Genomic DNA, 273,665 nt, shown 5'->3' with positions numbered 1-273,665 from the left:
CATGGCTGTCAAACAACACGGAATGCAACTCCTTCTCCTATGGAATCAAATGTGAAAAGTATTTTTGAAAAAGATCACTTTCCAAAAGTTACAACTAATAGCATAGCTGTTGCTTCCGTACTTTGGATCGTTAACCATGTGGGTATGCCAAATAATAGACATAGATGCATCATAAGGTTACTGTGACAAACATTGAAGCAAATTTAATGAGTGGACCAACTATAGCTAATTACTATACATATGGTTATGGATTGAGATCTTTTCCCTTCATTTTCATCCATTACTACGTCCTTCCAATCGGTTCAAGACTTAATTCCTAAACTCAAGTTAACCTTTATCATATTACTTTGAGTTTGAGTGGTTGTTAATGTAATTATAACAATTGTAAAAATTATAAACTAAATCAGTGAAATTAAAAGTACATAAGATTACGATATTGTTAGATTATTATTATTAATTTAATTTTTTTATCTAAATGATTGAATATCTCTTTTATATATGTATCTTATTGTCTTTTTATAAATTGATCATGTAAAATATAAGATTTTTTTTGTCATAACAAAAATCATGTTCAAGCTCGAACACCTCTACGAAATCTGAATGATTTCGTAAATTTTAAACAGTTCTGGATGAGTTATGTAGATAAAAAATCGGCAACCTGTCCAAAACGTTGGGTTGCAATTATCCGATTCAAGTCAAACTAAAGCATTGACCACTATCTTAATCACTTTCTCATTACTCCATTAAATTAAAGTAATTTTATGAAACCAAAGGTATTAAAGAAGTCACTTTTAAAATATAATATATAAATATATTTAAGTGACAACTAAGCATATGTTAGGAGTTAGGACAGGTTGGTAGTTATGAATAGATCAAATTTAGATTATGAACATATTTTAATTAACTATGACTTTATATATATATATATATAATCAAATAAGATTTTAGATCCATCAAATCAAGTATAATAGATCAAGATCGTTCATTGAGTAAATTAGGAATTCATAAAGTTAGAATTTGAGTTTTCTAATTACATAAATGATAATAAAATTAATTAAGAGATCTTTGAGATAACGGAGTACTATTAAAAATAGATTTGTTAATTAGGCACATCAAATAGGATTTTGAATTGATTCATTTTGGATCATTTCATTTTGAATAAAAAATTATTTAAATCACTTTTAGATTCAAATTATTTTAAATTTTGATCATTTTAAATTTAAATTATTTTGATTCAGAATATTTCGAGTTTAAATCATTTAGATTGGGATCATGTTTTGAGTTTAATTCATTGATTTTCAAAATAAAATCAATTTAAGCTCAAGTCATTTTGAGTTAATCGTTCAAGTTTGAATCATGATTCAATTCAAACATGTACTAAGTATTTACTTTCTTAATCAATCAGTCTTATGGATTATAGTTATAAGTAAGTGTTATCTGTTGCGTGTGTATGTATACTGTGTTTCTTTTTAGCCATTGTGCAGCTTCTTATGAAGGTCAAGATTGATCTCCTCTATTCCCTTCTTTAGTATTATCATTATTAGGATTTAGGATTTTAGGTTAGTAAAAGATTATTGATTAATTGTGATTAAGTTTTCATGAATTAAATTTAAATAAAAATACATTTATTATTTAATAAAATAATTGTATCATCCAGTAACCAAATATTTGACCAATGCAAATTTGATGAGTAATTTAAACAAAGTATGCGATTTAGGGTGAGGAATTTTTTTTCACCATTGAAGGGCCGAAAGTAAATGGTATAGGCCCGAAATATTTGACTAATAGATATTGGGGCCTCGCCACTAGTCCAGCTTAAGCATGCAATTGGGCTGGCTCCCCATTGAACCTTCTTTGTTTTTATCAATTTACAAACCCAAACCCAAAATACCAAAATCAGTTCAATTTTTCTTCCACCGTCCAACAATAATAAATTGCCACATGTCTACACCAAACTCCATTGCTCCTTACTTTGATCCAATCAATCCATTTGATTTAAAAGTCAACAATATAACTTCTACAAAATAAAGAGTCAACAATACAATATAATATAAACTAGATTTGGCACAAATTAATGGTTCAAACTTGATGGTCTTATGCTATCAAAACTAATTCAAATCCCAAAAGCTCTTACTTCATTGGGATTTAATCAAAACCCAAATTCTTGAGTTGAAAAATCAATGCCTTAAGTTGTATCAATTTAAAACATCAGAAAGTAAGAGGATCGATGCATCCCACCCTGTATCTATGGAACCGCCATCTTTTAGTCAACAGATAACTTTGTTTCCTAACAAACTTTCCATATGCTAATTAAAATTGTTCAAGTCCATTAGGTTATTCCATTGTCTTTGTGTCCTATATATTCGTTTACTACTCTCTCGATCGCTCAAGATCCATCCCTATGCATGATGCTTCCTCAATTATTCTAGCCGTATATATTGTCAACATTTCACTCATCGGGATTAAATTCAGCCTTCATCTTAAGTTATAATCTATAGTATACAACTTGTAACTAGTTCCACGATTAATCCTAGCAAGTCCTGGAGCAGCTTCCTAGCCAGATCGCCGTTACTACTAGAGGGCTTGAAATTTAACTTTTAATGCAAAGTCAACACTAAAGTTTACTGGTCTGATCTCTCTCGATCTATCTAGATTTGACCCTGAAAGCTAGTAGTCAGAGTTTTCATTAGTCAATGATGAAATTCTTAATCCCAAGAACCACTAGAAACTAATAAGAGAGGCTAGCTGTTCATGTTTTCAACCTGTAAGGCAGCTAACAATCAATAAAAACCAAAGGAAAAGCTGCCCATATGTGTAGGCGTAATTCGACATTTTATTGTCAAGAGTTCACTGAATTTTAATAAAATTGATGGACGTCTGCTGACATAATTGCCTATAAAATGTTATACCATTGTTATATCCATAGTTTTTATTAATTATGAACTGTGAAAACTTGTCTGAAAGAAAGTGAGAAACCTACAGATATATAATCCCCGATGAGAAGAAGTATGTTATGGGAAACAAAAGGGTGGGGTGGCCCCCACATCCTCGTGAAGCAACAAAATTATATGTAAGGACAAGTAATTTAGATGACAATGTAAACGAACATTAATTATAGGTGTGAATCAAAATTTGAAAGAAAAGCAGTATTAGAAAAGCTTGGTGAAGAAAGTTGTAAGAATTAGACTTGGTTTAAAACCTTCTACCAGGGCAAACCAGAATCGTTCAGCCAACCCAAGTCTGTGGAGATGGTTAGATTTGTTCATATCATCTAACACGGTCCAACGTTTCAGTTGGCCCTGGGAATATATATATGAAGCGCCGTCAACTCTTACATAGTCATAAGTAATACGATAATAAATTCTGGAAACTGCTGGATTTAATGACAATCCCTATTCCCTAATATAGCTTTTAATTTCTTTTGATTTCTTAAACTCTACCGGGTCAAATAGGGAAGAAATCATCATCTTTTCTTGTCATAATACAGTAATGAGTGCTATATATATCTCGTCGGAGCTACATGATTGACCTGTTTGCATCAATTTGGTTTTTTCTACCATCGACGGAGACATTAATTTGTGTTGCAATATGGACACCGAACCACCACCTTTCCCTCCTTTTCTGTTCTTTCTCGGTTTTCAACTCTTTTACGAAGTTGACATAAACCAATTTGACCTTCAAATGTGCCCTTATGGAAGCTGTAAACATTGTGATAAATGGTCCCTTGACGCAGAATGAAAGCTTTTAACAACATTTAAAGGTTGAATACGAATGGAACTCTTGGTAATAAATATGATATAAAACACTTACACCTTTCTTCTCAAGTTAATTTACTAACGAAATGGGCCACAAATCTATATATTAGTGTGACATATTCCAAGTTCGAAATAAAGAAAAAAGCTTCATTTTATTGTATAATCAAAATTTATTGAATTTTATTAAAAATAGGCATAATTTGAATACATATATAATCTTGCAGTTAAAATCACGTATTACTCATTTGTAATCGATTGTAAAATTTTAGATTGCGCATAGGTCATGTCTTCATAGAACCTATAATAGGATCAATTCTTCCAATAAAATTGTATGATCAAAAATGTTGTCAGATTGTTAGATGAGTTTATCTTTGCAAAGGATATTCTGGTGTATGTTAGGTGGTGATACAGCTGTTTGACTTTGTTGAATGTTGATGTAACCATCTCATACAAACCAGATGTGTAAGCTGTTTTCAAGCTTAATCTAACGAAGAAAAGAAAAAAATGAAAGTACTCGTAGAATCTTTACATTAAACAAAATTTCTAGACTCCAAATATGGGATGGACTTGAATCCAATCCAAATGTTCATGATTTACCTGTAAAATCCCATAAGCTAGCGTTTGTTTTGCCTACAACTATATTTTCTACCATAAGTGGCTGGAAAAAGTGACAGAAACAAGAATGGTATCGATTTAAGAAACTAATTAAAATTCATATTTATAAGACGAAAGTGCATAATTAACAAATAATCTTAAGGCATTAGAACAAGATCATGTAAACTATATACGTTTTGACTCCGATTTCTATGTTTAAGGTTTATAGACTTTATTTTAATAATTAAATGTTTTGTAAGTTGTGAATAATTAAATGGTTTATAATCTCAAGTCTCAAGCAATTCCCAAATACATTAGCACGATATATATTTCTCTTACAATTTTTCCTTCCAAAAAGAACTAACACATGTCGACAATGATAAGGCATTCAATACAAAGTAAAATACAGAACCTTAATTCCCAAAAGAATAATTAACTAAATCTCATCGAAAGTGTCTCTTTGTTGACAATATTTCATGCCTATATATATATATATATTAAATTTGTATAATTCAAACTTAGTTGCATGGAGATCCGCTTTCCCCCATGTCTGTTTCAATCCTATCTACACAAAAAGTTAATAAATGAAAAAAAAAAAGAGCACCAATCTCAAGAAGATGGATAGGAAGAAAACAAATGAGAAGGAATACAAGAAGGGTTCCTCCAAACCCTAGAGTGCAGTTTGAGGATCTCCCTTGCTCTCTCCTTGGTCTTGTAACTACTATCAAGTTGAAGCACCAAACATAACTTGGATACCACACCAACTTGCAACATTTCCTGAAGAACCCAAGAAGTTGCTGAACACCTGCAAATTGAGGATAGAATCCTCACTGCCCTGTCACTTGCCACATGCGAAACCCTGAATATTTTCTTTGAGACAATCGCTAGCCCTGCTCCGTGCTTCAACAACTCTGCTCTCCCTTCAGCACAAGCACAAAGCTGATCCAACAAAATCAAGGCAAGTTCACAAGCTCTCTTCTCGGATGTTTTGAGAAGAAACTCGATCAAGACAAACACTGCACCACCTTCAACGGCTTTGATCCTGTTTCTTCCCCAAGGACAAAGCTCCACAAGGAGTTTCAATGATGCCTTGGAGGCCTGCTGCGAGATCTGATCGCGCAAAGTACGTACCATTTCAGCGAAGAATTCAGGTGTGGCACTCATCAATTGGATTGGATCTGCCACTTTAAAGACATCCTTCAATAGCATCGTGGCATATGCTCGAGATTGGTAGTTACCATTTTTCATGACTTGCACTAAAGACTCTACAAATTCCTGATCATTGCTGATAATACTCTTTAGACAGCTTTGAGAAACCTTGATATGATAAAAAATACTTAATGCCTCATCGCTGGCTTTTAAAAGTTCTGACCCTTCGTTGCTTTCGACTTCAAGTAACGCAGAATCATAACTCTTGATCATTGACACCAGGAATTGAACTGCACCAGCGGCTTCCAGGTAGCTTCTGTTTCTTTCACCTTCGAGCGTGATTGATCTGAGCCTTTTAAGGCATTTGAGTTGCATCTCAGGGAACTTTTTCGCATCTTTAAGGAGCTTGGAGATCTGGGTTTTGTCGACCAAAGGCTTGGGCGTTGGGATCCTTTCAATTCCATGGGAAGCATTGAGAATGCACCATGCTTGGATCAAGCGACGAAGAGTGTGATTTGGGGTTAGATCTGAATTGTGCAAGGCCTGTTTCGAAACCGGGCACGTGTTGTTCTTGCATGAAAATAACCATTTCTCGATACTATCTCGATCGTATGTTATTCCAGTTGAGATGGTAACAGGATCTCTCATGAGTTGAAGGGAAATTGGACAAAGAAAATGAGGAGGAATCTCAATTTCATCCATCAATTTTTTTTGGAGCTACTAAATCTAACAAAACTAAACCAGGCAAACAAAACCTGGATTCTCAAATAAACAAGAAAACGAAAAAGATATGATGCCAAATAAAGGGGAAACAACAAGAAAGAGAACTTAAAAATTGGAATAGGATTGAATGTAAGTGTTACCTCAAAGCAGTCTCAATTCTATACACTTGCCAAATTGGGGCTGGTGGGAGAAAGGGTGGAGACGCTTTTATATGTGGAGAGGACAAAACGGCGACATCGCAAGCTGTTCAAAATCAATAAATTAAAAGTCAACACACGCAAAATTAGAGGAAGAGAGAGAAAGGAAAGGAAAAAAAAAGAAAAGTGGGAATTGATTAGGACCATTTCCAAGGTTTCGGAAGAAGAAAAGCTTAAAACAAATACTTTAATAACAGCCTCTGCCATTGGCATCCAACACAAAACTGAAAGACTTTTGGTTTGAGGCATTAAATGAATCGAATGGGGCTGGCCTTGGGCCAGGCGTCGGTGTTGCAAAGGGGCGCTCCCCTAAACCAAACCCTAATTGAGACTTTGACTTTCTCTCTCTCTCTCTCTCTCTTTTTTAATATTAAACCCTACTCTTCTTTCTTTGTGTGTGTGTGTGTGTTTTTTTTTTTTTTTGCCCTTTTCTCTGTGTAGATCGTGAACGTTGCATGGCTGATGCCGACAGCTCCTCATGGGTTTCCCCTCGCATTTGCTTGGCTGCTCCTTTAAGAATTCCATTTTTCAGTTTTTTGGTTAAAGAAATTAAAAAGAAAAGGATTAATTTTTTGTTCTTAAAACTAGGGCGATCAGTCGTTATTGTCTTTTGACTAAGCTTAAATGCCGTTACCACTTTCCAATTTTCAACCTTTACATCTGTGCCAACTGCACAAATCCACGTAAACGAAATGAATTAAAAAGAAAAGAAATCTTGTTCTCTTATTTGTGGTATATTAAAAAAATGTCGTTTCTTGATTCTAAATTTTCAATTAATCACGAATCTTCTAATTAAGAAAACGATATATATATATATATAAATCTTGAAGTTGGTGGATTAACAATCATCAAAATAATCTTTGAAATTAATATAGTGATCAACTTATCCCTTTTTTTTTCCTCAATCTAAAACAAAATTTGTAAAGATTATGTGATGATTACATTTTTTTAAATTGGAAGTATTAATTAATCATGAATGCAATATTGAAGGTACAACCAAAGGCAATTAAAAGAAGCACGTGCAATGGCAAGATCCAGATCTAGATTAGCATCAAAAGAACCAACACACAAAGAATATATAATAATGATCAAAAGTCTTATTTCTTTTTAAGAAAAAAGTCTATGATTGATATGAAAGGCATAAATTAACTATATACATGGCTTGTATGTTAGCCAGCTCCCTCTAGTAAATTAATTAAAACGTTGTGCCATGTCCATCAGAGACACGATTGTATATGTACAATATTCAACTCTCAAAATTATTTGGAAAATCTTATACATGTATATATATATATATATCCTTTTATTTCACTAAAATTTAGATCTCAATAGAAGCAAAAGCTCCATTAATTTCAATGTAATGGGGAATTGGACTTGAGCCAGGCTATGAATGCATGAAGACCCAAAGCAAAATTGCCCAAGTTCAAAGCAAAAGGCAGATGGTGACTAGATTAAATGTTGGGAGAAGACTTATAATTGGATGAGTGTCAGATCCAAAAGGCAACACAAGTTGCGCGTATTGACTGCAGGCGCGTTGGGGTTTGTGAAGACGGGCAAATTAAGAAACCTCATCCGTCAGCGTGATAACCTAGCAGTAGCAGGGATGAAGGCAGGATTAAAACTCAAAGGGAGTGGCGGTCCAATCCAACAAACATTAGCTTGTAATTCATTTGCATATATTTCTCATATTGTATCCACAATAAAAAATAATTGTATAATTTATGAATGGGATGTTCGATTTAACACTTAATACGTGTTTTTTTTTCTTGATACAAATAAATTTATTTAGATTTATCCATTTTCTCGTTTTCAAAATTGCAATTGATAAAACTATTATTTATGTTGAAAAAAAAATCAGAGAAGTCAACTAAGGATTAATTTTCAAAAAATAGGGAAAAATTTTATAGGTTAAATGATAATTTTAAAATTGGTAGGGGGCGGGGGGCGGCGGGCGGCGCGCAAGTAAAAGGTTCTAAAGAAATGAAAGAAAATGTAGTGGATAACAAAGGAATTTTGCCAAGTTTATGAGGCTGGCTTCGTCCCCTGGTTTATCGGGATGGAGAGTCAGACAAGTTTTATGAGGCTGTGCCAGCGCCAGACAAGGTCCATCAATATATGCATTTATATATATATAAAGGGATTAATCGATCCTTAATCATGCAAGATTTTCAAAGCTAAAGTAAACAAAACTAGGTGGACCATTTTACGTTTACATTAAGTATGTAAATGTACTTTCAACTGTTCAAACTAGAGACTGTTTTTTTGGTAGGTTTGAAGCTTAATTTCATCAGCTTGTTAAGTTTTTTTCCAGCATAAACAGCTCATCTTAATTCCAAGAAAATACAAGCCAGTTTTTATACGTAGGAGTTATGGGAACCGGTTTGGCTCTCTCTTAGTGCTAAGGAGAAAAACAAAATGACAAAAATCGAAATGGAAAAACGTATACGTTTTCTTGAATCTTATTTTGTCAAAAATTGAAAGGTTGGGAATTAATTTCACTACTCAAGAGCAAGACTTTTTTGATAGAATATTTTGTATAAAAAATTTATAATTCTGTCAAAAATGATATTTTTCGATAAAATATTTCGACGAAAACTTGGTTGCGGAAAACCAATGCCTCAAATCTGACTCAAACCTAAGAGTAGTCTTATATTTATCCAGTACCCAACCACTCTCTTGAATTGGAAATAAATAGAACATGTACTAAAAATAAAGTATATATGGCGTTCTGAATGCTCCAAACCATTAGCAAAATCCTAATATTTATTTATGAAACTGGACCATTTTACAGGTAAGTAGCTATCACCAACTATTTTCTTGTTATTCATACTCAACCACCCCAGCATATGGCACGGGTTGCAGTAATTGCATTCTTCAATGAAATTACTATTTTCTCAAACAACCAGTCATGTCCTCTTCACCCACGGACTTTAAAGTTATTGCATGTATATATATTACTGCTACCCAATTAATTTGGAAGATGATATTGTTCGTGCCTTCATGCATGGGCCATGATTTAGAGTTAAAACACTGACTCTTTCTTTATTAATCCGCAAGAGGACCAATGCACTACAAGTATGAAAAAGTTTTATAATGGGCTCCAGATTGGCTTTGCCCAGTGTGTAACCCATGCCTCTACTACATAAGACTTCTTTTGTTCATAGATCAGGCTGAACCCAATGGGCTTCTTCATGGCCTAGTTCGAAATTCAGTTTCATGGCTTTCAGATTAGACTGTTAGATGATAAGGTTCAGTGGCTTCAATCGAGGTCAGCCTACCCTATCTTTTATGGTAATCAAAAAATAAGTTGTTAAAAGTTTTTTTTTTAAATATTTTTATTAAAAATTTTAAATTTTTTATTTAGATAAATTATTGAAAATAATTTTTTTTATTTAGATTATTCTGTATAAAATATTTTCTATGATGATCCTATTTCAAAAAAATTTTCATCTTCAATAATTTTCTATCATGACATCATGAAAATATCATAATTTATCAATTATGCAAGACATTCAAAATATAATTTTTTCAATATTATTAATGGGTAAAAAAAGGAAATAGAAGAATGAAAGAAAAAGGGAAAAAATAATTAAGAGAAGAATAAACAAATATGAAATTAAGGATTATTAATTAAAGTCAAAATAGTAAAAAAAATTAAAGTCAAAATAGAATAACACACAATTAATTAACAGAATTCTTTAACGGGTGTTGCAAAAGTGTTAATATTTTCACTGTGCATACTAATACTCTTAAACTATGCTAAATCTATGTCATAAACTAACATCTATTATCTTTAATGAATTAAAATAAAATTTAAAATTTGATTAAAAATAACAGATTCGATTAAATAACCAATTATATCTAAATAAAAACAACGACGAGAACCTCATTTTCTGTCAGAGTATTAAGTTTCTGATACAATTTAAATAAAATATTAAATGTACAATTTAACAATTGACCTCCTAATTAAACCATTGATCTGTGCATATCTTCTTCAATTCGGATTGCTTTTCAGACTGATTCTGATAATTATGTTTGCAAGTAAACAAGCATAAAGGAGAACTAACAACTATTCAGCACGTGGAGCCAATCCCAATAATATATATTAAAATTTATACCAAAAGTTAATCAAATTACTAAATCATACATCAATTGGACATAAAATGCATTGCATCAAAGTTTTAAAAACACAATAATATCTATCATTTTGCCATGTCCTTTTAAAAAGAAAAACGAAATAAAGGAACCTCAGAAGGGGAACATGAGGGCATAAATTCTACTCATAATGCAAGCCATAACCCCAACAAAATAAAAGCCTAGTGGCGTCTTGCAACGCATCCTGAAGTGTACGAAAGAGCGGTCGGCGGGTGGACAAGATCCAACCACATCGCCTCCATGCTCGACTGCTTGCCCCTACCTCCTACCTCCTTCCACTATCCCGCCAAAACTCTTGCCATGTCTTGAGATTCCTGTCCCTTAACAATGCTTCTTCAATGTTACAAGCGTGGGATTCCATGACAAATACCAGCTACATTTATGGCAATTAAAGGAAAAAAGGAAAAGAAAGAAGAAAAATAATTAATCTCCTACATATAGATAATCACACATGCCCCTTTCTTATTGGATAACGTTCGCATTTGCAGGCCATGCCTCAAGGATCATTGGAAAGATTTCTCAAGATTTGACAAAGACATGTTGTCCTGGAAAGCCTAGCTATATGAAATTATTAGTTTTCTTTCATTCTGTAAGCTTTGTAACAACTAATGTCCTATTCCAAATTAAACATGAGAAGCTTTTAACAAGCAATAACATCTCATACATATGCTGTCAGATTTGTGGATATGAGTACCATCACTTGAACAAAAACTGGATTAGATCAGTTTTTGTGTACATGTAGAGACTTTTGATCTACACACATACATATAAATATATATATATATATATTTTCTCTCTCATTTTTATTAAAATTTGATATTTTCAAATTGAAATATAAAATTCAGAATCTCTTTAAAAATGACGTAATTTTACTTTCATAATTATTTGGTGACTACATTAAATAATTATATGATACATGCATTAATCTTTAAAATGCTGAAATCTATGTATGTATATATCTCAATAGATCAAATTAATGTTGCTATTAAGTTAAAAATGTGGGCCATGAGAATCCCTTTAAAGACTATGTCGTCATTTCAAACATAAATTAACATAAAACAAATGGATAGAAATGCATTAATTGGTTAACATTTGGATTAGTATTATTTGTCCCTGAAAAAGCTAGTACTATTCAACAACTTTTGGCGACAGGACATAAACAAATAGCTTGTCTCCAAAGAAAGTAATGATTTAATTTGCTCTCTTGTTAAATCAGGACAGCATAAGTAATATATATGCACACAATGAACTTTCTAATCAAGGATGCTGGACAAAAGGCATTTGCTATATATAATATTCGGGTGAGTTTCTATTCGGTCGGTTAATTTAACTACCGCTTAAAATGATTTCAATTAGGAAATTAATTTGATTATTATGATACTAATTTTAATGGTTCACAATTGAAAAAAAGACAGTTCACCGGCCCATATATCAAAGAAAAATTAAAAAAATTAAAAAAAAAAAACTTTTCGGGGACTAGTGAAAATGTTGGATGGAATGTGAATGAGATGTGATTAAAGGCTAAGGACAAAAAGATTCTTGTCAAATGTTAAGGCTTATCTCGTGCATATTACGACTTCAAATTGCTATACAAATTCATGAAAGCAACAGCTTTTGGTACAAAGTTGGTCCTTGAGTGGTCTTGAAACTATTGGTTTTTATTGTTGGTTTGGATTCTTTTTCCCTTTTTTTTATCTTTTGACTTTTGGATTTGTTTTCTTCCAAGGTATGAGAAAGACATGGCTGCAAAAATAGGGGAAAAACTGTCCATCACTCCTCAATAAAAATTGACACTTGGCCTCGAAAGTGAATTACACTCTTCATTTAGTTCCTTTTTTTTTTTTTTCGGTACGAGTGATTCAAATTAGGGAGAAGGGTATTGAAAGATATACTCTCGAACAACTAGAATATTATAAGATTTAATTTAAAGGTCTATAATTAATTTAAATCGTTAAAAAGGTGAGATGCACTTCTTAAAATGGAAGAGAATCATTCTTAACACTTGCTTTGTGTCGCTTTAATTAAATTTTCTATTTAGTAAACAAAAGAATGAGATGTTAATCAATTAAGTTTCCAATTTGAGAGATAATTTGTTTAAATTTTATATACAATAATCTATCTATAAGATGAAAGACTGTTATACATTTTTCAATAATGAACATTAGATGGGTTTTTTTAAGAAGATATTGGTAATTTGTTGTGGAATTAGTAGATTTTTCCATGAAAAATAGTAATTAAATGCCTTTTAATAAAACATATAAATGTAAAGTGAAGATATATCTAATTATAGGCAATTAGGATAAGGGTATCTTACTATAGGAAACCGACTGGCGGATAAACCTCTAAAAATCTTTTATCATAATACCGACCTACATGTTTAGCATATATATATAATATACTGCTAATCAGAGAGAAATTCTCCGACAAGCAAGATTCCATTGATTAAGCTCATGACGAAAATGAAAAGATTGAAAGAAGGAGGTTGAAAGAAGGGAAAAGAGAACCTAAAATTGACACGTGTAACCAAAACACACGTTAACACAAAAAAAGAGAAGGAAAACTTAGACTAGGAATATACCAAGATTCTGCTAGGCTGGCCACCAATTACCCTAGTGGTGAGTGGTGGTTCATTCCCATGATTAAAAAAGGCAAACCCATAGCCACCGCTGGTCTCACCATCAAAGAGGAGGGGGGGGTGGGATGGGTGGGTGGCCTAAAGACGAAAAGAACGAAGATGGCTGAGTAGCAAAAAACGAAAAGAGGGCTAAAAGGGCTTGGACCACGACAATAACCGAAAACCCCTGGCTCAAGACAACCAAAACCCATTTACGTGTCCCCGTAAAAGTTGAGAAACGTGGCAGTTTCTCATTCGCAGAATCGGCTCCCCAGTATAATCGCAAGAAGTGGAAAGCCATGCATGCAAAGGCTGAAAGGGCAGGAAAAGAAAAAGGAACAGTTGTAAACATATTCCGGCATATTTTGCTTCCTTTTGCTTTGCTTTCTTTGTTTCTGTGCCACCAGATTGGATCATCCAATCAATGTAATAATGGGAAGAAGATCTTGTCTTTCTGATGAGAATAATAATTAGAATGGAGGTCCCTTCCCTTATGCATTTTACGTTTACAAAAAGGTCTTCGTTTTATTTATAAAGGCAATAACATCATTCGTTGGAGAAGAATATCTCCCTTTACCATTTTTGTTACACCCTCGTCTTGTCCCTCACATCTTGATTTTTTTCATCATAAAATTATTTTTCCCGTCAAGTTTTATCGGAAACGTGAGGAGCTGCTTTTGCTGATATCATTCCAATATATTCTGCTAATTTGGGATAAACATGAAGCCTTTCTACAATTTAGGGGATCTTTCTCCCTGCTTGTTTGATTAGACTAGACGAGAAACTATAAAGCTCTTTGCCATGCAATTTCTTTTGTAATTTTTTAACATAATTATATGCTATATATTACCAATAAATCACAATTATATGTCATCTTATATATTAAAAATAACTTTTATTAATAAAGATTATAAAAAAATTATGAGCTAATTAAACAAGTTATGTATACATTAATATATTAATGTCAATGAATCACAATTTGTCATCTCATTCAAATTAATTAAATTTTATGACTGAATTTATCCAAAATTCTTATTTTATGCCAGTATGCACTATTACTACTACAAAAAATTTATACCCATGCTTGACCAATTAGAGAAAATTAAATACACTAAGCTACTAAGCTAGTTCTTCCTTAAGGTGTTAGAGAGGTTGCCATATGGATCACATGTTCAAGCTACATAATTAGTTGGTTCAAACCATTTACAGTATATCAAAATGATTTATCACAATTTTTGTGGGTACAAATATGTCAAAAATTAAGTCAATAAGGAAAGAATATTGTAAGCTGTAACCTTATGTTTATTTAAGACGAAATTTTACTATATATATATATTCTATAGTGATCACCCATTTTAACATCCTTTTCAATTGTGATTCTCCGAGATGATTTTGGCTCAACAACAGAGGCAAATTTCAAGCCGAAAACGTTGAACTGATACAAAAACTATCTAGTACGTACTATATATCACCACTTGAGCTTAACCCAAGTGGTAAAAGTAGGGTTAGAACTTTATAGTGCTCTTTCTTGTATCAAACGAGACAATCGTTGAAACAAAAATAAAAATCAAAAAGGAAAAGGAAAAAGAACTGACTATTCATGTCCAAACCTATGTTTAATTATAAGTTATGTTTTCAAGGTGAATTTTCCCATTTTAACATCATTGGGAAGTGCTCATTGATCCTTTGCTTTATAGAGCAAAGATGCACTTTGCAGAATTTGTTTGGACCTCCAGATTAAAGTGAAATCCTACCTCCTTTAACCAACACTTTTAGTTCGGGACACTAATTAAGTTTGATCTATTATTTCTAGACTTTGCATTAAGGGTTTTCTTTTTCTTTCTTTTCTTCTTTTTTTGTCACGGCTTTACCACCAAATCTATGTAGCCTTTCCTCTAGTAGGATACGAAGATTTTTTATTTTTGCATCCATGGCCCATTTGTTTGGTGCTTTGGTCAAGAAACCGCCTTGCAAACACATAATCCTAATGACTAGGAATAATGATTGATTGATAGATGGATCCAGGAGATGGAATTCATATTTTGGAGGTCCATCTATAAAAGGAAAACTTAACCATTAAGCACGAGTTAGGAACATAAAAAATAAAATCAAATCAAATCATTTGGCTAGATTCATTTCATTGTATCTATTGGTTTACTCATTTTCCACCTACCTCCGAATTTCCTTTGAAATAAATTAAACGCATAGATGCATTAATCTTTAATTGGGGATGAAATGAAGTTGCATGCATGCATATACTTGTGGGGTTTTTACTATTAATGTAAGTGTCAGCAACAGATAAAAATCTTGGTAAGATATTTTAAAAACGAATGAGCTCAGTTAAGCTAGCTTCGATTGAACATGGACACTAGGAAATAATATCATATTGATGCATGAGATCATGCCTTAACAAATGGCAAGAAATCTTCGTTTTTTTTATGTAAAATATGTATCGCCTAGTCAATTTAGGGTATAAAGCTGAAAAGAAGAAGAAGGGGGAAAAACATGCATTATGCCACTTGACCCTCCCCTTTTTCTTTATGTGCGCAACACATTTGGAAAGAAGCCGCATTGATTGATTCAACTTTCCAAAAGAGTGAACGAGCAAATGACAAGAGTTGTTGGTCTTCTCTAATATATTTTCTCCATGATATCCAACTTCCACGCCATTGTGCAACGTGCTTTCAACACATCGCCAAAAGGAAATGATATTTTAGATCAAATATATCTTCACCATTTTTCTAGTCTTTCACTCAAAAACTTGAATGCTATAATATATGTTTATATTGATATCAAATTCTCAAGCCAGTACCTTTAGCTTTATGGATTTTGCATCAATAGAGGATAATTTACATAATTGGGTTGCAGAAAGACAAGGTTTTTCTTTGAAGACACTGGAAAGAGACTAAAAAAAAAAAGGCATTTTAAATTCATATCTCAATTCTTTAACTACAAATAATATAAATATTTCATATATATATTTATATAACTAATGGTACTTTCAAAAAAATATATAACGAATGGTCTTTTTTTCAAATATACTAAACTATGGCCTATGTGTTGTACGCGGGCCTCTTTCTATCTGTTTTTTTATTTTTCTTTCTATCTTTCTTTTTTTTTTCTTTTTTCTCTTTTTTTCTATGCCCTACACATGGCTAAATGAGGAAGACCCAAAATATGTTGTAGATTTAACTACTACTAATAGAAATATTTAACTAGGTCTCGTAAAACAATAGCTGCTAGCTAGTTAGGAATTAATGTTTTGGAACATGTTCACTCGACAATGACATGACTTTGAAGAATATTTCAATTAAAAGGAAAAGCATGTGGAATAATAGGCAAATTCATTCTAATTTTGATTTTCTTTTTGAAAAATAATCTAAATTTAATAAAACGAATAAGAATGTTAAACTTTAGCCCTTTGTTAGAAGTTGAATTGGAAAACACAAAAATAAAATAAAAAAGTCCCTTTACATTTTTATATATAAGCCTATTCAATTAGGTTATCACTTAAGAGAAAGACATGTCTTTGACCCTTGCTTTATGCGAGCAAAAGGGACATAAATATCCATATCCGTACGGCTAGAAAACCGTAAAATACAGCCTTTTTTTTATATATATATATATATAGCTTCTCTTTTTTCCTTTCATAGCAAAATACTCTGTTTTGAAGAAGAAGAAAAAAGGAGCAAAATAATACTATAAGTGGAATGATTTAATTATTTTTTTGCTTATTAAAAAAAAATACCCATTTGCACATATTCTCAAAATAACTAAGGTGCATGAAATGCAGCAACTACTGCAAAGATTCCAACCCGAAGAAGTCACACTCTCAAGCTCCGAAAATAGATACAAAAAGGAAAATTACAAACACCAAGTTGATGAGCTTTTAAATGAATTTATCCACATTGCTTTTATACTCAAAATTTACATAAAAAGAAAAGAAAAATGAATTAATAAGAGGCTATTTTTCCTAGTAGATAATCCATTGTCCATTGTATTTATTTATTTATTTTTTTTTTTTGATGTGGTCTCTTAGTGCAAGTGGGAATCAGGAAGAAAATAAAAATAAAAATGATTAAAGCTGGTGGACAGAACCTTATGCCCTTCTTTCCATAACGCCTGGTCTCCCTTTTTATGACATTTGTTTATTTGGGAAAAGCATGGCAGCGGACTCATTGGAAAGAAGTTTCCCACTCCTCTTCATTACGTGGCTAGCTGTCTTCCCTTTGATAATTTTGTTAGGACTTTGCCTCCCATTTATGTTTTTCTTTTTCTTTTTGTGTATGTGTGTGTGTTTGTAAAAAGCTTTGTTCTCCTTTAAGAAAAAGCCAAATGATGATCTAATGCTAGTGTTTCTATAGGCATTTTAGCTCTGCTGCCGAGCCTGCTGCGTAGAGAAGGAAAGTAGATTTATGGAATTTTGTTAAGGTGGTCTTCTTTTTATTTTTTTCACATCATTGCTCCTTGGGGAATAAAACTCACCACCGAAAGGTGTTTGATATCATCATAAAATTGCTTCTAATTAATTAATTAATTACTTCTTGCTCCACTAAGATCCTTGCTGATAGGAACTAGTTACTTAGCTATTTATTAATTTAGAAATAATACTAAAAACTTTTTAAATTATTGAAAAATATTTAAATAAATTTTTATTCTTGTATTACATTTAATTAAATTGATATACTTTTGTTTTAGTTCAAATAGATCCTTTCGATTAATGGTTGACTAATTATTATTAGTCTAAATGACACTTATCATTTTATATTTTGACTAACAACAGTTAATCAATTATTAATTATAAAAGCTTATTTAATTCAAAATAAAAATATAAAAATTTAATTGAATGTAATAAAAAATAAAAACTTATTTAAATTTTTTTAAATAATTTATGGGTTTTTAAATATTATTCCTTTAATTTAATATCATTGAATTTAACATTTAGTGAGTTGTGATTAAATTGTAACTTTAATCTTATAGATAAGTGAGTGCATGAAAGCTTTTTGGAAAGGGGTTACTTAATCTACATATCCAAGTTTACGAAATATGGCTAAATTTGAACGGAAAAGAATTTTTTTTTACTTCAAAAATGAATGATTCGAATTCAACTTTTTAAATAACGAAATATTTGTATTTATCTTTAAATTATATACTAAAATACAAGTTAAAAAAAGAAAATTAAAAGAACTAAATACATGTATTAATTTGATAAACACAAAAGGATTATATACAAGACTACCAAAGTAAAAACACTGAAGAACAATAAAGTAAAGCAAAACTCCAAAACATAAAAAAAGTTGCTGTTAGTGTCATGGTCAAAATCATCTCCTATGAGGTGTTGTTTGCTTTTGCTCATTAATCTCACAAGTTAAAAGTAGTGCGAATCCTTATATACCCAATATCACTCTAGTACATAGTTAATGTGGGATTCATAATTCTCTTTTTTAGGACCATAACATTCTCTCTTACTCTCGCTAGGAGTTTTTTTTCGATGTAAAATTTTGTGACTCTATCCGTTGGAAGCATTATCTCAATAATATAGAATTTGCATCCACGCAAGAACTGTGACAACTAGCATAGTCTCTTTTAATTACTTTGGAATATTGAATTGCTATTTGCTAGTAGTGATGGTGATGCATGAACAAGTCACATATCTAATGATCATGGTGACAAGGAAAACAATGATGGTGAATATATACATATTTTTCTTCTATTTTTTTTCCACTTTTTCTCCCCTTAAAAGCTCTATGTTAAAATTAATTAGTAGATCTTATTCCTTATCTGACGTAGTTTCAACTCTTGTCAAAAAAGTTTGCACCGCATGCAAGGAATTAACAAACAAATGTAATGAAGGGTACCATTTGCCAAATCCAATTCCTAACCCACAATTCTCCAATCCAATTGCATCTTACTTATATATGTTTGCTTCGAATGTCCCTTTAGTTTGATGTTGAGACGTTACCAAAAGTTGACACCCAAAAATAATTAACAGCCACCAAGATGCACTGTTAAAGCAATTGTAAGTGATAAGATCAGTGATTAGAAAAAATAAATTTAAGATTAATTAAATTCAAAGAAAGCATGCAATACCAAAGGTATGTGACCCATCTAGGGCAATGCCTAAAATACTCAATTCTAAACCTAGGTCAAACACTATCAAACAATACTTTTAAAAGGGTATAAGGAAAAAAAATGAGAAAAAGTATTTTACATGGTCAATATTGTTTTATTAGCTTTTGATTGTCCAACTTAGGTTCATTGATTAATGCGTCCTAATCCACTGCCTTTTTCTTTTTTACACCTACACAAAGGTTAATTTAATAGTGCATATAGAAATATGGTGGAATCATAAGTCATAACCATAATTAAAGAATAATTATATATCATTGATTAAGGGACAATATGCAGATCCCTTTATAGCTTTTACAAGGTTTTTCAAGCTTATTGGCTATTTCATAAGACAGTGGAGAGGAATGTATATTTTGCCTTTTTAAGTAAACAAAGACATGAAATATGGTAGAATAATCTTAATTAATCAGCATTTCGCAAGAAGAATAATTAACAATTTAATAAATAATAGGAATAGTAATGATAGTACGTACTAATAACATTCTTTTCCAAAGTAGAATTCGGATTCCTCGCGTCATCATTTTTATATTTTGTTGAGTCAACTCCGAATTTATTCATCCAGTTGGCACTACTTATTGGCGTCTGGAAATTATATTCATGTATATACGTATGCAAGCTTTTAATTAAGTTTCTTACGTTTCTAAGTACATCTGTATGTAAAATATTTTCTCTCTACACCCAATGAGTCAGTGGTTTGACTTTTCAGTGTGTGTTTCCTTCTCTTTAATTTGGTAAGCAAGGCATTCTATAAGAGGCTAGCCTTGAGTTTTTGTTTCTGTCTATATTTGAATCCCTTTGTAGACTTGGGGATCGAATTATGGGAATCCTGTACATTGCCTTAATTTCTTACAACTTAATCGGTTAATTTAACAAATGATATTGACAATATATAAGGATTCTTTGACAGGAGTCACTAAGTTAGGAAACCATATATATCTTTTGCTTGAGCATCAATGTAGGGAAAAAAAAAAAGAAAAGAAGCCTAGGGAAAATCTAGAAAGCATGCAATGGCAATACATAAATGTAAGTTTGCTGTACCTTTTAAACATCCACACGATCATTCATAAAAATGCTTGGAATGTTTTCTTTTTCTTTTTATGGTATATATGAGGAACAAAGGAGTTTCAAAGAGAAAAAATTTTACATTTTGAATCGTAATTACCCTACTAAAGAGCAATTAATAACATCCCTTAATTAACTTAAATGTGGCTTGTACTTGTTATTTATTAGTTAATTTGAAATGAATAGTCAAGCACCATTAAGCACACTGGTAATCTGCTTGTAATGAGTACTATTTGTTCATTATATAACCTAACTTTCCAATTAAACATGGTTTGTTATGTTAAGTTAATATCATCAACTAGACTATAGGAGTGATGAGTCAAACACCAACTTAATTTGAATATCAATAGTATTTTTTTTCCCTCTTGAGCTGATCAATGGGGCAGAAAAAGGAGTGTGGTGAAGCAGCTTAAAAACGCAAAGTCCAAAAATTTGTGCAACCCAATTACTATATAGATAAAAGTAATTTGATTTGTATAGGTTTTAGTGGGTATATTTATTGCTTTATATGCAGACAAGGGGCATCAAGGGGGTGGCTCCTTTGCCCTTCCTCAGCTGGTGGCAAAGCTTTGAACTTGGTTTTTATATATAATATGGCTATCTTTAAAAGTTGTTTCTTTTTTGGCAAAATTATATGACAATGTGACTGTACCATTGTTCACAAATAACTGTTAATAAATAAATTATATAATTGTTACCTATATATCATTTTGGTAACAGAATTTATATATATGAGCTGGAATCGATATTGATCATCAACATCACCACCTTTTGGTATATATATATGGATAATGCTACGTATTGGCCTCTTCTTTCCTATACGTATAAACCCCGGAGTCAGAGAGAAGACAAGTTAAGCAAAGAAAAAAACAAAGGTGGGGGCGCAGGGGCCCAAAATTTAGACGTGACGCCTTAAGTTGTTTCCACATACATTATTCTTCATTATTTGTTTATTTGGCTTAGGGTTTTTTGTTTTGGAATAAGCTTAAAAATATTCTTTTCAAAACATTGATAAGTAATAATAATAATAAGGATGGATGGAATCTCTCTCTGCCTCGCTCAGGGTTTGTGTGATGGATGGGTTATTGGCCGCCCAATCATGTTTGGCTATGAAAGCGATTCCTTTGCTTCTTCCTCAAGCCATTTTCACTCCCAATCACTATCCCTTAATTATTTCTGCCTTACCAAATTGGTAATACGTACTAATTTATTTCTTAATTTTTGGCAGCCAAGCATTCTCTCCCATTTCAGCTTCTCTTCACTTGTCTTGCTATGGATTCTATTTATTTTTCAATTGGTAATTTTATAGTTACTCCTTAACTATTGTTTTATAAAACTGAAGATATCTAGCAAACTAGTTGTTAGTATTATGCAGCACTTGAAAGCAAGAAATAGCTTGGAATTAAGCTGGTAAATTTCAGGAAGTTGCCCCAACCAAAGATGAATGGTGTCCAGCTCTTGTTGGATTGTATTCTTCTCCATTTGTCACTATTTGGCTTCCATGATCTGCCACGTTGAGAACAAGGCATCGATACCAATACACGATTTGCGTTTTTTTACTCGAATATCGTGTACCATGCCAGGATGGAGGTACCGTTCAAAATGAACGAGGTTAACCGTTTCATTTCAGAGAATAAAATTACAGACTCATTTGCTTTAATTTGGAAACATGTTCATCGCTATTCCAAATAAAAACTTAATTAATCATGATTAATGAATTGGAGTCATAATATTAGATATTTCGGGTTGAATATCATAAGCCTTAATTTGCCATGACTTGAAATAGATTCACGGGGGGGGGGGGGGGGGGGGGGAGGGCATGTGAAGCAAAATGAGGCCTCCCTCTCTATAGTCCAACTCTTTTTTTTTTCTGGGTTTTCTTTAATCACCAACTTTTTCTGATAAGAGAAAAACTGGAAACCAATGGAGGAGTCTTTTCATGGTGGCGTAGGCGGGTCCCATTGGACACGGTTCCAAAAGCCTTTATGGCCTCCTACAACTACAAATACCCCCACATTCCCTTCCTCCCATTGCCATCAAGCCACACCCAGTTCCCCCTCTCTCAAACCATCATCCTCGCTCATCTAATTTCCTCTGTTATTTCCCTCACAGCAAAGCAAAGCAAAGCACTCCCCAGCGGTCTCTTTGCAGACCCCTGTTGGATGCTGTTGCTTTTCTCTTGAGGTAATCATTCTATTTCAACTTCAATTTTAATTTCATGCCTTATCTATTTCATGCATGTCTCTTAGTAACTTGTTATTTGTTGTATAGCCATCTTTTAATCCCTTTTTGTTCGTTTGTGTTTCAGGACTTTTCTCATTGTTTGGTTTTTCCACTCTATGCAGATAAACACATATTTAGTACAATCTGCCCAGTACTTGGACATGTCTGCTCCACTTAGCAAGAGCCTCCGCTTATCTTCAGCTTTGAACATCACTGAGGAGGCCATGGTCACCAAGAAGCAAGGTATAGTATCCATTCTGGGATCCGATACCGACAGACCATCCAGAGCTGCCTCACTTAGAAGAACTCTGTCAGCTGATATGTCCTCCAAGAAATGGCTTACTGAATATGGACTCTCTCCCCTGAAAAAGATTGCATCCTCCGAGGAATTCCCTTTTTCCATCATAGACTCGTCCTCTGAAGGAGGGGAAGAGGATTATGAAGAAAGGAAGGACACTGAAGCACGAGGTCAATTCGACATCTGGACTTCGATTCAACAAGAGAAGAACAAGAAGGAGCTTGAAAAGCCTGGACAGTTCGATATGTGGACCTCAATCATATCAGAGAAGGCTCAGGAAGACTCTTCAAAGCCACTTACCCCTCCTTATATTCACCCTCTTGTGAAAAGATCAGCTAGTTCTTTAAGCGAGAAAAGCCTCGAAATTTGCACTGAGAGCCTTGGTTCCGAGACTGGTTCAGATGGGTTCTCTTCATACCCTCCATCCGAAACTGGTGACATGGAGGAAGATAAAGAGGAAGATCAAGAACTCCAACAGCAAAAGCAGGAGAGAGTGGCACAGCTGAATTCTTTTGATGGTGAAGAACCAAGAATTGTGAAATATAACTACGATGTTGGCAAGAAATCGCCACACCGATCATTTCCTCCACCAATTCCTTCTCTTTCTCGCATAGATGGAGCATCTGTCCGCATGAAGACTCATCGTGATAATGGCAGATTGGTTCTTGAAGCTGTTTCTATGCCTTCACTGAACAACTTTCTTGCTCAACGCCAGGACGGTCGCCTCGTTCTTACTTTTGCGAATACCACTCCTAGTGAAGCAGAGTCCATGGTTAATGAAGTAATGAATGTTGAAGAAGAAGAAGAAAAGGAAGTGGAAGATCTAGAAGAAGAGTTTGAAAGCTTTGGAGAAGAAGAGCAAGAGAGTGAAATAGATGAAGAAGAAGAAGAGGAAATTAGTGAGAATGAAATTGAGGGAGTAGAAGATAGGTGTTATGTGATAGAGCAGCCTCCTAAACTTTCGAGTGGAGCAATGAATGTGCATAGGTTAGCTGTAATGATGAACAAGCCCATATGGTTAGCAAATAGGAACCCAACATGGCCTAAAAATTTCGATGAAATAGTTAAATTTGGAGAGGAAAGGGAGGAGAAGGTCGTCGAGCCAACCGCCCCACCACTAGCACAGTCACTGCCGCCGCGACCGCGGGTGGGTAGGCTGATACCATCACCACCGTCAACGGCAGCAGCTGCATCATTCAATGCTTATGAGTACTACTGGAGGCCCAATCAGCCCATGTCAAAGGCAGCGGTTCTTAACCCACTTGGTCAACAGTCAACATTTGCACTCGATGACAACAGTAACAAGGAGCTTATTCTGTCCAAGAATCTAATGGCTAATGAACAACAACAATTGCTAGTGTTGAGAGGGAACAAAGGTGATTACTTTGTTCCTTTGTTAAAGGGTTGCAAGGAACCTAGGAGGTCTCTTCTCTTCTGGGAGCCTTACTGCATTGCCACTTCCTGATGATCAATACCCAACCCAACTCAACGCCCCCCACACATCAAAATTCCATGTCTTAATCCAAAATTGTGCCTATCATTATTGTTGTTACTTACTACTATCCTATCTTCTTTCCTCTCCTTGTGTTTTTTTCTCTCTCTCCTAGCTAGTTTTTCCACCTCCACTCCTTGAGGGTGATTGTGTAGTCAAATTTTAATAAAAAGATGAAGAAAAGGGAGAGAATACTTTTGGGATAATGAAAGACAGAAGACTTCAACAGTGTTTTTGTATGTGAAATGGTAGCAGTAAATTGCTATGATACTGTGCCTATTTGAAACAAAATCTTTAATTTAAGCACATCATCTTTTGACTTGGTGGACTGTCTCGTCTGTCTTTGCTTTCTTGCTTTTGGCAAAATTCTTGACCCCAATGGGGTTTCAGCATGGGTCATGTCTGGCCTAACATGCTTTTCATTTTGGGAACATAATCATCCACAAATTGATACGGCCTGTTCCTTTTCGGTTCAGGTTAAGGTTATGACTGTGATGGATATTTCTAACATTTCATTAAATTAAATAATTTTATATTTCAAACAAGGATGTTTGGAATATTACTATTTATTTATTTTGTACAAAACTTTCTTTGAGTGGGGTATCAGAATTTGGAAAGATCAACCCTCATTCTGCTTTGTTTGGTTTTCCCATTTTTCACATGTTTTCTGCCCTTTTGCCCATTGCCCATGGGCCTCATTGATGTTGCCAATATTTCAGCCCAACTATTAATGCTTCATTGCTTCATTTCTCAATATCCAAATTCAGCTAAGACATTTTATTGTTTTTATCATCAATTTTCTTATCTATCTATGATCAAATTATTAATTTGTTTAACCCAAATTTCCCTATAAACTGGTTTGTAATTTATTATGTATGGAATTTGTTCTTATTAAGAATAACCGCCATCTAATAAAATAGTTAAAACTGTTTCATAGAATAAAAAAAAAAGAATTACTAATAGTAAAAACATGGTTATATTGTCACCATAAGTTTGGGGTTAAAATCGAACTGAATAAAAATATATTATATTATGAGTTTATATAAGAAAACTCCCATGATTGTTACAACTGGATTACTCTTCAATTCATAATGGAGGTTAAAAACTTCTTGGTACAAAAAAAATTTATTTTTTAAAAAAATTCGCTTTCTTCAAAAATATTTAACTACATAAATAAATTTCTTTTTAAAAAAATACGCCTATAAAATAAAAGTGTTCTGAGCATGAAAACGTGGACTAGTATTTACACTGTTCTGAGCCTTTTGGTTGAACCAACTTGGACCCATGGCCCGAGTCGATAGTCTAAACCAGCCGGCCCGATTTCTATTGCTTCTTCCCGGCTCTCGCAAGAGCCAAAGCAAAGGCAGGCCTGCGAAATAGCCATCAAAAGGAGAATCAGTGAGTGGTAATTAAGCAAAAAAATCCAGCGATGGGAGAGAGCAACGCAAGCGTCGATGAGGATTTGCTTCTCAAAGCGTTCTTCGCCGAAGTCAGCGAAGTTGAACGAGACAATGAAGTCATCAGGTTTCTCTCTTTTTCTTTTTGGAATTATTATTTATTATTTTTTCTGTTAATTTGTGCTCATGCACAGATTTATGGGGTTTCTAGGTGATTTTGGTTTGACGGGTCTCAGCTATTAAGGTTTATTCTTCGATAATTTTATTAAATATGAATTGGGAAAAGTTTGGATTTTTCATATATTTGTTTTATTTGTACAGTTACTTTCTTTTGGTAAAATTTGAGCTCAAATGGCATGTTCTATCAATTGGCTTAATTGGGTAACTTTTAAATTTGGTATTTATAGATATAACAATATGCTTAGTAAAGAAATGTTTGTATAAATTTCGTAGGGCAATTTTTTTCCATATAATTTTGATGGGTAATCTTTGTATTTGGTGCTGTTTGGGAATTCTAAATTACACTTTTATACATTAGAACTTGATATAGATGAACTTCTCAAGATTATAGTTAAGTATTGCTATTAAAGTTGGTAAAAGCCCTAAATGCAGTATTTTTCTAAGATAGTGGCATTAACACCTTCAATATAGGTATAACCAGTACCCTATTAGTCGAATCAGCGTGAGAAGTTTAAGGGCTTTTGGGTACTTTTGACTCTTACTTACCCTGTTAGATAGGAATAGACTTAAAATGAGAAAGCTGCTCATTTGTAGTCCTTTCCTTGTTGCTTAGATATAGGTATGCATGTTGGATATGTGCCCACAAATACTTTCAGTTTTGCCAAAGTCGTTTGTTCTGTGTGGGGGTTCATGCCTCATACTCTGACTCAGATTTTGCATAATTTCATGACCTGTATTTTATGGCATTCCCTAAGGGCCCAATTAATTTGAAACAATTATCTTAATGGATGAGAGACCTTTACTCTTTCAGATCCTTGGTTCAATACCAAAGTGATGTGGGCCTAAGGAAGCTACTTCACCATCATTTATAGATGATCTTTGATCTTACCATTCATGCTGCATTGCCTTTTGTTGTATGTTTTCTTCTGATTGTTATGCTTTTTTTCTATCAAGCAGTTAAGTACTTTGGTTTATCATTCTTTTTTTTCTGAAAGGCAACTTTGGTTTATCATTGATGAGTTCCTTTCTTCTGTTCTCTCTTAATAACTTTTGGCACATTTAAACTGTTTTCTGAAAATTGTAGGATTCTTTCATGCTTCAAGTTAAATCCATTTGAGTTTCTGAACCTAGCATTTGATTCATCTCCAGAAGATGTCAAAAAGCAGTATCGTAAGGTATTCTATTTTTTCCTTGACTGTTTCCCCAGCCATTGATAATTTTTTTCTTGGTTATTTATTGATTTATTCCCTGCTAAACATTTGTAGTTATCATTAATGGTCCACCCTGACAAATGCAAGCATCCACAAGCAAAAGAGGCTTTTGGAGGTAAGTAGGTTATAATATTTGTCTTATCTGGTGCTCTTTCTCGTATCTGGAAAGCCCTAACAGATAAATTTTTAAATAGAACATTAGCATTTATAAACTATTCAACTTTTATTTACTTTGATTCTTTTCTGTTCCCATATTTGTGGTGCTTGCTGACAAATATTTTTGCAAAAATGAATTACAGACATGCTTCCCTCCCTCCCTCCACCCGTCCCCCATAAACAGACACATACACACACACCAGGCCCCTGCAACCCCATTCTGACCAAAAAAGCATAGACAGACCACATTTCAATTTTGTTAATGGAAGCACATTGAAGCTTTATTGATTTTCAGAAAGGAGCCAAGGTTGCGTAGGAAATAAAATTCAACTTCTTTACATTCCGAATTGCAGATTCTTGAGGGAGATATTTTGTTCCAACATCTAGGGCTTGTGCTGATTATAAAGCTATGGTTTTCTGACTGCATTTACTCTTTTGAATGTTTGCTCCCTCCTTGACGACCTTACTATTTGGATTTTCTGAAGCAACTTCAAGCATGCAAGTCAATCTTGACAAATTCTGAATTCATTTGAGTTGTTTTCTAGGATCATGGAGTTGAGCTACGCATTGGGTAGCTTGTTCAAAACACTATGAAACTGGAGATGAAAGTTAAAAGCATTGGAAGATGATTATGATTCAGGCCAAAAATAGAAGATTATATTATGTGCTGATACTGAATACAAAAATTAACAAGATAAAACAAGTTAATGACTTTAGAATTGTGCTCTCTATTTGGCTCTAATAGCCCTAGTAAATCGAAAGATGCAGCAAGATTAATTTTGGCTTTGTGCCGCTACTTTCACATAAGATGTTAGGATGCCGCATCTTGCATCTACATCCTGTCATCATGTTATGTACACCTCTATGTTCTGTTTATCCAGGGTATGAATGAAGAAATATTAGTGATAATTTGTATTGGTCATTTCATGTGGTGCACATATTTTTTTAGAAATATTATAAACGTTATATTAGATTGAATTACCTACACTGGGTTTTTTATTGTGAGCAGCATTAGCAAAAGCCCAACAACATTTGCTTGATCAACAAGAAAGGGATTATATCCTAAGCCAAGTTACTGCTGCAAAAGGTAGTGCTTAAATTGTTTTTGAGGAGGCCTTACCTGTTCCATATCACAGCTACTTGTCACTCAAAACTTTCTTGAAAATCAGAAAAACTTGTTTGGTATCTTATTGCTGGTGCCATGTAATTGAAGCAGAGTCTTAATGATAGATTTAGTTTTCACATTTCTTTTGTTAACTTTTTCTTTTATGTTTCATGCAGTTAGTATGATAAATAACTAGTGAACATGTCAATTTTGTAAAATCAGAATGATTATTGCTTGGTATTCGCTATCATAGCATATATCTGTTCCATTTGGTCTTTTGAATTGAGCTTCTTTTTTTTTTCTTTGTTACTTGAAAAATCAAAACAAAATAAAATCGAAACTGCTGGTAACAAAAAAAAAAAAATAGTTGTCACATTTCATCTGATGCAATGTGCAGAAGAACTGAGAGCAAAGAGGAAGAAGCAGTTAAAGAAAGACACAGCTTCCAAGTTAAAGTTATTAGTTGATGAGGTATGTCCTTAATTTATTTTCTTGCATGCATTTCATATTGATTGATTGGTCTGCAATGTGCAGTCTTTATTGACCATAATCTTTATTTGTGAAGAAATAATAGCTGTGAGCCCGTGATGGAATTTCTTGTTGGCTTTTCTGTCTGATGTTGCTTTTTTATGGAATTGAGTTTTTGTTGCTGACCTTTTCCTTGCAATGCGTCTAGATTTTAATGCCAAGAGACTAAGCTTGTCTGTTTATTTCCAGGGGAAATCTGAGCAACAATACGAACAATCAGAGGAGTTCCAGCTGGAGTTGAAGTTGAAGGTTCGAGAATTATTAACAGAGCAGGAATGGCGGCGGAGAAAAATGGCAATGAGGGTATGCTGGATTCTGTCAATATCCTTGCCTTCTTAGCTGTTCTTGTTTAAAGCTTCCTACCATCAGAGCTAATCACCACGTTTATGTCATTTAGATATCTGAAGAGGAAGGGCGTCTAAAGAAGGATGAAGAAGAGCAAAAGGAGATGTGGAAAAGGAAGCGTGAACATGAGGAGCAGTGGGAAGGAACAAGGGAGCAGCGAGTATGTTTTCTTATTTTTTCATTGACATTCTTAGCTGACACTTTAGACAGTTCATCCTGAAATAAAGCAGGAGGGGGAAGAAAAGTCGAGTTGTGATGTAGAATTACACTATGGTTCTTGGATGGTTAAACAGTTAATTTATCATTCCGTTCTAGGTTTAATGGAATCCTTACTAGTTGTGATGTATGTTTATGAACTTACCATCTTACCATGTTGATTATTCCTGAAAATAATTCCATTGCACAGATTTTTGTCTTTTTGTACAATAACTAGACTTTGTTTTTGATTTCCCTTTCTCTTTGCTCACCAGGTTTCAAGTTGGAGGGATTTCATGAAGTCAGGGAAAAAGGTGAGTTATATTGAAGTTGTGCTTTGATTTTGGATGAGCAACAATGGAGTCATAAAGGTAATGAAAGCAAAGGAGACTTGGCATATTAGTCTGATGACTGTTCTATAATTTTGCATAATTGCAGTCTAAGAAAGGAGAACTTCGTCCCCCCAAACTCAAAACAGAGGATCCCAACAAATCGTATGTTCAAAGGCCTGTAAAGCGGGGTTAACTGCTGTGGTAGCCAGCACTACTGTTCCTGCGGTGACGGACTTCAGAATGTAGGTTGAACTGAAGCTTGTATGAACCCATGTCTCTGAAGAGGCTTATTATTATTATTATTGTAAAAGAAAAGCACATGCAGGAAAACTTTTCTCTTTTGTTATTTTCTTATAAAAGCTTACCATTTTGTTGTTTTTCATCCCCTTTTCCTTCACCAATTATCAGTCCCCTTATTATCCTTTGCGCTTATTGTTATTATTTTCCATGCAGGGCAAAATATACTACCGTTTATATAATGATTTTTCATTTTTTTTATTTAATAATAGAAAAGTAAATGGTCCTGGCGAGGCTCGAACTCGCGACCTTCGGCTCATAAGACCAACGCTCTAACCAACTGAGCTACGGGACCTTCGGCGCACAATGGAAAATAGCAATTACTTTTGTTTTCAACATTGGCTTGGCATTCATTGTCAGAGCATATATTTGTCTTGTATTTTAGAAATAAAAACAAAATGTTAGAAAGTAACAGGGATGAAGATAAAAAAAAAAAAAAAAATTCAAACATTTAACTCACTCATGCATAAATCTCTTGTTTAAAAAATAAAATTAGAATCCCTCCTCCGTCAATTATATAAAAAAAAAAAAAGTCAAAAAAGAAAACCACAATAAGCAGATTTATATATGGAGTAATTTTGGTGGTACCGTGCTATTATCTTTCGCTTTATTTTATAACAAGGAAATGAAAGGGAAGGGAAGGGAAGGGAAGGAAAGGAAAGGTTCCACTTGCATAAATTATTATCCATGGATGGAAGGATTAACACCAAAACTTGTCCTTTGTCTGTTTCTTGATAGTGAAAGCAGAAATATCTAAATTTTATGACCAAAAATTCTAAGAAATTGATGTTGGACAACAGTTTTTCTTATCTTCACACAAACGTTACATTGTACAGCGCAGAATTGAGAATTACACCAATCAACACCTCTATGATACAAGATTTTTAATGTTATATCTCTCATCATCATCACATATAAAGGAAGCACGGACCTCAAAAGGTGGGAAAAATATTAGAAGACCTACAACGAGGAATAAAAAATATATAAAAATTAAAATAAAAATAAAAATAAAAATAAATAAAAACAAAAGACTAAAATGTGAAAATTACTCCCAACACTACCAACCCCTTTCTTAATAAAACCACCCCATCTGCACTTCTACCTGCCCCTGCCTGTGGCTCCATTTACAGGGGGTCAACCCCAGATTGCGACTTTCACCATATTATCAATGTCAACCTAATCCCGCCTGCAATCTGCTTTCCTGCTTTCCGAAAACTTGCATCTTTCATTATCTCAAGGCCTACCGTATGCTCAAAACCGGCGAAAAACCAAAAATGTCATAAAGCCTTCAAACTCTTTAACAGGAGAGACTACCAGTTCGGAAAATGCCTGTATATGGCATCATGCTCTATACAGAATACCAGAATCCCCAGGTGGTAGCATGAGCCCAAATGAGTATATGGAAACAATTGGAGGGATCTACTATATCCAAGCAAGAGAGCCCCGATCATTTGTTACTTGAGGACGACCTCTAGTAGGTGTTGGAGGTCTGTTAGCATTCAGCTCCTGACCACACACACACACACATATATAAATATTAACAACATGAATATAAAAAGCAATGCACGTATACAGTAAAAGCCTGGAAAAATAAACAAAAATATAATTACTGCTGCCAAAGAGAAAGGGGAAGCACCTGCATCCATGTATCCTCTATATGACGTTCAGGTGATGCTTCCGGTGATGACATTGCTGGGGGTAAAGGATGAATGAGTTTCGGAACCACCACAAGATCTCTACCCAAAACTAAGATTGCACCAGCATTATTAGCGGTACCTGAAATAACAAGCATGAATCAGAACTTAAAGGCTAAATTGTCAGTGGACTTGACAGATTGTACCTAGCATATTAAAAGCATGGGTCAGGGACACACCGCAATAATTGGTGGCTGAGAAAAGGGTAATTAAATGTCCCTGGGCAAAGCGCTCAAAGCCATCCATCACACACTCATGAGCACGAACAATCAACTGAAGATCATTATTATTGCAGAATTCCATAACACGATCAGGCTGCAACAGGACAAACCATTTACGTGAGCATAACATCCAAAATCAATATTCAAGTAATGAACAAACATCAAGTTTTTCTCACAAATAGACCTGCACAAGCAAAAGGGAAAAAGAAACACAGAAGCAACTTAAACAAGTATCTTAAGTAAAAAATTTTAACTTTCAACAGTTTGTTACACATGGCATCATGCAATATAAAACAAGGGAGGAAAAGGAGAGAAACAGTTTCGTGAATGCAACAAGGAGATCAACAAGCCAGCCAGCCATAATAGGCAGTGAAATTACTTCACAAAGCACCATTTGACCATGTAAGAACTTCATCTCAAGTGTTGAAATCAATGCAACATGCAGCTATAAAAGACTTTAAATGCTAAAGTTTTCAAAGTAGCAAACTCACCCCAAAAGTAACCAACCCTGGACCTCTAGCATTTGGTCGCAATCCTTCCACGCTATCATTTTCTGTTGGATCAGACCTAAGGTAGAAATTGCAATAAAATGTCATCGCCAAATGAAAGGAATGCTCTTATATTTCAGGACCAAAAAAAAATAGTAACACGCTCTGACCATAATAAATCCATAAGAACAATCGAGCCTGCTTCCATTGTAATTGGACGCTGTAGATTCTCAATCTGTTCCACATGATTTATTGAACGACCAATACCACCATGCATACAAATGATTTTCTTTTCAATTAGAGCTGCCAGAGGAAGCCAATTGAATAAACGGTTTATGCGATGCCATGCCCATATTCCATCTCTCTCACCCTGTCACACAAGCCATCAGATTTGTGGCTAAAATGTTATACAAAGAATGCAAAACATTTTTCTAACACGTGATAGAATACCATGCGCTCAATACACTCTATACGGAAGCCAAAAAGTGCATTGATATCCGCAGCTTCATGATTCCCTCGAATTAAATGTACATTATTGGGATACTCGACCTGCAATTTCAACAGAATTATGAAAAAGTCTTGGCTCATCACAACTTTAATAGGAAGTAAAAGTGAGCATGAGAAGATTATTGAAGCACCAAAATCAAATTTACCTTCAAAGCAAGTAGAAGAGTAATGGTCTCCAAGCTGTGTTGGCCCCGGTCCACATAATCTCCTAAGAAGAGATAATCGATATACCTGATCGTAATTAATACAAAATTAGTATCAAGTAGATAAAATGTCCAAGTGTAAACTCCAATGAGATGCAACGCAGCAGATGCAGATTACACACTAAGCAGACAACAGTATTTATAGATATAGAGAAATGTCAGATGAAACCCTTAGCCATGTTGACAAATCACCAGCAAAGAGCCTAGAGAACAGAAGTTTTTTTTATCAGAACACTTACGCAATGTCCCCAGCTGTTGAAGGTGCACCATATTCATCAAAAAGGCGCATAAGATCCCCAAATTGTCCATGGAGATCACCGAAAATCTTGATAGGCGCCTTCAGCTGTAAAACACTTGGTTCAGTTGAAAATATTCGTTCAGCACTGTCACAAAGATCTGCTATTTCATTGCAATCTAAGAAAAACTGTCGGCGAACTGGAGGCTTCCAACCACGAGGCTTCAAAAGATGCGCAATGACCTGGCAAAGTAATATATAGACACTCCATTATAATTTAAAATGAATCTTTTCAAAGCATTTGGGAAGATATAACAGAAGCACCGATGCAAGACTAATCTAATTCTTAAGAGAAACTTCTATCGGCTATAACATTCAGCAGTATCTCAATCACCAATTGAAAAACAAATCCAAGGTTCAATGTGTAAAAATAATTACAACCACATTAATATTCAACTGGCATATTCAAGAAAAAAGGTTATAGATTTCTATGTCTAGTAATGCAATAGAACAAGAGAAATCTCAAGAATGAATTCTCTCCAAGCTATGGAGAACTGATAACAGAACCAATATATCAGAAAATCAATAATTAACTTATTTTTATTCTTTAATGCTGGTGTGCATGGCTAAAGATTGCAAAGCAATGACAAGATCTTATAATGCATCAAAAGGACAGTAACGAAATCTGGCCTTCTCATAAATCACAAACAACACAATTTGTAGCTTTTCCAGCTTTTTTTTTTCCTTCCCTTTTATACCATGAATTTAAGCTACGATTGATTTCAAAGTCAAAGGAGATTTCTTTCGCTGCTTTAAGATGTATAAATGTGCAAGTCAATCCAGACACATCGTCACTCTTATCGCTTTTCAAGTTGCATCTAGGGAAATAACCACCTTAGGCACAATACAGAACATATTAGAGGATATTAAATGTGTGCCATTAGGATAAAAAGAAGGGAGAAACCTGCTATCATCATTTGAGAGTTCAAAAATAAATGCTCTTGTCCTAAATGTATGGAATACCATATCTATAAAAATAAAAAAGATTCATCTTAATTCCGATCATCTCAAACTAAACTCAATACTCATTGCAATAAAGATAAATGCCATAACAATCTCTTACTCCATAAAGAAAACCGTCTTCACAAACCATTCAAATAGAAAGAAATCATTCTTAAGTTATAGAATTCAGGGTTTACATCAGCCATGCATATCCTGCTTTACCATTCAACTCTTCCTTTCACTTAGAGACACATTCACCAATTGCCCCAAAACAAAGGGATGCTGCTTTATGATGCACAAAAGTAAAGCTACCAGTACCTTTTTTGGAACACTATTGATTGACATCTGCCTATCTAATAGTTTCCTTGCTGCAGTTGCACTCTCTGGAGTTCCATAGCTAACCCGCCTACCTTCATTTTCAAATTGATCAATTGAAAGCTGTCTGACCATTCCACCTAGAGCTCCGCCAGTCTCTGCAGCTACAACAACCTGTCGGCATAAAGTAAATAAAAGACACAAAGCTATAGATAATCAGGTACTGCCAATATTGACTTGAGACGATGATCCTATAGTTTAAATTTTCTGATACTCACAGCTCTATGATGAAGCCGAACTCCAGCTGGAGCAACACTATTTGACCCAGCAGAATCAGGCATCTTGATCAAGGTAGACATCTGCTTTCCACTAGGTGTAGCCTCTGCCCCACGATCCCTGTCAGGAAGTTCAACTTCTCCATTAACTTGCCGTGCCTTGGCCGCAGCCAGTGTAGCACTAATAGCCTCCGCTTCTGCAGCTGATGCTTCAACCAAATACTCAACACCTTTGCTCATTCTCCTGCATGATGAACCACATTTTAGCAGCTCCTTGGATTAATTGAGAAAGCTCAACCATTCAATATCCATATAAAACAAGAAAAATACAGTATGTAGATTACCGGGATCCTTGAAGCATGGCATTCTCAGTGCTTATGTCAGTATACATGTCCCCATTTACAGGAGGAGCAACTGGATTTCCCAGTACAACTGAACCATCAGGAACTGCTTCAGGCATTGTTTGCCTTGTTCTTTCATCAACAAATGCATACCTCCCAGGTAACCGCCCTGCATGCACATTAGAAGCAGCAGCTGCAGCTGCAGCATGTGAAGCTGCAGTTGTTGTCTCAGCCGCAGCCAGGTCTTCCGCAACAAGCAGGTCATCAAGCAACACTCCTATAGCATAAATACAACCCATTACTGCACTACTTAAATTATCAAAAATTAATTATCATACAGGCTAGCACTCAGCACCAAAGATAGCAACTTAAAGAACTAGATGTGAATCCCAAAATGCATCAACTAAGTATCACACGTTACAAATAGTAATTGACGAATCTAAAGATTAAGTTACGTATAGGGAAAAACATCTTTATTCCTCAAACCACATTCCATTTAGAATGAAAGCCTTTGGCTGACCTGTCATTCTAGATTAACCATACAATTCAGATATGAAGTGAAACTGTAATAATGTATTATAATATAATGGCATAATGAATCTAATTGATAACTGATAACTTCATGCTAGGACCAGAAAAGAATGGGATAAACAGATTGTAGAATAAAAGGCTATCTTACCACCACGCAAACCACCATAAATAAATATTAAGTCACCAACAGCTGCAGCCGCATGTCTGCAACGCCTTGTCAACTCCACTGAAGCATCTCCACCAGCAGCATCAGCACTGTACCGGCCGGTCCTTGGACTAGTAACAACAGATTTTGTATCACACCAAACTCCCGCAGCAGTATCCAACACTATCAACAAGGAGGAAAAGTTAGGAACTAGTAGATTTCGGGAGATGGCGCTTCCTTTGACAATAAATTGCTGAATGCTCAACATAATAATACTATCAGTTAACGTAATCCTATGTTAAACAATAAAATAAGACATTGAATAATGCCTGCTTTTTGACATAAATTTAATAGTGCCTGCAATTGATGTAACAACACCTTCAAGTAAATATTAAGTCTTGCAACTTTCTGATAAAGATTATTAAAATATCAAACAGCAATAATAATGTTGGTCTGTCAGTTACAAGATGGCAGATGTTAATGAACTCATATATAATTTCTCACACAAGAAGGTGGGAGACAGAGAACAAAAGGAATCAGCAGGAAAACTTCAAGTTACATGATTGGAGAATATTAAGATGGGAGAAAGGGTGGACAGCTTTAAGAGCTTAGAAAGCTGTTCGCTACTTTCTACAGTACCGTGGCATCCTTTCCAGCAGCTCAGGGAAGAGCAACCAAATATATGTTTACATTGGGGGAAATCTATAACAGATTTAACCTGAAAAATTGCTTTTAAACTTTTAAGATTTTACAAACCCACACTTGTGTATATGAGTAAAAGCACCAGCAGGCACATCACATAGTAAAGAAGTCAAGAGACTACAAAACCAAGAAAAAAAATACCTGCAACACTTGATGAGTCTTCAACCATGCGTCCACCGCCAAGTGCCCCACCAGAAACATGGAGCCTTGCATTGACAAAGACCTAGAAACATAGTTATGTACATGTGATTCATCTAACTAAAAGAAGTCATGTAGTTAACTAAATTACGGGAAAAAAGAAAAGGAAAGGAAGAAAAACAATACTCACTGCTGCATGTTGATATCTTGGAGATGGTGAGACACCCGGAGCAATTGCCCATTCCCAACGACCATCCCTGTGTTTTGCAAGTCCATATGCACTTGCCAATGGCTGAAAAAAGAATCACAGAAAGAATAAACCATGAAGAGAGAACAGGCTGACCAAATCTAATGGTATAAAGGGATAGAAACATTTCAAAAGAACAAAAACGACAAAAAACTATGACACCGTTCACAGGCATCTAAGCTCAATCTTTTAAAATATCTTCATTGCTATTATTTCCTGATTCTTCAGTTTTTATTAGAATGCCTCTCCCTCCCTCTCTACAAAGATACTGTATATTCAGATCTGTGCCAATATTTATTCAGATGTATTTAAGATTTACCCTAACTGAATAAGAAAAGCCTGCCCTAAAACAGTAACAAGTGACAAGATAATAGTATAGCTTATCAAATCTTATGCCATACTGTTCAAAAAAGAAATTCTTATGCCATACATTTACTAAATCTAGACCCCACAGAATGCAGACTTCTCAACTCACCACACTGTTTGCATCCCTCCCTCCACAAAGTAGAAGAAGACCATCCGAGCGTGCACTTGCAGTAGCATACCTAGTTAAACAGAAATTGTCAATGAGGACATAGCATAAAATCACCTGGATAAATTATCAAGTAACTAAAAATAAACAACAACAATCCAATAGGATGCAAGCTTAAGATCATTTCAGAGACCAAAGGCTATGAGCTTTTAACATCCTATGTTAAAACATCCTATGAAGGAAGAAATAGGTAAGGTTACATCAATAATCATCAATTTATCATGTCCAACCACATGCAGGTAAGATAGCAATGAATATGCTATAATGGAAGTGACTAACAATTTTGTTCATATCTTGCATACTGCTCCTTCTAAGAAATCCAACACTATAAAAATAGAATAACATAATGCAACATATAGCCCTAAACCGTATAATCTAAGATTGTGTTGGCACAAGAACACAAGTGCGTGCATGAGTGTGTGTGTGTGTGTGTGTGTGAGAGAGAGAGAGAGATTACATGCATGGAGGTGGACCTTCCCCTTCTGGTTCCAATTTACGCCATTCATAAGGCTTGGCAGCAGTGTCCAGGGCCCACACATCAGCCAAAGGTCGCTTCCCTACAAATGATGCATCAATTTTTCAACAAAGAATTCATTAGATTATCTCAGCATACATGCAAATAAAAAAGATAAAGAAAATTTCATGATAATCTTAAAAGAATGCATACAATAAAAACAGAATAACAAATTACTTACCATCATTTCCACCAATCGCCATGAGATACCTTTGCCCCACCAAAGCCATCACATGTCCATAGCGTGGCCCTGGCCCAGGGCCTTGAACAACAACCCTGAAGAACAATTAACATTCATATCAGTAGATCAAACTTAACACTATAAATAAGGTACATACACATTCATGCTTCAAGGACAAACCTATGCCACCGTGGTCGTTGCTGTGTGAGGTCAAGAACATGAAGGTCCTCAGCAGACAAACCAGCCGGACCAATTCCACCCTGAGTTGAAATCAAAGCTTCAGATGAGGAATTCCTTATTGCAGAGGAAAAAAGTTCAACTAAATAATGACATGGTAACCAGAAAAAAACATATATATAAAATACTGCATTGTTGTACTAACCTGAATAACTACCATAGTTCCCACCGCAGTTGCCACATGTGCAGCCCTTGGTGTAGGTGGCTCTCCAAAGGGTGAGATCCTGTGAAATTAATTACATGATAAGCTAAGAGGAATTTAGCAAGGTAAAACAGCAGTAATGAACCCTTATTCCTTGGCTTACCTAGACCATTTATTAGTTAACACATCATAACAGTGCACATCAGCAGTGGCACCTGCTAGTCCTGCAATTCAATTGAAACAAAAATAAGCTTTAAGCATGAACATCATCCAAAAAAAAAAAAGAGAAATCTCTGAAGAATTAATTTATTAAAAGAAAGGAGTGAAAGAGGCAATAACAACCAGCCATATAATACAAACAAATTGTAGATGGCCCTGAATTAGTACAACGCTAAACACGGTCATAGTTATGCAGTAGTACTTGAAACCATCAAACATCATTAAGTTTTACACCGTAAACAAAAACAAAGGAAACAAAAAACATAAAACCTGATGTAGTTGGACTCCAAAACATGCAAGGTGCTACCCTAGCAAATGCCACTAGAACATGAGTATTTCAATATAATAAAGAGGCTTGGATCATGAATTGTAATAGCAGGACAATATACACATATTGTTCTTTAATTAAATCATAAGCTGAAAACAATCATATCAGTAGTTTCAGCTTTGATAAAACTAGCAGAGATTTAAAAAAAAATTGGGTCCAAATTAGCCCCACAAAAACATCTTGAAAGGAGAAAATTGGCTGTGTATTAATTTGACTTTCATCTCTACCAGCAACCTTTTCTTTAGAGAGATTAGGGGCAGAGAGTGGTTTTGGGAGGAAGGGAAGCAGGGAGGGAGGGGGGTGTCAAATCTCCAGAACTATAAACAACTGAATGCAGTAGCACCAAATAAATACTGAAACATCAACTTCCTACAAGATTCAAGAAGGCGGGGGATTACAGTTCACTTCTAGTCTTCTACTACACTACAAGACAAAAACGATAAAATTCATTTTGAATTGCTAAAAAACCAGTGAATGTAAAGTTCATATGCCACTTCCACAAACCCAAGCTACAGTAATGATGAAATTCATTTAACTTGGCATTGAACAAAGAGAAAACTAAAAGACACTTATATTAATTCATCTCTTTTTCTATAAAAAATTAGCCTTCTACTTGCTTTGGCACCCCCTGACCTCTTTAAATTTTCTTTTCATTTTTTTTATTAAGAAATAACATCTTTACTCTTTAGAGTAGTTGTTTCTTCACCAATCCAATGAGAAAAGAAAACAATTACATGCCTTACTGCAATAAGAACAACGAAATTAGTTTGCCTTGCATTAAGCTAGGGTTTCTCACCAAATATAAACCTTTGAAGTTACAATTGCTGGGTCTAAAGAATATGCATCTTATATCCCCTAAGGTTCAAAAGTGTCAAGATTCTCAGACATATATACCAACATCTATAGCTTTAATAACATGCACCATTATACATAGCCAAATTCTTTGCATCTTAAATCACTTAAATTACACTAACTCTTAAGGGTTTCTTACACAAACATCTAATCAAAATGAAAGAAACGAAGAAGAGCTTACTGATGCCAGCGCTTCCGGCCGACGATGGAGTCCCAGAAGCAGCAGAATTCCCTTCAAGTGCCGTGGCACCACCAAACAGAATCAACCTGGGCCCAATATACCCCGGCGTCCCTTCTTCCCCCACAGCTGCCACAGCCGTTAGGGTATGCCCACACCTTGGGCCGGGCCCGTCTTCTTTCTTCTCTATAATCGCATTCACCACCGAATAAGTCGGCGCACACCTCGGCCCCACCACCGGAGTTTGCGGCTGTACCTGAGCAGTAGCTGCGGCTGCTGCCGCCTGTTGTTGCGCAGGAGGAGGCGGAGATCCACCAGGTCCCGGCGGAGAAGCCTGGTTCTCTAGTTGCTGGCTTTGCTGTTGTTGCTGTTGCTGTTGCTCCCTCTCCATCGGCGGTGGAGATTGTGAAGCTCCGCCGTGATTCTGATCGTGATCGGTCTCTGGCACCATCGACGAATCCACATCCATTTCTTTGACGTTACAAAATTAAGCCCTAGGTTCAAGATCGGCCAACTAAAATCAAAGCAAATTCGCATCTCTGATCAACATTTTCGAAACCCTAGCTCAGATCGTGAATTAACCACCTCGAAAGAAAATTCGACAACACTTTGCAGGAAAATTTATCTATATTTCCAGAAGAGGGAGAAAAAGATTGGAAAAAAAAATTCCTTTTTCGGTTTTTCTTCCTCCTTTTTCTGTTTCGAAGCCTTTTTTTCCTTTATCTCTCCCTATAAACCTCAAGGCCGTCGAGGAATTAGAAAGGAGAAAAACGGAACGGAGACAATCTCAAAGCCTTTTAACAACAACAAAAAAGAAAAGGAAAAAAAAAAATTATCTCTCACTTTCTCTCTATAGAAATGTAGCCTCTCTCTCTCTTTATTTTCTTATAAAAAGAAAATTGGTTTTCATTTATTTGCTTTTCATTTTTGACCGGGAGCAGCCGGTAAAGAGATGTACGGAAGGAAGGAGTGGGCGCCGTCTTAGAGAGGGGAGTGACGGCGGAGCACGGGAAATAGGGTTCAAATATTAACGGTGATTACCGGTTCCTATTTGCAAGGAGTCTTGCCCTTTTGCCACCTATTGAGGAGGAATTCAAAACTTGACGCGCAATGCTACGCCCTTTTTGTCACGCTCAAGGGTAAGAGAGCGACACGTGGAAGTGGGATGTCCACTACGAAAATAAGGGAATAAGATGTATTGAAGGCTGTTGAATTTATTTATTAGATAGATTCTCAAAGGCAATGACTTTTTAAGCATCCATTTATTACTATTATAAGCAATAAATTACACTGGCTTGTAATTAATTTCAATAATGAAATTGAAAAATATGTACCTGACATGACTTTCCCTTTGAAATATGCATCTTTTCTTTTCTCTTCTTTGTAAATTACATTTTATTTTACTATCAAATATCTCTTATGCTTATGTTAAAAAGAAACTTATATAGTTTTACCTTTTTTAGTTTAAACTTTATTACGAAGTTTTTATAAAAAATAATAATTTTTAAAATTAAGTTAAAGCCATTTCGTAAATTTAATTTTATAAATTTTTTTTATAAATAAATTGTTTGACAAAACAATTTATAAAAATTTTTATTTTGGTTAAAATCACTATTAAGGATATGTAATAAATAATTTTTTATTAATTACGAATTCATTTATTCACAATAAAAAAAAAGTTAACTTTATTTTTTTATTTTATTTAAAATAAATTTTTGAAAATATAAAAAGCTAGCGTGTTGGAATTGAGAGAGTATTTTTTGAACGGGTAATGTCGAGATTATTTTTAATAGAGGTTAACATTTTTTAAACAAAAAAAAATTTCTCAAAAAGTTGACATATTTTTAAAAGAAAATAAAAGAAAGCTCTTCTCTAAAGCTTTTCTTGAAATTCTTTTTTTTGGATTTAGTTCTTTAAAAAAAACATTTTTTAAGAATTTCTCTAAATCTTATTTGATTCGACTTATACTTTTAAAAAGTAGATAAATTGAAAAAAAAAAAAAAAGAGCAAACAAGCACTAACACTCAAAAGAGCAATTAAGAGAAAATAATTACAAAATAGCAAATGATGATTCAAATCAAATTTGAATTACATAAATGTTTAAGGATATTTATGTAAAATACTTTAAAATAGAAGTAGTGATATAAAGCTTTTAGGCATAATTTTTTAAAAAAAATCCCTGAACTATTTAATAATATTAAAAAAATCTTTATGCACATGTAAGTTTATTGTATTCAATCAAGTCTTTATAATTTTATTTTAAATCAAATAAATATTTATAATTAATTGTTAACTAGTTGTCTTTAATCAAAATGAAATTTGTAATTTTTATAACCACGTAGTATAACATTGACATGAACAATGAAATAATCACATGATCACATTATCAGGTAATAGTAGTATGTTACATCATCATTTATTATGATATATCAATGAACCACGTTAACGTCACGTGATTTTAAAAATGACAAGTGTCGTTTTGATCAACAAAATTAATTAATATATTTATTTGATTCAAAATAAAAGTATAAGGACTGTTTTTTAATTGTTGAAAAAAGCTCTCAAGGCCAACCATCTTGTAAAAGTTTTATTAATTTCAATTACCAATTACATAAGGGAGGGGAACATATACCTTACCTCTAGAAGTACCTGAACTAAAACATGAAGAATCTTAAAGGAATTACTACTTTCTTTACATGTTGAAAATGGAGACATGAAAATTAGGAGTAATAAAAGCAAGAAATAAATTAGAAGTACTACTTCCTTACACATTTTTAAATCTAGCATAAGGTAAATTTAATCTATCAAGTTTAAAAATACTCGACAATTCACCTTTTGCAATGTTGAATACTTGCAAGCCTTGATGAAGATAACCTCTATTTGATAAAAAGTATGTGCTTGGTTACCCTCTAGATAAATATGAGAATCTAAAGGAGAAGTTTTTTAAACTAGACCTTATAGAAGCTAATGTGTATCTAATTTCATGCGAATCGTAGTTCTCTTTTCCTATGAAATTCACAATCACCTTAGCATCCATTTCAATCCATAACCAATGTATATTATAATCTCTACACAAGTGTAGACCTTTTAGAAGTGCTAGGAGTTAGGCTTGGATTGAATTTTGAGGACTAAAGTTTTTTGAAAAACCAAATACAAGGTTACTTACATTATTTCACACAACTCATCCTTTTGCTGCCCTTTGAGCATTATCCTTGCTGCTACCTTCAACATTCAAATTGAGTTCATTGAGTGCAAGTTTCAACCATTTAATAATTTAAGGGGGTTTCGATGCTTTGATTGGGAAAGAAAGTTTCCACAATTTGGCTAATTAAACATCACCCTTCCATTGCCAATTTTGCATTAAGTTTCCTTGATTTGCAATTGTGTTACTATCTTCATTATTCTCCATTTGATCCGATGAGGGTTCATACTAAGGTTTTCATGTTTTGCATCATTCCTTTCAACCCACAAAAACCAACATATGAAGATAGGCATCAAAACCCAAATATAGCCTTTCTTAATGTAATCACCAAAATAACGCCATGCCTTTACAACTTGCAAAATATTATGGGGTGAACAACATGAATTTGGAACAAATGGGAAAAGAAATAACAAACCTCTTTAGCCTTCGGACATTACCACATATTATGAAAGAGTGATTCCTCTGAGTTGCACCCTTAGCATTTGGATGCCAATTGGTACCTTTTAGTTGAAGCCGCATATCATTTGGTATCCATTCATGGATAACTTTCCAGAAAAAGAATGATATTAAGAGTGAGATACTTTTGTGCCTTACCAACTCAAATAAATCCTCAATTGGTATTTTATGATGAACAATATGTCAAGCACTTTTGATAGAAAATGAGCCATTAAATGTAGAAATCCAAAAGGCTTTATCATTTCGAGATATTTCAATAAGAATTGAAAGAATATTGCCAACCATAGATGCAGGCAATAAAGCTTTTAACTTGTCAACATCCCACATATTGTTATCATAAAAGTGAGATACCTTAGTCATGGAATACATATAAAGAGGAAAGTAGTTTACCAATGGTTGGTTGCCATTCAGCAATCATGCCAAAAAAAGATTTCACCCTTGCCAATCATCCAACTTATATGATCTTCAACAATTATGGCACTACTCTTTAATCGTTTCCAATTAGGTTAGTCTCAGATTTTCACTTAGACTTGCATAGGAGCACTACCAGCACAATATTTAGCCTTCATGAATCTTGCTCACAAATTGTCAATAGTGCGTAACCTCCACCATAATTTGAGATTAAAAGTCTCAAATACATCATGTAAGCAATGATATCAAGCCCACCTTCTCCCCAAGATAGCAAAATTTTTTCCAAGTGGTCTAATGAATATATTTTGATGCTGATGTGTCTCCTCAAAGGAAACTATTAAACATTTGTTTAATTCTTTCAATGACACAAGGTGGTGGCTTCAAGACTTGCAGAACGTACAATAGCATGAAACTTAACACACTTTTTAACAATGTAATCCGACCCTCTGAAGAAAGAATTTTATTCTCCCAACTAGAGATTTTACCTCTGATTTTGGTAATAAGAGAATAAAATAGGAAGGCTTTCTTTGGTCCCTTGTACAATGGTGTACCTAAATAAGTGATGGGCAATTTCTTATGAACAAAGCCTGTACATGAGTAAATAAGTTGAACTCGTGAAGGAGACATATGTTTACCATTGATAAAATAGCTTTTTGAGTATCTATTTTCTAGCTAGAAATATTCTCATGTTCCTGTAAAAAGTTCTTAATCTTTGCCAAGCAAGATTGGCTACTATTAGTGAAAATGATAATATCATCCGCAAAAGAAAAATGACTTACCAGTAAAGAGCATCTTGAGGAGTAATGTACTTCAGGATATTGTGCATACAGTGCATTAAGACCTCTAGAGAGATATCCAGCAACAAAGATAAAGAGTGATGGGAAAATTGAATTTCTTTGTCGTAAACCATTTTCAAATTTAAAATATCTTGCAAACACGCCATTAACTAATACTGAAATCAATAATTAGATAGACATCGCCGTATCAAATCAATCCATTGATCATAAAATCCAAATTACCGTAACATAATATAGAGGAAATTCCAATTTAAACGAGCATATGCCTTCATCATATCAAGTTTAATTGCCACATTTCCTCATTTGACCTTATGATCAATTCTATGTGTTAACTCTTGGGCCAAAAGAATATTATCATTGATTAAACTCCACCAACAAATCCACTATAATTATCTGATATAATGCTAGGTAACACCCTAGATAATCTATTATTAAGAATCTTAGTTATAAGCTTGTTAAAGACAACAAAGACTAATCGATCTATATTTACTCCAATACAAAGGGATTATCATTCTTTGGCATTAAGACCAATGTAGTAGAAGTTACTTCTTTTGGAATAGCTGCCCCTTGGAAAAATTCTAACACTATTTCAAATAAATCTTCTGAAATGATGTCCCAGTAATGTTAGTAAAACAATGATGAAAATCCATGTGGACCTGCCACATTGTTTTTCCCAATATCAAACACTGGGATTTTAATTTCATCAAGTGTAGGAGTTGCACATAACAAATTATTATCATTTGCAAAAACTAATGTAGGAATGAGTGAATCATTGAATAAAGATAAATCACACGATTCGGCTTTCATGAGATTGGAAAAATAAACAACTATTGACTCCTTTATAAGATATGGATCTTAAATAAGCTGCCCATCATCATCATGAATTTTTAAGATACAATTCTTTACTCTTTTCTTCCTCACCATCATATGGAAAAATTTAGTATTTCACTCACCCTCCACTAGCCATTTGACCCCTGATTTTTATTGCCATAAAGTTTCCTTAATGTTAGGTAGACGATTAAATTTAGCATGAGCTAAGTGCATGGCTTCTCTATTAGTTGCAGTTTGTGAATTTTGAATAATCAATTCACTTTCAGATGTATTAATTTTAGGTAATTGGACCTTAACAAAAATATCCCAAAAACTTCTTTATTCCACCATTTTCATCCATTTTTCAATCTTAGCCGCTCTAACCAAAACGCTTCTAACCCGAATCCATTAATGGGAGCTACCCAATTTTGTTTAACAAAGTCTAAAAAATTATGATGCTTCACCCAAACATGTAGGAACCGAAAAAAAAAAAAAAAGACCCCCTGTTAGGCAAATTTGTACATGAAACTAGTAAAGGACAATGGTTAGAACCATTTCTAGATAAATGTTGTATACGAGTTGTTGAAAAAAACTCACCCCATTCTTGATTATAAACAACTCTATCTAGTCCTTGATACATGTGAGAATTTGTCCAGGTGAATTTGTTACCTTCAAAACCTGTGTCTATTAGGCCACAATCAAATACAGCTTAAGCAAATTCTTCCATAGAACCTCTATTTGGCAATGTACCATTAAGCCGTTCTTAAAGGCTTAGAATAGTGTTAAAATCCCCACCAACAAGCGACGACTCTTTTAATTTTGCTGATAAATTATGCATGTAATCCCATAAATCTCTTCTTTCTGCTCATGCATGTAATCCCATAAATATCTTCTCTCTGCTCTAATACATTTAGCATGTACTAAAGAAACAGTGAGAGGCTTAGCAAGCCAAGGAGTAGAAATCTTTACAACTAGACTCTAAACATGATCTAAAAACAATTCACAAGAAATATCAAAAGATCAAAAACACCAAAATTTTTCATAATAATTCAAAAATGCCCCTTTAAAACCAAAATGCCTTTTGAAATAATTGAGTTTAGAAGCATATACCATAGGTTCCAAGATCATAATAACTTTTAGATGATGAATTTGCTTTAATTCTTTCAGTCTTCTTTGGGTTGCTTTGTCTGCAACACCACGAACATTCCAAATAAGACAATTAATCATTGAGAAGATTCAGAAGAATAATCAATGGAGGTACCTCATCATTGCTCATCATACATCTTTCTCTTACATTGGATTTTAAAGCTAGAATAGGAGAAAGTTCACTTTCTGACTTGCAACGCCTTATGGTCGTTGGGTGTAATTCAATTTCCTTATTTACATACTCAGCTTCTGGAGCATGAGAGGCATCACATTGTTTACCAGCATGAAGATTAGATTGAACCATTAGTGCATTAGGTTCAACAACAACGTTTTTATTTTTTTTAATAATAACACAGAGCTACTAACCTCTTAAGCTTCAACGGCCTTGACAAAATTGACTTTTTTCCCTTTCTTTTTATTTTTGCGACAACTAACATATTTGGCCTTATCAACTGCCTTTTGTAATAACTGGCGTACAATATAATCGGGAACTAAAGAGTTGACTCATTAGGGTTTTCAATCACATCTTTTTGTTTACTACAGCCAATGGTAGCATTTGAGAAAATTTTTTCTTGCTCATTGGGCTGTTTCGACAATTTTACCACATTAGTGGAGTCATTCAAAGAAGATTTAGGATCAACATTAATTACACCATCATCATCACCATAACTTTCACCTTGATCATCAACTTGAATTGCTTTGAACTTTTTTGTAGTTTCCATTATAAGATTCTTGGCAGGCAAACTTGGACTAATTTTGATACCTTGGGAGTTCTCAGCACCTCTATTTTGAATCTTTTCTACAACTTTCCATTATAAGTGACCTTTAGTTTGTAGATGTCCTTTACCACGAGCCATTGGATCATCTTTTCGTAGTACGACATTCATTATTTTATTAGGTACGGTATTTAGAGTTTCTTTGGTCATATCATTCATGGGTTTATCCAAACTCGTAGCTTTAGAGGTAATCTTTGATTTGCTAAAACCTTGCATACATTAATGTGATGCCTTACATGAGCGCAATGTGTGCAAAAATAAGGCACCTTTATGAATTCTACTTACTGTGCGTAGCCTCTCGTAACAACTTTTGTTTGTCGATCCTTAATGCCAATCCATATAGAGTTGATTCATATAATTATATTCGACACAAACCCTAGCTATGTTAGGCCTTGTGTCATTTGCAGTAGCCTTGTCAATGTACAAGGGGTTACCAATAGCTTTGGCAATAGCCATCGTTGCAGACTTCTTGAACGAGTGAGTCTTAAAATTGGGAAAAGATACCCAAACAGGAACTATGGGTGATTCTCTCTTGGGATGGAAGTCAAGACTCCATTTAAAAGTCTTCATCTTTTAACCTACAATGAACTAAGCCTGTTTTGCCCAAATTCTCTTGAAATCATACTCCTTGGACAAGTTAATAAAGATATGCTTGTAATCAAGCCATCTAAAGTTGTATGCACAATTAAGGTCGATTCTTTTGAAGGATTGTCGAATCTCCTCCAGTTTTGGCATCTTTGTGAATTTTCCAATGATAGAAAATTTAAAAGGTTCAGATAAGGCTTCGATCTCATCATTGAAGAAAAACCCAGCCGATTGGTCCTTGTATATTTCAGGGTTGTAAGATGTAGGGATCAATGGTGGTTTCTCGTTGGTGGTGATTTAAAGAAAGGATTTCTTTACTACCCGGGGAAAGACAAGTGGTGGTGAAGCTATATGGTTGATGGTCGAAGTGTTTAAAGGTAGTGGGGTTAACGTCGTGGTGGTTATGGGAGGGTTTGGTGACTTCGTCTTATCAAGTAGAGATGGTAAATGAGGAAAATCACCTAAAGCGTGTGAAGGAGGGGCATTTGCATGAGTATTTAGGTTTTTTTTCTAGTCTATTATCTAATAATTTATGTATAAAGATTTGATTAAACATAAGATATTAAAAAATAAAAACTTAGTTAAAATTCTCAAAATAATTTGAAAATTAAAACCTAATTTAATTCAATTCAAAAAAGGATATGATATGTCTTATTTGTAAATATTAACCAAGATGTGTTTAGAAAAGAATATATACTTATAAAAGACAAAACTTTGAATATCCGTACTTATTAAAAATATTAATGATAAATTGAAAGTAAAAAGGCAAAAGTAATGAATTGAAAAATCTAATACTTGGACTTATTACATAACATTTGTAAATAAAAATGGTCAAAAGATCTATCCAATCCCTATACTCTTCAATTTTGTCCAATTTAATTCTTGTACTCAATATCGAAGCAATTTAGTCTTTTGATTTTGAAAATTTCTTTAATTTAGTCCCTCCCTCTAATGGCATCCAATTTTATTGTTAAAAAAAATGACGTTAGTACTGATATGGCACATTTTGATAACATGGTGTTGCATGCCACGTCATCATCTCAACACCATGTTATGTAGCACTAATATGATGACATGGCAGTGTCATGCTGACATGTTAGTGCCATGTGGCAAATAAAAAAATTAAAATAAAAAATTCTATCACGTCATAGGAACTAAATTGAACAAAAATATATAGTACAAAGACTAAATTAAATAAAATTAAGATATTGAGGGACTAAATTGAAAAAAATATTTAAAAATACAAATATTTAAGTAGATTATTGACATATTTATTAATAAGCTAAATATTTAAGTGTAAAAGATTTATGGTGTTAAAAAATATATATATATATTTTCTTATTTGATTATTTGATTCTAGAATATTTACATTAATTTATCTTTTTTACAAAAATTAAGTTTGAATTCTTTTTCTATAAAAAAAATTCAAAAAAATTTCATACCTAAAGTCTAATTTAGATAAATAACTAGCATTACATTCTAATACAATTTATAAATAATTTTCTTATAACGTAATGTAAGTTATTTATTTAAATTTGACTTTAAGTATGAAATTTTTTTAAAATTTTTTTATAGAAGGAGAATACAAACTTAATTTTTGCAAAAAATGTTAAATTAATGTAAATATTCTAGAATCAAATAATCAAGTGAGAAAATATTTATATATATTTTTTGACATCATAAATCTTTTACATTTACATGTTTAGCTTATTAATAAATATATCAATAATCTACTTAAAGATTTGTATTTTTTAAATAATTTTTTAAATTTAGTCCCTCAATATCTCAATTTTGTTTAATTTAATTCTTGTATTATATATTTTTATTCGATTTAGTCCTTATGACATAGCAACATTTTTTTTTTTGAAAATTTTTTGATCTGCCATGTCAGCATGGTCACATCATTATATTAGTGCCATGTGGCATTGTCATGCCATCACGTTGGCACCACGTGGCATGCCACATCATCATCTCACGTCATGTTATCAAAATATGCCACGTCAACACTGATGTCATCACTGACGTCATCCCTTTGAATGTGAAAATTAGATGTTGTTAAGAAGAGGGACTGAATTGAAAAAAATTTTAAAATTAAGAAATTAAATTACTTCGATTTTAGATATAGAAAAGAAATTGAATAAAATTAAAATGTTCAAGAACTAGATAGGTCTTTTGACTAAATAAAAATGTAAAAAGGTTAATACTAATTAATATATGTATTTCAATATAACGTTATGCAAAGATTTGGCCAACCAATGATTAATTAAAAAAGTTTCTTCAGTAATCATTTAGATAATTATTGATTCAGGAAAAGAATTACCAATTACAAATTCAATTTTTTCTTCCATGACATAGTTTCTTAATTCTTTTACCCAAGTTTTATCCTCCTCATTCATGATATGCGAAAATGGCATTTAATACTCTTAACTTGTTTTTGTTTGTTTTGAAGTAACCCCGCCCACTAAGTGTCCTCTTAAGCCACCCAAAAGCAGTTTCACGCTCAAAGTCCCACTAAGGAAAAAGCGCGTGGGAAAAAGCATCCTCCCCGGCCTGACAAATACATATGGGGTGGGAGCTGGCTTTCGCTAGATATTGTATTTATTCTCACTATTCTATTATAATCCTAGTAATAATATATACAACAATTAAATACGTGCATTGCACTTATTATTCAGTTTTTGTCGTACAGTTACCTTTTATTTGTTTAATAACTACCGGTAACATGTAACAGTATATTTTATTTTTACGTGTCTTTCTGATAAATAAACATGAAATCAAGTTTTTTATAATAAAATAAAATAAAATTTAAGATTATATAAATTATTCCATCTCCAAAATTAAGGTAACATGGTATTACATTTTATGAAATTCGTGTATTTATTTAAAATTAATGTTAATGAAAGACCATCAATAAGAGCCATTTTATTGAAGGTTATATTAAACTATTCAAAATTTAAAAATAAAAAATAAATGTGACGATGCTTTTATAAATAATATATATTTAAAAATAAAATTTTATGTATTTTATTCATATTAATCAGAGGATTATATTTACAGATTTTTTTTGTGATTAAGCCAATTCCGCGTTGATAGAGAAAAGATTGTGAAAGGTTTAAATTGCTGCGGCTAACTTTCGGGATTAGCCAATGAGAGGAGGAAGACTGGTACCTAAGGTATGGCAGTGAGGGTTTGATAGTGTCCAGGTGAGGTGGATGGATCCGATTCGAAGTGCCACATGGACAAAGCCACGTGCCAGATCAGACTTGTGTCCTGACATTGTTGGGATATGTTTGTACATATCATTGCCAGTCCCAAGCAAAGGAGAATTTTAATGGAAAAAAGGTACATGCTTAAATGATATAGTCAAGGAAGTGCTATAACAAATCTTGATCTATACTTGATTAAACACTAATTATACTTACTTCTTTTATAATCATTTATATCGCAAAACTCTGTCTTTAATAATAAAAGTTCTGTTACGATGGTTCAATAAAGAATTATTCATGTTAAATGTCTCTAAAGAGACATTTCATGGGTGAAATATATAAGAGTTTACATTTAATTATAAAAAAAATCATAAAATTATTTTTATTTAGACATTTTGAACAGATTTTTTTTTCGAAAAATGAAATGAAACTCCTTTTATACATAGTTTGGTTTGTAAGACAGGGGGGCAAACTGTCATGTCAAGGATCAGTAATTGTGATAGGAACATGTCATATGAACAAAAGTGGCATAACATACCCAACAAAAGGCTCTAGAAAAGTTTAGCCAAACTTCATCTCTTAGTAAAAAAGGTTGTATAATGATAGTTGCTCCTAATTTCATAGAAACATATACTCTTCTGTTAAAAGAATTAGTGAGGTTTTACCTTGTGATTTACATTATGTGAGATCCTAATACAACCTGTTGTTAGAATGTTAATTCATTTTCATTATAAAAAGAAAAAGAAAAAGAAAAAAAAAGAGAGGAAAGGAGACCATAAATGTTTAACGATTTATATTTGATGCACTAACAGTATATGATTTTTATATATTGTCAACTCACTAAATGTTATTAGTTTATTAATGAAGTAAAATTAAAAATAAAAATTTAAAATTAAATATTTATATTTTTAAAAAATACATAAAAATAAAAAAAATCATTTTATACTCATAAGGATATTTTTTTTTGCAAAATAAAATGAAGTTCCTAACAAGAGAAGGTATAAGAAACATATAGGACTAGATTCAAGTAAGTTTTATGTCAGGAATTAAAAATGGAATAGGAAAGTTAATGGGAGGGAATTGTTATTACAATTGGACAAGACACACGTTTTTTTTTTTTCTTTTTGGAACAAAAGAGGAAACAAAAAAACATCAATTCAATGTCAAATGACCCACAAATTCAATGAAAAGGTGATAAAATGAGACACCAAATATGGCACATTATGTATATTTTAGGGGTATTTTTAAAAATAATATTTAAAGATAAGATGTTTTCAAAAATAATTCTTTTTATAATTTTAACTATTTTTAATCAAGTTGAACAAAATTACCTTTAATAAAATTACACGTTATGATGTTACACGTCATGTACAAAAATATGTTACATGTTATGATTAGGTTATTACATGTCATGTGCAAAAACATGTGATACGTTATGGTTAAGTTGTTACACACCATGTACAGAAACATGTGACACGCCATGTACAGAAATATGTGACACGTCATTGTTAGGTTATTACATGTCATGTTGAAAATAAAAACTGTTGTTACACGTCATGTACAAAAACATGTTACACGCCATGGTTAAAAAAAATTGTTACACACCATATTGAAAAAAAATACTGTTGTTACATGCCATGTTGAAAAAATATTATTATTACACGTCATATTCAAAAACATTTTGTTACACTTTAATGTCTAAAATGTTATTGTTACTTACGAACCAAAACTTCAAATCCGCTCAACTCTTTTTTTTTTTTTTTTTACAATTTGACACCGATTAAAGTGTTTCTAACATATTTTCATAAATCAAAACATAAATTTTCTTATCTAAAACACCTATTTCAACTAAAAATAAAAAAAAATTCATTTGAAAACCTAGGTTTATAAAATTCAATTTTTTGAGTTTATTGGTGTTTAGGTCCCCAAATTGATTCAATTAAAAGCTATTTCAAACATCTGTGATCATTTCTACCGTTTTAGTTTTACCCAAATTCTTAAAAATCAAATTTTCCAAATAGTCACTCATCCAAGCACATCAAAACCATTGCTTAGTGTTTTGAAAACGCAAGAAAGAAAAATATGAAAATGCGGGAGAGAGAAATCGGAAGCATAGCAAACGAATGCGAAGAGAAAAATCGATAAAATTTGAGAAACTGAGATGGTGAGAGAGAGAGAAATCTGAAACACAAATAGAGAGAAATTGTCATGAATGGTTTAATTTATTTGAAATAGTTTTAAAAGTATTTTTGTCAAGTTATGGCTAAATATGATTAAAAACAGTTAAATTTATTTTAATGATTATTTTTAAAATGTAGAAAGACTATTTTTCATAATTTTCTCTATATTTTATATAAATTATATATATATATTTTAATTGAGAGAAGATGATTTGAATTTTGCTTTTTTAGATAGAAAATTATGAACTAATTAATGAGTTAAATGTTTCAGTATATGTATTAAAGATGAATAATAAATTTGTTAATAACCTTGAATAAACTAATAAAGTTTAACCTTATTTCAAAATCCTATAAAAGCTTAAAACAAAGAAGGGAAAGACATAGATAAAAAGTCCTAAAAGAAGGTTGGTTAAGTTTCAACACTATTTTGCAGGTTTGGAGGAATCTAGAAAAAGACCATTTCAAAATAAAACTTGGGTATGTTAACGTCCCTTAATTATTAGGTACGGAGATCTGAATTCAATTCTTTTAAAATCGATAATATGTATAACGTACTTAGTGTTAAGTTGAATATTCAAATATAAAATTAATAGAATTTAAATATTAAAAAGAAAGAATGTGTAGTCGGCAATAGATTAAAGATTTATATAAATAAATTCCATTTTGGTTGAATAAGTAAAAGATGAGAGAGTTGTATTGATAGGTTGTTGGAATCTCGTAGCCAGAGTCATAATCAAATGCTATTTTTTGATAAAGATATTAAAAGCCAAATGCCAAAACAATAGACAGCATATTGCTTCTTCTGTTTTTGGTAGGTACCAAACAACTTAAGTTACCTCGAGTCTTAACTGTACCCTTTGATTTATTTTGTTAATGGGTAGTCCTATATATATGATATGGTTAAAAAAATAATACATTAACTTTTCAGTACATTAAAAGACGTTCTAAATCCTTCCAAAAAAATTAATCCAATCTATAATTATCTGAATAGATGGGTTATAAATGGAGCAATCCAACTAATTACATTTAATTGTAATTAGTAGGTATGTTATAGGTTGAAATTTCTTTGGATGATAGCTGGACCTAGTCAGCATATCCACTTCTCTCACTATCTATTCTATTTATCCACGTATCAAATGAGTATGAATATAATTTTGATATACGTTAACAATAATCTCGAATGCACGATACTTATGAGATACGGTCAATATCTCCACCAATGAATTTTAAGTGTCGAAGAAAAAATACTAAAGTTATAGACACCAAAGGTACCTAATTTTTTTCCCAATCGAAAATGAAATATTTCAATAATGAAGTAGCTGTATATGGAAAACCGGTCTATTTTTACATATAAAGTAACATGTTTTTTTTGTGTTTGGTATTGGTTCTTATGGACCTACTAATTGAGGAGTCTTTTTATTTTTTATTTTTTCCGAAAAAAAGAAAGAAGGTACAAGTACTACAACCGAAGAGAATTGAAGAAATTACTTTTTGGAAATGCAAAGAAAACATCATAAAATAAGAATAAGAGAAGAGAGATTCTCTATATTCTTTTGTTTGTCCATCATGTCATTTTCCTATGGATAAATTTGCAAAAGTTGAGAGGTTCATGTACTTGGAATTAATTCTTGAAAAGGGACACTCATGGAAGGGTAGAGCTTTTGAAGACGTTGACAGGATATAATGGTCCATACCATACTTGCACTTCTGAAACCTCTCTCTCTCTCTCTCTCTATATATATATATATATATTACACCATACCATACTTGTCACTCAAAAGATTGGGAACTGGATTTGACAAAGCTTTTCATGGACATGTCAATTTTTCTTATTATACTATTTTTACATATAATTTATAAACTTTTTGGCATTTTTTACCTACAAACAACAAACTGTCAGCTAATTGGTTGAATGAGTCACTTTGCAGCCTATCTCAATGAGCTGTGGCATGAAAATTATAGTGGGCCTAAAAGTAAATGGACTAACTTGTTTTAAACCTGACAACCTCGGACTCCACCTTTGATATAATACTGATTCACCTTATGGGCGGGCTATCAGGTGTCCCATCCCATCACATACCTTCATTTAGTAATTTTGCCTCAAAAATGCCAATTCCACCCCAAGCCTAAAAGTATACCACTTACAAATACTCAAATTTGAAGTTAGCCTTGATTTTAATTTAATAATTAAGTCAGAATAGAATAATTTGATTACTTTTTCTAGTACATTGGAGTTTGAACCTTGAACTTCTACTCAGACAACTCAGTCTCAGGCTCAGGCTCAATTACATTCCAAATACTCAACTGGAGAAGTAGCAGGTTGTTTTCCATCAAAATATTCAAAACAAATAATATAAGGAGGAAAAAAAAAAAAAAGAGAGCAACAATAAGATATACACCAAGGGAGGGATCTACTTTCTGTTTAGCCCCCATCGGGTGACGTATTCTGCAACGCAACAAAACTGCATTCCAACCATATGCGTGGATAAGCTGCATGTATATATTCATCTCTCTTCCCTTTAGTCATCCTTGTAGGGACGAAGGGGTATCTAAACCAGCAGCCAACTAATAAATTTCGTTCCATGGAGTGTCCGTAGGAGAAGCATTCAACCAAGCAAGAGAAGGCACTGGTTTATCCTAGTACTTGTTCAGTCGACGCTTCATTAACCATTAAGAGGACCTGAATTCACTGGCTTCTGGAAGACTCGGACTACTGGCATTCCATCATCATCATCGTTCCCAACTCTCCATGACCGATCCTTCGTCCTCTGGGGCTTCTTGTGGTGCTTATGGGATGCATTTGACTTCTTAACTGTTGCCTTCTTGGAAGCAAGTCCATTGGCCAGGTCAAAGGAACTAAGATCATCCAGCACGTGCTTTAGCACAGGTGTAGTTTCACTTCCATCTTCCAAAGAACCATCAACATCAGATGCATCTGAATTGTGAACTTCAGACAAGCTTGGTTTCCCATCATCTTCCACACCACCTTCATCGGCCATACCAGGTGGTATTTCATAGTGAGGCAGTTTTCCATCAATGTAATCCTTCAAAATTTGGCGGGCTGCTCTAGTTTCATCTGGTAGTCCACTAGAGGCAACATACCCACGTGAAGCACAATAAGCTCTCAAAAATTCTGAGGCCTGAGGAGGCCGAGACTGTGATTCATATGGCTTAGGTTTTGGTAAATTAATTTTGTATACATCCTCAATAATGTGCCTTTGGACTCGATTAGCAACAACTTGCACAGCCTCCCTGTGCTCCGTCATCCGGTCAATTGGCAACACCCCTGAAGCAATCATCTCATATCTTGAGCTTGAGAAGGATGGAAACACCAATCCAGGACAATCACATAGAGTCAGCTCATCAGAAATTATTAATGTCTGGAAATGCTTTGTCTTCCCTGGGGTGGAGGTGACACCGGTACGTTTCTGGCCTACCAAAGCATTTATAGTTGAGCTTTTCCCAACATTAGGATACCCCACAAATCCCACCACTACATTCTTTGATGCTGAAGTTCCTTCAGCATTGCAACTAGGAGATTGAATATTGGATGATCTAGAGGTACTGGAGCCTGATTTCCTCATTTTGACTATTTCTTCTGCCTCAGACTGTAAACGGGCCAAGAGCTCATCCCTCCCATATATTTTTGTGTCCGGATCATCACTCTTTTGCATGCTATTTTGGGTCTTCCATGGGTCAGTGAGCATTTTTCCTTCCAATGTAGCAGAAGCAGCTTTAGCAGACCAGAACAGAAAGAGAATCTTATGAGAGCGAAAAAATTTTGCCCATTTTTCCCTACAAAGAACAGAAGCAATAAAGATTGTAAGAGGTCGAAAAACTGAAATCAATCCATGGCAGAGCAGACATGTAAGAATCGATACTAACCTGACAGAAACTGGCAGAAGATCTGCCTTGTTTACAAGAAGCAATGTTCTCTTATGCTCATCAATCTCTCTTGCATATGCCTACATTTTAAAAAATTGGTTTAAAACAAATTTGTGAGCAACCCAGGCAATCACCATCCAATTAAGTAATATGAAAATAAATAAATAAATAAATAAATATCTAAAAAAAGGAGAAGTATGAGAATGGACAACAAACAATATGATCACCATTCTAAAGCTTTTTTTTAGGTAAATGATCACTATTCTACATTTGTTTCTCAAGTAGAATTAAAATGGGTATAATTTCAATTGACCTTAACTTCTTTCCCTATTGGACATCGGAAAGATGCAAAACTTAGAACGTTACCACTGAAGATGGTCTTTCAACAATTTGCTTCATAATATACAATGGAATTAATGCAAATGCACTCCAATAATGAAAACCCAATTTTGCACATGAAGATAAACAAGCGTATATGTATTAAGCAGAACTTAAATTTTTATCAATCAAAATTTGAAGAGAGTTGTTATCATTCTAGCATCTGAAGGAGTGTGCGATACACTACTAAGAAATTCCCTCGCACCTCCTCTTTCTAAAAAATAATTCCATTTGTCTCAGAATGCGCATTAATTAATCGCAAGACATCTCAAATAAGCAGAAGCTCTACCTATCTGAAGCTACTTTAGCATTATTTAAAGAGCAACATATTCTGGACAAGAGAAATACTATATTACCTCAAGATCAGGACAACGATAAAACAGAGGATCCCTTGCATCAACAACCATCACAAGCTGAAGGAACACAATGTGGTCAGAATATTAGTAAGGTGCATCTAATAGCATGGAAAAAGCACAAGGAACACAAGAAAGAAAAGGTTGACTGAATTAGGAAAATTGAAGAGAGGAAAAACCCTCAGAATCACATGCTTTTGATTCATATATTTGCTTCAAACAAGTGTAAATCTTTTCTCACTTAATAATAAATAAAAATTAAATTAGTAAGTCTAGACAGGCATCCCAACCCCCTCCTTCCTCCCGTCCGTGCCTCCCCCCCCTTTCTTCCCTTCACCTCTCACCCCATTCCCTTTATGCAGGCACATACATCTCGTGCCTATGCACATATTTTTACAAGGGACCCTTGGCTTGAGTGTCATTTTGTTTTCTTAATTTGCCATACTTGTCTTTTTACAAGAACTAAATAAGGGTGATATTATCCAACTGTGACTTCTTGTTGGAGATAAGAACTAGGGTGAAAGTATATGATAATTGAGAATGCTTGATCTTTTATGTTAACAAACATTAATGTGTGTACTATTTTTGAAAATGAGTGCATTGCTTCACATAGGTAAGCTTGCTTGCTTTTTTTTTCTTTTGGCATCTAGCACCTCTGGCCCTCCATTTTGATTCTACCTCATGCCTTAGACAACACTGCTTTAAGCAAATCAATCTAATACAACTTCTTCAGGTCAATCATACATGTAACAATATATATAATGTAGAAAGATATTTACCTTTCATACAAAAAAAATATGAAATTTCTACATTACAAGAGACAAAGATCATACTAAATCACTGCGTTCAAGAACCCGCCAAAGCTGCCTCCAGATATCCAAGTTCTTCTCAAATGGAGTGAGAACAAGCTTCTCATTCTCCTCAAGTCTGCAATAAATAGAAAGGCATGAGAACACAAAGTACATGGAAAGATATTAAGCCAACTCCCTAGATGCTTCCATTTGCAAAGATAAAATATAAGGCATGAAGAATCATTCCTATCATAAAATTTTTGTCTATGTTAACAGGCTTATTCAAAGTATGCTTCTCTTCAGACATGACTTGCACACTATCAACAACAAAACAGGTAGAGGGACAAGGACCTTTAAGCCAGTTTTGAACAATAACTGTAATTACTAACTTTACATATAAAACATCAAATCATTTAGAGATGGAGACAAATTGATTTCAAGTTTTTTCTAGGTTTGTTATGGCTGGTAAAGTTGCTCTTTACTTTTTCTGGACCTGATTGAAGGCTTAATTTGGATGAAACCCAGGACATATCCTTGACAATATTGATCAAGCCATCCTTGTGCAATTAAATACTACTTTTGACAGTCTTGATCACATAATTTGTCATTGACCTCTTTTAAGTGATTCAAAAGAAGAAAACGTTCAAATAAGTTATAGCCTAACCTTGCCAAGCTCCGGCGCCAAACTAAGAAAGCTTGTTTCTCGTTGGCATCTAGCTCTTCAACAGACATTCCAGCATTCCATGATGGCCTATATGAATAGAAAAAATCTTCAGATTCTAATCATACATATGAAACTTGGTTTTTGGTAAAACAATAAGACATGCCTGCGTGGAACTCGGAGACTACTAGCATGCAGTGCCTCCTCTTTCTTCTGTTGCTCTCTCCTTTCTTCAGGTGTCATACCACTGGTGCTTGAGCTTGTGTCCCTAGTCACAAACAACAGGCATCAGATAAACCACTGATATCAAAAATTAAAGATTAGTTGTATAGGCTTGAATCTATAAATCATAAAGAAAAAAGGATCAAGAATCACTCACTATAAACAAAAAGCTCTAAAAAGAAAAAAGTGGCAAACTAAAGATATGAGAAAGAACTAATATCAACACATTCAACTTAAGAATGAGTTGGACACTCATCTGCAACCATCTCCTTATGCCTACACATCAAGTTAAATCCTTTTATTAAAAAGGGAGGGGGGAGGACTAATGGGACTCAATGAACTCTCCAAAGACAAAGTAACATAGCTTCTAATTAAAAACACATTATTCTGGTAACCTTAGTTAAAAAAATTAACAACAAAGTCAAATCTGAAAATCCTTGCAACATACATACCATTAGGCATACATCTCACTAAAAATACTATTACAATCAAAGTCCAAGCTGTAAGACTAACAAACATCAGAAAAAAAAAATAATTTCCAACCAATGAGAAACAAATAAAACTCAAAAACAAAATCAACCAATTACTCTAAAAGACAATCTCCACACAAAAAATCCAAACTTTCACCAACTTAATAAAACAGGGTCATCTTTTACAACTACCCCTTAAACCAAATAATAATAATAAAAGACTAATCTAAAGCTTACAAATTGATAAGGAGGTTAGGGGTGGGGTGCTGGATAGAGAAGAGTTGGTCAGCTTCCTCAGCCTGCTCGATGACGGCATCGATGTCGCTAACTTCTGTCACAGATTCCAAAACCTTCTTATGCTGGCTCTTATAAAACCTCCCTTTCTCTTTGGATTGTTGTATCATTGAATTATGATGCTTCATCAGGGCTCTCCCTAGACCTGTCTTCTCATTCTTCCCCATCTCTTTTCATTCAAATTCAGATAAACCAATGCCCAGAAAAAGAAAAAAAAGACTTGAGAAGGTTGAGTTGGGTTTTCAATTGGCGGTGAAAGGGGAGGGTTTGATTTGTGTTGCTTTTACGTTGGAGGCTTTGGAGCAGAGGCAAAGGAAGAAAGAGCAAATGGCGTTTACGTTTTTCCTTTCTATTTTCTTTTTCCGGTCTTTAAATTCCTTTCGTTAAAAGGGCTTTTTTGTGGTCATGGGCCGAGCGCCCCAGCCTGTACCATCTACTTAAAGAAATTGTCATTAGCCCCATCCATCCAAAGTCTTACTTACATAGGCAGCTGTTTGACCCACCTTATCCATCACTACTAATTCATAATATTATTATAAAGAAAATTATTTTTTTAAATTAATCTTTTTTTTAAATTTTGTTTAACACTTTATCTTAATTTTATTTTTTATATTCAATTATTCAAAAATATTTTATGTTTCGTTTTTTTTTCCATTTTAAAACATATGATTTGGTTCAGTTAATTTCTTTATTTATTAAAATTAGGTTAAAATATTATCAAACAATCTTTTACATCTTACAGTATTTATACATTAAGTTTGCTTAACATTATCTTAGCTTCTCTTAATGGTATTTTTAAAACAGCTTTACGTGAATAACACTAAGAAGTTCCAATTAGATAAAAAAAAAAGAAAGAACTTTGATTATTATTTGAACATATAATAATTATTTAAAAATAGATAAAAGAAGTATTCATATGTAGTACATATAAAAATATGAATGTGTGTGAAACTTTGAACTGACAAAAAAAAAAAGATAACATCATTTAATATATTTTTAGGTTGTCATTTGAAAGCATCTTTTATTATAAATTATAAATTTTAATTTTAATTAATTAATAAAGTTTTAATTTATATTGAATTACATTTTTTAGAGTCCTAATTTAGAATAAATATCATCACTAATTAATATAGATTAGCTTCAACAAAAATTAAAAATCCATAAATAAAAAGTACGGTAAGAAGGCTTTTTCACCTTGAGATATTGGGCATTAACAAGATGTTTCCCACTTCTCCTTTGGCTAAAGGGGAGAGGGAAAAACTGGAATATCAAATAAATAATTTTTTTAGCCAAATAGAATATCAAATAATTGACAAAAGAAATTCAAGAACCTTCACTGTTATCTAATTAAACATTATCCTCACGTGATCGAATCAAATAACTTCGCTATATCTAACTGAATTACCGAACCCCCAACCCACATTTGCGCGCCAAAACTCTATCCTCTCTATCTCTCTCTCGCTATGCCAAGATTTCCTTCTTCTTGTTATTGTTAATCTCATTTCTTTTTTCTTTGATCATCAATGGCTACCGAAGACAAAGACATTCACCAAATGGTTAGCCAACTCAATCAGACGCTCTCCCTGACTGACCAAAATCTTGACCAAGTAAGCGAAGACAGGAGTACCAAAGTGCTTAATATATTGGCAGGGGCAGCAGCAGAACTCAAGGCAAATCAAGAAGATTTAAAGGAGGATTTTTATGAGTTGCTGGCACCGTTCTATCAATCCGGCGAAGGTAATAGTCGCAACTTTGATCTTTCTCAGTTGCAAGATGAGGTTCTTAGAGTGATAGGAACCAAAGGAGAAAATGAGTTGGTAGGTTTAGCTGAAGGTCTTGAAGGGTTAAAGAAAAGAGGGGATGAATTGAATGAGAGGGTCATTGAGTTGATGACGGATTACAATATAGTGCCAAAATGCAGTGGGATTGAAGAGAGTTCTAAAGAGAATAAAACTACGGATCTTGGAAGTCTTGCTTTTACTGAAGAAGATGGACAAGAGACGAGTGAAGGGCTAAAGAAAAAATTAGAAAGTGGAGAATTTAGCCTGTATGATGTTACTATTCAATTGTATGGGTTTCCATGGGATGTAGCAATGGAGATAGAAACATCTCTGGGGTACAGGAGGCTGGTCAAAAGTGAGCGTCTATTTCTTGAAGATGAGGGTCAAATAATGCTTGATGACGATGGTGAATTGCAGGAAAAAGATGCAGGGGAACTGAAATGGGTTAGAGTCAAGAAACTGAAACAGAAATTTGAGGAGTTGAAGAAGAAAATATACATAAAGGAGGAACTTGATCTGAATGTTTCACCAAAAGCCTCAGATTCTGGTGATGATTTAGATATTGTGACTGTGAATACGAGAATAAGATTTCTGAGAGTCTTAAGGAATTGGATTTTCCACATTGAATCTGTCTTTGTTGACCTCATGTATGAAATTTACTATATGTTTTCAGGTAATGAAGCAGAAGAGACCATTTTCCAAGACTTGCAGTCTAAGCTGAAACATATGATGGAAATCTATTTTGGGATGGTACCCATTTCAGTCTATAAGATCATTTACATGATGGAAAATCCGGAAGGGTTAAAGCTAGATGGACTGGTGATGAGAATGGCAACAGTATTTGGAAGTGACACGGAAAGACTATATGAAAAATTGAAATTAAATGATAGGATGGATCAAGCTCATAAAATAATCTTGCTTTTGAGGTCAGTGCTGGTTACTGCAGGTCTGTCCTATACTCGAATGATAAAGGAGGGTGAATCAGCTTTATATGAAAAGCTGCTTTCGGAATCTGAAGAGGAACTCAGGGAGTTCCAACGGAACATCGATTGGGTGAAGTCAGAACTCAAATTTATATAAATACAGAGCTGAGAAAGAGGGATTCTTTGTAGGAGGGAGCACAGAAGCCAGAGAAAGGAAGGAAAGATAATGAGCCTGGATTGGCTAGCAATCCAAACATAGAGAGATAGGTTAATACAAGTTTGAGTTTCTTACTTACGGCTTAGAGGTTGATTTGTTTTTGTTTTGTGTTTTCCATTTACTTGTTGGTTTACCTGGATTTGGACATAGCTATATAGGTATTGAAAGCCACATTTTGACCAGGGATACTTAATATCAAATTCATCATGTGGATATTGAAAGCCACAACGACCTCTCTGCTTTGCTAATATCATTGTCAATTTTGTTTTTCATGAAATTGTTCATTGGAGTTGAGAATGGAAGCAAAACATCTTGGCAAAAGTGACAATTGGTAGCTTTTGGACTGATGCCACATCGGCATGCATTACAGAAATTGTGTAAATTACAATGCTGTTACTTCCATTACTTTGTTGGAGATCGCTTCAGAAATTAAATTAAGTCTAATTGCTACTTGTCCATAAAGGTGATCAGTTGATGAGAATTTCAAGTCTCTAATTTCTTGTCAGGCCTATTAAAATTGAAATTTTATATGTTTTGTTTTTGTAATAAATTTTTTTAATTTATTGATTTGGATTTTTAAATTTAATTTTCTTTAATGGAACTCAATAAAAAAAACCTCACGCATTTGCCTTGAAAAATTTTACCTAAAGCTTACCCCTTTTTTTATTGGTATTAACTTAGAGATTAGCTCCAAGGGCACAAATATGATAATTGGATTACATCTACTCCTTCCTGTAGGGCAGTAACTTATTGAATGTATTCCAAGTCAGTCATGGCTACTTTGTAAAAATTTAAGGAAAAAAAAAAAAGGCCCCAAGGGAAAAAGATATGCATAAAAGAGAAAAAAAAAAAAAAAAGAACCGATAAACAGTGGCCCACGTGCAAGTAAGACCAAAGAAGAAGCAAAGGAGATAACAAACTTGAAACTTGGGTTGGGTTGGGTTGAGCTTCTTTCCCCTTCACCAAAGAAAAACATCACTCAAAACACAAGGCGCTTCTTTTCTGTCTTTGCTGTTTTGCATAATTGTCATTTCGTGCAAAATGCAATCTTTGTCTAACTGACCAACTCAACCATTTATCCAACCATTCTCTTTTGCTTAATGGTTTTTTCTTCTCCAGCTCTATGGGGGCTCAGAAGAGCATCCATGCAGGCAAAGGTCAGTCTTTTGTTTTATTTTTTGTTCTATTTTTTTTTTCTGGTTACAGTGGCTGCCACATTTATTGCTTTATTCTTAATGAAAATGATAATGTTTTCCAATCTTTTAATTTGTAATGAACAGCCAAGATTGATGTTAATGTCGATTTCACCCACAAGCTTTGTGCTTCTATGAGGCTTCCTTCTTTAAGGTTCTTACTTCATGCTTTAATTTTTCATTGCTCTTTCACCCTTTATTTTTCTTCCTAATGGGATTTTAGTTAATGGGTTTCAGTAATTATTTAACTTGTTTTCACTTTCTTTATCTAACAGGAACTCTGGCAGTCCTCTTTCCCTACTAATCGGCAGGTAGTTTCAGTTTAGTTTCTTCTCCACTCTTTTTTTATTTTGATAATTTGGAACTAGGTTTCCTCTTTCTATTAAGGATGCCATCTTTGGTTGGTGACCAAATGCGGGTAAAGGATATATGATTAGAATTTCTGAGTTTTAGATACTGACTTAAATATTTGTTGGTATGATTTTGTTATTTCCTCTTTACCTCTTCTGGTATAGCAGATTGGTGCACCAAATGTATTTGGAGTTGGAGAGATAGTTTCCTTGGTTTCTTGAGTTGGGTGGCAATCGAATTTAGATTTTGGGGATTACTCCAACACCTATTTCAATGTTTTTGTTGCAGTCTTTGCATCAAACACCCAAATTTATTTGGTGGGAGTGAGAAGCTTGATGTATCGTGGGATAAGGGGTTATATGATTCGAATATCTTGGTAGCTTATCGGAGGCCTCGACCGCAATGGGTTGCTCAACAATGTTTCGTCATGCAGGTATGTCATCAATATTGTGATTTAGTTGTTATCATCATGGCCTTTTGTGGATGGGAAAGAAATAAAGGGTACAGTTTACATCATAGTTAGGTTGCTGTTAATTTTATTTAGCAAAACCCAATTGTAAAGTTGGAATGTGGATCCAGTTCTTATTTATAATCATTTGGCACAGCACTCACTTTCACCTGAGATTGGAGTCCATGGTATACCTGTGGACAATTTCTCTCGTTCAGGGAGTGGAGGCGTGAATTTGTCTCGATTATCAGTTGGATTGGATCTAAATGAACCAGCAAGTTCCAAATGGAGCAGCACAACTAGTATAAAATTTGAGGTTAGGTCAAAGCTTGTTACATTCATACTCATTAGTACTTTACAATCAGTTTCTTGGGAGGGAATGTAACTGTTATCGAATGTGCACCTCACAGAATGTTCGCCTGTTGAATGATGACGGACGCTCCATTACCAGGGACCTTGATGGGTTTCCTGTCACCTGCAGGTAAAGATCCTGTATTCTTTTTAAATTCCAAACAATATGTCGAACTGATTGTTGACCATAATTTAATTCTTGTGCAGTGGCAATGCCCATGACAGTATGGTAGTCTTGAAGCAAGAATCACAATATGCGAAGGCAAATGATCGCAGTTTTTCTCGTGTAATCTATTCATTTTTACTGCAACACGCTTAGTGAAATTTACATGCATATATCTTGAATAAGGGCACTAACTGGATGTTTCTTTTCATTTCAGTTTACTATGCAAATAGAACAAGGGATTCCAGTTCTATCCAAGTGGTTAATCTTCAACCGTTTCAAATGTGTTGCATCGAAGGGCATCAAAGTTGGACCAGCCTTTCTCTTGACAAGGCACGCTATGCTGTAGCTTTTTTTCCGTTTTCTTTTCCCTTTCTCACCCCCTTCCTTGGTTCATGGAAGTGATAAACTTGATTATTTAAGGGTGGCTAACAGTAGGCAGAAATTGGTAGCATGAAAGCATGAAGCAAGAAATATGAGAATAGTTTGTAAGTTTGTAATCAGCTGTGATTGGAAGCACAAGAGATGCTTTAAGAGAGGTTTGTTTTGCAATATATCAGAACTAGAGATAATAATGCTACAGAGAAGAAAAGAAGCCAACATGTATTAAATAGAAAGCGATGATTTGAAATTAGAAAAATTATAGGAATTTCTATCTTGACTTTGAGGAGTGCATGAATCGTGGTCTGGAGTAGATATCTAGATCAGGTGTTATATCATTTTTAAATTTGCTTCACTCTCACCTTTTCCTCTGACAGCCTGACAGGTGGCTCAATTGTAGGAGATATGGCTCCTTATCAAGCATTTGCAATTGGTGGTCTTGGTAGTGTTCGAGGGTATGGTGAAGGTGCTGTTGGATCTGGAAGATCATGTTTGGTTGCTAATACTGAACTGACATTTCCTTTGGTATGTAATTACTTTATTATTATATATAGGGCATTCGTTCTAAGAATCTGTATTTGGTATTTTCCTACATCTATTATCTCTGATAGCTGTTTAATGGGTATGTTTAACTGCAATAGTGCTACATGTAGCATTTGAAATTTCTTAACATCAAAAGATAGCTGTTAGATCAAGAGAGTTCATTTATGTCAGATTGATGGTTTAACCTAAATTATTTTGGGGTGTGCTTTCTCCTTCTATGTTTGTGTCCATGCTTGAGCACACATGTAGCAGGCAGTTTTTCTAAAAAGGAAGCCGAACAAAACCAACCAATTTGGTTTAGTTTAGTTTGTATGATCAAAAAGATTGGGTTGGTTTAAAACTGGACAGATTTTTATATTTTTTATGCTTAAACTGGACTAAATTATTATTTTGTTTCATAGAAACCAAACCAAATCAAAAACTGAATAATGAAATACGTGCAGTCACCAGTTACACTGATTATAATTCCTGGAATTTTAATCTCCTACATAACCTGACTTTTATCTTAAAATGTGGAATAATGAAATTGTCATTAAATTAAAGTAAAACATAGAAAAATACAATTTTCTTAAAGTCCTATACATGCTAAAGTTGAAGTACTTAATGGTTTATATATAAATAATATGGAAGTACTTTAATTTGAATTTGATTATATTTATCAAGGCTCCAAAAAGTCTCAAGTGTTGTTTAGTTTCTGGACTTAATTTTGTTCATTCTATTTAAAAATTTGTGAATGAAAATTTTGATTGTCATTGCATGTTTCTGACTTATTGTATAGATGTAATGAATTAGAAGTATGACATGACCCTAGATTGTTTTTTGCTGCATTCAGAGCAAGATGTTGGAAGGCTCTCTTTTCCTGGACTGTGGAACTGATTTGGGCTCTGGTCGGCTTGTACCTGGTGAGTCTCATTCATCTACTTGCTTATGACCCTTAAAATTTGCTGACAAAGTTATATCTTAATGATAATCAAATCTTATGCTTCTAGTTTTCACTAAACCTTGTTTCTGACTTTTTGTTAATTCTCAACTAGTTGCATTGTCTATCGCAAGTTTAAAACAGCAAGATTTTTCTTTCTACACTTATGAACATCTGCTTCTTTTTAGTATTTATCATACAACTGTGCCCAGTCAGAAATTCCTACCAGGAAGCTGGGCCAGGTGCCTGCAGTATCTTCTTCACTTGAATAATGGTTTATTCTGTAATTTTAGGATGGTAGTTGATTATAGATGTCAGGTTTTGGTATTGATGTATCAGATTTTTAATATTTGGCTAAAGCATCCCAGTCTTTTATTTCTCTATTCTTCCTTTTGGCTGGCACTTTGAAACCTGCATCATAAACAGTTATCCTGTAGCATCCAATTGCTTCTGGGATGCCTTAGGTGCATTAACTTAGCTTGTCTCCTTTAATTGTTACTCTCCTTAAACTTCTTGTGATTGTAGGAACAAGTAAAAATGCCGTTGCCAGTATATTTTTTTTATGAAAAGATTTAAGTGTATATAGCCTTGAAAGTGCCATGCAATGGAAGATATCCAAGAAAGGAATTGATTAGTTGTACTTCTTGTACATAAGAATGAGACTTTTTTGCATCATGTTTTGATAGTATTTTATACTATAGAACCCATATCACTAATTCACTAGGTATTGAAGCAAAACTGCCCTTCAAGAATTCATTCTTCTCATGACTGGTTTAATTTTTGAGTTTCAGGAAATCCAGCATTGAGGCAGGGCAAACCAGGATCTGGAGTTGGACTTGGATATAGTCTTCGCTTCAAGTCTCCAATTGGTCATTTCCAGGTTGATTATGCCATCAATGCCTTTCATCAGAAGACTCTATACTTTGGCATCACAAACCTTGCTTCTTGAACGGCTTAAGCATGCTAGCCGCCAAATTCTTGCTCTTCCTATTTCATTGTTATGGAAAAAGATCAATTTAAGGGAGAAAACGGGGGAAAGAATGGGAAAGGGTTGGTTGAGGGACAGAGGGTGGAATTGGGTGGGCTCTGATGTCTAAAGGGTTGTGGATGGCGCAGAGTCTGGCATATTGATTGTCTTCAATCAGCAATAAGATTGCCATTTCATGAATATACTTAGAGCAGCATGTATCCAAGGTTTTACCCCTTTCCCATTTGCAAGTATTGTACTTGCAAAATTATAGAGTAGAAACATGTCTTGCAATTTCTTTAGGAGCAATTAATAATGTCATTCATTCTTAAAGTAGAGGGTTTAGATGGTGGAAACAAGGGAAGCAGAGGCTTCAGACGTTGAAAATTTTTATGTACAAATACTTATTGTAGTAGAAGCTGGTCAATTTTCAGATCCAAGAAAAAGAAGCTGGTTACAACACAACAAGCTTGCTATCTTGTTGACATTAGTGGAGGTTATTTGATCCAAATTAGTGAGGTTCTCTTTGATTGATATTTTTGTCATTTATATTTTATTTTTTAATTAAAACTAAAAAGCAAAAAACAAAAAATAACAGAAAACAAAAGCAAAAGTTATCAACTAAACAAAACTTTTTAAGTTGCCAGAATATGCTGAGCTGCTCTAAAAACTTGGTTTTGGGATTCTATTGGGCATTTTGGGTGGATTGGTCATAAAAAGAAGAGGAGATGATGTTACGCTACCGATTTTAATTACGAACCACTAACAGGGGAGATTGGGTGCAAGGTGTGCTTGTGTCTGTATCGTTCAATGTAAGATTCACTCTTTCAAGGAATATACTTGGATGTCTCTCCAGCTCCGTTAAGCTTGATCGTTGTAGTTACAACTTAGCATAGAGCCAATCCCTCCCGGAATACCTTTACAAAAAAGGCAAAGAAAGACTACTGTTTAGTTTGAGTTCTGCTGCATCTTGTCTAAAATGAAGACACACTGAGACTTCCATAACCATGACTAGTCACAGCTGAATGTCATTTGCAGCCAACCAAAGTTTTAGCCTTTTGGTTCTCAAAGCTTTAGGAATAACTTACGGTTAGTGAACCACTCTGCCTTCTGTCTATCAACCATCAGAAAGTTGCAGCAAAGTGTTTTCCTGAATTTTAAGACTCTAATTACATCATTCAGCTAATTCATTTAAGCATACTTGGCTCAGATGACTAAATGTATAGACAATAGAGTAACAAGAACTATGCCTTTAAATTGAGCAACAGAGAACCTTGAGTTCAGAGAAAACCAGCCAAGAATTTGCAATTCTGAGAGAGCGATCTTCGAGGAGTGAGATAAAAATCAATCAAACTGGCATTCGACTTCACAAATGAAGTAGACCAACAAAACAGAAAAGCTACAAATAATCACCCAGGGGATGGCCTTGTTATCTATGTACATGATAGAATCAATATCACACTTCATTTAACTTAAAAACATGCAGGTGCAAACTAACAAAGATGGAGGTCATCCAATTGCTTTCACTAAAATGGTTAGATCAGCAAAATAATCCATTGGGGAAAAGTAAATGGTGAGGGTGAAGGCAGCTAAGACACTAACAACTTAAAACATCACCACATGAAGATAATACACCACCATCTGCGTGTCATACGTAGTTAAAAGAAATTGTTGTATTGGCTGGTAAGCGAATCCCGAAGATTCGAATACAAATGGTAGAGCGAATACTGCCTAAGATTTTCCACTTCATACCATGAGTTTAGAACAGCAAGATGCTTGTCTGTGCCAGAAAAAGCTAGCTGTATCCCAAGGCTGCAATCTACAGAACCCCCTCGGTTTTTGCAGTCTGATGTTTTGATAGCACAGTCTTGTTTGTTGAGGCAAACAAAATTGGAATTGCCTGCACATGAAGCACATCCATCTCTCTTCCAGAATAAGTTCTGTAGCCTACCCTTCTTAAACTCAAGAACCTACTTGTACAGAATTGTTTTGCTCAGTTAACAATGAAGGAGCATTAGTTAAAGAACAAGACCCAGAAATATGTGTACTTACCAGTGTAAAACTAGTTACGGTGTATGTACTGTTTGCAACAAATGCAGGGATGGACCTGGCAGCATATTTTCGACCAGCAAATGCCACCATATACCCACCATAAGAATCCTGGGAAGTTCAAATGTATTTAGAATTGATGGATTATTACAGTGCATCACCCTCATGTTCTAACTGCAGTTGCATAAACAAGGATACAAGAATGCAGATACAAGATAGCAAAAACACACCAACAATGAATGTCTATGGAAACATGACAGATCAGAAAGGCCACAACAACAATTGAAACAGCTTCTTTCATTCATCCAAACACGGCCGATATGTTCAGTTCCTCACAGATGATATAATTTTTGACAGAAAAGTTGCACCCCAAAGTTCCCACCAACTGCCCAATACGCACCAGCTGCTTGTAGAAGAAAAGGGTAGGATCTTACGAATATTGAACTTTTAACCAAGGAAGTTTTGATATCAAATGGGGAATGGGGATGACTCCTGTTTCTAATGTTTAAAATAAATAGACTTATTAACAGATAGAAATGGCCCCTTAAGCTATTCAGCATCAAAAACATTATTTAATTTCATTTCCACTTGTAATGTGTCAAGAATTGTATTTCGATTCCATCAGTCTTTCTTCGTGCCAACTCAAATCACATATCCCTTCAGGCCCAAATATAAAAAAAGGAAAAACAAATCACATATCCTTCTTTGCTTTCCCTTGTGAACTCCTGTATCTTCAACTGCAGCCTCCCACTCTTCCGAAAAGCACTAGTTAGTTTCAAATATAAATATCCAAATTAATTTGGTCAAACTCAATGCTCCCCAACATTGATTATCTTCCATGTAAAGTAGAAACCCAGGTTCTTGATCTTTAGCCATTTTTATTTGCCAACTACTTTCACTAGCTTACTTAACACATATCATCAAGAAATACATTCCAGTTTTCTACAGATTCAAGCCACAAATCCTGTGAAACAGAACTTTACCTAAAACCGAAAAAGTGAAAATTTAAAACAAATTCCACATCCAAAAAAGAAAGCTGAAAATCCAAAATCCAAAACTGGGAAAGTAGAAATATAGTACTAGTTTAAAACCATTACCGGGAAGAAACTGGAAGTATTGATAGTAAGCAAGGAGATTTCATCGAGTTTAGGCCTAAAGACAGCGAGTTGAGAGTTCAAAGAAGAAAGAGAAAGGCGGCGGTCACAGGGGGAGAGTTGGTGAGACTGGTTGAACAAGAAAGAGTCCCTGGAAGAAAATGCTATGCCAAAAGTGAACCCATCCGAGATTTGGACCTTGGTGTCGGAACATGGTTGGTAGACTCCTTTGGTGTTGGTCGATGCTTTGATGTAGCTGGGGAAAGTTGCCGAGGTTAGGAGGATGAGGAGAGGGACAAGGAGGTGCTGGGTCTTTAGGATGGTCATTTTTGGTATGGTGAAGTTAAAAGAAGAACGTAACACACTGGTTTTCGAGTTTGGGTTTTATTTTGTTTGAGAAAATGTTGGAGTAATGGAACTGAAGAGAGAAGACCAGTCAGGAAATGAGGGGTTTATCTCTATGGACTTCGGTTTAAGTCTGTGCTATAAGCTGTTTGCCACTTGTTGCTTTCCACATAAAAATTTGCCAACGCCCAACGGTCTTATCTAATTTCTATGTTGTATTCCATCGAAGGAAAAAGAAATGGAAAAACAAACAGCCTTAAGATAGGATCATAGGAACAATTTGCGTATGAATCAGTGGAAGGGGGATTGAAAGTTTGTTTTTAAACAAGAAATCATGCATGATTAATGAACCAAACCAAAATGTTTGGTTGCAACAATTTACAAACATTAGCTGGCTAAAGTTTTTTCAAGCAAAATGAACATGTAAAGTTGGGCCTATGATGATGGACAGTCCAGAAAGTAACCCATTTCAAAATATCAACCCACATTGGCAGTATGCTGACATTTGAAATTTCAGTGTTGTTCAACTTGGAAAAGACTTGGAAGCCTGACACCCCACTCCCCACCTACAAATTAAACTCTGAACACTTCAATTGACATCAACCCATTTCTCCATTTTGAACAAAATGGTCCAACTCTTTCTTTGGGATATGAAATTGGTCAAAATGTTATTGTCACAACTCATTCAACTTTGCGATCCAAAAAGTCAGAAACAAAGAAATTTTCTTGAAAGGGTTCTCATATATCTCTTTGGTGTGTCCCAACATTGGCTAAGATGAGCTTAGCCTTTGGTTAAAAACAGGGTAGATGTGAAGGAAGATAAGGGGCAATGAGTGCTTATTTCTTTGTTACTATAACTAAGCTAAATTAACAATATCAGATATAAGAAGAGGACTGAAATGTTTGTTTCTTTCTTCCAATGAAATGTTTCTTTTCATAAACATGCTCACTCCATTCATGTTCATAAAGGCATAAATCAATTGCAAAGTTTGGTCATAAACATTATTATAGGGTGAGAGAAGGTCCTGCATTATATTTCAAGGAGCATAACACATGGGTTTTCGACTATTTTCCATTATTATTTGCCTGTCAGTAAGGAACATTTTTGTTCTACTGTCAGCATTAAAAAAGGTTATTCTAAGGTTGCCAAATTGTGAAATCATAATATTAAAATATTTCGTGGGTGTGTGCGTGGGGTTTTTATATATATATATTAAAACATGAACATCGGTGTATTAGTATAGAACATATGCTAATTAATATAAACACATTTCGATTAGGACCAAGAATAAAAGTTTTATTATTGATTTAAAAAAGGATTGCGGTTCATTAGGAATATAATCTTGCTTTCATAAAAGGACAAAGGCTAGGAATTTAAAGCATGAATGCGGCTAAGAAGGCAGACTGCCTCAAAAATCTTGTTTTTGGCCTTTTGACCGCCACACAAGTTTAGACTAAAATACTTACAATTATAACTTAAAAAAAAAAAAAACATGCTTAGGACTCAGCAAGAAACCCCCCCCCCCCCCCAAAAAAAAAAAAAAAAAAACCAAACAAACACAAGAGAAAAAGCATGGTTAGACTTGGGAATCGTTCGGTTAAAGAAAAAACCACTTGTTAATTGGTTGCTTCATTGTTAGGTTTGCTATATAATTTAGTCAAAAAAAGATATGAAAAATAATATGTTAGGTTGCAGCCTTTTTATGTTTGTGTAGTACATCCCAATTTTGCTCCCAAGTGGTTTCATTAGTATAGTCCAGTAGGTGTCGTCAATCAAAGTTATGGCCCACATATTAATTGAATTTTGGCGGTGGGTGGCTTCCATCTGTGACTTAGGGTTCATTTTCATGCAATGATGATGGGTCCATTACATTTGTCGATTTAGGGTACCTTCTCTTATTTTTCTTTTTGGGTTATTTTCAGATGCTAAGGGTCCAAGTACTTGCCCTTGGTTTTTCTTCATGTGAGAAATGGAAAAAACATTGGTGAGTTACAGCTTATAACCATCCCCAACTTAATTAGTGGGATGTCGGCTAATTAAGTAATGATAAGTAATCCAAGTCAAGGATCTAACACCCACCAATGCCAAAGATACAACCTTCCATGTTTTCAGATCTCAAAGATTGATCAATTTTTATAAAACCTAATGCTACCATTTGGCTATTTAAGTTTAATGTATTTAAATTTGAGAAAGAGAGATCGAAAATTGAGTTTTTGAGGAGTTAGATACATTGTAGTTATTATTACATAACAAGGGTACAGAGGTACTTATGGTAGTACACTGAGAAAAAACTCAAAAAGTAAAATACAAGTAAGAGGGTGAAGAGCAAGTAAGAAATGGGGTATGGTATGGCCATCACGATCTTGGGCATGTGATGATGAAAGAATCTAGGAATGTATACATCCATCAATTGTCGGCAAACCAGCTCATGGTCATTGACATTTCTTCCATAATTGAGCCACAATATTAAACAAAGGGACAAGCCTTCTGACATTGTTTTTATAGCAATTCATCCTTGTTGGCAGTGGAATGGCAGCAAAGTTGATGCCCATTTTAGAGTCTTTTGAAAGGAATAAATCCAGTAGCAAAACAGAACATAATGACATAAATTGGCCCTGGTTTTTATTTACTGCTTTTTCCCTGGCATCCTCAACAAGGTGCCCAAGGTTTCCAATTTCATTGTATTTCATACATAATATGTACAAATCACACAACAAACTGACAAAAACCTAATGCTGCTATTTGGCTACTGTTACACCATCAACTTACAACTTTAACAAAAGCACCACCCTTTTTTTGCTGCTTTTCTTTTTGTTTTGTTTTGTTTTGTTTCCTTTCCACTAGTATCGAATTTTTGATCCACTTGTGTTTCTCAAGACTCTAAAGAGGTTGGAGCTTTTGGGGTTTGCTTTGGTTGTGGGCACTTTACGCCTCTTCAAAACCATATTCCCCTTTGCAAATTTTGCTCCATGCTGGTTCCTCAAAATACTCTGTTCACCTGTGAAATCAGAGCACCACAGTCAATCCCCGGCTACAACATGCACAATCTGCATAAGAATGCTTGTATTTAGACACATAAATTGCACTTTTATTTTTCTTCTTTTCTTTTTGCTTTTTTAAGGACACGACATTTCAAACAAACCCTAAAAACTAGGAATCGACCACTAAAGAGATTCAGCAACTCCAAAGAAAAAGGAAAATGAAGGACCATATTAATCCTCCCCCTTCCCCTCCTCTTGTTTTTTGCCTGCCTTACTTGCTAACTGATCTACAACACAATTTCCTTCCCTGCGCATGGCAAAAACTCACTCGCAGAATGATATCCTTGTCCAGTTGCAAAAACAATATGAAAGCATCAACATCCCAAGGACATGGAGAAGTATCAACATGAGCAAGCAATGCAATCGCTTCACATAGATACCAAGCAGCTTCTTCCACCAAAAAAGTAGAAAAGCAAAGCAATGTATAAGCTTTGATTGATAAATTTGCCAAATGCACCTCTACAAGCAAACCACCCATATTGCAAAGGCTGCATTAGTATTAACTCTGAAATATGAGGGGGAAGGAAGAGGCCAGTTGCAGCAAGGGCTTTAATCACAATGTGTCATGACGAAACAAAGGCTCAAAGTTCAAAATAGACAAAAGCTCACTTCTTCCCAACTTGGCAACATGTATCCCAAAAGAACTCTTCTTACCAAAATGCTTGATATCTAAATCTCAACCTCCCATTACAAGCTTCTTATGATCTTAACATTCTAAGACAGTAAAACCTGCTCTCATACACATCCCAATGCACTGCTCTTGTAATGCTAAAATTGCATAAAAAAACTTTTATCCAATCTTCCACGAATTACTCCTTCAATATATATTGGACAAAAGTTTAATTTAATATTCTGGTCACAGATCATTCTTTTAAGATTATTGTCCCATTCAAAACACTAGTCTGGTAGATATGGTTATCAAGTAGCAGTACTTCAACGGCAAACATCAATAATGTGTTATTTATAGGTTTTGCATGAAATGGATAATAGGACTAAAATGACCAGAGAATTAGGGTTCATCTTCTTTGACCTTACTCTTTACAAAGTTTACAAGCAGTTCCTCACCATAACGTAAGGTAACAGATTTTTGGATATCGCTGATTTCAAAAATAAGGATTTTTTTCTTTTTTGGTTTGAACTACATTCTGAAGGCAAATGAGCATAATGTTTAAACAAGTTTCAGCTATGAACAACTGAATAGACCAAGCTAAAACACATCCTAAGCTTCTCAAAAAGGTAAGTCCTTAATTGACAAATAATAGAAATCAGAATAGGAATGCTGAATTCACATAAAAGTAAACAATGAAATAACAGAACCATTCCATGTTCAAAACTTAAATGCAACCAAAATCTACCGTGAAAATAATGGTTAAATTTTCATTTATGTATAGAACTTGTTGGACAATCTCAGAAGACTGCCAATACCAGGTTCATGAAAAGGAAAGACCTTCTAGGTGGGGCATTTTCGGTAATGCCAATTGTAACCAAGAATTGGTATTTGTTTCCTTCCAAGAACCGTTCTGGTTGGAAAACCTACCCTAAAAGATTCTAAAATTCAAAATCTGCAGAAAAAGCAAACCATCCAATAAGATTTCAAATTGACTCAGACCTTTTCTACTAACTAAAAAGTAACTATTTCCAATTTTCCAGGGTTAGCTAAAACTAATACCCAACACAACCACTCCACTCATCCCTAATAAACCCAACTCGCTAGCGAACTCACCCCACCACCGAGTTAACTCACCCTAAACAAAAAGCAAAGTAAATCATCAAAAAGTAAGGATTTTTACTTACCAAGAACAATCTCAATCTCTAAAAATGACCGAATCTGCAATACCCAGCAAGGGTCTCAAACAATCCGGTGAGAACTTCCTAGCGAACAAGTACGAACTCGAGTAATTCGACTTCCTCAACTCATAAATCAACTCAGCCGACACTTCTTTCGGCTTATACATATAGGGGTGACCCGCCACCGTTCCGGTCCAATTAACTCGAGTCAAAGTATACTGAGTCACCCCATTCGGATCTTGCATTGATAACAAAGTTGGGAAATAATGCTCCTCCGGGTAACACTCGTCGGCTCGATAACACGGCAACTTAAATTTCCTCCAAAGCGTCCGATCTTTTACGACCAACAACGCGTGTTTCCGAGTCAGCACAAAGAACTGCGATCCAGCTCGGAACTCCTCGAACGGCACCTCCGGCATCATCACGAAACGGCCACGCGCTACGTAGCGTTTCCACAGTCTGGGTTCCTTGGAAATGATCTCGATGAACGATTTGTACTTGACTCGGACACCGTACTGAGTCAAGTCGGACGAGTCGTGGTCCGAGTTGGGGCTAAGATCGAACTTTTTGGAGGTGAAGAGGGAGCGGTAGATGTAATTGAAAGAATGGAGAGGGATGCAGTATTGGGAGAGGACAGCGAAGTACGCATTGGCAGGATCGTCGAGGATGGCGGAGGCGAGGAGGCGGCGGGTGGCGGAGATTAGCGTTGCGGAAGCGCGGAAAGTGCGTTTGGCGTTTGGGATGAAACGGTCAAAGAAAACGGTGTCGTTGGGGCGAGTTATGTTGACGGTGGGATCAGCGTGGACGTAGATGTTGTAATGGGAAGTTTTTGCGGCTCGGAAGAAACGGTTCCAAAGAGGGGCGAAATGGAGGTCGGTGTTAGTTAAGAACAAGAAAGCGATTTTGGGGGAGGAGGAGGAGGAGAGGTGGGAGGAGGCGAAGGAAGGAGAGGTGGCGCGGTGGAAGAGACGGAGGTCGTCACGTTCGTCAGGGAGGGAGATGGGGGGAAGAGGGTGGGGATGGAGACTCGGGGCTACGAGGAAGAAAAGGATAGGGAGGGAAAGGAGGAGAGAAAAGGAGAGAATGAAAGGGGTGGAGAACATTGAAGAAGGCGCGGTGAAAAAAGAGGGGAGGAGACGGGAGGAATTGGGAGGGAAAGGCGGGTGCCTAATGCAACTCTGGAGTGAGAGTGGAATCGTGAAAAGACGGGGACAAGGTATGGGAGAGGAGGAGGAGGAGGAGGAAGAGGAAGAAATGTTGAAACGTTGCAGCCTTGAAGACGCTATAGTGGAAATGAGGTAAGCAATTTTCAATCCTTGATGGAGAGAGGAAAAGGCAATTCCTTTTGTTTTTCGCCTTCTACTTGTTCACAGGAATTCCGGGCTCGGGGTATTATCATGGGTTTAATTTGGGGATTAAGAAACACTCCGAAAGAAATCTTGTTTAGGGTTTGATGCAATTTTTGGTATAGATTCTGTTTACGCTTCAAAACTCCCAAAGATGTTGTTTTTTTCTTTTTTTGGAGCGGACTGAGAGAGAGAGAGAGAGAGAGAGAGAGAGAGAAAGAGAAGGGTGGTCTGGTCTGGTCTGGTTGGGGGGAGGGGGAGATCGGGAGTGGGGAAGGTGGGGGAATTCCAGGTAGAAGGACGAAAATGTAATTTCGCAGGAGTTTTATGGGTATTTAGGGGATCACACCAGCGAAGAATGACCAAACCGTTTGACCTTGTGTGTAACAGGCTGCACCACTCTACAGCTAAGATTTCCCGGGAACATCGCTGCACATTTCTGTTTAGGTATCATCTTTCAGTATTTAAACTAAATAAACAAATAAAAAGGGTGAATGCCAATTTAATGATTTATCCAACAGACATATCTAGCTATAACTTATTGAACCATAAATTTAAGTAAATTAGTTGAAGAGAAGCAAAAAAGAACCAGCACAAATGGTATGTAGAAGAAGAGGTTCCCTTGGTTGGAGTCCTGGCAGTAGGCATCCATTCACTTTTCAATCCCCGTAAGTTAACTCTCAATTTTAATTGTATCATAATGCGACCATTTTAATTTCAATAAACATGTTTTTTACACGTCTAACAGGAGGAAAATTAGACAGCATTGTGAATTCAAGCACTTTTTATGATTGGTGGTGGAAAAAGAAAAAAAAAATGGAAAGAAAACAGTTTGATCTTGTTGGACACTTTCAAACGTTGAAAAAAAAATATTTATCTTTAATAGTCATATTTGTTCAAACAGTTTTTATATATTCAAAAGGTCATATTTGTACAAGGGATTTATCTTTATCTACAAACAGGATTCTAGTTTTCTGAGAAAATACAAAAAAAAAAAAATAATTTACAATGGCTATCTCTACCTTCAAATATTTTTTAAATTGCTTTTATATTGTTTTGTTGTAAAAAACTCTATAGGAGTTTCGTGATTTTGTCATATTGTATTCTCGAGGTTTATTACACTTAACTTTTAAAATCTTAAAAAAAAAGTGACATTGACGTACCTTAAAGTATTTTCTTAATATTTTCAAATTTTCAGTCTTATGTTTTAACAATCTTAAGATTTTATTTTAGTTCAATAATGACTATTGCAAGTGGAATGTTAGGGAATTGGCTTCAGACTTTACGAAATTCAATCGTTTTGATGTTGAGAAAAAAATAAATTTTTTTCACCGACTTACCAAATAAATTTTCTTCCCTTCTTGAATTTATTTATATGAATTACATGACTTTTTCAGTTGTGACATATTTAATAGAGTTATGGGGTTACAATTATGTGACTAGTTACGTCCCTTAGAAGAACTTACACGTCATCTTTGAATTGAAGAGCAATATCACAAAAACATGAAAAAGAATAAAAGATTCATGTGTCAAATGTTCATGAGATGGGGGAAGAATAATCCTTCGTATCCTCAAAAGGAGAATGAACTTATTGACGATAGCTTCGATTTCGAAAAATAAAATGGTGCATGTTTTGATTTTAAAAAATAAAAATCTTTTTAAGAAAGAATGTTACTTCTTCAAAAGTAGCAAGAAAATAAAACTTTGTTACTCTAATTGTTGAAATTATTATCTTGGAAGACAATGAGGTACGACGGATTGATTGCAAAGATAAGTTTATATGATTTTCTTGATTTATGGTATCATAGTTTATGCATGGCATGTTAATTATAAGAGGATACTTGTTATGTCTAATTCATAATTGATTTCAAATATTGATAAAATTAACAAAAAAAAAAAAAATTGCATGCTTACTATATATGATCATTAAAAGTTCATTTCTTAATGTTGGAGCACAGTATTGTATGTGATTTAAACAGCTCACTTTAAATAAGAAGAAAGAGATAGTATGTTACGATTATTAATAATTATTCAGATTTTGGCTTATTTGTTTGGAGTTTATCTTTACATTTATCTTAATTTGTAAAATTAAATTGTAACTCAAAATTTGAGTGATGAATTTTTGAATAGGGCATTAAGTTAAATATTTGAATACAATTTTTTTGTTATTAAGTGAAGCAAAATTTATATACTTGACGAAATCACGTGAAACGATGGACTCAATTTGAATCCAAAAGTGGGGGAGTGGTGGATGTGTCCTTGGATAGCCCAAGAAATACTTTGCCTTGCTCAATGTCTAGAGTAGAATGTCGCCATCTCGTTGTGCCCTAAACTTTTGTCCTCCTCTCTTCTTTTTGTGTATAATATTAATACTTACAAATGAAATGAATAATGTTTTATCACATTCTCCCGACTCTCGTCCTCGCATTGAAAATTACTTCATGCAATCAACTTTGCATTCTAATTTAGAATAAGATGAGAAGGTAAGATAGTTAGAATATATAGGAATCCAAAGGAAAACCTTTTCCTTGTTCTGTTCTTGTTCATATATGGTAAACGGTAGTTTCACTTTTGGATATGAGATGAAATGATGGCAGTTCTATGGCTCAAGCATTTTTAATAAAATTTTAATCATAACTTAGCCTTAAAATCGGATTATAAATATGTTATAATCGCATCTTGTCATAATCTCAGTATTATTATAAAACACATTGCTCTAACTAAGCAAGTGCTGTTAAAAAGTAGGATACAATAAGATTAATTTATTAAGACACAGTGGATCAATCTATCCTAACGAGTGAGTTAGATTGTATATGTTAGGTTGCATGGATTAACAAAATGCGAGGTGAGAGTCAAGTGGACCAAATCATACGACAAACCAAGCCTTTAAGAGAAAGCACAAACGGACCATAGTTGAACCACGTTGCCCCTATTGCACGCCTTTCCCTCATCACACGCACAAAACCAGAAATTTTACTCAACAACGACGGGACCAAGTGGGGGACAGCAATACAAACGGCATCTTCTCTGGAAATAAATACAACGTGATCACATAATTGACAACCTTAATTACAGCTGATTACATCATCAACACATGAAATCTCTACGCATCTTATTCCCCTGACAAGCCAAATCAATCTCCTCGACTTTGCCATGGAGCGTAAACTACTCCCACCACGGCTTACCCACTCCTCAATTCTATGACAGGATAATAAACAATGCCGTTGCATCTTGGCGCTGTAATTCCATATATACATACACACTAAAACACTGGAGCCCCAACAGGGCTCGTCTTCAATCAAATACTTTCTTACAGCTCAATAGCCTGTGCCACAGCTTTTGTAGGATTTGAGTCCCCTCGTCCATTAAACTTGGACCTTTCCTTCATCTGCTTGAGAGAGCCTTGCGTCACTTTTACACCACTTCTGCCAGGCTTGGTTGTTTGAGACCCACTCACTCCTGCTCAAATCAAACCATTCAAACAAACAATTAGCAATTATAAATGCAAAAGGCACCCTTTCGCTGTGCATTATCTAAACCAGTCGACCTAGAACTAGCAGTATACATACAAGACTGAAGAACAGAGATGTCCATTGAGCTTCAGGGAATAATATGTCAGAGCAACCTCACTACATCATGCAATTCTTTTGACAACCAGCTTAAACCAGATATGTTAATGTTAATGCACTGGGATCAGATGCCTGAAACTTAATGTGTATTTCCTTGGCAACCGACTAGCATGACCCAGTTTCCAATCCACTATAGTTCCCAAGAGAAAGGTTAGCATCAAGGTGAAAAATACCTATATAATTTTGGACAAACAGAGAGAGAACTTACCATTGTTAGGCAGAGACAACCGCTTCTTTGCCTGTTTATCTGATTGTGTGGCCCTCTCTTTAGGATTGCTGTGAGATCTTGAACTAATAACAGGTTTTGAGCCAGCTTCTTCACCCAAATCTTCAAGATTTGGTTTGGATTTTGGCTTGGAAGACAATGCATTGACCGCTTCTAGCACACTTGCTGACTTACCAGGTGGAGAATCACTCCCATTGGAATATGATGGACCTGTTTTTTGACTTGATAGGTTAGCATGAAGATTCAACGCAGCCGGTTTCTTGATAGCAGGCTTTATCTGAGAATTGACACCATTCTTTCCCTCTGCAGGACCATCCTCGCGTATCATTACTCCATCTCGAAGATTAATGTCAAGAAAACGATTCTCCCATGGACGTACAGCCATCCATCTCTCCAACCAGTTCCAACCCCAGCTGCTTTTATCTGGTTCAAACCCAGCAGGCACGGACTGCTGTCTTGATCCTGCTTGCCACTGCATGAACAGATATTAACTCTTTAACACAACCCTAGCTCAAATGAGACCAGTAATTGAAATGACTCTAAGGCAACAGTAAAATCAGGCGACCCCAGAATCAGGTTATTAGCACCACTTCAGCAGTTTTATTGCAAGATTTTGGCATCCAACACCAACCCTCACAGGAGGTTGATGCCAATAACAAGGGCTCTGAGAGAGAGATATTGACCAGGTAACCAAATTTACCAAGAAAACAGACAACAGCAGACGTTCAACCCTCCAGAACATAAAGAAAACAGAAACTCCAGAAGAATGCTAGAACTAAAATGATGCAAAGAAATGAGTATTAGTACAGTTTTTCAATGTTTCATGGAACTGGTGGACAAGATCCAAATGTGTTTATCAAGAGGCAAGAATAAAACAATATTCAATGAACAAAAAATTTAAATTTTAACATTCAAAGATAACAAAATGCATGATTTTATTTCAATATGGAATCTCTTTAAATTGCCGGTAGCATTTTTAGCCATTTGCTCATATTGAATCAAATATAGGTTTCCTTTTTATTATTTGCTTTTATTTTACAGCAACTTTTGAGGATGCCAAAAGTAAACAACAAAACCAAAGTAGCAAAATCAGCGAACAATGATAGCCTAAGTATCCTAACCTTTTCTTTTTCTCTTTCTATATGTTCTCTTTTTATCGACAAAGCAGTATTTACATTGAGCTCGCTTTCCTTATCATTCCTGGGACACCTATTCCTAGGATGAATTATTGAATAAATGATAAATACACAAAATCAAAGAATAAAAATGACATGATATTATAGAATAAAGAAACCACAGATATATAGTTGCAATAGGAAACAGCAAAAATTTGAACACGATTGTCAAGTTTTGAAACGGTGGAAGGAAGCCACTTCAAAAGTAGGAAAGATAATCAAGAGTTCTCAATTAGAAGGCGTCAGTATCCAAAAGCTCCAATCTCCAACTCATTAAAGCATGCTTGAGCATGTTAAAGCTATCCCTTTTACCATTTCTAAGTCAACTTATATGGTAAAATTCAAATTAATCAAAATGCACTATGAAATTGAAATCTCTCTCTCCCTCTCTCATCTAATCTGAGCACTGTTTTGACATTCATTCCAAAAAATAACAAAAACTTCATTGAACTATAAATTTGCCGCTTTATAAATTACAATAGTGGTATGATTTCTTACCTGATGAGCCAGAGCATATGCCATCGCTCTCTCACGTTTGGCTGCAGCCTCCTGCCTTTTTAGTAACTTGGCTTGAATTTCTTCAACAGATCCTATACTATCGCACCACCCTTCCTGCATTTAGTCAGAAGTCATATGAAGCACTCAGCAAACCTACCAACATCTATGATTCAAATATATGAACAAAACAGATAACCAGATTCACATTTCTATGATCATTAATGTTACTTAAAATATGATGTAATTCAGTTAACAAAAAGTTATCAACGTACAATTAACACTATCCAGCAAGGATTACCAATTTGAGCGCATACCATGTTTGCAAATATTCTGTTGCATGGCATAGTAAAAGAGAAGTAAATCTAGAGGTTGACAGGTGATAAGTCATGTTAGCAGTAAGCAACACCTCCCACAGGCAAAGCATGCTATGGCAGTGAAACTCAACACAGACAGATGTTGAAGCACCCAACCTAAAAACCAATTTGGAATATATGGCCACCACAACGAACTTATCTGATGTGAGACCTAACACCACTTAACAAGGGAAATATAAATGACCTACATCTAGAAAAGCAAATAAAACAGAGTTCCACCTATAAATAATTGGTTCCACCTACATCACCACTCTCAATCAGTTAGCCTTAGCATCACAAAAACCAAGTAAGTAAGTGGGTGAGTATACTAAATTCCACTACTCAAAGGATCTCCATATTGTGGATATAACTACATGGATAAAACTATGTTTTTTGCTCTAGCCATATTGGGGATATAGCCACTTTCCTGGTGCCATTACCCAAAAAATAAAGTGTTTGGAGGAATATTCAGCCCACTCTCTGTCCATCATATAAATCTTATTCCACTAAGAATTCTTGAAACATTTGCATCCTGTGTAAAACACTCTCTCTCAAGAAACCTCAGCACCCTCCAAACAGATTTTTCAACTTAGGTAATACCTTATGCATTTCCTGATTTGAATTCCACACGCATCTAAACCCACATACCACCATTAGGATGGTCCAATAGCTGCATCATCACCAGCCTCATTCTAAAGTCTCAACTAAGTGACTACATCTAGAACCCCTGCTTTGAAATTTTTATCATCACTCTTGAGATGATTTAGAAGGAGCAGATTATTGTCTGTAGTCAATTACATTCCAAAGGAGATCTGACTAATGTGATTAAAGTAATTCACCAGCTTTACACAATGGAAGAATACAATGCCACATCACAATCCTAATATTTCAATCTTAAAATAAAGGCAAATACATACCTATGACACCAACTAAGTCTATGTACGAGGAAAGAAATACAAACACACACAAACAACAAGCATGCCTGTATGCATGCATGAACTCACCTGCATTTGATGTGTATGTGGTGTGCCTGTATATTTGTGTCAATTTTTATGAATTAAAGAAATTAATGTTTCTCACCTCTATTTCTTTAACACGAGCCTCATTTGCAAGTTGTTGCTGAAGTTTCTGTTGGGTAGTTTGACTTTCTAATGCCAGTCGAACACGCCTTGCTCTTACACGAGCCTGAACTCTGACCAAAGCTTGCATGCAGCGAAGAGTAATTGCAGCTTGTTTTCTTACAGCATGACCCCTGACAAGGGCCTGCAATCTTACCAATCCTTTTAATGCTCGCAGTGCTCTTCTAGCCTGATGTTTGATTAAAATATATTCCAATTGCATCAGATAGGAGAGTTACAAAGTTAATTTACTTATTTAATTATAGTTCAGATGCAGGAAAAATCAATTCAAGCTAGGCCCCCCTTGTTAGGAATAAACTTGTATTCTATGCACTTGGAAGTAATGCAGATATGTTCAATTTTTTAAAAAAAAATTAATGGTCTTTCAAACTGTATCTTCAGTTTATGATTTGATAAAATATATGAAGACCTATGACATGAAATACATTAGACTACGCATCAGTGATTAAGACATACCAGACCACCTTATGCATACAGGCATAGACAAAACACATGACACAAAACATATACATACAACATGCATAATAGAAATGTAAAAATGAGTGCTTGTTAACATGCATGTGTCTGTTGATCCTCAAAAAGCTACTCCATCCAACCCATTTTTTTTGTACCTTATTTCTTTTCGGGAAGTCCCTGGTTATCCATTTATCAAAATAAAATACTAAATATCTTCAACTTTTCAAGGACATTCTTTTGACTTATTCCTAGAAACAGGTCTAGTCTTTTTCAAGATAAAGAAGGGTAATCTGAAACAACAACTATTGCCTCAAACTTTATGCAAGTCAAACCATCCCAAACAACTTGGGACAGAAAGAGTCTTTCATATTCTCATTTGGAATGGCTAAAAATGTAGAATCAATACCAGAAATCCTCGGAAAGCTGTTTGTATCCTTGTGGAAGCCCATTCTTCCCTTGCATGTTCATTAAGAGGTGTATCATGCACTTCAAGTGAACCAGAGGGGGAGCCAGAAGCATCTGCAGTTGCATGAGTATTAGCATCTCTGGCTGGTGAAGCAGCATTCTGGTCCAGCTCTTCTTGAAATTTATCTGTGTCAAACTCAACAGGATGCTTTCTTCGGTGACGAAATTTGCTAGCAGCTGCCCCCTGTCACAACCGAAGACCAAATATTTAACTTAAAATGTGCTTAAATAATGTTCTAATTTGGAAGTCAATCTCATTTAAGCTTGCCAACTTATTAATGTGCCAAAAGAAAAAAAAAAAAGTAAAACAAAGTTCAAACAAAACAGAAAAGATATTCCAAAAACACAAGTGTCAAGGACTTCACAACCATGGACGTAAACAGAATTGCCATTTTGATGACAATGGATTGCAAATAGGAACTCCATTATTCAATGGCCAGGGAAAATTTTTCTCAACTGTTACTAAACTTTTTATTTTTCGGACAATGGACCTTTGATATGGAAATTATAGAAGCAAAGTCAAAATGACTATAAATAAAACTACAAAGCTTTGTAGTAAGGTTTGAAGGAAAAAGTCCTGCTGCGAGCCAGCTATCAACTCATGTTTGCTTTCTGGAAGCACGCAAGACAGAATAAGACTTGTTAAATGAAAATAAGCATCATCAAGGAAAACCATTGCAACTATGCAATTATTCTGATAATGACATATAGCATAATCAACTAATATGGGTGTAGAGCGTAGATATCATATCTTGATTTTGGCTAACAAGGATAGCTATTGCATGTAAGTTAACGCATAATACTCTCTCTCCTTCGTACCAGATTAGTCATCTATGCCCCAAGTCCAGATAAAAAGGCATTACCTCACAACATAAACATCTTACTTAAAGTGCACATGATATGAAGATACTTAGTGATAATAGGCCATCACTTCAGCATTTTGGAGAAATACACATGAAACACACATACCCAAATCTAAACCTCCAGAAGGGAAAAACGTAAAAAACTAGCATTATTGATACTGACGTTTTCTTCCTTCTCTGAAGATTGTGACTTTTCTGATTTCTTCAAGCCAACTAGTGCTTTGATCCATTTTCCTGAGACACCCATGGCACCAAGTATGATAACTCAATTAGATACAGGCGACCTGCAAGAAAAAAATGCTTGAAAAATCAATCTTAAGTTGCAGTCATTGATTTGATGCTTCTCAAATTCTAGAGAAAAAGAAAACATAAAAGACTGCTAAGAAAGAGAACAAACAATTGGCGTAATATGATGCAGATGCAAGAACCAATGTAACAAGGGTTGAGGCATTTTAAGGTAAAAAAATGAATATCATTTCACAACATGATCAGTACAATCTAGCGTAGAAGTAAAAAATGGATATTAATCTAAAGAAAACTCCATTATTACCACAAAAGAAAGGATATCATTGAATGAAATTAGAACATAACCAGCATTCGAAGAAAAGGAATCATTTCTCACTTCTAAAGTAAATATCAATGGGACAACATACATTCTCTACATAGTGAAAGAAACCAAATTATCAATAATAAACAAACTATTAAATACATAAATCACAAAAGCAGCAACAACAACACAGCTAGCCAACACTACAGCTTAGTTGGTTGTCTAGTTGATTTCCGCAATCTTCAATCAAGTATAGCCACAGAGCATATATTACTAAGATGCAAGCCATTACTTTCAATGTGTCTGAAATTGACCAAGATTGACTCTAGGCATCTGAAGATCATAAAAACCCACAATTTTGACTCATAAGATGACTTAAATTCCATACTGTGTTTGCCTCAATTTTGTACTTCCTACACACATGATTAAAGTCCATGTCAACAGTCAACTTAAACCCTAAACCAGTTAAAAGATCATAAAAGGGCAAGATATATTCTCTTAAATGAACACTAAGTTATACTCGGTGAAAGATGCAAAGGGCTAATAATCAATATTTAGGTAACCCTCGAATTGGAGACATCAGACAAGAAAAAGTAGTGAAAATCAGTCCCATAGCAGTAATTCTTAAGTGAAGAACTGAAAAAGGGGGCAAACACTGCCATTTTCAGATCATTAGAAATTCCAAAGACATTAATGACCAACCTTGCAATCTAAGGTTCGAAATCAAGGACCTTGGCTACTTTAAAAGTCGGTGTCACTTTGTTAATGCCAAGTGAAGCAACCATAAATTCCACACAGACCTTCTCATTTCTCACACTCCCTGCAAAAAACATAAAAATCACCTCATCAATACGATAGCAACCAAAAAAAACACTAACAGAATTCACATTTTCCATGAAAAACAACCAACTAAAAAAACTGATATTTATCTTCATTTATTCGTTTACGAATTAACCAATAATTCCTCCCATTAATTAACCGTCCGCATTAAAGTTTATTTATTACAAATTGCAATAATTACTGCCCAATTAAGCCTAATTTACTACAGATCTTGAAATTTCCACTGCCAAGCTTGAAAAGCTACTCAAGTTTTTTCATTATTATTACTATTTAAAAATAAAACCGAAATTTCACAAGCGAAGAATAAGAGAGATCAAGAGCTCAGTTGAATCAACGTCAAAAAAAAAGTTGAAAAGAAGTAAATACCTTTTTCAGCCGTTTGATTGATGATCTATCAATCTATCAATCAATCAGTCAATTTAGTCAAACCTCAGTCAAACCTCTAACAAAATATTTTCAAATTCAAAAAGGATGAGCAGAAGAAGAAATGGATCTCTCAGTTCTCACTCTACTAAGACCTCTGCCACTCTCTCTAGATTTTTAATCTCTCTTCAGAATTTGTGAGGACCGGAATCGGCTATAGTACGCCGAGGGGGTGGGGGATTCGGATTGGGATTGGGTTAACTGCAAAAGAACGGTGTCGTTTGCTGCTTTGGTTTAAGTCGTTGTCAAGCGTGCCACCGAAGAGAGGTAATCACGGGACGTATGTCACCTTTCACCCGATCAGTTACTATTTTTCACTGGCCTTTTTCTGATCCCGGCGTACGTTAGCACCAACGGTTTACTTTTTTTATTACTATATTTTGAGGGAGTTTAATTTATATTTTTATAATAAGTAATAATAATAATAATAACAAAAGTAAATTAGATTATAGGACAATCATGCATTTGCTAATTGAACTACGTTTAAATATGTGATTTGTAATCTAAAGTTTAAAAATGCGTAATTATTAATCAGTTATTGAACTTTGTTTTTCCATTAATCATATTGTATAGTTTTAAATTTTAGATATTAAATTAAACATCTAATTATACTTCTATTAGTCCAATATCAATTGTATAAGGCATGATATATAAAAAAATTTATGAATTATTCATAAAAATTCAAATAATAAATTTTTATTTTTTTAAGTTCAATCAAATTCTCATATATTTTTATTTTGATTAAAATAAATTTTTATTATTAATAATTGACTAATGGTTGTTGTCAAAATATCATTTATTATTAATTATTATATAACGTTAATATAATATATTAATATGTTATAATAAATGATTTTGTAACATGAGATATGGCATGATAACTTTGACATATGATGTTTTTACTCTTCACATTACATTAATATCACATAAATACTATTTGAGTATAAAAATGATATATAATATTTTAATTAGCGACAACTAATTAATTATTAATCATAATAATCTATTTGATTTAAAAATATATATAAAAGTTTGACTTCAACACAATAGAAATTTAAAGATTTATTTGAATTTTCTTGAATTATTCAAGTATTATGCTAATACATAATTAATCTAAACTATTATCTATATTTATACAAAGAAGATATGTACATAAGGACCATTCTTGATAAACAACGTTTATAATAACATCCTATAAAAGGTTGGGGCCAATTTTTTTGAGGTTTTTTTTTTATATAAAACTTAGGTGTTAATTAATTACATTTTAACTTAAATAATTAAGAATAAATTCTCCAATTATGACTTTTTTAATTAAATCCTTACTTGTTATTGTATATCGAGTCTTTAAGCTTTCAACTTTTAACTTTAATAAAAAATTAATTGTCATCAAACTTTATTTTAAATGATATTTTCAATTCACATGATTTAATGATGTGGTATTTTCTCTTTCATACCTTTTTCATTTCTCGTTAAAACAGCAAAGTAATTTTAAACAAATTATACAAGTCATCCCCTTTTCTTATTCCCACCTTCTCTTTCTCTTTACAATTGACGAATAGTGATTAATAATTGTTTTCGATGATTTATGATCAACGGACAATCAATTATTTGAATATAAAATAATTTGAAAGAAAGTGAATATTTATATTTAATTAATAATACTAATAACTTAAAATATGATGTACTCCCTTTAAAAATAGAAAAAAAAGAGGCTTAATTAAAAATCGAAAATAATGAACACGAAATGACGCGGGAATCGCCTCGCCGTTGAAGCGAAAGAAGCATCTAGAATTCGAAGAACATCTCTCCATGGCAAAGGAAAAGGAAAAAGAAGAAGAAGAAGAGGGGGGGTAGATAATTCTAGATCCTTCTTTTTCTTCACAACAAAATGAGGATTCCTAATCTCAACCGTCCATTCAACAAGCTCTCCTTTAAATTCCCCCTCAAAATCCTCTCCCCCACGCCACTTGATTTATTATTTTCTTCTCTTGCCGTGTCGCCAGGGCTTTCTGTTATATTCTTTCCTCTCCAAACCAAAACAAACAGAGCCAAAGCAGTTTGATCGAGTAACTAAGAAAGATCGAAAAAAAATGTTTGGAAGAGCACCGAAGAAGAGTGATAACACGAGGTATTATGAGATTCTGGGTGTTTCCAAGAACGCTTCCCAGGATGATTTGAAGAAAGCTTACAAGAAAACCGCCTTTAAAAACCATCCTGACAAAGGCGGTGATCCTGAAAAGGTACGGTAACATTATTGTTCTTTTTCGAAGATTTTATCTGGGTTTCTTTTATTATGGATGGGTGTTAAAGATTTTGTTGGTAATGCTAATTTTGATTTTTCTGTTTTGTTTGGTTGGCAGTTTAAAGAGTTAGCTCAAGCTTATGAGGTATTGAGTGATCCTGAGAAGCGTGAGATATATGATCAGTATGGTGAGGATGCTCTCAAGGACGGAATGGGCGCTACTGGGGCCCATGACCCGTTCGATATCTTCTCGTCCTTCTTTGGTGGTAGCCCCTTTGGAGGTAAGTGAATTAGTTTAAGAGAAAGTTATCTTAAGCATTACTTTCATTCGAATTATGACGTGGTATCATGTTTATGAAAACCTAAGCTTCATTTAATTAGTGAATCCTGATTGAAGAGTAAACTCAGGAATCTGAAATCATTGTTAATGTTGTTGGGTTGATTTTTAGGAGCACTACACTGATGTTTTTCAGCTACCTGAATAAAATGCTTTTCACTATTAATGGTCTCGTAGATTGAGGAATTTGGAAATTGTTGTTATTTTGTTGATGTCGTTGGACTAATTTTAGGTGAATTAGAGTATGACTGAATCATGGGTTATTGTCGATGAGCAGGAGGTAGCAGTCGTGGAAGAAGACAGAGACGGGGAGAGGATGTGATTCATAATATGAAGGTTTCTCTAGAGGACCTTTACCTTGGGACTTCAAAGAAGCTTTCTCTTTCCCGCAATATATTATGCTCAAAGTGCAATGGGTAAGTTTTTTAGCTGTCATTTAGTAATATCTTCATCATTTTCCTGTCTCTAAACTTTTGGTAGTATTTGCTTACATGGAATGTATAATTTATAACAGCAAAGGGTCGAAATCAGGTGCTTCAATGCAGTGCCCTGGTTGCCAGGGTTCTGGTATGAAGGTCTCAATCAGGCATCTTGGTCCTTCCATGATTCAGCAAATGCAACATCCCTGCAATGAATGCAAGGGTACTGGTGAGACAATCAATGACAAGGACCGTTGCCCTCAGTGCAACGGTGAGAAGGTTGTTCAGGAGAAGAAGGTGCTGGAAGTCATCGTAGAGAAGGGTATGCAGCATGGACAGAAGATTACATTCCCAGGCGAAGCAGATGAAGTGGTATGTTTTAATTTTAATAGTAATGCAGTTTAGTATATGCACTTGGTTTGACAGTAGCATGGAGCCCAATTGGTTGGTTTCTGGTGTTTTTTGCAGCCTGATACCATTACTGGGGACATAGTCTTTGTCCTTCAGCAGAAGGAACATCCAAAATTCAAGAAAAAGGGAGAAGACCTGTTTGTGGAACATACCTTGTCTCTGACTGAGGCTTTGTGTGGCTTCCAATTTGTACTTACCCATCTAGATGGCCGACAACTTTTAATCAAGTCAAACTCTGGGGAGATAGTGAAGCCTGGTAAGTATCTAGGAATATTTACACCCGTCTCTTAAGGCTTTCTTCCATTGCTTGCTTGGTTTATTGGCTTTTTAACTTTTCTTTCCAGATTCCTTCAAGGCAATCAATGATGAGGGGATGCCCCTGTACCAGAGGCCATTCATGAAGGGCAAATTGTACATTCACTTCACTGTTGACTTCCCTGATTCTCTGAGCCCTGATCAGGTTCAAGCACTTGAGGCTATCCTGCCGCCAAAGCCAACCTCTCAGTTGACTGATATGGAGCTAGATGAGTGTGAGGAGACCACGCTACATGATGTGAATATTGAAGAGGAGATGAGGAGGAAGCAACAGGCAGCACAGGAAACTCTTGATGAAGAGGAGATGCATGGTGGTGCCCAGAGGGTGCAATGCGCACAGCAGTGATGATGACTTTATAGTAGTTGAACTGGGAGTTTATGGTTTGTTGCAAGACATGTCTTGCATGGGTGGTGGGTGAGTGGTGGTGCATGAGCAGAAGATGTAGGATACTCTATGAACCATGTGTTTTTGATCTTTTCTTGGCAAAGATTGCCATTCTCATATAATGTTTCTTGCTGGCAAATTGGAAAATAAGTTCGCCGTTGATCTACTGTTATACAATATTAGATATGAAAGATTCTTTGGTGCCTGCTGGTAGAGAACCATAATGACATCATTTGGTTACTTCCTTTCAAAAAAGAAACATCATTTGGTTACTGGGTGCATGCTGCTAGAGAACCACAATAACATTATTTGGTTACTTGGTGCCATAATAACATCATCTGGTTATTTAAGGTTTATAGACTCCAATTCATGTTCCACCCCCCAAATGGTCCTTCAAATTGGCTTCCTAATGACAGATTATAATAATCATATTACTTGATTTTCAGTGGCAATTAACAATAATAATGGATTGACTCAGTTCTCCAGCATATATTGAATTATAATTTATAGTGCTTTTGCTGTTTAGGCATGGACTAGGCAGCTTGCTAACATTAATTTGTTCAAACAGGAGAAGGTGCCTGAAGATACAAACGGAGTGTCACTGCGTATGTTTGCTAGGCTTCCTAATTCAATAACTGATCCATGGAAATTAGTTTGACCATGTTTAGCTGTCTCAATAGACTTGATAGAAAGAAAAATGAATCAATTCTTGATCATATTGCTATATATTGCAGTCTGTTGCATCTCTCTTCCTGATTGTTCAGGAGAGATAAAAATCTGGTGAAAACTCCATGAAAGAATAAACTAAACTTCCTATAAATATGATTTTTTTTTTTGTATAAAAGAAACCTCATATTACAAACACTAGTAAGGAATGTCCACCTTTTTCTGGAGATAACGAAATACCTGTGGAATGGGAAACTTTGGGTTGTTCTTAGATTTTATACATAATCTTGCTACAGATAGAAGCTTCTTAAGTTCCCTAGAATCATAATTGTTCCCTAGGTCTGGATCTATCATCATATGGATTGAACTGCTAAGGCGAGATCCTTGGACCCATTGGATTAAATCGGTCCCTCCTTGTTCTGATGACTGGCCAGTTATTAGCTCCAATATCAGCACTCCAAGCTGAAAAATTATGTTGCCACATTCCTGCCCCAGACATTCTGCAAGAAGAGGAGAGAATAGATGAATAAAGAATTCATCGGAGAGGAAAGCGAGTCTTGCAAACATTTGTAAGGATAGTGGTAAAAGAATCACCTTCTGAACATGACGGATGAGGCATTTCGACATAAGTTCCAACAGAACTTAGAAGGCCAACATCAGACAGCTGTATTAAAGAATGAATAATTATTATTTCAATGGTGATAAAGTTTTATAGCCATCTAGCTTCTTAAGATGCCAGTACTTTGAAAATGATCCATATGATCCAAATGCTAACACAAAAAGGGAAGGAACAAAAGGAATAGACTTTAACCTTAGCAGTAAAGTTTTCATCAAACATGATATTGCTTGAGCTGATGGAGACATGATAAACCGGTGGGTTACTGAAAAGAAGTAAGTACTCCTGCCAGCACATGGTCAACAAGATGATTTAGTACATTATGTTACACAGCTATCAAACCAATGTGCAGATATTGAATACTAGCTAGGCAGAATTTAATTGAATCCTAGTCTAATGATGAATTAGGAAAAAGAGGGTAACTGGCAGGTAAAACATCAGAAGGCATTAATCAGCAGTGGTCCTAAAAATTGATGCAATAGATCATGTGTGGTAAATGAGCAACAAGCAATTGAGTCTCAGAGCCACGTAAGAGAGATAGCTGCTTTCAAGAACTGGCCTTTCTGAGGAGGGAAGCTTAGCGCCTACCACATTCCTCAAGGGTTTGGGATGCTTCTTCAGAAAGTGTGGAATCATGTAGCACAGTCTAGAGAGTTTGGGACTTAAAGCAGATGAATCTGTGACTTACCAATGCTGCTGCCACACCAACAGCTATTTGTAGCCTTGCTTTCCAATTCAAAGGAGTCCTTAGAGGATCTGTCAAGAGCCAGTTGCTTAAAACAGAAGAAAATGTTTGCAATTACACAAATTATGCTTAATAGATATACCATTAAAATGCTCCTTCAAGCTTCCATTTTCAATATTGTCAAACACTAATAACCTGCAAAGATACATGAAAGATTATGGTGAGTTTTTATGCATAGAATATCTATCACAGTACCTTTTTTAATAGAAGCTATACATAAACACATGCACATATTTGAGTAAAGAGAATTTTGCAGAGAAAAACAGATGGTTTTACACTTCATTCATTTAATGTGTCAACCACTGCATCATATGATAATCTTTAGTGTAAAGCTCTTATATCATCAAATTCACCTTCTCAAAATGGCAGCTACATTTTTTTCTAAATCAAGTCTCAATATTTTTATCTAAAAGCAAGCAAATCTGAAAATGGAATCAAAATGAAAGATAGACATCAACCTCTTATGCCCTGTGGAAAACCCTCTGAGTGCAAGAAGATGGCGGTGATGCAATCGCCCCAAGAATTGCACTTCTCTATAGAAGTTGTCTATTCCTTCATCAAAAGCTCTTGCTTCTTTTACCAAAGCAACTTCACCACCTTCAAATTTGGCCTTATAAGCAGCCCCACGGGAATTGCTGTATATTATCCTGTGAAAGCCATCAGTTGCCCTCTTTACATCTTTGTATGAAAACTTCTTCATGAACGAAATTGGGCCTGAAAATAACAAAAGAAAGGAGATATAAACTCATCATCATAATTGATATCCAATATATCAAAAACAAAGTTAATTCTCCAAATACTAATCTTTTTAAAGCAAAAAGCACTGTCAATTTTAAAAATGTGCCTATCATATTTGCTACCTTTAACATGACTCAGTATAGTGAGTCATATCTATAAATGAGATGATAAAACTGAGTGTAAGATACTTGTCGTACAATGACTTGACCTCACCTACATGACAGGTTGAACTATAATGCTCAGATGTTTACACTTTACAGGTATTACATTCAATGTTCACCAAGAGGTCACTTATACCAGTTCACAGCTCAATATCTTGTAAAACTAAAGAACTGAGAACAAAGGAAAAGTTGATATTAGTAGCTGATAAAGTAGCCATCATCAATTGACTTGGATAAACATGTGTTCAGAAATAAGAAAAAAGATAGGTTTACTGTTAAAATAAGAGGAAATATACAATGAAAAATCACAAAGAAAGAAAATCCAATATCCTGTTGCCTCAGCTGCAATAGATTTGAATTTGAATACTGCAGAGTCATCTTGTCCAAAGACATTGAAATAATGAAATCATTTGTCATTAGGTAAAAACATTGTTACATTCACATAGGAAGATGATTTCATTGCAACTTGGTATGCATTAGTCCGCTAAGGAAAAACTTTGACAAAATTGACCGCCAACTGAAATGTGAATAGAAGTTTTCTCGGTCACAATCATGGTTGTTACAGTAAGAACAGCCTAAAGCGGTTTCATGACATGAACCACTACAGAGTTGAGTAATTAAGAGATCTACTCATGTGGCTTATACTTTCTAATCATATACTAAAATGACAATATAAAATTAGATAGTGATATAACCACACAACTAATAGAGACCTCATAAGTTATGTTAGGAGAATAACTTGAATCTTGCTTTGAAAATAAAAAAAAAAAAGAAAGGAAATCGAAAACAAAAACTACAGTTGTTTTGTACAACTGAGAGAAATCGTATTCCCTTTAAAACTGGAATATGGAAGTGTAATTAGGCAACGAGAAGCAAAGCATATTTGTATTAAAAGACAATGTCTGTCATTATCTTAGAGAAATAAAATTTCCATTTAAAAAGAGGATGAAGATTGAAAAAGGGAGGGATATTACCCATAATTCTTCCATCTAAATACAAAAGGAAAAGAGAATGCAGCTGCTCCTTTTAGTATCATTATCTTAAATCTTAATTCCTTTTAGTATCATTATCTTAAATCTTAATTCTTATGCTGTTCCTTTCCCTGACTAATCACACAACATATGATCAAGATTTATTACATATACACAGACACAAAGATATGCTGACAAATGCATACCCAGAGGGAAGACAGAAAGATATATGTGTGTATAATTACATTAAACTGTAATATTAGAACCCAATTGATTTGCCATCTCAAGTATCATTGTATAACAACCAATACAAACCATTTTCATTCTAACTCTGAAACTGATCAACAACATAGATTAGGGAAGAATCGTCAAAGTTGACAATTAAATTCTTCAAGATTTCACTTTTTTCCAACATCAAGCTCATCACAGTCCTTCAAACCATCAAACCAAAAGAACTTTCAAAATGAACTTCGCACTACAAATAAACAAACCCATCTTTGCTTCAGCGAATTCAAGCCGCAATTTACCAGTTTAAGACATTTTTTGCTAGGATCATGATTCATAAACAATGACATAAAACCCCAAATTACCATTAGTAAAATCCAACCTCAAAAAAGAACAACTTTCCCGGAAAACAAAGCATGACAGTTAACAAAGACAAAGAATTGCAGTCCAACAGTTTTTTTTTTTTTTTCAGTTAACAATTGAAGAAAAGGAGAGTACCAGAACGAGATCGGTGAAGCCATGCAAGAAGACGAAACCTGAGTTTCCGGATCACAGGATCCATTACTTTCGGAAACAGCACTTTGTTTTGTTCTCTTCAGTTAACTTGTATGACTCTGATGCTGCAGCAGTCAAACAGTTATTACTAATTTCCATTTCTTTCGTTTTTCTGCTTTTTATAACGGCTTTGCTTTGCAAATGCTTTTACTTTCTGTTCGCCTGGAAAGTGAGAGCGAGAGATATGATGACTTGGTCAAGTGAAATGCTGCAGTAAAATGGCTGTTAAAAATTATGGGCGATTTCTAAAAACAGTAAATAAACTGTCAAAACTGTTTCCTGTGCTTCACTACTGATCAGTTCCAGTAGTGTGCCAACATTTGTTAAAGAGTTGGGTTAGTTTATTTAATAGTTTTAAGACCCAAAAACAGCAAAATGCTTTAATTTGCTTAGTTTGTTTCCTTTGGTCTTTTAATATTGTTTGTTGTGAACAATGATTTGCAGGGTTGGTCCAAAATTTGACAGATCATAAAGCTGGTAGGTTTTTCATTTAGAAGTTTTGGGGATTGGAATTATGGGAGGGATTAATTTTACTTTTCAAAACATAAAAAGGATTGGACCAACCCTATATTTGCTGATTTTGACTCTAGACATGTGTGTAAATTCCAACAAGTCATTATAGTTTGTCCATCATAATAACACATATGAATGAGAATGGTAAGAGTGCCATGCACAGCTCTTTTAATTGAAGGGTTGCAATTCTTCGACTGAGGAGCATGGTTTTCTTTTTTCTTGTATTGCAGTTTGTAGAATAGTATTGCCCATGAGTTTTAATGGAATAATAATAATGGAACAACAGCATAGCTCAGCATCAACTTCACATGCTTACAAGCAGCATTACTTGCCTTTATCCCAACCACAGTCATCCACTTTTAGATATTGTAGCTTGACTCTTGTGACTACTCAATTCAACTATTTAATCAGCACTCCATTTCATAGAGTAACGAATTCTCCAACTGTGTTATTTTAGGAAAAAGAAAAAGCCCAAAACAGGTTGAGCACTGATTTTTGTGGATAGGAATCCTTTGGATGCTGTTTTGAGATAAAGCTTGGGGTCATTTTACTTGTCCCAAGAGCAATGTAAATTCCCCATATAAGTTTAGCTGGAAAGAATGAGGGAGAAAAGAATGAAGAAGAAGAAAAAGAGAACAGCGAAAAAGGAGCCGCATTATGACAACTTTATACTAAGTTCACTCGGGGGGGACCAGGCGTAGCATAGTTTAGACTTACGAGTGTGGAAGTTTCTTTAGCTTTAGCTGATAACTAAGATAATGACTGTCTATTTGCCTTTGGTTCTTTTGATTTTGTGGATTCTTCGTTTTTGATGTCAATTTTCTCGTGAATTCATCACAGAAAGACAAAACAGTAGCAACCGAATGAAGTGAAGTATGGTAAGGCGACACATATGCTACACCAGTTCTTCAAACAATGACACATCCATCACTTTCTTGAAAATTGAAAACCTTGAAATTTCGCTCTTCATTGTTTAATGTTTTCCATCTTAAAACAACTCTTTTACCATCTTACTTTTCATTTTCTCTGCCTTTGTAACTGGAACCTAGGCAATCCATGGAGCTAGTAGCTGATCAGTTCCAGCTTACCATTGTGCTTTTCTTCACTATCTTTTTGCTCTTAGCTTTTAATCAGGCTCAAAATGTAACGTACTGTGGTATGTCTATTTTTTTTTTCCAGTGTTTTCATTAGCATTAAAATTTTGTAACTCTACTTATTCCCCCCCCCCCCCCCTTTCAGTTTTCCTTATTGAAATTTTAAGGCAGATGACTCAAGGCATTACAGTGTTAATGTCCAAAAATTTGAGGTATCCCCTGATCCAATGTTGGTAGGTAGGCCAGCTACCTTCACCATCTCAGCTTCTACAAGTAATAATTTTCTGCTTTGGACTCCCTATTTTCCCATTCTTAACTGTATAATGCACTATCTGTCAGAACACTAATGAAAAGCTCCACTTTCTTTTCTCTTATTGGTACATTCTATGGTTGATAGTCGATTCAGATTTTACAATTCCGTTCACTAGGTACAATAAGTTGGACAAGGCTTCAGTTTATTTTAAGAAGTAGAAGTCCAGACTTCAAACATCTTCTTTTTCTCTGTCCTTCACCCTATATTTTTACATTCTCTACCACTTTTGTCCTTCAGGTGCTTATTTTCTGCAGCTTTAGCATGTTGATGACTATAGGAGCTACATTGAATTGTGTCCGATTTCTTTTATTCTTTGGCATTCTATTAATAAAGTTGGCATACATCTTTCATTCAGGTCAACCAATCTCTGACGGTAAAGTAGTGATCGATGTCTCTTTCTTGGGATTGCATGTCCGTGCAGAAACTCGTAGTCTCTGTGAGGAAGCATCCTGCCCTATTGCTGCAGGCAACTTTAAGCTCTCGCAATCCCAAACTTTGCCTGTCTTCACTCCACCAGTAAGTCTTATCTCCCAGATTAATAATTTTCAGTGGTTAGTCTTAATGGATGAAGAAAGCTTGTGTTCACTAGTTTGTGTTACGAATTTATACTGAAAAGACCAGGATTTACAACAAATTATTCATCTTTCCAAAGCCTTAGTCATCAAGATTGGTAAAAGTTTAGGAGAGCTAGAACAGTTTAGTCACCCAGTTCTAATGCTTCATAAAAGCTCTTTTAATAACAAAATGAAAGATGTGAAACATCTGTTTCTCAAGAGAGCAAGTAATCATAACAAATTCACTCAATTCAAATTCATAAACAAGGCAAAAAGAAAATAAAAACTTTCATACTTTGCCTCTCTTAGCTCCCATGTCATCAGCAGCTCTAAAGCTCAATATATCAATTTATTTCCTTATAAATTATGAATGCCAAGGCTTATTTAGCTGCCAATGCTGCCTTATTGTTCAGGGATCTAACGCTCTTCAGATGATATTGAATGATCAAAACAATTTGGAATTGACATGCATTGGTATAAACTTCACGATTGGAATTGCTTCTTTGGCGTCTGATATATAGTTGAGTTTGGACTTTGGAGAATCATTGAGTACTACACTGTCTCGGACTCTCCGTCTCTCTATGTTCCAGTTGCCTCCTTACAAGATCTCGGAGCATTGTTTTATTTCAGTGAGATTAGCTCTCCAGATGTGCAAGCATTTTATACATGCAGCCTGATAGCTTAACCAGAGCAGTTTAATTATCTGAATAAAATGGCTTTTGGTTTTTGAGGGCACGCCTCCCTTTTGTTGTTTGCAACCTCAGCACCTTCCCTGAAAAGCTTGTGGCCGGAAAATAGAGGATAACTCAGAAGCTCATGACTGGATACTGCTGAAGAGCTGATGATTTACTCCTGGGAGAAAGCTTGTCTTACACTCTCCTCATGGATCCAACTGAGCCATTCGCCAATCTTTCTGCTGGCTCTTCTTTTAAAACAATACTGTCCCAGCTGCATAACACAATTCAAGTCCCTAATCACACCCTAGATAAAACCAAAATTTATGATTCTTTTTCTCAGCCTTAAAACAACAGACCAAAAACTTTATGCAAAGGACGTACCTTTGTTCTGGTCATGTTGCAAATTGGACAAATTATTCGGCTAGCTAGATAACTACTATAGATGAACGAATGCTACAGTTTAACAGTTTGTTCATTTTAATCAAACATCATTTTACCTTTTCATGCTTCATTTTTGTCGGATTTTAATATTTTCTTCAAAAGCAAGAAAAAAAATAGACATATAATGGCGATGACCACACAATACTAAAACAGAAGAAAGAAAAGAAAAATTCCATTGAAGCCATTGAAGAGATTCTCAGTTGTATGGAGCTCAGGATGACTATTATTCAAGGGTTGGATTAGATTTTTTTTTATAATATTGTAATAAAATTTATATAATTTATAATTAAATGAGATATTCTCCGATGCATGCGTGCCCAGAGGGAAAGACAAGTAAAGGACATCCTTAGTTGTGGGACCAAGTGACAATTCAGCTGACAATGACAAATATTGAGCGTTTTGATCAGATTCTTGGTTTTGGTGTCTTTCTATGTTTAAATAAATAGTGTTCAAATTCAATGGTCATAACAATCACATAAAAGACAAAACAGGGTTTGATTATTTCCTCTGCAAATAATATACAGAGCAGTTTTTTATCGGATAATTTGGCAATTGGCATCCTCAGTCTAAACAAAGAAAACCCCTTTAAGCACGCCTGCCATGGACACAGTAGCAGCTCGGTTCAAGCTCATTCTTTTGCCCCTTTTGGCTATTGCTTTACTTTTCTTACCTTTTCTCCAGGCCACTGATTTCAGTTACTGCGGTTAGTTTTCTTCTTTCTTTCTGCTAGATTATTGTTGGGTTCTTTTGCTTTTCCTGAAATTATCTAGTCTAAAGTGAACTGACATGTGTTAGTCCATAGATTCTTGATTTTTTTTTTCTTATTTCTTTTGGTTGTTTTGTCCTATCTTTTCTGTGTTCAATTGCTCAGTTTTTTCTTCTGATATATGTCTGAGTTCCTGGATTGAAATCAATGCAGGTGATGAAGCTGATTTCGTTGTAACAGTCGAGGGAGTCGATATATCACCTGATCCTGTGGTTAGAGGCAAGCCAGCCACCTTCACGATCTCAGCATCTACCGGTAACTATCCCGTTATTGCAATTTCCGAATCGTCTTTACCTTGAATTTGATATTTTAGGATGTCTCTAGTACACAGGATGACAGATTAAGATAAGAAAGTTATCAAACTTTGTTGTGGGTAAGATTAAAAGTAGGATGGGATCATTTTTATCTCATGTCATGTTTGGTAGTAGATGTGATAAAAATACAAAAAATAAGCCTTTCATAAGGTGGAGTTTAAATGGGGGAAAAAGGATAGGACTTCACTTAGACTCAATTAATAAGAAATTCTTAAATTTCTTCATATTTGACTGAAGACTCTATTCAATTCAGTTGAGCTTTAGATGCTTAAGTTTGAAGGTAAAGCACCCCGTAGAGATATGGGAATAACTGGCTGCAAGTGTTGATCTAATCTAGTTTTTGAGGTATCAAGCCATGCATCGGAGATGTCTAAAAGGTGATTTTTGAGTATAAGGAATAAGGATTGTAAGGTTATGTAATAAATATTTGTACGTAACTTTTTTGGATCTCAGGTCTCTGGGAACTACCTACATGTTTAAAACTCTATAAATAAGCTTGTAACTTCTTTTAATTAATATATATATAAAAGGTTTGGTAGAATTTCAGCATTTACTATGCCCAGTTTTGGATGGTGTGGAACAATCCTAAACCTTGGTGTGAAGTCTTTGGAATATAAATATGAACCCTTAAAGGAATCTAGGTTTGAAGCCTAGATCTCATCTTGCTTATTTCCAGCTTTCATCTAAGTTAAGAATCAACCTTCAATCCTTCCTACTAACTGGTATTGACTTCACAGTCAAACTCAACCCTAGAAACCCAAAATAATTTTCTTAGTACCATTCATAGAATCAGCATGACCCTAAAACCAGATTATAAAAGCTTTTGAAATGCTCATCCAGTTTCAATCAAACACAATCCCTATTATGAAAGTTAATTATTCCTAGTTTGTAGTTTTCCTTCTGTTTTAGAATACTTTACATCAGTATCAAATTTCTCTGGCAAATACATTCAATCTTGGTGGATTATACTCTTGTCTATAAAGTTAATTATTGCTGGAATCGTGCTTGTGTTTTGATGACAAAGCCACTTCTCAAAATCTTTGTAGCATTTAAAGAAAAATGTTAACTTTGCATATAATAGCTTAAACAGAAACTCTTGGAACGCAGATACATCCTTGGTCCATTTTGCCAATATTTTGTGCGGTACATATTGGTATATATATCTGAAGGTTGCTTTTTGTTTTTAAGTACATGATTCATGGATATATCCTTTTTTGGCATTTCATTGGTGCCTACATTTTGCAGGTCAAGCTATCTCTGGAGGCCAAGCGGTGATTGATGTTTCCTACTTTGGGATACATGTCCATCAAGAAACTCATCAACTTTGTGAGGAAACATCCTGCCCTGTTACAGTTGGACAATTTGTACTCTCTCACAATCAAGTTTTACCTGGATTCACTCCACCTGTAAGTTTCACTTTACTGAGAAACATTTTATTTTTTGAAACTTTTTTCAGGATTATACCACTTGTGATGTGCCCTTATAAATTGATTTGAACGTTTGAACGTTGAGGCAGTCAACCAGCCTATTCTCTGATATTTTCAGTTAAAGAAAGCACTGCTTGTTTCCCATGCTTCATGATTGATCTAGTATCTGATATGTCTAAATTATCACTTCAATCTTTATGCTATGGTGTTTTTTTTTAGTTTCTTTTTTCCTCTTGTTTTCAAACTTTCATGCTGCTTTTGGTTTGATGAAATGGCTAAAGAAAATAAAGAAAATGATGAAGAAAGCATTTGTTACTTCGGTTCTTACTGGATGTTTACAACAGAAATAGAAAGCATGGTGAGCAAAGTTATATTTATTATGGACTTATTATCCTCAAGTCTCACACAGGCACCAAAAAAAATCTCATAAACACCTTCCTTTGACGTATGTGTGACATCCTTTGCTAATTCCAAACTATTTAAACATTATCCTAAATTTGGCCGCAGCTTTCTTGAGTTCTATTTCTATGGGCCATATCTAACTAGAAACATTCATCAATAATGTGTTGTGCTTACTTCCTGGCACCAGATTATCTTTTGTCCTTCATTAAGAAATAGAAAAACTTGTTTCTATATTAGCTTATCTTACCTGGCTTCATTTTGCCCTTCTTATTTGTGTTTACCCTTGCCTGTTTGATATGTACTTCTGTGGCCAATGATTAGTTTAGAGACCTTTGATCAGTGATATCCTGTTTCCTTAGGTCTCTCTTATCTGTTGGGCAGGGTTCCTTCCAGGAAAGTGATAAACTGATAGTTTAGGAGTTGTTTGCCACTTTACCTCTTAAGATCCTTCTGTTGATATGTTTAAGTGACCTGCACTGTATTTCAAAAACATTAGCGTGGGATGGAAAAGCCAAACCTCAGCAATACCTGATGTGCTTTCAATTTTCAGTTTATCCTTGATAATAAGATGTTTACTGTTACTTTCACCCCATGCTTGGTTAATCTGTGGCTAAGTTTCTGATTGAGAAAGTGTAATAATTGTGATATATGTATTCCAACCTTTAGCAACTTTTTATGAATTAATTTAAATAAGAAAGAAAATAAATGTAACGAGTTGGATTAAAAGAAAAAATAAGTCTAGATGGAAGAATCTCTTAAAGAAAAAGTAATGGGAAGCTTGCACTTTCAACTACCAAAGCATGAGTTTTAATTCTCTAAAGACTGCAGCTTAAGGAGTTGATCTGATACACACTACATTTCTTAAAATTTTCACAAGAAAGTTCTCTAATGTTATGTTTCACTTTTTAAGTACCAATGTAATGGATATTTCAAGGGATTTTAGTAATCACCTACCGGCAACCCTTGCAAATATTCATTTCTCTTTAGGCAATTAAAATAGAACTCAAATGGTGTTGTTCAAATCAAGGACCTTGTCTTTCTTGCACCCGACTCAAATGGTGTTGTTCACTGCACTCATGAATAGACTGTTTCAGTTTTCCAGTTTTTCATTCTCATGGATTTTTTATTTATCAGCTCTTCCTTGTCGTCCTATATCTTCTTTCTTGTCTTTGTCTGGCTTATTTAGCTTTCATATTTTGATGGAGCTTTTTTTTTTTTTTTTGTGGCTTCTTCTGTACAACTTGGCCTGACTTGGGATTGTTGTTGAAATTTGGAATTTGCTCATTTTGATGATTTCTTTTGCTGTCCTCATAGCTTTTCTTATGCCTTGAAGTGTTATGTAAAGATACTCCATTTGGTTGCATAATAATATATCGAAACCAATCTGGTTATTAACTGTTAATAGAGACCAGGATCCAGATTTATCCTTTCTTCTTAGGACTCAGGTACAAACTCCATCTAGCTGCCTTAATTTGTGGTTTGATCCCTAAAGAACTCAGGTGGATGCATGATGGAAGTGATATCAGATGCACTGGTTTCAAACTGTAGAACCCCTAACTTGATTTTTTGGGCTTCATTCACTATCCAATTACATGACAGATGACATGAAGGCAATTAGCTGATCTTTTCTATGTGGCATTTGCAGGGTTCTTACACACTTACGATGAAATTGACTAGTGAGGACAATCTGCTGTTAACTTGCATTAGCTTCAAATTCAAAATCAGTTTAAGTGCTTCTGGATCTTTGGTCTCTGATAGCTGAGTGGCGAAGTAAATGGTCTAAATAACTCTTGGCATACATTGTAGTGGGGTCTTTTCTTATTTCATGCTGAAAGATCTAAAGTTCTACTATCGTTGTACTTTTATTCTACTGGGCTATTACTCATAAAGATCATTCCTGCCTTTATCGAGTCACATTCCAACCGTGTTTATCACTCAGATATCCAATTGCTGTAAAGATATTCCACGAGACAACTCTGCTTTCATGCAAGTCACTCATCTGTTGAAATATGGTCAGTTAACGACGTTAGCTACCATCCTTTAGTGAACCATCATTTCAAAATCAGTTTATATCCTTGTACTTGTAGCACTCCACTGTTGAACTTTAGATTTATTGAGAAAACATGCCATTGTGAGTGTTTGGACCCTGATTCGGACTAAAAGGTCCGGCCTGATTTGCAGTATTCTACATAAATTTGTTGTGCTACGAATACAAGGATATAAGCATATCATAAGATCACACTTTGGCACTTAATTATGATGTTACTAACTTTGCAGTAGCAACGTAATTCTCGATGGCACATCTTAATAAAAAAGATGGGCAAAAATTACTATGATACCAAGTTAATGCTATTTTAAAAATTAGAAAAATTTCATCCCTGAGCCCATTTGAAGCCTCCTTTCTATCGTTATCATCATCACTTCACCCTGGCCAACTTCTACCTTACAACCCATCACCTGACAAGCCAATTCAAATGGAGGTTCTGCCTCGGCTGTTTCTCAGTCTTCCCTTGTTTTCCACAAGCCTTGCTGTTAACGATGGAGGTGCTACCTTCAAATGGGAAGTCGTGTTATTAGCAGCTTCCTGCTTCTCATGTTTCTCATTATTTATCTCATCAAGTTTGGCCTCAGCTTTTACTTTCTAAAGAGGTTTATACTCTCATGTTAATTTCTATAATGTTTGGCTTTTAATATATGTTCCAGTGAAATATAGATCCTCTCATTCCTCCCGGAGTAAACTGTGTGACGAGGGGACAAAACAGAACTAGGAAAACATAGACAACATTTCAAGTCCTTAATGAATTAAAATAACTCCAAATTCACACAAAAGCATAGGAATTTTTGCAACTATTTTCCCATCTAAATTTGTCAATTTCTTGTTATTTTCTGCTTTCATTTGTCACTAACTTTTTATCTGTCAGCCTTTCTTTTACACATACAATTAATTACCAAATTAACAATTACATTTCTCATCCCAAGACTCAAATTCAAGGTTCTTCTGCAATTTTACTAAGAAAAAGAAAACATCTAACTGAAAGTAGATAAAATATAAAAAATGCTATTTCTAGGAGATGATTCTGAACAATAATAGGAGTAATGATGGGTTCTATGCACCTCTTTGTTTCTTTTTGATTTTCAATCATCTAAGTTGTTTCATGTGGATAAAATTTAAATATTTTGTAGGCCACTGCATTGAAAACTAAGGTAAGGTCTGGTGCAGTGGGTTGCACCCAATGTATCTTACTTTCACTTGTCTCTTAGCTTGTCAGATTGAACTTCTTTGAAGAAGGGTATGGAATCTGACAGGGTGAAAATGCTAGATATGCTTAAAATAATCAACCATCGGAGATGCATAATGCTTGATAGATAGAAGAAAGATTGTTTGCTTCTGTATGTCTTTGCGTATCTTTGGTTGTACTCAGTGTTTGTTTTGTGTTGGCCCTGGAATTTCTTGGTTCAGTTACCAAAAGAAAAATCAAATGGCATTGTCGAGTTTTTCTTTTTTTTGAAAGTCGGCATTGTCGGGTTAGACACTGCTTCTTAAAAGAAATTATACTCTACTTTCACAGCTACTTCATTACAAATCATCTCCAGAAAATATAAATACAAATAAATGGAGAGGCTCGGGAATTTAAAGTCACAGTTTAGGATGATGCAATGAAATTTTACTAGTTGCTTTGTTATTGGAGATGAATAGTTGGACAGCTAATTAAGTAAATATCTTACCAATGGAATTTTCTTGGAAAACATTGTTATACCAAGCTAGGAGCCACTTCAATACATAAAAACTACTTGGATCGTACTGAATTATGAAAGGGCTCATTGTGTTTTCCGTCCTTATTTGTCTATAATAATCCTTATCCTTAGCAGATGATTCAAGAACTTACATATAAGTTTCTTTGAATCTTCTTGTCCGTCTCTAAATACATGTTGAAAATCAATTGCACTTTTATATAGAGTATTGTATATCAATACTCTATATGTTTAACTGTCATTAGTTTGAGTTCTGTTAAGGGGGCTTAATGCAGATTTTCTCAGAAAGATGGCGTGAACTGTGGAACCAATGGGAACTACGTTCGTTGGTGCTACTCAGCCTTTCCTTGCAAATTATCCTCATTTTCTTTGGTAATCGGAGAAAATATATAGCAAGAAACTGGATCAGATTTATTCTTTGGTTGGCCTACTTATCAGCTGACTATGTTGCAACTGTCTCGCTTGGCATCCTTGCCAGTAATCAGGGAGATTTAGATGATGGTTCCCTTGATAATGCTATAATGTCGTTTTGGGCACCATTTCTTCTCTTGCACCTTGGGGGCCCTGACACCATAACTGCGTATTCCTTGGAAGATAACGAGTTATGGCTTAGGCACTTGCTTGGTCTTGTTACCCAGGTTGGGGTGGCATTTTATGTCTTTATAAGATCCTTGAAGCCAATGAAGCTCAACTTCGTAGCTATTCCAATGTTCATTGCTGGAACTGTCAAGTATGGGGAGAGGACTTGGGTTCTCAGGTCTGCAAGCAGTCAGCATTTTAGGGAGTCGCTTCTCCAACGTCCAGATCCAGGTCCCAACTATGCCAAATTTATGGAGGATTACAATTTGAAGGAAAGGGAAGGATTTGAGTTGTCGTGTACTGCAAAGCAGGCTTTTACGGTTGTCCCTCGTACCAACTCATTTCAGGGAGGTAGCCTCATTCCTGATGGTGCCATTTTGATTGCTGCTTATGATTTTTTCAACACGTGTAAGAGGCTATTTGCAGATCTCATTCTCAGCTTTCATGATATTGAAAAGAGCCACTCCTACTTTCAGAGGTGTCATTGGGATGAGGCTTTCAAAGTGATTGAAGTTGAGCTTGGATTTGTGTATGACTTACTCTATACAAAGGCAAGTATAGTTTATTCCAACTGGGGTGTTTTTCTTCGCTCTGTGAGTTTATCTTCTACTATTATTGCCTTAGCAACTTTCAGCATGATTGACAGGCAGGGATTTAAAACTGTGGACGTGAGTATAACATATTTGTTGCTCATTGGAGCTATTTTCCTTGAGATTTATGCAATTCTTGTGCTGCTTTCATCGGAATGGACAATGCTTTGGCTGAGCAAACAAGAAAAATTTCCAGTGAGTCAGACTTATGAAGCCATATCCACGTTCAAATTTATAACTAGCATGAACAGATGGTCGAATTACATGGAACAGTACAGTCTTATTGGTTCTTGCTTCAGGGGTGAGCCTGATGATTTGCATGGAGTCCAAAGGCGTGGCTGGATTCACAAACATGTTCATGGCAATATAACTTCAGAGAGTGTATCTCCTTGTCTGAAAGAATTTGTCTTTGAAGAGCTTGTGGAGAAATCAAAGGTTGCCTCAAACTTTTCAATTTCTAGGCAATTATGTGCTTGCAGGGGTGAGCAGGTACTTGGAGAGAAAAACTGTCTAGATAAACTTGGTTGGAGTGTTGAAGTCGAGTTTGATCATAGCATTCTGCTATGGCATATTGCTACAAGCCTCTGCTATTGTTATGATCAGAAAAGGAATCTAAGTTCTGTTCTTGATTCAAGATGTAAAGTCAGCAAGTTAATATCAGAATACTTGCTGTTCATTCTTGTCAAGCGACCTTCTATGATGCCTAATGGAATTGGGCAGATCAGGTTTCAAGATACAATTTGTGAGGCAATAGAATTCATTCAAGAAAGAAAATTCATATCAAATGCCTCCCTAGCTTGTGAAAAGCTACTTCAAGTAGACACCAGGATCGAACCTGCAATTGTCAAAGGAGACAGAAGCAAATCTGTGCTATTTGATGCCTGTAGACTAGCCAAAGAATTGCACTCACTGGAACAAGAAAGGAAGTGGCACACAAAAGAGAAGTGGGAGTTAGTAAGTCATGTATGGCTGGAGATGCTATCATATGCTGCCAGTCAATGTAGGTGGAATCAGCATGCTCAGCAACTTAGACGAGGTGGAGAGCTGCTCACTCATGTCTGGCTATTAATGGCACATCTTGGCTTGACAAAACAATTCCATATTTCACAAGGTCATGTGAGAGCTAAAATTGTAAGGCAGTAGTAAGACTACCAACTGAAACTGAAAATCGAAAGGTCTAGCTGATAATTCACTTGAAAGGTCAACCCCCCTCTCCTACCATATAAGCCAAAGATACCATGCATCGGATTATTTTCTTTATCATTTACTTTCTTGTTGTTGTTGTTGCTGCCGAAATAGATTATAGAATTGTTTATTCTGTTCTTTTCTTCATCACGATCGAAGTATACTAATCAGTCGGGCATGCCAACATAGTGATTCAGGTGCTTGTTTGATGCTCTATGTAATGTATAATCTGGAAATTTTGTATTTTGTCATATGCTAAATAATATTCTAACGTCAGTGCACTTTTAGAACACCTAAATTAAATTCATGTTCTTACAAAATAGTTAAAAGGACTTGTTACACTTGTGTTTACATGGCTTCAGATATGCAAAAAAATGGATGCAGACATATACTGCCAGTGGTCCTGTAACAAAAATGTGCCAGAAATTCTAGAAATTGCATTGTTGGTTTTAAAGTACAAAGATTTCAATTCTCTCAGGGGGCCAAAATATTGCTACTTAGATTCTGAAAGAAAACAACTCTTCTGCAGGTATGAAAGGGCTAAAGCAATCAGAGAAGATCTTCCTCTCATCTCCTTTTCGTAGGCATTAGCTTTGTTTTTTTCTTTCCAGATTCCAATTCTTTTAAGACTGTTGGATTAGAACTTTTTTTGTCTTTCCTACTTCTATTTTTTTTTTTTGGTGACTGTAAAGGAGTTCTTGTGACATTGAGTGGAAGTATTGCAACAAAGTAAAAAGGTATACTTAAAGCGGCGCAGAGTTAGATTGAAGCAATTTCTGAAACAGTGAGTGTCTAGCAGGCAGAAGAGAATTAGAGAGAGCAGCTCTGGATGAGACTGTTTTAGAAAAAAGTCCCTCAAATGAACTATAAAAGCTCTATTTATAGTATCATAAGTGACGATTACTTAAGAATAAGTTTTAATACGTGTAATAAATGACATTATCATGAAGAGTTTTAATATGAGTAACCTTTACTGTAACAAGAGGTATTCATCAAAACCTATACAAGAACAACTTAAGAGAAAGAAGTGTACGAAAACAAGTATAAGAGAATAAGATATCCCTAAACAGGTATAAGTGAATAAGGTAAAAAGAGGAAACACTTGTAGTTAAGAGGAAAACCTCATTAACTACCTAGAGCTGCTAAGTCAAACTCATCGAAACATCCCAAAATAAAAAAAAAACTCGTAAATTTTACCACTTATTTCAGGTTATTTTCATTGCTATCTTTGTGAAGTAGTTATTTTGCGTTAAATAGTTGTTCTACTTGTATTAATAGTTCCACATAGAGTAATGATCCATTTATTCAAGTTGTTCTATGAGAAGTAGTACTTTACTTTTTTTAGTTGTTTTATGTGAAGTGGTACTTCACTTGTTTAAGTTGTTTCGTGCGAAGTAATACTTCACTTGTTCTAAATGTTCTCATTATTTTCTATACAATATTACGTTATAAAACAATTCTAAACATAATAAGTAGTGAATAAAATCAATTACCTACATTGAGAAAATGTGGCTCATCATTACCTCTTAGCAGCAATGAATGCTTGGAAGCTAGTTTGGACATACACAATCAAGGCTTAAATCCTTGTAATAAAATGTTGATATGCTCTGTCGTAACGTGCAGGTCCAAGAACCCGACCGCCAGACGAGAGTGAAAACTCTAAACCTAGGAGTCGCCACCAATATTTTTTACTAGGTATGATTGGCCATCTATTGACTCGATTCTAATCGACAGAGTTTTAATTAGATTTAAGCCCGCCGAAAGAATCTTAAACTAGTTTACATTTTTCGAGATCTAGGTTCGGGAGTACGGTTACGCCCGGGGAATGATTAGCACTCTTGGAACGCCCGTTCCATGAACGGTACCATTTTTAGATTATCCTATTAGGCTTTATTTTTTAAGTTCATTTCATTTCCTTAGCTATAACTTGCTTATTGTATCTCCAATTTTATTAAATTTATTTATTTGATTCTAAAATGAAATGCAAGTGTGAGGCAAGATGAAATGCATGGTATGTGATGAAAAATGTCGGACGAATAAACTTTTATGGAGGACGTTCTCTCAGATCCGCCCATCATATTGGTGGGATCTGGGGTGTTCTCTCACTTAAGGAATTATCCGAGAAATTCACCTTCGTAAATTCGACGAATAAATCCCATCATCGGGGTTATCATACGTTTTTATTTAAAAATAATGTTTTCGTGAATATGAACCTATTACGAGCAAAAGCCTTTTTATTAAAGATGTTTTTCGAGCCCTCCCATCATACTGGTTGGACCCGAGGACATCCTTTCACCTAGGGAGTTTTTCAAGAGAAACTCGCCTTCGTAAGATCTTCGAAAAATCCCATCATCGGGACTTATGCTCGCAAACAAAAATATCTATATGCAATGATATGCATGATGCAATAGAAATATATGATATGCTTTTGAAGTTTATTTTTATTTTATTGTTTTTTTTATTATTATATTTTTTATTGTTTTATTATATTTTTTATTTATTTAAAATTAAAAATCTCGAGACCTCAAAATCAAGACCCTCCCATCATATTGGTGGAGCCTTAATTCGGATCCCGAACTTAGGGAAAATTAGCTCGAGATTACGATTTCTCGCGTCTCGATCGATCATCTCATCATCGATATTAAATTAAACAATTTTGTTGATAATTCTTTATCTTATCCTAATTTCATTCTCTCTTCATCTATATCCCTCTCCATTTTATATAAAACCCTTTTTTTTTTAATATATTTCATATTTTTGTTTCATTACATTTTAATTCTAATTTTTCCTAATTTATTCTCATCTATTTTTTAATTTTTAATTTGCTATTTTTTTTAATTTTTGTTCTCTCTTAACATTTAATCATTTTTATATGTATCTTATCTTTTTTATTCTACCTAATAACCTACTAAAACTGATTTGTCTTTCTACCTAAACATTGGGCCCAGCACAACCACAAAATCAAAACCAAACAAAAAATGTATACCTTCAGTGGGTTGACAGTAGCCCAACACGATTAGTCTGGCCCAACTGGTTTGCCTCTCAAAGCCCACCATCTGGTCCCTGTCTAGCAGCCTGCAAATGCCCAAAATGACGCCATTTCACATACACCAACCCTAACTATTTAAACCTTTTTTTTTGCCTTTCTTCTCATTTTCTCCTCTCACATTCTCTCTTTACTCGTCGGATTCTCTCTCTACCCATCGGATTCTCTCTTCTCTCTTTAAAAAAAAATCACTTTTCTCCTCTCTTCTCTCTCACCGGTGCCGGCTCCTCTTTTCTCTCTCTCTCTTTATACCCATCGACGACGGGACTCAAAGCTCCTCCTAACCGGCGGCAAACCCAACTCTTTTCCCCCTGATCGGTGGTGAAATCTTTCCCTCTCTCCCTCACTGTTCGTCGATTCCTCTCTCTCTTTCTCGCTGCCCGAATGGCTTTCTCCCCTCGCAGGCGCTACGCCTTTCCACTGCCATCGTCGGCTACCTCATGGGTTCCCTTTTGTCGCAGGATTTCTCTCACTCTCCTTTCACCGGTGGTTGGAAAACCCAAAAGCCCTCTCTTTACAGACGTTCGCTTCGACTTACTCTCATTACCCAGCAGCCCAAAAGCTTTCTCACCCAAGCTCTAACACCCCCCACCGGCGGCACAAAAACCCAGATCTCATCCTCTTAAATCAATGGCAGCGAGACCTCAAACTCTCCCAAAACTCAAGATCTCCCTAAAATAGCAGCACAAAAACCCCAAAATCCCTCTAAAAAATAGCTAAAAATTCCCTAAAAAAAACACAACTATTTGCCTTATCTCATTGTGATTTTTTTGGTTTCCTTCTAGTATTTTTTTTTTTATGGTGGATTGTAGTTTTTGGCTGCTAGAACACCTAGGTTTTTTGATTTTGTGGGTTGTTGTGGTTGCTAGAAAGCTAGGATTTCTTCTGGTTTTTGATGCTGCTAGGTTTTTGGGTTGCTAAGGATTCCTATCGTTTTTTTGGTTCTCTGTTTTTTTTTGCTCCTGAATGCCCCTTTGTAGCTGCTACACTGCCTCCCTTTATACACTCGATTTTTGGTTGAATCTATCATCCCACTACTTTGCCAGACGCGAGTTTTTCACGTCTGGCAAAGAGAGTGGTGCTTGGTAGGGTGCGGACGCACCCTGCCAGTCGTACACATTTTTTCATTTTTCATTTCATTTTTTTTTTAAATATAGTGTCTATATGCTCAATGTGAGTTACTATTAAAACTAGACTCTGCAATGTAACATTCAAAGAATTTCATCTGATTCTAACCCTCAAACAACAGATTTTAAAGTATTTTAGGCTATTGTTACACATTTCCATTCACTTTTACTGTTAATGATTCAAGTTTTGCATTTCACAAGTAGTTATGTCAGTCACACATGTTTGCATTTGTGCACAACGTTAAAAGCAAACTAGCAATCTAGCTTGTGACATGCATAGAAAGCAAGAAAATCAATTTAGCTATCAAGCAAGTAATGTGGTAGAATTCATTGAATCCTTTAGCTAATTTAAACAGAAGTAAAAGGTATATACTAGCCCTTTGTTTATAGTCACCTAAAGACATGCATACAAGCTTTTTATTATATATCAAAATAGAATGCTTAAATTGTTAGTATAAGTCCTGCAAGTCAATTGATTTTGTGTTTGTAGAACACTACATTAATTAGTTATCTTTTATGTTAAATACATTATAGATATTTTATATAATGTATGAAGTATTTTTTTATCTATAAGTTTATTTATAAAAAATCATAAGACACTTGTGTAGATAAAGTCCTTGGAACATAATGACATTGTGAAGAAATTATAAAGGTTATAATTATGAAATTCTTATGCATCAAAGTCTTATTCCTAAATATGTACATGGTCATTATATTGTCAAGAATAAAGGTATCGACAATGCTTAAAGACTGGTACATGCTAAGTTTCTTTACTTTGGAAGTAAACAACCGATTTCATAAGTTGAAGTATGTAAGATACTTGGATAGTATGTGGGTGCTTGTTAAAAAATAAGTTTACTGAATATAACCCACTATAAGAGTTTCATTTGGTATTTCAATGAAGTGTCTATAGAAATACTTTTATGTGTCAGTAGTGTAAGTAATCTTTAAACTTATGATGTCAGGTCATTTTGTATGTGAATTGTCATGCATTGATTTCACTATTACGGTTTGAGGGGACCAAATGTTTAAATAGAATACTTTTGGATATGGCATGAAGCATGCAGAGATATATAAGTAGTTCAAAAAAGAATCATCACCCCAAATGATTTGAAGGGGACATATTTTGTTTACTCATAGCTTATATTAACTGAAAGTCTTTTGGTTAAGACAATCTTGATAGGTCAATATAGAAGTTATAGGACTGATATGGATAAGTTAAAATGTAAGCATCGAGCCACGCTTTTTATTTAGCCGAGATATAAGATGAAAGGATTAAATTACACTGAGTTACACTGAAAGGTTAGTCAAACTATATTGATTCTCCTGAAATTTGGGTGGTTATTATGTATTGTTAGATGCCACTCATGATCAATAAATATAAATATAAATTCTTAATTAAATTGATTTATATTTAGGGGCCTTTTAAAAAATAATCTTTAAAGATAAGATGTTTTTAAAAAGTCCTTTTTATAATTTTAACTATTTTTAGACAAGTTGAACAAAATTACCCTTAATGAAGTTACACGCTATGATGTTACACGCCTTGTACAAAAACTTGTGACAAGCCATGGTTAATGTGTTACACGCTATGTACAAAAATATGTGACACGCCATATATAAAACCCTGTGACAAGCCATGGTTAGCGTGTTACATGTTATGTACAAAAATATGTGATACGCCATGTACAAAAACCTATGACAAGCCATGGTTAACGTGTTACACGCTATGTACAAAAATATGTGACAAGCTATGGTTAGTTTGTTACATGCCATGTACAAAAATATGTGACAAGCCATGTACAAAAACCTGTAATAAGCTATGGTTAGCTTGTTACACGTCATGTACAAAAACTTGTGACAAACCATGGTTAACGTGTTATACGTTATGTACAAAAATATGTAACAAGCCATGATTAGTTTGTTACATGCCATGTACAAAAATATGTGACAAGTCAAGTACAAAAACATATAGCAAGCTATGATTAGCTTGTTACACGCCATGTACAATCAAGTGGAGAGATTTTGACACGTAATTTTTGAAAATCATTTCTCAAAGTATACAGTTGTTACACGCCATGTTTAAAAACCTGTGACAAGCTATGGTTAGGTCGTTACACGTCATGTTGAAAAAAAATACTGTTGTTACACGCCATATAAAAAAATATTACATGTCATGGTTAAAAAGGGTTGCTACACACCATGTTGAAAAAAAAATATTATTGTTACACGACATATTCAAAAACATTTTGTTACACTTTAATGCTTAAAATGTTGTTGTTACTTACGAACCAAAACTTCAAATCCTCTCAATTTTTTTCTTTTTTTTTGTTTTTTTGACAATTTGACACAGATTAAAGTGTTTCTAATATGTTTTCATAAATCAAAATATAAATTTTTTTTTTATCTAAAACACCTACTTTGACTAAAAAAAAATTCTTTGAAAACCTAAATTTATAAATTTCAAAATTTTGAGTTTATTAGTATCTAAGTCCCGAATTGATTCAATTAAAAGCTATTTCATACTTTGTGATTATTTTTACCGTTTTAGTTTTATCCAAAATACCTAAAAATCGAATTTTTCAAATAGCCACGCACTTAAGCACGTCAAAACCATTGCTTGGTGTCTTGAAAGAGTAAAAAAGAGAAATTTGAAAACATGGGAGAGAGAAATCAGAAGTATAGCAGACAAATGCCGAACAGAAAAATCGATAAAATTTGAGAGATTGGAATGGTGAGAGAGAAATTCGAAGCACAAATGGGGAGAAATTGAGAGAAATTGTGATGAATGGTTTAATTTATTTGAAATAGTTTAAAAGGTATTTGCGTCAAGTCATAACTAAATATAACTAAAAACAATTAAATTTATTTTGATGATTACTTTTAAAATGTTTTTATCAAAAAATGTCATTTCTCACAATTTCCTCTTATATTTATTGTCAATATATTGGGACCTTATGATCTCACATAGTAAGATTATAATGTGAAATTAAAATAGGATTGGTATTTAATTGGAAATTAAGAATTTCTAATATGAATCTAATTAAATTGTTTAATTAAGTGGAAGGATTAAAATACAATAAATTAAAAGTTGGATTTAAGCTAACTATAAATACCATTATATGTGTGTCGTATTTTGTAAGAAATAAGCTAGAATAAATAACAGAAAAATAAAAGGGAAAAACCTGAACCTTAGGCGCCATTTTTTACGAAAAAATTTTCTTGTCTTCTTTTAAAGTTAAAAACAAATAATCTTTGAAAAATGAGATTTGTACAATCAAGTGGAGAGATTTTGATACGTAATTTTTTAAAATCATTTCTCAAAGTATACAGTTGAACATATGTTTCTTCATATTTACTTTTGACGCAGCATAAGTGATCCAAAAGTGACTTTGGTTTTGTATGTTTATATTCCGTTGCATTATATGAATGTGATTTCTTATCCGAATAGGCCCGAAACCCTTCAGAAATAGCATGCATGCTGGGGGAAAGAATCAATCAAGAATGAAGTAGGATGACTACTTAAAAGGCAAAGAAAAACCTTTGCATGAAGAGTTAAAAGTACTTCCTCTCACTCCTTTTTCTTAACCAATTTTTTATTTATAAAGAAGCCATGCTTGATGCCTCTAGGGAGGTTAGCTGTTGTCAAAGTAAATTTGAAAGTTTAATGCTGCATTATACTTGTGCTAGGAACTTTTCAGCAATCTCCCCCACCAAATAATATGTAAAACAAGAATTAAAAAAAAAATCAAATTTCTGACAGAATAAGAACCAGATACAATTTATACCAGCTACTTCAGCTAAAGGTGCAAGAAAGATTTCTCCTTTTTTGGAATGATAAAAAGCAGAAGATCTGCTACAATTGTTAAAAAGGAAGAAAACAGCTATTAACAAACGAGACAAGGCTACTAAACAAGACTAATGATGGAACTAAAATACACCAGAAAGTTTCAAAGAACACAAACACTAGGGAAGAGACCAATCAAAAAGCAAAGAGAGTGTTTTGATTGATGATCAGCCATAAAGAGCATTTTGTCTATGGATATCTCAGAAACTTAGCAAAAAGTACAACTCTATAGCAATAGATAAGGGGCAATAGGTTGAACAACAGCAAAGAAACTTTGAAGTTTGCTATCCACGAAGCCACCACAGAGAACATCATTACGAGGTGTTCGAGGCATTTGGATTAATTCGCCGTGAATTCCTGCATAACACAATGAAATGAAAAATCTAGCCATAGAGTATTGTCTGAAACAGAAAGGCTAGTGACGGTTCCCGCTTACAAACGAAAAATGTTAGACAGAAACAAGGACTAATGGTACTAAAAGAGAAAGACTTACCTCTAACCTCAGTTAAATCTGATGAAAAAACTTTTAATCTTCCACGAAGACAGAAGGTATATGGGCGATCTTATACCAATCCTTCCCTTGGTATCTAATAACCCTTGCTTTAAATTGCTCAGTCATACCTTTTAGCTTCAACTCACGGCAATGAACTAGGTGAAGAAAACCATTTGGGATCATCTTTAAGTTTTCACAATACCGGATTTCTATATCCTTCACAATCGCCAGAGCTCCTATCTGGACCACCAATACCTCTAGGCCTTGCAACTTCCAAAGTTTTAGAACTCTAAGCAAAGGAAAGCCACCTGTGGAGCAAACCATAAGCGTCCCTGTAAAGGAATCGGCTAACAACTCAAGAACTCGAAGGTTTGGGAGCTTCCCTAGGTTAGGCATTGGATCATCCAAAAGTCCTGACAATGACAGTGTAATCTCTGTGAGATTTTCTGGGAGTTTCTGCACAACTAGTGGATTGTTCAACCTTCCCATTAAGTATATAGAGGAGAGATTTTTGAGGTTTGATAAAGGTCTTAAGAATAAAGTGGAAGGTTGAACTGATTCATCAATTGATCTCAGCCTTAAAGATTCTAGGTAAATCAATCTTGCAATCCACTTGGCCAAAGACTTCTGCTGTGACAATGTTAACCGGATCACAAGTCCTAACTTTCTAAGGTTAATTAACCTGTTCAGGCCACCTTCTACCGGGCTTTCCTCATCTAGAAACGCTCCCCATAACGTTTGGAGATCAATTGGAGAGCAGGCACTTGGTGGAGCAACAAATCTACAACGATATCTGTCACTCAAGTATAGGTGTCGGAGTCGCTGCATCTTCCATATAGTATTAGGAAGGGTGCTAATATGCGTGTTTTTCAAATCCAACGTCTGGAGCTCAGGCAAGTAGCCAATTGATGATGGGAGCATCTCTAAATAAGTTCCTCTCAGGCCGAGATACCTCAGTTCTTTCAGCTTCCCTATTCCTTTAGGTAGCTTGGGTCGAAATACACCTTCAAGGTCAATTATTAGCAACCGCAATAAAAACCTTCCCAAAATTCCTCTGCGAAGAAAGTTCCCTATGTCATCTCCAGGTTCAGGTCCTTCCCGAAAATCAAATGACAACAGAGAGCGGAGGTCCCCGTAATAAGATCGCAAAGCATTATTTGTGGTTCTATTTCCATGAATATGGCGGAAGCTATCATCTTGCTTGTCAAGGTGATCAGCAACTCTACGAATCATGCCAGTGCTAGAGGATGAACAGGAACAAGCAGCTTCATCTGGTACTTGAACAAGACTAGCTTTCTTAGCTTTTGACACCCACTGATCTCTTAAAAGATGGTGCATCCTACACTTTTTTATTTTCCCATTAGATTTCCATTTGACCACTTGAATCATACCCTGATTCTCCAATTGTTTTAAATACTTTTCTGCAATATCTTCTGCGGCCTTTTTGCTGCCGTTCTGTTTTTCTATCAGTCCTTCAGCAACCCACAACACAATCAATCTCCTCACTGAGATGTCATAGTTTTTATCGAATAGCGCACAGTAGGAAAGGCAAAGCTTCAAAGGAGATGGCAATGCATCAGCAACCAGGCTCAAGTTATGGTACGTTGATGCTTGATCTTTATCAATTTGCTCTAATACTATTGACCAGTGGTCTAAAGTTGCTGGTGTGCTTGATAAAATTTCTGCAGCTGCAGAAATTGCTCGAGGTGAACCCATGCACTTCTTGACAATATCTCGTCCAAGTTCTTCCAACTCCATAGGGACTGGTGGTAGCTTTGCTGTAAATAACTCCCAGCCCTCTTCATCACTTAGTCCCCTCATGTGATATATAAATCTTTGGCTGTGATCTGATTCCGTAGAAAGAGCTACTGCTCTATCACGAGTGGTTATCAGTATTCTACTTTCAACAGGAAATAAACTTTGAAGAGCATCCCATTGCTTCAATGTCCTCACATTATCCAAAACAATAAGATGCCTTCCATTTTTCAGGGCATCTTTGATCCTTGTGCTCAATTCTTCCACAGATAATTCCTCTGCTTCTACAGACGATTCCCCTTCTTCCTTTCCCATCCATAATTGTTTTGCTAAGATCTGCAGAGTTTCTTTCAGTTCAAAGTCTTGAGATAGGGTCACCCAAGCACGAGAAGGAAAATGATTAGTAACAGCAGCACTTTTGTACACTTCCATTGCAAGAGTAGTCTTGCCTACTCCTCTTGCACCTGTAATTGAAATCACTTTCCGGTTCCCTTTGCCATCAGTTAACCTTGATACTAATATATGAATGCCTTCCTCTAGACCCACAGCTCGTTCTTCTTTGATATCATCCACAGAGAATGGTCGCTTTTGCTGCTCCAGATTTTGAGATGCAGTTCCCGTCCTAGCCTTGACAAGCGACATTCCCAGCTCACTTCCTTTAGAGATAAGTCTCAAGATTGAGGCCCTGATAATTTCAATGTCATCGATCAGTTTATATATCTCTGCCCGACCCTTGAAAAAGGGAAAAGAGTCCTTGATACAATTACTGCAACTGGGCTGTTTTGATTTTTGCTTTCTTGAGATAAAACCATCGGTTACAGCTTCTACTTGAGTCGTAAGAAATCTTACTTCCTCTCCATATCCTTCCAACCCCTTTTCTTCTATCACATTTTGTGCCATGAGATGCATTCGTGCCAGTCCTCTTTGTATCAGTCTGAAATCCTCCTCAAATCCATCAAGCAACTCTTGTTCAAAAATTAAGAGATTTGAAAGATTATCCATTGCTTTAACAAGGCTGGCTTCTGTTGTCTTCCACGGGCTTGGTGCCAATGTCTCCATCTTTTACTTTCACTGACAATTAAAGACCAAAAAAAAAAAAAAGTTCAATCTGAATTCTGTTCCATATAGGTTCAATAAATTAAGACCATCATTTCCGACGGCAGAGATAATTAGTAATAAATTAAGACGAAGACATGACTGATCAACATTTCCTCTACAAATTGTAAAGACACAACCCATCATTAATGAGTTCACACTTGAAAAACGAACAACTCCCCATCAAAACTTAGAGCGAAACACGCAACAAAAGCAAATCAAGACCAGCAACAAGAATAATTAATTTTATATCAAAGATTTGATCAATGAATGCATATAAACAAACATAAAATCAATATAATTAACTTATTTCTAACTGTCCGTATGCTATCTTGTCACTCTACAACTTTGAGTTGAGCTAAAGAATATAATAATGGAGTACTCTTCTCGAGTATTACAAAATTATAAGGGTATTGGCCATTCATCAAACTTGCATGGTAAAGCCAGCTTAATTAGTTGGAACACCAAAAAGCTACCGAATTTCATAGCATTGCATGCAACTATATATTGATGCAGACAAAACCAAATGCAGGATTCATAACTTTTGTAATGATGAAAAGGGGTAAACCATGGAGATGGTATTAAGATATCTCACCTTACTAAAGCTTTCCAATTTTCTTCTTCTTGTCTCTACTCCTCTTCCTCTTCTTCGACAGCCAAATTCTCTTGCTCAAATAGCAATTTTGAGAGGGAATGCATGGTCTTAGTCAAACTGCAGAACAAGGCAACTAGAGGAAAAACGTGGGTCTTTTAGAAAACCCTTTTGCATGGTGTAAATGTGAGAAAGTTTAGACTATAAAAAGGAACAATGGTGAAGTTTAATAAGAATTCCAGGTTTATATAATGGTTGGATATGGAATTACTTAACAGAAAAACATGGGATTTGAGTAGGTAAAATCAAAGAGTTAATCTTGGACAGAGGGAGTTTGGATTTAAGTTAGTTTATCTTTATCGATAATGCACAAAGTAAGGTGACATAATTTCAAAACCGAGGAAAAGAGAAAGAAAGAACCAGCACTGGACGTGAGTTTGTTTATGAGATCAAGGTTACATTGGGGCTTTAATTTCCTTGTAATTTCATCGTTGTTATTGGTAACACCGGATGTTGAACTTTCTATCTCATTTCCACCTTTTAACCTATGCATTAATTAGTATTAAAATTAATTATAAGTTAAATGTCCCTTCAACACCATAGATAATTGGACGTACATTCTCACGTGGTCAATAATATATTTCTCAAAGAAAATTGGAAGTACGTGCCCCATATCCCAAATGGATCAAGAGAGTTCAAGAAATTTTTCTTCAACTGATTTTATTTTTGAAAACCCAAACTTTCATAACCAGAATCAAAAGAAAGACGGTTGGATTAGAGGGTTAAAGAAGAAAGGAAATTCAGACGTAGAACTAGAAATAATTCGATTTTGGATTTATGGGATAGAGACAAAAGGTGAAGCCAGAGTGAAGCAAGGGAGAGAAAGAATTGAGAAAAAGAATAACAAATAAAGAAATAAAAAAATTGTGCTTTGTGTTTTATTACTTTGTGAGATAGATCTCACAAGAAGAAGAAGAAGAAGAAAATATTTTTCAAATGGGTTAGAAGTCAAAGTTTATGAGATCAATTTTTTTTTTTAAAAAAAAAGAGAAAATTGATGAAATATATTTTACGTCATTCTCAAAGCTAAGAACGTAAAATATTTTATATTGATCAAAAGCAAAATTTTCAGTTAATCTCATAAAATAATATATATATTCTTAAAAATTTTCTCCATTCCATACAAAAGAAAAGATTAAAAAAACTTTTCAATCTCAGTAAACGGAACCTAAGAGATAAATGATCTTCTATTCAAGTTACTAAAAAGTGAGAGCATAGAAAAGGAATGATAAAAAGTTAATCTCTCTTATGAATAGTAATTTATCAAAAGAAAAATACTCCGTCATAAAGCATGTTGATGTGTTTTTAGTGTCTAAACGTAATGTTATGCAATAATAAGGTAATATATATATATATATATATTTTATAATAATTCAAAAAATATATTTCAACATATAATTTATTGGTTTGTGTATTATCTCTCTTCTTAAAAAATAGTAAAAATATCAACAAATAAGATATCTGCTAATTTTGAGATACCTGAACTCAAACCCAATTAATAAAAGGGATATCCGAGCCCTATAATTACTTGAATATTTTTTAAATTTATTATCCTAACCCGAACCCTTGTACATATCCACTATCCAAATCCATTTAAAAAACTCGATTATGTACAAAAATGATTAAAATGCTATTCATGAGTACCTAATTACCTAAACCCCAATCCGTATCCATATCTACATACAATAATATTGTTATTCATATTCTATATGATTCACTAATAATTAAATTTATAAAAGCACATAAACAATAAAATCAAAATTTAAATAATTAAAAATAAATATCTCAAATATCGACTTAAATAACTAAAAATAAATATTCAAATAACAACTTAAACATTATAAGTTTAATTAACTATGTGGGTTTACCTATAAAATTAAAAATATAACTAAATTCTAAAATTATTCTAATTTTATCATTTTTTGAGGTATATATTTTATAAGTTTATATAAATAAAAGTATGTATATTATTCATTCAAAAAAAGGTATGTATATTATAATTAATAATTTTATAAATTATAATTTTTATAACATTAATAAAAAATAAAAAAAATATTTATATTTAAAATATGTATACTAAATATATATATATATATATATATAAGAGCATTTGGTTTATTAGTAGATACATAATTTTTTATTTAAAAAGTAAATTCGAATCTCTTTCATCCAATATACAGAATATATATTAAAAATATTATAAGTTAATTAATAATTATATTTTTATAAATTAATTTAATTAATAATATAAATTTAAATAAAAAAATGGGGCTTTAATTGTACTAATTCGAAAGCAAGGGGCAAATCTATCAAACCATTGAAACAAAAAAACAAAGAGCCGTAGTATCGAACTCAGCTCCACAAAATCCTTGTATTTTCTATCCATGGCCACGCTCTCTTTTTCCTCCCCCAATCCTGTCTCCTCTTCCTTTTCTTCATGGTCTTCAACCATCCATTTCTTTCCTCAACTATCTCTAACGAAACAAGAAATCCCCACCCTTTTCCGTTACAGTTCTAGACGTAGAAAGCTTTTTTATCAACCCACAAGGCTCCTTCTCCACCCTGTTTTGCTGTTCAGTGGCTTTGATAAGCCCTTGGATACCCAAACTTTTCTTGCCACTATTAGTGTTTTGGCCGCCATTGCACTCTCCCTCGTTCTTGGCCTCAAGGTAATTTCCCTTCTATCAAATACCCTTCAATTTTTATACATTTATATGTTAGAATTTGATGGATTAAGGTTGTTCTTTTTTTCTGTTTTTGGTGGGTTTTCAGGGTGATCCTGTCCCATGTGACCGTTGTGCTGGGAATGGTACATATTTTGTTTCTTTTCCTTTTTTTTTTGTTTGGCCCTGTTTTGGAATAATGATAATGAAGCAAAGTACCACAGCTTAAAATGGTTTGTACTAAATAGAATGGCGAATGTTTATAACTTGAGATAGCTCGTACCTTTATGGAGCAGCATGCAAGAATAAATTTCGAGAAAAAACTCAGACTGTTAAAACTTGAATCTTTCAAGTTAGAAGTCTCAAAGTTGTATTTATGAGACGAGAGAGGGTAGTAGTTTAAGTCAAACGATTTTTTACACGGATTAAAAAAGAAAAGAAATCTTCTAATCAACTAACAGAGAAAAAAATTGCTTGTTAAGGCATTTTTAGTTTGGCTATCTGGACTGCCAATTGGCAAAGAATAATCTTTTGCAGTGGCAAGAACTTTACTTTCTGTGACTGAGGACAAATCTTTCAAAAGCAATATCCGTCAATGACAGGACTGAAAAACACAAATTAGATCCTTTGGTATGAACAATAGTTTAGAAGAATTGCAGTTTGTTTCTTTTAAGTTTATATGGTTTTATATTTTTCTCTTAATGAAAATGTAGCAGCCAGCTTCAGTACTTCTTACATAAATCAAGTTTCTGCATAGAACGCTTTCTTTGCTTGTAAAAATATGTGATTTATTCAGGAAATGCAGCAAGCTGATAAATGATTCTTTTGTATGATGGATGTAGGTGGTACAAAATGTGTCTTCTGTGAAAATGGTAAGATGAAGCAAGAAACAGGCTTGGTTGATTGTAGGGTGTGTAAAGGTTCAGGTAAGATTTACCATCGATATATAGTATGTAAAGGGCATAACTATAAGGATGCTTTTGCATATCTGTTGCATACTGATTTAGTTGATTTCAGTCTTTTGTAGCATTTAAAAGCCATTATTAATTATGATTGCTTTTAAAAGGAAAGTTTGAGCAATCTAGTGAATGTTAAATTTTACCTATGTAGAGCAAGATACCTTGATAGATGAGCTAATCATTATTTACATTACCATTTTCTAGGGCTGTTTTTACATTGAACTTTACATCACCAGCTTGTGCATTCACATGGAAGTTAGTGTGCATGGGTTAATTTCCATGAATATTTCCGTCAATTAATATTACTTTGGCAAAGTCATGGTTGTTTTTATGTGATGTCCTATTTGGTTTGATCTCTAATTCAATGTCTCAAAGACATTTCAGCCTGATAACTCTTAAGACTTTAATCTTTTGAATTCAGCCTCCTTGCTCTTATTTGTTAACGAAACTTCTCATATCATTATAGGATTGATACTTTGCAAGAAGTGTGGAGGTTCTGGATATTCAAGACGTTTGTAAGCTGTGGTTCTGCTTGCAACAGTCTTATGTATATTTTTATCCATAAAGCTAATTTACCAGTGCTTTTATTCATTCATTAAATCACTTCCTTTTTTTCCCATTGTCCTTTTCTCTTCTATATCCAACAATGTAAATCTGACTATCTGAATGTGTAATTACTAACAAAAGTTGTAAAGTTCTTTGTGATTTTGTTGGATGTGAATAATTCTGATTCTTCTTAAAGCCACTTCCTAGTGACCAAATCTGGTTCTTAAAGACCTGAAAGTTGGTGGTTTACTTTTACTAATTTGGAAAAGGAAAAATGTTTTGTACTCTTTAATGTGATGCAAAATTGTGGAGAATTATTGGTTTCTGTTTTTTTGGATGTAGTGAGGTAGGTGGATAAGATATTGATAATACAAGTATGGAGTAATGTAATCAACGTTATCCAGAGAGCAGAAGATTCTTCCAAGTAAATTTGTTGGAATGACAAGCAAGCATTTTCCCTTTTGACCTTTGTGCCAATGATATTGAACATTAATGACGCATGCTAATCTCAAATACAATTTGGAGTTAGCAATTGATTAGAGAGGACTATGATGATTTATGCAGGGGCACTAGATAGGAACACTGAAATTGTTCCATCAAGGCAACCATTCCCAAACCATCCGTTCTTTAGATTCCCAACAAAAGAAACGAATGGTTACTACTTTTAAACACAAGGTTATTTAACTTAGTTTATTTTCGTGAAAAAGGGAAATTCCAATCTAATTCTTCGAACAGGAGACCAAATGCTCGAGTGTTCATAAAGATTCAAGTTGTAGTGACTTGATCTGATATTGCCAGCTACTCGAAATTTATCTGCCTGCAATTTTAAAGGTGGTAAGGCTTTTGGGTGACTATAGTGACCAACGCGCATAATTTCAGAGCAGCAGCTGAAAAGCTATTTGTCCTACTAAACCTTCCCACAGAAAACTACAGATACAAGACGCCATTAGCCAAATTAAGATACTAAAAGCCACCTCCCTTTAACTTTTTCTCTGTTTCTACTCTCTCCTTCCAACCCTTGGCTCTTCTTCTTAACCTCCCAATTCCAGCATGATCCCTCACTGAATAAGGGGAAGATGTCTAACACTGCTGCCTCTGCTACCATGACTACCCCTCCATTCTATGAGGTTGATGAATGCCGAGGAGTCCTTCGTGTTTACAGCGATGGCTCCATTTGGCGCTCCCCTAAACCAAGCTTCAATGTTCCTGTTGATGATGATGGCTCCGTTGTGTGGAAAGATATTCTATTTGATCCTGTGCACAACCTTCAACTCAGGCTCTATAAGCCAGCTTCATCCTCGTCTGCCAAGCTCCCGATCTTCTATTACATCCATGGCGGTGGCTTTTGCATTGGATCACGTGCCTGGCCTAACTGTCAAAACTATTGCTTCAGGCTCTCCTCAGAGCTCCAAGCAGTAGTGATTTCGCCAGATTATCGTTTGGCTCCAGAGAACAGACTCCCGGCAGCCATTGAGGATGGATTCATGACTGTGAAATGGCTCCAAGCTCAAGCTCTGGCTGAGAATCCTGATCCATGGTTAACCGATGTAGCTGATTTTAGCAGGGTGTTCATATGCGGTGACTCAGCTGGTGGTAATATTGCTCATAATTTGGCGGTTCAGCTAGGGGCTGGTTCATCTGATTTGGCTCCGGTTCGGGTCAGGGGTTATGTCCTTTTAGCACCTTTCTTCGGAGGGACAGTGAGAACCAGGTCAGAAGCAGAGGGTCCTAAAGATGCCTTCCTTAATTGGGAGCTCATTGACAGGTTTGTGGCGGACACTTTTAACCTTGTATTTAACAATTCTTTCACTTGCATGAGTTAGTTTCGCCAACTGTAACTTAAAATCGAATGGTTTATATAATCAACACCTGTCTAGGTTCTGGAGGCTATCTATACCGATTGGAGATACGACGGATCACCCACTGATAAACCCTTTCGGTCCGGTCAGCCGCAGCCTTGAGCATTTGAATCTTGATCCTATTCTGGTAGTGGTTGGTGGAAGCGATCTGTTGAAAGACCGAGCAGAGGAATATGCCAAGAGACTGAAGGACTGGGGGAAGAAGATCGACTATGTTGAATTTGAAGGACAGCAACATGGCTTCTTCACTATTAATCCTAACTCCGAACCAGCAAAAGCGTTGATGCTAATTATCAAACGCTTCATCACTGAAAATTCCAGCTAAGACAGAGTAGTTGGGAGCTCGAGATTTCGTTTCTTATGTTGCTTTGTTTCATCATTTAGTATTAAGCTCGTCCCTGTTTGAGCTTGTCATTGTTGTATGAAATAAAGTAAGCCGAGTGGGTGGAATTTTAGTTTGACAACAATCTTTGGATTCACAGATGGAGAGTGGACTGGAGACCAAAATGTTTAAGAACAAAACAAAGTTTCCTGTTATCGTTCCCATACAGAACAAAATCACCAGCAAGCACTGGTCTGAGATTCTATATTCGAAGTTTGATAGTATTCTATTGACACCTCGTGACTCTGACACAAATGCGAGAAGAAATTTGCTAACCCTTGAGTCGCATGATTTAACAATATTGTTGAGTTAATAAATATATATTTTGAAATATTATAAATAAAATTACTTTATTTATGTAAATATTCTAGTAACTATATAAATGACGAATTATGGTATAAGAATTAGAAATATTCATTATCATTTAAAGATGATAATAAAAAGCTAAGTTTACAAAACAAATTTTACTTTTTAGTTTTGTATAATGCGTTTTCTATTTTTATTTTAAAATTTTTAATAAAATATTTTTTAGTGAAAATAATAAAAAATAAAGTATAAATATAAAAAATTAAGTTAAGTACGATGTTAAAATCAATTTGAAAATAATATTTCATTGATCCGGATAATTAAAAACTCTATGAGTCAATACAAGTTTTTTTAATCAGTTGCAAAAATAGCCTAATTAAAAGATCAATCTGAATCAACTGTCATGTCTCGAATCGATAAATTCAAATGGTAGGTGATTCAAATATCATAATTATGCTCTAAACTTCGTCAATTATGTTATATTTTAAAATACCACAACTTCTTTGTTTAAAGTGATATAATTACTTTTTTATTAAGGGTAAGGCCTTAAAACAAATATTTTCCTTCAATTTTATTTTGTTAATCTCATTAACTTGAACATTTAAGTGGTTTGATCAGTTTATGGAAAAAATTTTACATTATAAAAGCATGTTTAAGGTATTTGGCTAAAATTTTTAAATCTTTAGCTTATGTGAGAAGTCCATTTGAGTTAGATAAAGTTTTAAATCAATTTTTTTAAAAAAAATGTTAATATGTAGTAACAAATATTTAATGAGATTTTTTTATATTTTCATTTTATCTTTTAATATTTCATAAAATGATACAAAAAATTATATTTTTTTCACATTTATCTTTTTTTTTTATTTACTTCAAATTTGTTCTTCTGATATCATTTATTTTTATTCTTAATTATTACAAATTTATTTTATTTTACATATTTCTATCATTTGTAAACTTATGATGTGATATAATAAAGTTGAGTATTTTGGTTGTATATTTATTAAAAATAAATTGAATCATTATCAAATAGTTTAGAATATTAAATTTTATGTATAATTAATTTATACTTAACCTAAGACTCATCATAGCAAAAATTTAGAATACAAAAGCGTACCTAATTCTTGATCTATTATTTGATAGTGAAAATAATATTAACCATATTAACTATTGAGATTGAAGGCACTACGATCTTCTTCCTCCTTAATTTACAACTCTCTAATGGATGAAATCTTTAATGTTTTTTGTAGACAGGTGAATCACTAGTCAACACCCATCATATGATTTAGGGTTTTCTACGCAAACCTTTATTAATAGTCTACATATAAAATTGGAGTTTAACCCACCCTATTAGATCATATTATTGATTATAATATTGTCTTTAGACCAATTAACTAAGCTTGATTTGATAAAAATCTAAAATAGATTAAATAATCTAAGTCCAAAAGTAAAATTATTTAGAAAAATTTAAAAATCTCTCACTTAAACTACATTATTGAAATTCAAATTTTAGAAACACATTTCCTTAAAAACAACTCTCGAACTAAGACAACTAAAAATTTTATGAACTCAATTTAAAAACAAACTGGTCTTGATATTACCTCAAAATATCATTTAGTCTAATAAACTTTGTGATATAGGAAAACAGCAGTAATTACATCAACGAAGATACAACACAAACTATAATCACATATACCACTCAATCTTATTGACATGAAGTCAATGTGGTAATGTAGCAATGAATTACAACACTTTCTTTATGATCTATTTCATACATTGTATTCATTTGTCAGTCATTTTATTCTTTTCTTTATGCAGCCTAAGAATCGTAAGAGAAATGTTTTATGATTTATTCAATAAATATGTATTTCTATCTTACATATCTTGAGATATACTTTATGTGTCAAAAACATACCATTAAGACTATCAATTTATGCCCCCAACCTACACTTAAGATTGACACATGTCTTAAGTATTCATATATACAAATTGTATATATACATAAACATTTTATGATTGAATATAATTTCATAATTATTATTAATAATAAAACCAAATACATCATCAATGATATGTTTCAAACAAAATTAAGCACAAAATATAAAACAATTTTAAATCCTCCCACTAATTAAGTATATCAAAAGACTCCACAATACCCATGTCATAAACATATTTCTTAAAAGTGACAGGGTGTAGCCCCTTAGTTAAAGGATTAGCTATCAGGTCATTAATTCTAATATGTTTTATTAAAATGTCACCCTTTTCACAAGCTTTTTAATTGTCAAACATTTTATCTTCGTATGCTTAGCCCTATGATACCTCCATTGTTATCAATGAACATAACTGTTACAATATTATTACAATACAATCGTATGAACCTAGTATTAGAGTCAACCACCGACAAATTTTTAATGAGATTTCTCAAATATGTTACAAATTTTGCTTGCATAGTGGATGAGGTCTTAAGTTTTTGTTTATACTTTTTCAAGATATTACATCACATACCAAGATAAAAATATATCCTAATGTGGACTTCTTACCATCTAAAGAGTTGGCAAAACCAAAAACAGTATAATCCTTTGGCTTAAAGTCTTCAACCTTTCGATAAACGAGCATATAATCTTTAATTTTTTTCAAATATCTCATCACCTTTTTTGTAACTTCATAATGATCTCTATCGATATTAGCTAATTATCTTCTCAAAAGATCTGTTGCAAAAAGCAATGTTAGGCTTCATGCACACTTGAAACATACATCAAACTCCTTCCAGCACTAGCATATCCTAACTATGGTTGCTTTGACACCAATTCTTAAGTTTTTTGTATAATCAATTTACTCCTTAACTCAAGATTCATTATAGTCGAAATTTATAATTCAAAATTATATATGATTTTTTATTCATGATTTGATAGCGAAAACAATAATAATTAGATTAACTGTAAGAATTCAGTGCATTAGAATATTCCTCCTCTTTAATCTACAACTCTCAAAAAAAAAATCTACAACTCTCCAATGAGTGAGATTCTTAATGTTTTTTTGTTAACAAGAAAAGAGATCTAACCTTAACTTTATATAGTGAATCCTTAATCCCACTTATCATTGGATTTATTAAAATTTTCTACACAAACGTACATATATAACATTAGAGTTTAACTTACTTTATTAGATCATATTATGGGCTATAATATTGTCTCTTTATTAAGATCAAATTAATTTATCTTGATTTTGATAAATTTAAAATAAGTTAAAATAGCATAAGTCCATACATAAATTGTTTAGACTAATCTAACATTTACATCCTTTACCACTTCTACATTAAGTTTGTTAAGAGTTATTTTAATTTTGCTTTAAAATATTTTTAAAACAGTTTTACTGGAAAAACACTTCTTGTAAAAATTCCAATCGATCCAACGGACCTTGAAAGCTTATTCAATTATGTTATTGTACATAATGATTTTCATTTAGGCCATCACATTTCATAATCCTCATTTAAGTGCAGTGTTGCTGATGGTTTGATAAGGTAATAGAGTTGTTGGGCCTGTGAGATTAAAGGACAAAGAAGGGTGCAAGATAGTTTAGTTGTTTTTTGGCCAGGAGAGTTAATCCAATTTAATTGTTTAAATGTCAAGATAGTTTATAAATGCAGTTGAAGAGTTAAATGCTTGTCCCTGAATTCGGCTACTTCTTTGATATTTAATCTCCTTATCCTCCTCTGCAGTAGTACCTCGAAGCCACGTGTAACGTTCTCGGTACATTTCTGTAATTTCAAGTTTCCTTCACCAATAATTAAAATTCCATGCTCTTAACATATACAAAAAAAGTGGCTCCACATCTCAGTTCAAAATTTTTAGCCATTCCCCAACGGTCCACTAGTTCGAAAATACATTCCCATCTTCACCGTCCATTTAAACCTCTCTCCACCCTCCGATCCGAGATTCTCCCTCTGCTCGTGTTTTCGCTGAAAAAGTTACGAGTATAACATTTCAAATCTCACTCTCTTGCTCTCCAAGACTTCAACTTTCCCTCTCTCCAAACACTCCCTCTAGTCTCGCGCTCTCCAACCCTAAACACTTCAAAACGTTTCCATTCAAGATGCCGTTCATTTCCGATACGGCCAGCGCAATCAAGAGCCGCTTTGGCTTCCACGACCGGTCCTCTTCATCCGAGTCCGTCTCGATGTTGTCGGTGCGTAGTCCGCCGGATCTTCCGCCGAAATCAGCCGCGAGGGAGAATCCCGTCCATTCCTCCGCCGTCACGTTGGCAATTCGGAGCATCGGTGACTGGGACGATGATGCGACTGCCGAAAATAGTTCAGCGCCTCCGCCGTCTGAGAGCTTTGAGTTCCGTGAGGATCCGTCGTTTTGGAAGGACCACAATGTGCAGGTCAGTTGAAATGTTCGAATCTTATCTGTAATTTCTTTTATGAAGTGAAAAAAGAAAAAGAAAAAAGAAATGTGCTTGTTTATATATATATTCTTTTACGATTTTTCTTCTTTTCTTGCATATTATACAATGATTACTCAATTTTATTTGCAAATTGTTAAAATATGTTGTTTTTACTGCACGAAAGTTTAAAAATGAACAAATAGGCAAGGCCTAATAAATTTTGTAATGTAAGTAGTTCACATGAAAGTACACTTATGTATCTAAAATTCACAATTGTTAAAATTTTAAATTATAATTATTTAACAATATTTGCTTTTTTTATATTTAAACACATTTTTTCTTTTTCCTTTTGAAGTAAAAAGCCAAGTAGCTAAATGAAAAACCAAACAAAGGGTTAGGAATATTGATGACATATCGAAGTTAATCTAATTGGATGAAAATTTTGTTTCTTTTTGGGAAATGAAATTAGGTTATCATCAGAATTCGTCCCCTTAGTAGTTCCGAAATATCGCTACAAGGTTACGGCAAGTGTATTAGGCAAGACAGTTGTCAGACAATTACTTGGACGGGGCATCCGGAATCTCGTTTTACATTTGATCTTGTTGCTGATGAATACGTTAGCCAGGTATACCTCCTTTTAATCTGGTTTTTATTTTTTTTATTTTTTTATTGTTGTTTAATCTTTTATGTTTCTGTCTTTGTTTATGACAATTGTAAGTGATTTTACAGGAAAATCTCTTCAAAGTGGCTGGATTGCCCATGGTGGATAATTGCATGGGAGGCTACAACAGCTGCATGTTTGCATACGGCCAAGTGAGCTTCCAAGTTTTAATCGTGATGACTAAAAGTTTTTCTATTATTTCCATGAATGGTTGATTAATTCTCCAGTTTATCAGTGTCCTACTTTATTTGATTTTGTTTTGGTACTTGTTTTGGTAATGAAATAACTTAAACTTTTCATGTACAGACTGGAAGTGGGAAGACTCACACAATGCTTGGAGACATCGAGGGAGGCACTCGGAGACACAGTGTCAATTGCGGGATGACTCCTAGGGTCTTTGAATATTTATTTACAAGAATACAAAAGGTGTGGTATATGTGCCTTACGACTTAGGCGTACAGTGATTTAAAATAGCCTCTCATCTTTCTTGAGTGCAATGCACTTCCATCCAGTGAAAATAAATTCTCTCTACGATCGTTTAGACAATTAGATTATCTAGACAATCACAAATGATGGATGGTTCTTAGGATTATTCTGTAAATTGAATGAGTTGAAAAGCTTTGTTGCTCAAATTTTGTGCAGAACTTCATTATTTAGTTACAAATCATATTTTCATAGAGAGGCATGATATATGTGAAGAAAACCTGAGAATTTTTGTTCTTATCATAGGAGTAATACTTTTAGGTGCTGAATAATTTTAAATTTTGTATTTAATTTTTTGAATACCTTAACATCTAGAGTGCATTCGTTTGCTAATTCATGGGAAATGGTCATTTAATTATATAGCCTTTGTTTGGATAGAATAAATTTGTATAAGCTACATAACGACCAAAGTTTGTACCAGAACTTAATAAATTCTAGTTGCTTCTCTCTGTTAGGAGCTGATGGTTTTCAATACCATGTTTCTTTCTTTTACTAATCTCTCTCTTTTTCTTATCACTTTAATCTCATACTACTCTTCTTTGATATGTCAGGAAAAAGAGGCTCGTAAAGATGAGAAATTAAGATTTTCTTGTAAATGCTCGTTTTTGGAAATATATAATGAACAGATTCTTGATCTTTTGGATCCATCATCAACCAATTTACAGGTAAAGGTTACCTTCATATGGGGAACAATTATCTCGACCTTTTTTTTTCCTTTTTTAATCTTTTTATATTGCCTCATACATAGTGTAAAAGACAAGTTTTTTACATTTCTAAGCTCAAGAAATTTGCTACTCTTTTGGTGGTTATATGCAGATAAGAGAAGACATCAAGAAAGGGGTTTATGTTGACAATCTCAAGGAGATAGAAGTTACAACTGCACGTGATGTGATTCAACAGCTCATTCAAGTACTGTCTGCTAATTATTAATTAATATAATTAGCTTTGGGCTATGGGCAGCTCTCCCTCATCTCCTTAAGAACATCCAAGTTTTAGATTTTTGTACTTAAAACTTCCAAGTTTGAAGCTCTTAACTTAAAAACAGTTAAAAAGGTTTTTCTAGAGTTTGTTTTGAATGTATAAGCAACTAGTTCTTTTTCACTGTTGCCCTTGTTTTATTCTGTCTTTTAATTTTTACTTTTTACCTCTTTACCCAACTTATTAGTAGTCTAAAGCTCTAGAATATTTTTCAGGGTGCAGCAAACAGAAAGGTGGCTGCCACTAACATGAATCGTGCAAGCAGTCGTTCTCACAGTGTATTTACATGCATAATTGAAAGTAAGGTGCGTGTGACCTTTTAATTGAAGAATTTCTTTGAAATCATTGGTAAATAATTAGTAGTTCATTCTCTTTCATGGATATTCTGTCTTTACCTTGGGAAAAGAAAATTCTAACCAAGTGTTTATTATCAGTGGGAATCTCAAGGCGTAACTCACCACCGTTTTGCTCGGCTTAATCTTGTTGATTTAGCAGGCTCTGAAAGGTACAGAGGCATGTTGAAGTATTAAAACCATTAACACTTTTTTCTTCTAGTTTCTCTACGACATATCATTTATGATTTACTCATGACAGACAGAAGAGTTCTGGGGCTGAAGGTGAACGCCTCAAGGAGGCTACTAATATTAACAAGTCTCTTTCAACATTGGGGTGAGTTATCTCTATACTAAATTTTTAATAATAGATTTATATTTGAGGCTTTATAAGTGTATAAATCTTATACACTATCAATGAATCATAAACTGCTGCCACATTAATTAGTAATTTTAAAAAGTTAAGAGTCTTTAAAGTAAATATTTTCATGGTACCACTATCTGATACACAATTTTACATTGGCAGACTCGTGATCATGAACCTTGTAAATATTTCCAATGGGAAGTCACTCCATGTTCCTTATCGAGATTCAAAACTTACTTTTTTGCTTCAGGTAAATCGCTATATCTCAGTGAAAATTACTTTTTAAAGTAAATTCTGTTATTACATGAATCCTTATTTTCTTCTTTTCTGTGGAGAATGTTTAATTTGCTGTATAATTCAAGGATCTGCTATGCAAGAGAAAGTTAATCATGTTTTGCTATTTTCTTCCCAGGATTCTCTAGGAGGGAATTCAAAAACAACTATAATTGCAAATATCAGTCCATCTAATTGGTTAGTGGAAAGTTTATTTGTCTGTGTTTCTGCACTAGTTGGTTGATTTAAACATTCACTTTTAATTTTTATTTGCATGAATGAATCTGGTTTTTGACTATAGTTTTCAGAATGGCCTTTATGTATTATTAGCCTGTCTTTCAATGAGCTTAACTTGTTTTGCTAATGCACATATTTGTAAATGACAGCTTTTCTTTTTCTTTTTTTCTTCTGGGTATCCTCTGCAGTTGTTCACTTGAGACGCTAAGCACATTGAAGTTTGCACAGCGGGCTAAATTTATTAAGAACAATGTACGAGATCTTTGCTTGGCTACTTTAAGTACAACACATGCATACACACATCATTTGTGTGACTATCCTGTATTTCTAGCTTCCTCTGTTTTGTTTTCTTAGCTCATCAAATACACTCAGTGTATCAAGGTTAACTTTAAATGCCAATTTTATAGTAAGATATTGAATGTCTTGCAGGCAGTTGTAAATGAAGATGCATCTGGAGATGTTGTTGCTATGAGGCTGCAAATTCAACAGCTGAAGGTATCATCATGTTTACTTTATGCTCTTTTATCTTTGAGTACCCCCTAAAGTATTCCCTCAATCAATAATGTAATTGTAAAAGTAAGCAATTTGCTCATTTTTGGTTAGTTGAATTCTATTTATCTACCTGAGTTTCATTCTAATTTTTTTTTCTCCACTGAATTCCCTCCCTTTTATATTGAGGAACCACACTGGGAATGTTTGAATAGTACTATAATTTGGTCTTATGTTTTTCTTTTTCTACCCTGAAAAATAAAGGTAAAATAGTAAATGTATGTTTAGGAAATTTCAAGCATCAAGCAGAATCGTCTGTTTTAATGAATCCAAATAATTCCTAACTTTGAATGATTTATTTTATTAAATTTCTGTTGCATACTACCATATTATTTCAGGTTTCTAGTTATCCTTACATTGTTCACAATTTTGTTTTCCAGAAAGAAGTATCCCGTCTACGAGGTTTTGTTAATGGCAGGGTTGAAAATCTAGATAATGATATATTGGCATCAAGCTTTCCACCATCACCAGGGCCTTTTAAGTGGGAAGGTGGTCTTCATGGATCATTCAGTCCGCTTACATCTGATAAAAGGATGTCTCAGGTCTGCAGAAATCACGCTTATAATTGAGGAAATACCTGTTCTCAAGTTGTTGATAAACTAAGTTTTTCTCTTCCTATTACAATTTTGTATTCTAGAAGAAAGATTATGAAGTTGCTCTTGTTGGGGCCTTCAAGAGGGAAAGGGAGAAAGAAGCCGCTTTAGAGGCACTGAATGCTGAAAATCAGGCAGCTATGCAGTTGGTATGTGTGAGAAAAGTATCTTTTCTTTATTTTATAGGTTTTAGGGCTGCAAAAGTGAAGTTAGCAATATTTTTTTTAAATAAACTAGTAGGAAAAGAGTTGCCAAAATGAAGAAAGTTGGTAAAATTTAAAAATTAAAGTTTGGTAGTCCATCTTGAGGAATATGATATGATTAAAGTTTAATATATTCAGTAATGCTGGGAGCTTTTGTTGTTTACTTATGTATTCATCTCTAGAGTATTACATAACTTGATAAATTACTAAAAGTAAAATTTGGTACTTTCTGTTGATAGGCAAAACAAAGAGAAGATGAAATTCAAAGCTTGAAAATGAGGTTACGGTTTCGAGAAGCAGGAATTAAGAGGCTGGAGGCTGTTGCTTCTGGAAAGATTTCTGGTGAGACACACTTATTGAAAGAGAAGGAAGAATGTTTGAAGGAAATTGAGGTTTTACGAGCACAAGTTGATCGAAACCAAGAAGTCACTAGATTTGCCATGGAGAATTTGCGACTAAAGGAAGAGATTAGAAGGCATGTTTTACTGATGCAACTCTAGATTCTCCATTTAATTCTTCAATAATTATCCAATTTTTTTTACTTCGTCTACAACTTAGAACATAAGATTCAGTTATAAATTCTAAACACTGTCCAAACTGGTTCTTGGGGCCAGATATGATGAATTCGTATATCCTGAAAGAAAAACTATTTAGTAAAGTGTGTGAGGCTTTGAATCCAAAAGAAACCCTTTAAGATCTTTTTTGTGTGATATCATAATTTTCCAAATGACAATTGAAAGGTATCCTAGTTCTTACATGTGCTGTCAGGATGAATCCAATCCTTGTCCTTATTTGTTTTAATGTGAAATATCTGTCTCATGTGCTTCCATAATAGTGTTAAATGTCTTACATGTACTGTTGGGATAAACCAATCCTTATCCTTACTGATTTTAATGTCATATATTTGTCTTGCTTCTATAATTGGATAAAAGTTTCAATTTTTGCTTCTTTTGGCTTCAAATATTATAAGTTATTATTATTCTCCTTATGAACAGGAATAAATGAACACTAATATAGTGCCTCTGATGTTTGTTGCTACTCACAGATTAAAGTCCCTTTGTGATGAAGGTCAACAGGAGATGATGAATGAACAGATTAAGGTGTTACATAATAAGGTGAAAAAATAAGATCTTCAAATTCTTTTCTAATTTTTGAATTCGTGGTGGTCGATATCAGTGCAAGTGTTGCTTACATCATTGACTAATGTGCAGTTGCTAGAGGCACTTGATTGGAAACTTATGCATGAAGCGGATTCCTTAATAATTGAGGTTCTTCCTAAGCTTTGTCATAAATATTTAAGGTGAGTTATTTTTGTGAAGAATTTTTCTAAATTTTGGTTTTTGAATATTTATGCAATGCAGAAAACAAATTCTAAAGTGGTGTCAGGCATTAAGGATGATGGCAATCAACTGATCTCTAGTCAGGTGAGCATATTATCCATTGTCTTCCAAGTTTATGCATCTATATCTTTGGCAACTGAAACATTCAATTTAACCTGAATTAACAGCTAGATTACTTTTTCAATGCATCAGTTGGTTATATTCTATTATTTCAGTATCATAATAAATAAACTGCTCTTTCTTGTGTAGTTTCTGTAACTTCATTCTTATGATGTATATGGAACTTTTATACATTCCTAAATCTTTTGAAAATGATACTTTTCTTGTCAATAGAATGAAAAATAAAAGTTAGTTATCCACTTAAAGGTCCTCAATTTTTGCTTATTTCTAAATAGATTCCGTAGAAAAGAGAAGAAAAAGGATGTAAATGCCAAATCTTATAGATCTACATCATGATTCTTGGTTATTTTTCATCCATGATTACAGAAGTGGACTTTAACATCTCAGTCTCAGCATGATTTTTGTGTGAAGCTAATGATTAGCTGTAGTTATTATTAAGCCTTTATATTCTTTTTCGACATTTTAGCATGGTTTGCTATTACTTTTGCTACTTGCTTTTCCTTTTAGAATGCATTTGGTTATGACATCATATAGGATGTTCAGTAATTTGAACAATCTGTTGTCACAATTGAAAAAAAAAAAAAAACTGTTGTCTTTTGCAATGTGTCTTCTTCTCGCACAAAAATATACTACTACATAGTTCTTACCTGAAAAAAGCTGATATATTAAAAACAGGAGCCAGATTCAGCTTGGTGCTCTTCGCTGAATGAGGAAAATGAATTCCTTAGGATGCAGGTAGCTATGCTTGGATGAATCTGTTGCTTTGAACCTGTTCATCTAGTAAACTGACTTTAATGTGGTTCATCCATAAATGTTTTCTTTTGACAGGCCATTCACAACAAGGCAGAAATGAATGCACTCCAGAAAAAACTTGAATTTTGCCTTGAAGAGAAAGAAGAGTTGGAAAGGTATGTTCCTATACATATGTATATGTATATGTATTTATATATATATATGTATATGTATATGTATATATATATTTATATATATATGTATATGAATATGTATATGTATATATAAGAATAAGTATGTTCCTAGCTTAAGATATAAGTAAAATCCAAGGAAACTTGTAGTCATGTAGCATCATATATTGATTTGTGCTGCCTTTAAACTAATTTATTAATTTGGCAGGTATGTGAGTGATCTGCTTAAAAAACTTGAAGAAGAAAGATCTACAAGACCAGTGAAAGAAGAAATACAGCAATCAGAGCTTCATTCATTGTCAGTGGATGTGCCAATGATCAACCTTAATGACCAAATGGAGCTTAAAACAATGGTTGATGCCATTGCAGCTGCAAGTCAGAGAGAAGCAGAAGCTCTTGAGAGAGCATTTAAGTTGTCTCAAGAGAATGATGAACTACGATTAAAGCTTAAGGGCTATGTTGAGGATAACAAGCAACTCCTTGATTTATATGAACAGAAAGCTGCTGAAAGCAATTATAAAAGTTTGAATGAAGAAGACAGTATTCATGAAAATGACACTAAGGATCGCAGTGATACTGGCTTAGATGAACATAGTGAAGAAAAAGAGGTGGACTTGAAGAAGAATGTTGAGAACCTTGAGCAACAGCTTATGGAAATGCATGAAGAAAATGAAAAATTAATGGGTTTGTATGAAAGAGCTATGCAGGAGAGAGATGAGTTCAAAAGAATGTTTTCTTCTGCAAGTCAGAACAGAAGGGAGGCTAGAGAACTTGAATGCCCAGAGAAGCTAGTTGAAGTTGATGGAGGGGAACACGGCTTGGATAAACCTGACAACCAGTTTGAGGCAAACGATTTAGAGCGGGAATCTGATCTTCTAGGATCACAAATGCACGATGCTGGAGAAAGTCTAAACTTGAATAGACTTGATCATATTGAAGTGATTTCCAATGTGGAGGTGCATGCAGATCTTGCACCAGAAACAGGGAATCAGATTGATGATACTACAGCTTCTTGCATGGAAATAGAGCCAATAGACACAACTGCTGCAAAGATGTTAGAAGATTTAAATTCTGCCAGAGCAATACTGGGCCGGGCACAGGAAAAACTTTCAGATTCTGCCAAGACTGTTACTGAATTTGGTTACCTTGAGAAAGCGTTCTGTGAGTTTGATAAGCTTTCCAGAGAGATTGAAGTAATGGAAGGTGGAATAAAGGAGAAGCACCAACACCTTAAATCTGTTGCACTCCTTTCTTCAAAAACGAAAGAAAGAAAAGCTCTAACTGATAACAAGTTATCAGCAGTCAAATATTCTCTATCAAGCTTTTCTTCTTCGGTTGCTTACTTTGAGCAGCGTGAAGCTCGGGCGAGGACAAGGTTAAGTGCTTCTTTGTCTCATTTGGACAAAAAGAAAGAGGAATTGGCCCATCTTAATAAGTCCAAGGGTGAAATTGAGGCTTCCTTGGTTAAGATGCGGGAATCTGAAGCTGAAGCAAGGAGCAACCTTGTTCTCTTGAAATCAAAACTAGAGGAAGAAAGTAAAAGACAAGAGACTGATAAGGTTTTATTTGCCATTGATAACTTGGACAAACTAGACGCGTCACAGAGAAATTTGTGCTTGGCTGGTAAAGCAACTGAGTTATTGAAGACCGAGGAAGAGAAAAGCAAGATGCAAAATGAGATGAAGTTGTCACGAGAAAGTTTGGGAGCCATAAAAATGAGTCTCCAGGATTTGAATAAGAAGCTTGTGAAGGTAGAAAATGATATGGAAGCTGTCCTAGTGGAAGTACAGAAAGGATCGAAGTCAGTGGAGGAGTTGGAGCTTGCGCTGCAAGGTGTAGTTTTAGAGAAGGGTACTCTTGTCGAGATTGGGGAAAACGGGAAGACTGAAATCGAGAGCTTGATCCTCGAATATCAGCAGCATGTCTTTGATATAGATCTGACCGAGGCAGAGATGAAGGTAATGGATGAAGAATTGCAGCTTGACTTAAGAAGACTTGAACTGTTGCAAACACTGAGAGCTACAGCTGCCAAGAAGGTAAAGCAATTGGCTTCTTCAGGCTTCTTGTCCGAGAAGCTGGAAGCTGATGTACAAAGTGTTTGTGCAAATTTTGAGGAGGCAAGGATTTTGTTAGGAGTGGATCATTCAAGTGACAGTTAATCGTTATTTAACTGCCTTGCTGTTTCCCACATAAATTCATAATTAAATCCTGTCACATGTGCACTTTTCTTGTAATTAACAATTGTTCTATTGCTTCGCTTCCTTAACTCTATACAGGAATGAGAAGGAACTCCATAATAGAATTTTATTTTTATTTGGATGTAGCAAATGGAATTGAATTTTAACTTCAAAAAATTCAACATATAATTTTTTTTAGTATTGGCTTTTCAATTTATCTAATAGAAATGGCTGTAATCATTACTATTATTATGGGAAAGCAAAGTGGATGAAGGTGTCTATTTGGCTGAAGAGCATTACCAGCTTGGAGTCTGATTCAACTTGGTAACTAAGATTTTGATTCTTCCTATTTTTTTTTTCTCGTCCCTGCAGAGATTATTACCTCGTATTGGTTGAATACTTGATTTTCATAAGATTTAACTTTTTTAATCGGTCAAAATGAGAATTTATTAATAGTGAAAGTTAAAACATTATTAGAATTTTTTTAACAAAAATTAATCACAAAAATACAGACAAAACACCTTAAACAAAAACAAAATACAAATCAATGACAAATCATTCGAAAAATTATCTCGATTCAAAGTTACCATTAGGTATAAAACATTTCTACTCGATCAACACCAAATTTAGTTAAAAAGTCAATATCATCAATAATTTTCCTCAAAGAATCAATTTCATTAAAAGAAAAAAAATCATATTCCATGGTCTAAAACTTTCTCATTGCACATCCAAAAAATACCACTTCGACATCAAATTCAACTATCATAGTTTTCAAACCAACCCAAGCTGATGAAATAAACAGCTAAAATGCATAATTAATGGTCGTCAATTCCGCGAAATTAAAATCCTATACTCCAAGGGATCCAAAAACTAGTCCAATCACTTAATCAAAGAAATCTCTTAACGTTCCTCCTTAACCCACAGGACAAAGTTTACCTTTAATAGATTTGTCAACATTAAATTTAAGTTCACCCTTAGAAGGCGAGAGTCAAACCATTCCAGCCCTAAGATCAAAAGAAAGCCTATCGTAGTTAGCATTCGTTTGTCTTAATGGAAAACAATGATAGCATCTTAATCAAGAAAGAAAATCCCTCCTCATCCCCAAATTTTTTGCCATTAAAAGCAGTCTCATTTCTAGCAATCCATAATTACTAAAACGTTTCCTCGCATACAAGTAGCCAATCATATATTTTGTTTTCAACACAGATCGTGGTCCCTCATCCCCAAATGTTGCAGCTTTGGGTCTCTTTTTGTTTGTGTGGTTTTGATGCATCAGGGTTTGAATGAGTTTGGCAATTTGATGAATGGGTAGGTACATCTGAATTAGGGTTAGTTGGTAGTTTAATGTATGAGACAGGTCTGTGTTTGCTTGGGGGCTCAATTTCCACTTGATACTACTTTGGTGGATTGGAGCAATTTAGTCTTTTTGTACTGTACTATTCTTTTTTCTCGATAGCTTGATTTCTTATTTCATTAAAAAAATTTTATTTATAAGATTCAAGACTTGTTATGACATGTAAGTTTTTGAAATTAATATAATAAAATTTCTACTTTCAAAAAGAAAAAAAAAAACACCCACCATATTACAACTCTTTTCCTCCTTTGCATTCCAAGGGGTGTTAAAATTCTCACACAATACAAATTACCCTCAAATTCAGTTTTTGTTTTTTTTTCAATCTTACTTTATAAAGAGAGAGATTATATACCAACCAATATCATTATCAGAGTTTTGATCTCTTGCAAAAACACCATCTTTGCTTTAGGGGTTGCAACCATATATACGAGCATTGACACTACTCCCTAATCCTCTTAACATTCCAATAGATAATCTTCACGTTCGAAAACAACAACAACATTAAAAAATAGAATAGATTCTAAGTCCACTCCTTAATACCACACAATCAGGGACAACGAACAAAACAACAAAAAAAAAAAAAAAAGGAAAAAATCGACCCAAAAATACTGAACATTAGCTTTTTCCATCGGCACCAATTTATTAACTATAATTTGTTCAGCACAAAGTGGAGAGATAATTACAAGAAACCCAACATTTCCTACTAACTAGAATAACATTTTCAAAGTACACCTCAACTTTATCAAACCACCAAAGAAGCCAAATCCACTTGTGTCCCTCCATGCTTTCCATCATTTCTCCATCTTCAAACGTGACTAGAAATAATTTTTCGGGAATTCTTTTCATAGACAAACTATTTCTGTCTTCTTCAATCATCTGACCCAGGATGAAATCTCCCTTACACTGCTTTCAAGTCAATGAGGAATTTTAGCATCCACTTGCCCTAGACACGTTCTACTTTCATCTCCACCTTGGATTGCCTCATTTCTATAATCAACTGATTCAATTCCTGTACCAAAAGAATCTGCAACATTCTTACTATACAAATCTAAATTTGCTTCATCAAGACCATTTTCAATATTCTGAAAACATCTGTTTCTCCACAAGGCATTGGGATCAAATCTAGTAATATTTACACAGATCTTGTGATCCAAAAATCAAAGACTGTTTAGATTCCAGCTTGCTTTTCTTGCACCTGCCATAGAACTGCTAACAAACCCAAACTTTCTACCCCTTTTAGATCTTATTGGTTGAATACTTGATTTTCATAAGATTTAATTACTTATTCTTCTGCATATGTAAGAGTAAAGGGTTTGAAATGATATTTATTTTTATTCTTATTTTTGGAATATAGAGAGATTTATTATTATTTCAAGGTAGGCTTTGTAAAAAAAAAAAAAATTTGAAGTCATAAGATAGGAATTAATTCCTTTTTTGCATGATTCATGAAAGTGCTCCACATAATTATTACGAAGAAAAATGCATTTAAATTGTAACTGATTATTGCAAATTACCAAAGTAGCTAAAGGTGGCCATTTGGTTTGAGATTATTACAAGGTTAAGCTCTATTTTATTCTCGACAAACAATTAAGCATTTGCAGAGACGCTCGTTAGATTGCAAAGCTTGGCAAGTACATTTCATTGCCATTGCTGAAGCTCCAAATTTCGCATTTATGGCTTCAAAACACTCGAAACCTCCATTATTGCCGCATGTCCCAGGTATTGTTAGTTCAGTTGGGCAAAATTGGAGACCCACTGCAAACATCAACCAAATGTTAATACCATAATTGCAATATATATATATATATATTTGTAAAAAATGAGTGATTAAAGCATAAATCTTAAAATCTTAATTTTCTCTTATTACAGAGTAAGTATTTCATTCTCTTTATCTGATTTGGTGCACCCAAATTACACTCAAAAAATTTGAAAACGAATTTCAACCATTAGGGACATGAGAAACAAATTTTATTCAAAGGGTTTTCTCTCAAAGAGTAAACGAAAAATACCTTGAGAATAAGAAGGGGAGGGCAGAGCTACTAAAAGAACAAGGCAAAGCATGGGGAGGGCAATTGACTTCGCCATGATTTCTTCTTTTGCTATCTCCACCTGTGTATACTTTGCCTTACTGCTGTGTTTGCTCATAAGCATCAGTGGGCACAGATTTATAGGTGCTTGAATGAACAAGTTTGGAAAGAAATCTCCATATATTTTGAAAAGAGAGAATTTGTTCATTTCCCATATTGATAATAGAATCTGTTGACTTTCAAAATCTTAACGAGATTTTATTTAGAACAAATTAGTCAATTTAAAAGGTTGTATTTAGAAACAACATGAATTCCAAAATTCATTTTTGCAAACAATTTTTAATTGAAATGATTCCATAAATCACTCACTGCAAAATAGGAAAGTGTCAAAGCTAAAATGCCAATTCTTGGCCAGCTTACCAACGAAAGTCAAAAGTTGCTTGTACTATGTGAGCAAGAAAGGGTAAACCCTATATTACTGAACCAACACATTTTAAAGATGGATAGGGCTAATTTAGACAGCTTGAATTATTAATTAGGTGCATGCATGAGGAGTGGAATTTTGTGGAACGATGATCACTATATAGTATGCTTTGCCCAAGTCACCATGCTTGTCTTTTGAGCAACTAAGGTTTCATGATGTGTATGGTAGATTTGTCATTCCTTATGGGCATGATGACAATCATCTGGCTAATTTTCTTTTCTTAAATAGGAGTTCCGAGAACGGCCATCATTGTGGCATGTTGACACTCATCTTGTTTTTTTTTTTTTTTTTTAAATAGGAGTTTTGTGAATGCACATCATTGTTTATGATAAACAATTTCTTGAACATTCAATAGAAAACTAATTGAAAATGGATGAAGTAATTATTATTTTATTTATACGCCTAAGATATATACTTTACACTTAATTGATGAAGAATTTTTTATATCATCACTTTAATACTCCTTTTTACATGTAAAGACAACGAACTTATCATATGATATGAATTTCATAAGTAAAGATAATGAATCTATCATATGGTTTGGACATTGCATATAAACATAACAAGCCTATCACAAGGAAGTTAATAATGGAAGTAATGTTGGCTCTAATGCCATATAACTGAAAAACATCACCTTTAGTAAATAATAGGTTTTATACAAGATTATATGCGACTTATAATTACAGTAGACATCTCATTTTGTCTGATAAAATTAATCACATTTTTTTATTTTTTTGCAATTTAGATAAATATATTAAAAAAATAAAAATATATAAAAAATGTTATGAATATTTTTTTGAATATCCATTTATACTCTGTATATCTAGATTTGGATGTAAATTAGATTGGATTATGATTTAATCCATCTAATCCCTAAGTGTTATCTTCATCTTGTAAATTCTATCGAAATAAGGGTTTTATTTGCCTATGAATAAGCCCTTTCAGTTCATTTATAAATATACACTTAAATAAGATTTTTTCACTCCCTTTAAATACTTTCTTTCCCTCTAAATACTTTCTTTTATATTTTTCTTAAAATTGTTCTTTCAGTTATATTTCATAACTCGTTATTGGCACGATTTTCTGAACTCTCAAGTTTGAAATTATTTTGTTTTCATCATCTCCATTCCTTAAAAGGATTTCAATGGTTGGTACTTAGTTTCTGATTGTAACAAATCAGGTAAGTGACTTGATATCTCTTTTAGTATTTTAATTCCTTAAAAATTAACCTTAATATGAATTTTACTTTCATGTTGTATGTATTATACTTTGTCCTTTGATTAGAAGGTGAATTTACTATTATATAGCTATTAATGAAAAATTATAAATGTTTATTCTTTGAAGTGAATGCGACAAACCAACTATTAATAAAAAGATTATAAATCAATTCATTCTCTACAGTGAATGTGATATCATTTAATAATTATGGTTATAGTAATGAATCCATCCATTCTTTGAAGTGAATGCAACATCATTTCATAATTATGATAGCCATAATAATTTACACTATCACTATTTTAATTCTAATTTTACCACAAGGAGTGGATGGATAATTTACCGTCAGAAGTGTATGAATAATTTTACCATCAAAAGTGGATCTATGCCTAAACCCACTAATCCACTAAAAAATGGATAATCCACCAAAAGTGGATAACTAATCATAGATCACCCACCAAAAGTGGAAGGATACTTGTAACCTACCAAAAGTGGATGAATATTTTTAACCTACTAGAAGTGAATGAATATTTTTAACCTACTAGAAGTGGATGAATAATGATAAAACAAAAATGAAAAGAATAAAAGGAATATAGAAAATGTATTGTCATTAATGTGACATGAAAAACCATTAGTCACATACCTGTTGTATGTCTTGAATTTTATCAAGCATCATTAAAAACTAAAATATCTTATAATAATTTTAACCATGGTCAAATTGATATAGCACATCAAGATGTTTATCCATATTGAAAAAAGAATTTATCATTTGATTGGTAATGGAAATATCCAAGAATGAACTTAATAGTAATTGGTATATTTTAGTATAATTATATTGTGAAGATGCTTTAATATGTTTTTATTATGTTTAAATGATATGTTCTTATTATGTGTTTTAATTATGTATTTAATGTTCTTTCATGTTAACTTGTAAATTTTTTATTGTATATATCTTATTTTATTAAAAAAATATAGATATTCATTTCGTTGGATCCAAGATATATGATGTAAATATATGTCTAGTAAACATTGCTACAACGCACACTATGTTTAAAGACAAGAAATATTTTTTTCACTTGACAAAAAAAATCAAAATCAATACAATATCTGATAGTACAAGATTAATTAAAGGCTTAGGAAGAGCTAATATTTTACTACTTTGAGGAATAACGTTTATAATAAAGGATGTATTATTAAGTTTCAAAAATGCTTATTAAGTTTTAAAGATATTCGTCTGAATAGATATCATATTAAGATAATAAATAAAAGAGACACTTAATACCTCTATATTAAATTTATTATCTTAAGTAGGAAGTGTGTGTTGAAAAAAAAAATTTACTTGCTTTTTTATCTGGATTAAGCTAATGATTTTAATGTTTGGCATGACCGGTTAGACCATCTTGGATTAATAATGATGCAAAAAATTATCGAAAATTAATATGATCATTCATTGAAAAACAAGAAGATTTTTCAATCTAATGAAATAGTCATGTGCTGCTTGCTCTTAAAGTAAATAAATTATATGGCAATCACCAGCTAAAGTTGGGACTGAATTTTCTACGTTTTTGAAACATATTTAGGGTTGTATGTGGATTCATACATCTATCATGTGAACCATTTAGATATTTTATGGTTTTAATTGATGTATCGACTAAATGGTCAATGTGTACTTATTATCAATTTGCAATTTGACATTTGCAAGATTAATCACCCAAATCATTTGTTTGGAAGCATACTTTTCTAATTATGTAATCAAGACAATTAGTCTTAACAATGTTGATAAATTTACATCTCAAGCTTTTAATATTGCATATTAGTTGGAATTACTATTGAGGAACCTACTGCTTATACATAAAACGGTTTAGTGGAATTGTTTATTAAATACTTTCAACTAATTGTAAGGCCATTATTTATGAAATTTAAACTCCCAATTTCTGTTTGGAGGCATGCCATTTTGGATGCAACAACATTTGTATGCATCAAGCCAAACGAGTTATTAGAAATTCTCCCTTATATAATTGGTTTATGGTCAGGAATCAAATATTTCTCATTGAAGAATTTTTGGCTGTGTTGTATGTGTTTCAATTGCTCCACCACAATGTACAAAGATGAGTCCTCAAATGAGGTTAGGAATATATGTCGGATATGAATCTCCATCTATAATTAAATATCTAAAACCTTCAATAAGAGATTTATTCACTACAGGGTTTGCTGATTGTCATTTTGATGAAATAAAATTTTCAACATTAGGAAAAAAAATAAGCAGTTGGAAAAAGAAATATCTTCGAATACATTTTCATTATCTACTTTTGATCCTTGTACAAACCAATGTGAAATAGACTTTAAAAGATAATTCTTTTGCAAAATATAGTAAATCAACTACCAAACGTATTTATTGACCTAAAAAGAATAGCTAAATCTTATATATTAGCTGCAAATGCACTTATTAGCATTGATGTCCCTGTAGGACAAGACACATCGGAAGGGTGGAGACTAATTGATTCCAAAGATAAAATCCTTGAAAAAGAAAAGAAGCAAATATTTAAGATGGTTAGAAAGAGGAAGTAAAAGCTATAGAAGAGACTCTTGGCATAATTGATAAAAATTCTAGAAGAAATTCAGGTACCTGAAATAAGTGATAATAAAGAGATTTCAATAAATTATATCATGATGGGAAAAGATGGAACCGGTAAATAAACATCGACAATATTTTTGTATATAATATAGTGCTCAATATTATGAAAGAAATACAAGGATCTTGAACTTATATTTATTGAAGAATGTAGACATAAAAATGATTGGCCAATGTGGAAATATGCAATTAAGGAGGAATTGAATTTATTTGCAAAATATAAAGTTTTTGGACTTGTAGTTCGTACACCAAATGGTGCAAAACTAGTAAGATATAAATTGGTATTTGTGCGAATATGAAATGAGAAAATTAAGATTATGAGATATAAAGCACGACTTATCGCACAAGGTTTTACCCAAATATCTGGTATTGAATATTAAGAGATATATTCTTTGTGGTGGATACAATTACAATTTTATATTAACTAGTCTGGCAATATATGAGAAGATTGAAATGAGTCTATTGAATGTAGCTATAGCCTATTTATATGACTAATTTGATATTAATATCTTTATGAAAAATCTTGAAAGATTTAAATTGCCTAAAGCACAAAATTTGAATTTTTGAAAAATTTATTTGATTAAATTAAATAAGTATGTATATAGATTAAAACAATCCGGACGCATGTGGTATAATCGCTTTAGTAAATATTTGTTAAAAGAAAGTTATAGAAATAACCCTACACGCCCATGTGTTTTTTAAAAAAAATTTAGATATGAGTTTGTGATAATTGCTGTTTATGTTGATAACCTAAACATTATTAGAACTCCTGAAGAGTTATCAAAAGCCGTGGATTACTTAAAGAAAGAATTTGAAATGAAAGACCTTGAAAAAACAAAGTTTTGTTTGGGTATTCAGATAGAATACTTGACAAATGAATTTTTTGTCCGTCAATCTGATTATATAGTGAAAGTGATAAATGATTTTATATGGACAGAGCACATCCATTGAGTTCACCAATGGTTCTAAGGACACTAGAAGTGAAAAAAGACCCTTTTTGACCTAGTGAGGATAATGAAGAACTTCTTGATCATGAAATACCATATTTTAGTGCAATTGGAGCATTGATGTTTCTTGTTAGTAATACATAATTTGATATATCATTTACTATGAATTGATTAACAAGATATAGTTCTTCTCCGACTTGAAGACATTAAAACTGAATTAAATATATACTTCAATATCTCCAAGGAACAATGGATATGAGCTTATATTATTCAAATGCATTAAAATCAAATTTAATTGGTTATGCAGATGCAGAATATTTATGTGATCCACATAAAGCTTGATCTCAGATAAGTTACTTATTTATATGTAGAGGTATGACTATTTCATAGCGTTGTGTTGAACAAATTATATTTGTTACTTCTTCCAACCATGCAAAACTTTTAGCAATTCATGATACAAGTTGCGAATGTGTCTAGTTAAGATCTGTAACTCAACATATTTGAGAAATGTGTGGCTTATCAACTAAGAAAGAAATTCCACCAACGTTATATGAAGGTAATACTGCTTGCATATTACAGTTAAAATAAGGATACATTAAAGGCTATAGAACAAAACATATTTCGCCGAAATTCTTCTTTACTTATGATTTCCAAGAAAAAAGTGATATTAGTGTTCAACAAATTCAATCAAGTGACTGTCAAGCCCGACCTTATAAAATACTTTTCATGTCATTCATATGATTGACAATATGCTTGCATACTTGGAAAACCCCGAAAGAAAAATCGTTAAAAGACGACAATGTACCAAATGGTACAATTAAGTTAATTTAAGCCTCGAACTAGATCAAATAGAGAATTTAAAATGAAATTAAGAATATTAAAGTCCCAAAATGGTTTAATATGGTGATTTGGAGTTCGATGATCAATTTGGAGTCAAACCGAAATTTTTACTGTCTAGGGGCAAAATGGTCATTTGCCACCCAAGGACACAATTCAAATTTTTAGAAAAGAATTTTTTTGGCCCCATTTGACTTATTGGAGTATAATTTGAGGGTTTGGCAGTGAAAAAGTTTAATTCTGGTGATTTCTAGAGTGTAGGGGTAAAATCGTAATTTTACCACTCGCGGACAAAATTTGAGATTTTGAGAGAATTTAGATCAAATTTAACAAATTGGAGAATGGTATGAGTATAAGGGATGAAAAATATGTCTATGGGCAATTTTTCAGTTTTTGGAGCAAAAATGTAATTTTTGACTTTTACGGGGGTAAAAGTGTAAATTTCAAAAATTACTCCACCAAGACTTTGGATAAGTTTGAGAATTTTATCTAAGCTATGGATATGTGGGACAAGTGTATGGTGAAAATTTGGAAACAATTGGATGGCTAGAATTTAAGGAATTAATAAAACATTAAAAAAATAAATAAAATAATATTATATTATTTTAGCCATTAAAAAGGTCAAAATTCCAGAATTCTCATCTTCTTCAGCCGTCCAAACCAGGGGAGAAAAGGGGGAAAAAAACAAATAAGAACCCTACCTGAAAATTTGGAAAAATCAAGAGAAATCAAGAAATCAAGCATTAAAAAGGTAAATTTCATTGATTTTTCTTGTGATTTTCACTACCCATGCATTTTTTTCTCATTTCCATGCAAAATTAGAAAGTGGGTATGGACACCCATGCTGGCCAAACCTCCATGGATGAGTTTTGAGCTTGATTTTTGGTTGATTTTAATTGAATTAAGTGATTTTAGTTAAGTTATATTGAAATATAGTAAAAATAAGCTAGAGATATAATTTTCTCCAATTGAAACCCATTATGCCGAATTTTCTAGGGGAATATTGGCTGCTGATCTTGATGTTTATTTGAGGAATTATGATGAATAATGATGAATTATGAGCCTAGAAAAATAATGAAAATTTTTGGAGCAAAAATACAAATTTTTACCCACTAGGGGTATTTTCGTAATTTGCTATCGAGACTGATAATTTGCACCACACTGAGGGACATTAAGTCAATTTGGGTGCAATCGAGGTATAGAAACTGAAAAAAATTAATTTGGAGTTTAAACGAACGCGTATATCGATTTATCGGGTAAAAGATCGAAATAGGCTAACACTGCATTGAGGTAAAAATTTAGACATTTTTGCATTCCATATGAAGCATTAGTAGTCTAAATTAGTTTAATTTCAATTTAGTATCAATGTGGTGAATTTCTCGATTTTGTATTGTGTCAAGGTGGTGAGTCCTCCGATAAAGGCAAGGGAATTTCACCCGAGGACCAGTAGTCTGAGTATTTCAAAAATCCCCACTCTAGACACGGTGAGTAACCTTACCATCATTTTAATTATCTAAAGTATGTTTTTATTCGGTTTTGGTGAATTTTATGAAAATGAGTTCAAGTGGTAAATTTTTATGTTTTGTAAACAAAATGAGTTTAAATGAAAATATTTTATAAATTGTCTTGAAACAAAATAACGATTTTGAAAATAGAGTAATTTGAGACCACTGATATATTGTAAATTTAAAATTGAATTAATGGCTTATGTTATTGTATTGGCATGACTGGCTGGGCTGTGTTTTTTATGAATTGTATGAATTACTTTATTTTACCCTTGCAGGCTGGGTAGTAATATATTAGCCTTGTCATGCTGTCAAAATTTTATTATATGGTGGGTTTGACCTGCTGTAGTGGGTTGGGTTCTGTGGACTAGCCTATTAGAGGGGCACGGAATCCTGTTATATTTTTACCTCGATTGGAGAGGCGAGTAGGGTAACTCCCGAGGTATAACTTTAAAGTTCACTTCACGTCAAACGACCACGTAAAGGGGAACTCGGCCAACGCCAAGGAACGGCTATGTTTTCAAAATAAAAACACGACTTTCTAATAGCCTTGGCGGACTCAGTTGGGATAGCCCTCGGTCAAGGTATCCCAGATAATTGAGTATGATAATAATTTTTGGCATGAGCCAAGCTTTTAAAGAAATTAATAAGCCATACTGATTACTTGCTTTAAATAAATTGATTTCATTTGGTTGAAATAAGTTGAAAGATGATAAATCACAGTTTGATGAAATGTTTTAATAGTCTCATTTTACTCGACTTTAGATATTTTGAGTGATGTTTGTTTACTCACTGGGATTTTATAATCTCACCACCCTCATTTTCACCCATTTCAGGCTCATAATAGATTGTAGATAACTGATATCGGCGAGGATTACAGTTGAACTTGCCACATTCAAAAACTATAGGTTCATTTCTTTTGATACTTTTGGTCATTCGTGGGCCCACATGTCACTGTAAATTAAATTTTATACTTTGGTTATCTGTATTACGGTATGTAAGAATTTATTTTGCTTTTACGCTATAAAAATTATTTATGCAGTGTTCTTAAAATATCGTTTTATGTGAAAATTGAATATTTTATTTAATATTTTTATTTTATTATAACAGTCATAATTTCATTTTAAACGAATGTTTTAGACATCCAAAATTATTTTTGACTATGAAATATGTGTTTTCCACTTACATACTATATTTTTAGATGATTTGGAGATTTTTGGGATAAATGACCAAAATACCCCTGTGAAACAGTTTAAAATCTTTTAGAATGTGGTATTTGGAAACAGTTACCCACAGAGGAAATGAGAAGCTGATATTAAAGCCTTGCGGGGTTCCGTTTGACATTTCAGGTAATGAATGTCGATCGAGACGTCGTGACGGTTGTCACGGGCTCGATGGAAGTTTCGAGTCGTGACAATTAAGTTGGTATCAGAGCTGTTGGTTTTAAAGATTAGAGTTTTGGGTTTAAGGTTATTTTAAAGCTATTTTAAAAATTTACAGTGTCAGTGTGGCCCCGAGTTAAGTTAGGTTAGGTTGAATAAAATACATGCATAAGCATATAGAGCCTGAGGTTGCCTAAACTCACTTTGTTCCCTCTTATAGATTATTATGTCTCCTCGACGCGAACAACCACTTTTCACTAGATCAGCTGGGAGGGGAAGAGGTCGTTTCCAACGTCGTCAGTTAGGTGCAATAGAGGAGGAATCGACTGCATCCACCATTCAGGCAGCACCTGCTGCTGAACAGACCGAGACTCCTCTACATCCTCCATCTCCTCTGCCATTTACTAGTATTCTTGCTATGCCTCTTGAGGCAGTTCAGGTATTAGCAGCCTTCTTTACTGCTATTGCTGGCCAGGCTCATGCTAGTCAAGCTCTTCCTATAGTTCCTCTAGCTGCTCCTTCAGTACCACCATCCCCACCTCCTGTCCCACAACTAGTGCTAGATGTTTTTGATTCTAAGAAGCTTAAAGAGGCTAGGCAACATAGTTGTGTTTCTTTTATGGGTGAGTCGGACGCAATCGTGGCTAAAGAGGTGGTGCGAATGGCTTTAAGAGTTGAGAAGCTTGCAAATGAAAATAGGAGTCTGCGAGCTGAGTTAGCAAAAAAGAGAAATCTGAGTGTATCTTCTAGTCAGCCACCAAAAAGGGGCAAAGACTCCTCTGTTTCAAGAAGTTCACGTAGATGCAGAAATTATGGGAATTATTATGTTGGGCCGTGCAGAGGGCCTGCACGATGTTTTCGTTGTGATCAATCGGGTCACATTAGGAGAGATTGCCCACAGTTAGGACGGGCTACGGTAGCTGCTCCATCTCCACCAGCTCATACGGATATGTAGAGGAGAGATTCCTCTGAATTGCAACCGAGACAGGGATAATTTTGACATACCACCAAGGGTAGATTAAATATGTTGAAATTAGTGCTCTAATAAAGTACATATGATAGAAAGTTAGTTTGTAAGTTGTAGTTTTCATGATCATGAAATATATAAAGATTATCAATATATGGACATACATTTGGAGTTGTAATTTACAAGTTTGAAGTATTTAAGATATGATTAAATGGAATTAGCATTAGTTAAGGTACGTAAATCTTTTAATTAATTTCTATGGAGTATGCGTGATAGTAGAATGGAGGAACATCGTGCAGTTATGCTATCTGGTGAAATCACTATACAATATGGAAAGGGTATTTTCGAGTGGGATTTATTGACTGATGATAAGTGATGAGCAATTTAAGATACATGTAGCTATGAATAAATTTGGAGATTTTTGCTTAAGCAAACTTGTATTAAATGTTATGGTAAAGATATATGAATGCTAGTGGCAAAATAAATATGTTAAATCAATGTTTTGATTGCACACTTGTGATAAAAAGTTAGTCTTGCTAATTGTGGTATAGACTCGAAGGGAAGCCACATGATTGTGAATAATTAAGGTAGTAGCTTTAAAGGTGGAAGAGTTGCTAAGATAAAGTGAATTCAAACCGTTGCAATGTTACAATTCTGAGTATTAAACGCTGTCACGTTAAGAACCCCTAATGGCTAGAAAGCAAGAGCAAATTGAGAGTGGCATGAAGATGAAACTCACGAGTTGAAGAATGGTCATTGGTTTTCATGCTAAGCTTTGTTGTTTGGAGTCTTAAGTGCATTGGGAGGTATTAAGATAAAGATGATGAGTGAAATTGCAAAGTTTTTTTTTATTGCCTTATATATATTGGCATGTAAGAGAAAGAAAAGTTAGAGAATTTTTGAGATGGCTACATAAAAATGAATTAACATGTGGAGTGTTAAGATGAATAATATGATGACTGAAGTCAAATCTTAAGAAATAAAGAAGACAAGAGATTAAGTTTTGTTAAAGACTAAAAAGGAAGCGAGCGAAAGGTTAGATGAATGTATGAGATACTGATAAGAGATGTCAATACCAAGTGAGGAAAATGTAAATAAAGATTTCAATAATGATATACTTGGTGTATAAAAGAGTAAATAAGTGATTAAGTGTTTCAAGAATGTTTAAACGCCCTTAAGAAAGAATTATAAGTTATACATGATGAGCATAAGATGCGTGAAATAAGTCAATTTTGCAATAAGTCTTAAAGATAACATCTATTGAAAGACTTGCATTGAAGTCAATTTTGCTGGTTTTTTGAATTACATCTAAACCCATTTGCACCAACACAGATCATTGTAATGCCAAACATCAAGCCAAAAAAATATGGTAGATCTATTGCCAAGGGACCATTTGCATGTTGCAAGACCAGATTTTAAGCCCCTTGGATGGAGCATGGTAATTAAAAAATGTGCTCGTACAAAAACTGATTAGCAGAACAAATTCGGCAACTGAAATATTAAATGTAAACACCATAAAACTCAATGAATTAGGTTGACACCACAGATAACTAGAAATTCTACAGCCCACCATAGGAAAACCTTCATTTGCCATGAAGTATAGCCTTAAGAAATCAAGCATGCTCCTCAAATTGAAAGCCCAAGCCAAAACCGACATCATCAGATTCATTAATAATGGTAGTAGCACTAAAACTGTGAATAGCTGTTTGTGCACCGTCAGCCATAAACATATGTATAAAACCCATGAAAAAAACCTAAGACCACCACCACTTTACTCCTCCTGATATGGAAAGACAACAAACTTGTCATATAACATGAATTTCACGAGTAAAGATAATGAATCTATCATATCATATGGTTTGGACATTGCATATAAACGTAGCTAATCTGTCAAAAAGAAGTTAATAATTGAAGCACTGTTGGCTTTGATTCCATATAACTCAAAGATATCGCATTTAGTAAATTATAAGTCTTATACAAGACTTTATACGACTCATAACTTTAAAGAAATTTATACCCTTAAAATAATATAAAATAATTTATAATCGTTTACCTTTGTAGTATCAGACTATGAATTACAGTTTACAATGCGAGTAAGGAATCAAGTTGTGACCTCTCTATCAGATTACATATTTGGCTTAAATAAAATATGGATTCCTCAATTGGTCAAAAATAGACCATGGAAGCCATATGGTACACGCCTAGGCAACTTAATTGCTACAATGGTAGTGAACTCGGGTGATTTGGCATCCATCAAAAGGAATACAGATTCATCAGTATGCTCATTGTGAACATAAGTCATCACGTATCCCTCATCTTCATCGCATACAACATCTTCAGCACTATTTCTTCTCACAAATAATGGCTCTCCTCCGAAACAACCAGGCCCATAAAACCTTTTTCCAACTTCATTCCCCGTTTCCAAGTCAATTTTCACTAAACCTGTTGTTTTAGGGATCTCATCAAGCACTCCTACATAGGCGTAACGAGTTTTCTTTCCTACATAAGCTGTATTTACAGATCCAAGGTCCAAATTTCTTGAGGAAAGAATATTTCTACAAACATCCCCTGTCTCAATATTAATCTTTACCTTCTCTAAAACCAAATTCGGTTTCTTATTATGTAAATAATTTTCCAAAGATTTGACATTTGATGCCACGAGCACAATCTCTTCCTTACCATTTTCCCAAGCATTGATGATATGGGCTACATTAAACCTTGGAACCTCAAACCACTTTATCACCGAGTCACATTTAGCATACCGTGATATGACCCCAATTCTTGTACTTTTGTCTCGTTCATAAACCAAAGGGGCACCTCTCCCCATCAACATTTTTGCTAGTGAAAAGATTAATTGTGTCTCGTGAAAAATTGCGAACTTCTTGGTTATAGCGAAATCATGAATTATACTTGGTCTACGCATGGAAAAGATCGGTACTTCTTTGTGTTTAACACCCTTTTCATCGATGCGGAAGAAGGTAAGGTGTGGGAATGCAAAGCTCCATGAAAAAGCAAATGTCTCTTTCGTATCCATGTCAACTTTGGGATGTGCAGTCATGTTGTAGAGTAACTTTTTATCGAAATCCCAACGTTCTTAAGTCTCAATGTCACCTTGCTGAGTTAAATTAATAAGATATGGTAAGTCAGACTCGCATAAAGCAAAAAGTTTACCTGAAATGAGGGCAAGGCTAGTGTTGGCTACTCCAATCCCATGCTTGATACCTAGTTGACCTGTTATGATTCTCTTCATTACCATAAGAAAACGAAGTACATCGAGTAAGCCGTAAAAGCCAGATAACATGTTTGGAATGGCAGGAAAACCAGCATCTCGCTCGAGCATATATTTGTGAGTCTTGACATATCGGTTACAGTATGTTGCAAGGCCATTTGATAGTCTTAGTGAGTGAAGCATGCCATCCCCTTCAAACAAATGTAGAGCACGACGAGCTTGAAATTGCGGGTTCGGACCGTTTCGGATGTAAACACCATTTAAAGAGAGTGGGAGCTGACCCTCGATTACTTGGCAATTCGTCGGTTCCATTTCCTCCACCGGAGCCAAGTTTCCCTTGAAGACATGCATTGGATCGACGGATAAGTGAAGAGGCGGATCAATGATGTTGGAAAGGGAGTGGAATATGAAATTTTTCATGGTTTTAAAAATGGTTTTGCAATTGGATGTGTTTATTTGCCATGCTTTGGGTTTTGTGGATTGTCATCGTATCACAACCTTGAAAGGGAGATTCGGAATTTGTGAAAATGTTGTTGATGATTTCATTTTGGCCTTTGGGTTTTTTTTGGTTGCTTAATTTAGTGGGGAAAAAAGAAAAGCCTAGACTATTGAAGATGTTAGGCTTTTGAGCAAAGACAAAATAAAGAAAGTTCAACAAAGAAGATAACAAAAGAGTTTGGCGGAGAAGGGCCTCAACAACCAACAAGCTTTCTACATATTTCACCTTTTTGGTTTTTCGCGTGTCATATTTATGGCAGCTACTCATCCCCACTGCACCTCTTCATTTGCGAGCAATCCAGGTCTAAGACTTTGGACAAAAATTTTCAGGTTCTAGATATTATTATAATAATAAATAATTATTTTTAATATTAAATTTTAAAAACTATTAAAATTAAATATAATATAATATTTATTAATATTATAGTATTCTTGAATCGGGTTAGGCTCAAACCTAAAAAATCTTGGCCAAACCCAACTTGAGTAGAGTCGAGCTCGTAGGCCTGGGATAGGTAGCTCGGTTCGTGAACAATCTAATTCAAACTAAAAGGGTTAGCAAGGTTACCATATCAAATTACAAATTGTACAAAAGGGTAGAGAAGTTAAAAATATTTGGAGGGTCAAACCATAATTTTACCTTATTTTCAAGTGAGAATACACGATGTATTATTAGGATCTTAAAAAACTTAGGGGCCCCCTGAATAATTTTTTTCCTTTTGCATATTTCAGGTTGCTAGATTTTCTTGTGAAATCAAAATATGGATTTACATTATTTACTTTTACATTTTATTAATATCAAGTTAAGTTAATTTGATAGACAATATTATAATTAATGATATGATTTAATAAACTGAGTTAGAATCTAACGTTATATGTAAGCTTAAGAGTATAGGACTGTGTAATAAATTTTAAATCTTATAATAGGTAAGATTAAAAATTCATTATATAAAGATAAGGCTAGATCTCTTTTCATATGTACGGAAAACATTGGAAATGTCAATCGTTGGAGATTTGTAGGTTAAGAAGACAAAAATCCTATTACATTGAATCCAAGCAATAAATTTAAACCAACCAAGTTTCATTCACGATGTAACTATAACCAAGAGGTGTGTTGTTTTCAATGAGACACAAATCGTGATATCTCTAGTAAAATTGATTCCAGGGAAAGAGGTACAATTGTGGATTATGAATCATGAAAAACAACAAAACACAAAGAATCGGAGTTTTGCCAAGGCATGCCAGGAATGACTCAGAGATGAAGTGGGTTCAATTGAATTCCACTCACATAATCAATGCTTGGGAAAATGGAGACGACGAGATAATTCTTGTGACACCAAATGTTGTGTCCCTTGGATCAACGGAGTATATGTTTGACAGAATAGTTAACATTGTCTTGGAGAAAGCAAGTGTCAACATTAAGACCAAGAAAAGTTCCTGGAAAAATTCTTTCACCAAGGAGTGTGGAGCGTTCCATAAACACTTGCTATGCAGGAAAGGAACCCGATATGCCTATTTGGAAGTACTTGGAGAAGTCCTGAAAATGTCTGGCGTGGTGAAACTTGATTTGGAAACTAGGGTCCAAAACTTAACGGGAGACCCATTGTTGGAAAGTTAAGGTCTAACAGAGTCACAAGCATGCCTCTTATAGGGTTTGGTTTAGGACTTTTAAATCCGAGTCCAGCTCAGCCCATCTCGATGCTGTTATATTATTGACCAAGTAAAATATTTTTCAATAAATTTTTTTAAATATTAATATAACATCTTTTTTATTATTTCAATTGTTAAAATTGAATGTTTAGTCTTGTAATTTCATCCCAAGTTAAAATTAATTTGAGTGCTGATTAACTACTGCTTTGTAATCTCCCATGTCTTTAAAGACTGCTGATTAAGATAATGTTGAAGAGTTTGGTGTGCGGTGAAAAATCACAACTAACTTGACTGCTCCAAGTAAAAATATTTTGGGAAACAAAATAGAAGGAAGTCCATAGTTTAATATATATATATATATATATATATATGAATTTATTCTTGGATAAAACAAATGAACTCTCTAGTTCCATCATTATCTTTCTCGATATTTTATATTATATAAATATAAGAAAAAAAAATTTGAACTTCAAATTTTAACCTTTATAATCTAAAAAAATGTAACAACTATTAAACCAAATTTCAATTTTGTTGCCATCAGTATTTTAACAGTTCTTTCCCTTTTTTTTTTCAACTGATATAAATTTATAAAAATTACGTGTGGTTTTCACCAATTTGACCACCCATACTTCATGACTCATGAACAAACAAATTGGGATTAAGACTTTTCTTTTGTTGACTCCAAATTCTTCTTCAACATATCTTTTCGAACACTTAATTTGAGATTAAGATTGCATTGAAGTTGCACTTAATTATTTTGCCACTTGAGTTTTGATCAAGTGGTCAATGGTTAAATAGGGCTAATTTAAATAGAAATCATAAATTATAGAGCCATATTTAGTACTCTCCCTTTCTCCTCTTTAATTTGATTATGACATCTACTAGTTCAACGCATATTAATGTACATATTTTGAATGGAAATCTTCTGCTTTCATACTATGCTCCCTTCCCTGCCATACTACCTTTTTTGCCAAGTGTTTCTTAGGGTTATTAACTTTGATTAACCTAACGAAAACTATAACCAACTCTATTCTCTGTCACTTTTTACTTTCTTTTGTATCTTTTACACTTTTCTGTCCTTTTAGAAGATGTTTTTTTTTTTAAGAATCTGTTTGGCTTAATTTTTTTTTTAGTTTAAAAGTTATTATGAATCTCTTATGAAAAATAATAATTTTTAAAATTAAGCTAAAGTTATTTAGTAAGCAGTTTGACAAAATAAATTATATAAACTCTAATTTTTGTTAAATTTACCATAAAAAATATTCATGCTATTTTCAATTACCTAATAAATCAAAACAAAACAAATCTGCTTTGAGTTTATAGAAAATTTTAGATGTTAAAATCAAAGAATTCATAGAAAAATGGAATAGCTGTTAAACTTTGTATAGCAGTAATAGTATTAAATTTTTGTTGATCTAGCAAACAATTGAATCATGATACGTCAATTTTCAAAAAAAGAAGAGAAAAAAGGAAATAATGTATATAACATTAAAATTATTTTTGGTGAAGAAGAGAGAAAACGTTTAAATAATACCTGAATGTAACTTTGAATTTTGGGCTTTTTTTTTCTCTTAATATTTGTAAAACAAAAAAAAAATCCTAGATTATGCTATTCTATTACTTGGGTTTTTTTTTTCTAGTAGTCTTTGTAGAGATAGAGGTAGAGGAAAAGAAGATTGTGATTTGCGTTGGAGAAGGGTGATTTGCAAAAGGAGGGAGAGGAGAGGGAGTTCAATTGAGAGAAAAAGGGATATTTCTTGAAAGTTGGCATGTTTTTAAAAGAAGAAAAGAGAAAGCTTTTATTGGGGCTTTTATTTAAGCTCTTTTTTTTTTTTATTAAAATTTTGTTCTTTAAAAAAATGTTACTTATTTTTTTAAGAGTTTCTCAAAATTTTCTTTGACTTAACTTCTACTTTTAAAAGATAAATAAGTTGAAAAAAAGTCAGGCCAAATAAGCAGATTTTCATCAATTCAGCTTTTTTAATTTTATGTTTATTGGAGCTAAATGGTGGTTCAAAGGGCTGGAATTTGCTTTTGCTTTTGCTTGCGGTTTGCTGGTCTGTTCTAGGCATTTGTGGGTACTCAATCTTTTTGGTGCTAGAACTCTTTTTATTTCTTTTCTTCATTTTGACAGTGCTTTTCACAATTTTTGTTTGGTAATTCATTTGTCGACTATATGATGATCTTTGTTGGATTGATCTACAATTGTCATGAAGGTAATTCGTTTGTCGACTCGTTGGCATATTTTGGTGTAGATAAAGCTCCAATGTTCTTGGCTTGTTGATAGGACTACTACTGTTATGCGTGTCGTGACGTGCGGGTCCGGGAACCCGTCCGCCAGACGCGGGCGAAAATTAAAACTGTTAGGGAGTCTCCACCAATCTTTTTTATCTAGGTGTGATTGGTCACCTATTAACCCGATTCTTAATCGACGAAATCCTAAATTAATTTTAGGTCCGTCGAAAGAACGAGAACTGGTCCACGTTTTTTAGAGATGGGTTCAGGAGTGCAGTTACGCACGGAGAAGGGTTAGTACCTCCGTGACGCCCGTTCTACGAACGGTACCATTTAATCTTAAGTTATCTAAATATAGCCTTTTCTTAGTTTAATCCTTATTTTATTAATTAAATTTTTATTGAATTGCCAGACTGAGTTTTTCACTTGGTTTTACGTATGCATATGATGCAAGCGTAGAATGATGTCGTGACTTGTTTATTTTAAATGATGGAGTCGGTAATGTTTTATTGAAAAATTATTCGAAGACCATCCCAACGCTTTGGTGAACTCTCGAAATTTTCCTCACCTAGAGATATCCCCGGAGGAACTCGTCTCTACAAGCTCCTCGGGGAAATCCCATCCTCGGGATTCCCGCGCCATTTGCAAAATAAGAGTGGCATGCAATGACAGTGTAAAATGATGGTATCTACATGCACGCGTTTATTGATTATTTAAAAATTTTGATTATTTGTTATTTATTATTTTTTTATTTATATATATACTTTATTTTTTGGTCTTCTATTTAAATCCATGTTTGTTGTTGGTCAATTTTTTTACTTGATCACAAAGCTTATCTAATAAATAATTAATTAATTTTTTAAACGATTGGACTAACTTTATTTAGTAATTATTTATTTAAATTAACAAAATTTTCCTACATATATTGTTTTCTAACAATGACTAATTGACTTAATGGGTTTTGAAATCTAGAGTTCAGATTTATCCCGACGTTTCGGTGAAAATTCGTCTCGAACTTCGCACCCGAAAAACATTCACCCGAAAGAGGCAACTCTTTGCCCTTATTTGGTAGTAATACTCAAATATTTGTTCCAATTATATTATTTTTTATTATTTATTTATTTTTCACTTATTATTATTATTATTTATTATTTTATTATTTATCTTTTATTATTTTTTTTTAGAAAATATGATATAATATATACATATATATATATATATATATATATATATATATACATTTGCATCATGCATTATTATTATTATTATTATTTTATTTTTTGCAAACCTCCAAATATATTTATAATATTAATATTTTTCGTTATTATTTACATATTTTTATTAAAGCTAAGCAAACAATTAAGATAAACTAGATAAGCCCAAAGCAATAAGCCCACATTCACAAGCAATGGGTAAGGCCTCACCTTGCTTGGGCTAGAAAGATGGCCCAAGTTGTGTGGGCTGCACGAAGGTCTCCCTAGCCTGCTTCCTTGGTCCGCCTGGCCTTCTCCTAAACGCACCGTTTTGGGGCTCTGGGTACTCCCTCAAACGACGTCATTTTGGCGTCGACCTTTTGAATTCTTCCCTCTGCTGAAACGACGCCGTTTTAGGCCCTAAACTCGGGTATATAAATCCTGTTTTCGTCCTTTCCTCTCATTTTCAGACTTCAGTTTCTCTCTCTAGCCGCACCCTCTCCCTTCTCTCTAGAAAAAGTCTCCCTTCTTTGCCGACGCCGGCGTCCCGTCTTCTCTTCCCCAAATCTATCGCCGGCTTCCTCGGACCCTTTCTTGAACGCACCTCTTCCCTTCCGATTGACGGATCGGGCACCCTTTTTGCCTTCTGTCGGCGATGACCCAAACGAGTTCTGGCTTTCTTCCGCCGGTGACCGGCAATCCACAGATCCCTTTCCCTTCACCACTCACCGATCTCTCTCCCTCAAACCGAAACAAATCCCCGGTTGAAACCCCCGATCGAATTTTTTCTTTTTGATTTTCTTGATTTTTTTCTTTTTGATTTTCGTTAGTTGCTGGTAGATCTAGGATTTTTTTTTTGTTTTCTTCCCCCCCTTCTTTGCAGGTTGCAGGTGGTTTTAAGGAGTCGGGTTGTCGAAAAATTTGGACAACCCGGTGATGGGGTTCTGGCACCCTCTGGAGTTGGTGGCCAGAACCCCCATCACGCGTAGTGGGTCGGGGGTACGCCCAGCCATCCCCATTTTTTTTTTTTGAATTTATTATTATTATTTTTTTGATTTTTTTAGTTTATTTTATTATAATTTAAAATTATTTATTTATTAATTATTATTATTATTATTATTATTATTATTATATATATATTTTTAAGTGTCTACAATGCGGTTATGGCTTTCATTGTAGTCTCATTGTGGTTATTATTTTCTCAATAATAATAAAGTAATAACAATAAGAAAAGATAAAAGAAATGCAAAAGCGAACGAACAAATTGAAGGAAATCAATTGATGAGTTCTTGTTACTGCCGATGTGAAAATGAGCCTGACTCGAAGGCTTGGTTTGTTACGCTGTAGCTTGTTGTGATGTGTTTAGTTCCTACTTGAATGTTTTTGTTACACTGTAGCTACAGGAAAACGATGTATCAATGTGTGTCTAGGTTGCACTTGGCTATTACCATGGGTACATACATCTTCTTGGTTTGTTCTTGCTAAAACAGAAGGTTCCTTTTGGTTCTTTAGTTTTGCTTTTGATCCAAGAGAAGATTTGTTTATTATCTAGATTGTGTTTACAAATAAAAACTTACAAGAAGGCTGAACTAATGGAAATAATCTATTAAAAGAACAGGAAGAAACATCTCCTGAAAAGATTGTGAAAGAAAAGCTAACGAAAAGAAAAATGTAAGAGATAAAGAAAAAGGGCAAACAAAGTTTAAATTCACATTTTCTAGGAGACATGTGGTAAAAAAATATGAGCGAGGCAAGGAAGGGGGCAGAGGATTTAAATTCACATATTGTCTAGAAAGTACTAGTAGATAAGCTTTCTTTTTCACACATGTAACATGTTTTTGTTGCTTTTTTCCTCTTTAATGGTTAACCTAACTAACTAATTGAGTATATATTTAGAGCAAAACCTAAGAAAGAGCATCTTAAGAGAAAAGCACCAACCAAGAGTTCCGCACAACGGAGAGCAAAAGGCCACTCCCCAATGGCACCATAAGGAATCCCTAGTCAAAATAACAAGCTCAACCGCTTGCAACGATGGAAGCACCCCCAAACCAAGAACCAAAGGTTCGTCGAGCAAAGCGTATTGGCACAGACCAAAGTTATACAAAGTGTCATCGGCCCTAAGAGAAGCCCCATCAATCCTCATGAAGCCAAAGTCCAACAAGCTTATAGTATAAGGACACCAATGGAAGACATATCCCAGAAATGATCCCTCTCACCCAAAGGATCCTTGCGGAGGGCATCAAGAAAAGCACCTTAAGACGACAAACAAACACCGCACCTCAAAGTGATCCTCCTCATCCAAAAGAAACCATGCAAAAGACAAAGCACAAGGAATTGGACTCACCGCCCCCCACCCAACAAGGCAAACACCACACTCTCCATGGAAGGAACAATAGAGCACAATAAATCATACTCACCCCTCTTCCCCACCTGACAAGTAGGCACCACACTCATCATGGAAAAAACCATAAAGTACAAGGAGTCATACTTACCACCCTCCCCACTCGACCAGCAACACACCTCACTTACCATGGTCATGCTACATATTGTTGCCGCTATGTCAAGACTCACAAGTTTAAGCTAGAGCGAGAGGCTAGTTTGCCTCTTGTTCCGAATGTGTTTTCAGGATTATTTGGTTTTGGCGATATTGTTCGCTTTGTTGTGGCTACAAGGAGGATCATGACAGGCCATATAAATCTAATGAATGGCTTTGGCATGGCCGACACTGGCCTTGCTTTTTTTTCGAATTATTTCTTTGCTCTTTGCGAGTCTGATTTACCATATATTATCAATTTGACGCTAAGAGGTGACATTGAGACTTTAGGACGTTGGGAATTTGGGAAAAAGTTACTATTTAACATGACTACACATCTCGAAATCGATTGGATACAAAGGAGACATTTTCTTTCAGATAGAGCCTAAGTTTCCCTCATCTCACCTTCCTCTGCTTCGATGGAAATGGTGTTAAACAAAACGAAGTACCCATTTTCTCTATCAATCAACCTTGTTTCATCCATGATTTTGCCATAACCAAGTTGTTTGCCATTTTCCATGAAACACAATTGGTATATTCATTAGGAAAAGTGATGACAAGAAAAGGCACCTTCGTGTATTATGAACCAAATAAAACTCCAAGAATTGGGATCATACCAAAATATGCCATGAATGACTCTGAGATGAGGTGATTTCAAGTCCCAGGTTTCAATACCATTCACATTTTCAATGCTTGGGAAGACGGAGATGACGAGATAGTTTTTATGGCATCTAATATCATCTCTGTCGAAAACATTTTTAATAATACTGTCGATGTCTCAATGGAGAAAGCAAAGATCAACATCAAAACAGGAGATGTTTCTAGAGAGATTGTTTCTCTAAGAAATTTAGAATTCGGATCAATAAATCCTTCCTATGTGGGGAGAAAAACTCATTATGCCTTTTTAGGAGTGCTTGAAGAAGTCCCAAAAATGTCAGGTTTGGTGAAAATTGATTTGGAAACAAGGTGTGTATTATGGACCTAGTTGCTTTGGAGGGGAGCCACTATTTGTGATAAAAGATTCGGAAAATATTCATTCTGATTAAGATGATGGCTATATAATGACTTAAGTGCACGATGAGAAGGCTAATGAGTCAAAATTCATAAAGAAGGATGCCAAATCCCTAGAACTTGACATTGTGGCAGTGGTTAAGCTTCCAAGGCGGGTTCCTTATGGCTTTCATGGTCTATTTTGAGCAAATAAATCTCTGTTTCTTTTGTATATTTTTTTCAAAGTAATTAAGAAAAATGTTAATGATAGTCGCCTCCACCCCAAAAAATAATGCCCATTCTTTGCTGTTTATAATAAGAACTGACCTTCAGTTTAATGTAGTTTCTGTGTTGCAGATACAAACTGCATTATCCCAAATAATTAAGACTGGATTATCCAAGCATTGATGCTGCCTACCTCCACTTGTCATGTGTTGAACCATGTTCGTCCCTCTAAACAAACTTCGATAGTAATGAGCCATTGGATATTTTATTTTATTGGTTTAATTCACACTTTCACTGGCTTAGATTATATATATATATATTTTGTGTACAATACATGTTGTTATTCAATTTTAATATTCAACATACAATAAAATCTCTATAAATGAATACCTTTGGGATCATGAAAATTTATTAATTAATTGAGATATATTTAATTGATAAATTAATAATTTATTAATTTATAGATTAATTAATAAAAAATTAATTTATCAAGGTATTCTTTATTTATTTTTTCAAAATATTGAACTTAATATATGTATTGTATATTGTGATTATACAAATATTACCTAATTACCGAATTACAAATTATCATTATTTTATATATTTGTTTAACTAAAATAAGTTCATGAATATAACTAGTCTTATTAAATAGAAATTATAAATCTATCTATTTTTACAACAAACTAAAATTACATTCAATATATACTTAATTAATATATTTTATGAACATTAAGTCAAGTAAAAACATCTATAAAAAAAAACATACAATATCATAAATAGTAAAACTATACACAATGACTTTTTAAGATGTAAATAAATTAACGTAAAGCATTATATGAGTACAATATAGAAAATCCAAATTGTTCCCAAAAGCAATTGTAACAATGGGCGTCAAAAAACTTTAACTTACAAGTGAGCCAAGCAACAATATCAAATACGATCAAGATGTATTAAAAGTAACAATTACATTGCATAATTTTCTCTTCCAATACAAGAACTCTATACTAGAGTTTCTTAATGCACTAAGAAAAGTTAAAGATGAGGTCTAATGAAACACATTCTATAAAGGCCTCTAAATTGAATCATGTATATATATAATTTTGATGTATAAGGATATTATTAATTTATATATTAAGCGAGATCTATATGTTTTTTTTAAATGTATTATCTTATAAATTTAATGAATTATTAATTTACCACGTTAGTCCCAAGTCGAGACTAGCAAAAAATATTATTTAATCAAAATTATTAATTTATCGAGGATTAATTTATTGAGGTTTTACTATACTTAAAAGTTGATAATTATGCACATTTATAAGGGTAGAGTTAGTCAATTTTTATTGGACAGCCAAAGGTAAAAAAATAAGATTTAAAAATTTTAAAAACCAATAAGTTGAAAGTAACCAATAATCAAAAGATTGATAATAGAAAATAATTTTATATAACATGTAAATAAAAAAAAAGAAAAACTTACAATAATCTTTTATGAAAGTTGTGTTCGATTTCTTGAATTCAAATTAATTAATTATTAATTATATACTAAAAAATATTTATTTCTTTAAGATTGAGTCTTAGACATTTTGATTCACATTACTCTTATTCATGAGTTAAAACATTGAGGCTTGGTTACTCAAATGTAGGAGAATCGTTTAAACGATTTACATTTTTTCTTCTAAAGAACTTGTCAATTGTTTTCAGTTTACTTATTCTTCAATCAAATGTGAAAAAAAAAATAATATAGTCAACCTTCAATATTCTTATTTTATTTCTATTTAAACTCATAATACTAATATAAAACTATAATGCATAAAATACAATTAGTTAAATACGATATACAGGATTAATAATTTTCTCCTATATAATTAGGATTGCTTAAAGACTATAAATTCAACATAATTTCCTTTCAACTAAATATAAAACGTAAAGTATATAAAAAAGATATATTCAAGATAATTTTCTCTTACATAATCAAGATTAATAAAAAATAATATATTGATGAAATTTTAAGCAACAATACAACACTATAACTTAAATTTGAGAAATACATAATAATTTATTAATTTTTCATAATTAAATATTAAAAAATAAAATTTACATAATAAAAAAAAAATATGACAAGTAGAAGATAAAACTCATATATGACATAAAAAAATCAAAATGGTTGATGATTCGTAGAAATTTAAAAAAGAAAATCTATAAACACTTAAAAGATATGAGCAAATAGAATAAACTAATAATATAAATTAAAAAAAAAAAGAAAACAAAAAAATTTAAAATTGAGTGAGACATGTGAGATATTTTTTTTTATTATTTATTTGTATTAATTATTAAATAAAAAATTATTTTGAGTACACCCATTAAAAATTATATTAAAAATTTTATATAATATAAAAAGATTTTAAAAATTTTAGACCATGGCCCCAAAGCTAAAGGAGGCTCCGCTGCTACACGTTTAGCATCATGTTTAGATAATTTGCTAATTTAATAATAAATAAGGGAAAAGGGTTCACACCTAAATATCTGTATTCCTTTCCCATTGAATCGGATTCATAAAATCTCTTTCCTCTAATAAAAGAAAAATGAGAGAGAGAGAGAGAGAGAGAGAAATGGTTCAAATCTTCCAATATCCAAGTGCTCCAAAGAACTGATCTAGTGGATCAGTTGAACCAACCAAGTTGGCACCAATTTGCCAATATACATAAAGTCTGTCTCGTTAAACGAGTCCAAGTTGATGGCCTAAAAAATGTACTCAATGTTGCTCTCTGAGTCACTTGGCCCATTTGCTTTCCCCTAGTTTTGGGCGTTCAACTCTTTACAACTTCATAATTAAGCACTAAGGCTTGCGAATTTGGATTATGTTATATCTAAATCAATAAGAAACGCGCACATGTAAAACAAAGTATACGGTTTTTGATTGATATTTCGGATAATGATTTCTCAAAGATTCATGCATCCTTGCTTTAAATAAAGGGCTAAGAAAAATTATGTCAACCTTTGCTTTATGTTATATTTCCGAGCAACTCCCCACTGGCAAATACCAAACAGATAAGATAGTTGGCAATAAATTTCCTGCCAAACCATTTCTACAACAAATCAAGTGGGCAATTATCTTATTTATACTAGTGTAAGATAATAGCAGGCAATCAACTTTCTCGAGTCTTTATCAATAACTTTTTCTGTAACCAACTAGCCATGCATCAGCTATCCCTTGCTAATGGGCTATAAAGATGCCAAAAGATAATTATCAGATAGAGATGGTTAGGCATTGTACATTTCTAATCATCTTAAATTCACTTGATACGCATCAATCTAAGCTATAAATACCTTGGGAGTACAACAAAAATGTCAACAACTTGGCTTGGCACTTACATTTCACTAGAATTTTTATAATCTCCATGTCTTACGCTATGCCTTCATCTTTCCAACTTCCACATCATTCTAGCAAAATTCCCCTTTGGCCTTCCCCGAATCTCAAACATGGGAAGCCTATTTTCTGTTCAACCAACACAACATCATTCCCAACGAAAACCTCCAAGGAGAAAACATTTGAAGAAACATGTAACAAAACCAAGACAACGAGTCCACCTTCGTTACCACAATCAATATTCTCCCATGTCTCAACCATGTCCAAAAACCTCTTCCTTAACACCTTAAACATCATTGATCCACCCCTTCACCCTTCAATCGATCCAAATCTTGTCTTTACTGGAAACTTTGCGCCGGTAAGCGAGCTTGATCCCACGGATTGTCAAGTTATCGAAGGCGAGCTTCCACTCTCTCTAAATGGAGTTTACATCCGAAATGGCCCAAATCCACAACTTCAACCTCGTCGTGCTCTCCATTTATTTGATGGGGATGGCATGCTTCACTCTTTACGATTGTCCAATGGCAATGCAACTTACTGTAGCCGCTATGTCAAGACTTACAAATATATGCTGGAGCAAGATGCTGGCTTTCCAATTATTCCTAATTTTTTCTCTGGTTTCTATGGTCTCGTGGATGTTATCCGATTCTTTATGGATATAGGAAAGGTCCTCACAGGGCATATAGATCTCATGAAAGGGTTTGGAGTGGCTAATACTAGCATTGCCTTCTTTTCAAATAAACTCCTTGCTTTGACTGATTCTGATTTACCTTACCTTATTAATGTAACTCAAACGGGTGATATTGAGACCTTAGGGCGTTGGGAATTCACCAAAAAGCTGCTTGCAAACATGAGTGCACATCCCAAAGTTGACATAGAAACTAAGGAAACATTTGCTTTTACAACAAGCCTTACTTTCCCTCACCTTTCCTTCTTTCGTTTTGATTCAAATGGTGTAAAACAAAAAGAAGTACCCATTTCTTCTGTGCGTAAACCAACTTTCCTTCATGACCTTGCTATAACCAAGACGTTTGCAATTTTTTGTGAGACGCAATTAGGACTTGCACCAGCAAAAGTCGTAATGGGACGGGGAGCTCTAGTAGATTACAAACGAGACAAAGTTACAAGAATTGGGATTATTCCAAGGTATTCAACGGATGACTCAGATATGGAATGGTTTCAAGTCCCAAACTTCAATGCAATTCATATCTTTAACGCATGGGAAAGTGGAGAAGACGAAATAGTTCTCGTGGCGTCTAACGTTATATCTATAGAAAACATCTATGATAGAACTTGCGACATCAAATTGGAGAAAGTGAAAATCAACATGAGAACCGGCCAAGTCTCACGAAATATTCTTTCCCCAAGAAATTTAGAATTTGGATCCATAAATCCTTGTTATGTAGGAAAGAAAAGCCGGTTTGCTTATATGGGAGTCTTCGAAGAAATCCCGAAAATGTTAGGTGTGGTGAAGATTGACTTGGAAACAGGGTGTGAAGTAGGCAAAAGATTTTATGGGCATGGTTGCTTTGGAGGGGAGCCATTATTTGTGACAAAAGATAGAGAAAATAATTTTGACTCTGATGACGAAGAAGATGAAGGATATGTAATGAGTTATGTGCACAATGAGGAGACTGGCGAGTCAAAGTTCTTGGTAATGGACGCCAAATCACCAGAACTCAACATTGTGGCAGCGGTTAAGCTGCCTAGGCGGGTGCCGTATGGCTTTCATGGGCTGTTTTTCAGCAAGCAGGACCTCTTGCATTTTTAGCTTAGGAATTAGGATAAATATATGACCCGTGCAATGCATGGGTTAGTGTTATCAATTTCAATATGTGTACACATATAAATTAGCGCTTTTACGTATTTATATATAAGTCTTCAAAATTTATGATATAAATGAAGGGTTTTAAGCATGCTCAGAGAAGAAATTACATTCATATAACACAGTGGAATATAAACATATAAAATCGGAATCACCCTTGGGTCACTTATATTGTCTTATTGATTGGTTAAAAGCAAATATAAGCAAAATATGTTCAGCCATATACCAAGAGAAGTGATTTCCAAAAATCACATGTCAAAATCCCTTGATTGTACACTAAAGCCCAATTGACGCGAACCAAAGCTGTCCACATGTCTAGCCTTCAATGGTGATCCACACAAATGTCAATTGAAAACCTATACTAAATTGAGATTATGTGGTGTCGTGATGCTATGCTAGTAGCCAATATTTTCTGAAAAATCTCACATTTCAAAGATTATTTGCTTTTAGCTTAAAAAGAAGACAAGAAAAACTTTTCTTAGGAAAACGGCACCTATGGCTTAGGGTTTTCTCCTTCTATTTTTCTATTGTCTTTTCTCACCTCTTTCTTACCAAATGCGACACACATATAAAAGTATTTATAATTGGGTTAAAATGCTAATCTAACTTTTGGTTTATTGCATTTTAATCCTTCCACTTAATTAAACAATTTAATTAATTCCATAGTGAAAATTGCTACTTTCCAATTAAATACCAGTCTCATTTTAATTTCACATTGTCATCTTATTATGTGTGACCCATTAGGTCCTCAACATGTTCGCAATAAATATAAATCAATTTAATTAAGAATTTATATTTATATTTATAGATCATTAGCAGTAGCTAGCAATACATCATGACCACTCAAGTATCAAAAGAGTCAATATAGTTCGACAAACCTTTCGGTATACAGTATCTCAATGTAATTCGATCATTTCATCAAAATATTTCAGATAGATAAAAAGTGTGACACGATGTCTATTTTCTAACTTATCCATACTAGTCATGCAACTTTCATATTGACATATCAAGATTGCCTTGGCCAAAGACTTTCAATCAATGAAGCCAAGAGCTAATGAGATATGTTTTTTTCAAATCACTTGGGGTGATGAATCCTCTCTACACTACTCATTCATCTAAGCATACTTCATCATACCTGAAAGCATCCTGTTTAGTCATCTGGTCACCTCCAAACCCATAGGGATAAAATTAAAATATAACAATTCACATACAAGATAACTTGGTATCACAAGTCTAAGGATTACTTACACTACTAACACATGAGAGTATTTCTATAGACACTTGAGTGAAATAACAAATGAAACTCTCATAGCGGGTAATGTTTAGTGAACTTGTTCCTTAACAAGCACCTACATATTATCTCTAGGTATTTTACATACTTCAACCTATGAGATCAGTTACTTACTTCCAAAGTAAAGAGGCTTAGCATATACCAATCTTTGAACGTTGTCAATACCCTTATTCTTGGCAATACAATGACCAAGAATATATTTAGGAACAAGGCTTTGATGATAAGAATCTCATAATTATAACCTTTATAATTTTTTTGCAAGGCCATTATGTTCTAGGGACTTTATTTACATAAATCTCTCATGACTCCTTATAAATAAACTTATAGATAAAGAAATACCTCACACATTATATAAAATATCCATAATATTTTTAACATAAAATATGACTAATTAATGTAATGTTTTACAAGCACCTTACACTAACAATAAATATATCTAACTCCCATGTCATAAGAAAATTTGTTAAAGTTAGAAAGAGTCTAATGATAAACAATTAGAAGAAAATGGATAGAGATTAAAAGTGATAGTGTGGCTTTTGGATTTTGGAGAGAAAACCCCTTTATTTTTAATCATTTTCATTTGAAAAATTTGTGGTAAAAAATTGCCATGACCTTAATTAAGTTATCCCATTGCCACCTAAAACTTAATGGTTGGTGCCCTAATTAACTAGAAATTGACCCACATATATCAACTTGTTAATATGGTTTGTGTCACAACATGTTAGTACAATAATCCAACCATTCAACCTGTAGAGGAAACATCACAATTTATTTTTATGGGATAAGTCATCCATAAGTAAGAAATCCGTTATGTATTGGTAGTTAGTTGCAAGTACAAGGACTTCAAAGGTCTCGTAGTGTTTGATCTACAGCTTAAAAAATAAAATTTTACTTAATAAGTGGATATGGGAATATGAAAATGAACATAACAGCCTCTGGAGGACTATTATTGTGGAGAAAACAGTGAGAATGCTGCTAGTTTGCTCTCTACTCTCGAAAACAACATAATGTTTTCCACTCTTTGGAGAAATGACTATCATTATAGAGAAAACAGTGAGAATCCTACTAGTTTGCCCTCTACTTTGAAAAACAACATAATGTGTTCCACTCTTTGGAGAAATATCATTAACCCCCTTTTCCCAACAAATAGAATTTTTTTGTATGTGTTCTCAAGATTCAGCTATGTTGTTACTAATGGAATATCTCTTTCTGGAACGATGAGTGGATCAAAGGTATGACACATAGATATGTGCTCTTTAAAATTTTTACCCTTGTAGTTAATAAAATCGGAATCTTATATAGAATTATTCTAGAGGAAAGTGTGAAGAATAACTCTCTTTTATAAGGACATTTTAAACATAACTATCAAAATAAATTTAATTATTTTTAGTCATATTTAGCCATGACTTGACAAAAATATCCTTGAAACTATTTCAAATAAATTAAAACATTCATCACAATTTTTTTCCATTTGTGCTTCTGATTTCTCTCTCTCACTATCCAGCTCTTTCTAATTTTATCAATTTTTCTCTTCAACATTCGTCTACTATGCTCCCGATTCTCTCTTTTGTACTTTCAGATTTCTCTTTCCTGTGCTTTCAAGACAACAAGCGATGGTTTTGATGTACTTGGGATGAGTGGCTATTTGGGACATTTAATTTTTATGTATTTTGAATAAAACTAAAATGGTAGAAATGATCATAAATGTTTGAAATAGTTTTTAATAGAATCAATTTGAGACCTAGATAGCAGTAAACTCAAGAATTTGAAATTTACAAACCTAGGTTTCCAAAGAAAACTTTTTTGATTTTTAGTCAAAATAGGTGTTTTAGATAAGAAATTTGTGTTTTAATTTATAAAAACATGTTAGAAACATTTTAATCGGTACCAAATTGTCAAAAGAAATGAAGAGAGTTAAGAGGATTTGAAGTTTTAGTTCGTAAATAACAATAACATTTTAGGCATTAAATTATAACAAAATGTATTTAAATATGACGTATAACAATAATATTTTTTCAACATGGTGTGTAACAACAACATTTTTTCAACATGACATGCAACATGTATTTGTACATAACGTGTAACAATAATATTTTTTTTCTCAACATGACTTGTAACAATCTTTTCTAATCATAGCATTTAAAATATTTTTTTATATGGTGTGTAATAACCAAATCATTACGTGTAATATGTTTTTGTACACAGCGTGTAACAATTTAACCATGACATGTAACATCATGACGTGTAATTTCATTAAAGTTAATTTTATCCAATTTAATTAAAAATAGTTAAAATTATAAAAAAAAATATTTTTAAAAAACATATTATCTTTAAGAATTATTTTTAAAAATACGTCATTATTCTAACATACATATTCCTTTTAGAGTGTGACACGTGAGTTTGTCCTTTTTGAATCCTTAAAGGTTATTTTCGGGTTTTCAATATTACTGATGGATGCATTTTTTGTCTTCATTCTCATTAGTTGCTTGGGTTTGTTTCTCCTCTCTCCACTTCTGGTCTACATGTTTTCTCAACAATGGCGTCCTTCTCGATCTGTCCACTTGCTGAACAATCTCTCATCGGCAAGCGATATTTTTGGATTTTTCGTCTGGCCGATAGGGTAATTTTGAGCTTTTAAGTTTTTTTCCTTTTTGTTCTCTATGTCATCAGCTGCCTAGATTTGTTTCTCCTCTATTTGTTTTGGGTCTGCATGTTTTCTTAATAGTAGTGTCCTTCTCGATCAATCCGTCGACTGAACATTCTCTCACCGGGGAGCGTCTACGGTCTCTTCCCTTTTAGAGTGAAGTCTTTAGGGATCCAACATTGCCACTTATGGTGGATATTGGATGTGGTAACCCCTTTATTTAAATATACCTGTGAACTGTTTCTATTCATTAATAATTCTTTCAAATTAAGAGAGATGATTGATACATAAATGTGAACTTGTTAGCTATTGCATAGTATTTAGAAATCTACCATTTCAATCGTGGAAAACTAGTAATTTATTATCCAAGTAGTGATAAGAACTTTTTGAGCTATGTAGAGTTTGGGAGTGAAGGTGGTTGTTCCTTATTAGCTTCTTACTGAGTTTTAAATCCTTTAATCTGAACCGATCACCGTTATGCTTGGATTCTTGTATGATAAATGGGCTTTTACATTTTCTCTTTTCATATTTGGACTCAGATGTTGATGGACAACATTGAAAAGTCTTGAGGAAGTTATAATTTGTTAATGGTTTTCATTATCCAATAATGTGTTACATTATGATATTGAGCAGGTAGGTTAATGTCAAGGTAGGGTACTTTAGAGGTGTTGCAGAGGTAGGTTTATCATGGTGGCAGGAGGATTGTACCGTAATTGAAATATTGAAAAGGTAAAAGAAATCTTTTTGGTATCATTATGTAACTATAACTACTCCAAGAAAAATTTTAATGAAGTCTCTATTGGAAATTGTTTGGGTTTTTTATCCCTTGTCTGTCAATATATATGCATTTTTTCCCTAATATGCACATTAAGTGCTCTTTAGTAACATGTCTTTTACTTGGCTTATATATAAGAGTTTCTTATTGTTCGTCGTATTAAAGTCAAACCTATGCATTCTTCTGCTCAATGATGATTGATAAAAAAAAAATTAAAAAAAAAACCTATGCATTCTTCATTTCTTTATTTGTTATTTATTCCGCTGCAAATATTCTATTTTTATTTTGTTCATGATCTATGATTTAAGTTAAAATGAAAGGACCTTTGTTTAATTGAGTCTAATGAGGTTTCCTCTGCCCTTTATTGTCTGGTTGTGAGAAACTGCATTAGAATAACATGAAGTTACCAATCTTTTTGGGTTTTATGATCTTTCATTGTTCAAGGAATAGAGAACAAAAGCTCTGCTAAATGTTAGTCCATTAGTAATTTGGTTTGTCTCTCGCTTTCTTGTAATGATTCAGAATGTACACTACAGGCAAAAGAACCAATGTGTTCTCAAGTATTTCCTATTGAAAGGGCCAATGATATAAATGTTTCCTTGTGGAGATTAATTCAGCTAATGTGGTTTATATCAATAATTTTTCTAATGCTATGTTTATCTGCGATGGAAATTAACCAAAGTATGAAAAATCAAGACTTTGAACTTAAAATATTTGTTAATGTTTTAGATGAGAGAAATTTTGCTAAATAGAAAACACTGTCTTAGTCAAGATCTGTTTATTGTTTTAAAAACTAAACTGATTGGAGGATAAGAAATGACTTAATATTCTTTTAGTCACTAATTGTATTATTTTTCTAAATACTAACATTAATTATATTTCTTTTCTTTCCAATACTTACTGTGCTATTTCAAAATATTTTTTGATAAGGAAATACTTTTACCTGTGTTGCCCATATCAAAGACTTTGATTGTACAGAAGGGTGGTATTACATAGGCTACAAGACATTGCAACAGATAGGAGACAGTTTCTGGTGTCCAAATTCAAAGCATGGAAAGCAGACACTGCATTTATGGTATAAATAATTATAATAAAATACAATAATGATTAAAAAATCTTTAAAATATTGTTTTCTGCATTTAATCAAATGTTTAGTTTTCTTTGTTTCATTAGTTACAAATTAATTATCACTGTAGAAGACAACACTAGCAATACGACATTTGTGGTTTTTGTTAATGACGGTGAAAAAGTGGTCAATTCATCAATCACCAAACTAGCTTTGCTAAACCAGTCAAACAAATACGTTCTTCCTCAACTTATCTCAAAGTTAATTGATCAACAAAAGCTTTTCACTGTCGCCTTGGTTACCAAATCATTGAAGATCGGAGAATTATTGTTCAGAGTTCTAAATTGTCATGTGCTGTAGCGTTCAAATACTTCTCTCAGATATATATTTTTTTTTATGATGATTCACTTTTAGCTACCAAAGTGTTGATTAGGGCCCACCTATTCTTTACAAAAAATTTTGATCATTATGATAATTTTTATGTGTTTACTGACAAAGATAATTTGTACATATATCAGGTAGTAATCAAAAACATTATTCCATCATGCAATGCTGACATTCCCATTTCTTACCATCAATATAGCATCAAGTTTTTTAAAAAATTTTGTAAACCCGCTGCATAGCGCGGGAAATCATCTGGTGATCGATGATTACAACATTTTGAAAATAATATCTGGCATTGGAAAATTTAACCTAAAGGATGATTGTTTAACTGGGAGGTTAATCAATGGGACCAACTACTTCATGTTTTGAAGCACTTATTCGTCGGAGCAGACTTACAAGATAAAATATTTGAAAAGGATCTTCAAGCGATAATTATTCTGCGAAATCCTTTTGCAAGTTAGTCCCTGGTAGTAATTGTGTTAGAGCTGGCTTTTGAAAGATGGTATGGGCGGGTCTTGCCCACAACAGAGTTAGAGTTTTCTGTTGGCAAGTGTTACAAGGTAACGCTGCCATCAAAGAAGAACTAGTAAAAGGAGGCTTGTTAAGTAAGAGTTCGGCTACTTGTTTATAGTGTAATAAGGAGTATGAAATAGCTCGTCATCTGTTTTTTACCAATAGTGAAGCTTGGAAGATTGGTCAATGTAGTGTAACGCTTGGGGACTTGTTTGGGCGACTCAGCGTGAGACCATTCCTTTTTTCTTGGCGTTGAATGTTGCTATTACAATTGTTGACGGTGAAAAGGTATGGTTTATGGCTTTCTTCATTATTATTTGGTATGTTCTGCTCTTTAGAAATGAGATGATATTCAAAGAAAAGTCCTGGGATTTTATTCATTGTTCGATATCACTTTGATAACTTTTTAGTGGGTTAAAGCTAGATTGCCAGATGAGAGCAAGTCGATCACAGACTTGTTTAGATCTGCTAAAATTGCCTCAGTACCGAAGAAGATATGAGTGGTTTGGAGAAGTATTCCGTCTAGATGCCTCAAGTTTAACGTGGACGGACAGCAAGGGGGTGATACAGAAATAGGTGGTGTGCTGCGAGACAAGGTAGGTTCCATTAAGATTCTATCTTCAAGAAATCTGTTGGTATTGGTGATTCGATCCTTACTGAATTACTTGCTATTAGGGAAATTTTTGTTGTTTTTATCGCCTCTAAGTGGGCAAATTCCCATTGTCTAATGATGAAAAGTGATTCCCCCATTGCGATCAAATGGGGTTTAAGTCCCCACTATTTACCATAGAGATTGAGGAAATTATTCTACATATAGAGAGCCTAAAAGTTTAGGAAGATGACATAGTATCCACACCCCTCGAGCCACAAATAGTTTTGCAAAAGTCGGGGATTCATCGAGCATAGAAATTGTTGCTTGTAATCAGCTAGGCTATATCTAGCTCTACGAGAGACACTGGAAGAACACGAGATTCGCTGCTAGGACAAAAAGGGCCTCTGGTTAGACAGGGCGCTATTGGTCTCTATTAATGGTCAATTTGCGATTCGGTCTCCTCTTTCCAAGTATTCAGTGTGCAAGAACCGCTAGAGAGTTTGAATTGTGGGTGGGCTGCTTATTGGAGATTTTTTTATCTTACCAAGTAATCGGGTGAGTCTTTTATAGCACGTTTGGTTCGTAGAATAAATAAAAACTGAATAGAATAATTAAAAATAATTTAAAATATTAATTTTATAAGTTTTAGTTTATAATTTTTAAAAATAAATAAGGACATTTTAGTTTAAAATGTTTGAATTTTATTCTCATGGGTGTGGAATAGCAAATACCATGAGAGAATGTGGTATTAGCTATTCCAAACTTTTGCCAAATTTTGAAGAATAGCCATTCCTTTTGGAATGGCTATTCCTTTCTCAAAAGCAAACCAAAAAATGGGATAAAATTGTGTAAGGAATAGAGGGGGAATGGCTAAACATGACCTTGGTGTTTGCTGCCCTTAAGAAATTGTTGATCTTTTTGTACATAACAGTATAACTAATATAATCCATTTTGCATTTCAAACAAAAAATAATATATAACAAAAGAACACCAAAACAAGCGAAAAGGTTCTTTTGCATGGTAGAACAAATTTTAAATCATTAATGAGAGAAAGATAAGAGAGATAATTTGAACTTTAATATTTACACTTACATAGTTTGAATTTATAGTTATTTAGAAAGATTTGACTTCTATGATTTTTTGAATATGGTAACTTGCATAATTTTGTGCATTTTTACATAACGATTTAATTTTTTTATTTAAATTTAGTAAATTTCATAATTTTAGAAACTTTTTGACGTATCTAAAGAGAAACTATCAATATTGTCATCCACGCCATCTTTTTTTATTTTATAAAATCGTTTGATATATTGTGATTGGAGTTTCATTGGATTGCAATTGTTAGATTAATTTGATCGATGTTAGAAAAAATAAAAATTACATTAAGATTTTGATTTCAATGTATCTGTTCTCGATAATAAAAGTAAATTTGGACCTAATTTACCATTACAATTGCAATTACAATTAATTTAAAGCGTAAAATTTTGCCATTGAGTGTCACTCACACTTAATAATGGTAAATATCAAACTAGGCCTTAAGTTATATGTTTCGATCCGAATGAAATCATAGACAAGAAGTGTTTTTCTTTCAAATACAACACCTTTTTCTTGTCAGCTCATTTGCTGATTATAATTAAATACGTGCATTCATTATATATTAGAGTATGCCCGTACAATGCACTCTTGTAATATAGACTATTTTGGAGTTCAATCATAGTGGAGGAATAAGTCTACAAATGATGATTACTGAAATATTTACATTCTAATAATTATACCGAAATCATTGTACATAACTATTCATAAAGCTATTTACGTAGCTGGCTGCTTCCTTGTGTCAAAAACGATGTGTTAGTATTTTATCATTATTCGTTACGAAAAATTTGGACTATTGTGTCTATATAAAAGGTCAAAAGCTGCATAGCTGTTTAAATGCTAATCTATTTACATCATGCAGTGTAGAAAGTTGTGAATGAAAGCTGTAGTAAAGGTTGCTATCTCTATACAAAAAAGAAAGATATCTTGAACTCTAATTGTTGTTTTTCTAAGTTTACAAAAGAGGCTGCAACTGAAATTGAGGTCTATCAGGTTGTTTTATTTTATAGCAACCTGCATTGGAGTAAAATAATTCATCGTTATATATATCTTGATGCAAGAAGATGGAATTATATTGAGTTCAAAATGCTTTATACCTTATTCCTGGTTTTGTATTTTTTTTGGTTTGTGGTTCTTCATGGCCAGTTGTGGCCAGCTTTAAAAGTGTTGAATCTGGAAACAGCTCTCTAGCAACTTGATTGTCAATCGAGGATGATGGAAGTTGCTCTTGAGAGTCATCAAATATGATCTGAAGCGGAAGCAGTGTGGCTTGAGACGGAATAATATCACATGAGGGGAGACAATGTTGGGTCTTGAATTTGATCGCAATCAAACAGTTTAAAATTAATGACTTCGATTTTGACCGCCGTTTATGTTGTTTGATTAAGGCTTTAACAAGTCCAAGCCATGTTATTTTGTGAATAGTCTTTACTGCTACCAGTTTTGCAATTGTTACCCCCACTAACTTTTCCACTGGTTTGCCAAATGCTATAAACTCCATGGCACTAATATCATCTTGAACAATGATTTATATGCAATATCTAAAATATCATTAAAAGCAGTTGTTATTATACATAAATTATTTTTATGTGATAGAACAACAAGAAATATCTAAACAACTCCTGCAAAGCTTACCTTGATTGGTAAACATTTTCCCTCGAGGCCACCTTTTGTCTTCAAGAAACCTTCTACTTCTTGATATTGCTTCCCTGAGGTCAAAAATGTGTGAACTTGTTAACTCATTGTTACCACTTTGAAAGAACACCACTCTTGGCTCATTTTCAATGCCTAATGTATTATTGCATGGTGGAGTTGACCAAGGTTGATATCTATTCATACAAAGGAAGAAAAATTAAAGTTCTAAGATATTGAAATAGTTATTAAGTACGTAAAATTTGAGAGGACTTTGGAGATCGATCATACTGTTGCATGAGTCGTACTGGTGGAGATGGCATAGGCTAAATCAAACAACTAAGACTAAATCTCTAGTATGTCCCAAGGATATCTTCTATTTCGCGTTTCATTCTACTTGTTAAAGAAACAACTGCAATAAACATGCAAATTTTTTTGTTCTTTGATCTAAACTAAGGCAACGGTAGAAACAACTGCAATAAACATTCAATTTAGTCCTATACGATTTTTATGAAGATTAAAAGGATATATTTTATTATATTTTATACATATAGTTTTAAAACCTTTTTATTAATTGATACTCTATGATTTTTAATGCCAAAATATAAAAAAAAATCTGGAAAATAAATTTAAAAATATATAAAAAAGAGTATTTGATCTTCCACAAAAAAAAAGACATAATTTTAGGTTATCCAAAAAAAATAGGCAAAGAAAATATGATGTAAGGAGTATATTTTTAATCAAATATGATTTTATTTTATTTTTAACTTTTAGCAATTTTTTAAAAAATAAATAAAGTCATTGAATGACTAAGCATTAGGCAAGTAGGATAATAAAGTTGTTATCAAGTTGAATTACCTTGGCCCGATTCATCAAGCTTCTTACTATGATACATCTGAATCACAAAATGTATATTAGTTAAAATGGAAAAATAAATATCATGCTTTCAGGTACTGGCTAGCTGAATTTTTTCAATGAAATGATGCTTATTTGGCTGAGAAAGAAAAATGAAAATGAAATAAAGAAAGTCAGAAAGGGACAGAGTTCAGGCAAAGTATTCAAATGCTTATCAACAATGTTTGTTTTGCTCTATATATATTATCTGCAAGTGACTTTTTACATGGGCAATGCTAAGTCCTCTAACGTTCATCATAAGAAGAACTAATTTGGGAGTTACTCCTTTTGTCATCCAAACGAAAACAACTCTTTCTAATTACAAACTTATTGTAAATATGAAGATAGCTAATCCTAAAACCAACTAATAATTAACTGAGTTGTTATTCGTATTGCATCATGTTGAAAGATTGAGATACATTCTAAGTAAATGAAGCTTATGTTCTTGGCCACCAAGCCTTTCGATAGCATGCACCAAAGATGGATGGAGATCAGGTGTCCACCAGAGCCTTGGCATTTTTGACTGTACGCATTGCCTTACTCTACACGTCCTTTGAATATGCATAAGCCCTATTATACCATTATAATCAAAATCTATTGCAATTTAGAAATATAATCAAAGAACAGGAGATAGAGTTTGAATATTCATGAGCCCCGTTATACTATTATCATCAAAATTGATTAAAAAAGGTCGGTATTTGCTATTTATTTTTTAGTTTTATTATAGATAAAACTCCTCAAGAACCCAAACAAAAATTAAAAGTTCAAGGGACAAAGTGCACCATTAATAAAAAAAATGGGAAGACAAAGTGTTTGACGAAAGGGAAGCAAGTACATCAGAAAATACCTACTCCCCTCAATTAAGCCAATGGACTCCCACATGAACCCATCAAAATAGGGACTTAAAAAAAGCAAAGTAATATATGTTTCTCAAATGCTGCAGACCTTTCTAGTCCTAACAATAACCAAAAAAAATTAAAGAAACCCATTTAACCTTGAAGTTTCTTTGCACTTTTCACAGTAGAGAGAAGGATGAGATACGATGGATTTAGCCGTGTGGATATTGTCTTTGGCACCGATTTTCGAGTGGCAAAAATGCCACGACCTACTGATTTGGTGAGTATGACTAAAGCTGATCACTTCATCCTCAAAAGTGAAACACCTACTTCAATAGAAAGAGCGAAAACAAAGTCAGCAAACCAAAAAATCTAAAAAATACAAAGAATTAATAAGAAAAAAGAAAAATAGACAGAAAAAGAGGAAAAGGTTCTAGAAACTAGTACTGAAAGAACAAAAAGAAGGGAAAATAGAAGGGCGGAGAAACCCAAGAGAAGAACCTCTTGATATTGGAACGAAGGAAAAAAGTGGGAAAATGGAAAGGCGAAGAAACCAAAGAGAATAAAGGTTTTGCAAACTAAAAAGAAAAATTAAAAAAAAAAAACCAAAAATCCGACAAAACCCAACTACCTTCCAAACCCACAAAAGAAAACTCTTATGGGACAAGTCTCACTCAATTAGAATGTCACATGTCAACCAATTGAATTATTGACGTGAAACTCCAATTGAACTCAATTATCCCCTCTTGAGGACAACTTTTAATATATTATCTAACACATGCTTGGATAATTAATTACCATCATTTATAAACAATTTGATAGCAATTGACAAATGTTTGGCCAATATGAAAGCACATATATTATAAAATTTGGTATGTACATACAAAACAGCGACATTAGCTGGACCACTGATCAGAGAAAATCATACCTTTAATCTGTCTTGAAGACCAAACTTTTATTAACATTAGTATTTAATACTCTAATTGACGATTTGAATTTTACAAATTTTCAATTCAAGAGCATCTTTGAAAGGCTCAAACTGTGAAAATTAGTTAACTTTTGTTGAGAGGTCAGAAGTAAACGAATAAATATTAAAAATTTTCAAAAATAATATATTGAACATAACTAACAAAAAAAAAGATTGATAGTTAAAATTAATTTTGTATAATATGTAAATAAAAAAAGACTTATAATAATTTTCTAGGAAAGTTATGCTCAACTATATTTTTTGAATTCAAATTTATCAATTAAAAATTATGTACTGAAAAACATCCATTTCTTTAAGATTGAGTATTAGACATTCTGATTCACTTACTTTTCATAAGTGAAACATTAAGGCTTGATGGCTCCAATGTAAGAGAATCATTTGGACGATTTGCATATTTTTTAAAAAAAAATTTGTTAATTGTTTTCAACCTACTCATACTTTAATCAAACTAAAAAAAAAATTAATGCATTTAACATCAAATATTCTTATTTATATTTAAACTTATAATACTAAATATAAAACTATAATGCATAAAATATAAATAGTTAAATAAAATATACAAGATTAACAATTTCCTCTTATATAATTAGAGTTGTTTAAAGATTATATATTCAAGATAATTTTCCTTCAACTAAATATAAAACATAAAGCATATAAAAAAATATATTTAAGATAATTTCCTACATAATTAGGATTAATTAAAAAATGATACATTGATAAAATTTTAAGCAATAGTGCAACACTACAATTTATATTTAAGAATTACATAATAATTTATTAATTTTTTAATATTAAAATCATAAAAAATAAAATCTGCATAGCAAAAAAAGGACAAAATGATAAGTAGAAGATGGAACTCACATATAACATAACAAAAAAAAATATGGTTGATGGTTCGTAGAAATCTAGAGAAGCAAATCTATTAAAACTTAGAACATATGAGCAAATAGTATAAAAAAATATAAATATAAATAATAATATAAATTAAAAAATAAATTAATTAAAATTAAATGAGTCATGTGGGATATTTTTTATTATTTTTTATTTTTATTAATTATTAAATAAAAAATTATTAAAAGAGTCATTAACAGAATAGATTAAAAATTTTAAAAATTTATATAATGTTATGAATAAATGAATGAGTCCATTGAATCTCCCAATCTTCTAAGTTCCATTTATAATCAATGTATGTATTTATGATGATTCATCAATATCTTCATTAATACTATGTAACCCTATAAATAGGGCTTTGTACTTGATGAAAAATTACATTAATAATAATAATAAATAATGAGAAATGAACCAGAAGTTCTTTTCTCATGAAAAATAAACCATAAGTTTTTTTTTTCTCAATTCTTCTCTCAATTGTTTTCTTAGTATAGCTTTCTTTATATTTTATATTGAGTTATCAACACAAGTCTCTAAACATAATGAGAAGGTGTTTTTTTTTTTTAAATAGATTTTAGTTTTTTTTATATGGTCCAATCAGCCTGAAGCCAACTACAGATTTAGAATATATCTCTGTCCCTCTGAAGTGGTGATAGATTGTCCCCCTGAAGTGGTGATAGACCTCTAAGAACCCCAATCTAAGGGTCCAATTTTTTTGTATGCAGTATTATGGCAAATTTTGAAAAGCCCAAGTTCCACATCCTGGAAGTGAGTGGAAACAATTATCTATCTTTGTGCCTTGATGTAGAGATGCATCTTCAATGGCAAGGTCTTGCTAAGACAATTATTATAGACAGAAACACAAATGACAAAGATAAAGCGAATGCTTTGATGTTTATTCATCGTCATTTGCATGAGAGCTTGAAGACTCAATTTTAATCCATCCGAGATACTGAGATACTGTGGACGAGATTGAGAGAGAGATACGATCATACCAAGACTGTTATTCTGCCTCAAGCATAGTATGATTGGCAACATCTCAGGCTGCAAGACTTCAAATCAGTTTCTAATTACAACTCAGCCTTATTTGATATAGTTTCATAGCTGAAGTTATGTGGTGTTAAGCTCACTGAATCAGAGCTATTAAAGAAAACTTTCTCTACTTTTCATGCTTCAAATATTGTACTACAGTATCAATACTGACAGCATCAATTTACAACATACTCAGAGTTGATTCTGTCCTCCTAACTGTCGAGCAGACTAATGAACTACTGCTCAAAAATCATGATCTTAGACCTGTTGGTTCAAAAGCATTGCCTAAATCAAATGTTAGCTCTTCCGACAAATTTTAAATTTTAATTTTCATCTATCTATATTTCTTTACAAGTGTACCACAAAAATATCGAAATTGCACTTCAACGCGGTATCACCATAATATTTAAATATTTACTTACCCACACTAGCTCGATTTAATAAAATCACGCGGGTACAATTACCGTCGTTTTTCTCCAAAATCCTTCCTTACTTCTTCTCTCCCACTTGAATTGATCATATAATTTATCTTCCTGACTAATTCCAACATCCAGTCAAATATTAATATTTTAATATTATTTTATTAAATAAAATATTATTTTATTCTAAAATTTTTCACTTGTCTCCTTTGGTCCCGAAACATCTTAGTATTTCTCAATTTTCTTCCAAATCATCTTTTAACTTACTAATTCATCTCGAACAAAGATATTATTATTTAATTATTATTTTTGCACGTGTGAAATATTTTACTCTTGAGCATTCCTTTCGCCCTTTCTCGCTCTTTAGCACGTAAACTCGCATCAACTAATCCTTCGTCCTGCCAAGATGGTTAAGTTAGCTACTATACGGGGGTACGGGGTGTTATAGGTCAAAAGCTAAATATTCAAATGAGGTATTTTTTATTGAAATTAAGAAAAATTTTATTAAAATTTTATTTTTTTAGCTTTTTGAAATGCAAAATTTCTAATTAAACTTTTATATTCAAGGTCTTTTAATATTTCTTTTTAATTGATAATATTGTCAAACCATTAATCTTTCTTGAAACATTATTGATCTTAAATAATATCTATTATTTCTATTATGCTTTTAATGGTTTTCTCTCTCATGTACTCGAAAATATCAACAACACTAAAGGAATGAATTGAGTGTTGTTCCAAGAACCATTTTTCTTTCTCTTTCTTCCGGTTCATCATCTTTCTCTCAACTCTCTTACTGCCTAACATTGAAACTATAATTTTTAAGCATTTTCAATGTGGTATCAGAGCTTCCCAATCGATCTTAAAGGACTTTGCTTAAAAAATCAAAAAAATTAGTTCGGTTCAATTGTTCGATTCGGTTTGCATTTGCACACCCCTAGTCATGACGTAGAAGCTTTTAAGCTGCAAATAAAGAATAAGTTTGAAATGACAGATCTTGGTAAGATGAGCTACTTTCTTAGTTTGGAATACATTCAAACTTAATAAGAGAATATGTCATTTTTTAATTATCTTGACTTTTGTCATAACAGGTAAGTTCGTAAAACTCAACTGTTCGACGTGAAAAAGGAGTTGCCACTAATCTTTTTTGTTTAGATGTGATTGGGTGCCTAAGTGAATCTATATCTTTTAATGAGGTCCTAAGTTTGACTTAGGTTCATTTAAAAGAATAAGTTTCGATCTACAAAAAAAACTAAGTTCGGAAGTATAGTTACATGTGAGAAAGGTGTTAGCACCATCACAACGCCCACTGCGTGGTTCCTATTTAATTATGTGTTATATTTTTAGCCTTAATAAATAATCTTTAAATTTGATATCCAATCATATTTTCTTTAATTATTTTATTTTTGGTTTTAAAACAAATAAAAGTCCTTTGATATAGAAATGTCCTTTGAATACTCTAATACTTGTGGCAGAATTTGAGAAGAATTTCTCACATAGAAATTTCTCGATGTTATTACATATAATCTTCTCAAAATTTCATCACAAGATAACTTTTACTCATTTATGTTTTTTATTTATAAGTTTTTTTATTTCACTTTTATTATTTTTATTATTTTTGTTATTGTTATTATCCTGCAAATCCTTGTATTGAAAACTTTCTATAATTTTTCAATATTTTTTACAAAATTTTAGAAGATTTTCTCACCTAGAAGTTCTCTCAAAATTAGTATTCATAACTTTCTTAAGATTTCATCATCAGAGAATTTTTATTTATTTATTTAATTATGATATTATATTTTGATCTACAAGATTTTAAATATTTATTATTCTTTACATTTCATATTTTCATGAAACTTTAATATTTATTTTTTATCATTTAAAAATTTTGTTATTTATTTGTTATTATTTTCCATATTTATAATAATTATTTATAAATAAATCTCTTTTGCAAAAATAAATTACAAGATTACGTCCCATTACGTATGGCGAAATCTTATAATTATTCTTTGTCACGACTCGGAACTCCCACCGGGCCCGTGACAACCACCGCGACGTCTTGATAGGCACTCATTACCCCGAATGTCGATCGGAATCCCGCAAGGCTTAGCATCAGCTTCCGCATCTCCCCGATGAGCGACAGTTATTAAATCTCGCATTTCAAGAAATCATAAGTCGTTTCCAACTCAAAACAATAAAATATTATTTTCTAGCTCACAGAGGCATATTCGTCCCTTTTTTTTTTGAAAATTTTAAAATCCGTAAAAATGTAATATGTAAGTGGAAACACATATTTCATTATTTTAAATTAAATTTTGAAGTCTAAAACATTTGTTTAAAGTAAAATTATAGCTATTTGAATATAATAAAAATATTAAATAAAATATTCTATTTTCTTAAAACACAATATTTTCAAAGTCTTCCTAAAATAACTTTTGTAGCGTAAGAGTAAAATAAATTTATTCATATAGTAATAAAGATAATTAAAGTATGAAATTTCGTTTACAGTGACACGTGAGCCCCCAATTGACCAAGAAAGTGTAGGACTACGAACCCTTACTTTCTAGGATGCACTCCGAGATTAATTCTCGTCTTAATCAACTATCAACAAACTGTCCTGAGCTTGAAAAATGGATAGGAAAAGGGGTGAGATTATGATTACATAATCCTAATGAGTAAACAATTACCATCAAAAGCATCTAAAGCCGAGTAGATGGAGACAATATAAAAACGTTATATCTCAATAATGTTCATAACATAAAATTCGGTTCAATCTATACCAAACAATTTCTTTTCATCAAAATTTTCCAGCTTATGAATTTCTTAAACTTGGCCCCTGCCAAAATCATTCTCGCAGATACCTTCGTCAAGATATCTCACTGAGACCGCCAAGGTTGTTAAATGTCTCATACCCATAAACATGTTTTCGCATTTGACACAAGCCGTTCCTTGGAGTTGACTGAGTCTCACTCTCACGTGGTGGTCCGAACGTGAGGTGCACTCAAATCATACCTTAAGAGATACTTCATCCAACATCTCCCCCCGGAGGTAGTTATATAATTAGGTTACCGTACCCTTCTTATAGGCAGTCCACGGAAACTTCCACCACTGCAGTGACCGTTTAATATACCATCAGACCCATAAAAATTTCAGTAGCATACTATGGCGAATAAAATGTAATCCAGTCTACCGAGATCAATCCAAAACTGTTCATATATTTCATGTCAACCTAAAAAATTTAGCCATCATGCTACCATAGTGTCATAAGCCACAATTTCAATAACATATAAAATCATAAATGTCAACACAGTCTCCATATACTCAATTTTCCCAAAACAATAGTTGATTTCAAAATCAATATAAATCTCATTTTTATTAAAAAAATATTTTAATTGAAAAACATAATATTTTATAATTTAAACTCACCATTCAATAAAAGCATCAAACAAGTATAATTACTCTAGATATTTAAGACGATAAATTGTCCACTCACAATTCTAGGAGTCGATATACTCCTAACCCTTGTCTTCAAGCACAATCTCTGTACTTTTACCAGTGTAATTTGCTCACCATCTATCCACAATGTACAATACATAATTCACCACATTAATGCTTGACCATTATAAAATCAATTCAGGCTCGGTGTATATGCATGATATGACATGCAACTTATCCGACTACCGCTTAAATGCTGTGCTGACTTAATTCGGCTTATTACCCGATTAAATTACTAACACGTCCAATTTTTTTCAGTTTCTATACCTCAATTGCACCCAAATTGACTTAATGTTCCTCAGTGTGGTGCAAATTATCAATCTCGATAGCAAATTACGAAAATACCCCTAGTGGGTAAAAATTCGTATTTTTGCTTCGAAAATTCTCATTATTTTTCTAGGCTCATAATTTATCATTATTCATCATAATTCCTCAAATAAACATCAAGATCAACAGCCAATATTTTCCTAGAAAATTCAGCCAATAATAGTAATGGAGGAAAATGAATTCTTTTCTTATTGTTTTGTTTCTAAATATGCTAAACTAACTTAAAACACTAATATAACTTAAAATCAAATTAATCTAACTTCATTTTCTCTCCATACCCATTTGGGCAGCCATGAATTCACCATGAATATATGAAATCTAACCATGAAAAATAAGGAGAAAAGCATGGGAAAGGTAGATCACAAGTCAAAATCAAGAAATTTTATCTTTTGTCACTTGTTACCTTGAATTTTCACCAATTTTTCCTTGAATTTCTCCACCTAGGTTTTTGTTTTTCTTTTTCCCTTTGTTTTCTTGCTATGGCCAGCCATAATGAAGAGAAAATGGTGGTGTGGGCTGATTTTTATAGTTAAATAATATAATAATCTAAATTTGCCACATGTCACTACATTATTGGTCTATTTTTTTAAAATTCTTATCTTTTAAGCTTTAAATCTCCACCACACATTATTCAAGGGTCAAAAATGATGATGGGTGAAGACCTTGTGCTGAAAAAATGTTCTGGGGGTGCAAAATTATAATTTTACCCCCGATGTGGTAAAATTATCATTTCGCCCCTGTACTCCAAATTATATCGAAATTAAAATTTTTTCACTTCTAAACCTCAAATCATACTCCAATAAGCCAAATGAGGCCAAAAAAATGTTTTCTAAAAATTCTCATTTTGTCCCCAAGTGGCAAATGATCATTCTGCCCCTGGATAGTGAAAATTTTGGTTTGACTCCTAATTGATCCTCGAACTCCGAATCACCATTTTAAGTCATCTCTGGACCATGAAACTCTTAATTTCACCTTAAAATTTCTATTTGAACTAATTCGAAACTTAATCGACTTAATGATACCATTAGGAGCAATATCGTCTTTTAACGATTTTCTCAAACTTCCTAAATATGTAACCATTCTATTAAACATGTAAATGACGTCGTAATTATTTTATATTATAGGGTTTGACATTCTTACTTTGAAAATTTTAAGAAAATTATTACTTGTAATCTTCCTTGAAAATTTCATTTAAAAGATTTTATTTATAAATAATTATGAATTTTTATTAATTTATATTTTATTTTTTTATGATTGTACCTTATTCTATTCTATTTTAACTATTTATTTACGATTATTTTTTTTTATTTTTACATAATTATGACTTAATTCTATACTTAAGATTCCTTAATTAATTATACTATTATAAAAGTATAAGACCCACCAAAAATTAAAACCTAAAGCAAGGACTTTAATAGCTTTAACGCGTAGCCGCGCAATCTGAAAACTAGTGGTAAAAAAAACGACAACGGAATGTCAAAAGAAAAAGTAGATTGTTGATAATAAATTATTCCGAAAATTTTCTTCAAAAGGGTAGATAAAGCCACGGTTATAAATACCTTATCCATAGCTTCAATTGCAACTTGCTCTAAAAAAAAAAAATACACTAGCGGAAAGAGTTCTAATCTCTCTCAATGAGTTACATTGCTCCTATTTCAACTAAGCTTCCCTTTGCTTCTACCAAATTTTACCCCCACCCCTCCCAAAAACTCAAAGATAGGGAGCTTAGAATACTTTCTTCAATTGATGTCCAAACAAAAACCTTAATCACCAACAAATTGCAAGCAACAAACAACAAAACCAAGAAAAACACATTACCATTATCAACATCCTCGTCTTTGATTTCCACTCTTTTCGCAAGGTCCCAAAAGCTTCTCCATAATGCTATTAACGTCATTGAACCACCCTTTCACTCTTCAGTTGATTCAGGCCAGGTTTTTAGTGAGAACTTTGCTCCAATAGTGGAGGAGCTAGAACCCACCGATTGTCAAGTAATCCAGGGTGAACTTCCGCTCACTCTGAATGGTGCTTACATACGAAATGGTCCGGATCTCCAAAATCAACCACACCATTTTCTCGATTTTTTTTTTGGGGATGGGATGCTTCACTGTTTACAATTATCCAATGGCCGTGCAAGGTATTGTAGCCGATTTGTCAAGACCTACAAGCATAGGCTCGAACGAGATGCTGGTTACCCCATCGTTCCAAGCGGATCATCTCTTTACAGAATCGTTGATATTGTGCGGTTTCTTAAGGCTATAGGAACAGGCTATTTAGATTTCATGAAAGGATTTGGAGTGGCCAATACTAGCCTTGCCTTCTTTGCAAACAAGCTTGTCGCTTTGTGTGAGTATGATTTACCGTATGTTATCAATATGACAGAAAATGGTGATATCGAGACGTTAGGGCGTTGGGAAGTCGATGGGAATCCCAAGTTACTCGCAAGCATGACTGCACATCCAAAAGTTGATTCCGGGACAAAGGAGACATTTGCTTTCAGGTGGAGTTTAATTTTTCCTCATCTCACGTTTTTCCGTTTCGATAAAAATGGTGTTAAGCAAAAAGAAATACCAATCTTTTCCATCAAGCAACCAAGCTTTTTCCACGACTTCGCTATAACCAAGAGGTTTGCAATTTTTCATGAGACTCAATTAGTAGTTGCGCCAATGAAAGTGATGATGGGAAGAGGCACGCTCCTGGATTACAAACCAAACAAAACTCCAAGAATCGGAGTCATACGAAGATATGCTCTCAATGATTCAGAGATGAAGTGGTTCGAAATTCCAGGTTTCAATACAATCCATATCCTAAATGCTTACGAAAATGTAGATGACGAAATAGTCCTTGTGGCATCCAATATAGTTTCTTTGGAGAATATTTTTGACGATGCTGTCAACATCGAATTGGAGAAGGTAACAATCAACATGAAGACTAAAAAAATTTCCAGGAATATTCTTTCCCCAAGAAATCTTGAATGCGGATCCATAAATTCTCGCTATGTTGGAAAGAAGAATCGTTTCGCCTATCTAGGAGTGAATAACCAAGCAGGCATGAAAATGTCTGGCGTAGTAAAGATTGACATGAAAGTGGGGTGTGAAGTTGGGAGACGATTTTATGAACCAGGATGCTTCGGAGGGGAGCCATTATTCGTACCAAGAGATTCGGAAGATATCTTGTCTGATGAAGATGATGGATGTTTAATGACTTACGTGCACAATGAGCAGACTAACGAGTCAAAATTCTTGGTGATGGACGCTAAATCGCCAGAACTCGACATTGTGGCAATGGTTAGGTTGCCTAGGAGGGTTCCATATGGCTTCCATGGTCTATTTTTGAGAAAGGATCAGATTCCTTCCTAATTATAATCCCCCAAGGAATACACGGTAATCCGTATATGATGACAAATGAACTTAATTTCCATGTATTTAAGGTGTTTGTTTTTTCTTTTTAGTTCTTCCAAATTGTTATAGGTTGTCGCAAGTGTGAAGTGTAGGTGACAAAATGAATAATTTTAAATGAATCATATGTGGGTTGTTTTGAGGGATAAGCCAAAATGGATGTTATTTATATTTAAAGGCTGCAAAATAAGCACAAACCTGAAAACTTGTCCCAAAAACTTTGAATTGTTAAATCTAAATTGATTAAAAAGTAAGAGATATGAACTTAAAATTATTTAAATTTGAAATGCTCTGAATTCGAAATTTATTTGATTCTTAATTGCAATAACCCAAACTTAATATTAAAAATGTAAAATTTATTGATTACATTAATTCACATAGAGGTGAGAGTTAGCTGAATCAAAAACTCCAACTTGATATATGCCTAGTTCTTTAGAAGATATCGGATAGTCTCTAAATTTTAAAACAAACTAGAAGCTTCTTTATCTCTATAAAACTCTAACCTAGAACTGGTCTTCCTCCTTGGTTGGTTGCAATAATAGTGGATGAACTATGCACCCTGTGGAATCCAAATCTTCTGCCCCATTTCTCATCTCAACTCTCATAAATTGTTATATATTTATTTTTTTATTATTAAGTTAATACATGTTAATTTTTAATTTATTTTTTTCTTTCTCTCTCATAATTTTGATATGATTCCAACTTTCAACCTCTAGAAATATTAAAAATTTCTAACAAGAAAACAACTTTTGAAAAAATAAGTGCATATCTTTGTCACTACCAAATTAATGAAATTATTAATCAAGTGAAATTCTAACTTTTTTTTTTGCATTTTTATAAGAAAATTTATATTAATTATGGTTTAATGGATTTTGACATGGTGGGTGGTAACAAGAAAAAATCTTATTTCAATGTGATTTGCTGGTACCAATAACATCTCTTTAAGTCTTTTCTTTTTTCTCAAAAAAATGTCCATTTTATTAATTTGGATAATTATAAAAACCTCAGAGTTCAAGCGTTTGAACTGGAACAAAAAACATTCCTTGAATAGTGACCTGAAAGTACCTAAGGAAGTACTATCCAGTGAATACTGACATATAAAGCCTCTGGAAACAGAAAGGGGACAACATGTCCCTTCAAAAAATAACCACGAGAGCATCCAGTAAAAGGATAAACAGGCAACGGCAGCCAAGTACAATAAAAAGAATAGAAAATAGCTCCCCTCTTCAGAAAATTATGACACTCCAAGTCTAAGGCACTCCAGGAAATAACCCTGGGTACATCCAGTAAGGGGATAAACAAGCAAAAAAAAGCAGCCAACGACAACAAAAAACAATAGATGACAGTTTTCATTTGAGTAGAATCAATAGAGAGACAACAACAGCTCTCCTCCTCATGAAATAGTAGCACTCCAGGCCTCTCTTCACTAGCAAGCATTAAATATAGAGGGTCGGTCTGCACACATTTTTGCTAAGGAGTCTGCAAAGTAATTAATCTCTCTGTAGATCTGCTTGTAGGTAACATTTCCAATTAGCTTCTAAAACTTGTCAATATTAGAAAATACCTTCCACACTACCCATGATCTATCATCCGGTTTAAATATTCATAAAAACATAGCACAAGAACCTAATTCTATCACTAAAGATTTTAAACCATTTCATGAAGAGGAAGCTAAACATTAAAATCACAATCCACTAATCCTGACCGTCCTCTTGCTAAACCATCCACATTAAATTTCAACTCCTCATCAATGGCGGGATCACTCCTCTCCTGGGTTCTTTTATTACTTACGGCCTCGTTAACACTCTAGGCATAGACTTTCATTGTCCATGTAGACCTGCCAGACCCAGCAAAGCTATGTTTTGAATGTTACTAACATCATGCCTTATCATCCAAGCCTTCTTCCTGAAGATTTTACATTTTGCTTTTCCCTGTTGTATGAGAACAGAGGCTGAAAAATAATTGATGTACCATTGAATTTCTTGATCCAAGGCAAAACAGCCCTTTGACGTTTTCATCCTACAGAAAAACAACATTGCTTCCTATAGTTCCTGTAACTGAAGAGTTAAAATGCAAATAATCACGCTATTGAACCATTATGACATAACATCACTGTTGAGAATTTTTAATGATAGCTCTTCTCTCCAAACATCAATTGTTTGCAATCTCTTCTTGATGGCCAACTACAACCGAAGAGCCTGTTTAGGTATATGATGCTTGAACCAGATCACCTTATATCTAGAAGCATGTGCAGCTTTTAATCTTATACGGTCTCATGTATTCTCCTTTTCTTTTTTTCTTTTTTTTTTTTTGTGCAGTAGATGACCAAATTGACCTATCCTCTTCTGGTTGTCCAGAAAATTTTGTATTTGATTTTTCTTTATTTCTTTTCATCTAGTCAAATATGAATGTTTCTGCCGCAGCAAATATCAACTTAATTCAGTTCCATGCATCCTTATCTTATTTTCTTCGTCTTGTCATCTTTGTAACATATATATTGTATGTGGTTAAAGCTAGGATTTGACTTCATGCTCAAACATGAAATTAATCATAAAATTAAAAAACATAACGCAACGGAAAAATAAAGCATGCATTTAATCAAAGAAACAACCAAATCTCACAAGATCTATGTTTGTATTTTTCATGCAATTTTTAAATTACTTATGAACACTCATAGGTTCAAGTATTGCGTGCCTTACTCTAGATATCGTAATCAAGAGCCAATTAAATCCAAAAGAGCTTGTAATGAAGCAAGAAACCTGAAAGAGAGAATAAGTCAGTCTGAAATCCTACAATCAAAATCTTTGCTTTTCACTTTTAGGATTTATCAAATCTTCAGTCACCCAAGTGTTTGGCCTCTAACAGTAATCTATATAGTGACCGAATAAGACCTTCTCAAAGGTAGGATTTTAATTATGCTAGCAAATTTTGTTTCTAAAACAAAAAAAGAAACAAAAGTTCTTACCAAATCTTCTTTTTATTTGACAAAGAAAAATATTTTTCTTTTCTTATTTTTATGAAATGGTTAAGAAGTGGCTGAAGGCTTAGAGTTTTAGTTGGCTAATACAATATATCTATGTAGCCAAACTAAGTTGTAACACTAGATATAATATTTGTATTTTTATTCAATTAAGTCTTTGTGAATTTAATTAATTTTTCAACTTTATTTTGATCTATTTCAATTAAGTGCAACTTAATTGATTATCCTTATTTAATCTCAATTATATCACTTAATGGATGTGACCCATTAGGCTTCTAACATGTCAGTAATAAATATAAATCATAATCAATTATTAATTTAATAATTGATTTGTATTTATAGATAATGAGCGACATCTAGCAGTACATCATGACCATCCAAATGTTAGAGAGTCAATTAAAGAATTTAATAAAACCCTTCAGTAATAAGCCTTTCAGTGCAATACGATCATTTCATCAAATATCCTAGATATGTCATAAAACATGGGTCAGTGTCTACTTATGACATTCTATATTAGTTCTCATAATTCATAACTAACCTTATGAATTTAAGAAACTAATTTTCTCAAATTCATCATACTTTGGCCAAATACTCTATATAAACTAATCTAGAATTGAGAATAAGAGAGGTACATCCCCTCATATCACTTGAAGTGATGAATCTTTTCTTGATCGCTCATCCACCTTCATATGCTTCATGGCATACCGAAAAACACTCTGTTTAGGCATCTAGTCACCTTCAAAGCCATAAAGGTGAAATCAAAGTATGTAATTCCCCATTTAAGATGACTTGGTGTATCAAGTCCAAGGACTAGTTGCACGACTATCACATGAGAACATATTCCATAGACACATAAGTGCAATACCAAATGGAGTTCTCATAAAGAGTCATGTTAAGTGAACTTGCTCTTTAACAAGCACCCACATGTTACCTTCATGTATCTCATATACTTCAATCTATGAGATCAATTACTTACTTTTCAACTAAAAAGGTTTAGCATATACTAATATTTGAGTATTGTCAATGTCCTGTCTTGACAATACAATAACCAGGATCAATTTTAGGAACATGGCTTGATGCATAATGATATCATAATTATAACAACTTTGCAATTATGTTATAAGGCCTTTATGTTTCATGGGTTTCATCTAGTTAATACTTAATAACTCATTATTATACTAACGTAAAAGAAAATTTCTATCACATATAGTTATGTGATTAAGTATCCATTAAATGACAATATATATTCCTTGACCAATGTAATTGGCTCAATGGCATATACCAACACTTAATTGCATATATTGTTGAGTTGGGCGAATAAACCTTAAAAGGATTATGAACTTTACTTATTTATATCCTTATTATTTTAATTCGGTTAATTTGGTAATGAAAAAAAATATCGAAACTGATTAAATTCAATTTAATTGTATTCATTTTAGATAAATTTATTTAATTAATTATGCTAACTGGGTTTTGAAAAAAATTACTCAACCCTGCCAACAAACACAAGTAATCAAGCTTGAAACAGGAAAAGAGACCAAATCAAACATCACCTGAGAAATAGCAAGCCACCACTCAAAAGAAGTTGTGAAATCCTAGTCTTTCCTGGGCTTATAATAATTCATGGAAAGTGATATTGATCAGGTGGACGTGATATTTTTGTATTGTTTATAAGAGGATTTTGGGGTTTATTGGAGGATTGTTATCGTTGGTGTGGTGCCCCTCTGTTCTTGCTTTCTTCTTGTTCAATTTTGTTCTTTATCCTACTTCACTAACATGGAGATGCTTAAAGAGCTGTCTCAAGAGATGACAAAGGAATTTATGGAAACGGTTGGGCAACTTGATGGGGAAGAGCGACAAAAGGCTGGTTTCAATTCATGTTCATTGGGGAGGAACTCAAATAACTGAAGCAAGATAATGGCAGACTCAAAAAATCAAAAGAAGAAGTTGAAATCTCAATCCGAAGAAATGGAGCAAGAGATGAGAAAGTAGGATACGAAAAAGATGAAGAGATTACAGCAAAATAACTCTCCAAAAAGACTCACTTCTTTGGAAGTGCTTTCAGAGTTAAAAGCCAAGACACACAACTTGAGAGTGCCCACTCAAAAAATTAAGTTCATAATCATAGAACTGCAGCAAGAAAATGAAAATTTATGGCAATTGGCAAGAAGGAGATTAGAAAACGAGCGAAAACTTTGGAAATAGAAAATTATCAACTCCAACAAAACCAATCACAAAGCGGTTTGGAAAAGGAAAAACGAGAATTGGAAGCCAATATTGACCTTCTGCATAAGGAAAACCAACAACTCCAGTGTTGATTTGTTCTTGGATTTGAAGATAAATGCCTTTGGATCCAATTCAAACATGGAAATGACTTCAGAGTTTGGGCTCAACGTGGCAAAAGTGGTAATTCAAGAATCTTGGCGCCGATCTCCTCCAGAACCAGCTCTTTTGGCAACTTCCCAAATTTCCATTCGACGTCCAAAATAGTCAAGTAAGAACTCAGATCGTTGGTAGGCGAACTGATCATGGTGTTCTTTTGGTATGCGTGATGAGCAAGACAGTAGTATACTGGCCATTCACATTGCATAAATAAAGGCGCACCACAATCTAATGATAAGTGCTCAATGATTATGGAAGGAACCATGAGTACAACAAATGTGCTTTGTGAAGACAAGCAAAATATGCATGGAGAAGTACATATTAATGCACAAGATAAAGCGGGGAATGTCGATACTGATGAAGGAGAAGTTGTGTTGTGGAAATTGCCCAAGACTCAACAAAGATAAAATTCAGAGAAAATAAGCAAACAGAAAAACACAAGAATTTACGTGGTTCGACCTATTGCCTACGTCCACGGAGTGAAACTGTTCTTCTATTATTGAGAATTTAAAGGACAATAAATTAACCTTTATGGTTCCCCAAAACAACTCAAGATCCCTTGCACACTCTTCCTCAATAACCTCCCAAGAACATTCACTCAAACCACTCTAACTCCACCTAGAGCAAAAGATAGAGTTACAAGATGTTCCCTCTCTAGAGCTCTCAAAGCACTACTTACAATTCTAAAGCCTAGAAATCCACTTTTATAGTATAAAAGTCCAAAGTAGAATGTGATTAGGATTCGATGTGGAATAAGAAGTTTAAAACCATACAACTACTTAATATTGTATATAAACAAAAATCCTAATCAAATAAGATCTAGAATTCTAGTCAACATAAAACTCAACAAATCTCCACCTTTGACTTGAATTCAAACTCTTTAAACATCTTCCACTAGTCGCACCTAATTGCAACTTCCTAACTCCACCTACTTTTCAACACCTTGAACAACTCTCCAAGCATAAGATTTTCTAAATCATTGGCCTTTATAATTACCACGACTACACATACCGAATCATAAAACGGCCAATGCATCTGTGTAACCGTCAAGTCAATGGCACTAATTGACTTCGGAAAGGGACCTTGACGACCCTTCCAATTCACTACTGGCAAGATTTTTCGTCCTTTCACCATCGTCTACACCATGGGAACCTTTCATCACCTCCTCGGCAAATGAAATCTCACTTTGGTAGCTACTATCCCCTGTGCACTGTTCCCATCTTTTCGAGGCCTCAGATTCTAGACGATACAAGCCATTATGCAAATTTCCCCTCATCAGGATCATGTCGCCTTGTGTGACTTTTACTACTCCATCACAAGCAGAATATCCATACCCTTTGGAGTCTAACAGGCTTAATGATATTAGATTCTTACGCATCTTTGGGACATGGGCCACACCACCCAATGAGCGCACAACCCCATCAAACATTTTGATTTTCACCACTCCAATACCCATGACCTTCACTATTGACTTATTACCTAAAGTCAAATTCCCAGCCACCCCTTCTTGAAGTAAATCAAAACAATCCTTTTGATAACATATGTGAGTAGCAGAAGCAGAATCTAAATACCAATAAGAATTTGCATCCATATTTTTTGAAATTGTAAAGACATCACAATCATCACCTTCAGCAACGAAAGCACACTCACCTTTGTTCTCGTTACTTTCATCCCCTTTTGTAGGACAATCCCTTTTAATATGCCCATACCCTTTGCATTTAAAGCATTGAACATTGTTGGATCTAGACTTGCCACCCTTAGATCCCTTACTAGTTGACTTTTTCCTATTAGCCTCAATTACTAATGCCAAGTTATTTAGATCTCTATCCCCTTCTTTACTTTTCTTTCAGGCTTCACGAGACATTAACGTTACTTGTGCTTGTTCTAACGTTATTATATCTATCCCACATATAAGAGATTCCACAAATACCTCATAGGAGTCTGGAAGCGAAGCCAGGAACAATAGTGCCTTTTCTTCTTCCTCCACCTTGACATCAACCTTCTTCAACTGATCAATGATTCCATCTAATTCATTCATATGCTTCATGAGGTTTCCATTCTCCTCCATTTTTAAGCGATACAACTTTCGCCTAAGCTGCAACTTGTTAAAAAGACTTTTCGTCAAGTAAATTTTCTCTAACTTTGTTCATAATCTTAGAGCAGAATCCTAATCAATAACATGATTAAACACATTATCTCCAATGTAAAGTCGAATAGTACTCACACACCTTTGCTCCAACTCTGCCCATTCAACATCCTTCATGTCATCTGGTTGCCCTTCCTCCTTTCCTAGCAAGGGGCGTATTAAACCTTGCTGTACAAGGAGATCTTTCATCCTTCTCTGCCACTGCGTGAAACTAGTCTTTCCATCAAACTTCTCAATTGAAAAATTCGCAAAACTAGTAACTTTCGACATCCTTGTTGAATCTTGAATTTACCGAACCTGAAGCTCTGATACTAGTTTGTTGTGGAAATTGTCCAAGAATCAACAAAGATAAAATCCAGAGAAAATAAGCAAACAGAAAAACACAAGAATTTACGTGGTTCGGCCTCTTGCCTACGTCCACGGAGTGAAACTGTTCTTCTATTATTGAGAATTTAAAGGACAATAAATTGACCTTTATGGTTCCCCAAAACAACCCAAGATCCCTTGCACACTTTTCCTCAATAACCTCCCAAGAACATTCACTCAAACCACTCTAGCTCCACCTAGAGCAAAAGATAGAGTTACAAGATGTTCCCTCTCTAGAGCTCTCAAAGCACTACTTACAATTCTAAAGCCTAGAAATCCACTTTTATAGTATAAAAGTCCAAAGTAAAATGTGATTAGGATTCGATGTGGAATAAGAAGTTTAAAACCATATAACTACTTAATATTGTATACAAACAAAAATCCTAATCAAATAAGATCTAAAATTCTAGTCAACCTAAAACTCAACATATTGGCACAACCGTTTTACATTTTCAGCTTCATCTTCAAAGCATGGTCAAGAAAATGGAGCTAAGTGAAGGCAGAGTAGAAGCAACATTATCATACATAAGAAGTCTAATCTCCTACAAGCAAAGACATCCAAGTCCAAGGTTAGGAAAAGCACTAGTAGAAACTCAATTAGACATTGTACTAGGTTTGGGGAAGCAATCATTGATAAGAAAAGGATTAAGATGGAGGAAATATCAGATATTAGTTCAGAAGCGGCTAAAAGATCTCAAGGAAACATCCATATGATTAGAATGTACAGTAATATCCCTATGATTAGCAAGATAGATTAGCATAATGTATAACTAGGGGATACCCAAGCTATTTAATGGGATTTATAATGGATGAAGATTTTGTTGCCATAATATTATGATTTTTTAAAATTTTTTATTCATATTCATTTTGCAAAATTTTATCACTATTTGATAGTAAAATCAAATTCCATCATGATAGAATTTCTATTTATTTACATATTTTATGTCTTTTTATTTTAATTTCTATATTTTATTTTATTCTCTCTTTTCTTAAAATTTTTTTTAAGTGTTTTTTCTGTAAAGCCTCTATATCAAAAATTTTTCTAAATTCTCCAACATTTGGGTAGAATTTTTCAGAAAATTCTCTCACTTAAAACAAAATTGCTACCCATAACTTCCTTGAAATTCCATTTTGGAAGGGTTTTTTTACATTTACATAATTAAAATAAAATGCCTATAACCCAATCAAATAAATATCAAGATGCAATTTTTAGTTTTCAAAAAGTTTTAATTATTTTTAGTATTTTGTATTAATAATTATTTAGAAATAAACCTTCTTATAAAAATAATTTTTGAGATTACTCCCAATACTTTAGCAAGATCCCAAAATTATTTTCACTTTGAAAAATTTAAGGAAATTACCACTTGTAAGTTTCCTAAAAATTTCCTTTTCAAAAGTTTCATTCTAAATATTTATGATTTTTTAATTTAATTAATTTTTAAAAAATTTTATTATTCCTAATTAGCATTTTTTGAAATATGTCATAAGTTAATTTTACATGAAAAAATAAAAAATAAAGAAATGATGAAGAGTTTTTTAATATTTTATTATTTATTTCATTTTTTGAAATAATTTTCCAAGTTAAAATATGTGCATGAAAGAAAAATAAATAAATAAATAAATAAAAATGAAAATAAAAACAAAAAAATCAAAATAAAAAAAATGAAATAGTCCAAAAAATAAAAAAATAAAAATGAGTCAAAGATATACCTAAATGGGTATAAAACCCAAATCAAAAGAGGCCCAAAGTTATTCTGTTGGGGCTGGCCTGTTTCTTTCTTCCCTTCTTATTTTTCTCCTTCACCTCAAAACGACGTTGTTTCGGTTGCATTTTATTTAAACCCTTAAAACCGAACTTTAAAACAGCTCTTTTTTTTTTCTCAATTTTACTCCCTTTCTCTATCTCTACTCCCTCCCTCTGAAGCCTCTTCCCTCTAAAAGGTTGGCCACCCTTATTTCTAGATCAGCATCGAGCTCCTCTAGCGATCACCGTTCGTTCCCGCTCATCAACAATGGATTTTAATCCAAAAAATATAATTTTCTTCCTTTCAATGTCCCCTTACCTTTAATAGTTTTTTTTTTTTCAAAAAAAAAAACCTCTAGATTTTCCTAGATTTAAGGAAAACCGAACCCTAAAAAAATCGAAAGCGATTTCTTGGTTTTTTGTAATGTTTTGTGCTGTGTTGATTATGTGGTTGAAAAGGGTTTGTATACCCTAAAAGCGGAGTAGCGATGAGTATTGGGCAGAGGAAGGGGAGAAAGAAAGGAGAGAAAGTGCGAAACGTTGCTATCCCGTTTTCCTAAAATTATAAAATGCTTAAAATACCCTTTAAATTTGATGTAATTTCAAAGGACATTTGGCATGTACACAAGCTTTCTTTGTCAAAATCATTATAGTTTAGATTAGATACCTTATACATTGATAGTGAAACTTTACAAGCAAATTGGTATAATGGGTATGTGTACATTTAAATATCGTGGCAACTTATTAAATTCCCTTAATTATACAATAAATATATGATAATTTTATAATTTCTTAAAAATTATTAGGGATAAGATAACTTTTCATATTATGAAAACATAAAAGTAGCACCATATTGTATAGAACGAGCTCGTTTCTTTTTGTGAACGTTATACCATGACAAACTTAATACAAATGAAATCAAGAGAAAACAACATTTGGTGGGAGATGCAAATTGTAAAAGATGTTTACACGTAGATGAAATAGCAATTCATTTATTTCAAGACTGTTCTTTTGCGAAAGATGTTTGGAGGCTACGAAGACAGATGGGGTTTGACCAAACAGGATTTTATAACTTGAATTTAAAAGAATGGTTGTGGCAGAATTGTGTTTCTTAGATTTGGCTTATTGATAATTCATTATGGAGAATTCAGTTTGTTTCAACTTACAGGAGATATATAAATGTAGGAACAATCTGATTTTCAAGCAAAAGGATGAGTGCACAAGTAGGTTATGGTTAAGAGATCGGCAAATAGCTAGAGAGATTGGAGCTATTATGGAATGGAAAAGCAATGGTTGCAGGATAAACAAATGGATCATCATGTGGAAGCCACCTGATCCAGGTCATTTCAGTCTTAACACTGATGGTGCTTTTGAATTTGGTTCAGGTCATGCTTCAGTTAAAGGTCTCATTCGTAACATTGATGGAGAATGGGTGCATGGGTTCGTTGTTAACATTGGGATTACAGATAGCCTAGCTGCCAAGTTATTAGGCATCAGAGAAGGTTTATTACTTGCTAAAAGGCTACAGATACAACCATTCGTGGTCGAATTGGATGCAACAATGGTGGTCAAGTTTCTTACATAAGGTGTAAATTAGAATCATCCCTATTTTACATTAGTGCATGACTGTCTCGTCTTAATAAAGGAAGGGTGGGTGATGGAAATTCAACACATTTTTAGAGAAGGTAATAGATGTGCTGATTTTTTTACGAATTGGGCTGAAAATTGCTCTTGGAACGACTCATCTGACAAATTCTCCGAAAGAGCTAAGTTTATTACTTATACAAGATTCGTAAGGTATTCCTAGCTTGAGATTTTAAACCAGACCGTCCAAGTTGTATTTACCAAAAAAATAGTAGCACCAAATTATTATTGTTACTATTTCCACGTTGAATGGGGCATATGGTCTAACTTACTCTTGATACTTAATGCTAAGGGTGAGCAAAATCAATCCAAACCAATTACCCACCCAAATTAAATGCGATTTGGGTAAAATAGTTTGGTCTAATTGGTCCAAAACGTTTGGTCCAATTGGTCCAAAACGTTTGGTCCAATTAATTTTTTTGTTAGTTCTCGGTTTTAAAATTTTTAGATCTATCCACCTAGAAAATCAAACTAATTTTTTATATATTTATATATATATATATAATTGTTTTACATATATTAAGAAGAATTGATAGTAAACTTAATTAATAATATACTTAAAATATATTAGGGTATTATATGTACATATACAAATCATAATCATAACAATTTAATATTAGTTATATATATTTATTTATAAATCTGTATTAATATGAAATTACAAGTTATATATTTTAAATGATATAACTTATATGTTAATATTATAATATATGATAGTAAATATCATACATATTAATATGTTATAATTATTACACTTTAATAATGATTCATAATATAAAATGTTATGAATATATATATAATTGTATAAATATATTATATATACATATATTTAATTTATACATAAACATTATTATAATTTATAGTAAACTTTATTTTGATAACTTTATTGGTTATCACCTTAGATTTTATAACCTATTGTTTGTAATTAGTTATTATTTATACAAACTTTAATATAAAATATAATAGCATATAAGTTATGTCATTAATTTCATATATAAATATAAAATAAAGTCATATATTATATATACATATATTTAATTTATATATAAGCATTATTATAACTTATAATAGACTTTATTTATATGATTACACTTAATAACTTTATTAGTTACTACATTAGATTTTATAACATATCATTTATAATTAGTTATTATTTATACAAACTTTGATATAAAATATTTTAACATATAATTTGTGTCATTAATTAAATATATATAATAAAGTAATAGATTATATAAACATATATTTAATTTATACATAAGCATTACTCTAATTTATAATCAACTTTATTTATATGATTACACGTAATAAATTTATTAATGATCACCTCAAATTTTATAACATATTATTTATAATTAGATACTATTTATATAAATTTGATATAAAATATTATAACATATAGGTTATATCATTAATTTCATATATGTATATATATCATTATAAATGAAGTTTATAAATTTTAATATTATATTTTATAAAAAAATAATAAAATTTTGATCCATTGATTTATAATCAGACCAACTAAATTAATTTTATATTTAATTAGTTTAATGTTTTTTATATTTAATCAATTTTAATCAAATTTTAAAAAATAATTAATTTATTTAATACTTAAATATGACAAACTAAATCAGCCAATGCACCTATTCACTTGCCCTTACTTAAATGTAATCTGGTTGGGCGTCCGAACTTTTTATAAAGCCGACAAGCCGACTGGGCATCCACGTAATTTCATCGAAGCATAGCATATTCTACTCTTCTTTGGCCCTTGGGTCTTCAATTCACGTTTGGTGGGCGACCTCTTCTCTCTCTCTTCGAAATAAAGCTACAAAATCCAGAATAAGGGAAACCTTCCCCCATTAACGTTTCTAGAGTTTTTACCCAATTCTTTAGATTCTTATACTTGTTTGTAATTCAATTTATAAATTTGATCTGAGGAATTTTGTTAAAAGTAAAATTGACCAGAATGTTCAACGGAATGATGGATCCTGAGTTGTTTAGAATCGCTCAGGAACAGATGAGTCGTATGTCACCCGCTGAGTTAGCCAAGATCCAGCAACAGGTTCAGTTTTCTATTTTTCCTTTTTTATAGCACTTTTTTATTTTGTTTTGATCAGAATTGTTAAACCCATGTAGGATTTGGTAAATTTGATGTATATTTCAATCTGGGTATTTTAGTTTTTTTGGAATTTATGTTGGATTTCAATATTGATTTTATTTCTATTTGGATAAAAGTACTTAGTGGGATTGCTTTCTTATTGAGTGTCTGTAGTTGAATTGAAGAAGAAAACCTGTGTAAATTATGTTTTTTAATGCTTTTTTATAAATAATCTCTGATTTTCAATTTAGCAGTTTTATATGATTTTTTATTTTCGAGCACAAATTTTAAGTTGGTTACCCTTGTTTCATGGAATCAAATTTCTTTTTTTTGCAAAATCAATTAGTCTCCTGATATATCTTTATTTCTTGAATGTCTTCAAGAATTGAGATTTTGGAATAAAATTAATATAGCCCACATTATGTTAGGTTTAGTAATGAGTTGTGGGTTTCTGCTAAACTTGGTTATGAAGTAATTATAAATCAGTACCACCAATAGACCTGAATATTTCACACATTGAAAGAACTGAAATCGAAGAAGTAATCAGTTCATACTTGAGTATGTGCATTTCTTTTTCCGGAATTAACATTAATGCTTGCTTTTATCGTGGTTTGAACGGCATTGCAGATGATGTCTAATCCTGATTTGATGAGAATGGCCTCAGAAAGCATGAAGAACATGAGGCCGGAAGACTTGAGACATGCTGCAGAACAGTTAAAGCATACACGTCCTGAGGAGATGGCAGAGATTGGTGAGAAAATGGCTAATGCATCACCTGAAGAGATAGCTGCCATACGTGCCCGTGCTGATGCTCAGATCACTTATGAATTAAGTGCAGCTCAGATGTTGAAGAATCAGGTGCATTATTGCCATCCAAAATCACATCATTGCTGTTGATATTTTTCAATCTCTTAGATAGATGAAAATATATGCCTAACTGAATAGAAGACTTGTTACTCCATAATCTTAAAGAAAGAGAACACCATAGGAACCCTGAAGCTAATAAAAAAGCTGCAATGCTCTTTCTGTTAAAAGTTGTAAAGGACTAAACATGTTGTAAAAGCTGTGATGAGATACTATCATTTTAATGGGTTGTCTTAAATCATTAAGTTGCATAACTTAAAACATATTAGTCAAATACATGAGTTGTACGTAAAAAATACCGGAGATCAGTTGTGTGCGATAACATACACTATGACTCATCTGTAGAGGCAATTCCTTGCTAGTGATGCATCACGTGCATATCGTTGTGGAATAAAATAAGACTACCTCTAGGCTATTTAAGTGCATGACTTTCTTTTTGTATGTATCTTGTATGTATCTAAATAAGCGTCTGTTAATCTGTTTCCAAAAACTAAGGTACAATCATTGTTAATTTTACACATTGAATCTTGAGAAGACCTTTTTGATAAGGAATTCATTTTCAAAGGAGAGGGTAAGAACAGTAATCAATGTGTTATATATATAATCTTTGTGCATCAAGCAAAACTTTAGCTTTAATTACGGTCTGCCTTGTCACTGTTTTTTGTTTTACTTGTTATTCCTTATTAACTGGCATCTGACGTGGATATATATAAATTTGCCAGGGGAATGAGCTTCATAAGCAGGGGAAGTTCAATGATGCCTCTCAGAAATATTTGCTTGTAAGCCATCAATTTTATCTTTGGCCATTTTTCCTATATGAGATGAATTCTTGCAGTTTATTTATTTATTTTTTTTTTCAAAATTTATTGCAGTTTGTATTTATTTTCTTTTCATTTTAATTAGAATCCTCGTTGTCTCTTTGACAATCTTAGGCAAAGAAAAACCTGAAAGGAATTCTATCCTCCAAAGGAAGAACAGTTTTACTGGCATGCTCTCTTAATCTAATGTCCTGTTACTTGAAAACAAGGCAATATGATGAGTGTATAAAAGAAGGCTCTGAGGTATGAAGATGCCATTTTCTCCTTTATTGTCATGGTAGTATGATAGATTTTTTCATAAGTTTTATCGTAAAGTTATCCCCATTCCCAAGATAATGACATGAAACTATTTATTATCTCTAGACTAGACTACTAATTGAATAAACAGGTAGATTGAGAGTCCTCTGTACAGTTTCCTACCTTGTGATCTTCTATCTTCTTTCTAGCTAAACTTACATATTTCTACTTTCAGGTTTTGTCATATGATGCAAAGAATGTCAAAGCTCTTTACCGCAGAGGTCAAGCATATAAAGAACTTGGCCAATTAGAAGTGAGTTTAATACGCATATGGGTTTTTATCAATGGTTGCTGAATTGCATTTCTGTACATTTTCAACTTTTGGAATAACTCGCTCATTAGGTTGCTTTTGCTAACAACCTTTTTCAAATTTATTAGGATGCTGTCTTGGACTTGAGCAAGGCACATGAAGTTTCCCCTGACGATGAAACAATTGCAGATGTCTTGAGGTATGAATTTATTTGACTCAGATTGCAGAATTACGGGACAAGTTGTAGTCAGCACTGCATTCACTTATAAAGTTAATTTATGCACCAACATCAGCCCATTTGACTATTATTGGGTGGGATACAAGTGCATTTTTTCTAGTTGTTTTTCTTTAAAGAAATGCAGTTGCTATTTAGATTCATGAGATGTGGTCTAGTTATTAAACAATATTCATAAAATTGTTGAAAAGGCGTTTTTTGTTCAATGTTCCATGGTGGTTATTGATGTCAAATGTTTATGTAGGGATGCTGAGGAAAGATTGGCTAGAGAAGGCAGTTCTGAGGCACCTCGAGGTAAGTTATTATCTGCTTGTTTTGTATTTTCTTATAGCTACTCCCTCTCATATATATTTTTCCATGTTCAGATGTTTACACTTCTGTTTGCTCCTTATTTTACAGGAGTAGTAATTGAAGAAATAACTGAAGAAGCTGCAAGCACCTCTTCTGAATATTCATTGAAACAACCTCTAGAAAGTACTGGATTCTGTAAGAGTGATATCGGGAAAAAGGTCGTAGACTTGACAACCAATTCTGAGTGTGTGCAGGCTCTAAAGGATGATCCAGAAGCACTTAGGTTTGTTTTCATGATCACAAAATTGTCTATTAGGCTATCTTCAGTAGCCTAGTCTGGTAATGCCAAATTCTGTCATTTATGATTGGATTATGTCAGATATAGAAATTGACTCCTAAAATCATTTAATGATCTGAACATATGAAACTTGAGGATAATGTATAAGAAGCTGTAAATCACATTGATATTAGCTATATATCAGTGGGGTTTCCGTTCTCTTAATTTCTTCTTGTTTTTGCTCTGCTATCTTTGCAGTAACTAGTCACATGATATTATGCACATAAATACAATCCACTTTGATGTATGTACATGGATGGATAAAGTAAATTATGACCTTAAAAGGTTACTGCTGATTGAAGGAAAAGTTGGAGGATTTAAATGAAACAATAGGATACAAAGTGTGGCAAGTCCTTCCACAGAACCAAACTCACTTATTCAGTATTTTTATTGTTTTCCAATTCTCTTCCAACCTTTTTAGCCCATTAATGCTGATAGTTCATGTTCTGTGCTATTGCTAGTTTTTGTGCTCTATTATTATTTATTCTGAGGGTCATAAAATTGTTCAATTCTCTCATTTCCCCTTGTAATTTGCAGATCATTTCAGAATTTCATTTCTAATGCTGATCCTGACACCCTTGCTGCTATGAGTGGCGGTAAAGTTGGAGAGGTGTCACCAGACATGTTTAAGACTGTTTCAAATATGATCAGCAAGATGTCACCTGAAGGGCTACAAAAAATGGCTCAAATGGCTTCTTCATTTCAGGGGGAAAACCCATATACAGGTCCTTTGAAAAATGGATTTGGACCTGGATCAGTTCCTCCGAATGTGACACCTGAGATGCTTAAAACTGCAACTGATATGATGACCAAGATGCCCCCAGAAGAGCTTCAAAAAATGTTCGAAATGGCAGCTTCTTTGAAAGGGACAGACTCTATTCCTGCATCAACAGCTGTAAACGGTAACAGACTAGGTTCAGATGCCAAGGTAAAATATCCAGAATCTCAGACAGCATCTCTCACCAATGAGAACAATGGTTTTGGTGAAACTAGTTCTTCTAGTCATTTTCCAAATTCAATGAACGCCCAGTCAAGTTTTCCAACATCAACTGCTGATTTACAAGAACAGATGAGAAACCAAATGAAAGATCCAGCTATGCGGCAGGTGTGAGAATATATTTTTTACATTATTGGATCTTTGGTGCTATTATAATTATTTTTCTTAGCAGCATGTTAAATTAGTCTTTCTAACTTCTTGGCTTTTGAAATTATTCAGATTATTGCAAATGTGCAGGCTTTAAAAAAAAAGATAAAGAAAAAGAAAGAAAGAAAGAACATAAATGAGGAAAATAAATAAGTTTCTGATGCAAGGGACAAGAGTATTGAATCAGTTTTACTTTTTAATGCTGATATATGCAATAGCTGATAGAATGTTGTCCTTCTCAATTGCCTGAGTATCTCCATGATATTAAGCTTGCATTACCTCAAGTTAATGTTGATTAATATCTTATTACTTGTGAACTGGACAGATGTTTGCATCAATGATGAAAAACATGAGCCCAGACATGATGGCAAACATGAGTGAACAATTTGGATTGAAGCTGTCTCGGGAAGATGCTGCAAAAGCTCAACAAGCTATGTCATCTTTATCGCCTGAAGACTTGGATAGAATGGTATGTTTGTTACTCTGTTTTTATATTTTCTTGCTATTTAGGACTTGGTACATATAAATGATAAAACACTTGTCATAATAAATGCTCTAATAGATTTCTCAAATTCTTAGTTTAATATTGTGGTTTTGTCTGAGTTTTTTTTTTTTTTTTATCTATAGCTGCTAAGTCTGTGGTTGTTAAGTTAATTAATGGGAGAAAAGGGCAAAAGATTGAGATCATCAATTTCTTTGTTCTTTTTCTTTGTTTTTGATCTTTTAATTTCCTTCTGCGAAAGTATCTTATATATCTTGTGAGGAGTTTAGAGGTGGAATGAAAGAAAGAAAAGGATAGATGTGTGTCATTTCCATACTGAGTTGTTTCTAGAGGTCCCAACTTCTATGTAATTGGATAATGATGTTCAATTTCATTTCTGTTTGCTCTATGCATTAGTGCAAATAGTGTTCTCTATGTTACCTTGTTTTCACTGAAGCTTGTTGCATTGTATTTGTCATTGACAAAATGCTTAGATCAGAAGGTTAATGGGTCTGAGAATCTTCTTTTTGTTGAACTGTTGATGATGTTTTGCTGAATTCTCTATCAGGGTATCCTATGCTTAAGAACCTGATTTTGAAATGACTGCAATTGTGCAGATTGTTGTTACCTGTGAAAAATACAGAAAGCGGGAGTGACCTGCCTTATTATACATGTGAAATCACTTCCACAGGGCTCATGTACCCACATTAAATTTAATTAGATATAAAAAGTTGGGCAATGTTATGTTGTGAAATGAGGTACAAGTCCCTTATAAACTGGTGTAAGATGTTCATGACTATTGACCATTCATCATAATCCTTTGTGTTAAGAAGGTCTCTTATCTGGCTGAATGTGTTGGATTTTTCTTTGCCCTGATGTTTACATCTTTGCCTTCAATCGATAATGTTTTCTCCCTCGCTATATTGTTGCAGATGCACTGGGTAGATAGGATCCAGAGAGGAGCAGAAGTTGCAAAGAAGGCAAAGAACTGGTTACTTGGGAAGCCTGGTATGATTCTGGCAATATGCATGCTCATCTTAGCAGTGATTCTTCACCGGTTGGGCTTCATTGGTAATTAGAATGGTTGTGATCTCTGGTTTGGAATGTAACATACCATGGGATTTCTACTTCTAATAGAGGTGGTGTTGAAAACCAGCATGCCTCTTGGGTTGCAAGATGGTAAGGGAGGAATTTTAAGCACCATATGTACACTTCACTTAAGAAAAGGTGGTGTGTCTCTATGGATGAACTGGTGGTCAGGATTTCTTTTGTATGTCACCGGTAGATGGAGTTCAGCCTTGATGCTTCCTTTGTATTGTAGGAGATTAGAATATGCCCAGGTTACTGAAAAGGAAATCCAAAGGGATGATCCTGGTATGATATCAAACTGACTTCCATTTTTTGTAATATTATGAGCATAATGCATACAGCATTTAGGCCACATGTGACCTACTGATCAGGATTTATTTTATATAAATTTCATAAAGAGAGGTGTGTCAGATATCTTGTTTTCCGTCTTTACATATAGTGTATTTGTTTCTATTAATTTTACATTTTGTGGACTACAATATTTTAATGGACATTTGCATCTTGCCCCTCTGGCTTAAAATCCTTGAACGTGTTAGTCTGTTATTTAGTTAGGTTATCAACAAGTAGGGTACCTATTAATTTGGAGGTACTCAGAACTCTAATCTTATAAAAAATTAAATATTCGAATCGTATTAATTATCTAAATAATTTAAAGTAAATATATATATATATATATTATAATTAATAGTTTTATAAGTTATAATTTTTATAATGTTAACACAAAATAAAAAGTAAATATATTTATATTTAAAGTATATATATAATAGTAATTATATTTTTTATAATATGATTTGATATTCATATTATTTAAACACAATTAATAATATAATAATTTTTTAATTTAAATATATTAATATCATCACATTAATAATTTGAGTAATCAGATTTTTTAATATATTTGTCAACTTTTAATAAATATATTAATGTTGATTTTTTTTAATTTAATAATTTAAATAACAATAAAATATATATAAATGGGTATTGAGATCGGGTTCAAGACGGATATTCGTGTAACTCAACCCAAAGGGTAGTACCTGAATCCAATACAGGTAGTGAAATTACTATTTGAACTCGTTTCAAATCCAGGTACAAGGTACTATAATTTTGTATAAGTGGGTCAAGTACCCACGAGTACCCTATAATAGAGTATTTGTTATAAGGTACCTATTGTCATCTTTATATTTACTTATTTACATAAGCCTATGATTGATTAAAAGTTAGAGTGCATGAGATATGTATGGATTCATTAAATATGTTTGATGTAGAAGATGCTTATTCCTAAGGCTTTGCAATGAAGTTAATGTTAGGACTGTCGACTGTCGAGATATCTATTATTTTTCAAATATCTTAATATTAATTTTATTATTTTTATAAGTTATTCAAACTTTATAAATATTCTATTATAATTTTGAATTGTTATCCAATCATGTACCTTAATATTCTAAAATTATTCATTAAGTATATGTACTCATTATATATCTGATTAAAAGATTTAAATTAAATTATATATATTATTAAAAAAAATTTAATTAATAAATTAAAATTAATTCATTAGAAAAATTTAAAGCTCAAAATTATATTTATAACAATTAATGAATTTTAGTCAAGATTATATTAATTATAAGGAATCTATTAACAAAAAATATATAAAATTAAAATTTAATATTAACAATGATAAATTATAATCAGATTTGGGCAGTGGGCATTTTAAAACCATTATTTAAATTTTACCAAACTCAAGAAAGATAATAGTTTTACTGCTTACACCTAATTATCATTGTAAGATATTCTTATTCTTATGACTTTACAATTGTTAGTTAAATTCCAGTCATCTTTATTAAAATCTAGCCTAACCTTCATGGTTGAGATCTCATAAGATCTGACCATTGGTTGGGTTGGGTTGTGTTGTTTCTTGAGCTACCCAAGGAAAGGATCGAGCAGTAAACTTACAAGCTTTTGATTTAAAAAGGGAGAATTACAAACAATGGTGGTTAACCAAAACTGTTTTGATTTTGCTACCTTAAAAATTAATCAAGTGTTTTTTTTTTTTAATTTCTCTTTCATTGTTCATATCTACAATTTCTATTTATTTGATTTATAATAAATATTTTGTTAAATATGTATGATTTTAAATTGGATTTGAGAATTTTTTTTTTTGGGTAAGTGCAATTTATGGTTAAGTGCTTTTTTATGTCAATTAAAATTATTAATTGAGCATTATTATTTTTTTTGACATTACACATTCATTCAATTTGCCTCATTAAGTGCTTTTGGAAGAGAAAGAATCCTATTTTAAAGAAGCCTGTGAGATAAGGCCCGCGTGCCTAACAATGAATAAGTATTTATTATATCTTTGAATAAAAACATTAATGGAAGTACATAGAAAGTCAATTCCACAAACAATTTGACTGTTAGCACACCTACCACTGACTCACCTGCAGTCCTTGGTGCCGGCTTTTAATTAAAGCTTTTTCTTTCTCGGCCAATAAAAAAATAATAATGTTCGGTAACGCTTTGGCAAGGTGACGGAGGCGGTCAAAATCATTTCGCATTGTCCAATCTAGGCCGTCCATCTTCAAGACATCCCAGTCAGCTCAAACGTGGACGCCATCACCCTTTTCCCTTGTAGCACGCGGGATTTGTACATTTGATTTTTGATGACACGGACGCTCCGCCAAACTCTTGGGCCAGATTTTATTATATTTGATTTATGTTTTTCTTTTATTTTTACAAATTATAGATAGAAAAGAAAAAAATAAAAAAAGTGAATCGCAATCAATCAAAATAATGAAATTTCTTTATCTGTAATGAAAAATAAAAAACGGTAATTCGAAAATGAAAATTACTTAATCCTTAATCTAAGTTTTCCGTTGACAAGGACTCTACAACAAACCTATGGGGTGCTCTTATCAAAGTTTTCCTTGGAAAACCAAAAATCGAAACCTTATTAAACTTCCATTTAACTAAACAGTTGCTCCTCCTGGAAAAGATGAAAAAAGAAAAAACAGAGAAACTAAACAGTTTCTTTGTTAGTGGTACTATTAATATCACAAACCAAATTAAGGAAACGAACAAAAGAAACCGTTGAATTACCTTTCGATTTTCCTGGCTAATCCTCCGCTTTGTTAAGAAATCTTTGATTTCCTTGGCGGATTTCCCCTTTATTCTGTCATATACCCCAATTTTCCTTCACTTGGTTGTGCTTTCTTGATTGATTAAGAAAAAAACCCGGGTCAAAATGAATCAAGAATCACATTCTCCCATCTTTTCTTCTTTCAAACTCACACCTTCTCTTCTTCTTTAGCCTTTCTTTTTTTAAATCCTTTTTCTTGGTTTCGAGAGGGAGAGAGATAGAATATACGGAAAATTAATACCCTTTGGGATAAAAAATGACTCGTCAGGTTTTGATAAGATCACCGCCTTTGACAAGGAAGCAACCGTTTTTGTTATCGGAGGATCAGAAGACGGCGAGGAAAGGGAAGAAATTCGGGGAAGTGGCCGGTGGGACCGCGGCGGAGTGTGCGGCGGTATGTTGCTGCTGCCCGTGTACCGTCCTGGAGCTGCTTGTTTTGGGCCTTTATAGGGTTCCCACTGGGCTTTGCAGGAAGGCCTGGAAAAGGCGGAAACGGCAGCGTTTGACGAAGAAGAATCAAGGCTTGTTGGGCCAGTCTAAGGGCGGGCCCACGAGGGAAGAGTTGGAGGCTGAGCTGGATCGGATGGTGGGGAAAGTGGTGCAGGACGGTAATGATGAGTCCAAAGGAGCCGTAGATTTGGAGAAGGAGATGTGGGACCGGTTTTATGGGACTGGTTTTTGGAGGAGTCCATCACAGAGAGACACGTAACATGTCACGTGAAGGATGGAACTAAATGGATACAAATCAAATATGGGAACCTTTTTGAATGGGAATTTTATTTTTTGTGGATACAAAAAAGGGTCATTTGAGATTTTTGTCTCACTTTTTATTGAATATTATTCGGTGTATTTTCAAAGTTGGACAAACTATTGCTGGAAAGGGCTCACGACTTTCCATTCATACAACAATCTACGTGGTTAAATAGAATTCAATATCAGAGGTAAATTGGTTGCTCAATTTTCTTTATTTTTTGTTTAACATCAATTTTAAATTAATGTATAAATTTTTTTTTTCTAAACTAATGAGATGGCATACTTAATTTTATCATTCATATTTTTAAATTTTGTAATAAAATTATGCATAAATTGTTCAAATGTCATAAATTTTGAGTTTTTTTTTACATAAAGTTAATTATTATATGACCTTAAGGATGGGCCAACATTGATAGTGATATATATATATATATATGGTAAATATGATTATGCGTGAAACGATTATATATTTAGATTTTAAATATTTTAAGTACAAATAAAACAGTTACTATTACATTTCTATCTTTTCTCAAAAGTAATTTAATGGAGTTTTCTTTTTCAACTTATCTACTTCTTACCAACTTGAGATGCATTTAAAAAAATAATATTTTTAAAGAACAAATTAAAAAAAAAAGTACTTAAAGAAAAACTCCAAGAGCTTTTTTTCTTTTTTTTCTTTTAAAACATTTAACCTCCATCTCCAAGGCATATGACCTCTTTTTTCGACTTTCCTCTTTCACCTTTTACAAAAGTATTATTTAAAATTATTTTTTACTAAAAAATATTTTAATATCAAATATATCGTTTTCTCTTTTTTCTTCTTTTTGAGAAATTAAAGTATTATAATCTAATTATTTATTAAATCAATAAAAATCTAATACTATTATTACTATATAAAGTTTAAGAACTGTTCGATTTCTATATGTATTTATTAGATTTTAACATATAAAATTATATATAAATTCGAAAAAAATTTATTTCACTTTGATTTATTAAGTGATTAAAAATAATATGAATACTTTTTATCGTAATTTTAATCAAAATTAAAATTATATAATTTATTTTATCGAACAGTTTATTAAATAATTTTATTTAATTTTAAAAATTATTATTTTTTATAATAATTTTTAAATTAAAAAAATAAACCAAACATACTCTCAATTGTGTGCAATCACATGTGTGTGCATCATTAAGTGATCAATACAAAAATATTGAAATATTTTTTTTGAAACAGGTGTGTTTGATGCCGTTGTTGTAAACAATGGCGTTGTATGATTAAAAAATAACTGTCAATTACAGTTAAAATATTTCAAATCTTTTAACATAAAATAGATTTTGCATTTATTATAAAAAGAAAAAGGAAAAAAAAGGAGACTTTCGTTTTAACTTTTTTGTTTTTGTCAATCTGGGATATCAATGGATAGACGTATCCACACGTCAACTTGTCAAGCGTCGCAAATTTAACCTTTTATTAGGAATATTTTACCAAATAAACAATAGTAAAATAAAATATAAAATACTAGAGAGCTTATAAAATATCTAATATACAAACATATAGTATGTCTATTTCCTTTATGTATAGAAGATGCTATATGAAACTAATAATTACAACAAAAGTTTTGCCAAAGAAGTTGTGAAGGTATTTGATGACCTTATTCGTAATATTTATAGAAAGATATTGATTAATGTAAAATTACTACTATTATTATATTTCATTACTACCAACACTATTTATAATTTTTTTTATTATTTCTAATATGTAAATTATATACATAATATTATAGTTTTAAACCATTTTTCACGCTGACGTGTTTGGTACTTAAACCAAGTCAGTGCAGTACGACAGACTGATAGAAGAAAGAATCGTCAAAGATATTACAGTGAAATTGCCACGTGTCGAAACCACAGACGCCAGAGGACCCAGCTTTAGGTTCTTTGTTTTTTTTTTTCTTTTTCCAGTTTTCACTTGCCTTAGCCTAAAGTCTTCTCCCCACTCTGTTAACAATAACAAAAAGTCATCAACTTTCATCGATTCTTCCCAAAAACTTCACAAAAAATATAAAAACCAATTTCAAAGTCTTCCTCTTCGCTCAATCTTCAAAAAATCTAGTTTCTTTTTTAAACTCTCCTGTTTCATTAATCGATCTACTGGCTTGATAATCAGCTGGTTTTCTTAGTTAAACTCTCAAATGGAGGTAAAGTAAATTCTGGGTTTTTTTTAATTTTGTTTTCTGGGTTTTTCTTTGGGGCCTTTGGTTGTTGAGATATTGGAGGTAAATTTTAGGAATTTGTGGGAAAAGTTGGTTGGATTTTTATATATATATATATATGTATGTAGTTTTCAGTATTTATTGTGAATTTTGGAGTTTCTGTTTTTTAGTAATTTTTTTTGTTTGAAGTTTTTAGGGCTTAATTTTGTTGATCTCTTGTTAAAGTGAACGGATTTTATGCATCTGATCAGTGTAGTGTCCGTGTCTTCAGTGTTGATTATATACGGACTGTTTTGTTGGGTTAGTCTTTATCAAGCTGTCGAATTTCTTTACCGGTCGTTGTTGGTTTCATTTTGTTCCTAGGACTTATGTTAGTTTCATTTCCTATTTGTGTTATTATTTGGAATTGAGATTAAAAATGGATGCTTTGGTGTTTGGCCTTTTAGGGGATGGAAGATACCAAGTCCGAGGCGCATTTAACCTCGGCTGCAGCTTTTGTGGAAGGGGGAATCCAGGATGCTTGTGATGATGCCTGCAGTATATGCCTTGAAGCATTCTGTGAAAGTGACCCATCGACGGTATATATGCCTGAAATTTGATTATTATTATTTGTTTGATATGTGAATGGACATTTCTTTGATCTTTGTTTGTTGCATCCTTACAGGTGACCAGTTGCAAGCATGAGTTTCATCTTCAGTGCATTCTTGAATGGTAGTCTAATCTTTATCCATGTTATAAAATTTGTTGTAGATGTTCTATATGGTTCATGTTATATCTGCATATGTGAAAAGTGATGGCTTGATGGTCTAGTTTTGAGCTCAAATGTGGCTATCTATTTAGGTTTATAATTCAGTCAGGGAAATAACTTAGGTTAGTAAAATACCCAAATTAATTTGACTTGTAAAAATTTGGAAAATGTTTACCAATGGGGACTGATTTAGCTGTCGCTCTTGTCTCAGGGTTAGAATTTTGGATTCTATATAGTTATATGTTATGCATTGCAAGTTCATCTTAGTGTTTTAAAAGTGGGAAGCTTTGTAAATTATGGCAGAATAGATCATCTAGTTACATTTAAGTAGAATCAAGTGGCATCCTCGTTGCCTAGGTCTAGAGTGCAGGCAGGTCAGAAGCAGTATTAGCATGTGAGTTTAAAGTATGAAAGCACATTGTTCATTTCACTTTCTGATCACCACAAAAGAGATCAAACTTTTATCAACATTGTTGGTATAACCTCATGTTCATGATAAGAAAGCATTGCAACTTGTGAATCATGCCTAATGTGCATTTTGATTTCTCCATGGAAGCAAAAATATCTCATGTCAAATGTTAGGCAATCATTCCTAATTCTAATAAATTCTAAAAGAAAGTTTCTGGGAGATAAGATGCTTTCTATGATATAGCTTTCCATGGAAAGCTTTTCCTCCCTTATCTTGAGTTTTGTTTCAATAATTCCCTCCAGAAAGATTTAACTCAAAATACCCTCCTTTACTGAGCCTTATTATAGAAAGGGTCCTCTTTACTAGAATTCAAGACCATATCAAAAACATGTTGCAAAGTTAGTGAAAGCCTCGCATGCCTTTTCTTTGAGTACCTGGCAAACCAATCCTAGTTAGGAATAGCTTTGGAATTATTTGAAGTTGAGGGACTCGTTGTGAAATATCTAAATTTCTAAATGCTTAAAGTTTTTTGCTGCATAGGAGATTGCTTATTCAAGTTTAACCTGACCATGTATTTTTGTGGGACCACTGAGGCCAAACTGCAGTAAGTATTTTGGTTAGAGTGGCAGATGGTGGAAAAGGCCCTGCATCTCAGAGACTCAGACCTAGGCATATTTTCTTTGATTCATAAAAGAATTATCTACTTATGCTTTATCCTAATTGCTGCTATCGGGTTCTTTTCATCTTTTCTTCATTTTAAAAAATTTTTTAGATGCATTTATTGGTTAGTGCATATTGGTAGAAGTCTTAGCAGGACCTTACTTTCCTCAAAACATTCTAATAACTTCAGTTGGATCTTTCGTTAGTTGTTGGTGAATCAAAATTTTTGGTATAATGCGACTTTAATGGAAAAATGTCGATAGGATCGCCCTGTTGTCTTTTGTTCATTATTGCACATGGCTTTAAGTTTCACCTAGCTTCATTTCTCTTTTTTTTTTTCCTTATCTTTTGGTCTTTTAGGATGACCCTTTTTCTTTTCTTTTCTTTTTTCCCCCTAGGGAAATCAGGATAACCCCTTTTTTTTAAGCAGGAGCCTGCAATTGGAACTCCTGGCCCTGCGGGCTCAACCACAAAAAGGGGGATAGGAGTGGCTGGGCCAAAGGCAGCAGCTCCAAATGGCCTTACCATGCAGTCTTTCTACCCTCTCTTTCCCTCTTATCTTTCTTGACTAAACTTTTGTTGCATTAATCTCATTTTATGGGCTATATAAACTTTGATATATTCTTATGAACTTTCTTTGTATATTTACCAAGATAATGACAATTATGTTTTGTCAAAACTTAAGTGAATTGCGATTTGAGAATATGCATGACTAATTGCTATATGTGTGTGATGTTCTTGTGATGCATGATATAGACATGCATTCTCTATGATAAATTTTAGGAAATTCTATGACACATGAGAAACAAATAGCATATGAGGCATTTTTGGGAATTACGTAACTTGAATGAAGTGTGGGTAGTTGTTGAGTGTGTATAATATTTTTAGATGTCAATTTCAGTATTTGTTAAAACTGCTTCTGTCACCTCTTTCCCTACCACTATCAAAGGTTGTTTTGGCTTGTAGCTTCTGAATTTTGGTTATTCTAATACCTAAGGAAAATATGGATTATTGGGATGCAAGAGGGCATTAGAGAGTATTAGTTTTGCATGTTATGAACAAGTGAAATCCCCAGTTTAAAACGCTAGCTTTTCTTCTACCTATTGCCATTCAGTCTCAGAACTAGTCCAGAATAGTGATCTATAATTCTAACATAGATTTTAAAAAAGAGAGGAGTCACATTTGATTGAATTCTGGAGCTCAATAGCTTGGGTGCTGTAGAAGAATTTGTCAAAGAAAATCATCGGCAACTTCAATTATGATTAGATTATGGATGATGAAGTAATTACATGCTACAAGAAGTCTGTAACTACTGGTTCAATGAGTTTACTCAACCCCTTGACCCTCTTAAGCTTCAATCATTCCACCTGATAAAAGAATCTTATCTGAACTTTATGGGTTGTATATTGTATTGAAGTTTATATCATTATATGGGATATGAATCTAGTTCATTCTACTTATCAAAAAGGGAAAGAAACAACAAGTAATTATTTTCTTCACGCTTCATTTTACTATTTTAATCTTGCAGGTGTCAGAGGAGTTCTCAGTGCCCCATGTGCTGGCAGCCAATCAGCCTGAAAGATCCAACCAGGTTGTTGTTGCATCTATGCTTTTTTTTCCTGTTTTATTTTTTATTAACCTGTTCCAAATTCTTCTTGCCCACATGTATTACATGTTAATAATTTCTCTTGCTTTTGCAGCCAGGAGTTGCTTGAGGCTGTTGAACGTGAAAGGAGTTTTAGGCTCAATCCCGCCAGAAATGCAACCATATTTCATCATCCAACACTTGGGGATTTTGAACTACAACATGTTTGTACTTCTCATCTGCTAGTTTGATGCCTAGCATCCTCATTTTCGTCATTAAATTGAATCTAAGCCCAATTCCGCCATACTCATGGGGTTGCTTTTAATGCAGCTGCCTGTGGGGGCAAATGATGCTGAGCTTGAGGAGCGCATAATCCAGCACTTGGCTGCTGCTGCTGCAATGGGCCGAGCACGTCACATTGCAAGAAGGGAAGGTCTGAGGAGTAGGTCATCAGCTCAAGGTCGTCCACAGTTCTTAGTATTCTCGACTCATCCTAATGCACCCTCTACTGGTCCTATATCTTCATCTCCAACTCAGAGAGAAGGTGAACCAGCCCTGTCAATCACTGTTGGAACTCCATCCTCTCCTGCAAGAACAGTGGGGGAAGAATCATCAGCTTCAATTACTCCACTACCTTCTGCCCAAGCTGATCAGCAGTCTGCGTCAGCATCTGGCTCGAGTGTTCTTTTGGTCAATGATCAAGGAAATTCCTTGAACAATAGGTACGCTGTTCTCTAACTTGATTTTGTTTATCTTTCTCTTATTAGGTAGTTCTGTCAAGTGTCTGGTAAACTTCTTTAGAACACATCTTTCAGCCTTGCTTTATGTCGATCACAATAATATTTTTTATTGTTCTCTTGCAGGAGGTCTCCTAATCAGTGTTCTCCTAATAGTCAAGATAGAGCAGGACCTTCAGAATTCCAATCATTTTCAGAATCATTAAAATCGCGATTTAATGCTGTTTCAATGAGGTATTTGTCATATGGAGACATTTGACATTTTAAACTAGGGTGATATTTTGATATTTTCTTTTACATGATTTATTTAAAATTTGCACTCTTATTTTGACTTATGGATCTTATTTAGATACAAAGAGTCAATTTCAAAGAGTACAAGGGGGTGGAAGGAGAGATTTTTCTCTCGCAACACTTCCATGGCCGATATTGGTTCTGAAGTTAGGAGAGAGGTTAATGCTGGCATTGCAACAGTCTCTCGCATGATGGAGCGTTTGGAAACCAGAGATAATAGAACCAGCACTTCTACTGTATCAAGCAGCTTGGAAGATAGGTCTGATACAGAATCAGATAACCACCCGATATCAAATGCTGGTGGAGAAACTCCTTTGACTGACACTAGTGCACAAGCTTCATGTGCTGCAAGTTCTGGTTCCAAATAAGTATTGTTTCAGCAGCTGCATCAACTGAAAGTCTTATAGCTTCAAAGGTAAGCTGAGGTGTTGAAATTTTTCTTGATTTCAGTAGCAGCATATGGATGATCTTTTATCTGATATACCTTTCTATGATGATTGGTCCCATGTGGTTATCGTTCACTTTTTTAAATGATATGTTCTTCAGTTCAGTTCTTCTTTTTCTTCTTCTCCTTCTCCTATATATAGTTTTTATAATCTTTAATAAGTTATTTTTTATGTATGCTTCTTTCATTTGATCTCTAGTGCTTATCATACCGGCTGTTTTAATAAGTTATTCTTCAATTCTTTTTGTTCTATTGCTGTGACATTACATTAATGATGTATCTCTAATTCTTAATGAACATTGTGTTCTCTGATACTGGGTCAAATGTTCTTTTCCAGATGTGTTATGTTTTTGATGGATGTTTTGACCTCCTTCTCAAGCCATTCTATATATCCTCGGACATTCGAAGAGAGCAGTTGGTGATTGAGAACTGATTCAGAATAAAAGTCGCCGAAAAACAAAAAAGAAAGGTTCTTATATTTGGACCTAGGAACTATCAGATTATGTAAATTAGTTTATATTTTAAACTGAATTTATGAATATAATTTTAAGCCCTGTATGATAGGCGCCCAAGAATTGAACTTGTGACGAATTCTTGCTTGATGAGGTGCTTCATGAGGATTATTATAAATTTTACTACGATCACACAGAATTTTATCCCTACTATATATATATTTCTACTCATGTCTCAGGAACTTCGTTCTGGCCCGAGTCTGTTAGATAGTTACTCAGATTTCCAGCAAATATATATATATGTATGTATATATATATATGTATATATCCCTAGTGAGTGGTGATGGTGGCTTTTAGCTCAACCTGATTTTTTTTGACATACAAGTAACCGTCTCATAGAATAAGTTTTACATTGCAAGATGGTGACAATTATATTTTCATACATATGAAGTCGTTTAACAAATCACCAGTTAAAGACTTACCAAGACCCCATCGGTGATATATTTATAGACCTGACCTGTAAAAGAAGTACATTGAATTTCTAGTGAAAGTGATGAGCAATGATCAACTGCCTAGAACGCTGAAACTGCAAACCAAATTGCCATGCCCAGAAGCCATCCTGCTCCACGTTAATGTGAAGCCACTCATACCATGTATTGGAACTGCTAAGTTTTTATAAGCTGGCCTACTTCAACCACTTGGGCAAGCTTGAACCATTTCCAATCAAATTTACTTGATACAACTACACCTTGATATTGCTCGACTACAGTTGGAAAAGCAGCTAACTTTCCAAAGTTAATGCCCTGCCCAAGAAAATTGATTTGCATGTTTGCGAATAGCTTTGTCCAAAGGGATAAGAAAATTTTATAATAATACCAACCATTGTGGAAGTGAAGCAATTTATTAGAACATGTATTGTAAACAACTACTTCCATCAATTTGCTTCTATTCTGTCAAACTAGAAAGCAAAGTTTCTAACAAAAAGCCCACGCATTGAACCAAACATTGCATTTTGAACAGGTTGTCATTATTAAGCAAATGGAAACCAAGTCTTGGTGCTGCTTTCAACATCACGCTGAGTTCAAGACCGCCTCTGACACTTGCTTTCCCACCACTCCAGAAATTTGACCTGCGCAGCCATTGTGTCCAACCTGTAGAGTTGATACCAGTGGTTTGCAATTTCTTGTCCAAATGTCCAACCAAAGACAGCTCCTGCTGCGAAAGACAGTCCAGCACCTAACAGAAAAATAGGGGTGAGAAGCTTTCCTTTGTCTCATGACATCAGACAAACCAAGTTGTAACCGTGATTTATAATACAGGAAAAAATTGCAACAAAGAATGTTTTTGTGAATGCAAAGTTTTGGAATGACTAATGCAGAAACGAGTCCTATGACCACCACACTCAATCCAGCCAAGGTTCTAACTCTTTTACACCATCCATCAATTTAAGTCCAACTGAAACTATACAGGTGAGCATTATATAGGACTTACAAAGCAAAATTATAATCGCAAGGTAATTGCATGCTGTAGTGGGATGGGGTAGGGCATAGGGGGCAAGCCCCTTGGAACACCTTCCATTCCTGTGAAGAGTACTAAATTCCAGTTCAGAGATGATTTTATGTAAGGGAATACATACGGGACAAAGGAAGGCATTTTAAGCCAGCAGCTAACTCAAATAGACATTTTAAAATAAGTATATTCTTGGTTTCTCATTTCTACTAACTTTCATCCTTCTCAAGCTTTTTCATGTTCTTGTATCTGGAATACTCGGCTAAATTGTATTTTCTCGTTCAATCTTTGGTGTCTCTCCTGCTGATCTACTTCAACTAAATTATTATTTCTCATCGGACCAAACAGAAATAAAGAATGAAAGCTTGAACGAAAAAGAAAACCACAAGCCAGGAAACAAGCTAGACCATCTCCTAGTACTAATAGTGCTCCCAAAACAGCAAAGAAAGCTACTAGTAAGACCTAGACAGGCCAAGAAGACAGAAAAAACTTCTAAGAAACTAAAGAACATCAGTTTACAAGGAGAACACATAAAACAAAAGAGATTATGACTCATACAGAACAGAGAGATGGTTTATGTACTTACCATTGCCTCATAACCTTCTTTCACTACCTATTGGAAATCATACGTGAATTCCTGATAGTATTATATATTCATATCAGCTTAACAATGCAATCCACAAAAGGGGCATCCTCCCACATGCTCTCCTAATTCTTAAAGAAACTGGGATTTTCATATTCATAGAAATCCATAGTTTGACTTTTCTTCCAACTACTTTACAGCATAAAAGGTTTTGACCAAAGAGAATATGAAGTAGATTACCATGTAAACTCCTTGAATATTTCCAGGCCAAACCAGCAGTTGATATTGCTCCAATGGCACCTCCTGCTAAGGCAATGTTTGTTGCATTCCTAGCAGTCTTCAACTGAAAAACGAGACAACAAAATTAAGCATTTGCAGGAAAGTATGTTGTAGTATTGCTACTACCATAATGAAGCGGCAATAACTTTATCTGCGTATATCTACCTTAAGGAAATACTATTCAATCTTTAACAATAACTTACCCAATAAACTTTAAATCAATTAAAAAAATCCCACTCTTGTTAGTACTTTCAAGCTTTAACATTTGCAAAGACTTTAAGATAAAATCACAAGGAGAGCACTGAGATAGAAATATGTTCATATATATAAACATACTGAAATTTGCATTGATATGACCTTCTCTCCAACTAAAACTAACTCAAATACCCAGAAGCTCTACAGTGTAGCTTAGCAAGTCAGGAAAACCCAATAATTCTAACCTATAAACTCCACCCCATAATAAATCAAAACAAAAGCTTGTACACGAAGAGGAAAAGAAACTATTTTCAAATCAGGAAGAATAAAAGAAATACGAAAAGGGTACCAGGAAATAATTATTAAAGAAGCTAAAAAGAAAAGAAACTGATCTTGAATTTCTCCCAACGGTAAACATATCCCAACTATATCAAAAAGCTGAGGTACAGATAATATTTTGAGAACAAAAATCAGTAAGAAAACAAGAATAAAAGAAAAGGGTATAGTAAAAATGATTAAATCTGCTAAAATTTGAACTAAATCAAAGAACGCAATACGAAAAAACATCCCAAAAGTGAAAAAGATGGAAATGATTACGGTGGGGCCATGAACGGGATCAGAAGCGATGAACTCATGGACATCGGATTCAGACCAAGGAGGAAGAGACTCTTCACGTTTGATGAATCTTGAATAGATTTCAGTGAACGGAAATCGCTCTGCCCAGAAGTCTCTGTAGCCTTCCCAGTACTTCTTCAAGAATGACTCTGATGATGACTCCCCCATTTTTTCTCCTCTTCTTCGTTTCTTATTTTTTTTTCTCCCTCTTTTCTATCGAATTAATTGATCTCTCGCTTCTCTTAGTGGAATCCTCGGCCTTCCTGCTTTTAGATGGGGTGCGGTTCAGATCCTGTACAATGAGGGCACTCACCAATTATATTTTCACGTGTCAAATTTTTGCCATAATATTTAAAAAAGTTTAAATAAAATTTATATATTTATTATTTTTATTTTTATTTTGAGTTAAATAAATTTTAAATTTTAGTTTAATTCAAATAAATTTTTATAATTAATGATTTTATTAATCAAAATATCACTTATTGTTTCATAATATTGACGTGACATTAACATTACATATTAATATGTTATAATTGATGGAGATATAATATATTGATATAATATGTTAATATAGTATTATAATATTTTTCGTCTTTCACATTAACATCATGTCAACATTATATTAATATAAAATAATAATGAACATTTTGATTAATGATAATTAGTTTATAAAAATTTATTTCACTTAAAATAAAAATAAAAATTTAATTGAATACAATAAAAGAATAAAAATTTATTTAAAATTTTTTAAATAATTCAGGTATTTTTTGAATATTATGCTAATTTTTTAATTATAAAATTTTTAGATAAATTAATTACGATTTTAATTATAACAATAAAACAAATAAGAGATATTTAATATCCCATACTGTTAACAATAATTTCATATTATGATTGCTTATTTAAGATATTAAAAATATTCAATGTATTCATAGATTTTAGATTTATTTGGAATATGAATGTAAGAATCAACAAATTCATCTGGCTAACTAAAGATTGTTTGAATTAATGGAAAAACCAAATACATTGGAGTTTTCCTCAAGCAGTTTTTACCACCATTAAAATGAAGTCTTTCTTCAAAAATTTACCAATTCAATCACTGTCTAAATGAAAATTTTTGAACAAATTTGACACAGTTCTTAGCAAGCCATAAGTAAGAAGTTTGTTTTTTACAACTAATGAAGATATTATATTCTGATAATAATCCTAAGCATTGGGTCTTCTGCAATGTAGCCTGCATGAAACTCAGATCCTATGCCAGTGGGTTTCCCTTTCTTTTCTTTTTTTTTTTTTTTTCTGTTTTAATTTATTTTTGGCTTAATGGTCTCTTGGTAGTTGTATTTGATTATCTAGGATGAAGTCCTGCCATGGAAGAACTATTCTCATTGTGTTTCCTCAGGCATTAGACAAGTAAAGAGAAAAAAAAAAGAAAAAAAGAGAGGAGGTTATTCAAGCAGGATTAATTGTTGGAGACATAAACTATGTCCGGGGCAGGGAAGGAGGTTGTTTGACTGTTGTTTAAACAAGAAATCTTGCAATTGCAGTAATAAAGTCTTAACTTCTTTCTGATAAAGCCATACCGATAACAAGTATACACCTAGAAATCAAATTAAAAGATGTATACTGCAGTGGCACAATTCAGATCTTCAAAGATTCTGACTTTTCATGGGGAAACAAAGCCAAAAATGAAGATGGCCACATTCAGCATGCCAAGTGAGTCAACTTAAGCCAAGTCGTAAACTGCAACAAACGGCATGAGAACACTCCCCATCCATAGTTTGCCGTCCCTCTCTTCAACTTCGCTAACTGCTCTGACAACCTTTCCCTCACTATCCTCTAAAACCTGTAACAGCTTTCCCTCTGGGCTGTATTTGACAACTATTGCATGCAACTTACCCCCAACATGAAGCAGGTATTGAATCTTTGAAGAGATGGGGAGCTTTAAAAGGAATTTCCTAAGTTTTGGGTATAATCCCAATACATGAGCGTAAATGGACCTGCGACAGTGAATTGCTACCCAAAATTCGCCATCTTTATTCGTGCGGACATTGTCAGGAAATCCTGGTAAGATGGCAAATACCTCTGAAGTCCCTGCTTTCTCACCTTTCAACCAGTACTTGTGTAATCTGCATTTAACAGATATCAAACCATCACATAGAAACAGGTAATAGTTATTTCTTCAACTATTAAGAACTGAGTTTTGAATGCTCATGAGAGTTTCTTAAAATCTACATCTCCTCTGGAATCCTAGCACTTAACGATCAAAGCAAACTACAAAAAAAATGCCGCTTTTATTACTTTTGTCCTCATAATAGCATATAGCCTATTTGCCCAAATTTGATCAGAATCATATTGCAACACGACTCAAACATGATAAATTCTTTTGCAAAAAAAAAAAAAAAACACTTAGAGCCTGTTTGGCTTGATTTTTTTATAATTTAAAAGCTATTATAAAGCTTTTATGAAAAATAATAGCTTTTAAAATTAAGTTAAAATTGTTTGGTAAATTTCTTTTTATAAATTCTTTTTTATAAGTTATAATTTTAATTAAAATTATCATAAAAGATATTTTTTTTTTAGAAAGTAATATTGTAATTATATTTAACAGATGAGAATATTTTTGAAACAAAAATAAAAATTCTCTTGCATTTTTAAAAGAAGAGAAGAAAAAACCCCTCACAGGAGCTTTTTCAGAAGCTTTTTTTTTTCAAAATTTTATTCTTTGAAATTTTTAAGAGCTTATCAAAATTTATGTTTGACCTGACTTTTGCATTTGAGATGTAGATAAGCTAAAAAAAAGTCAGGCCAAACAAGCACTTAAAGTGAATAAAAAAAAACTTCAAAACACCTGTTGCAACTTCCATTATCTAATATGGTCTTTTCAAAATTCCCAAAGCAGAATCTACCTGCTTTTATTTTCCCCTCTTTTTGGGCAGTATGCGCTTTCAATGCATCAGTTGAAGCAAAATGGTGCTAGCAGTGTTAAAAGCCATCATTGGACTTAAATCTAAATGAAAAGCTTTAGTATTGGCTTCAGATTTAAATCTATATGAAAAGCTTTCGAGTAAATTTAGTATTGGCTAGGGCACATCAAAGGCAAGTAAATTTAGAAGCAAGCTGACCTGCCGAGACATCCTTCACAAAAGACAAGAAAAGAACCATCATTGCTTAAGGATACACCATTAGGAAATTGGATATTTCTCACAAGGACAGTGGCTTCCTTTGTGTGTGGATTATACTTCAGAAGCCTCCCACTACTCTCAGAAGAAAAAACCAGCTGCATGAAGTTCCTGAACATTATTACTGTGTTAGTACCAACTGATAATCTGCATGATGGGGTCTTAAATGGGAGGGACATATATATACAATGCAACGTTGCTGGAGCAACAGAAAATTTGCTCAGTTTCACTCTCAGAAGTTGCAAATGTACTCTTGGAAGGTTCACACTTCGATCAAAATAAGCATAACTAAATTTATAAAGATGGTTTTAAGTAGGGATTTGCAGAGTTTCAATATGTCAATGGTTAGAATATATAAATTTTTATCTATGAAAATCAATTGGATATTTCAAAGTGCTATCCTTTACCAAGAGTTCTTCTTTTTAACAAACACTTCCAACAGTTTAAAAGCTGGCACACATCCAAGCGTCACACAAAAAACTATGCATGATTCTCAAGCATCTCATAGCATGTGAATTACACCCTTAAGTGCTCAGGGATGGATACACAGACAAAATAATCAGACAATTTATAAGCACGGTGAATTAAATGATTTTCACCCAAATTAGAGACATAGTGTAAATAGGAAGTATCAATTAAATAAAAAAACTGTGTATATGGAGAACCCTCTAGTCTCAACAAGGTTTGGGACATTCCTTCCCACAGCTAGAGTCAGTTCTATGGAGCAGCTTGTTAATATTGCTAAAGTTGCAACAAAATGATAGTGTTCTGTGCATCCTGTTCATGACCTAGAGATTAGGTGACATTTCTATGCCCTTGTGTTTCAATAAATGCTTCAGCAATTCATGATTTTTCTAAAAGTACTAACAGTTTCAACAAAATTATTGTCTACATCTTAGAAAGAAAAATATCATCAGAAGCCTACCTCCTCTGGTATATGCTGCTGCTATCAGTAAAATATATGTTTCCTTCATCATCAATGTCAAGGTCGTTGGTAAACCTCAGTGGCACCCCTTCTGCCTCGGTTACAAGTGATGTTGCTAATCCGCCTTCCGGACCCACCTTGAACAACCCCAAATATGCATCCGCAATGTATAAATCTCCAGTGTTCTTATCAAATCGAAGGCCCAAAGGCCTGCCACAGATATGCTCATTTGGCAGGTAACTCAGTGGTGATGGCTTTGGGTTACATAGTTCTGACCTGATCCCAAATTACATAAGTTAAATGATTATGAGGGTAATATTGTGACAGTAAATGCCCAAAAACACTGCTTGCAGTTGGAGAGATTTTCCAAGAAATCAGCAACAAGAAAAACTCATAGCATAGCAGAAAACCAGACCAACTTTCTACTGCCATCTGACAGAATAATTGCCATACTTCAACAACTTTTAACTTTATTACAGCTACAATTTACTGACTAGCAGTTTAAGAAAGACGAAAAGTTGAAAGATATGCCTCTTTTATAATTTTTCATTAATAGGAAAAGTTTTCTAAATCTCAATTGATGAAGACCATTTTTAACAGTGTAAATCGTTTCATTGGCTTTTAATTCAGTGTTCAACCACTTTCAAAAAACTCCTTAACTAAAGAAAATAATTCCCAGCTGATATTTCAAATTATGTTCATAATCAAATAACTTCATTTTCATGAAGATGCATTTCGTATTTTTAATAGAAATTTCTACCAAGTAGAAAATGAAAATGATTACTTACCAGGTATCTAAAATACGACTATGTAGCATAAGCTAATTCTGCAACCAAAAAAAAAAACAGAAGGGACAAAAAAAACCCATAAACCCATTAGCAAGAACTTGAAAACTCACCTATTGCTTGAAGTATAAGCAAACTCCTTCCATTTTTCTCCATCCCAGAAGAGAATCCGACCATCAGCAACACCAGTGTAAGGACCACGTCCAAGAGGGTCAAACGCGATGCTCTCCGGGCCCTGAATCTGGTTCAAGAACTTAATCTCTGATTTCTGAAGCAAATTATCCTTGTCCCTCACCGTCGGAGACAGTTCCCATGAAGGCATATCCACCTTGTAAGCCTCAAAGTCAGGAAATCCTGAGATTGCACTGTGCTTAAAAGGGTCTATCCCACAGTATAAAGCAAGCAGCAGAAACAGTATACCAAGAATTCCCAATGGCGTCATTGCCGGAAATTTCGAGGGAACAAAAAAAGGACCCCAAAGCTCGGAACAGAAAAACGATCACTTTTTTCAGCTGAAGTTAAAACGCTTTAGAAAACTCGGCTGTCCAAAAAGCCAGGCTTTTAAACAACCCTTTTGTTTGTTTGTGCTGAAAGATGGACAGAGTGTTAGGTAGAGCTCGTTTTTGCTGCCTGCTGGTTATTGGTGGAGAAGGTTGGGCACTTAAAGCGGCTATGAAGTACCACAACTTTTGTTTTTTTGATAAGGTTGCGAACAGAAACATATAAACACATATGAAAAATGTTTCATAAAATCAAATAAATATGTAAAACTTGAAAGATATAAAAATAATTAACTACTACTCAAGCTATTCCTTAATACTTTCTCTCTCTTGTTTTTTGGTTAAATAATCAAAGGCATTCACAACTCACAGGTAGGTTGGACGATGAGTTGGCCTGAACTCTTGAACTAAAGTTTTGGGCAAAATAAACTTTTATGGAAGTGGTTGGGCTTAAGCTATCCAAAATAAAAGTGGTAGATGCTTCCCTCTGTTTATATAATTGAATTTCAATCCCTTTATCCTCAAAAATCAAAAGGAAAATAGCCAAATCGAATTCCATAAACTCTAACCTTCCTACTCAAAGATGTTCACAACATGATCTTAACCTTCAATACCGCAATCTGAGTTTGAGCTCAGGCGCCCCATACCCCGTTTATCCTCCTATACTCCTATTTCCAGAATCTACATACTTACATACACAGATGGGGTCCAATAATCTTAGATGTCCTTGGACCTTGTGTGTCTGGACCAACCTTCCACTTTAGGGAACAGGTTGGGTGGGGTAATTGGTCCAATGGGCTCTAAAATATTTGTTCCTAGCGAATGAAAAACGTGACAAAGAAATCAAGAAAATTGAGTAGCTGTACAACTATATAAACCATCCATTGAGTCTTTATACGGATTCCTTTAGTATAAAACATTTTTCTATACATCTTGTAGAGTATAATTAAAACTACTCAAGTTCACTATCAAGGGTTCCTCAAATCTTTCTTAGATAGATCTTGATCCTAGCAGAAAAACCAAAGAAATTAAGCCCTTAAGATATCCCATATAACATAATCGGCATAATTCAATGGGTGAGAAATCATCACCACTGGTCCTTGCCATATAAGGAATAGCGACATACAAGAAAATGTCAAATATGAACTGTATTTATCCATGTTTCGGAAATGTGTGCATAAATGATATATCGAAACGGAAAATAAATTTTGGAGCCTTGTTCTTGAACTTAGTTAGCTGGCAGCTCATATACATTGCATTTGGGTGGAGAGAGATAGTTATAATTGAGAATTATATGTACTGGGGGAATAAGCAGTATACTACGCTTGTAATGGGATTTCATGTCAAAGTGGGGCAACCGTGCGCATGGGCAGTTGACCAGTTTTTGTGATCTTTGGTTGCTTATCAGCCTTTCTAATCAGTTTCCTTGTCGTAGTTTCCATAACTTTTTATTTATTTATTTTTCATTAAAATCTATGCTTTTCAATCAAATCAAATCAAGTTGAACCTGAAAAAATATAGTACTTCCTGTTTTTTTATATTCATTGAATATGTAGCATCGGCCCCAAAGCCCATGACATGGAATTGATGAGCCCAAGAGCCAATAGCCAATAGCCAATAGCCATTGCATGATGGAATGGAATTCAAAAAAGGAAAGAAATAAATGCTTTTTGGCTAGATACGCAATATGCTTTTCTCTTGGGGGATGGGGTTCTTCGTACACATGTTTTGGCTCTATTAGGGAACCTTTTTACTGTTCCTTCTAACCCTCGAATACTGCCTCCGTTGATTCTATTCTCATACAATGAAAAGAAAGAGAGAGAGAACAAACATAAAGAAAAAGAGAAAACAAGCAGGCAAGAGGCATGGAATGCGTTAATGCACGTGTATGTGTCAATTCCATGTCGTTCACAAATGGTAGGACATAAATATTGATTTTGGACTGTGTTACAATTAGTATTCTCAAAATATAATTTCAAGATTGTTAGATGGTGGCAGAATATTTGATTTCAACCACAATGTCCGGAAAGATGTTATAAAGATATAAATTGATGTGATAAGACGTCCAAAGAAGTAGATCCTGGACGGTAGAAATATATTTTCCTTTCAATTATTTTTACATAAACATATATATTTAATTAATGTGCTTTCATTGTTGTGACAATTTACTATATACATATATGCTAACTGGATTAGCTAGGTTTCTTTTTAAGAGTAAGATATTTTTTTAATTGTTGAAGACATTAGAATTTATACATTTATTCGAGTTATGAGATATTATGATTGAAATAAAAATCTCAATCACATGTAACATGAATGTTTAATTTAACAGTGCATAAAAAAAGGTTAAACATTCATATGAGCACTTGAATTGCATAAAAAAAGTCAATTAAGCCTTTATCCTTTTATTGCGTTCAATTAATCTCTTAAATTTTTATTTTAGATCAAATAAGTTTCTCTCATTAACTATTAACTAACTTTCGTTAGTCAACGGTATAGTTAACACTTTTATGTCATGTCATTTGCCACGTGATCAATTGATATGTCTTTTTGATGACAATTGTCACGTGGCAAATAATATGGCATTAAATATTGTTGAATGGGAATAGTTTTTTTTTTCTTTTTACCCAGCCATGTGAGATAAAATGATTAGTTTGAGTTGGTTGAGAATTTTTCAAGGATTTGCTGGATTGGTAGTTAACGAAGTACTACCCTTTTTATGAATAGTTGTTAGCCATAGAAAAATGGAGTATTCGGTTCTAGTGTGACAACATTAGGTGATTTGATTATCCTTGGTTAGAGCTCTATTTTGCTTGATTGAATGTTTAATGTGGTGATTTAGATTAAGTATTGCAATATGAATATCTAATGTGGTGATTTAGACTAAGATTAAGTAGTGAATGTCTAGACTAAGATTAAGTAGTGAATGTCTAATGCGGTGATTTAGACTAAGACATTGTTGAATTCCTTATTGAAATCGTTTATTGTGTTATAACTATTGTAAATTTGTTGTATATATGTTGCATACTTGTCTATGGTTGACTTATAGATTTAGTTGAAGTCCTAGTGATGAGTTATAGGTTGAATTTTTTTCCCTCTGTAGCTAATCTATCGATACTTGTTCCTTCAGTATCGATAAATTCAACACAAAACCTTCAGAATTGTATTTTGTCTTCTATCTATCGATAAATTCGAGGAAACTATCGATAGATGTGGTCATCTATCGATACATAGGTCCCATATATTGATAGATCAGGCATAGTGAAACTAAACATATTCAAAAACTTTTCTAAAGAAGAAATGATTTTGTTTTTGAAACTAAGCCTTGAGAACACCCAAATTATGTTTCAAACATTCTTGAAATAATGTTTTAATCGAACTTTTGATTGACTTCCAAATTTTGCAAATGTTTTTCTAAAAAGGTTTATGAATTATTTTACAACTATGTTTTATAAAAGAAACTATCCATCCTTGAATTGGTTGAAAGATATTGGTCTTTGAGTGAGTAAAAATATATATTTCTTGAGGATGTTGGAATAATAACGAATTCCAAGGTTAGGGAATTGGTTGGGTTAACAACCAGTGATTGTTGACATGCTCGGTAAATAAAGATGTCTTGTGAGGACAATTGGTAAGTGAGACTCGGTTTGTATTAGTGCCTGAAAAGGTAGGTTTTGTAGATATTGATTTATTATCTATTTGCATGTTTCTAAAAGTTTATTTTCTAGATTCTCTTCCCTATTTGCTTGTTCTCTTTCCCTGTATCTGCTCATAGAGTCTTTGTGGCTCACACGTTATTACCCATTACTTTTTCAAATCAGTAGATTACTTGGCTCTTTGTCCATTTGGGAGGAGTTATCTTTCGTAGTTGATTTGGTAGATGATTGTCATGGCATCTAGTAGGCGCCATCCCTTTTATGGTGTCGTATTTTCCTAGTTGAGTTTGTCTTTATGTTTTTAGACTGTTATGTTTTATTGTCTGTGATCATGCCATGTAATAATTAATACTCTGTAATGAATAAACTTTGAATGTTTGCCACGTGATGGCTTATGGGTGGTCTTCGCCATAAGATGGCCAATGCCCGGATTCATGTTTATTTGCTTTTGCAGTGTTGAGCACATGAACGTGCAGGATGATTAATATAATTTCATATATATAATTAATCATGTTTATGATTGGTACATTTATGAGTACTTGATTTAATCACCATTTAGGCTTGCATGGGTTACGAGGGTAATTCCTATTGATACCCATGCAAGTAATTTCCTTCGATACCTTTGCGCTGGTCATGAATCCAAGATTGGGTCGTGACAGGTAGTATTGTTGTTGAATTATTGATGGAAATTTTTTGGATAGGAAGGTTCATTATGTTGTTATTTTGCTTATGTGTAATTTGAAAAGGTTTTGGTGTTTGGTTTTTGCTGGGTTGTATATATGAATTTTGCAAGTTGCTGAGTGTGCAAATAGCGTCTCTCTTAGTCAATGTTATGATCCTTACAAGTGTAGCAAGCTGTTGCTTGCACACTTATGGTTGAATAGTGGTTGTGTGGCTATCTAAAAGGGATGATATGTGTTGATATGTATTATAATGGACTTAATTAGTAATCATATGTATTCTGTTTAAATATTAATAAAATCTTTGAAGCTTTTCCAAAAAGAAAAAAAACAACATGACTTTTCTTTTTCAACAAAAACATCTAAGAATTTATGAAGGATCATCAATAAAAGTAACAAAATATCTATTACCACCAAGAGACTCAACCTCAATGGGACCACATACATAAGAATGAACTAATTCCAATTTATTTTCTCTCATTTTAGAAGATGTACATAAAGAAACTTTATGATACTTACCATATAAACAATGATCACAAGAGTTTAAAGATATACCTTTGGTTGAAGGAATCATAGATTGTTTGCTAAAAGTTGCAACCTTTTTTCACTCATGTGTGCCAACCTCTTTTGCCACAAGTTTGGTGAAGCATCGTCTTTAACTACATTTATTTGACCATTGCACAATTTCAACCAAGTCTTGTATATGGTACAACACAGTTTTCCCTTTTTAACTAGCATAAACCCCTTGAAAAGTTTCCATTGTCCATTTTTCTATTGACTCTCATATCCTTTCTTGTTAAGAACATTCATCACAAACAAGTTCATCCTCAAATCTAGAAATGTGTTTCACATCCTTTAAAGTTAATGTGCAGTCAGTTTTTAATTTCATAATGATATCACTGATTCTTACAATTTGTGTGACTCTCTTATTTCCCATCTTTGTATGTCTACAAAGTCTCTTGTTCTATAGGTCCTAAGCAATTCTTTCTTGAAACACAATGATAAGTCATGCCAATATCAACAATCCATTCAATGCCTTGATCACCAACATGATTGTAATCACCATATGTATAAACCAAAGTAATTGGATCATTATTAGAATTCATTGATAATAGATTGCTATCATCCAAAAATTCTTTTTGCTTTTTTCATTTTTTTCTCTCTTGCTTCAAGACATTACAATTCCTCTTGATGTGACCAAGCTTGCCATAGCGACAACATGCACTTCACTTTATCCCTAAACTTAGACTTGTTCTTTGACCTAGTGCGACCTCTATTCTTGGTTCTGCCCTTGTTCTCCATGATAAGAGATTGACTAGCCTTGGATTCCATACCTTTTCACCTTACTTCTCATTAAACATACTATCCTTTACTATCCCCAAGGTTAACTTGCTATATGGAGCCAAAATACTAATAGTCACAACTAATGTTTCCTAACTATATGGCAAAAAACTCAAAGGAAACAACACTTGCAATTCATCATTTAAGTCAACTTCCATAGTTGTAAGCTGATTCACCAAATCTTGAAAGTCACTCAAGTGCTCAGCCATCGATGTTCTTCTTTTTATTTCAAAGTAATAAGTTTTTTTAATCACAAAAGCTTTTTTTGGGTAGTTTTCATCTCATAAATGCAACTAACTTTACTTAAAACATTATGGGCATCTGTCTCTTTTGCTACATGGTGAAGATCACTGATATAAACTTATTTATAATGATGCCTAATGTCTTTCTACCTAACCTTTTCCAAGCATCACTAAACATATTTTTTTTTTGGCTCGGTCAAATCAAGTAAATTCATTAGAAAATAAGAAGAAATTACAATGGAAATGAATCCCTAAGGAGAGGACCTAGGAGCAAAAAAAGCCAACTGTCATGGCTAAAACAAAAAGAAAAAGAAAGACATAATGGTTAGAAAAAACACCACATAGTAGAGGACAAGAAGGAAGAAAAACCTAGCAACAATACAAAGTAAAAGAATAGTTGTAACAAAAGTAGAACAGTGGCCATAAAGAGGAAAAATCCATAAGAGAAGAAACTATAAAGACTTTCACCAAACAACGAACATAACATATATTTAAACTTGCAAAGCTTCGTTTTAAAGCAAAACCCAACCCTGCCATGAATAATAAAAGATGTCCAATTTTCATCAACCATTTTAGAGAATCGCCTGATCTCCCCTCAACAGGGCTAAAAACCCACTCCAAAATATTTTTTTGCCAGAGACATTCAATTGATCTTTCATTAACATCAATCAACTTTGTTTCCTAAAAGAGTAACATGTCGATTCTGTTAGCACGAACAAACTGACTCAATTTTTGAGCTTTCAAAGAGTTGCCAGGTCCTCGAATATTCCAGGAAAATAGCTACAAAGTGAGAAAATCAGAAAACCATGAGAGGTCAATTAATGGAAAACATTAGAAAAGATTACAACATACAGTCCAGGAGAATGAGGTTATTAAAAATCGAAGTAAAAAATAAGGAAAAAAGGAGTTGAGTAAATCGAAGGAATAAACAAAATACTAAACACAAAAAACACTCTTTTCAATCTATTTTTTGTAAGGAAAAGCTCCCAATTTTCAATAGATGATCAATCATATGCTGCTCCAATTATTGAGTAGACAAACCTAGTTGTTTTCCAAGATTCCATGTTTCCTCAGCTTCATTAGCCATAACCTCAGAAAAAAAGTGATGCCCTTCAACAGTAAGACTAGATGAATGAGTCTTACAAGATAATTTTTGAATCTTTTTTTTACGTAATGTACTTAACTTTTTAGAGCCATTTTACCCCTTTTTGGATGTATAGAGAAATCATCAATAAGAAACAGAAACTCCTCATTTGATGATGGCAAAACATTTTTAGAAGTTTTCAAATCTAAGTCTTTATCAAGATAGTTGGTTGTTTGAGTAAAAGGGGATTGGGTTGTTGAAAATGTGGCAGAGACATCAATTTGAGATGAGGCTTGCTTTTCAAGTGAAATACAATGAGTTGATTCTTGTTGAATTTGGGCAAAAGGACACGACCCATCATCTAAGTCGTCAATAAGCTTAATTTTAGGGAATTCGTGAGATTTATTAAGAACATGGGGATTTGAAAAGAACTTAGGGAGAGAATAACTGGGTGAAAGGGCCTGTACCACATTAGATGCTAGAAGAATATTAGGAATTGAGGGGTCGTGCTAGCCGAAAACTACCAAAGCCAATGGGTTGTTCTCAAAGCTCGATAAAGGATTTGAAACAATCAACTCACGAGAATTATCATCTTGGACAAAAACGTCACATGGGTTTTCCAACATTGGGTTTAAAGATGAATCATCATCCATAAGGGGCTAAAGAAAGACTAGCATCAAGATGGGTTTGCAAAGGCCCTAGTTGGGTGGTTGTGTCATCCCCATTGGAAAAAGAAGCATTGCAATTGGTGGCTGACGAAGAAAAGGAACTGCTGCTGGAAGAGTCATCATCCTGCCATTGAGGCCAACTGCCAAGTGAAATCCTTTTGCTTAGCGGAATCATCCAATACCGGATAAAACAGATTCTTACAATATAAGTAATCTTCCATCATTAACTTCTAAATTAAGTAGTTTGAAGCTAACAATTTTATCATGGTACCTGAATCACCCTCAATTGATTTAAAGTTGTAACCTACTTTGATACCAGATTTTGGGTCTCAAGTTATAATTAATATAATACCCATAGCAATCAAACAACAAACTCAAGCTAGTAATCACCACAACATAATTGTCCAAGCCAAATAAAGAAATATAAATCAACAAAAATAACAAGCAACAAAAAAAAAAAAACACCCTATGTACGTGGAAGACCCTTCAATGTAGATGGAAAAACCTATGAGTAATAAGCATATTACAAGGTTCAATATTTCAAGCCTTTGTTTAAAACTCAAAGATTACAACTATTGAAATAGTATGCAAAATTTACCTTTTTGCAATAAATACCATCAAATCTAATTAGATTTGACAAAATTTAGTGACTCTTCATGGTTAAGACACTCTGAATACCAACTAAAGAGTCCAAAGCAAAACCATAAACTCAACAATCCTATTGTCTCAATTTTGAAAAACTTCCTCATCTATTCTGATAACTTATCAACAACCCCAACAATACCTTTGCCTCTAATTGGTGCTTTAACATTAGAGTTTGCACTGTCTTCATTAGGTTTCTCAATTGGTCTAACCCCAAGCAATTTTTGATTTTGCTGATAATACTTTGACGATTTTTCAGTCCAAACTTTGGCTCTCTCTAGACTCACATGTCTATATTTATTCGTTTTCATCTCTATTTTCAATCCAAACATTGCTTTAAAACCCTAACCAAATAGATTTAAGTCTCTAGTTTAATTGAAAAATCATGGAATTTCGGTTGTTTTCTTTAAGTAATTCATGTGAAGTGAAGCTTCCAAATATAAAGAAATGGTTTGTAATTGAAAACAAAGAAAGAGAATGTGAGTTACGGAGAAAGGTAGAAAGACGAGTTGGTTATGTTAAAATGAGGGAGTGCAAAGGAAAGCGATGGAAAAGAGAGCTGGAATTTAATGCCAAAAATTGTTGTTTGGTTAATAATGAGGAAAAAGGAGGGAACGGAAAAAAAAGAGGGGATAAGGGGAAAAATAAAGAAAAGGAAAGGGAATTCCGAGGGGTGGGGCGAGGGACTGAGTTTCTTCGCTTATTTTGTGCCTTTTGAAGTTCCCACAAATCTTTAAAGTGTTGGTCATTCATTTGATTTTTAGTCTGATATAGAAAATTTTGTCAAGAACCTTAAATGTATATTAGAAATCTATTGGATGTTAAACCAATGATTTTAAAACAAATGGTTGAAAAGAAAACAAGGTTAGAAGTCAAGTCAACAATTAAAAAATTCAATTAGCAATAAGGTTGTTTTAAAATTTCTTGTCATATTATTTGCCACATGGCAATGCCATCTTAAAAAATGACACATCAACATGCCATATAATAGATGATGTAGTATTAAATTGACAATTGCTACTTTGACTAATAAAAATTAGTCAACAGTTAATAAAAAAACTTATTTGACATAAAAGAAAAATAAAAAAGCTTAATTGAACGCAATAAGAATATAAGGGCTTAATTAACTTTTCTTGTATAATTTAAAGGTTTATTTGTGTATTTACCAAGAAAAAAAAAAGAACTTATATTCTCACTTTAAGCAAGATGCCAACATATTTTCAAAGGTTAATCCAATTGCTTCTATCCTGTGGGCCGAGAAAAAACATTATATAAAATGTCAACACTTTTTCTAAGGCAAGTAGCTAGAAAGCTATAGCAAGCTAGCAATTTTTGCATATATATCAAAATGTTTGCCTTAGAATTAACCTAATTAAGCCAGCAAAATATTTTCGCTTACCGAAATGCCAACACTTTAATTTATGCTTAACTTTTTTATTTATAAAGTTAAAGTAAAAACAATAGCTCATACCTTCATTTTCCTATTCTTATTTTAATTGCCATAATAAAAAATATAAAAGAATTACAATTTGGGAATAAAGGAAATGATTTGAATATGGCTCTTGAGTAGGTAATCTATCCACCCACCAAAACTAAAGTTATTAATAATAATGCTAAAGTGAGTTTGATTGATTTGCTCTCTAAAAAGCTAAAAATCAAATGCTATTAGATAATTATTTTTTTTTAAACTTTTGGCTTCTAAAATCTTGAAAATGTCTTAATCATCATAATTTTCTTTGCTGATTCTATGGAGGTTATATACAATATATATGTAGCTCGTCAATTACAATTGAAATTACAATAGTTTAATGTCAAACATTGGAAATTTCGAACAAGATTCTTAAGTGGTAGCCTTTCTTTTTCCCTTTTTTAAATTCCTTTTGTGTTGAAATTTTTTGTTCTTGGCTTAGTAGGGTCACTAGTAAAGATTATTTTACATGTTAACGGGTCCTCAACTTGGACTTTCAACCTATTATAGTTCATTTCACATGTTAGATTTTCACATTTCTTCACTTTAAAATGTAAACCAACTTTCAGACTTGTGCATTAAAATTCTAAGATAGCATTCACATGTAGGGAAAAAATAAAAGTGTTTAGCTTTTACACCAAAACGGAGTGAAATTTTGGGTCATTGATAAGAAAAGGAGCCTTCGATTCATGGTTCTTTTACAAGATCGATTATGTGTAAAAATAAAAATATTTATCATTACAAGTGTGATTAAATTGTACTTTTCAACATTACAATCAATTGAAAAATAAATTAAATGATTTTTTTCTTGTTTTCTTTTTAAAATATGCAATTGATACTCGTAATTTAGACATATCTTTAAAGAAAAAATGCAAAGTAAGTCTAAGCTAGCTGGATCAAAAATTCAGATCTATATATGCTTTTACAACACAATATATGGTACCCGTTTTAAGAATATTAGCATATTATTGTCAGCTTGTGGTTGAAGCTATATTATTTTGTAGGTATCTAAATATTAATGGAGAGATACAAGGTAACCCCACCAGCTATAGTCTTCATTTCGATATGCAACGATTAACATCTCTTTATTTGTATCTTAAGCAAAATTTATTGTTATCTTAAGCAAATCTTTCCATTTGAACTTGCTGGTGCAAACATCTTGTTAGTTTGAGGGAAAGCTAGGAGGTCGTTCATTAATCATTCAATCTTAAGGTTAAGGTTCTTTATTCGAATCTTTGGACCATTAGGTTCGATATCATGTCATCGAATAACCAAATCGCTATAAAGTTTAAACAATTACATACAGTGCCTGTTAAGTTAGGCTTGAGCTAGAAATTTTTAATCTCAATAGTAAGCATAAATCTTGTCCTTTGAAACTATTATATATGGTTTCAGGGAATAATATCAATATATTTTCATCAAAAACCATATTATAGTTACCAAATCTGGGTAGATTATTAGTGAACTTTAATTTAGTGCTTTCAAATATCCATAAAAAAATTTATACTATAAGAGTGTTGTTCTAGCAAGAAACCGTATTCTTCTTTGAATTTGTGACTTTATTAACCCAAATTGCTTAACAGGATGCATGATTTTGGTGTAATGCAGCTGTCTTTCAAACTTAGAGGGCATTATGTGGCATATGTTAATTTTAGTTTGACCATTAATTTGTTTCCCTAAGTCTTCCGATTCCCACACATTCTATGCATTTCTAAGTTATTATATAGACTTTTCTCATCTAGTATAGGTATTAATTTAATATTAGATAATCTAACCAATCCTACATTTTGCCTTATCTGTATTCCATATTCTTTATTAAATTGTAACCCTACCTCCCCGTGTATCATAAAGCGTCCTTTATACTCTCCATAATAGGCCATTGAAAGGAATTAATTAAAGAGCATTTCACAAAAAGAATGAAAATGCAATTTTGTCCATATTTCTAGAGAGTTCTTAAGGGTTTCGAGCATGTTCAGAGAAGAAATCACTTTCATATAACGCATTGGAATATAATCATACAAAACTGAAACCATCCTTGGATCACTTATGTTTCCCTATTGATCAGTTAAAAGCAAAAATAAACAAACATAAGTTCAACCATATATCTCAAGAAGTGATTTCCAAAACTCACTTGTTAAAATCCCTCCACTTGATTGTATACCAAAGCTCAGTTGTCGCATAGCAAAGCTGTCCATGTATCCAACCTCCAATGGTGATCCGCAAAGATGTCAATTGAAAAACCTACACTATGTTGGGATTATGTGGTGCCGTGATGCTATGCTAGTAGCCAAGATTTTTTGAAAAATCTCACCTCTCAAAGATTATTAACTTTAACTTTAAAAGAAGACGAGGTAAATTTTTCTTAAGAAAACAGTGCCTAAGGCTTGGGTTTTTCTCTTTTATTTTTCTATCGTCTTTTCTCACTTCTTTCTTACAAAGTGCGGCACACATATAAAAGATATTTATAGTTAGGTTAAAATTTCGATCCAACTTTTGGTTTATTATTTTAATCTTTCCACTTAATTAAACAATTTAATTAAGTCCATATTAAAAATTCTTAATTTCTAACTAAATACTAGTCTTATTTTAATTTCACATTGTCATCCTATTATGTGCCATTAGGTCCCCAACATGTTGTTAATAAATATAAATCAAATCAATGAAAAATTTATATTTATATTTATAGATTATGAGTGACATCTAGCAATATATCATGACCACCCAATGTCAAGAGAGTCAATATAGTTTGACTAATCTTTCAGTGTATAGTATCTCAGTGTAATTCGATCCTTTCATCATATACCCGGAATAGATAAAAAGCCTCTCAGTGTCTACTTTCTAAATTATTTATATTAGTCATGCAGCTTCCATATTGACTTATCAAGATTGCCTTGGCCAAGGACTTTTAGTTAATATAAGTCAAGAGCAAATGAGATATGTCCCTTTTAAATCACTTAAGGTGATGAATCATCTCTATACTACTTATTCATCTTCACGTGCTTCAAGTCATACCCAAAAGCACCCTGTTTAGGCATCTAGTCACCTTTAGACTCGTATGGGTGAAATCAAAACATGACAATTCACATACAAGATGACTTAGTATCACAAGTCTAAGGATTACTTACACTATTGGCACATGAAAATATTTTCATAGACAATTGAGTGAAATACTAAATGGAACTCTCATAACAAGTCATGTTTAGTGAACTTGTTTTCTAACAAGCACTCACATACTATCTGCAAGTATCTCACATATTTCAACCTATGAGATCTGTTGCTTACTTTCAAAGTAAAGAGCCTTAGCATGTACCAATCTTTGAGCATTGTTAATGCCCTTATTCTTGACAATACAATGACTAGAAATATATTTATGAATAAGGCTTTAATAAAAAAGAATCTCATAATTATAACCTTTATAATTTCTTTTCAAGGCCATTATGTTCTAAGGACTTTATCTACATAAGTCTCTCATAACTCTTTATAAATAAACTCAAGAATAAAGAAATATCTCACACATTATATAAAATATCCATAATGCATTTAACATGAAATATGACCAATTAATGTAGTATTTTACAAGCACAAAACTGATTGGCTTGCAGGGCTTACACTAACAAGTTCAACCATGAGCTAGAAAAGATACAAAGAAGGTTCTATGGTGTGAGGTTGCCTCAAAGTAGAAAATTCACTAAGGAGTGAGGTAAGGTGTGGAATTATAGAGATTGTGATATTATTGACTTTGAATTAAAAAAAAAACTTTGCTTAACAAATGGATATGGAGAAACTATAAAGACCAAATGAGTCCATGGAGAAAAGTTATTGTGGATAAAATTGTAGGTGACCCAACCAAGCTATTGTTGGACGTAACTGGCAATTAAAGATGCTCCATTGTATAAAGAAATATTATGATCCCCTTTCCTCGACTAACATACTTTTTATACAGGTATCTTTTAGCATTAGGCTTGTTGTTGGAAACGAAAAAAATTATTCTTTTGGTTCGACAAGTGGATCAAGGGAAATATGCTCAAGATTGCCTTTTTGAGTATTTTTACATCTTTCATCAACAAGAGTTGGAAATTAGTAAAGTATGGTCGGTGGGAAAGTAAGATGTGGAGTTGAAATGTTATCTTGAGAAGACAACCCTTCAGTTCGGAAGAAGAGCAATGGAACTAGCTGATGTGTTTGCTTAAATAACACTTATTTAGTGAGGAAGATTGCAGTAGAAAATGAACTCGTAAGAAGAGGGTTACTTAGAATTAGCTCGATTCTGTGTTTGTTGTGTAATTAAGAACATGAGCTTGGCTCTAGGTTACTCACCTCTTCTCAATAGCTTCTATCTAGTAAACTCAAAAATGGAAAATCATGTCTGCTAAAAGAAGTCTAGGATCATTTGGGTGACAGAAAAATATTAAAATTCAAAGGTAAAAGCAATAAAGGCAAATGGAAGAAGAAAATATGGAAAAATCATGGAACCAAAGCAATGGTGAATGAATTATTGTCAGATAGTGACATTAAAAATAGAAATAAATTGATTGTTGATAAGGTAAAGGAAATATAAGTTGGGAAAAAGATTCGACCTAAGAACAATTTCCAATGAAAATGAGATTGTGTAAAGATTGATGAAGATGGAGAGGATCTTCTTGGCTAGTAAGAAGTAGTAAGATAGGTTGATAAGCCTGACTTTGAGCATGTTGTTTATGTTGTAATTGATGCTTATTTTAAGAGGATTAAGATTTATTCTTTGATTAGGCGTTGATGATGATTGTTTTGGTTTTATTGCTTTTTATTGGGATGTATTTTGATCATATGTGTGCTCAAAAGTGTTGTTGATATGGGGGTTTTCAATCAATGCCTCATTATTGAAGTGAGGAGATAAATAGGATGAGGAAGGTCTATTGTTAATTATAAGTATGAAAATTATGTCTTCGTAAATTAAGGGAAAGTGTAGCAATGTGATTTACAGGGTTTAAAAGGATATTGTGATGAAATTTAAGGGTGACATGATACTAATCCAAGAAACATTAATTTAGAAGGGGAATTTATATTTCAAATCTTTCGTTTTCAAGATGATGTAGATAGGGTTATGGATCCAGTCGAGGGGAGCTAAGGTAGATTGTGGGAAATATTGAGCATTAATACTTCACTAAACAAGAGCGAATTTCAACACATGAAAAAACCAATGAAGAGAATTAAACTATTCTACATGAGAGATGTGGAGTGTAGGTTTTCATTAAGTACATAAAAGTAAGATACTTTATAGACTTTTCTTTCATTGGAAATGATTTTTTTCTACTCTATTCTAAGTGAGGTGGTGCCTATTTAGAGTTGTGTTGGCGTTTTACCTTTGTTTTTTTTCTCTCTCTAAGAGTATGCTATGTCTAGGTTGGAATTGATAGATTAATGGTAGTTGATGGCAATGTTTTTGGGTGGTATGTTCTACCGTTTATTGTTTTTAATGACTTATTATGGTGTTTGATGAGGGCTTGATGCGAGTTTGCTCTAAAGATTAAACTTGTTGTTGCTTAGGTTGTGACAATGAAGTGATTTGGAGAGTTGAAGCCATTTAGCTGCAATTTTATTTTCCTAATAAATGAGGTAGTGATTCAGTGGACGTTGGTTAAATAAGGTTTGTTCTAATGAAGTGGCTGATATTTGGTAGGAAACATAGAAAGAAATCTACTTGATAATTTTAGATATGTTATTATTTATGTTTTGATATGATCGTATGGCTATTTTTAGAGTAAGATTGTTTACTTTTTAGTAATTTGGTTGGTTATAGTCATATGTGGGTTACTTGTTGTGTTCACAAGATTGGATGTCCATAAATATAGGCACGTTATCGGGTGAAAGGGCTCTATGCCTTATTTGTTACTCTATTGTATTCATGCAACCAAGTTGGTGTGAGATGCTTCGTTTATTGCCTTGGATAGGTGTTCATTTTTTAACATTGTAATAAAATATTAACTTAGCCAAAAAAAAATAAAGACCAAAAAACCATTAAACACTTGTTTCTTATGTTGAATTCCGGAGAATTTTGGGCATTACCATGCAAGTTTTGGCGATATTCTTTAACATCTCCAAAAAAAGTAAAGTCTTTCTTGTCATGTAATTTTGTTACAATAAAAGAAAGGGATTTTAAAATATAGAGTATGGCTTTCTTCATTATAGTGTAGTTTTTGTGGCTGTGTAGGAACGAGATAGTTTTCCAAGGCACGTGTTGAGATGCATTGTAGCTTTTCAACCTTGTAACACTTAGAATGGCTATTTTGGCAAAAGCAAAATTACTATCTTGACGGAATAAAGAGTTTGGAAAATTAAGTGAGTGAATGAAGGGTTCAACATGTATTACATGAAAGAAATTAGATTGTTGATTCGCTTGCTACGGATGGGGTTTTAAGAGACAACGATTTATTGGAATTTTTGGTTCATCACCAGGATGGATTCCTTCTAATTCTTCTTGTTCTCATCTAGTTTGGTTTGCTTGCTGCTTGGTTGTATAAGTAGGTTATGCTTCTTCTTAGTCTTGTGTTTTTGTTTAAGGCTATTATGCAGAACCAAGTTTATCACTTTTTTCTTGGTTGGGATTGCTTTTTTCTTTATGTATAGGGTGATCCTTTTGATCCTCTTGGGTTGTTATATGATGATTGGTGGGACGATCTTTTATTGTTTTTGTCCTTTTAGTGTTTTAGGTTGTGTTTTGTTTTATGCTGGTTATTTATGTTGATCTCATAGCAACCTAAGGTTTGTTCTTGAGCTTTTGTAAATTTGCTTCTTTACTTCTTATGGGTTAACTAGATTTCTTGCCCTATTAGGTAGCTTTTGCAAAGCCTTTCTTTAATGAAATTTTATTGTAAAGCCTTTCTTTAATGAAATTTATCTTCAACTTTTTTTTTAAAAAAAAAAGCCATATAAAGTACAATGCCAATTCGTGGCTACATACATAAAGTGTTCAACATCATATAAACATAATAGTAAAGACTTGACTTAACACCACAACGAAGTGTAACAATATGAGGGGCTTGAAAAAAGGTTCTACCACACCTATCAACATACAAGTTGTGAAACTTCTCCACAAAGTGGCAAGTCAAGCAAGCTACTGATCTGAAACAAAATAAGTATATCTTTCATGTGTGAGTTATAAATCTTAGTGAGCAGACATAGGAAAAGGACAAGCCATAGGGAAACAGGTTTTACATAAATCGCAATTTTGATATAAACATGAATTTAGTGATAACCATCAATTTTCTTCCAAATCCTTGAAATAACGTTGTTACAAGCCCAATTCAAATGATTTTAATTGAAATCAAAGTCACAAAAGAGTTTAGATTGAAAAAGGAAGTTAAAAACAAATGAAAAAACATTAAAAAGAGAAAATAAGTTGTTCTGTACCTTATGTATCAATCCTTCTTTGAGAGATATCGATACTTTTCATCTAAAAGGCTCTTTAGTCACTAGGGATCGATATGACGATACTTCTTGGGAGGGAATAATACTTCCCACATGAAATGTTTCCTAAGGCATTTTGCTTACTAGGTAGTGGTACATCATTCATGAAGTATTGATACATCATTCATAAAACCCAAAAATTTGGGCAAGTTCTAGCATATTCAATCCCAACTATTTTATTATCCTTAAAGGCAATCAGATAATGTCATATTTCACTACAATTCAACAAGATTACACTGTTAACTATCAAACAATACTTAGTTCTAACCCATAATTCAGAATTTAATCTATTCATCAATCTAGCAATTCCAATCTTCATAAATCCATCATAATAGTCATATCATAGGAACAATGTTACAATGCCCACTATCTAAGACAATTCATGAACAATGGTAAGGTCTCCACTATCTAGGACATTTCATGGAGAATGGTACTATCCCCACTATTTAGGAAATTTTGCAGATAATGGTACAATCCCCACTATCTAGGACATTTCACGGATAATGGTATGATCCTCACTATTTAGGACATTTCTCGAATAATAGTACGGCCCCCATTATGTAGGACATACAATCAAGTGGTACCACGCCCCACGTTAAGGCAACATCTTTGTGTGGTATTTAACAAATCCATAACGTATCACAACACAAAATCAACATTTAAACTCTTATCATTTACATATCGATCAATACACACGTGAACAAGGGAATTAAACATTTATATCCCAAACATGCTACCATATTCATGTATACACAAAGTTCAACCATCAATTCACTATCTAACATACCATCGTAGATTATTTGGAAGAAAAACATTTGAAAGGGTTTGTCCTCCATGCATAAAACTACTATATAGTTTAAGTATTTACATAGCATATATACCTTTGAAAACATCATTTAAAAACATCTAATTCAACTTTAAACTTTTCAAATTTATGAGCATAACATGGAATTCATGTGGAGTGAAGAATTTGACAAACATGCTTAGTTTAATATATATTAAAATACTTAAAAACATCGTATCTACCCATCATGATCGATTCGTCAACTAGCACGCAATTGAAACATGGACACCTCACTCCAAATCAATCCTTGGAGTTTTAATAGATCCTATAGCAACAATCATTCAATCATAAACTCAAATTTGTAGCTAGGCTAGTTCAAAGCTTAACTAAATCTTGTCTAATCTAACTTTTTAGCTTGTTAATCTACTGTTCAAAGGCAAACTAATAACATAATTACTTAAATTTATTGTCCTTTTACCTTGGTGAGCTTGTAGTGAGAGAAAAATCAATTTGAACACCAAACCCTTAGAAAGAGAAACCCAAATATGTTAAAAAAGGTAAAATTAAAACATGAAAACTAAGGATTGAAGAGTTTTGAGAGTTAAATTCTTACTCTTCTTAGCTTCAAAATAAAAAACTAGGATTGAATTTTAAAAAATGGAGGTTTTTGAGTGAGAAAGGTAAAGAGAGGTTGACAATTGAGAGAAAAGGCAAAAAGAGGCAGACTAAGTGCAGAGGGGTTTTAGAAAAGCCCTAAAAAGAAAATTTTAGGGTAAAAATACTATTTTACCCTTTTTATTTTTGTAAAGATGACATTAAGTATTGATACCTTAGTTTTTGTTAAAAGTATTAGCTCTATAATAATGAGAAACATATCTAAGAGGGGGTGAATTAGATTTTTAAAAATTCTTTTCAACAAATTTAAACTTTTTTATGAAGGCAAGTTTGAAAACAAGTTTCTCAAATTTGTTTTCACTTTAAAACATGACAAAAGAAATTTAAGCAAAGTAATGACCAAACAACAGGAGATTCCTCCACCAACTGATTGCTACTGTTCATTTTGGTTTTTTTTTTTTTTAGGTTGCTCTTTCTTTTTTTCCTAGCTTTTAATTTGGCTTTTTTCACAACCTCCTCGACAATGCTCCAATTTTTAGGTCAAGGTGGCTCATCATTCCCAAATGACTCAATGGTGATGATGGTTTTTTGAATGTTTGATTTATTGTGAATCATCAGGCATGATTAGAGAAGGAAAACATGGTATCGATCGAGAAAAGTTAGGCACTACTATTGGGTTGTGCGTGGCTCGAAAAAGGTCTTTTTCTATTGTTTACAAATCCATGTATATCACAAAAGGCTTGAAACTTGCTTCCATTGCAATAGGCTTTAGGAGTAGAGTATTAAAGGTAAGTCTATTTGGATCTGGGTCACCTTTGCTTTTTGAGCCTTCAGTTGGAGGTTTTCTAGGCACATTAGTTTGGCTTGGCAGCATTATTATGGGGTTTTTCAACCTAGCCTCAACAGCTCATGTAATATTTAGAGCTAGTGTATCATTAAGGGCATGTATATCATTGACATGCAATGATGCTTACAAGTAGGATTGTTGCTCACATCGAGTCAAATGGAAACCATGAATGGATTCGGCACGAATCTTACTTTCGAGCAGGACAACCCTTTCAAAATCCACCATAACATCATTTGGAACTTTATTTTTTAATATATTAATTACATATATCGAATGGTCAAATAAAGACATAATATGTGTAGGGAAGATGGGTACATTAGGTTGCCATGAATGACCTTCTTCATCACCAACAATTGAGTCTATAGAGAAAGAACTGGTAATGCTAGATAAGTTGTTTCACTTGAACCACATCGAGAATTTGAGCACAAATTTAGGTAAGATATTATAAATGTTAATATTGAAAGAGTTGTTATTAATTGTTAATCGTGCCTCATCATATATCGTTTGCAAGTGTTTAATTTTAATCAATAATAAAGCATACTCAAATGGTTAGAGCTTTTAAGTTTCCTCCTTTATGCAAACTAAGTCACCAAAAAGACCTGTTATGTTTTGGAAAGTGACTTGATTCCAAGCATGAATAAGTATGCCCATTATAGAAAGCTAGAATCTCCTCTATTTTAAGCTATGTTTGGGAGACCATTTTTCTAGCTTGGAAAACCAGTCCTTCAACCATTCCTAATTTCTCAAATGTCATTCCTCCAAAGCTTCATTATTTAAAGAGGAAATTAAGAATGTGTAGCCCATTAATCTTCTTATAGTAATGTCATGCTTCCCTTTTTGCTCTATTTGGTGCACAATTGCCTTAAGTTCAAGGTAATTCTTACTATGCCCAACTAAGTAGTTTTGAAGCCAATGGAAAACTTCCTCATTAATAAAGCTGCTACAGAAAGGTATGTGTTTGATAGGAATTGCTTCTTTCGAAGTGTTTATGTTGTTTCCTTTAAGGACATCAAGGTTAGTCTTATGTGACAGTTTGACATACACCTTGCAAACATGTCTCTAGAGGCTTCTTGGTTACTAAATTTTCTTATCCAGAAAGAGCTGTATGGATTTGTCTAGCTATGTTGGTGCCAAATTTGTAATGAAGTAGCCAAAATCCATTTAAATTCCATGTTGCTTGGTGAGCTTCCGATAAGGATCGATACCGAACAAAACCGAAATGCCCTCCCCTAGTCAACCATTAATGGGGAATAAAAACATCAACCACTACACCAAATTGGTCACAATTATCTTTAAGCAATCACTTACCAACTTGGGGCAACAGATTATTTATAAAGTTTGACATGATTTTATATGGATTGTGTAACTCGTGGTTCTCCTTATCTTTTCCCTTACTTGTTGCCATCCTTGCTATTTGTCCCTAATTAAACTCCTATAGCTATAGCTTGTAACCTTCTCTCATAAACCTCTTTGGGAACTTTTATCAAACAATTTTTTTTTTGAAAGATAGATAAGATCTCATTAATAACTTACTATACAAAAAAAGCCATAGAAGGCTAGAGCTGCAAATAAGTAGCATCGAAACAGATTATACAAGTTCAGCAACACCCTCAGATTGTGATGAGATCAAAATGGCAACAATCAAGAACATCATCACAACACAACCTAAGGAAACACCCTCGAGTTATACTATATAAAGAAAAAATCTGTCATCCCGAGCCTACAGAGCCATTGTCAAATCCCAGGCCAAGCAAATCAAAGCAGAGAGAAACTCACAGAAAAAGGAAAGAAAGGTCAGGTATCGAACAATTTTAGTGTAAGTTAAAGTCTTTGTTCTTCGCACGTTGCTTTATTGTTATAATAGCAAAGCCAATAATTCCTCCAATGATCAATTTCATATATGTAGCAGTCCCACTTTCTTCAATTGCTCTCAACAACCTCTGTCTCCATATGTTAGGGTAATTACTAGTAATATATATATATAATCACATGTGAATTATTCTTCATCCACCCTTGACATTGACATTATCAAATGTTGGCGTAGTTGCTCATTTCTCTTATAAATTATTGGAACAATTGTGTTTGTGATCCTACTTTGTCTAATTGATCAACTAAGCTATTAGTTTCATGTAGAATATGTTAGATTTTTTGCTTGTTAATCTATGAGCTCAATGATTCTATATGCAATATAAAATTACTAAATTTCCAAGGAGTGAAAATAGGATTAAGCACCCAACTGACTACATTTGATGAGTCATTCTAGATAAGAAAACAATGGTTTTGAGCCCATTGTGAGGCGACAAAGACAATAAACATCTCTCTTATTGCTAATAACTCAACACAATTAGAATCTATCATCCCAATTGCTTTAGAAAACATAAATTTCACCATACCTTTGTCATCACGAAGTACCCTTCCTATTGCAGCAACTCCCAATTTCCCTATGGCAAAGCCATCCACATTAAACTTCAAAATGCTTATCGGTGGAGGCATCCACATGTTATGCATTCTTGGACTTTTTCTTTTTCGAGGTTCCTTTGTCAAGTGGGATTGTCTTAGTATATCTATGATTAACGACAACTCATTAAGTTGTTTTGCTTTATGCCACCATGCAACTCTAAGCTTAATGATGTTAAACGTTTATTCTATATCCCAAATTTTCCCTCTGAACATCATTTCATTTTGATGTAACCAAATAGACCAAATAATTGTGTATATTTCCCTACGCCATGCCTTGGCATGCTCTCCCTTGGTTTCGAACCCACACCATGCTAGGATGAACAATGAGGCCTCTCTTGGGGCAATCCATTTGATTCCCAATTGTTACAAGTAGTGCCCAAACTTTCCATGCCTCTGTACATGAAAAAAATAAATGGTCAGTGTTTTCAATTTCATTTTTACATAACATGCACAAGGTGGAGTCCCTACTCAAAAGTTCCCCTTTTACAAGCGCCTCCTTTGCTCCCACTCTACTCCGCCTTAATTGGCAAACAAAGATCTCCACTTTTGGAGGAGCTAAACCTTCCCAAACCCATCTCCATATCTCTGGTCTTGTCTCATGTCTGCCCAATACTGGTCTCTTATTATATGTCTATGATTAACCTTGATTCTTGACTGTGTTTTTCTGTTGTGGTGTACAAGGTCTATGTTTTATTGCAAGTGTTTGGATTAGATGTCCTTGAGGTAAGAGTGAGCTACGGTTGAAATGATTGCATTGCTGGCTTTTCTCGTTTTGTGGTGTGAAGGTTGAATCAGCCAGGGAAAAGGGGAAGTTTTGGGTAGAGGATGTTGAAAATTGAGTCATTGTTTTCATTAAATTTGTAAAGGTTGATTACTACAGGCACTTGTGCCTGGTGTGTTTTTGTGTTGATATGCCCAATGCTATAATGTATCTATGGGTATAACGGCCCAAAATGCCTATACGAATTTTACAAATTGATTTAGGCCTAAAAAAACCCAAGTTTTAGTGTTTTACCATTAAAAATAACCTCTAATCTGTCAATAAATTTGATTATAACTCACTAACTACATATGTAATGAAGTAAGGATGAAATGGTTTAACATTGAGGAAGTGCTCACCTAAAGTCAAGTCATTAGACTTTAGAATGTTAAGATGTTGTAATCAACTGGCAAAAAGTTTAAAACAAGAAATTAGGAAAAGGTTACGAAGAAGAAATAGTTGAAAGATAAAGCTATGGAGAGAGCAAGTTTAAATATGGCCACTCTTAGGTTTTTTTCAACTTCCTCCCTCACACAGACAACCACTTTGTCATCACTTGTGAGAAAAAATGAAAACAACACGGACTTCATAATCCCAAAAAAACTCTCTTTTCATATCCCAATATAAGCCTGTTCCTCTTTCTTTCGTTTCTTACTCCCTCTTTTCTCTCACATCCCTAAAACATTCCAAAGCATTAATATCTCGCCCCCCTCGTCCGCTACAGAAAGCCAGGATGGTTAAGGGATGGGTGACTCCCACCCACTCATTCTCTCAATCATAACGCCACCCAACCCCTTCCTCTCTCTCTCTCTCTCTCTCTCTCTCTCTCATAAATCCATATGCTACCACATTACAAAAGGAAGAGAAAAATAAAAATAATCTAGTAATAAAATTACCCACTTTCCTTCCACTCTCTCCACCCCCACTTCACTACTCTCTTTCTCTCTCCCCCGACCAGACTAGTCCTATCAGATTTTTTGTTCGCTTCTCAAATCTCTCTGTCTTAAAAATTTACACTTACAAAATAGAAAAGAAAAACAATAATTTTCTTGTTTGTCGTCCTAGCTCTCTTTGTTCTTATTCCTGTTCCTCTTCATCAATTCTTCAACCTTGATCCACACTACTTGTATTTCTTTCTCTTCCTTGTTCTAGGGGAATACAAACTTACAACACTGTTTTAAAAAAGAGAGAAACATAGAAAAAATGTCACTGGACTTGTCATCTGAACGTGTTTGTTATGTTCACTGCAACTTCTGCAACACCATTTTAGCGGTACAGCACTGAATTCTATTATTATTTCTTTCTCTTTATATGTATCTTCTTCCTTTTCTTTTTCCTTTTGTTTTTCCCCATGTCTTATGCAAAAGGGAACTGAATTGGCCGTGACTGGCTTGTTTCAGCGTTACCCTTTTGTAGCTGAAATGACTTTGGTTCTTTTCTTGAAGAACAAGGTCGGAATTCGCCTGAAAAGAGCTACAAATATGGAAAATGAATTCTTCTAACCCAATTTATAGAATGTCCTTTTCTGGCAAAAAATTTCACTTTACCTATCATGGTTTATGGATCATGAGATTTTCCTGATTTTATTTGGAAAATAGCTAAAGATTCTGTTTCTTATGTCATATTTTATGAGAAATCGTAGCCTGGTTTTGTCTCAAAGTCTCCAACAAGATTCAAAATTCCCATCTAAAACAAGCTCAAGTACTATGTATATGGAGCACAGTGTGAAATCATTTGCGGAAGGCCAAAGGAAGTTAAGAAAGTGAGAATTTGATGATTTGGAAATCCTTCAATGATTGATCTCTCGTAAACAAGCAAACGAGGCTTGGCCAATTGAGTTTTCGATGGTTCAAAGAGAAGCAATCCCAAAGACCTCTGGCGATAAGCTTTTCAAGATATAGCTATGACTAGGGCTTCTTTAGGGTAAGCAGTCTTAGGGTTCTTCCAGGTCAAGCCACAAGTCAAGTTGCAGCATCTTTCCTCTTCTACCTTTCAAGGTGTTCATGGTATTTTATGTCTGATGTACTAATACTACTACTCTAAATGCAAGCCTACCACTTGCTTTTGTATCCACTAGAAATTCTTATTACCAGTAACTTGGTCTTTATTATCAGCTATACTTCTCTACTACAGATGCATCAAGAACCCTTTTGAACCGTTTCCATCTGATGGAAACTAGAATCGTTGTTTTTCTAGATCTTTTCTGTTCAGGAGGTGGAGGTGGGTGCTTCTGTTCTAAAATACCAAGGCACTGAAGGAAGACAGCATTTTTCTTCTTTTTTGTGATCGATATAAACCAAGTTCTTTCATTATTTGTTGCATAGTTTCAGGTTTGTTTGACCTTTAAGTACAAAAAAGAGTGTTTTTCTTTCTTTGTACAAGAACTTGTGGAGAGAGCTGTCAAAGAGAAATCATGGCTATAGCCATAACCCCAAGTGCTTTTCCTCTCTTTTTTCAACCTCCTTTCATCATAACATGCCTATGTTAAGCACCCCCTTTCGAAACCAATCTCTCTATATATCTTCCTTCCTATCCCTTTCATTTTTTTTCCCCTTCCTCTCCCAAGCCAAAAGATAGCAAAAAAGAAACACATTTTAAATACAAGATCCTAAACACTGCACAAAGATCAGAAATCGATCACCATTCATGATTTTATCTTTTCTTTATTCAATGACCATCTTTGATAGCTGTGGTTACTGGTGATGGCCTTTATGGTTTCCGTTCCAGTCACGTCGTTTTCATCTATCTCTCTTTCTCTCTCTCCGGGCTAAATTTTTTTTTTCTTTTATCATCTTGCTTGCGGTGTCAGGCAGAAAAGTTAGGCGCACCGAAAGGAAAAACAGATATTGAGAGAAGTCCTTGTAGTTATAGTTATTGCCCATGTGATCTGTGCGAGTGAGGTCTGATATGTTTTGGCACCTGCTATCATTTCTAACTCCCTTGATTCTTCCCATTATAAAAGGGACTCTGAAAGAAAATTGAAAGAGATTCATATAGTTTATCACGGAAAATATTACTTCATGAGTCTTCTCTCGCTCTCTCTTTTCCTTCCCCTTCTTTCAAAATTGTTTTGGTGGGAGAGTTCAAGCTTCTGCATAATTAAACTTTAGTGTTTGGATATTCTGAAAATGGCAGATCTGGGGACTAGAAAAGGAAAACGTTTCTTTAATTTCCTCTAGGGTTTGATATTGTATGATGCAACATTCATGAATTTTGTGATTATCAAATCTCATCTGCCTCAACTCTTTCTATGACCAAAAGGGAAAGATAGGGTTGGCTGGCTGCAGATAAAACTCAAAAGCTTGAGACATTGTTGCTGCTGACCAGTTCTCATTACTTTATTAAGCTTGCAGGTTATAGCATTGATAACATTCCAAAATGGTAATATTTGCAGGTCAGTGTTCCATGCACCAGTTTGTTCAACATTGTGACTGTTAGATGTGGGCATTGTGCCAATCTGCTGTCTGTAAATATGGGAACTTCACTTCAAACAGTTCCCATTCAAGATGCTCAGGTATTTTTCAGATTCTTTTGGCCCCCATTTTCCTGGGACTTTCTTATGAGTTTCTGAATAATAAATTCAATTACAAGAATAATTTATTAAAGAATTGTTGTATTTAAGACAAGAAAGATACATTTTTTTCAGTGACCAAAGATTCCAAAGCATATTATTTTATGGGTTCCTAACCCTTTCAGCTGATAAGATACTCTGGTGTTTTCAAAAAACAATATGAAACAATTATTGTTGTTTCAGTTGATTTGACCTCTTTCCTCTACTTATTTCTCCAACCTTTGGTTTCTTTTATAAGGCCTTTTTGCTAAATGTGTACCTTGGTCTTTGTATGTGCTACTTCAATCCAGGCCTACTTTAGCTTCTTAAAAAATGCTACTTAAAAGCTTTGTGGGCCAAAGAAAGGGATTGTGTTTGGATGATTTACTTCTTTGTTTTGTTTTGAGAGGGGCTGCAGAAGGAGCAGATAAACACTGATCAGGATCATTCAAATAAGGAGTGTGGGTCTTCTTCCAAATGCAACAAGTTTTCTGCATTTGATTCTGCAGAGCATGAAGCTCCAAGAATGCCTCCAATTCGCCGTTAGTCTCTCTCTCTCTCTCTCAGAGAAATACATACTGTATGTGTTAAAGCATATAAACATGTTACATTCAAATACATTCTTAAGGTACCCTTCAGTATATGTTATTATGCATAACTGATACCAAAGGGTTAAATGCAGAACCACCTACTTAGGCTATGTTTATGATGGAAAACTCCGAACAGAAACGTGTCTCCCACACAACTGGCAATAGTGAATAATCAAGTAGAATCAATCACCTTATTGTCAATAGGGCCACTTTATGAGCTTTCGTCTTCAGAAACACCTTAAGCAAAGCAACTCATCTGATCTCTCCTCTCCAATCACGGCCCCTCCAAGATGGTGACCTTACATAACAAATTTTACTCCACATTAATTATTAACAGTACCCTACACCACCCTAAACCAGAGGAAGTTTGCCCTCGAACATACGTTAAATGATCATACATATTGCAGTCTGTTATTTCTTTATTAGAAGGAATTCGAAGCAAATTGCCATTTGCCTTTCAGGTTGCTTGCATGTAAATAGACCATTATTGAGAACCCTGGCTGCAAGCCTATACTTGCCTATCCTGTCAAAGATTTCACAGGCCAAAAATGTTGGTTGCCTATGCCACCAGAAACATTTGCTACCCTTTTGGAATAAGAAACAGTCTACAGAGTTTGAAGAAGAGGGAAACTCGCCACCATTTTGGATTTTATGGTTTAGCACATTTATATGATCACACAAATATGATTGATTAGAAAGCTTTGACACTGAAGAGCAACGGGACCACCAGACAGATTGACATTTGGAATGTTACGACCTTACTTGTTTGGATTGTATGTGTGGATTACACGATCATCAGTCCTGGTGTCCCTAAGATTCAAAGCAATCTGCTATTATTCTCAACACAATAGAAAAGATATGAAGCCTTAATTAATAGACTGTTGATGAGAATAGATGTTCTAAATCTAGTATTTTGTTTGATTAAGCTTGCTTATTAGATGTTTGATGAACTATATGATCCATAATGCAGCCCCTGAGAAGAGACAGCGTGTTCCTTCTGCATATAACAGGTTCATTAAGTAAGTTTTAACAAAATCTCATGATTACTTAAATATGAATCATATATGACTCTTCTCTCTCTCTCTCTCTCTCTCTCTCTCTCTCTCTCTCTCTCTCTCACTTTCCTTTTCTGGGCTCTTACATTTTAGGGAGGAAATCCAAAGGATCAAGGCTAGTAATCCAGACATCAGCCACAGGGAAGCTTTCAGCACAGCGGCAAAAAATGTAAGTTTACTCGGTCTGCAAATTTATAGATAGAATATATACCCACAGCTTATCCCATGCAATAATTAATCATAACCCCATTATAAGAAATACTTCCGATTTTTATAGGTAGGTCGTAGGCTATACATTTCTCCCCATTTCAATGTAGTTCCGTCTGCAATGGTTTAGCCAACTACCATTAATTTAAGGCTTGTGTTGTTAAGCCACAAACATTCAGCAAACTCATGGTTTTGCTATTATGGGTATTCATCACTTTTTTGTTTGTTTTTTCTAGTTGATTTCTCTACGCATATAGAAAGCCAATAATTTTGTGCTACAATAATGCTTTATCCTAGAATCTTTTATAATAATTATAAGGCATGCATAATATCATAAATAAATCATATAAAACTAGCTACTCCTAAAACCCAAGATAACTAATTGTGTCCCCTTTATATCAAATCAAAGGCTATCATTGGACTTATATAACACACATTTTTAAGAAAAATTAAGATATTTTAAATTACAATACATTTCAATATATATATTAGATATATATATATATATATATATATATATATATATATATGTTAACTTATTTGTTTCTTGGTACAAGACTGTTAACTATTTATAATGCCAAAAGTGATTTAAAAAATAAAAATAAAAATAAAAAGCAATGTTGGACATGTATAAATATATATATATATATATATATGCATCCGTACCATGAGGTTGTAAAATTAGGAAATATGAGAAATATGGTCAGAGAGTGATTTTTTAATATGTTAGGCTAGTCATTTCCTGAATTTGTAATCAATTATCCTACTTCTCTATTAATTGGTTGAAGACATAGGTAAATAATAATGTAAATGAAACCCAATTATGCAACCTGCAGTGAAACATTTTTGGCAATATCATCATAAGCTAGAGTGTCAGAACTCTCAAGCATTATTTGATATTTCACAGTAGAAAAGGCTGTCAAACTCTTACATATGCAATATTTTAAAGATATGATAGGTTCTAGTAATTGCAAGATAAAGCCTCTGCAAACATGGATATTTTCAAATGGATGATTTCCCAAAATAAATCAACATCTGTGTTTCATACACATACTCTTCCAAGGTGTAAAGTCTCAATAAATGCTTTAATTCTATAAGGTGACAGCTCTTGGAAATGGTTATAAGTATATCTATCTAAATTTTTTTATGGATGCATATAGTATATATATACATATATAATATATCCGTTAGAGAAGGAGAATATTCTATACATTCAAAGATCATTTAAGTATATATAGTTTTTCCTTTGAGAAGAAAGAAAAATTATAGAATTAATACATCTGCAAGATTTTGTTATGAAAGATGGCTCAGTTACCAACCTATGATAGGGAGAACTGACTAGGTAAATGATTAAAACAAATCTTTCACAGTTAGCTCATGCTTGTAGAGTAGTTGGTTCTTGGTCGTTTATCACTCTCAGACGACTGAAAAGGAAAAGCTTCTCACTCATCACCACAGGTTAAAGAATGCACATTGAATCTCACCTCATGAGTGATAAGACCTTTTAATTATGGAGATTGTTTTAGTAAAACGTTGTGGCGCTGCCTTCTTTCCTTCCTTGTGCTTTAAAGAAATGAAATAAAGATCATTGAACCTGACTCGATTGAATTACCTCCCTAGTGGCATCAAATTCCACCTGCTTCAAGTGTCTGAGCCTACTAGTTTAAGTTAGCCTCAGGAATTAACAGGGTTATTAGAAGGCCTAAGAGATATATATAGGCACAGTTGCCATTGGCAACTTAACTGGTTATTTTTCATACAAGTGAAAATTAATGATCATAATTGTTTTTTTTTTCACATTTTTACCTTTATTATTAAATATTAACTGGCTAAAGACAGTCATGGTCATTATTAAGGCCACTGGCTGTGTATATATAGTTTTTTTTTTCTTTTGATTTTTGGGGAGAGATGATTCAAATCTAGCTTTTGTATAAGGGATACATGCATTTATTAGTTAGGTCTTATTATTAGACTAAATGTTCCAATGTTATATACTATGTCTTGTTGAATTTACTCCAAGTTTCCTAATTATTCAATGATTCTCTCCATAATTACTCCTAGTGTGCTTATCTAGCAAATTAATGTATTTTCTTAACTACGTATCCACTTCTTTCATATCCTTTATATGTTCTTTTTTTTTTTTTTTGGGTACAACCATATGTGTTTCAGAAATTGGGCTGCTCATGATACATTCCTTCTTCCCTCTAGCCAAAAGAGAGAGATTATAGGTACATAGAGCCTATATATTGCTTGCTGTTTGTCCAACCATGTACCTCCAATAGTGTAAATAGGGTCGAAGGCAGCGTGCATACTGGTAGTTTGACTATGATAATGCTATTACCCTAGGTACAAATTAGACCAAGTGAAGGATTTTGTCTGTGCCTCAAAAAGATATCTTCAACTTCTTTCGTTTAAAATGATGATACCTAGAGCAACAGAAGAAACTAATTTAATCAACCAAATTATGAATAAATTATAGTGCAATTATAGGGTAAATAACAACATTGGTTTTGCAGTGGGCACATTTTCCTCACATTCACTTTGGCCTAAAGCTGGATGGCAACAAGCAAGCAAAACTGGACCAGGCATTTGCAGAGGGTACTCAAAAGTCTACTGGGTTCTACTAAAACACAATGGCAACCTGTGACTAGAAGCCAGTCTCGTCGATCATATATATATATATATATATTCTATGTATAATTACTAAAACAATTGAGGTTTTGATGAAGGCTCCTAACTAGATAGGAAGGCTCTCTTGAAAAACCTCACCGTGTGTTGCCTTTTGTCCCCTCTTCTTTTCAGAAGTTTCTTTCTTTTCTTGTGATTGCATTTACATATGTTTAATTCAGATTATATTTTCAAGTAAACAACGTTAATTCCCAGGGAATAATGTGCAATTTCTTTTGGTAACAATTATCGCAAAGTCTTAATTTCTATGTCTTGTCTCCCTTTCCTTCAAATTCTTCAGAGTGGTCAGCCGCCTTTGTCCACTGTACTAGCTAGAGAGGACCACTTAACCAATATGACATTTCATTGATTTAGTGCTCTGCACAGAGGAGTATGAGCTCACCCCAATTCAAGCTGTGGTAGGCTCCTGTTTGAGAAATAGGGATGTTAGGTTAGCCAATAGCAATGGCATGGACGGGGATGACAGAATGGTATACAGTTGTTTGGCATGTGTTCACCTGCCATGTTCAGAGCTCAAATCAAATCGTTAAAAATTTAATTTAAGATGACCAAAAATAATTGTAGTTTATATAATATTTTGTTTTTTTTCACCGAATTTGATGGCTCAAAAATCATGCAGAAAGATTTACAGTGATACACGACACACACACAACCTTGGGATACACAAAAACAACTTTTGCAATGCTTCCGGTTGGCCAAATCAGCCATACAAATATTCTTCAAGGGACTACTGTCTGCAGATATATGCATGCTTGCTCTTCCTCCATTTCTTTCACTAAAAGACTTATGATCAGCTTCAGCAGCCTTTGAGTTAAAACCCCTTGAGTTTTGCTTAATTTTTGTCACCCCTTTTCTTTCAAGTTCAAGCTTCAAATTTGGTACAAACTTTTAATTTTTGTTAATATATGAAAAATATTTGTATTCACATACACACACACACGTACGTGTATATGTAGTAACCTTGTCTCTCCTTAACGAATAAGTAATTATTTTAGGTTTGAGTCTTATTGGATAGTCATTTCGTTGCCACTGGTAGTGTAAACATTTCTTGTATTTGCTAGAGAGGAATTTTAGATTCTATTATCCCAAAAAAAAAAGAAAGGATAAAATACCATCCAAATATCAATTTTAATTTTATGACAAGGAATCTCTTCAAAATAAGCTCCAAATATTTGCATCATATGAGTCTATTGCTTGTGCCAAATTAGCCCTTTTACCAAATAGAAATGGAACAGTGAGAAAGGAATATAGCCTATAGCTTTCAAAGTCAAGATGAGGAATTGTTAGCAGCCAACGAACGTAAGTAGTAATAAAACCCTAGACGTTACGTCAACGACGCTACTAGTGGCCGCTAGGATTGGTGCAGATTTACTTAAACGTCAATCACTCTCTCATTAGAAAAAGAAAAATGACAACACCTTAATATTCAACTTAATCGATGCTTAACTGAGCCATTAATGTTTTATAATCTTTTCACTTTCATAGTCCCTACTCGTAACTTGTATTTCTCTCTCAAGCAAACTCTTTGCACTCTCTCCTTTTGTTTTTAACAAGCAGAGCACATATCAAGCAGTGAAAACCTTAGATGCTTGTGTCACGCTGAGGTCATGAAAACCCTAGCATCAACCAATAAAAACAAACTGTGATAATACAGAACAAACCACCATTGGCAATAGTTGATTCCCTTGAAGAAAAAAGTTTTAAGGAAAAAAAGAAAAAGGAAGCTTGAAAAGTGGGGTCCCTTTGTATGGTGCAATCCCCACTATAGCACAGTACACTTTACTTGATGCCCCCCAAATGGCCAAATCGAACCATGATACAGTGGGACTGTGAATTCATCAAACGTGCATGGCATGTGTCCATATATATATATATGATATAGCATGACTTCTCTGCGCTTGTACAGAAATTTGTAGTTTGCCCAGAAGAAAAATAAAAAGGAAAAAAGGAAGGCCTGGAGAAAGAGAAAGATTAAGAAGGGGTAATCGGGTGTAAATGAAACCGGGGTTTGTCTGTTGGGATATGGGCTAATAGTACAGAATCTGTAATGTCAAATCATGTAATTGGTATTTTGGAAGTATATGTTGGTTTTCTTTCTTTTATATAATACTATTATTATTACTTTATGGGCTCTTTTTATGTAAAAGAAAAGTCTGGATTGGACTGTCATGTCACAAATAATGAGAGCTAATATATAGGCTAGCTATGATCTGTTTCTCTCTCTCTCTGGGGGTAGGATTAGAAACAGTAAACAGCTGCCGTCTCTGCAGAAACAACAGATGGAGGCAGCAGCAGCAACAACAGCAACAGCAGAGAGAGAGAGAGGTGGTCAGTCAGTAGTGACATAACCTTTTCTCGTTGCCAACATCAAGGCTGGCAGATACCTTTAGATTTCCCACTTCATGCGTTCTTGATTTCTGATATGATAACCCCCGCCCTTTTTTAACCCCACACTTTACTCTCCCTGCGGTCCCTCTCTGTCTTCCTCGCATTATCACCATTCACCATGCAACTCATTCCCTCTCTCTTCCGACGCTTTCTTTTTCTCTTCGGTCAATATCTACATAATTATTACCTATTCTTTCTAATTTCTTAATTAAAAAATATGGGCTACACTACTTGGTACCACCATTCTAACGGGCACCCTCTGTTTGCTCCTTGGACACAGCCCGTTCATGGTAAAAAATTTCATACCACTTCACTTAACATCATTTTTTTTTTACTTTTTTTTTTCAAAATGACACTATTTAATTAAAATTTACATTCAAACATTTAACACATTAATTAATATATAATTCTCTTACTTAAAAAATAAAATTCAAATTTCTCTTCTTTTAATTATAAAAAAAATACTATTCAGTTAAAACTTATAATGAATTAAAAGTATTTTATATTCAATCTTTAAAAAAATGATTCAATTTATGAGACATAAAAAAATTATTTCTTATTGTATAACTCAAAATTATATATACTTAAAAAGATATGCAAACTTATTATCAATATTTTACTTATATAAATTATTACCTTTTATTGTTAATAAAATGATCATAAATTAGGAAAGTATCTTCTTCGACAATTGGAAACATTAATTTAAGCTTAAGATTTTATCTTTAAAACGCTATAAATAATAAAACTATGATTCTCCAAGTTCAATGCATGCGCAAGCTATACAATTCAAGCAAGAATAGGAGCTCTCCTATTTTATCTTTATCCTAGAAGGATATGAGATTATATTCTATTTTCAAGTTTTAATTTGATAAAATATTTATAATTAAGATTTTATTTGATTAATTTATTAACATCTGTAAATGATTTTCTTTTGTATTATGAACTATTTAATTACGCAATGAAGAATAATAATTTTCATCTCGTAAATCTCGTTCAACTTGTTTTAATATTCAAATCCAAGACCTCCAAAATGAATGCTAAGTTCTAATCTTTGGGCACCATTAATTAAACTATTTTCAAAATTAACTGGAAAAACGAAAGAAAAAATACGTATATACATTCGATCGATAGTTGTATACACATGAAGCTTTCATCTTGAAGTGTTGGATTGGATCTGATTTGTTTTTGAGGTTTTTACTTATCTGGTGAACACTGCTATGGACCACTTGGAAGCTCCAATGTGTTGTACTTGTTTGACAGATATGCATGTCTATTAGAACAAATATCTTGGTATTACAATATAGCTGGAATGATTGGGATGGCTTATCAACCTAGGTTTTTTAATATTGATAATGACTAGTTCATATATGAATTACAGTTCATGAATAAATCTAATATATTAAACAATATAAGAATGTATAAAATCAAATAGGAAGAGTAATAGGGCCTGCTCTAATTAAACAGCTTAATTACTTTCTTTTTTTTTTCCTTTATAAAAAAACCTTTGCATAAAATGCTTCATTATCATCATCACTAGCTAGCGTTGTATTACTTGGTTTTACTTGTGGAATTTGGGAAATACAGACATACAATCTCGTTGGACAGCACTTGTCACAGGGGACTTTCTAAAAGGATGTATATGATCTTTTTTGCCTAATTAAGAAAGCAAAGGGAAAAGGGAAAAAAAAAAAAAACAAACATAGTTTAAGTCCTAAATCCCCTCACTCTTACCAGTGTGGCTTATAAGTTCTGGCTTGCTGTTAAGGTTGTTTATCATGTCGGCATAGAGGGAAAGGAAACTTGACTTTGTGTAGGGTTATAGGGTTTAGAGGCACTGCTTTGTTTTTATACGCAACGCTCACAAGAATTGTACAAAGACTTACGTTTAACCGGATTAATTAATGTCATCAGAAGTCTTTTAATTTGTCACTCTCCTAAAAGATTTTAATGACACGATGATTATGATTTTTAATAAAATATCTCAAGCCTTTTTTAAGAAAAGAATTAATCCTAAATAGCCCCTTCTCCAAAAAAAAAAAATATGTTTGTCATTAATATTTCTTCAATGTGGTAAATTTGATTATGTAACCAGTATTAATCCAACCTTTAAAAAAAATGTATTAATCCAAATTTTGATTGAATATAAAAATCAATCTTGCAAACAAGTCGGGATGGGTTAGGTTTTGTTTTGTCTCAATTTTGTGGCTAATAAGACCCTTGAAATTGGGCTTTATGACATGCATGTACGTATGTATGTATGATTGTCTTTTTCTGATATATAAGGTTTGAGATGAAAGCAAGAGTGAGATGTTTAATCAAATTTAAACTCAAGCTTGTGTTGTTTAAGCCATAATACTCATATGTGGGCATGAAAGAGATGCTAAATCCAGCTACTTCCGTTTTACCATTAAGAGAAGATCTCATATTCTCATCGGAAACTTTAAAAATATAAATAATATTGATATTATATATACATATATATATATATATATTCTTAAATATGTGACATATTTTTGGCTGAGGGAGACTCCATAATACTCTATTGGGGCATGAAAGAGATGTCACAATGGTGTAGTCTTTGTAATGCTTTCTTCAATTATGTCAATTGAAAATTGCTTTTCCAGTTCAAGATCAAGGAAAATAAAAGAAAAAGAAAAAAGAAATTTCGTATGGTGGCTGCTTGTTCGTCTTATTATCTCGAAAGCGATGCCAAAATCCAAAACCAAATGTCACCAACTTAATTAAATGATGACTCCTTGGATTTTGTTTCGATCTGATCTAATTTTCCCGCAGGACAATGTTAAAATTGGACCACTCCAATGTAGCTGCTATTTATGTAACACATGTAGACTCGTCATCACATGAAAACAACAACTCTAACTCATAATAATTAAGGGTACCATTCATTTTCATTATATTATACATCCATTGCTTTTTAAAATTATTTTGAATAGTCATAACTAAGTTTTGGGGATTTAAAAATAATAACTCATTTAATTCTTAGAATTAAAAAGGATTAGCACATACAGGGTCATCAACTATGTAAGAAGCTAATAAACATTATTTCTTCCAAAGAATGTCTAATGATATATAGTGGTGCAAGAGGAGACTGTTCTTTTCCAATTCTATTTATTTATTTATTTATTTATTTTTCTTTTTCTGTTAAAAGAAAAGAGATTTAAAAATTATTTTGTGGTCCTAAGTATAGTCCGGTGTCAGTGTCCTCCAAAATAATAAATAAAGCTTCCGTGTACAATCTCACTTGTATAAATTGTCTACCACATAATCTGTCCTCCTTAATTTGTAGCTTTCACTTTCACTTGTTTTCATCACCTTGCTTCTCACGTAAAGCATACAAACATATATTTATACATAATTAAAGCTTAGTTGATTTATTTCGAGATAAGGCTTCCAAGAAAATTTTGTTACTTGATAGCTTACCAAGATAGTCATGAAATTGATTCATCGTCGTAAATTATTCTATTTTGCAATCAGAATAATTTAATTTAAAATTTTGAATTTAAATATAAATTTTAATTAACATACGATATCTTGATTCATATCTAAATTATAGATTACTATTATTTATTCTATATTGAAAATTAATAATATCAATTAATATTCGATTTTTTGTCTGGTAAAAAAAATAGATATTATCTATCTATTCTGATTAGATAGATTAGACTTTGATAGTTGGAAAAAGGTGGAGATTTGTCTATAATTTTGGAAGCAAACAATTTTTCATAGAACAAGTTGAAGGACATTTTTGGTCCTCATATAATTATATGAAATTGACTGATGATTTGGATTTGCCTATATATGATAATCAATGGAAATGAGAAGCAATGCTTGTGTTTCCTTTCTTTTGGAGTCCTCTGAATCAATCATTCTTAGTAATGTGATGCATATACTATCAGATCATCATTGTTCCATGCATACAAATTTACCAGCCTTAGCATATCCATGAAAAGTGTTTGTATAGTGATTTCCTAACAAACAGAAATTGAGTTATCAAGAGTAGCAAATCAATCAAAGCAAAAGAAAGAACTGCCTGCCTTTCTAATTTCTTGGGTTTCAGGAAAATGCTTGTCAATTTGAGACCATGATATCTTTGGCTTTCTTCCAGAACCTAAAAGTAAATACGACACAGAGAAATCTGAGGCTATTCTCTGGCAATTGAAACATGTATTTACTACAATGAAAGTTTACTTGATTCAATCAATGAGTATCCAATGTCCAAAGGGGTTAAAGAAAAGAAAACAAGAATTAGTAGCTGGCTAGTTTGAAATTAAAGAATCAATTCTCAGTGGAACCAGTCCAAGCACATGCAGTTCTTTTATCCATAGCGTCCTGTAACATGGGTTTTTGGTGGGATTCGACAACATGTAACATGGGCTTGCAAAGTGAACACAATTCTCAACACCGAGAATACCCAAGCATTCCTCAACAGGACAACTTTCACGTGATTATGTAGAACATTTTTCTTTAAATTGAATTTAACCTTCTTGTTCACATGTCAATTGTCTCAAATTGAAGTTCTCTCCCTTTTGCACCCCCACACAGAGGATCATACCGCAAATTTTCAATTTCAATCTTTTGTTCTTTTTTCTAATTTTGTGTTCTCTTTAATTCAAAGCTAACAAATAAACTGACCATACCAAAAGCAATAATTATAATCATGTAGAGATTAAAGGTTGGAATTTTTCGATGAAAAACTCAATTGTGCTCAAGAAATCAGAAC

The 273,665-nt window shown here is 33.5% G+C and overlaps 24 protein-coding genes, 1 long non-coding RNA gene, 1 other non-coding gene and 5 pseudogenes across 33 annotated transcripts; 19 read left to right on the top strand and 12 right to left on the bottom strand.

Moving 5' to 3' along the window:
* Positions 1–4,808: 4,808 nt before the first annotated feature.
* LOC18590200 (E3 ubiquitin-protein ligase PUB23 pseudogene) lies at positions 4,809–6,422 on the bottom strand (annotated as a pseudogene).
* A 15,884-nt stretch (positions 6,423–22,306) lies between these two features.
* LOC108663444 (FAF-like protein (DUF3049)) lies at positions 22,307–24,619 on the top strand. 2 transcript variants are annotated; one of them, XM_018127426.2, is made up of 2 exons: positions 22,307–22,562; positions 22,687–24,619. In XM_018127426.2, exon 2 carries the CDS (start codon positions 22,718–22,720, stop codon positions 24,362–24,364), a length of 1,647 nt encoding a protein of 548 aa, XP_017982915.2. In that variant the 5' UTR covers positions 22,307–22,562; positions 22,687–22,717; the 3' UTR covers positions 24,365–24,619. The 2 variants fall into 2 exon arrangements, with proteins under 2 accessions (XP_017982915.2, XP_017982916.2); XM_018127427.2 differs by having other exon boundaries at positions 22,308–22,562; positions 22,724–24,619.
* A 1,105-nt stretch (positions 24,620–25,724) lies between these two features.
* On the top strand, positions 25,725–30,222 carry LOC18590199 (Chaperone DnaJ-domain superfamily protein). Its single transcript, XM_018127472.2, has 9 exons — positions 25,725–25,915; positions 27,053–27,143; positions 27,234–27,294; positions 28,345–28,422; positions 28,838–28,911; positions 29,158–29,271; positions 29,366–29,473; positions 29,784–29,822; positions 29,947–30,222. The coding sequence occupies exons 1-9, from the start codon at positions 25,821–25,823 to the stop codon at positions 30,031–30,033; spliced, it is 747 nt and encodes a 248-aa protein (XP_017982961.2). The 5' UTR covers positions 25,725–25,820; the 3' UTR covers positions 30,034–30,222.
* Positions 30,223–30,358: 136 nt separating this feature from the next.
* TRNAI-UAU (transfer RNA isoleucine (anticodon UAU)) lies at positions 30,359–30,432 on the bottom strand. Its single transcript has one exon. It is a non-coding gene; the product is annotated as a tRNA-Ile (tRNA).
* A 494-nt stretch (positions 30,433–30,926) lies between these two features.
* On the bottom strand, positions 30,927–41,238 carry LOC18590198 (serine/threonine-protein phosphatase BSL3). 2 transcript variants are annotated; one of them, XR_016028347.1, is made up of 22 exons: positions 40,368–41,238; positions 38,951–39,011; positions 38,791–38,869; positions 38,589–38,668; positions 38,409–38,503; positions 38,171–38,270; positions 37,657–37,726; positions 37,125–37,226; positions 36,938–37,019; positions 36,098–36,277; positions 35,422–35,695; positions 35,081–35,321; positions 34,806–34,976; positions 33,490–33,728; positions 33,194–33,278; positions 32,991–33,089; positions 32,711–32,910; positions 32,544–32,619; positions 32,011–32,146; positions 31,774–31,913; positions 31,203–31,643; positions 30,927–31,097 (listed from the first exon to the last, which is right to left on the bottom strand). XR_016028347.1 is itself a non-coding variant. In XM_007015597.3 (21 exons), exons 1-21 carry the CDS (start codon positions 40,831–40,833, stop codon positions 31,560–31,562), a joined length of 3,060 nt encoding a protein of 1,019 aa, XP_007015659.3. In that variant the 5' UTR covers positions 40,834–41,238; the 3' UTR covers positions 30,927–31,559. The 2 variants fall into 2 exon arrangements, 1 of the variants encoding a protein (XP_007015659.3); XM_007015597.3 differs by having other exon boundaries at positions 30,927–31,643.
* A 14,882-nt stretch (positions 41,239–56,120) lies between these two features.
* LOC18590196 (GTPase LSG1-2) lies at positions 56,121–61,347 on the bottom strand. The gene is made up of 7 exons (XM_007015593.3): positions 60,931–61,347; positions 60,168–60,269; positions 60,005–60,091; positions 59,383–59,476; positions 58,553–58,609; positions 57,819–57,898; positions 56,121–57,728 (listed from the first exon to the last, which is right to left on the bottom strand). The coding sequence occupies exons 1-7, from the start codon at positions 61,152–61,154 to the stop codon at positions 56,597–56,599; spliced, it is 1,776 nt and encodes a 591-aa protein (XP_007015655.3). The 5' UTR covers positions 61,155–61,347; the 3' UTR covers positions 56,121–56,596.
* Positions 61,348–64,839: 3,492 nt separating this feature from the next.
* LOC18590194 (Outer membrane OMP85 family protein) lies at positions 64,840–69,692 on the top strand. The gene is made up of 11 exons (XM_007015589.3): positions 64,840–65,065; positions 65,189–65,255; positions 65,377–65,412; positions 65,741–65,885; positions 66,058–66,216; positions 66,311–66,381; positions 66,459–66,537; positions 66,632–66,747; positions 67,173–67,320; positions 68,171–68,240; positions 69,049–69,692. The coding sequence occupies exons 1-11, from the start codon at positions 65,032–65,034 to the stop codon at positions 69,204–69,206; spliced, it is 1,083 nt and encodes a 360-aa protein (XP_007015651.3). The 5' UTR covers positions 64,840–65,031; the 3' UTR covers positions 69,207–69,692.
* Positions 69,693–70,733: 1,041 nt separating this feature from the next.
* Positions 70,734–72,891, bottom strand: LOC18590193 (Expp1 protein). Its single transcript, XM_007015586.3, has 3 exons — positions 72,371–72,891; positions 71,277–71,384; positions 70,734–71,194 (listed from the first exon to the last, which is right to left on the bottom strand). The coding sequence occupies exons 1-3, from the start codon at positions 72,692–72,694 to the stop codon at positions 70,883–70,885; spliced, it is 744 nt and encodes a 247-aa protein (XP_007015648.2). The 5' UTR covers positions 72,695–72,891; the 3' UTR covers positions 70,734–70,882.
* A 2,419-nt stretch (positions 72,892–75,310) lies between these two features.
* LOC18590192 (Core-2/I-branching beta-1,6-N-acetylglucosaminyltransferase family protein) lies at positions 75,311–79,187 on the bottom strand. Of its 2 annotated transcripts, none has more exons than XM_018127455.2 (2): positions 77,549–79,187; positions 75,311–75,760 (listed from the first exon to the last, which is right to left on the bottom strand). In XM_018127455.2, exon 1 carries the CDS (start codon positions 78,643–78,645, stop codon positions 77,560–77,562), a length of 1,086 nt encoding a protein of 361 aa, XP_017982944.1. In that variant the 5' UTR covers positions 78,646–79,187; the 3' UTR covers positions 75,311–75,760; positions 77,549–77,559. The 2 variants fall into 2 exon arrangements, with proteins under 2 accessions (XP_017982944.1, XP_017982943.1); XM_018127454.2 differs by having other exon boundaries at positions 75,311–75,711; positions 77,549–79,177.
* A 2,570-nt stretch (positions 79,188–81,757) lies between these two features.
* IQD5 (IQ-domain 5) lies at positions 81,758–89,663 on the bottom strand. The gene is made up of 8 exons (XM_007015581.3): positions 89,446–89,663; positions 88,942–89,059; positions 87,856–87,976; positions 86,771–87,013; positions 85,850–86,077; positions 84,417–84,530; positions 82,726–83,215; positions 81,758–82,347 (listed from the first exon to the last, which is right to left on the bottom strand). The coding sequence occupies exons 3-8, from the start codon at positions 87,937–87,939 to the stop codon at positions 82,199–82,201; spliced, it is 1,308 nt and encodes a 435-aa protein (XP_007015643.3). The 5' UTR covers positions 87,940–87,976; positions 88,942–89,059; positions 89,446–89,663; the 3' UTR covers positions 81,758–82,198.
* A 1,569-nt stretch (positions 89,664–91,232) lies between these two features.
* LOC18590190 (dnaJ protein homolog) lies at positions 91,233–93,578 on the top strand. Its single transcript, XM_007015579.3, has 6 exons — positions 91,233–91,742; positions 91,863–92,025; positions 92,359–92,497; positions 92,596–92,872; positions 92,969–93,167; positions 93,256–93,578. Exons 1-6 carry the CDS (start codon positions 91,593–91,595, stop codon positions 93,570–93,572), a joined length of 1,245 nt encoding a protein of 414 aa, XP_007015641.3. The 5' UTR covers positions 91,233–91,592; the 3' UTR covers positions 93,573–93,578.
* An 843-nt stretch (positions 93,579–94,421) lies between these two features.
* LOC18590189 (Protein kinase superfamily protein) lies at positions 94,422–98,511 on the bottom strand. The gene is made up of 7 exons (XM_007015576.3): positions 98,232–98,511; positions 96,097–96,352; positions 95,721–95,773; positions 95,582–95,649; positions 95,089–95,178; positions 94,872–94,941; positions 94,422–94,777 (listed from the first exon to the last, which is right to left on the bottom strand). The coding sequence occupies exons 1-7, from the start codon at positions 98,293–98,295 to the stop codon at positions 94,476–94,478; spliced, it is 903 nt and encodes a 300-aa protein (XP_007015638.3). The 5' UTR covers positions 98,296–98,511; the 3' UTR covers positions 94,422–94,475.
* Positions 98,512–102,344: 3,833 nt separating this feature from the next.
* LOC18590186 (MD-2-related lipid recognition domain-containing protein) lies at positions 102,345–106,703 on the top strand. Its single transcript, XM_018127484.2, has 4 exons — positions 102,345–102,583; positions 102,800–102,901; positions 104,206–104,366; positions 106,435–106,703. Exons 1-4 carry the CDS (start codon positions 102,481–102,483, stop codon positions 106,549–106,551), a joined length of 483 nt encoding a protein of 160 aa, XP_017982973.2. The 5' UTR covers positions 102,345–102,480; the 3' UTR covers positions 106,552–106,703.
* A 1,799-nt stretch (positions 106,704–108,502) lies between these two features.
* Positions 108,503–111,451, top strand: LOC18590185 (uncharacterized). Its single transcript, XM_018126906.2, has 2 exons — positions 108,503–110,911; positions 111,426–111,451. Exon 1 carries the CDS (start codon positions 108,812–108,814, stop codon positions 110,852–110,854), a length of 2,043 nt encoding a protein of 680 aa, XP_017982395.2. The 5' UTR covers positions 108,503–108,811; the 3' UTR covers positions 110,855–110,911; positions 111,426–111,451.
* A 7,691-nt stretch (positions 111,452–119,142) lies between these two features.
* On the bottom strand, positions 119,143–122,223 carry LOC18590184 (putative inactive disease susceptibility protein LOV1). The gene is made up of 2 exons (XM_088809730.1): positions 119,538–122,223; positions 119,143–119,273 (listed from the first exon to the last, which is right to left on the bottom strand). The coding sequence occupies exons 1-2, from the start codon at positions 122,221–122,223 to the stop codon at positions 119,143–119,145; spliced, it is 2,817 nt and encodes a 938-aa protein (XP_088665856.1).
* Positions 122,224–125,229: 3,006 nt separating this feature from the next.
* LOC18590183 (thylakoid lumenal P17.1 protein) lies at positions 125,230–127,309 on the top strand. Its single transcript, XM_007015569.3, has 4 exons — positions 125,230–125,580; positions 125,684–125,720; positions 126,417–126,500; positions 127,000–127,309. Exons 1-4 carry the CDS (start codon positions 125,296–125,298, stop codon positions 127,050–127,052), a joined length of 459 nt encoding a protein of 152 aa, XP_007015631.2. The 5' UTR covers positions 125,230–125,295; the 3' UTR covers positions 127,053–127,309.
* A 489-nt stretch (positions 127,310–127,798) lies between these two features.
* Positions 127,799–129,405, top strand: LOC18590182 (strigolactones hydrolase CXE15-like). The gene is made up of 2 exons (XM_007015568.3): positions 127,799–128,844; positions 128,957–129,405. The coding sequence occupies exons 1-2, from the start codon at positions 128,156–128,158 to the stop codon at positions 129,261–129,263; spliced, it is 996 nt and encodes a 331-aa protein (XP_007015630.3). The 5' UTR covers positions 127,799–128,155; the 3' UTR covers positions 129,264–129,405.
* A 4,177-nt stretch (positions 129,406–133,582) lies between these two features.
* LOC18590181 (P-loop containing nucleoside triphosphate hydrolases superfamily protein) lies at positions 133,583–143,378 on the top strand. 3 transcript variants are annotated; one of them, XM_088810294.1, is made up of 22 exons: positions 133,583–134,006; positions 134,479–134,634; positions 134,739–134,822; positions 134,977–135,096; positions 135,705–135,818; positions 135,970–136,062; positions 136,347–136,436; positions 136,566–136,636; positions 136,726–136,800; positions 136,990–137,077; positions 137,240–137,298; positions 137,526–137,589; positions 137,767–137,832; positions 138,267–138,428; positions 138,527–138,628; positions 138,922–139,157; positions 139,728–139,797; positions 139,894–139,950; positions 140,044–140,106; positions 140,818–140,877; positions 140,971–141,050; positions 141,274–143,378. In XM_088810294.1, exons 1-22 carry the CDS (start codon positions 133,716–133,718, stop codon positions 143,222–143,224), a joined length of 4,152 nt encoding a protein of 1,383 aa, XP_088666420.1. In that variant the 5' UTR covers positions 133,583–133,715; the 3' UTR covers positions 143,225–143,378. The 3 variants fall into 3 exon arrangements, with proteins under 3 accessions (XP_088666420.1, XP_007015629.3, XP_007015628.3); XM_007015566.3 differs by having other exon boundaries at positions 133,584–134,006; positions 138,524–138,628; XM_007015567.3 differs by lacking the exon at positions 140,818–140,877 and having other exon boundaries at positions 138,524–138,628.
* A 15,337-nt stretch (positions 143,379–158,715) lies between these two features.
* LOC18590179 (putative carotenoid cleavage dioxygenase 4, chloroplastic pseudogene) lies at positions 158,716–160,344 on the bottom strand (annotated as a pseudogene).
* A 1,167-nt stretch (positions 160,345–161,511) lies between these two features.
* LOC148761009 (zeaxanthin 7,8(7',8')-cleavage dioxygenase, chromoplastic-like) lies at positions 161,512–161,934 on the top strand. The gene has a single exon (XM_088809729.1). It carries the CDS (start codon positions 161,512–161,514, stop codon positions 161,932–161,934), a length of 423 nt encoding a protein of 140 aa, XP_088665855.1.
* A 3,709-nt stretch (positions 161,935–165,643) lies between these two features.
* LOC18590178 (zeaxanthin 7,8(7',8')-cleavage dioxygenase, chromoplastic pseudogene) lies at positions 165,644–169,123 on the top strand (annotated as a pseudogene).
* Positions 169,124–172,512: 3,389 nt separating this feature from the next.
* On the top strand, positions 172,513–174,368 carry LOC18590176 (putative carotenoid cleavage dioxygenase 4, chloroplastic pseudogene; annotated as a pseudogene).
* Positions 174,369–178,080: 3,712 nt separating this feature from the next.
* On the top strand, positions 178,081–179,205 carry LOC18590175 (uncharacterized). Its single transcript, XR_016028497.1, has 2 exons — positions 178,081–178,204; positions 178,900–179,205. It is a non-coding gene; the product is annotated as an uncharacterized LOC18590175 (long non-coding RNA).
* Positions 179,206–194,830: 15,625 nt separating this feature from the next.
* Positions 194,831–196,555, top strand: LOC18590174 (zeaxanthin 7,8(7',8')-cleavage dioxygenase, chromoplastic pseudogene; annotated as a pseudogene).
* Positions 196,556–207,350: 10,795 nt separating this feature from the next.
* Positions 207,351–207,797, top strand: LOC148761008 (uncharacterized). Its single transcript, XM_088809728.1, has one exon. The coding sequence runs from the start codon at positions 207,351–207,353 to the stop codon at positions 207,795–207,797; it is 447 nt and encodes a 148-aa protein (XP_088665854.1).
* Positions 207,798–209,586: 1,789 nt separating this feature from the next.
* On the top strand, positions 209,587–216,172 carry TPR7 (Tetratricopeptide repeat (TPR)-like superfamily protein). Its single transcript, XM_007015555.3, has 11 exons — positions 209,587–209,918; positions 210,582–210,812; positions 211,541–211,597; positions 211,751–211,879; positions 212,109–212,186; positions 212,312–212,382; positions 212,663–212,712; positions 212,818–212,992; positions 213,584–214,151; positions 214,516–214,659; positions 215,604–216,172. Exons 1-11 carry the CDS (start codon positions 209,823–209,825, stop codon positions 215,748–215,750), a joined length of 1,746 nt encoding a protein of 581 aa, XP_007015617.3. The 5' UTR covers positions 209,587–209,822; the 3' UTR covers positions 215,751–216,172.
* A 2,567-nt stretch (positions 216,173–218,739) lies between these two features.
* Positions 218,740–219,851, top strand: LOC18590170 (uncharacterized). The gene has a single exon (XM_007015554.3). The coding sequence runs from the start codon at positions 219,150–219,152 to the stop codon at positions 219,600–219,602; it is 453 nt and encodes a 150-aa protein (XP_007015616.2). The 5' UTR covers positions 218,740–219,149; the 3' UTR covers positions 219,603–219,851.
* Positions 219,852–221,649: 1,798 nt separating this feature from the next.
* RHF2A (RING-H2 group F2A) lies at positions 221,650–227,457 on the top strand. Of its 2 annotated transcripts, none has more exons than XM_018127445.2 (9): positions 221,650–221,841; positions 222,303–222,434; positions 222,521–222,567; positions 225,202–225,264; positions 225,374–225,482; positions 225,589–225,980; positions 226,122–226,229; positions 226,345–226,701; positions 227,069–227,457. In XM_018127445.2, exons 1-8 carry the CDS (start codon positions 221,836–221,838, stop codon positions 226,652–226,654), a joined length of 1,167 nt encoding a protein of 388 aa, XP_017982934.2. In that variant the 5' UTR covers positions 221,650–221,835; the 3' UTR covers positions 226,655–226,701; positions 227,069–227,457. The 2 variants fall into 2 exon arrangements, with proteins under 2 accessions (XP_017982934.2, XP_017982933.2); XM_018127444.2 differs by lacking the exon at positions 221,650–221,841 and adding an exon at positions 222,079–222,156.
* A 566-nt stretch (positions 227,458–228,023) lies between these two features.
* SDH6 (succinate dehydrogenase subunit) lies at positions 228,024–230,667 on the bottom strand. Its single transcript, XM_007015551.3, has 3 exons — positions 230,347–230,667; positions 229,516–229,618; positions 228,024–228,419 (listed from the first exon to the last, which is right to left on the bottom strand). Exons 1-3 carry the CDS (start codon positions 230,530–230,532, stop codon positions 228,265–228,267), a joined length of 444 nt encoding a protein of 147 aa, XP_007015613.1. The 5' UTR covers positions 230,533–230,667; the 3' UTR covers positions 228,024–228,264.
* Positions 230,668–231,809: 1,142 nt separating this feature from the next.
* SSL3 (strictosidine synthase-like 3) lies at positions 231,810–235,845 on the bottom strand. Its single transcript, XM_018127447.2, has 4 exons — positions 235,367–235,845; positions 234,469–234,744; positions 233,487–233,654; positions 231,810–232,490 (listed from the first exon to the last, which is right to left on the bottom strand). The coding sequence occupies exons 1-4, from the start codon at positions 235,693–235,695 to the stop codon at positions 232,088–232,090; spliced, it is 1,176 nt and encodes a 391-aa protein (XP_017982936.2). The 5' UTR covers positions 235,696–235,845; the 3' UTR covers positions 231,810–232,087.
* A 23,633-nt stretch (positions 235,846–259,478) lies between these two features.
* Positions 259,479–266,761, top strand: YAB2 (Plant-specific transcription factor YABBY family protein). 2 transcript variants are annotated; one of them, XM_007015545.3, is made up of 6 exons: positions 259,479–259,718; positions 261,841–261,960; positions 262,415–262,538; positions 263,557–263,605; positions 263,735–263,810; positions 266,365–266,761. In XM_007015545.3, exons 1-6 carry the CDS (start codon positions 259,650–259,652, stop codon positions 266,473–266,475), a joined length of 549 nt encoding a protein of 182 aa, XP_007015607.1. In that variant the 5' UTR covers positions 259,479–259,649; the 3' UTR covers positions 266,476–266,761. The 2 variants fall into 2 exon arrangements, with proteins under 2 accessions (XP_007015607.1, XP_088666080.1); XM_088809954.1 differs by having other exon boundaries at positions 259,508–259,718; positions 262,406–262,538.
* The last annotated feature ends 6,904 nt before the right edge of the window (positions 266,762–273,665 follow it).

This window comes from Theobroma cacao, chromosome 9 (genome assembly GCF_053813885.1).
Source record: "Theobroma cacao isolate CCN51 chromosome 9, ASM5381388v1, whole genome shotgun sequence".
NCBI lineage: Eukaryota > Viridiplantae > Streptophyta > Magnoliopsida > Malvales > Malvaceae > Theobroma > Theobroma cacao.
Note: the sequence above shows the minus strand (reverse complement) of the source record. Positions and strands in the feature narration are given on the sequence as shown.

Coding starts and splice junctions, on each gene's coding strand:
- LOC18590183 (XM_007015569.3), top strand. CDS start 125,296: ATGGCCACGCTCTCTTTTTCCTCCCCCAATCCTGTCTCCTCTTCCTTT. Junction 125,581..125,683: donor CCCTCGTTCTTGGCCTCAAG/GTAATTTCCCTT, acceptor GTGGGTTTTCAG/GGTGATCCTGTCCCATGTGA. Junction 125,721..126,416: donor TGACCGTTGTGCTGGGAATG/GTACATATTTTG, acceptor TGATGGATGTAG/GTGGTACAAAATGTGTCTTC.
- LOC18590181 (XM_007015566.3), top strand. CDS start 133,716: ATGCCGTTCATTTCCGATACGGCCAGCGCAATCAAGAGCCGCTTTGGC. Junction 139,798..139,893: donor TTAAGGTGTTACATAATAAG/GTGAAAAAATAA, acceptor ACTAATGTGCAG/TTGCTAGAGGCACTTGATTG. Junction 140,878..140,970: donor ATGAATTCCTTAGGATGCAG/GTAGCTATGCTT, acceptor TTCTTTTGACAG/GCCATTCACAACAAGGCAGA.
- YAB2 (XM_088809954.1), top strand. CDS start 259,650: ATGTCACTGGACTTGTCATCTGAACGTGTTTGTTATGTTCACTGCAAC. Junction 262,539..263,556: donor AAGAATGCCTCCAATTCGCC/GTTAGTCTCTCT, acceptor TCCATAATGCAG/CCCCTGAGAAGAGACAGCGT. Junction 263,606..263,734: donor GCATATAACAGGTTCATTAA/GTAAGTTTTAAC, acceptor CTTACATTTTAG/GGAGGAAATCCAAAGGATCA.
- SSL3 (XM_018127447.2), bottom strand. CDS start 235,695: ATGACGCCATTGGGAATTCTTGGTATACTGTTTCTGCTGCTTGCTTTA. Junction 234,745..235,366: donor GCTTATACTTCAAGCAATAG/GTGAGTTTTCAA, acceptor ATTTGGGATCAG/GTCAGAACTATGTAACCCAA. Junction 233,655..234,468: donor AGCAGCATATACCAGAGGAG/GTAGGCTTCTGA, acceptor AATAATGTTCAG/GAACTTCATGCAGCTGGTTT.
- LOC108663444 (XM_018127426.2), top strand. CDS start 22,718: ATGCAGATAAACACATATTTAGTACAATCTGCCCAGTACTTGGACATG.
- LOC18590194 (XM_007015589.3), top strand. CDS start 65,032: ATGGGGGCTCAGAAGAGCATCCATGCAGGCAAAG. Junction 65,886..66,057: donor AACAATGTTTCGTCATGCAG/GTATGTCATCAA, acceptor CATTTGGCACAG/CACTCACTTTCACCTGAGAT. Junction 68,241..69,048: donor CTCTGGTCGGCTTGTACCTG/GTGAGTCTCATT, acceptor TTTGAGTTTCAG/GAAATCCAGCATTGAGGCAG.
- LOC18590184 (XM_088809730.1), bottom strand. CDS start 122,223: ATGGAGACATTGGCACCAAGCCCGTGGAAGACAACAGAAGCCAGCCTT. Junction 119,274..119,537: donor CCGTGAGTTGAAGCTAAAAG/GTATGACTGAGC, acceptor TGTGTTATGCAG/GAATTCACGGCGAATTAATC.
- LOC18590182 (XM_007015568.3), top strand. CDS start 128,156: ATGTCTAACACTGCTGCCTCTGCTACCATGACTACCCCTCCATTCTAT. Junction 128,845..128,956: donor AATTGGGAGCTCATTGACAG/GTTTGTGGCGGA, acceptor ACACCTGTCTAG/GTTCTGGAGGCTATCTATAC.
- LOC148761009 (XM_088809729.1), top strand. CDS start 161,512: ATGAAAAACAACAAAACACAAAGAATCGGAGTTTTGCCAAGGCATGCC.
- SDH6 (XM_007015551.3), bottom strand. CDS start 230,532: ATGGGGGAGTCATCATCAGAGTCATTCTTGAAGAAGTACTGGGAAGGC. Junction 229,619..230,346: donor ATCCCGTTCATGGCCCCACC/GTAATCATTTCC, acceptor CTCGTTTTTCAG/TTGAAGACTGCTAGGAATGC. Junction 228,420..229,515: donor ATATTCAAGGAGTTTACATG/GTAATCTACTTC, acceptor TTTTTCTGTTAG/GTGCTGGACTGTCTTTCGCA.
- RHF2A (XM_018127444.2), top strand. CDS start 222,094: ATGCATCTGATCAGTGTAGTGTCCGTGTCTTCAGTGTTGATTATATAC. Junction 222,435..222,520: donor GTGAAAGTGACCCATCGACG/GTATATATGCCT, acceptor GCATCCTTACAG/GTGACCAGTTGCAAGCATGA. Junction 222,568..225,201: donor CTTCAGTGCATTCTTGAATG/GTAGTCTAATCT, acceptor TTAATCTTGCAG/GTGTCAGAGGAGTTCTCAGT.
- LOC18590199 (XM_018127472.2), top strand. CDS start 25,821: ATGGGAGAGAGCAACGCAAGCGTCGATGAGGATTTGCTTCTCAAAGCG. Junction 27,144..27,233: donor TCAAAAAGCAGTATCGTAAG/GTATTCTATTTT, acceptor AAACATTTGTAG/TTATCATTAATGGTCCACCC. Junction 28,423..28,837: donor CCAAGTTACTGCTGCAAAAG/GTAGTGCTTAAA, acceptor TGCAATGTGCAG/AAGAACTGAGAGCAAAGAGG.
- LOC18590189 (XM_007015576.3), bottom strand. CDS start 98,295: ATGGATCCTGTGATCCGGAAACTCAGGTTTCGTCTTCTTGCATGGCTT. Junction 96,353..98,231: donor GCTTCACCGATCTCGTTCTG/GTACTCTCCTTT, acceptor TGTTATTTTCAG/GCCCAATTTCGTTCATGAAG. Junction 95,650..95,720: donor CTTGAAGGAGCATTTTAATG/GTATATCTATTA, acceptor GGCTCTTGACAG/ATCCTCTAAGGACTCCTTTG.
- LOC148761008 (XM_088809728.1), top strand. CDS start 207,351: ATGGAGAATTCAGTTTGTTTCAACTTACAGGAGATATATAAATGTAGG.
- LOC18590186 (XM_018127484.2), top strand. CDS start 102,481: ATGGACACAGTAGCAGCTCGGTTCAAGCTCATTCTTTTGCCCCTTTTG. Junction 102,584..102,799: donor CACTGATTTCAGTTACTGCG/GTTAGTTTTCTT, acceptor AAATCAATGCAG/GTGATGAAGCTGATTTCGTT. Junction 102,902..104,205: donor CACGATCTCAGCATCTACCG/GTAACTATCCCG, acceptor TACATTTTGCAG/GTCAAGCTATCTCTGGAGGC.
- LOC18590193 (XM_007015586.3), bottom strand. CDS start 72,694: ATGACCATCCTAAAGACCCAGCACCTCCTTGTCCCTCTCCTCATCCTC. Junction 71,385..72,370: donor ATACTTCCAGTTTCTTCCCG/GTAATGGTTTTA, acceptor TGAACTTCCCAG/GATTCTTATGGTGGGTATAT. Junction 71,195..71,276: donor CCGTAACTAGTTTTACACTG/GTAAGTACACAT, acceptor CTGTACAAGTAG/GTTCTTGAGTTTAAGAAGGG.
- LOC18590185 (XM_018126906.2), top strand. CDS start 108,812: ATGCAGATTTTCTCAGAAAGATGGCGTGAACTGTGGAACCAATGGGAA.
- LOC18590190 (XM_007015579.3), top strand. CDS start 91,593: ATGTTTGGAAGAGCACCGAAGAAGAGTGATAACACGAGGTATTATGAG. Junction 92,498..92,595: donor TTATGCTCAAAGTGCAATGG/GTAAGTTTTTTA, acceptor AATTTATAACAG/CAAAGGGTCGAAATCAGGTG. Junction 93,168..93,255: donor TGGGGAGATAGTGAAGCCTG/GTAAGTATCTAG, acceptor TTTTCTTTCCAG/ATTCCTTCAAGGCAATCAAT.
- LOC18590192 (XM_018127455.2), bottom strand. CDS start 78,645: ATGTTCTCCACCCCTTTCATTCTCTCCTTTTCTCTCCTCCTTTCCCTC.
- LOC18590170 (XM_007015554.3), top strand. CDS start 219,150: ATGACTCGTCAGGTTTTGATAAGATCACCGCCTTTGACAAGGAAGCAA.
- LOC18590198 (XM_007015597.3), bottom strand. CDS start 40,833: ATGGATGTGGATTCGTCGATGGTGCCAGAGACCGATCACGATCAGAAT. Junction 39,012..40,367: donor GGCCGGAAGCGCTGGCATCA/GTAAGCTCTTCT, acceptor ATTGAATTGCAG/GACTAGCAGGTGCCACTGCT. Junction 33,279..33,489: donor TCAACAGCTGGGGACATTGC/GTAAGTGTTCTG, acceptor AATTACGATCAG/GTATATCGATTATCTCTTCT.
- TPR7 (XM_007015555.3), top strand. CDS start 209,823: ATGTTCAACGGAATGATGGATCCTGAGTTGTTTAGAATCGCTCAGGAA. Junction 212,383..212,662: donor ACAATTGCAGATGTCTTGAG/GTATGAATTTAT, acceptor ATGTTTATGTAG/GGATGCTGAGGAAAGATTGG. Junction 214,152..214,515: donor AAGATCCAGCTATGCGGCAG/GTGTGAGAATAT, acceptor TGAACTGGACAG/ATGTTTGCATCAATGATGAA.
- LOC18590196 (XM_007015593.3), bottom strand. CDS start 61,154: ATGGGGAAGAATGAGAAGACAGGTCTAGGGAGAGCCCTGATGAAGCAT. Junction 60,270..60,930: donor CCTAACCTCCTTATCAATTT/GTAAGCTTTAGA, acceptor GTTTGTGACTAG/GGACACAAGCTCAAGCACCA. Junction 60,092..60,167: donor AGTCTCCGAGTTCCACGCAG/GCATGTCTTATT, acceptor CTATTCATATAG/GCCATCATGGAATGCTGGAA.
- IQD5 (XM_007015581.3), bottom strand. CDS start 87,939: ATGGGTGTCTCAGGAAAATGGATCAAAGCACTAGTTGGCTTGAAGAAA. Junction 87,014..87,855: donor CTTCAGAGAAGGAAGAAAAC/GTCAGTATCAAT, acceptor CGGTTGTGACAG/GGGGCAGCTGCTAGCAAATT. Junction 83,216..84,416: donor CATATGCTCTGGCTCATCAG/GTAAGAAATCAT, acceptor CTGTTCATGCAG/TGGCAAGCAGGATCAAGACA.